The sequence below is a fragment of the Saccostrea echinata genome, unplaced genomic scaffold, assembly GCF_033153115.1.
Source record: "Saccostrea echinata isolate AGI-Se365-2 ecotype Australia unplaced genomic scaffold, CSIRO_AGI_Sech_v1 ptg000029l, whole genome shotgun sequence".
Taxonomy (NCBI): domain Eukaryota; kingdom Metazoa; phylum Mollusca; class Bivalvia; order Ostreida; family Ostreidae; genus Saccostrea; species Saccostrea echinata.
Window position 1 is genome coordinate 34693296 of NW_026889778.1, and position 249277 is coordinate 34942572.

General features: G+C 32.9%; 11 protein-coding genes and 1 pseudogene across 11 annotated transcripts in view; 3 read left to right on the forward strand and 9 right to left on the reverse strand.

Moving 5' to 3' along the window:
* The window catches only part of LOC133194259 (uncharacterized), a 12709-nt gene extending 11662 nt beyond the window's left edge, over positions 1-1047 (reverse strand). The window contains exons 1-2 of the mRNA XM_061330252.1: positions 975-1047; positions 521-705 (exon numbers count right to left, since the gene is read on the reverse strand). Coding sequence (XP_061186236.1) covers positions 521-705; positions 975-1047 — 258 coding nt within the window. The remainder of the gene's footprint in view (positions 1-520; positions 706-974) is intronic.
* Positions 1048-15000: 13953 nt separating this feature from the next.
* Positions 15001-26782, reverse strand: LOC133194261 (carbohydrate sulfotransferase 9-like). The gene is made up of 2 exons (XM_061330254.1): positions 26624-26782; positions 15001-16116 (listed from the first exon to the last, which is right to left on the reverse strand). The coding sequence occupies exons 1-2, from the start codon at positions 26780-26782 to the stop codon at positions 15001-15003; spliced, it is 1275 nt and encodes a 424-aa protein (XP_061186238.1).
* A 3906-nt stretch (positions 26783-30688) lies between these two features.
* On the reverse strand, positions 30689-35653 carry LOC133194754 (U6 snRNA-associated Sm-like protein LSm3). Its single transcript, XM_061330659.1, has 4 exons — positions 35627-35653; positions 32179-32289; positions 31724-31819; positions 30689-30858 (listed from the first exon to the last, which is right to left on the reverse strand). Exons 1-4 carry the CDS (start codon positions 35645-35647, stop codon positions 30775-30777), a joined length of 312 nt encoding a protein of 103 aa, XP_061186643.1. The 5' UTR covers positions 35648-35653; the 3' UTR covers positions 30689-30774.
* Positions 35654-35914: 261 nt separating this feature from the next.
* Positions 35915-46973, forward strand: LOC133195862 (transmembrane protein 209-like). The gene is made up of 16 exons (XM_061331830.1): positions 35915-35984; positions 37809-37946; positions 39987-40045; positions 40781-40912; positions 41108-41313; positions 41790-42246; positions 42366-42458; positions 42640-42809; positions 43304-43366; positions 43628-43724; positions 44033-44158; positions 44429-44523; positions 45158-45272; positions 45720-45817; positions 45928-46001; positions 46489-46973. The coding sequence occupies exons 2-16, from the start codon at positions 37810-37812 to the stop codon at positions 46538-46540; spliced, it is 1974 nt and encodes a 657-aa protein (XP_061187814.1). The 5' UTR covers positions 35915-35984; position 37809; the 3' UTR covers positions 46541-46973.
* A 16843-nt stretch (positions 46974-63816) lies between these two features.
* Positions 63817-188779, reverse strand: LOC133194758 (4-galactosyl-N-acetylglucosaminide 3-alpha-L-fucosyltransferase 9-like). Its single transcript, XM_061330664.1, has 2 exons — positions 188776-188779; positions 63817-65041 (listed from the first exon to the last, which is right to left on the reverse strand). The coding sequence occupies exon 2, from the start codon at positions 65029-65031 to the stop codon at positions 63832-63834; it is 1200 nt and encodes a 399-aa protein (XP_061186648.1). The 5' UTR covers positions 65032-65041; positions 188776-188779; the 3' UTR covers positions 63817-63831.
* On the reverse strand, positions 83480-84212 carry LOC133194262 (alpha-(1,3)-fucosyltransferase fut-1-like; annotated as a pseudogene).
* Positions 99903-100688, reverse strand: LOC133194755 (glycoprotein 3-alpha-L-fucosyltransferase A-like). Its single transcript, XM_061330660.1, has one exon. It carries the CDS (start codon positions 100683-100685, stop codon positions 99903-99905), a length of 783 nt encoding a protein of 260 aa, XP_061186644.1. The 5' UTR covers positions 100686-100688.
* LOC133194756 (glycoprotein 3-alpha-L-fucosyltransferase A-like) lies at positions 128987-130502 on the reverse strand. Its single transcript, XM_061330662.1, has one exon. It carries the CDS (start codon positions 130420-130422, stop codon positions 129430-129432), a length of 993 nt encoding a protein of 330 aa, XP_061186646.1. The 5' UTR covers positions 130423-130502; the 3' UTR covers positions 128987-129429.
* Positions 151639-178282, reverse strand: LOC133195863 (uncharacterized). Its single transcript, XM_061331831.1, has 18 exons — positions 178200-178282; positions 175031-175196; positions 171391-171538; positions 171194-171286; positions 168808-168838; positions 168653-168707; positions 167394-168269; positions 166825-167065; positions 165745-165929; positions 165210-165284; positions 163029-163079; positions 161900-161958; positions 156785-156800; positions 156236-156311; positions 155235-156088; positions 153730-154994; positions 152506-152561; positions 151639-152136 (listed from the first exon to the last, which is right to left on the reverse strand). The coding sequence occupies exons 2-18, from the start codon at positions 175148-175150 to the stop codon at positions 152081-152083; spliced, it is 4257 nt and encodes a 1418-aa protein (XP_061187815.1). The 5' UTR covers positions 175151-175196; positions 178200-178282; the 3' UTR covers positions 151639-152080.
* Positions 178810-180061, forward strand: LOC133194757 (uncharacterized). The gene has a single exon (XM_061330663.1). The coding sequence runs from the start codon at positions 178893-178895 to the stop codon at positions 179961-179963; it is 1071 nt and encodes a 356-aa protein (XP_061186647.1). The 5' UTR covers positions 178810-178892; the 3' UTR covers positions 179964-180061.
* Positions 188780-190021: 1242 nt separating the features above from the next.
* On the reverse strand, positions 190022-206073 carry LOC133195864 (kelch-like protein 24). Its single transcript, XM_061331832.1, has 2 exons — positions 205988-206073; positions 190022-193647 (listed from the first exon to the last, which is right to left on the reverse strand). The coding sequence occupies exons 1-2, from the start codon at positions 205990-205992 to the stop codon at positions 191868-191870; spliced, it is 1785 nt and encodes a 594-aa protein (XP_061187816.1). The 5' UTR covers positions 205993-206073; the 3' UTR covers positions 190022-191867.
* Positions 206074-221371: 15298 nt separating this feature from the next.
* Positions 221372-242644, forward strand: LOC133195866 (histone-lysine N-methyltransferase SUV39H2-like). Its single transcript, XM_061331834.1, has 6 exons — positions 221372-221637; positions 231064-231143; positions 231438-232298; positions 232576-232728; positions 239455-239584; positions 240046-242644. Exons 1-6 carry the CDS (start codon positions 221451-221453, stop codon positions 240492-240494), a joined length of 1860 nt encoding a protein of 619 aa, XP_061187818.1. The 5' UTR covers positions 221372-221450; the 3' UTR covers positions 240495-242644.
* The last annotated feature ends 6633 nt before the right edge of the window (positions 242645-249277 follow it).

The following is a 249277-nucleotide window of genomic DNA, read 5'->3' on the forward strand; positions in this document are numbered from 1 at the left end:
ATATTTTCATCCCGATAAACGTTTAAACGTTTTGATGCCTTATTACTTATATTTACATTTGTTACTGGTTTTAGCAAATATTTAGGTATTATAGTTTTAAAACCACAAATGATTTTTTCCAAACCTCAGTGCTATAAATTAAATGTGCTGAACAAGTTGACCACTCACTATGAAATTATGACTAAACAATGAATTTATGGTCAGGTTACGAACCTGTTCATACATTACACTGACTTAAATACGCCTTGCTCAAATTGTATTATATAAGGGAAAATGTCTGCAAATGTAAATGTATCATAATAAACATATCTTTAAAAAATGAATGAAAAAGATGACTATTTAAGTGTGTTGCCGATTCAGGTGTAAACATAGCTTCGCCTTTCTAACATTACATTTAAGTAATATACTTAATCAACATAATCCGTTTCAAAATTTTTAATGGATTGATTTTTAACATTGTTACTATTACCACTTTTTCATTTCCATTTTTATAAATAATTATTTTGTTTTAATCACATACATTTGAAGGAAAGCTGGAACATAGATCGTCCTCAATATTATTGTCATCATCATCATCATCGTTTTGACCACCGTTTGCATCATTATAATCATCGTCTTCATCATCATCGATGTTATCAAAATATTCTGTTTGAGTCAATGATGTAGCAGGAACGTCATCATATTTATAGAGAACAAACACATACTCTGTTAAAGAAACAAGAAACTTTGTTTATCGTGTTAAATATGCAGAACTTTATTAAAAGTAAAAAGAAATTCAAATGTATAGATTTGAATGTGTGTTTGATGGTTCCAAATGTTATATTGCTATGAAAAATGAAGAAAAATATTATTTGTAAGATACAAAAATATTTAAACGGCGAAGCCATTTTTTATCTAATTCACGTTTTTCTACTATGCCAGTTTTACTCGTTATGACAAATTGCCATTAGAAAGATTTAAGTAATTTCACTTACTCGAAACATGAACACTTCCAGCTATAAATAAGGACAAAGTAATCCACATCAAAACTCGAGGAAATCGATGCATAGTGACAGAAACACAAAAATGTCACATATAGTGACCCTATGGTTATGAAGTTTAGATTGAAAATTTTGTAACAGTTACCTGCAAGTCTAATGTATAGATTGACAAAGACAAGAGGCAGGTCGATTATTGACATATTTTATACCTGAATTAAATCTGTGATCTACTGAAAAGAAATGAACAATCGCAATATGACCTTTGAACACATGTAGAGGTAATAAAAATTCTCACTCAAACCCTTCAATAATCTTGACCTTTAAGTCATCAACTTAAATCAAGGTCATGCCCTAAATGCAATGGCTAAGGAGCGAAAAAATGAAATTATGATTTGAAAACCACTATATGTAAAAGATTTCCATGCTATTTTTCACCTACATGTATTTTTTTTTTTTTAGAAATCTGATATAGAGAGCATACTGTGTGAAAGAGGGCTTTTTGTGCCACAATTTGCACCGCAAGACAATTTTTCCAGATTCAAGATAAAGAGATTTGCTTCCATTCATTTTTTTTTCATTTGTAAACCTGTCTATAGGAAAATGAAATGAACAAAAAAAAAAATAAATAAATCCACATTGTATTTTCATTATGATTTTAGACATTATCTATTTTGTTCTTCTTGAAAGGATTTTTTAATCTCTTTTTAGTATTGTATGATATTATAAAAGTACTGTTCACCACCTTTCTTCCTGCACAGAGGATCACGATTTGGTCAAATTTGAAAATGTTTTGTGAACATTTTCACCTCCCTTTCTTATCTGATTGTCACAGATTTCACAATCGAACAAACTACGAGTGAAATTCATCATTCAATAGTCCTCTTCTTTAAAGAATTTGTTTTTATCTGTTAAGGTTTTTTCAGGACACATAAGTTGATGTTACAGGGAATTCCTTACCTCGTTTAAAGTCCGCATTCCGTAGATTTAATGGTCGCTATAATGACCTTATAAGCAAATATAATCTATTACTGGGTCGTATTTTGGCTGACTTGCTTCCTACTTTTTGTTAGACCTTTGTTTTTATACTAAATTTGACTACGGAATGTACCGCTTATTTGATCAATGCATAGGGCTCACGGCGATTTGACCGATCAACAGGGGATGCTTACTCCTCCTAAGCACCTGATCCCACCTCTGGAATTTCCAGGGGTCCGTGTTTATGACTTGTTCACAGATTTGTATTGTCTGAAGATTTTATGAGATCGATCACTGTTTGCTGTCTTCACCCTTTTTCAGGATAAGAGCCTAAGAGAAATGTTTTGTTTTATTTCGAGAACTGTAAAGAGAACTGTGAAGAACTATCAAATCAGTCAATGTATACATGTACAGATTTACTCCTCATTTTGTATCTGCCATCTAAGGAAAACATTTTAAATTACCTTGTAGGTATATATAGAGGTTTTAATAGTCTTCAAAGACATAGAGTATGTTTTATACAATTGACTCATAAAGAACTATACTGGTTGAACATAAAGAACAGTGTTAATCAATACAAAAAAATGTGAGGATTGGCCCTGACAGCATCTGCTTTTGTGATATCATTGAACTTTTTTTCCGTTTTTATATCTAATTTTAAATCCAATTTTAATCTAATTTTTTAACCTGCAGTCTTTCCATGTGCAGTATGACTCCACAAAACAGTAGAGTTCATTGTTTCAATTGATATTTGTTGAGATATAAATTTGCAACATTTGCTTTAAAAAATATATAGTTTCGGCTTATGTACGTGAAACTACAATTTGTAATTAGTTCCTTGTTATATGAACTTTACGTAAAAGGCACATTTACAGATAAAGCATATATGTTTCTTCTGAATTTTTCGAAAAGTTAGTAGAAAATACATGTCACAATTTTGTTTAATTTGATTGTGTTGGTTATGGTGTACCATAGGTTCATTCTCATCGTATAGTCGTTACGAATAGCTGGTCACGGCTGTCAGGCCGGTTTTAAAGCTGACATGAATTCTTAAAAACGCAACATTTGCATCAATGTACGACTTGTTTCATATCAACTAGCCGCCATATTTCTTTCAGATACCTTGTCTTATTGTAACGATATATACTCCACTGCACTCGTTACACTTGAGTGAATTTTTGGTTTGGCTACGGACGCGTGCACATCTCCGATAGCAAAGTATTTGGGAACACATGAATTGATGAAAACATTTTAAAACAATAACAGATAAAAACAGTCATAAAGATATTCATGACTAATTATCGTTTTGAATAATATATATGCAAGTTTGGAAGAAAAAACATAGTTGCGCGTGTTTTTAAAGCATACCAATATATGCATAATAAACTTGAAATAATACACAGTAAAACAAGCAATTTGCAATTATCATGGAACAAACAGCCAGCGTATTTGCTATGCATGTCCATATGCATTCAAATACAATTGATGCATATCGAGAGAACACGTCGAACGCTGTAAACGTATTCATACCTGGAAATAGACCACTGTACCCGTTCGAAGATGTGCACATGCCGAGTGATTTACACCTTGTATTCCATTTATTGAAATATGCATCACAAAAAAAGTAATAAACTCCATAAATTCTCAACAGCAAATACGTTGTCACTTCGTCGTACAGCCAAGCACTCAAATACACTTAGTCCGTGCTGATCAGATTTTGGTCAGGGAAAATATCAAAAGTGAAAAATGGAATTAGTATTTGCGCGACTGGTTAAAAATTGAGAAATCACTAAAAAAAAAAAGTCTGATTGCTGATTATTTAAAAACTAAACTGAGTAATTTGGTGTAAGAAAATTATTTAGAACACCATGAAGGCATTTAACCAGAACAAAGATTAACAAATATACACACACGTGAAGCGGCGGCGGGGGGGGGGGGGGGGGGGGGCTTTCTGAGAATATCTTTCAGGCACGTAGCATCTAAGAAATGATTGACGCTTAACCTGAAAAATCTTTTACAAGGAAAAAAATAATAATATTAATAATAATTATAATAATAAAAATAAAATTTTTTTAAAAAATTTTAAAATAAAAAATCTGTAAAATCCTATTTTGTGGGGGAGGGGGACTTTTTCGAGGATTTGACTATAGTGCAACAAAAAGTGGAGGGGATCAGCCTTTTAGTGTGTACTTCATTCTAAACAGTTAACCATTATGCTCGGAAAAAAGTGGGAGGGGGCATCCCCCAACCACGCGTTCTACAGGCCTGTCTTTTACGGTTGAGTTTTTAAGAATTTTTTTATTTTAAGACCACCCACCCACCCCCACACACACACACTCATCCAACATTATTGTACATTGTACTCAAATATTTTTCTGCCGAAAATGATAGTATGAATGGAATCTGTCCCTCCCCTGACTACGGAGTTTTTTGTTTTAATGCCTGTTTTCCTTCTTCACTTGCCCCAATTTTTAAGTGCATAAAGTTTTTCTTTTGCTTGTCAATCATTTTACTGCCACCCCCCCCCCCTCCACCTCGCATACACACATTTTAGGAAACGGTGCTACGTGCCTGTTTTATATGCATGTATAGGAAGTCTAAAATTTGGTAATTATTCAATTTCTTGTATTTTAAGAAAATCTTAAAAGATAGTTTATGGATTTCTTGAAAACCTAACTGCAAGATTATGGATAAATATTTTTTGCATTTTCAATACAAGTATACTCTCTCTCTCTCTCTCTCTCTCTCTCTCTCTCTCTCTCTCTCTCTCTCTCTCTCATGTGTAAGCATCCATACATGTAAGAGCAATAATGCATATAAAATCCGATGAAGTAAAAATCATGGAAATGCTATAGTCTTTACAAGGGCAGATCAAGGAATCAAGGAAGGATAAATATCTGGGGCAGGGTGGATCAAACCTGCTGAAAAAATTGTTTCCATTTTTTTTTTTTTTTTTTTTTTTGACAAGCCAAAATAAAAAATGAAGAAGAGAAACATACACACCCAAAGGAAAGGGGAACTAAACAATTGTGAAATCAATATTTCATGGGAATGGAAACATGTGGACCCTTCTCACGTACTTTCCAGAGGAAATGAAGTCAGTTTTTTTTTCTTTATACCTATTAGAAGCTCAGCTTTGAAGAGCACAGAGGGTTACTTTGACTATTAATTACATAATATTTAAAGAAAAAGTGCACGTGCACACAACCATATTTTAATCATTCAGTCACATTACAAAATTTCTTTAAATATCTAGAATGTGTAAATATGTGTAATTGTTTAAAAAACACTTTATGTAATGTAATAATTAGTACTTTTGCATCGCCTCGTGATATGTTTTGAGAACTCTCTTTTAGTATCAGAGAGTGAATTTTTATAAAAGACTAATTTTAGGTTATATTTTGAATTTTTCAGTTGTAATACTTTGTGAATGTGTCATAGAGAAATATTTTATTTTAAAAAAGTCAAAGAACCCTTAGGGTACGGTTCGGGGGGGGGGGGGGGGGGGGGTCCCGTCCCCTAGCACCTGTGACTTGGTAGAACGATTTCAACTATCAATATTACTTTCACATCTATACTATAGTGTAATACTTACCCAACTTCAATGTATACAAAAACATGTACTCTAGATTAGTTAATATACACATAATTATCTCTGTGCTTATTTGTAACAGTATCAATCGTGCTTGTAATTTGTGACGCCTAAAAGAGCCCTGATTTGAAAATAATCTGCTACAGAAACAAATTGTTCAGTGTATGTAAATTTAAGACATATTAGTTTTAAACCTAAAATAGTTGAAGCCAGTTAATTGTGCGTATTTAAATATATTTGATCAAGGAAAATCCGACTTTTTTTCGACGTTTGTTCAAAATATATTGAAAAATGTATTATACATATTCCACCTCCTTCATTTTCTTTAAAACAGGCCCGTAGGAAGCAATTTCAGTTGGGGGGGCACAGCCATACATTTTTCAGTTGACAGTTGATGGGGCACTACCAAAAATTTCCTGACAAGGAAAAAAAAGTCATCAGACCTCTTTATTGAGGGGGCACAATCATTTAGTATCTATGTTTACTATAGTTGTCTGTATATCTGCAAAATTATTGGGGGCACCCCCCCCCCCGTGCCCCCGGTTCCTACGGCCATGAAAAAGATGTAAGATCTGTAATAAGAATCTATGATTATGTAATAAATTTGATGTAATGAAGCCACATTCATGAACATATTTACAACATGTACCGATAAAAGTTAGTTCGGTTTCTGAAACGTTTTATTTGCGTGACTATATTGTCTAATCAGGCAAATACCAGTGTCATTTCCACCTTTGATATTTTCCCTGACCAAAAATGCTGATCGGCAGGGACCACGTGTGTTCAAGTGCTAGTGACAATGTGTTTACCGTTGAGTTACAAATGGAGTTTTTTCTTATGTGATGCATATTTCAATAAAAGGAAAATAGGAAGTACCGTAATTCTTTCGACATGTGCACATCCCTGTAGCGATAGCAGTATTTCAGGTAGATTAGTTTATATAAAGCGTTCGACGCGTTTTCTCGGCATGCATGCATGTAGAACTTGATTGCGTAAGTTGCATAATATGTGCTTATACCGTGTAGCATGCATAAAACTCAACAGTATAGTGTTATTTGAAAATAAAATGCATGTGGTAACCTTTTCTTCTTTATTGTCCAAATATATATGTATATCAAACATGCATTTGCCGTTTTGATTTTTATGCATTGCATCTAAATTATTCAAAGTTTATATACATATACATCAATAAAATTCCTAGTTTTGGTAGGATTGTTAGATTTATGGCATGATCCAGAATTGCTTTATCGGAGATGTGTACAGGCCTACATGTTTTCGGTCAGTTCATTGCGTGTTCCACAACTTTGCTATCGGAGATGTGTACATGTCTAAAGCCAGGCTAGAAAATCACTCAAGTGTAACAAAGGCATCAGGGTTTATATGGCCGGTAAAATATGTGAGCGAATCTGAAAGAAATATGGCGGAAAAGGGAGTACGGGAATGAAATAAGTCGTACAAGGATGAAAATATCATATATTTAAGAGTTCATGTCAGCTTTAACAATTTGTCTAAGCGTAAGTTAGTTCTGAGCAGGTCGTAGAAGTGAGAAGGTGCGTGCTTCCTAAGTAAAAATGTTGTATGATCTGTGTGCTCACGAGAAAAATGGCTGCGTGCATTTGGCCTGTATGTTCTGTGTGTGTTTGAGTTTTCCTGTGTGGACAGTAGAGTAATTTTGAGAACTTTGGCAGAAGTTATTTCACCTGTATATTTTGTTAGCTGTTTTTTTTTTTTTTTTTTTTTTTTGTAAATTTTTAAAAGAAAAAATTATTATTTCATTACTTTGTTGAGCTTTATTTGTACTAGATAATATACCCGACATATTCAAGTAAACCGTATGAATGTGTTTATTACCGACTATGGAAACCCAGCCCTTTAAATAATGTGTTATTATAGGTGACCAGCTGTGTATGTGCGTGTTTGAAGTAGCAGGTGAACATTATGGCATACTGAGACATTCAAGAAAATCCTACGTACTAAGGCATTGACGGCTAGAGGGACGTGCGGCCTTTGGACAGTGTCGTAACCGTAATTCCATGCGTAATCAACTGTGTGTCTATGAACAGTATACGGAAACGTCTTGGGTCAACCTCTGTGGTCTCGCCAGTCAGTGTTTCCGATTTTGATTTTATTTGCACATGGCAATGAAACATTTGTCGGGTCTGATATGACGATATTATAGTCGGTTATTAAGGTCTTCCGTCACAACGGAAGACCTTCTACTGATTCTGATGGTTAAGATTATTATTCTTTTTTTTTTTTCTCCTTTCTAGACGCCAACTTTGAGGCCTCATATCTCGCTCATTTCTCAACGGATTTTGCTCAAATTTGCAGGGTTTATAGACGTTACAAAACTCTATCAGAATGCTGTCAAACATGTCAAAAATCCACTTCCGCTTTTGAGTTATCTCCCTTTAAATGAAAATTTAGGACTCTTCATTTCCGGATAAAGGCTCCGAGACTACAAAAGCTGGAGTAGAAATTCTACCGAATTTAAATAATAGAAGCATTGAAGTTGTGCACATCTATTTTTGTTTTTTGATTTCTGTGTTCAAAATGGCGCTAGATAGGGGTAAAAAATTAGAACGCCTAAAAGCGCGAAAATTTACACATATTTTCCTATGTATCTTTTAAACTAAAAATATTTTGTTAAGACATGTTGAATAAAAGTTGTGCACAATTTTAAGGTCTTTCATTTGGCACCTCCAAAAAGGGGCTGGTTCCTTAAATTAGGGATCTAGGGTCATTGAAAGTTTTCGTTTTATAACTCAAAAACGGTAAATATTTCGATATAGCTGTCGCTAAAAAAGTTGTTCTTTAACATATTATTGATCTCGTGAACTTGTTATTTTGTTCGAGTCTTTTTTAATAAATGAGCTAGAAGCTTGACCCATATACAGGTAACTAGTTTCATTAGACAAGTGAAGGTGAAATCTTTATGCGCATAACTGAAATAAACTTGCTATAAATGATAAACCTATCCAAAATAAATACTAATACTACTTTAGAATAAGTTTTTACGTGTTCTGTGGTTTCATTCCAAATTATTGAGTCACACATTTTCAATACGTCTCGGGGTTTGTTTTTGTTTATAATTACGTAACCGGCCACCCCCCGATCACGCGTGACCTAGATCCAGTGATCAGTGGCCATACACTAAACAGGCATTGCCGTTCTAAATCTATTTTGCAAACTCAACTATGTACGGATAATTGTTTTTTTTTTTTTAGTCAAATCGGATCTTTCAAATTATTTCATCTTATCTATGTTGGTCATGTTGGTGATATACTTATTAAATTATTGTGGCCGAAATTACAAGAGATCCATTGCGTGTGAACCAGCGACCTGCGTTCGTAAACAAAACATCTTTTCGTCGTTTAATGTTGAAACATACACTATATTAAATTTAAAAAAAAAGTTGCAAAAAATAAATCAGTCTTTTACTGCATTTAACTGCGTTTCACATATACCCGGGTTTTGTGTTTGTTTACAATTATGTAACCTAATTATGTATAGCCGAGGAAGCAGCTATTAGTGCTCATACACAAAACATTGTCGTTCTATATTCATTTTGCTGACACAATGATTTATGGAAAATTATTTTTTAATCATACCGGATCATTCAATTAAATCATTTATTCTTATCTTAATTTGATTTGATTTAAATCCAAAACATTTTATTAAGGACGTATAAAGGTCCCCGATTTCATGAATCCTAATCTTTAAACTGCATACATGTATTTAATAAACGATTTATTTCTCAATTATGTTTATTATGTGTTTAATTTCGGAGATTCATTGCGTGTGGTTAATTCTGCAGATAATTCTAACTTGACACACAAGGTTTGTAGACAAAGAATTCAAAAGAGATATATTTTGAAAACAATAAGACGCATTGCTAAACACTTCTACATTATTTTCTTTTTAAAATGGCTATCTTTATGATTACACCAACTTTTAACATGCTATGTGAAAAACTCTGTCGACTATAGTTTTGTAACTCCAGCATATGGCAAGTACATGTGCTTTTTATTAAACACCCAATTTTCCATTAACGCCCAAAAAATCTACCTAGCTTAAGATCGATAACATATACCGCCCGACAATCATACAAAAATAAAACAATAGCTGCTGATTTGATTGACAGGCCTGCAACCTGCGCTACCTGATACTGTAGTCTGAGTTTGCATGTTTTGAAAGCAATTACACGTACCTGGTCACGCGTCAAACGCTTTCATGTACCGCTTGAAAAGTCGCTTTGTATTATACACTCTGGTAAAAACATATCTTTGTTGGTAATTATGTTTCACAAAATAATTGAGAGAAGAGAATTAAACTTTGAGTTCATTATTTTTATTTTCACAGCTGTTTTGTACGCTGTACTTGTACGCGATATGTCGTCCAAGATAACTGTACAGCTTTCCGAAGAAAAAAAAAACTGGCGGCTATTCGAGCCCCTTTTCGCCTTCAATATCCTCTTCAAAACACACCTGTTTACAGAGAAGAGATCATAATATTCAATAAAATATTTCATATTATATGTAACCTGATTTTGTATGTATAAGTATCTGAACGGCTATATTGTGCTGAATTTTTTAAAATACATGTTTTACAAGTATGTAATACATATTTTTTAGCATGCGATAAAATATCGCCAACACTATAAGCTTAATTATTTCTAATGTCCAGAACTGTGTAACGTAAATGCCATGCTTTAAGAAGTATGTTAACTTTTTATAATTTAATTACACTTGCACGCGCGGTTCAAAAAAAAATGTACAAGGAGTACATATACATGGACTTGAATATAACAAACTTATTAGCACATCTAATGATGAAAATGAAAATAATTGATAATACACTTTTACAGCTTCATTTCAATGATAAGTTATTCTTAAACTTTACTTCAAATGTCAGAAAAGCCAGCATAGCCAAACTACTGTTAATTGTCTCTGTTTTAATTACAATGTCAATCACAATAATTAACTTTTTTCTTTAGATCCCTTCATTTCTTATTTGTACATAGTTACATGAAATCCATGCACGGCGCTACACCTGTCAATCAAAATTGTAAACTTCTGGTGCCACGGAAGCATTTCCCCTGTGGTGTAAAATATTCTTTAGGTCAATTCTAATTTTACGCTTTTATAGATACAGTGTAATATTTCGAAACAACGTTTTAATTAAGGCTGAAGATGCATGCTGTGAATTTATCAAACCTCCAGTCCTAATTGACGATCCGTTCTTACATGTATATTATAATTAATCAAATAGTCCAGTATTTGTGACAAATTTTGATTGAGATTTCACTTTCCCTTTAGGATAAAACGATTCATTAAATAGATTATGCATATGAGATGGATAGCTGTACTATATATAAATGTATACTTTTCACTGTGTAACAAGAATCTGTCATTGACAATTAAAAGTGAAGAGTTTAGGTAAAAGACTTTGACAAATGACAAGTTATTCCTTCTTAGTCACTATATAGCTTAAAGCTATATGGTCGTGCCCACCCCACAATTATGTTTTTATTTTTATTTATTTATTTTTTATTTATTTTTTTTTTTTGCTTAGATATCAAAAAATTTGATTGTTTGTGCCCCGTCCCAGAAAAAAATGAAATTGCGTTCTACAGGCTTAAGTCAGAACATGATTTTCATAATGATAATACATTTATCAAAATGTTTCTACCCCTACGATTCGTAGTTGTGGTTTCGAATACCACCACGTCGCCCGCGTGGCGCAGTGGTTTGAGTGTTTGCTCTAGAGTCGCGGAGTAAGGAGTTAATCTTTACGTCGTGGGTTCGACTCCCTCTGTGGGACGTGGAGACCGGTCCTTTGCATGAGACCGTATAAACCGAGGTCCCGTGTAGCAGTAGATGCTGGGACGAAAGAGATCCCTCACTGCTCAATGGCCTTGAGTGTCGAGTATAGGTCTGAATTTGCAGCCCTCCACCGTCAAGTGGTGGCGTTTCCATATGAGTGAAAAATCTCGAGAGGGACGTTAAACAACACACAAACAAACAAACTATTCCACTACGGGACGTGGAGACTGGTCCTTCGGATGAGACCGTATAAACCGAGGTCCCGTGTAGCAGTAGGTGCTGGGATGAAAAAAATCCCTCACTGCTCAATGGCCTTGAGTGTCGAATTTACAGCCCTCCACTGGCAAGTGGTGGTTTTTCCATATGAGTGAAAAATCTCGACGGGGACGTTAACACACAAACAAACAAACAATTTCACTACAGAACGTGGAGTATGGTCCTTCGGATGAGGCCGTATAAACCGAGGCCCCGTTTAGCAGTAGGTGCCGGCATGAAAAAAATCCCTCACTGCTCAATGGCCTTGAGTGTCGAGTATAGGTCTGAATTTGCAGCCCTCCACTGGCAAATGCTGGCAGCTCAAAGCTTAGGGACGTTAAAAAACAAACAGACAATCAAACAAACATTTTTGTGTCGCCTGCAGAGCAGAGCAGCACTTAGCGATCAATTTACCTGGCGTCTGTCTTGCTGTCCGTCCGTCTGTCACACTTTATATCTGGAGAAATGTAAGAGGTATGGGTTTGATAATTTGCACATATGGCTTCCGACCTAGATATCCTTGAACTTGATCTTTGACCTACTTTTCAAAATAACCAATAATGCCGATATACAACTTCTTTTTGATATTTATGAGGTAAGTCTATGCTATTTAGAATGTGCACTGTTTGTCATAAAACATTTGAAAAATACCAGCGTTACAGTTCACTTGACCTTGACCTTTGACCTATTTTGTAAAATATACTGCGGAGGGTTAAATTTAACTTATGTCTTTTGAAATTACAGAGGCAGGGTTTAATAACAGTTATACATGTTTATGATCTCATGACAATGTATTTTGACACTGTATGAAATAAAGAAACCACAAAAACTGAAATTTAAGTACTATGAAAATACAACGGGATCGGTATTCCAAAATGGATGGTGTAGACTGACAATTGCTGATATGAAAGACTGAAGCCTCTTTCGAAGGATTGTTGAAATCACGTACTTGAATAATTTATATATAATTATTTATAATAAATTTATTCAAATTTCATTAATATCCATTTTAGCTTTCAGGGGTTAAGAATTTGCATTTCTATTTGATTGTTAGATTCTATCGCAGTCTTACTATCCCTGGATTGTTTTGTTTTGTTTTTTTGGCATGAACTATATTCAATGCCTTAGCAAATAAATAGCTGATAACTTTTAGACTTAGTTACATCTTTAATGAAGCTAAAAGCAGGCGACACATGCGTTCCTGGGAACGCTCTAGTTCTGTAAGAAATCAGCAAAGATAATTAAGCAGAGAATTTTGATGAATAAAATGGGTTTTTTTTAACCTTTTTTTTATATCGCTGACTATATATAGATGTATGGTCTGCGTTATAAAACATGATGTGATAGGGTAACGTAATGCACCTTGTACACGTACTCAAAGATGCCGACGTTCTTCAATATCGAAATTGGACATAAAACATATATACAATAAAATTTGAAGCCAGTGAGTTAAAAGTAATAAATTACAACTGTATGGAAACGAAATGAAAAAAACATGTGTAAACTTGTCAAGTTGGAAACACTCAGAATGGGTATTGTTGTATCATACAGACTGTGTCATGGCCTTGACTCAAGTTCAACGTCACTAAGAACAAGATGCTTTTACTGGATGTGTGGTCTGAAAGAACATGTGTTAACTTGTCAAGTCGGTAACACAGATAGGTTTGCGTCATAACCAGAGTGTGTCATGGCTTGACGCAAGGTCATCTGGGCAAGTTCAAGGTCACGAAATAGAAAGTGTACATTATTTTATTGTCTTTCTACTGGCGAAGCATTGCAAGTTGATAGTCCCTTAAAAGATTATTTATCATCTTAGAATATAGCATGACCTTGACTCAAGGTCACTGCTCCAACGGAAGACCTATTCGTTGCTCTGCAACGAGCTCGGCTCTAGTTGATACTAATCATTATTTTTTTGTTTATTATTATTTTGGTGCTTTTATTTTCTTTGTATGAGTGTTGAAGGTGTGCGTGTTGTGTGTGTTTGCAGGTATGCAGATGTTCTTTGCATTTTGTTTTTGAGCACTATAATAAACTTGTTTGCACGTACTCTTTGTCCTTTTTCAAAGATTTGGTTACAGCGAGGGAATATTTCCATGCCATTATCACAAATTGTGACAATATAAACAAATGTAAATCATAATGTAAATTTCAAGAAAAAATTAATTTAGGCCTTGTGTAAGACAATACATACATGAACTTTTGAAAAGGTCATGCCTAATAAAAATATTATCTGCTTATTTATTCAGCGCATATATATTTTGTAGACTCCAATCAGATAACCGCTAACATAGAATTTAGGTTTATCGCTCTTGCCCTGCTCATCTCTCTCTCTCTCTCTCTCTCTCTCTCTCTCTCTCTCTGTGTGTGTGTGTGTGTGTGTGTGTGTGTGTGTGTGTGTTAATTTTGAAAAAAAAAGACTAATTGACTGCCTAGGCCTACTCACCTGAGTCACAAATTTGGAAAGTAAATATCATTGTTCAAAAATAGTTCAGTGGAGTACACCGAATTACTACTGAACTATCACCGAGTTGTTATTGAAACCTGACCTAAAGGTAACTTTAAAAAGGAGGAAGACTCATACTAGCTATTAAAAGTCCTTTATATCCACCAATAATCCACTAGAGAAATATTGAGATTGATTAAAAGATGACTGAAATGTAGATAGAGTAATGACTGAAAGTATTACAATGTATAATGATCACTGTTTGAAATGGGACTGGGTGGTTCTTGAATAAATACGAAATGATTTGAAATACATGTACAGCATGAATGTGCTTTGCCATTTGAAGGTCCCTGGAAGAGCCCCAAAATAATCGAGTAATGTTCATCGATAAATGACTTTCAGTCCTCTTTTCTTAGGTGAAGGGAAAATTTAGTATTTAGTGGTTTATTTGAATATTCATTTAGTTTTCTTTATCAAGTGAGCCTTCAAATAACTCAAAACTTCAAATAACCAGCTTCATCTTATGTTTAAAACTGTTTAAAGATTCAAAAATAAAATTCTCCTTTTTATCATCTGCTAAAACACATCATAGGGCTTAAACTGTTCAAATTATCCATGTATAAAAACAATATGGATAGAATTCCTAATAATATAGATATTAGTCTTAACATTATCTTAGTTCCACATTGAACTATGATATATGTAAACCTTTTGTTGTTGACTATATGCAATCATGTTATCTTTAAAGAAGACGCAATAGATTGTTATGTAAAAAAAAAATATATTATTTCTTTGGTATGAAATCTTCCCAATCAAACTGGGTTGAAATTTCTTTATCACATATTAACCCAACAGTCTCTGGATTTCTGTTTACCATTCAACCAGTGTAGTATTGCCACCCACACATATGCCACAAACTCAACATTATCAATCAAAAATGTTAAAGTATTTGAACCTTGTAGAGGAAGGAGTAGTTCTGTTTCCTATAAAACTAGGGCTTTTTGGATAGCCAAATAGTTCAAAATCAGCTCTATAAAGTTCTAAATATTCCTTCATAATATCTTTAGGTATTTGACTAAACGCTTCTACTTTTGCTTCTATTCTCTGTTCTTTTAATTTTGTACGATTTTGTATAGATTGGATGATATCGGTAACTTTATCAACCACTTCTGATTTTGTGAAGTTTTTTGCTCCTTCTGAGGTGAAAGGCATCTTGACTTCTATAGGTATTATTCCTCGAATCTGAAAATCTCGCCAGAATCGTAGAAGTGATTTATGAAATGGTTCACATATTTCTGTTTCTTTTTTGAAATAAAATAGTTGATCAATATAATCTTGAGCAATATTCAAATCAGATTCCTTTTCAAAATTATCATCTGGTATTGCAACAGGAAGTTGAGAATTAAAGGAATCCAATAAGTGTGCAACATCTTCTCGAAATGTCTCCATTTTCCCAATAAAGTCGTACTTAATATTACAGGGAAAGCAATGCTCAGACATTGGATAAAAATGTCGGTCACGGTCTCTCAATGTTCTTTGGGAGATAATCAGGTATTTCATGAATTCTGGAAACGTGACATCATGTCCACAACTCAGTGAAGAATCACTTGCATTTATTCCCCTTACGGTTCTCACAATATGGCGTCCAGTTATCTTCCAGTATAATGGATTAGGGGCAAAGAGTTTGTCTACATATCCTGAAAGGGCTCTGCCATATGGCTCACGAACAAACATGATTTTTGGCAATTTTGAAAGACACTCCTTAAATTCCCAGGTTCGATTCTGAAGCATATTTTCACCTTGCAAAACTTGATATTCCAGTCCGGCAAATAATGTTTTTAATGTTTTTCGTAAAAAGGTAGATCCCACTTTCTGAATTCGGCAATACAAGAATCCCATATTATCATATAATTGTATATTATTATTTAATCTTTCAAGGAATGACTGGGAAGTGTAATTTTTGTGAAAGCGATTGCAGTCATTTCTAAGTTTGTCTTGTCGTTCCTTCTGAACATAATCATAACTTCTTGAGGTTTGAAAAATCTGAAAGGTCAATAAAGTGTTATTATGAACATAAGAAACAGATTGTGAAAAAGCAAAAGGCTCCGGAGTTTCGAAATGTCTCTAAATATGTTACAAAGTGTATACTTTGTAAACTTTGTATATTTAGTTCATTAACATGCTCATTTTTGATTTCTGAAATGCTTTAAATGAAATTGCATAAATCTTTACACTTGTTTAAAATTATTTCGTTATTATGAATAGAGCTAGCGCTGTGCTCAAGAAGGACACAGAAGAACTCCCTAAAAAGTTAAGAAAAGAGCAAAAAAAGGCGGAAGGATTTATAGTAAATAATGATCAAAATAAATCAAGAATTTAAAAGTCTTGATAAAAGGGTCAAACAATAACTTAAGGGAGATGGCTAAAATAGGCGACCTGCTGTCCATGCGATCCCCTTTACTTTTGTTAATTAAAATAGTGTTTAGATAAATTACTATAGTAATTTTAATTATTAAGGGCAATCAGAAGTTAGAAGGTTATTCCCTATTCCCTATTGACTATTCGAATGGCGAACCGCATGCTGCGACTGGTTCCCTACGCAAATTACCGTAAGTGTCCCAATGATTTTTTTAAAAACCTGAATAACTCATTATAATACATGTTAAAGAAGCAAATCAAAGACATCACTTAAAAAAGAAGAGTGAGGACCCCAAACCAATGTAGCTAGCCTGACCAAATGATGACAATGGATAGTAAAGGTAAACCTTCAACCAGGAGCTAATTAACACCCTGGATCCCATATTTAGACCTTCATCTTTTTACAGAGGAGGGGTCTGGGAGTGACCCCTTGATAATCAAAAGGAATTGAGTTTATAAGACCGGGAACTTATTTAGTTAGCCAGGTCAAAATTGGAAAAATCCCGTATATGACTGTTATAAGAGTACATAGTTCGAGGGGCTGGTTAAAACCATGGATCCCTTATTTAGACTTTCATCTTTTTATAGAGGAGGGGTCTGGGAATGATACCTCGACCATCAAAAGGAATTGAGTTTACAAGACCGGGAACCTATTTAGCTAGCCCGGTCAAAATTAGAAAAATCCCGTATATGACTATTATAAGAGTACATAGTTCGAGGGGCTGGTTAACACCCTGGATCCGTTATTTAGACCTTTATCTTTTTACAGAGGAAGGGTCTGGAAGTGACCATAAGACCGATAACCGATTTAGCTAGCCCGGTCAAAATTGGGAAAACCCGTATAATACTATACTAAGAGTATATAGTTCTAGGGACTGGCTAACATCCTGGATCCCATATTTAGACCTTCATCGTTTTACAGGGGAGGAGTGTGTGCGGGACCCCTTGACTGTCATAAAAGAATTGAGTTCAAACGACCGGGAAGCTGTATAGCTTGCCCGGTTAAAATTAGGAAGAAAGCGTATAATTCTGTTATCAGAGTACATAGTTCTATGTTCTGGATAACATTCACAATCCTTTATCGTGTACTTATCTTGTATCTTTATAACATTACATTTACTGACAAGAAAGGTCACCTAATGTTGCATATAAATACGGAAATAAGAGGGTACCTTATGTGGTTCATCAATCCAGTGGCAAGAGGACACCTAACGTTGTATATTAATACGGAAATTTAGCCCCCCCCCCCCCCGTTTTATAGCACATTCCTTAAGCAAGAGGCCCATGGACCTTATAGGTCACCTGAGTATCATGTATCAACTTTCAAACAATTGAATTTGGTTCTTGTTTTAAACCAAAGGCCATGAAGTTCACAGTTTTGAAAGAGGCACCATTGCTCATCATAACTATACACTTAGCATGCTTAGTTTGATTGCTTAATACCCAGATGCAGAGCAGAGGAACAAAGAGAAAAATGCATTTCTATTATATAATCAGCAGTGCCCCACCCCACAGGAACCCCTGACCCTGGGATCACACATTTCACAATTTTGAAAAAGGCACCCTTGAACATCATAAAAGTTTGATTAATACCAAGGAGCAGATTTCAAAGCATTCATTCATTTTCAGTATATAATCATTAACCCCCCCCCCCGGTACCCTGACCCCTTGAAATTCACAATTCTGGAAGAAGCACCCTTGATCATCATAACTATTTACTTAGATCATCGGCATACATCGACATAATACCCAGGAGCATAGAATTTTCAAAGAATTCATTAAGGATTTTCACTATATAAACAATAGAGCCCCACCCTTACACCAGAACCCCTGACCCAGAGGCCATGAAATTCACAATTTTGAAAGAGGCACCCTTCCTCATCATAACTCTGTACATAGTTCATTGTTTTAATACCCAGGACCAGAGGAAAAGATTTTCAAAGAATTAATGCATTTTCACTATGTAATCAATAGAGCCCCGCCGTTACACCAGAATCCCAGACCCTGGGGCCATGAAAATCACAATTTTGGAAGAGGCATTCTTGCTTATCATAACCAAGCACTTAGTTTTTTTTTTTTTCAATAATACCCAGGAGTAGAGAAGAAGATTTTCAAATAATTAATGCGTTTTCACTATGTAATCAATAGAGCCCCGCCCTAACACCAACACCCCTTACCCAGGGGCCACGGAATTCACAATTTTTGGAAGAGTCACCTTTGCTCATCATAAATATGCATTTGGTTTGTTTGCTTGATACCCAGGAGCAGAGGAGATTTTAAAAGCATTTTCACTATATATTTATATTCAACATAGCCCACCCTAGCACCAGACCTCCTAACCGGGGGCCATGATTTCACAATTTAGGTAGAGGGTCCAATGCTTATTACAATCATGCTAACAGTTTGACTGCTTGATGTCCAATAGTAAAGAAGATTTTTAAAGATTACATTAATGTTGATGGTTATATATATATATATATATATATATATATATATATATATATATGACATCATGTCGACTTGTCAGATATTTATATTGACTAGTCAGATATTTATGACAACTTGTCAGATAATTATGTCGACTTGTCAGATAAAAATCGTCACGACCAGGAACTCGGTATCTTGTTATTACAGCTTGTTAAAGCCACTAACTGACATCTACTTGTCATCATACTTTCTGACAAGTCTAAATAATATCTGATAAGTCTACATAAATTTCTGACAAGTCTACATCATAATCTGACAAGTCGACTGAATTTTCTGACAGGTCGGCTTGTCAGATGTTATGTCGACTTGTCAGATAATGATGTTGACTTTTAGAATATTATGTCGACTTGTCAGAAAATTATATTGACTTGTCAATAATATATCCACTTGTCATATCTTTATATTGACTTGTCAGATCTTCATGTTGACTTGTCAGAGACTTATGTCGACTTGTCAGAAAAATATGTTGTCAGCTGATAGCCTAATCTGGGCATGGACACATTTTTTATGTTGAATTTTTGAACTCGTGAAAAAGTGACAAGTACACAAAAAAATCTGACAAGTCGACATAATTATCTGACAAGACAACAATAACATCTGACAAGTCGACAATTGTACACCATTGTATGGTGAACAATATTCCATTGTACATCATACAATGGAATACAGAATTACGAATCGGTTAACCGTTGGACTCCCGACCGATTAATCGGTTAATCGTATCAAAAATTCTATTTTATCATGTAGACTTTATTGAAATAAACAAGAAGACTAAAAAGGTGTTAGTATATATTTTATTTCAATTTTAACAGACAAAAAAGGAAAACAATGAAACATACTTAAAAAATCAGATACATTGAAAAACAAGATGTGCTTGTGAAACACTGATGCCCCCGTATGGCAGCTTATGGCGAAAGTTAAAGTTTCTCAAATGCAAGTCAAAATCCAGGCCAAAAGATAAAAAATGTTGGTACCCAAAGAAAGGTCTTGTCTCGAGGAATATACCTGTGAAATTTGAAAGACCTAGCTGCAACTGTTCAAAAGTTATGACGAAGGTTAAAGCTTTTAAAAGTAAGTAAAATGTCAAGGTCAAGGTCAAATCCAAAGGAAAATCTTGTCACAACGATTACATATGTGAATTATGAAAGCCCTAGCACCAACCATTCAAAAGTTATGAACAAGGTTAAAGTTTTGCAAAAGTAGGTCAAACTCCTATGTCAAGGTCAAAGTGGTTGGTATCCAAAGGAAGGTCTTGTGACAAGGATTACATATGTGAAGTATGAAAGCCCTAGCACCAACCATTCAAAAGTTATGGCCAAGGTTAAAGTTTTTCAAAAGTAGGTCAAACTCCTATGTCAAGGTCAAAGGGTCAAAGTAGTTGGTATCAAAAGGAAGGTGATGTCACAAGGATTAAATATGTGAAGTATGAAAGCCCTAGCATCAACCATTCAAAAGTTATGGCGAAGGTTAAAGTTTTTCAAAAGTAGGTCAAACTCCTCGGTCAAGGTCAAAAGGTCAAAGTGGTTGGTATTCAAAAAAGGTCTTGTCACAAGGATTCATATGTGAAGTATGAAAGCCCTAGCTTCAACCATACAAAAGTTATGGCCAAGGTTAAAGTTTTTCAAAAGTAGGTCAAACTCCAAGGCCAAGGATAAAAAGTCAAAGTTGTTAGTATCCAAAGGAAGGTCTTGTCACAAGGAATACACATGTGAAATTTGAAACCCCAAGCACCAACGGTTAAAGTTATGGCCAAGGTTAAAGTTTTTCAAAAGTATGTCAAACTTCAAGGTCAAGGTCAAAAGGTCAAAGTTGTTGGTATCCAAAGGAAGGCCTTTTCACAAAGAGTACACATGTGAAGTTTGAAACCGCGAGCACCAACTGTTCAGAATTTATGGCCAAGGTTAAAGTCTCATTAAATTTTGCAAAAGTGGGTCAAACTCCAAGATCAAGGTCAAAAGATCAAATATGATGGTACCAAAAGAAAATTCTTGTCACTAGGAATACACATGTGAAATATGAAAGTCATAGCTCCAACCAATCAAAAGTTATGGGCAAGGTTAAAGTTGACAACAGACAAACAGACAGCTAAACGGACATAGAAACAGACAGACAGGACAAAAACAATATACCCCCGGGATCTTTCGATGCGGGGGCATAAAAATAAATGTAAAGCAAGTCCATTCAGCATTTATTTTCACCATAATCAGAACTGAATCGGTGCTAAATGCTTAATTTCAATATAATTTGATAGGTAACTGCAACTGAAAGAAGTGGTAAGATACACTTTATAATCAGTTCACTGTTAACATCTCACAAACTGGCCGATTACCCCTCGACGTCAATTCTGAGAACCTTAATAATCTCCGAATCAGCTTAAATAGATGTGTGAACATGCTCAAATTTAAATAATTTTAATTGGATATAGGAGATAATGCTTAAATTCCCTTTTTATTTTATTTTATTTTATTTTATTTTATTTTTTTTTTGACTAACTGATCACAGATTTATTAGCCGATTACCATCGTTCCGACCGAGTACCCGGTTAACCGGTTACAAATTGTCATTCCTAATATATAGGATTGTGGTCAACTTCTAACTCTATGGAAAAAAGTTAATTGTAACATTTTAGCTTTTTAGATTAGCCCCTTACTTTTAAGCTCACCTGAACCGAAGGCTCAAGTGAGTTTTTCTGATCGAAAATTGTCCGTCGTCCGTCTTAATGTGTCGCTATAAACTTTTCACATTTTCGAATTCATCTCAAGAAACATTGAGCTATTTTCAACAAAACTTTCCACAAAGCATTCTTGGTTGAAGGGAATTTAATTCTGTTCACAGGAATTGTCAAGGGGAGATCATTAAGAAATATGAAATTTAATGGCATCATTTAAAAAGAATTTCTTCTCAATAATCACTGGGCCAAAAAAAAAAAAAAAGAAACATAAGTGAAAGCCTCATTACATAGTGTAGATTCAAGTTTGTTCAAATCGTGACACCTGGGGCTAGGGTGGAGCCACAAAGGGTCATCAAAGTTTAACATAGGAATATATAGGAAAAATCTTTTAAAATTCTTTTATCAAGAAAAGCAAAGCAATGATCAGTAATATTTATAAGGAAGCATCCTCAGGTAGTGTAGATTCAAGATTGTTCAAATCATGGCACTTGGGGCTAGGGTGGGGCCATGTTAGGCGATCTAAGTTTTATATAGGAATATACAGGAAAAATCCTTAAATATCTTCGCCTCAAGGACAACAAATAAAGGAATGATTGATCATATTAATATTTAAGCATCTTCAAGTACTTTAGATTCAAGCTTCTTCAAATGATGACCTCCGGGGATAGGACGGGGCCAAAATAAAAGATCAATGTTTTACATGGAATATATAAGAGAAATTTATAAGAAATCTTTTAAAGCCAAGATTAGTCATATAAATATGGAAGTATCTTCAGTTAGTGTAGATTAGTTCAGATCATATCCCCCTCTCCTCTTTGTGGTAGGGTGAGGCCGCTATTAGATTTAAACTTTTCAATGCTAAACTGATTTCTGCTTTTCACTAACCAAAACACTCAGCTGAGCGATTTGGCCCACGGACCTCTTGTTCGTATATTGCGTCAATAAACTTCGAGCTCAAAATGCTTGATGATTTGGAATTTGGATTTGTGAGATCCGCCACTCAAATCTTCAGAATCTTTAAACATCGGGTTCAGAAAAATTGAGGACCTCTACCCCGGGGACTACAATTTTCACGTACAGTAAGTAAGTAATAAGTATAATAAGTCCTTATTCATATTTTACAATTTGCTTTGTCTATAAGTAAATCACCATACACCCCTCATGCTACCCCATCCCATCCTCAAGACTTGGTAATTATGTGAATTATAATAATTTTTTGAAATGGGCATTTTTGGAATGAAATTTTTGGTTTTGAACAAAATGCACTGACTTCACTTACTGAAAATCATTTTCTTTATCTGAAATCTAATGATTGATAAAAGTATTCAAATTAATTACTTGTTACATGTACACACTATTTGATTGAATGATACAGATAGATATATGTTATAAATCTTTTTAAGAAATGAAGATAATTTTTACTATAATAAAACTGCACATGATGCACTAAATTAAGGCATTGCCTTTCAATGTGAATAGAAATAAACTGGAAAATAATTAGGCTTGTTTAATCTTTTGATTATATTTCACAACGATTTTGAGAGCATGACGTAAGAAAATTCTAGGAGGGAATGGCCCAGAAGTTGGACATCTGTGCATTTTTTCGAATATGATCATGTTAAATACCTGTCATCACGTATAAGAAAAACGTGCATTTATAAAGTTTTATAAGTTTTATCGAGTTATTATAAAATATTAGATATCAAACGAACATCTTGTATTGAATAATAAACAGTATTGAATAATACACGTGTCGTTTTAAATAAAAAATATTGGATATGATCTACTACGGTTCAAAAATATTTTTGCCCCCCCCCCCTTTTTTTCGAAATTGCAGGATTTGCCTCAAAATTTGGAATTTTCATGATCACTTTAAATAACCCATACAACCAAAATTTTTAATTACGTACATTTAAAGCACATCAAATGGATAGGTCTTCAAGGCAATCTGATTTTTTTTTCTTCTGAATTTATTTCAAAATGGAAAGTTGCAGGAATATTCAAATGAATGATTTTTCATACTTACGTAAATATTTATATGAATTTTTACAAATCATAATTTATTTCGGTAATTAATAGAGAAAGAAGTCTTTAATTTAAGTCGAACTTTTATTTTCACAATAGAAATCCATGGAAATTTAAAGGTAAATATTTTGAAAGGATACCCCCCCTTTCCCGTAAAACAAAAATACCAAATTCTTTGTTGTTTCACGGGGGATCATATGTTTACAGCAAATATGTTCACGTTATCACCAATTTCAAAAAAGATTACAACTAAACTTTTTTTAATTGTATCAACCTTATATGTTTAATTTTACATGAGTTAAACATAACACAAGCAAAGATTAAAGGGACATTTATCCATATCCATGAGTATTTAAAAGCCCGGTGATGCTTTAGAGCCTCAATGGATATCATTGTTTATCCCCCCCCCCAAAAAAAAAACCTCTAAAAATCCCTGTCATTAAGAGTGATAAACTATTTGACACTGGTATTAAATCTATTGATCAAATACTATTGATTTTTTTTTTTTTTTTTTTTTTTTTTTTTTTTTTTTTTTTTTTTTGCATTGAAAAATATTTTAAGGACATAATTGTCATAAATATTAATTTATATGGGTGTAAAGTATAGGCGAAAATCGAGGGTTAGCGTGCGTAGTTCTTTCGGTTGCGACGGGGTCACAGGAGTTCATTCATTGACCACACAGTTTGTGCCATTCAAAAATGAAGTTTCTGTTTTCTATCATTGGTTTTGGTTGTGCAATGTTTCTTTAAAAACATAGACGAAAGGAAATACACATGTATGTCTGGAACAATTTACAGGTTGAATATTTATCGGAAATTCAAAACTCATGAAGCATAATTGGAAGGATGTCAGGAGGCTTCTGTTTATAATGCCCATGTTTAAATTGATTTCAGTCTTTCCGAACTCGATGTTTATCTAATAACTAATACAAAGAACGAATTATACGGGTTTTTCCCAAATTTGACCGGGCTAGCTAAATAGGTTACCGGTCTTGTAAACTCAATTCCTTTTGACCGTCAAGGGGTCCCTCCCAGACCCCTCTCCTGTAAAAATATGGAGGTCAAAATATGTGATCCAGGATGTTAGCCAGCCCCTGGCACAAGGTTAACCCATTACTTGTATTATATCCATTGTCATCATTTTGGTCAGGCTAGCTACATTGGTTTGGGGTCCTCTCTCTTCTTTTTTAAGTAAAGAATTTGATTCGCTTCTTTTACGTGTATTATAATGAATTATTCAAGTTTTTTTTTTTTGTTTTTTTTTTAAATTGTTAGGACACTTACGGTAATTTGAATAACATGCGGTTCGCCATTCGATTAGTCAATAGGGAACAACCTTCTAAATTCTGAATGCCATTATTAAGTGCCTTTTGAACAAAAAGATAAAGCGCCTTGTGTCACATTATCAATACATGTATTCATTTGAAGTGTGTCATCTGCACCCATTCAATTAAATTTTTATTCCTTTCTTCATATTTTTTGTAGATATCTGTAATTTATGCGTTCGATCTATGATAAGGATATTAAGGTTAAATTACTCGTAGCATATGGTGTCAGATATCTGTCAGAGATTTGGACCTCTTCATTTACATTTTTTTTACCCTTCATTCAAACAATGATTAATGACACTTATGATCTGAAGTTCTGTATGCTAATCACTTTAGTTTTATAGTAGTCGTCGAGCTATATTCTCTCTCTCTCTCTCTCAATATTTAAGATCACCGCCATTGCCATTACATGATTTCGACGTCGATACTTAGTAAAATTGCTTCTAAATTACTTTAAAATTTATTTATGCTCTGTTTTGAGGACAAATTCATACCTTTGATTTACAGATTATCCGTATACTAATCAAATATGTACATTCGAAAGACATTCCTCTGAAACATCCTAAATAACCCAGGTTGCAATCTGTGAATTTTACCTCAGCAAAACAAAGGCAAACAACAGCGCTACAGAAAAAGAGAACAACTCTTCTTTTTAAGCCTCCCTAAATTGTGTATATTCAGATTTCTTAAGGATGAGCAACATTTATTCAAAATTTTACCTTATTAAATATATTGATTTCGATAATGAAAGCCTCGTCCAACGATAGAACTTTTTTTTTTTTAATTTAAGATGACCTTCCAACATTTTTTTTTATTTTGGAAAATTATTATAAAGTAAAACAACCCCCTTATTTCAAGTTTTCATTAGGAATATACACATGTATAAGGAACCTACATTATCTTAAAAAGTCCCCCACAAGGTGCAGTGGTTAAAGTGTTTCGTTCCTGGGCCCCGTTTTACAAAAGAACTTACGACTAAGACTTAAAAACTTTAGTTGATTGTAAAATCTTACAAAACTGTAGATGTTTCTGTTAAAAATTGTTTGCATAAAAATATCTTTCTAAATTTTCAACAAAAAGATTAAAACCATTTTCAATGTAATCCAAAAAAGGAAAAATAATTGCATAATAAAATTTTGATCTTAGTCGTAAGTTCTTTTGTAAATCGGGACCCAGTTCTTCTGAGGCTACCGTGTAAACCAACATGCGTGAAAAAACTCAAAGAACCGTTAAACAAACAAACAAAATCTTAGATTTATAAAAATAAAACTTGAACACATAAAAGATTGCAATTAAAAGGAGCTTTAATTTGCATGCACGAACAGATTTTTATTATTGGTGGCATGACAACTTGGTCCAACGTGCTTCTTACATGACTTTTATATGCACTTTTACTTCGCTCAAGGTTTTTTCAAAAGTCTTTTGAGTCAACAGGCCAAGCATATTTCCCACTGACATTTTTATACAAGTTAATATTTTATAACAAAAATAAGCAAAGATATCAATGTTTGCTAAACGCTTAATACTAGTACATGTATGTAATCTCGATAACTGCAAATTTACCTCTTAATTAACTTAATACTTTACTATTAAGATAATCATACTAATAAATAAGCACCTACGTTTATTTGATATTTGGAACATTTATTTCTGCCACCATCATCACCAATCTCCTCGTTGTCATCACTATCCTGGTCTCTTGGGTATTTTAAAGGGATGAGGGATGCAACAGAAACTTCAGCGTATTTATATCTCGCAACTAAATACTCTGTTAAAGACATAAGATCTAAGTCAGGTATAACTTTTCTTAAAATCACGATCGAGGAAGAAAAATCACGTACATATAATCCATTCATTTAAAATGTATCATTTTCATTTCCATAATTTATCATCATGACACAAGATCTTGCTAGCTCAGCATAAAAAAATAATTTCAATATAATTGTTTTGCTCAAAAATAACAAAGCCGTTCTTTTCATTGCTGACACTTCGGCTCTGGGAGCAAGCCCCTGTGACTAGGGTTTCAAATTCAAGGAGGTAAACATCTCTAGTTAATATCCCTTTGTTTGATTTAACTTTAAAAAATTAAAACAAGTTTCCATTATGATAAGAAAATGATAGAAAAAAAACCATTTGTCACTCACGTGAAATATGAACACTTCCAAAAATGAATAAGCAAAAAACAATATAAGAAAGAACTCGATGATAACGTTTAAACATTCCGACAGCAATTGTGAAAACAATTTGTGAATTGCAAATCCAATGGACAAATTTGTTGCAGTTACATGAAATTTTACTATATCAATGAATGGGTAAAGAAGTACTATTATGTCATATATTGACCCAGTCCCCTTCGATATCTGATATAATAAACTGCCTGGGGCTTATATATGTACAGCCATTTCATGGTTATCTTTTACAACATTGATTTTCTGTATGAAGTAATACATGGATATAGCTGCTCTAAAGAGCTATATTTTTCCTTATCGGTCGATTTCTTCGAGATGATATGTGACTTTGGAAAATGGGAATTCAAGAAAACAAAAGGGTTGTTTGTTTGTTTTACGTCCTTTTCCAGAATTTTTGACACGTTGAGATGCAACCATGCAGTTGCCGGTGGAAGGCAGCAAATTTAGCCCTGTGGTCGAACTTTATGGCCACTGAGAAGTAAGGGGTCTTTTTGTCAGTGTCTACTGTAATGGGGGACCTCGGTTAAATACGGTCTCATTCTGCAGGACCAGTCTACGCTTCCCTTAATGGGATTTGAACCAGCGACGTATTTATATCCCAACTCTAGGTCGAAACGCTATAGATATGTACTGTTTTCAGAAAGTTATCAACATTTGGTAAGTGCGTTCTCATCTCTCTCGTTAATTATTGTCTACATGCAATATGAGCGTAATTGACGGAATATTCGATTTATTATATTTTAAAAATCGACTTTTTGACTTGTTTTGTATAGACATGAATAGAGAATAAAATTACCAAATGGATGATAAACAACCTTTATATAGTAATATAATTTTTCAATCACACATAAATTGAGCTTTAATGATCCAGCAGAGGTATTTTGAACTTTTTGACATCAGTAGCGTATATGCAACTTCTCTAACCCTTTCAGTGTCACAAGGGTGACCAAAATCCATATAATTCATCATAATTATGAATTTAAAGTAAAAAGTGTTATGAAAAATATAAAAACGTGAAAAAAATAGTTTGTTTACACTCAGGGGGACGGGTTACGGTAGCCTAGTGGAAGGGCGCTCGCTTCGTGATCGGTAGGCCCGGTTTCGATTCTCTTTCGCTGCGCCCCGTCAAACCTAAGACGTCAACATAAATTCCTGTAAAACCGAGGTCCCGTGTCGCGGTATAGGCGTTGGCACTCTCAATGGCCCTGAACTCCGATTAAAAGTCTAAATTTGAAGCTCTTCACCGGTATCTGGTGACCTCTGTATAAGTGAAAAATTTTCGAATGGGACGTAAAATAACATACAATCAATCAATATTATTAAGTTTAATTTCCTTTCAATCACAGACCAAAATATGATTCTGTTTATAACAAACTGCTGGAAAAGCGGTCTTTGATGCCATTTAGGTTGACATTAATATTCAATATATATAGCCGTAGTCAACAGCAGCATGATCATAAAAATATATTACAACAGTAATAATTAAAATATTAATTCGTCAAAGAAACATGAAGCTGAAATGAAATACATGTACTTTAAGGCAACAAGAAATAAAATCATTCCGAAACAAGTTATGTGTAATCACTATTAACATAAAATCTGCATTTAAATAAAATATATGTATAATTTTGAATTATTTGCTGCTGGACGTCCAAACTTTGTTCTTTAATAACAAATGAACTCACTTTTATTGGTCGTGTTTAAAGTTTTTTCTCCCTTTCTGCCGAATTGCTTCAACGATATCGTGTGAAAGGATTCTGAAGGATAATCTCTTGCGGAGATTCGGCTGGCTAGATATTTGGACTGACGCCTTCACTGAAGGCGTCAGTCGAAATATCTAGCCTAGCCGAATCTCCGATTTTGAAGGATTGCATGAAATCGGAATGAATAGTGTTATTTGTATTATCTTCACCAAGATAAAGTTACATGATCAGAAACAAGAGGCCTAGGGGCCTTAGCGGTCATCTAGGTATAAAACCACCCGTAAAGGATACAACTAGGTAATTTTATTAATATAAAACAAACTGATAGATATATTGCTATAAAATAAGAGGAATAGGATGATCAGTAATCAGTAGAATGGTAAGTCTGGTTATAAGCAGAAACAATTCAGGATATTTTTTTAATGTGATTTAGTTATCAATTCAATTACATTAGTTACAGTGATTTATGTTACCAAAGGTGAGTGACAAAGCACAGTATAAATTTCCAAACATGATAGTAATAGAGTCCCACCCTAGCTCCAGCACCCTTGACCAAGAGGCCATGAATTTCTCAATTTTGAAGAAGCACCTTTGCTTATCACAAGCATGCACTTAGTCCACACAGGAGAAGAGAAGATTTTTAAATAATATATGCATTTCCCCTACATGATCAATAGAACCCCACCATCACTTCAATCCCCCTGGCACAGGGGCCATGAACACAATTTTTTAAGAAAAACTCTTGCTCATTATAGCCAGGCACTTTGTTTGTCTGCTGAATACATTGAAGCAGAGATTTTCAAAGAATTAATCCATTTTTACCATATGACCAATAGAACCTCTGACCTTGGAGCCACAAATTTTGCAATTTTGGTAGGGGGGCCTAAGCTTTTTTTATAATAATTCTAACAGTTTGACTGCCTGATGTCTGAAAGTAAACAAAATTTTCGAAGACTGCATTTATTTTGGGGCTAACCCACCCCTCATGCCCAAAGGTGGCAGAGATCAAGAAATTCATAGATTTTGTTTGCCATTTTTCTAAGTGCCTCAGGTGTCCTTAAATTGATCTCATTCAAATACTTTCAAAATTACTATTATAATCCCCATTTGGCTATTACATACATGTACAGTACTATACAATAGAAAGCCAATTTTAATGAATAGTTTTGCCTCATCAACAATATTTGATTTCATTTTTTAAAGCTAGTTAAGGTGTAGGAATTTAGGCTGGACTGAGGACATCGGCCTGGATAACTCAGTGGTTAGAGCACCTGACTAGTAATGCAGGGGTCCCGGGTTCGATTCCCGGTCCAGCCATATGTTTTTCATTATATATCTATTTATGAATTTTCAATGTATATTAACTCATTCCTCCTTTCCATACTACAGATGATGCCGTGGCCTACCTTGTTCAGGGAATATAATAAATAATATATAATTAATGTGAAGTCCTGACAAGGTGAACTTGTGTTGTGTCTTCGGGGACGAAGACTATTTAAGGAGGGAGGAATGTAGGAATTTAGGCTGGACTGAGGACATCGGCCTGGATAACTCAGTGGTTAGAGCACCTGACTAGTAATGCAGGGGTCCGGGTTCGATTCCTGGTCCAGCCACATGTTTTTCATTATATATCTATTTATGAATTTTCAATGTATATTAACTCATTCCTCCTTTCCATACTACAAAGGAATCCAAAATTGCTTCCTAACCCCCCCCCCCCCCCCCCCCCAGCTTGTTTCCATCCTAGAGCAACCTAGACATATCAGCTTCAACTATTTCATTAAATCACACAAAATGAACTTTTTGCGAACATCTTTAATGAATTATTGCAGTGAGTAGTATGTACAAATATGTGGATGATTTTGATTGGCTGCAGATCATTTATGTTCCTGTTCTCATTGGTGGAGAGACCAATATAACCCCATCACCTCTCACAAACAACATTGGAATATTTCTCTTTGTTGTCTGAAAAATAAATAACAAAACTTTAAAACAAATGAAAATTGCCACTTGACAGATATCTAAATGATGAGCACTTGTTTTTGCTATATACATTTTTATATATATTTCCAAATAACCAAATGATATATGAGCATTTTTTAAGGGAGAAATGGACCATTTAATCCCTTATCTCTTAATTGCAAATATACAGTTATTAAAGTAATACAGTATTTTTCTGCCTAGTCTGTATTATGCCTGTATAGAATGGTTTTTGAGTTTTTGAAATGCTGTGTGTGTATTTCTTTTGATTAATGGTAATAGGAAAAGACTTTGAATTTGCAGGTGGGTTGCAATTTAATGCACTATTTATGCTCTTAAATTTGAATTCAGCAATATGCATATTTCAAAAGCGATAATGGCCACCTCTACATCTGTGAAGTCATATAAACAGCCCCTGTAAGGGACTGGTAAGAAATGGTACAAATTCATTGTTTTCATGATGGGCTCGATCACTTGTTCTAATTGGACATGATTAAACTGTTTTTACTCTTTAAATATGCAAAGTCAAAGTAGTTCAAAGTAAATGGTTGGTGCTTATATCAATGTTGGTAGATAAGTATTCACATGTCAAGTATTTGATATTATGATTAATAGAAAACCTTTATTATTATTTCTTAGTTCAAAAGCTAGATATGGGAATCATGCATTAAGGAATAATTTCCCTCCTTTTCTATGTACCGGTAATCATCATTAATAAATGAATTCTGCTGTTATTTAAGATTGTTTCCATGTAATTTGTAAATCCTACAGATTTTCCATGAAAGTAACTTTGAACAGATCTATTTCAATTACAAAACAAATGTTTTTAAAAACAATTTTATCCACCAACTTTGTATATTTCCTCGAATGTCTCTTCGTCTATTTCTACAGTTGTGACAGTTTCCTCGACATCTCCCAGGATCATGTTCAGGTGCTGATCATAGGCCTGCCAAGAAAATAGAATCATCTAATAAATAATGGTTAATATAATCTACCACTTTTTTTATACAGATTCAATGGATTTTATAAGTAAACCTTAATACTGAATAGATTTAATTTTTTTACTTTAGTTCTTCATTCATTTATTACTTTTTCCAAGTATGAAATTTAATACTGAGTTTTTAAATCTTTAGTTGGAAAAAACATATCTCCTGAAAAAGCAGATTTTCAACTCTCCTTTTTTTTTTTTGGAAAAAGATAGAAACAAGACAAACCTACTTATTTCCAGTATGTTTATTTTAAAACATAGAATGACTTCCTTAAAAACATATAGATAAGAAAAAAAACCTGCATGATTTCACTTACATTCAGTCTCCCTCTGAGTTCACGCTCATTTCTCATCTTCACATAAATTCTTTCATCCAGACTTAGACGAATCAGATCAAGGGGCTCCTCAACATTCTGCACTGGGGCTTGCTATCAAAAAATAAATGCAAATCTAAACCCGAAGCTAATACATATACCCCATCACCTTGACACAGAGAGAAGGGTGTGGTCCATGTATTAAGTAGTATACCAAAATCTCTACTGAAACTACTAACATAATCTGTGACGAAGGTGAAGATATAAATGAACAGTGATTAATCTCATAAAACCTATAAACAATACAAATCATTGAACAAGGCAGAAAAGCATGGACCCCTGGAAATTCCAGAGGTGGGTTCAGGTGGCTTGGAAAATAAGCACCCCTTTGACTGGTCACACCCACAGTGAGCCCTATGTATTAAAGATTTGATCAGGTAGACAGAATAATCTATAGTGGTTGAATGAGTAACTGAACAAGTTGATGTTATACTGTTCAACAAAAGATTTTGAAACAAACTTTGTCAGAAACCTACAAAATACAGTCAGTCTTGAAAAAAATTACAAGCCAGATACCAGAGGCCTGTTCAACAGAGAGAACGTTTGCAAGCGCTCGTGAACATTTCTTTGGAGAGATAAGGAATTTTGGCAAGCCCTCAGGAAATATTCATTCTGTTGAACAGGCCTCAGAAACTACCCTTTTGGCTAGATAGAATGTTATATCATTAAAATGATAAATGCCCTGCAGACCCGGTTTAACGATAGAATGTGTTTCGTGTATTGGCAATGAAGCAAAGAAAACACAAGAGGTAACTCTCAGTGCATATCCTATGAACAGTCCAGAGAGTTCTGAATGTCAATGTGGTGTGTAAATTTGAAACGAGTAAAAATTGTTTCAGAGAAAGTGTTGAATTCTTCCATTAATAAGGATTAATTCATTTGTTTAAAACATATCCATATTTTCAAAAAGGTTTGTTATGATTAATTTTCAATGCAACTCCATTTCTTTTCTCCAAAATCATTTTGGAGCTATTCTGCAATTTTCTGCTACTTTGGGTATATGGGAGGCATTCTAACTGTGGTGAAGATCTGTCCTGAGACACAGTTAGATTATCTAACTTTATTTTGGCCTGCTGTCAGGTCCAGCACAATCTCTTGATTTAGCTATATAGCTTGATTTAACTATATATCTTTATTAAGCTATTCAGAATAGCTTGATTTAGCTATTTTATCACACTTTTTTTTCTTAAATGTGTATTTTCTCAGCATGCACAAAAAGTCGCACCTTGGTGCAGTGATAATATTCAACCTTGAACTCTTCTGAAAATAATGCATGTAAAAATCACTCAACAAACTTGGTGTCCTTAAGAGACTTTGTACTCAACAGTCAGGGGTGAGACTGAAATCTGTCATTTTTGAAAAACGATGGATAATCGTCATATTTACTCACTACGTATTTTCGTCATTTTTGTCAATATGACTTACTATCATCATATTTTCTTTTTCAACTTAACTCTTCTATCCTGGTTACATAAAAGCAAAATTTGAATTCACCGCTGAAAGAAGAATGTTTACGCAAGTTTCATTTCATCCGGGTCACTAATTACTGCCGACCACGTGCGTTAGAACATCAACATGGAAGGTGAAAGTTATTATTTAGCGGTAAAATGTCGAAATTTGGTAGAATTAATTTGCCATTTTTACATGGCTTTTAGTCCTATAAAAACATATAGTACACCGTCTGGAAGAATACGTACTTGTAGAGAGAAATCTCGACAAAAAGTTAAAGCCATAAAAAAGTAGTGCGCCCCGTAAAACAAGCGAGATATTTCAGTGCGCCCGGACCCTCCATTTTGAAAAAAGACGGAATGTCGTCATTTTCGTCTTCTTTCCTATTTAATGCAAATAAATTGACAAATAACTCTTCCACTCTTATTTTTGCTTGGGAAATTTGTACTGTCAATATAACCAGTATTGTAGTCAACTGTACTAGAGAAATCAAGTTTGTTTACGATGTTTTTTGTCCTTTTTTCGGTTGGTGGATCTAACATTTTTCAAAGAGAGGTAACTTGGTATTCTAGAAACACTCTAAATTTTTATGACTGTTTTTCATCATTTTCTTAAAAATGACGAGTTTGTCATAATAAAAACTTTATTTTATGACTGAAAATCGTCATTTTAATAATGACGGATTTCAGTCTCACCCCTGACTGCTCAAAGTTCTAAAAGTTTTAGGGCTATATAAAGCAATTGACACATTTACTTCTTCAGTGAAATTATAAAGGAGCCCAATTATGGTCAACAAGATGATTGCAATGAGAAGCAATCATACTTAATATCCATGCCTCAACACACACAAGGTTGTGTATAGAGTTACTCAATGGAAATTCATCTTTTGCTTAAAAGTATTCAAATGCTGTAATGTTAGAACTATCTTTGATTTCGGTTGTTGTTTTGATAACCCATAGTACATATATGAATAGTCAAATACTTGCGACTTTTTGTCTATTTCTTACAACAAACATTTTTCTGAAAAACTGCACATAACTAGCTTTATCATGCTAATTTGAATAGCTTAATAAATCTACAGTACCAACCAGACACAACCTAACACCAGAGCGAACCCTAAGCGCATCCCGGGTTCGCTCGGGGTCTGCTAAAGCGGACCCACAGCTGACCCTGAGCGAACCCAGAAAACGACCCCTGGGTGCTGAATTTGGGGTTCACTCTGGGTCCGCCACGGGTTTGTTGGGGTGTGCTCTGGGTTTGCTTGGGGTCAGCCCTAGCGAACCCCAAGCAAACCCAGAAAGTGAACCCGGGTGCACTTTGGGTTTGCTTCTGTTAGGTTGTGTCTGGTTGGTACTGTAAACAGCTATTTCAAGCTATATAGCTAAATCAAGAGGTTGTGCTGGACCTGTAGTAATACACTTCCTCAGTTACCCGATGGGTTAGTAAAAGGTTAAAAATTGTAAATAATTTGGAAGAAATAAAATACAGTCAAATTTAGTTATCTCAAACTCAAGGGGACCGATATTAAACAGGTCTAGTACAATCTCTTGATTTAGCTATATAGCTTTATTTAGCTATATAGCTTTATTAAGATATTCAGAATAGCTTAATTTAGCTATTTTATCACACTTTCTTCTTAAATGTGTAATTTTTCTCAGCAGGTACAAAAAGTCGCACCTTGGTGCAGTGATGATATTCAACCTTGAACTAGTTTTTAACCTCATTATGTTAAATTTAAGATATCTCTACAGTTACACTTACAAAAAATGCAGCCCACTTATTATTTTTTTTTATATATTTTTTTAAATTTACACAAATTTTACCATATATTATGAATTCCACCCAAAATCAAATATTGTATACAATTTTTTTATGCGTTACCAACTAAACAAAATGATTTAACTGAGCAAGAGCGTTAAGAAAGTAAAACCAGAAAAAGTACCTGCTCTTGTTCATCCGCCATTATTCTTCCTGAGATTTACAATGAGAAAAATATCTTTTCGGACAAAACTGCATTTAGAAATACAAAGTGAAAAGAATCTGTAGTAGTATGATCCTTAATCAATATTTTTAAATTAAATTTGTGTAAAAAGTATGTCTCTTAAGCATTCAATATAAAGAGTGTTCACCGAATTTATATTTTTACAAAAATATCCGAATTTTAAAGTTGTCGATTCACTTGATTGATTAAAACCGGAAGTTTACATTTTGGGAATCGGCGTGGGAAAAGTTACAGAATGCGCTTCCTGAAGGTTTGAAAGAAAAGCTTTTGAACGCAAGGGTTCAACCTACAATTTCAGGTATAATTTAGTAGCATTTTAGGTCTTCTTTTGGAGTGAGGGTAGACGGAGAGCACTGGCAACTTGCAGTTAGATTTTTAAACATAATATGTTGACGGTGCGACCGTTAGGGCGAGCGCAGATACATATATATTCAGTTTTAATTTACATGTAGATCGGGCTCTTCAAACCGCACATGACGTTTAGTACGTCTAGACTCTGACGTCACATGACGTCGCTTGTAAGTTGCATTATTAAACGAAGTCTGAACAGTGCTAATTTTAATAAAGAAGATTTTATCTACTATTTATCTGTTATACATGTATATATCCATCAAATCAAGGTGAGATTATATTTTTCTTGCTACTTCTTGTTACCATGAGAATGTTGTTTGCGGCAAGATGCAATTCGCAAAGCATTATGCATTTATGGGACCACAGGTTACTGCGAAAAAAAAGTCATTTGGATCAATGTGCAAAGTCTGAAATTTCTCTTCGTCCAGGCGTTGCTTTAAGAGCTCGTAGTGACGAACCGTGCTTGCTATAACACTCATACTCAACAGGTAGTGACCAATTGCCTAGTTAGAATAATCTTACTTTGTCTCGGACAGGCCCTCAACAGGTCCGTAGGACATTTATGATTTTAACTGTAGAACATTTTATCTCCTGAATGGGATATAATTACTCATTTGGTCAGTCCAAAGACTATTTTAAAGGGACCTGGACACAGTTGCAAGGTTTACTTTTTAAATATCGGTGTTTATTCAAAAATTCCTTTGCTACTGGAAAATGAAACTTGATGTAGTTTGTGATGCAAAATTGGTAAGATTAAAAGTATTCATTTTTTGGCCAAAATTTTTTTTGTATTCATTGTACGTGTATCGATCTGTATTAAGAAATTTGGTACTTGCCATATTGCGCCATTCCAGTGAAGTTAGCTACCTGGAGTATTTTTAAATACCTAGGTACAGTCTCTGAAACATTCTGCTTTCCCACTTGAATGGTGAGCAAACAGAAAAATGGGAAAGTATTTCTGGGACTTTAGCTATAAGTAGCTACGTAGATAGAAATGGTCTTTGGACAAGACCTGTGTAACATCTAAAATGGGATATAAATTAAATGAAGTATTTCTTTGGCCATAAATATTGTAAATCTGAGTAAATAATATTGTCCTGTCATGTGTTTTCGTGGTTTGTATGTCTTTATGTCATTTTTATATTTTTCTGAAGCACTCTGCTTTATGGAAATTACAGGATACTTGTATTATACAATTATGGACTTCAGTGTAGGTCGATATATGCATGGTTCTAAGGACCCATGTGATATGTGATATTGACTGAAGACACAGAAAGTGATAGCAACCGAGGTCAATATCTCTGCAGTGAACATATTGACCATTCACTGAGGTCCATAATTGTTATATAATTACTCAATGTGAATAATCTGACACAGTTCTAACTAAACAGACTTGGCTGTCATTACATCACAAGGGTAAAAACATGCTTCTTATATTATGACGTCAGGTTCTACATAACTTTGGTGCAGCTGAATGGTGAGATGTGCGATATATTCCGTGGACGTGCTTGTGCTTCAATATCACAAAAGGACAAATATCATGTGACATCCTTTCAGCCAATGAAAGTTACAAAAATAATCTTGTTATATCATATTTGTTATTGATAGAGGGGAAAAACTGACAAAATATGTACCACTTCGCTATAATGGCATTGTCCTGTCAGTACTTCAATTGTATCCTGTGCAGTACGCACATTTTGAAATTTGAGAAAGAAAAAAAAAATGCGAAGTTGGGAGAGAACAATAATCAAAGTTTCAAAAATGTTTTTAGGATGGTGAAGATTGGAACTTTCTTTGACCCAGTGGTCACAAAGACTTGGAGCAAACAGCAGACATGGAAACAGGCCAGATCATCCTTCGTCTGGTGCATCATCAACCTCTGTTTAGCCATATTCATGTACTTAGAACTGTAAGAAAACTTTGACTAATAATTAAAGTGAACATTTTGTGAAATCACCAATTTTCATGGAGGGGGGGGGGGGGGTATTTTTGTTGTTTTCATGGTGTGAAGAGACCCACAAATTTATATCCTCCAGGAAATGTAAAATTCAAATATATAACAACTCGGCACATATTTATCCATGAAATCACATTCCTACAAACCAATTTTTTTTTCCTTGAACCACAAAAATTTGTGATTTTACTCTTTGTGTATTCTGACACGTGAATTAGATCATCTTTGAATAAAGAGGGCTTTCAATAAGGATTGTCAGGAGGTGATTTATCATTGGTTCGACAATTTGAATTGGCTGCTTTAAATTTCATAATTGGCAAATCAGTCTATTGGAAGTAATTCTAAAACACCTTTTCAAATGGAAATATTCACGTCTTCACTTTAAAATTATTGAAATCCCTGATAAATGAAATGTTTGCCGTTTGCAGCTCAGAAAACACAAAATTATTATTTCTTGTACTGGGCATCTGGTCTGGTATCTTGCCTATCTTAATAGGATGTAAAAAGGTTTTCTGGACCAGAATTTTGTAATATTATATTCTAGCTCCTTTAGTCAACTCACAGTATTTGTCAATTAGTAGTACATGTAATACTAGACATGTTTTAAAAATCATAAGAATGTGTGAAAGTTTACCAGATATGTCTTCAGTCCAACAAATTATGTGTGGACTGGCATCTACAATACAATTTTGAAATATTTTAAGCATCATAATATTTTTATTCTCTAAAAGTGGTGTAAGAAAATAGTCGAAATTAAAGCAACAACTTGTACTAAATTATTGTGTATATGAGATATATATATGTTCTGATTTAGTTTGGTCTGTATGAAGTTTCGTCAATCATATTTCAGATTGTTCTCTTTTTAACAACTGTTAATGTGAAAAAACACACAAGCACACAAAAGAAAAAAATCTAAAATGTAAAAATGGACATGCGTTTAGCCTATGTTTGGTTTTGTGTACATTATAACATGTGAAGTTGAATATTGTCTTTACTTCTGTTTTTAGCTCACCTGAGCCGAAGGCTCAAGTGAGCTTTTCTGATCAAAATTTGTCCGTTGTCTGTCGGCGGCGGCGTCGTTGTTGTCATAAACTTTTCACATTTTCATCTTCTTCTCCAGAACTATTAGGCCAATTTCAATCAAACTTGGCACAAAGTATCCTTGGGTGAAGGGGATTCAAGTTTGTTCAAATGAAGGGCCACGCCCTCCTCCAAGGGGAGATAATTACGAAATAGCAAAAAATTAATGGCATTATTGAAAAATCTTCTTCTCAAGAACCAATGGGCCAGGAAAGATGAAACTCATGTGGAATTATTGTCAGGTAGTGTAGATTCAAATTTGTTCAAATCATGGCCCCCGGGGGTAGGGTGGGGCCACAATGGACGATCAAAGTTTTACATAGGTGTATATAGGAAAAATCTTCAAAAATCTTCTTCTCAAGAACAGCAAAGCTATGATTGGTCATATTTATGTGGAAGCATCCTCAGGTGGTGTAGATTCAAGTTTGTTCAAATCATGACCCCCGGGGATAGGGTGGGGCCACATTGAACGATCAAAGTTTTACATAGGAATATATAGGAAAAATCTTTAAAAATCTTCTCAAGAACAGCAAAGCCACGGTTTGTCATATTTATACGGAAGCATCCTCAGATAGTGTAGACTCAAGCTTGTTCAAATCATGATCTCCAGGGGTAGGGTGGGGCCACAATGAAAGTTCAAACTTGTAGAGAAAAAAGTCACAGTTAGTCAAAAAATTATGTAAGCCTCCTTAGTTAGTGTATATTCAAGTTTGTTCATATCATGACCCCCCCCCCCCTTTCACTTTTAGGGGTAGGTAAGGACCACTTATGCATTTAAGCTTTTCAATACTAAACTGATTTTTCCTTTTTTCCTAGTCACAGTGCTCAGGTGAGCGATGTGGCCCCTGGGCCTCTTGTTAAAAACATACTACTAATTGATACAATACAATGACATTTATCAATTTGTTATTACAGGACAATATTTGGAATAAGAAGTCAATTTAACTTGAAGACACCCTTGTTTTGGTATATAGGTAAATGTTTTTATTTTTTCTGTATTGTTTCATAATTGTGCACTCTGAATTTTAAGAAATGTTACTATTATCTTTATAAAGTATGCAAGCCTTGGTTCATTGATATGCATGCATATTTTTATACCCTTAATCATTCAATCCATCTGTGTGATTAAGGTTCATCACCCTCTGTACACCTGTAATCTCATATGTCTGTACACCTGTAATCTCATATCTCTGTACACCTGTAATCTCATATCTCTGTACACCTGTAATCTCATATCTCTGTACACCTGTAATCTCATATATTGCTTTACTGCTGATGATTGTCCAAAAGAAATCTAACTTATAATTAAAATACACACAATATTAGCATGCCTTGTGGGGGAAAAACTGACAGAAAAGGCATTCTAATTGAGCAATTTTATAGAGAAATAATTATACTTTTATCCCAGTTATGTTATCTCTCTTATCAGAGGGTCAAAAAACCTTAAAGAAAATGCATGTACTTCCAGATCTTCGAAGATAGTATTGTTAATTACCTAATAAATGTGTATGCAATCTCTGGGAAGTGTACATGTAAATACACATATACTTTTTGTATACATGTACATGATCACGATGCAAGGTTTAAAAATTTTATACAGATACTTAAAATCTGGAGGGGAATGGAAGAGAAGCAAACTGGTCTGCAAATTCATGTTATTGATAAGAAATTTATTAGTTTATTCATTTTTTGTTTTTATTATTTTACAGAATGTGTCATTGCTGTACTGCTGTTACTGAACACAGTTTTCCATTTCTGTACATATGTACGACCCTTTGTTTCTTCTACATCAGTGGATCTGACCCCAGAACAAAAACAATTACTAGCTATTAAAGACACAGGTGTGTAAGATGTGTGTCTTTTTTGTTAGCCCCCCCAAAAAAAAAATCAGACTTGTCTCAAGTGTTGCAGATTTGAAGTAAAAGATGTCATTCTGGTAATTCCATTTCAAGTTTTAAAAAAAAATCAAATTGAGAAGGAATTTCTTTTTACAAATTTGTAATATCCATACAATTATTTTTTGGTGGGGGACACAGATCTCGGATTTAAGGTGTCCCCTCAGAAGTCTCCAGGGTCTCCATCCAGTGAAGGTAGCCTAGTTTTCTCTGTTTCCACCCCAACAGCTCAGTCCAGCTCATCTAGTGGGAGGCTGACCCCCACAAACCTGGGGTCGGGATCCATTAACTATAGCAGCCAGTCCATTACCTACTCACCATACTCCTCCCAAGGCAGTTTTGACAGGGTATTGTATTCAGCATTCCAATTAGTTCATGAAAATCATTTTTTATTGTAAAAATTATTTTTGATAGATTTGTGTTTGCTTAAAATATGCTTTAAGAAGTGTAAATAAACAAAGCATTTAAGTGCCTTCGTTGGAACTTTAAGCAGATTTTCATGCAGTGGTAGATACAGTGTACCAAATTGAAGTCTGAATAGAAGTTTCAGTCAGTTTTAGTTTTGTGTATAAAATATTCGTTAAATTTCATAGACTGTTTTCCTTCCTTGTGTACAAAATTGCAGGGTATTATGTTTTAGTGTTGATGTGCTGGTAGCAGGGTATCTTACTATGTTTGCCTGGTCTTGTGTAGGGCTGTACTTCATGTCATTCTAATTTGGTCTGCATTTTTTTATTTTGATATTAAACATAATTCTTTGTATATTTTGTACTTTCAATTTGAAATGTATGTAAAATTAATTTTTTTTTTTTTTTTTGAACAGGGATCACACAGTGGAACGATAGGGACACCTTTCTCACAATTTTCTACAAGTCCTGGCATGTCTGCATACAGCCCAAACTTGTCTGGATACAGTCCAAATGTCTCAGGGTACAGTCCACAAATAGTTGGATACGGTTCGAATTTGTCTGGATACAGTCCAAATGTATCCGGATACAGTCCAAATGTCTCAGGATACAGCCCTAATTTATCAGGCTATAGCCCTAACTTATCCAGTTACAGTCAGAATCTGTCTGGATACAGTCCTAACATGTCAAGTTATAGTCCAGGAACAGTGTTTACACCTAGTCCTAATGTGTCTGGATTTACTCATCAAATGACAGGGTATTCCCCTAATCTGTCTGGATTTCAGTCTGGATCCCCAGGGATGGCTGGAATTGCAGACACCAGTGGGCTTCGTTCCAGACATTCTCTGTCACAAACCATGAAAAATGCTGCAGGTACTTGTTGAAAAGATGCTTAAATTAAATAATAGTCTTTTACTGTGTGTCAAATTTTAAAATCCTGGAAAGAAAAACATGTTCATGTATTTTAAAAATTTTTTTCTTTTCATGGTTAGCATCTTCATCATTGGATAGAATTACAGATCTTCACTCACTCAGCAAGTACCTCAAAGAACATGATGAAAAAGAGTTTATCAAAGCAGCCATCAGTAAGCTAAAACCTTAAGTGGCACTGAATATGCACACAGACTAAGAAAAAAAAACAATAGTAAAATATATTGACATAAGCTATACACTAAAACCCAATGGCAGTTGAAACTTCTGATAAACTTTAAAAAACACATATTTTTATGATGAATTTGTATTAAGTTTACATTTTTTTATTTTTAGGTTCACCAGAGAATTCTGGTGGTTCATCCTTCTGGAATTATGGACGGTCAGCCATGGACTATACCCACATACTCAAAAAGTATGTGTATCAGCTGGCTAGTCGGTCATCTCACTCATCAGCAACCCCCAATGTTGACAATGACCAATCAAACTCCTTCAGTGGGGATGATGTAAGTTGTTGTTGGAATTATCAATATTAAATATTCATTCTTGTGATTGGTTGGTTATACAGTATATATGTCAGTACCTACCATTAACTTTAAATCTGATCTCTTTGAAAAAGCTGATGACACTCATATGAGTCTTGTTAAGTCATGGTCACACAGTCATTAAGAGGCTGCAGATTTAATTCTGTCATTTTAGTTTGTTACCTGATCACAACCTGTTCTTGTTTCGAAAATTATTAGCAAAACTTTGACTTTTTTTTTAATCAAAATAAATTTAATGGACCAAAAGTATGTGTTCTTCAAAAAATTCAGCTTCATTATTTCAGTCTTTGCTTTCTTTAAATTTACCGTTCCAACCTATAACAAATGTTTTCCAGCCTATCTTCATCTAAAAAAAATATATATATATATATATATTGGCTAATTCCTTTGGATTGAGATTATTGAAGGTAGAATGAAGATTCCATTCTAATCAATATTATATACATGTACTGTAGGTGTGGAGTAAAAGGGGAGTGACAGAAGACGATCTCTTTCTGTGGATAGAGAGATTGAGAAAGGTAAGAGCTCTAATAAAGATGAAGGCTTTAGGCTGTTGAAGAACAAATTTTCCACAGAAATTTGTCACAGGGTATCAATTGGGATTTAAGACAAACAATGGAAACCCAAGAAAATCAGAGTAATTTTCTACTTGTAGATTGAACACAAATTGTGATTCCACAGAATTATGACGCCATGGAAAAAGTACGTTTACAGTATTTAATAGTGATTTTGATTGTATATCAATGTTGCTGATACGTGTTTCCTTCTTTTAAATTTAGTGGATATGCCAGACCATTGTTGCTCCTCTAAGAAAAGAAATAGAGGAAGTGAATGCTGGCCTGCGGAGAATTGGTTCCGAGGACACAGAAATAGGGGGTAGGGTTTTTTAACATGTAAAGTTGATATACATGATAGATGATTAATTAACTTAAAGACATTTTGGGGGAGGGGAGATATTCCTTCAATATGTATGCTTCCAGTAGCCATTCAGATTCATCAATAAATGTGATATGCCATTCTGGGGTGAGGGGCAGCGAAATGTAGATAATTGTGATTTAGTTCTTTGATGGTGCCAGGGATAGAAATACATGTATGAGAAGCAAGGCAATGCTCTCAAACTTTAAGGACAAAATCCTCATTTTATGATTGATGCATCACAATTATGTCTTTCTGATCTTTTACAGAAGTTGGAGTTTCCACATTAAAGCAGCTAGCTTTGACAAAAGGTCCTTATGTGCCAACATTAAATGCCATTGTTCCCTATCTGGACTTCTCATCTAATCAGGAATATCTAGTCAAAAGAATTAAAGGTGATGTATTAATTGTAGTGTGTTAATGTTAGTGTTCCATTGAACAGCAAAGTGAGTGAGATGCTGTATACCAAAGCCAAATGCTTTAAAGTTAAATCAAGCATGCCTACAGGTAAAAAAGAATTGAAGAAAGACTAAAATATTTTTTTTAATACCTACTTGTACAACAAGGAGTTTAAGTTGAAATGTTTTCTTGTAAGTTTAAGTAAATGGTATGACCAATGCTATAATAAGTCATAATTTACTATATTGTGCCATTTTTCTTTGTAGATCTTGGTAAAGATGGCTGTATGAGTGAGTTTTGTTGGAACTCAGGAGGAGATTATGGTAAAGAATGGGGAGAGCACCTGCCAACAGATGCAGCGGTAAATACGAATAAATAATAGGTTGAATATCTTAAGGTTACAGCAAAATCTGTGATGTTAACTCAGTTTTATTTGATCTTAGATATATTGTAAGATGTGTGTAAGTGTTCTACAACTTTTTTAGCATAAAATCAATGACTTTCAGTAATTTCTTTCCAAGGTGGAATACATGTACATGTAGTATTGAGTGGCCTTTTTTACTTCTGTATGATTAACAAAACAATAATATTCTCCAGATCTTTGTGTATACTTTTGTGAAAGGTAGTCTTTAAAATTTTACGACTGTTGTAAACTTCGATGATTTCACTGAATTTCATGAAATGAAAGCAAACTTTATTTTCAAAAATCTTATAAATCTTGACTAACTGATTGTAAATAAAGACTTTTAATCAAGTACAATAGATATGCCAATATTTAAAAGTTTGGATCAAAAACCCATGTTTCTGATATACAGTATCTTCAATTTAAAAAAAAGAGAGAAAGTATTTGTTAAGGGGATACCCCAGTTTTACATTTGTTTATCACATACTGCAATGGTACAACACTAAGGGAACCTTAGTTTCTTTAGTTTCATTGTATACTTTATATTTAAAGTGAATATAGAAATAAAATATTGTGTGAATTATTTCTTCAGCTGGTGATGCATTTGTTCTGTACATACATGGACTCTCGCCTTCCAGCACAACCTAAATATCCTGATGGAAAAACATTTACTTCACAACACTTTGTTAAAACTCCAGACAAACCAAGTTAGTGTACACGATTCTTAACTAAGTTTTCTCCCTTGGTAGTGTTTTAGCTTTCTCCATATCTGTATAATGGGTTACATTTGATGTTATGAATGTTTGTACATGTATTATATTTAAACATCATAAAATCATCATTTGGCAATATTTATGAATACAACAAGTACATAATTGAAAAAAGGTTAGGAGCTAATGAATCAGCGATGTAAATGTATATTATGTTTACTGTATATCAGTGCATTTATATTGCCAGCTGAAAATTCAGTGTTGCAAATACTAGCTTTGCTAGACTTGAGAACTTCCAATCTAAAAGGATTTTGTTAAAAAACAATTCTGAACTGCAATGAAAAATTCTGTCAACCTGTCAAACTTCCCTAAAATGTGTGAAAGGAAAACATTTGATTTACAGAATACTATGGGTGATATTTTAAAAGTTTGATTTTTTCATAGATTTAGAGAAAGAAGACACAGTTTGTATATATCAGTCCTCTATCAATCCACCACATTTTCAAGTTGTGTTCGGAAAGACGGTTCACAAGTTACCAAAGGTAAAACTGATTTGTCACATCACAATGAAATAATGTTACATGATGTTTTGTCAAGATTTCTAATGCACATTGCTAAGGCTTTGACATATAATTTGTTTAATTTCAAACAGGGAAGAAACAACATGTTTCAAGCTTTGTTACTGTTTTTGCATCACATTGACACCAAAGAACATGGAATGCTGGGGTAAGTGTAATTTTAAGAAGTTCTACTCTAGTTTCTGACTTCTGACACTGTAGTCCACAGCAGTTATATATTATGTATTTTAACCTTTTTTATGTGAATGAAAGTGATTTGTTGCCCATCTGTTTGCAAGAAATTTTCATGTATGGTTCATATCTCACGTCTTGAGAAAAGGGGAACTTGAACGTGGTGCATTGTGAACCCTGTTTTAAAAATAAACTTTGAATTTTACAAATATATGTACATGTATATGTTGATAATACAGTAAAGTTCATTCAAGTTTCCTCAAAAAAAGCAAATTAAAGGATATAAATAGACAAAAAAAAATAGAAATAGTTAGTGGTCTAAGATTGAAGATATTTTAAGAGCAGAATGACTGCTGAGTCTTTCAGACAAAATTAATTCTCTATGACCAGAAAATGCTTTCAGTGATTCTTTTTTTTTTTTTATCATCAAGTAATTTTTAGATAAAGTCATCTATTTTTTACAGGCGTGTGAGTTTAGGCATGTCAGGAATAAACATTACATGGATTTTCAAATGATGAGGCAACTACGAGGAGGTAAATTCAGTCCCTAATCTGATAATTTCCAGTCGTTCCAAATCCAGATTCCTAGTTAAGGTACCAGAAGGAAGGCACAGAAGATTGAAGGAAAATTCATTCAAATGGCTTCATTTGTGTCTTAATATGAATATAACAAACAGTTTCAATATCCATCTGAAAATGAGAAAGTTTTGCAAAAATATTGAACAAACTATGCATTTCCATTGAATTTGGAATATTGAAGAGAAAGAAAATAAGAAATAAGATATTTGTTTTTGATGAAGTTTGAATTATATTACATGTACATGTATCAGAGCATTGACTTCTGATTTAAGGAATCACCATCTAATTTATTGGGTATGTCAGACAAAGCATAAATATGCCATGTTTCCAACTGTTGTTAATGTCCTTTGCATACTTAACAAATTAGACAGTGATTCCTTAGATTTACATTTATATGTGAAATAAAAATGTAATTATAAATTGAAAATGCTCTTATAGATATAAAATACAACAAGGCGTTCCATGACACAATGACCGCCCGATAGATTGACATGCATATTAGGCACTCTACCTTTCACTTGGTGAAATTTACATTCAGTCGTTAATATTCAGAAATCAATGCACTTAATTTTCCAAGAGTTATTACGGAGAAAAAAAATTGAAAATGTAAATACACTATACACACGGAATGTGTAGTTGTCAAAGAGTTGAGACGCTGCATTTGATGTATATTTCATGGTGACTGAACTGCAGAAGTTTTCAGAGCAATTCCTTAGTAACTATTAAGCTTACATTGAGCAAACATGCATGTATTTACATTCATTTTGGTAAGACTTCATTTTTCTAACCGGCTTATGCCAAATACGCCGTTTGACATTGGTAACTCGGCTTGTTGCTTTTATTTATCTGCCAGTGGGTTCTCTGGCATACGACAATCTTGCTGGTTTAAAACGACAGGCAAGGTATTCGGGAGGTCAACATTACCGCTACATTGCGAAAAATTTCAACTCAATACCGCTACATTTCTTTGAAATTTCGGGTGATCATTACAGCTACATTTTCTCAATAAGACTATAACCGATTACAACTCATTACAGCTACATGCTGAATCAGCCAACAATGGCACGGATCTATTCTTTTAATTCATAGAAGAGATTCCAGACAGCAGTTTATCAAGCAATGACCTTCAAACTCTATCAATTATGTAAAGACTGTGTGTTTTATCCATGAACAATGCTCGGTTTTTTAAAAACTTTCTGAAATGTTTTTTGAAATAAAATATATTTGAAATAAAAATTGAAACAAAACATTCTGTTCAGTCTTACTTTTACCTCCTCGTGGTGAGCAGGGGAAATAGGTCTTATGGATGTACATGTATATGTTGTACTTTAAATCAATCTGTACATAATATCTGCATAATCTGATAATCCGCTGGCTAACGAAAGAGGAATGTAGCCGTTTTTGAAGCGGTAATGAGTATGTAGCGGTAATGACAATTTTGAAAATGTAGCGGTAATGACAATTTTGAAAATGTAGCGGTAATGATACGCCGGTTTTAGAAATATGGTGGGAAGATATAATGAGGTGTAAAAAGGCATTTAATTTTCAAAAATCGGCATACATGTTCTTTGATTGTTTGCATTTATTAAACAAATTATCATTCATACCGTTAAAATCTATTGTTAAATTTGTAAAACAAAATTCTTCATAAGGTCCATGTCTTTTTAACATTGATTTCCGAATTATTTAACTCTTTCCCGAGATTAATATTGGCAATATTCGCCGGTTCACTTCATTCACCACTTCGCCGTTTTACGCCGGTCATATGACTGGTCATAGGCCAATCTTGGACAAATGAAGTCGATCCCTTGTGTTGGACTTTGCTAAACTTGATAACATTCATCAAACTATTGAAGCGTATTAGGACTGCAACAGTATCTTTTATCAATTTTTATTAACTAATTATCAATTTGTTATAACAGATAAGTAATTCGATATAACAAATTGCCAATCTGTTATAACAAGTTTTTAATTTGTTATACCAAATTATGAATTTGTTATAATAGATTATCAATTTGTTATAACATGAAATATGGAGATAAAGAACAGTAACCAAGCTCAAAAGTTCATTGAAACATTACAAATCGGGAGCAGAGCAAACACGGACCTCTAAAAACAGAAGAGATTTGATCGGGTGCAATGGAGGAATAAGCATCCCCTGTCGGCTGGTCAAACCCGCCATGTGCTTCTTGTTATGATCGGGAAAACGGGGGGGGGGGGGGGGGGATCCGTAGACAATTCGGTGTGTAAATAATTGCCTAACAATTAGTATGATGTATGACTTAATGATAGACTGTGTTTGCTGACAGATCATTGTGTCGACCATATAACTTGCGAAATGATGGCATTAAACGAGATTGTATTCTTGTTTCATCAACTTGTTTGTCTCGTTTTAGAAATTGTTCATACGTAGGGCATGCTCTTGCGTATCGAATCAACTGGGAAACATAAGCCCCATATGCAGGTATTAGGGATATATTGCTACATAAGTAAGGGAAATTGACGAAAGAAAAGTTGAAGTCATCAAGTTTTCTTAAAGTTGTGCTGTTAGATTAACATAAAATGGTTAACATAAAATATTTAAGAAATGAATTTAATTTTTGAAGATTCATGAGGACATGAATTACGACGCTTCACGCCGGCACATTTCATGAAGCGCGTTAGCGCTTCATGATAAATGTGCCGGCGTGAAGCGTTGTAGTTCATGTACCTCATGAATCTTCAAAAAATTAAATTCATTTCTTATATTTACATTATTTTTACTGATGAATTGCCACAAATAACACCACTCAACTGTCATTTTTAAAGCAAAACAGTTTGCACTATAGTTTTGACGTCAAGTAAGGTATTATGACGTAACAATGGAGATATTCATGCCCATGCATGTTAGTTCATGATCGAGAAAATGAACTGTATTCTTATTTGTAAAGAATTATAGGGGAAATTTATTGGAAATGTAAATATTCAAATATGAAACAAATGTGTCAAGCTCTGTGGTATCTTTTATTTCAAGTTTACTGGGATATATGGAGTCGACATTTGAATGGAAGTAACTTTTGTTATTGATAATACGTCGTCGATATATTTGAATGTCGAGTTGAAGGCCACATGAAGTGTTTTCTTCTTCTTGTATGTTTTTGAATAAATTCTGCTTCATATATGAATACAAAAATAGGCGTAATAGGTACCCATGTGAACTTCGAAGGTTGTTGGAAGGGGCCCGTTTTACAAAAGAACTTACGACTATGACCAAAAACTTTAATTGATTGTAAAATTTTGCAGAATTAATGATTCTGTATAAAATTTCTATTGTAAAAATATCTTTCTACATTCCTTTTAAAAAGAATAAAACCATCTTCAATATAATGTAAATTAGAAAGTTATAAGTACAATAAAATTTGGTCTTAGTCGATTCCAACAATCTAATTGACCATTGACACCTATGACGTTTCAGTACCACGTGACCCCTATTTTTTTTACTTCGAGAACTCAATATTACTGGCGTTTTATTGCCTAATTATGACTATATTCAAAATTATTTCATAATTAAACGATAATTATCTGTTTCAAGAATATAATATTGTTTCATATTTAAGAAATATAGATACGTGATAAAAAGCCTTTAATAAAATAAACAACAAAAAGATTTATGACATTCAGTCCTGCCAGTTGTTAGAAAACATTGAATGTTTATGTTGTAGGAAGTTTAGATATGAAATGATTTTAGAACAGCTTTACAAAACTTTGCTAAACTTATTACTTTATGTAAATAAGAAGTTTTCATAAAATCATAAAAATATATTGTGTTTTGATTCATATTAATTTTATTACTAGGTATAAATTTCTGACTTTTTTCGCCAAGTTCTTTGTTATTGCAGAGATTACTATACCTTTAAGATCTATCAATACTATAATATCTACCAGCTTCAATAGGCAAATTATTATTGTCACATGCAAAGGAATAATCTAAGATCAGATGGTAACATACATTTACATGTATTTAGATAATTCTCAAAACCATTAATTTTGGAGAATTTACTAAATTTACATGCCAACCCTGGATAAAACTATCCCTTAGTGTATTCTCAAGTAACATACCTTTGTCATACCTTTAAAAATTTGTCCCTATATAAATCAATACTAATAAAAGTCTAACATTTCCAATGTTTTACTGACCGGGCATAAAAAAAATCGATGTTTGACCGCGGAGTGAGATATTGGACCTGACGATGAGATGTTGGACCACTTACGTCACATAATGGGCGGGGTCAGCTAAATCTCATTTGCATTCGTTGGTGTTCGACATACAGGTATGTCAACAACAAAAAAATAATGAAATAAATAAATAAAAGGTATAACAAAACATTTATTGACTGCGTTCTCGAGCAAAATGCGTTTTGTCGACCCCTCGAACCAAACTATTTGCCTTCGGCCTAACGGCCTCAGGCAAACAGTTTGGTTCTTGGGTCCGACAAAACGCATGTTGCCCTCGAACCCAGTCAATAAATGTACAATTTTGCATGATTTATTAACATGCTGAGCATTCCACAATAAATCCAAATTACATTCATGTAAAACCAATTGAAAGTAATTTTTATTGTTTTTTATTAAAATACATTACAAAAATTGGAAACAAAGTAAGATGTTCCGGTTATGCTCTTAATAAGAAAGAAAGTGGTCTTGATATTGGTGAGTTTGCAACTTGTTGTAGAAATTCAAAGTTATACAATGTATATAATAAAGGGTATAGTCTGTATCAAGTTCAAAATGTTTGCAAAGAACATCAGCGCTTCAGGGATAAGAAGAACGAACAGCATCTATTAAATGCATTTCAAAGTTCAAATGACAAACAGAGTTTCTATTTTGCGATTCACGCGTGAACACCTGTAACTTTTATCTTTAGCCAGAGAATCCACCTGATATTAATTTTGTATTTACAAGGGATAGTACATCAAATTAATACAGATGCAAATAGTCTTACAGACTGGCTTTGAGAAACCTAGCTAGAATTCCATTTTACAATTGTTTGTAAATGTGAACATGGAAGTAACAGAAAATAATGGACATATATATGTGTTGTTCTTCATCTATAAAATATATGAAAAAATGATAGTGTTTTCCAATTGCGAGTTGAAATTTTGGTCTTTTTCAAGCAAAGAAAGTGTAAATCCCAAACTCCTATTTTATTATTTATTTTTTTTTTTATTTATTGGAGGGGGGTCTCTAACTTTTCAGTACTTTTTCTCTTTCAAATGCTTTAAGTTGCATATGTTCATCTTTGCTAGCCCAGAGTTTCTGATCCGCTATTCTCCTTTTTACGAAGAGAAGCGGATCAGAAACCCTTGTCTAGCGAAGATGACATATGTTTGAACTACAGCAATAGACTATTCTCAAAAAAGTGCCCCCCCCCCCTACTACGGACCTGCTTCCCCAATGGTATTATACAGTAGTGAAAAATAAAATGTAACCTAATTTTCCTGTTTACCATGTCTCCACCTGCCAGTCACTTCCTAGCTACACTCCGGTGAATAATTTACTTTATTCATTAATAGTCTTGCTGTAGTCTCTCTGAATCTATATATGAAGCTTAAGGAATCATCTGAGTTTTATGGCCCCGGAGACTACACTGTACATAGATGATGTCAATCAGGAACTCCAGCATATCAACTTCAGAATTGTGTGTACAGAATTGTGAAAAAGTGATGTTTAAAATAGAAATTTTGTTGATAACTAATCACAAGATATGAAAACATCTGAGTTCCATTTTTAGATAACACTGAACAAAAAACCCGTTTGTTCCTTAAACTTCAATTTGGAAACGAAGGAATCGACGCAGTAAAATATATTTAGTAATATTCTTAATCACAAAAGGGTCCAGTCTTGTATTCCACCATATTTCAAGTTGAAGTCCACACCTTGTATTTCTTATAAATATACATCGACTATTGCTTCCAAACTTTTTAATTACAAACAAACTCTACAATGCCTAGATATCGAACATCATAACCCTCTTACGTGTTCATGTTCTTCACCCTACAACTATAGTCCTGCTGGACACGTCATTACTGGTGATGTCAACATAGTTAATAATGAGGACCTTAAATCCCTTATTTTAAAAGGGCCAAAATTTAGGGAACCCCTTTCTTTCAACTGGTGTCATAATTTTATGAATATTATGAATTCTGTGGAAGATTACGCCAGGCGATGGGTTAAACACGAAAAAGAAGACATTGACACTTTGTCAGAATGGATTAAGAGCATCAGATGGATGTTGAAATCTCGCATTAAGCGATTGAGGGACTGTATGAAAACTATTTATCCTTCTGTCTTTAATAATTCAGAAGTGAAAAAGGAATTACATATATTACACGATCAGTATTTACTGGTCCCAGCTGACAAAGCTGGTAACAACATAGTCTTTGTCTGTAAGGCTCATTATTTGAATTGTATTTTAGAGGAATTAGGATTTAATTCTACGGGTGGAAATCCAGCTTACACCCATACCTCCCTTTCTAAGGAGGAAATTCTTTAAAATCATATGTCGGTTATAGATAATTTTGATATTCCCAACAATCAAAATGAATTTGAATTACCATTCCTTTACTCGATTCCTAAACTTCATAAAAATCCTTACAAACAAAGATACATAGCGGGTTCCAGTAAATGTTCTATCAAGCCTCTTTCTTTACTCCTCACTAAAATATTTACTGTAATGAAGGAGAAACTTCAGGAGTACTGTTCAACAGTATATTCGAGAAGTGGTGTAAATCAGATGTGGATACTTAAAAACTCCAAAGAACTTTTGGAAAATTTGAAATCACAAAATTTTACTAAAATCAATAGCATTAAAACGTACGACTTTTCAACACTTTATACAATCATTCCCCACGATAAATTGAAGTCCAGGCTTTTTGACATCATAGACAGCTGCTTTTTAAATAAAAATGGAACTCGTAAAAATACTTACCTTGTCATTGGTCATTTACAAAATTATTTTGATAAAAAGCACTCTGATTGTACACAAGTACTCTGAAGTTGATATTAAAAAGATGCTTGAGTTTCTAATTGACAATATCTATGTAGTTTTTGGAGATCAGGTCTTCCAACAATCTGTTGGAATTCCCATGGGTACCCTTATTACCCCCTTATTAGCAGACCTATTTTTGTATTCATATGAAGCAGAATTAATTCAAAAACGTCTACATGAGAAGAAGAAAACACTTGCTGTGGCCTTCAACTTGACATTTAGATACATCGACGACGTATTATCAATTAACAATAGTTACTTTCATTCATATGTCGACTCGATATATCCCAGTGAGCTTGAAATAAAAGATACCACAGATTCTGACACATCTGTTTCGTATTTAGATATTTTACTAGAAAAAGACATTAATGGTAACCTAACAACAAAGCTTTATGATAAACGTGATATCACTTCAATTAACTTTTCAATCGTCAACTTCCCTTACTTATGTAGCAATATACCCTTATCACCTGCATACGGGGTTATGTCTCTCAGTTGATTCGATATGCAAGAGCATGCTCTACGTATGGGCAATTTCTAAAACGAGGCAAGCTATTGAAAAACAAGTTTACGAAACAAGGATATCAGCAGTCCCGTTTGAAGTCATCTTTTCGCAAGTTTTTCGGTCGATACAATGACCTTGTCAGCATATACAACCTGTCATTGAGTCAAATGCTGACTGAAGTTTTTCATACTGATTGTTAGGCCGTTATTTATACACTGAACTGTCTACGGATATTTCCGGTTTTTGTTTCCCGATCATGACAAGGAGCACACGGCGGGTGTGACCGGTCGGCAGAGGATGCTCGCTTCTCCGTGGCACCTGATCCCACCTCTAAATTTTGAGGTCCGTGTTTGTTCTGCTCCAAACTCGTATCGTTTCATTGGACTTTCGAGATTGAATACTGTTCGTTATTTTCATATTTCATTTTACTGAAGAGGTGTCTATGATATAAAAAAGCCTAGTTTTTAATTTGTCGTGAGGAATGGTTGATTAAAGTGTAAAGTCATACGTTTTTATGTTACTAACTTTTAGAAAATTTTGTAAGTTCTTTGGAGTTTTTGAGAATCCACATTTGATTTACACCACTTCTAGAATATCCTGTAGCACAGTACCTTTACAGCCTTTAATATTTCGTGAAGAGTAAAGATAGGGGTTTGGTAAGCACTAGATGGACCCGGAAATGCATACACTTCCTATATTCTGACAAAGTGTTCAGACGTATGGGGTCACGTGACTCAGTCCAATTTTAGATTAAAGACAAATGAAACAAACCGTTTTCAATCAAAGTACTGTAAGCACTGATAGCAGTTGATTTTAATGAATTCAATTTATGTTTAATCTGCCTGAAACTTTCACCTTGTTCACAACTTTCAAATCATATATAACATGAATCTATACTTATAAATTAATAAATTTTGCAAATAAACTCCGAAACGTGTGCACCAGAGTTCTTACTAACTCCTCTGTGAATACACTAGATATAAGATGATGTCCGTAAACTATATTCAGATTTCATTCGCATAGTAAGTATCGTAGATTAAATTAAAAGTCTTCTTTCATTTTCTATAAACAGCCATGAAATAGCAAAAACGTGAGTACTGTGGCGGTTCCGGTTGGTGGATCTAAGTTACTGGCAATTTCTAATGAAACTGACAACAAGCAATCGTTTATTTATTTCATAAAACGTCATCATTGTATTATTCAATAAAAACTTGATTTAAATGATATAAAGGAAATAAGTTGTGATAACCGATTAAAAAGGGAAATGTGCAAATTATTTTCGTCACTCACCGATCTTAATATTTATGGAAACTTCTAAAACATCATATAGCATCGAGCCCGATGTTAAAAAGAAAAAAATGAGGTGATTGTAGCTGCATGAACATTAAAAAAAGCTTTTGTGGGAATGGTAATTGAAATAATGGTAAATCATTGACAACACTATAAGTTGTGAATATATTTATATATCGAAAGACTATTATAATAGGTTTTCCTAATAAATCTATCAGTAAAATTTGTATATTCTTCACTGAGAGCATAGTAAATTTGTACTTCGTAATAAATTTGCCTACATGAAAAGAGAAAATTCATGAATAAGGTATTGTTCAAATACAATTTTTTTCCTGAATACAGTGTTTGTATCAAATATTCGACCTATTCATAAGGCGTTAAAAGGTAACGTTTACAAAAAAATCATTAAAATGTTCATATTCGATGCTTTTATCCTTGACGGAAATGAAAAAGAGCACCTGAAGTACAATATCCAAACATAGTATAACATGTTTCACAATAAACGCCAATTACTGAAATTGTTATTTTTCAAGTTTTTAAAAAGGGGGATGGGGTGGTGACGTACATCTACTTCAGCTCCAAAGCTAAATGCGGGATTTTGAACAAAGTGTTTCCTCCTGCTATAAGCCTGTAGGTTGTCAGTAGAAACTACAATATATATTCTTGGTATTTTTCTGTCAGTTGTGGTATAAATTCAAGTCCCCGCGGGATTTCATCCAGTGCTTCATAATTTGGCATATGAGTAGCAAATGACTAAGAGGATGTCATGATTCAAGGTTATTTGCACGGAGACAAAGTGGTAGGACTTAAGGATGGCATTCAGTCCATACCTTAATTAAAGCAAGGTTGTTTATAGAAGATTTAAGCCATCTGATTATAAATTCAGTTAAGTCTGCAATGGATGGTGAATGCAAGAATACAAGAAGTTTTTTCTGCAAAGAGGTAGTATACATCAATGAATGTAACTCATAGATACTGTCATATTAATGTTCAGTTAAATACATGTATTTTATGGAAATGGATTTCTAAGATATAATATCTTGCCCATTATTCTGCAAATGAAACTTGTAAAGGTCATACTTAAGAACAAGGTGTCCATGATTAGGGCGGTGCCTTTTCCTTGACGCAAGTTTAAAGTCACTGGTACAAGCAGAGCATAAAAAGTGTACAATTTGTTTTGGGTTCATAATATTGCATGGGAACACATTTGAAGAAGCCCAAATTTCAAATAAATACTACTTGTGGCCTAGATTTTCAAATTCAATTTTTGTAGTCAATAATCAGTAAGATATTTTTTTCTCCTAAAGATCAAAGGATATGTAACTAAATGAACTGACTTTCCTTTAAGGCCACAGAAATTTACAAATGTATAAAATCTACTTGTTTACTTCTTGAATAATATAACTTTTCAGGTTTGTCCTCTTTTGGATAAATGTGCCTTGTACGAGGTGCACAATTGGTTTGAACAGCCCTCCTTTGTTCAGAGACCTTATTTTAATTGAGCCATAATCATTGCATTTCTTACGGTTTACATCTTGCTTAACTTGTTGGATAGAATTGTAACTTCAACCTTTCTCCGATTTTCACAAGATAATGCATTTAATTGAGGTCTGTCAGTTGCTATGATATATTCAAAATCACTTAATTATGAAACCTGATAATTTTCTAAAAGTTTATACATTGATGAGTAGTAAAAAAGTTCCAAACACAATCGGGAAATTTTATTTAGTCGTTTTTTGATGAGATGCGCAGTACTGTCCCTTTAAGAGTCCATAAAACTTAAATATTAATTTGGTACTGGTATATTGCGCTAATATAGTGGTATTATTTATAAATTTTGATTATCCTGAAAACAATCGTGACACGCTTTTTACTCGACAATTTTAACGACTGTGAATTTCATAGAAAGATGATAAAAAGCGTTCTTCTAAACTATTTTTGTTAGACAGTAAAGTGAACATTCACAAGGCTCACGTAATATCTCTGAAAAATAATGACTTTATTTTGTTCATTCTGATAATTGTCTACAATGAAAAGGGTGGGGCCTAAGGGCTGAGGTCAAAACCCCCAAAATTAATGTAATCTTCAAAAATGTTCTTTTTTACTTCTGGACACCAAGCAGCCAAACTGTTTTCATCATTGTAATAAGCATTGAGCCTTTTCTCAAATTGTGACATTCATGGCCCCTGGATAAGGGGTTTCGGAGTTAGGATGGGGATGGGAATGTATTGGTCATATCATGAAAATGCATAAATTCTTATAAAATCTTCTTCTCCCCATTTATATTTTGCAGGCAAACCATGTAAAGTGTAAGGTTATGATGAGGAAAGGAACTTCTTAAATTGTTAAATTAATGGTCTGTGTCAGAAGATCTTTTGTTAGGGTTGGGTCCTATTGAAAATAGTGAAAAGCATCAATTCTATGGGAAAAAAATCCCTTGAATATTTAGCAGACCAACTAAGTACTGTACATGATTGCAATGAGCTTCTACCTAAATTTTGAAATTCAAAGCCCCCTGGGGCAGGGGTTCTGGTGTTAGGTTGTTAGGGGCTCTATTGATCGTACAGTGAAAATGCATAATTTCTTTGAAAGCGTTCTTTGCTCCTGGGAATCTAGCAGGCAGACCAAGTACATGACTGTAGTGATAATGAACATGATGCCTCTACCTAAATTGTGAAATTCATGACCCCTTGGTTCTGTTGTTAGTGCTCTATTGGTCATATAGTGGAAATGCATTATTTCTTTGAACTGCTCATGAGAATTAAGCAGAACAACCAAAGTATATAGTTATGATGATAAGGTTGCTTTCTCTAAAAGTGTGACATTTATTTATTTATTAATTACTAATTTTGTTTTGAAAATCTTGTCTGCTTCTTGGCATTTAGCAGGCAAACCAAATCATCATTGTATCGAAGAATTGTATTTTTTTTTTATTATCATCATTTTATTTTTTAAATAATATTATTCATGCCACTGGTTCAGGCGTTCTGCTTGTAGGGTAGGGAAAACCTCCATTGATTTTTTTTTAATTTTATTTTTTTTATTTATTTATGTAATTGCAAAACATATACACCTCTCTCTCCCACTCTCATACTTGTTGGACAGATACATATACATACATACATACATACATACATACATACATACATATATATATATATATATATATATATATATATATATATATATATATATATATATATATATATATATATATATATATATATATATATATATATATATATATATATATATATATATATATATATATATATATATTTAAGGAATAACTGTCTAATTTTTTGGATTCATGATGTGATCAATCGAGTGGCTTGCGTGATAATTTGCATAAACGCCGAAGGCGTTTATGCATAAAATTATCACGCAAGCCAATCGATTGATCATCGTCATGAATCCAAAAAATCTGACAGTTATTCCTTATATTTACATGCTCCTGATTCTGCAAATTCCCGTGCTAATAGCCCCGCTTCTGTCTCTATTTGTCCCGCCCCGCACGTGATTTTTTTTTAACCGCACCTATCGATGAACCAGTAGATTTATGTAGAAATAAAGTATTTTTACATTTTGTAATTTTATCTCGGACAAAGACATTGGAAATGTAAATATATATATATATATATATATATATATATATATATATATATATATATATATATATATATATATATATATATATATATATATATACATAATTATACACACACACACACAAAAACATAAATACCCGATATACAATACATAATCATTCATAATATTAAGAGTTACTATTAGACACATTAAAAAGACATTTCCACTTGGACCATCTATTTTTATAAAATGTAAATATTTTTTATTGTTTTTACTTGATTGTTGAAATAAGTATTTCTTCACCAACAGGATTAACAAATTTATTACCATGTGATCTTTTTCCAGATAACCAAAAATAACAGTTTTCACATCAAATTCAATTCTTTTACCAGACTTTTGAAAAATCCAATCTGACAATTCTAGCCAAATCATAGAAACCTGTGGACATTAGAAATAATATATGCTTAATTGATTCTGGTTCAAATTTACATATTGAACAAAGTGGTGAATTTTTAATTTTAGACAAATATAAATACTTATTAGTACCTAATATTCTGTGAATAATTCTATAATTAAACCACATAAGTCCTGAGTCTTTTGTTATCAATTTAAAGTTTGCATAAACATGTTTCCAGTTGAAATTTGACTCTAAGTTTAAATCAGTAGCCCATTTGTTTTCACAAACTGGTTTGTGCTGTATTTTTGACATTAAGTAATCATAAATATTTCTGGATCCTTTTTTGTTCTTACAAAGTATTTTTATAAATTCAGATTGATATGGTTTGACATTAGTATTATATGACAATTGCTTAATAATTGCCCGTGCACTCAAAATACTTTGCTTCATTGATGATGTAGGGAAATTAATACTCTACTTTGAGAGAAGTTATTCCCCTTTATTTATTCACATATGATAATTTATCACAGCTATATTAAATGAAATCTCTACTCCCACACCACTTTTTATCCCGAGGAGAACACGACTGGGATATTGATCCTTACATTAATATTTATTTTTATGGGATACATCCCATTCAACCCACAGTTCAACAGAAAAGTTCTCGGACATGAAATCAAGATACCAACTACAATCTGTATTTTCTGACTAAAATTCGATACATGAAGTTTAATTTTAACAGGCTAGTAAGAACCGGGTTGAGAGGCGTGTCCCCAAATAATTTTGCCAGTATATACTTTACAATACGAAATGAAGCTAACTTACTTTTCTGCCCCCTCAATAGTAATGCCTATCTATAGCGTGTAAAGCGTTGCATTATTGTACTTTTTTGTTATTCTTATTCAAAAATTTTGCTATTCTTGTTCTAAAACATATCATTCCTCTTCCATAAAATGTTATTTCTATTCGATAAGTTGTTATTCTTACGCGAAAAATGTTATTTATATTCGATAATTTATCATTCCTATTCGTTAAGTTGTTATTCTCATTCGAAAACATGTGATTCCAATTCGATAATTCTGTCATTCCTATTCGATAGTTTTGTCATTCTTATTCGATAATTAAATGATAAATATGTTATTCCTATTGAAAAAGATATCATTCCTATCCGAAAACAAACAATTCCTAATCGATATTCTTAACAAGTTTATCGAACAGGAACCGTATATTTTCGAATAAGAATAGATATGTTTTCGATTAGGAAAAGAAGTTTATTGCATATAAATCACATAATTGTCGAATAATAATGACAAAATTATCAAACAGTCCTGAATGACAAAATTATCGAATAGGAAACACATGTTATCGAATATGAATGATATATTTTGAAATAGAAATGATGTTTCTTCCAAAAGGAATAACAATTTATCGAATATAAATGACAGATTATCGAACAGAAATAACAACTTATAGAATAGGAATCACATTTTATCGAATGGGAATAACAACTTATTGAATAGGAATAACAACTTATTGAATAGGAATAACATTTTATCGAATAGGAATATGTTTTAGAAGAAGAATAATAAATTCTTTGAATAAAAATAACAAAAAAGTATAATAATGCAACGTTTCACACGCCATACCTTTCTTTATTTACTCTTGCTTGCTTGTCAAGGAATTATCTAATTTGCTAGGTTGTGCCCCGCCCACTGACATGGATTTCTATATGGACCTGTTTGATATGTACTTTATTGATACTTGATATTAAGTTTACACATCATACCCTTTATACTGTCTGCTACAGTTCTTATTGTGAGGAATTGTATTATATACCTATTAATAATGAAACGTGAAACCTTGTCCTGACCGTAACCTGACCCCAGGTCTATGACTGACATAAAGCTACACGGTAGTTTTTGCGTATTGATTAAAAGCAAAAAAAACCTTTAAAACATGCATAGCAACAATCCTTTATAAATTATAAAACTTTCCTGAAGAAATGCACCTCTCTTGTAGTCATGCTCAGCCTCCAAAGCATGTCTAATTTTGTCATATAAAATGATTTCTACGCTCACATGAATTCTTAAAGCTGAAAAAGATTCCTAAAAGGAAGAAAATTATCTTTTTCTGCCATATATGTCTTCTTTAGCTGTCCTTCTCCAGCCCCTATATAAGCGTCAGCTTTGTTCACGGTTCAGTGTATTTTGCTGTAGAGACTTTACCTGAACATATGTCTCCTTCATTGTCATTGTGATATATGTGGGTGAGCTAGACAAAAAAATATATCTGTATACCTCTGCCACGTCAGGAAAAAAATTACCAAAGATATTCGACATTTACTGCACAGGTCAATGCATTACAAAGTAAACTAGAGGTACTGTGAGAACTCAGCTCACAAAATGTTACCCCCGCCTCCCATGTGTTTATAATGGCAAAGTCCATGTTTTGCTATGGGAGACCCGAACAAGTGTCCGACAAAAAACGTAAAATAGGAGGTGCAAAATGACTTTATATCAGATTTTATTCAGTGGTATAGGAGGAGTTGCGGATAAGAGATGGGTACCTCTCAATATTATAGAAAGAATGGCAATGTCTGTGTTTTACTATTGGAAACTCGAAATATGTGTCTGATCAAAAAGTAAAAAAGGAGGTACACAATGGCACTATGTAACAAAGATTCTGTGAAAGTCTCATTAAATTTTATTCAGTGGTATAAGAGAAGTTGTGGATAAGAGATGTGTACCCAAAAGCCTAACGGACGGACGTACAGACAGACGGACGGACGGGCACCCCCACTACATACACCCCCCGCTTTTCAAATAGGAGATATGATAAACACAAATGCACGTACCATGAAATAAGACGTAAACAAAAATGATAATGTAAGAAATACATATACTACACGCAGCAGCGAACAGGTAAAATCAATTAGGTGTAACGAATGCGAAGTTTGTTTGGTTTTTTTTTTTTATAGATTAGTGCTGATATAGGAGAAAGGAAATCAAATATGGCGTATGCTTATTTCCTAGTCATGTTCAGCTTTAAATATTCTTGTCAGACTCATATTACACTCGTCCATATTTCATTCAGACAGTCTTTCTTATAAAAAAAAAATATTGCATTTAAGTGATTTTCTGATCTGGTTTCAACACGTCCAAGTACGTGTTGGGGGCATATGCACCCGTCCAACTTATTTTTTCAGATAATCATGCATCAGAAGACTGTAATCATTGAAGCGGTTCGGAGACGTGCTTGTTGAAATGGACTGGGATCACTGAAGCGACATGCACGTTGTTTAGGCCTTTGATTTTAATTCTAAATTTGCCAATGAATTTGAATGTTCAGTCAACCTGAGCAATACAAAGGGTTCACGGCGGGAATGACTGGTCGTCTGTTACCTGATACCAACCTATGGAATTTCCTGGGGTCCATGCATCATACCCTGTTCACGGATTTGTACTGATTGTAGATTTTTTGAGATCGATCACCGTTCGTTATCTTTACCTTTCACATTTAGGCAATGTCGTGAACTGCCTGCCTACTTGCAAAGGCTGATTGCAGTATGTTATTTAGATCCAAGCTGGAACCAGTATGATTTCAGAAAGAAGGAAAAAATAAACTGCTGCTCTGTTTCAAAGGACGAATAATTTGTTTTAGATGATGGAATATGGAATTTATTACCTAGCATTATCAAAATAAACCTCAAAAATTTAAAGCCCTGTTAAATTCGGTGAAAGAAATTGTGGGGAAAAAAACTTAATAGAGGCGATATTTGGTAAATTTTCTACAAACTTTATTTTTCAAAAATCATAAATACTAGACGTACTTGATGAATACAAAATTAAATTAAAATATAGCGATAGAAACATACATGAACATTACAATACCGGAGATAAATCCATGAATTAGTAAAATTTTAGTTTTACAGAGAATAAACAAAAATTGTACCCCATTTTCATTTTAATGCGTACGTAGATAAACTTAGGATAGCACTTTAAAAAAAAAAAAAAAAAAAAAAAAAAAAAAAACCTAAACGATCATTTTTTTTTTCAACTATGGTATGAGGACGTTCACCTATCCTGAACTTATAAAAGTGCAATTTCTTTATTCGTATTCATTAAGATGTTATAATAAAGAGCACGTGCTGGTTGGTTAGTTGCTGTAATTCCTAGATAGAGGATAATCCTTTTGTTACTTAAGAATCCCTGTTTAAATGGGTTGTGAAATAATTTGAGCCTTCTTTCACTAGTTGATATAACAAACAAAATAATTTCACTAATGTTCATTCGGGCCACCTTGTTCCTCCCTTTATCAAAAGAAGTTTAAAAATTTTGCAAAGCAAAGGCAAGTGAACTAATAAAATTCAGCAAATAGGACTTTTTTTGAATTTTTCATGTCATTTATTTCGTGAGCACAAATCAGCATTCGCCATGAGAAAAATAGCGCTGCATAATGGTTCCTTTGGGTCGCTCAGGTTTTCCATTTGTTTTATCCAAAATGTCACATATCTGGCACATGGAATTTAGAAACACCTCATGAATACCAATTTCATAATACTTGTCTTTTTCTTTTAGGTACTGCGTAAACAAAGCTTCATTGGAGGCTATTTCTTTGATTTTCTCTGCCAAGGCCTTAGGCGACGGAAAATCCAAAGCACTTATAAACGAACCTTTAGGTAAATACTCGGGCGCCGATGATGGGCCATTTATAATAGGCACCATATTTAGATTTTCCAAATACATGTTGTAAGTTTTCTCAGTGGTATAGTCTTCACAAATATTATTTTCATAAGAAAAGTAAAATTTGTAGTCCCGAGAAAAGTTTCGCAAACACTCTGTTATAAATGGTGTTCGAATTAAGCATTCGCCATTTCCACACGTCCCAAACATATCGATTTCTATATACTTTTTCAGTTCTTTTATGTGATTTCTTCGATTAGATGGCACAGGACAATGCCCAGACATCCAGACACCCAGTTTCTTCTTCTTCTTAAACACTTCCGAATAATCCTTTTCTAAAGGTTTAGTCCGTCTTATCAAGGTCCCATAAGGCCTGTATATATCTGATTTCCTCCGGTATGACATTAACCAATCTAATTTAGCTTCATAGCTTTTTGAGGGTTTCGACATGAATGCTGTGTTCTCCATTGTGTTAAATATCCACATTTGATTGGGTTTCTTAGGAGGCGGGTTACCTCCCATGGTAGAATGTGTAAACAATACAACGTCACTTTTCTGTAGATCTCTTGAATTCTTTGTAAACAAGCAATTAGGATGCTTCTTACATTTTTTAGAATTTGCATAATTAAAACTATCCACTAGATAAAATGGTATATTGTACCACAATATTCTGTATTCTTTTTTGTTTTCCTGGGACGAGTTGTAATTTTTCTGTATAACAGTAGGTAATTCGCCCCTTTTGTTTTTCTGGGACGAGTTGTAATTGTTCTGAATAACAGTAGGTATTTCGTCCATTGTTTGTTTCGCTGAATCGGAAGATCCTTTATTATTGACAGGTTGCACATGCATAACTTCTGAAGACGAAAACATTTCAAACAAGAGGAAGAAAAATCCAGTTGATATGAAGAATACTACGAAGACTCGCACGGAAAGTTCCATTTGTGGAGCTCTGAAAAGAATTTTAAGTTGTTGATCAAAACATACGTCTTTTTTTGTATATCTTAATTAATAGCACGAGGACCAGTGGCTATACAGGATTTAAATTTGCCCAGTAATAAATGCAGGGTATGAATTGTGGATGCTTTTCAGCTGTATTATACATGTATATATAGTAACATGTACTTGGATATACATACATGCACTTTGAATTGTTAATCATGTATATAAAACAGTATGGACTATAGATTTAAATGATATTATACTTTTACTTGAGATTCTTTATTCATTGCAGAAATATTTTAGACGTTCTTTATCAATTAGTTTTACAAATGATGAACAAGATGGTGTCCTATGGATCTGTTACTAACGACGACAGACTATGTGCAAATACGCGAAATACAGGCATAATCTGTAAATACATGAAAACAAAGATTGTCCATGCAGAACATTTATGAAAATGGCAAATGGATGACCCCCTTCCCCAATCTGACTTTACAGCAGACCCGACTTTCAATCAAAACATTATCTACTCGAAACATGTATACATGTTGGAAATGACAATTGTGTTAATAACTCGTTAAAAAAGAAAGTCATCTCATATTAATATCTTTACAATTGAGGTTGGGAAACAATTACCGAAAATTTTGAACAGTTCTGTAAAGGAAATGGGCAGTGTATGTAACGTTATCATGCAGCCTATCTCATGTTTTCCAAAAAGGTTAGCAAAACAATTAAATATTCATTAAAGTTTGTAGCACATATTCTATCAGACAATATAAAAGTATAGATTTTTTAGAACTCATAATATTACAAAAGTAGTAGTTTACACAGATTTAAGTTTAGATGTCGAGGAGGAAGGATTTGGATACATATCACGGGAGAAGCTCTCTTTGGTGTGAAAAACGCAAATCTGGGAAAATTACAAATTTTAGATACACTTATTTGATGTTTACTAATATTCATTAAGATTTATATCTATTTGAAATACATGCTTCTTGTAAATTTTCATGAATGTATATTAACGTGAAAAGTGAATATTTTGTAATATTTACATTTCCAAATATTTTCCTTAAGATTCTTTGCAAATCTGTAAAAAGATCATGATCTCATGAACTACCGTGGGATGAGTAAGAATATTTCCATTGTGGCATAATTGAAGTCAAAAAATAGTGCAAACTTTTTTGTTTCAAAAATATGTGGCAAGTCATCAGAAAAATAATGTAAATATAAGATATGAATTTAATTTTTGAGAATTCATGAGGTACATGAAGCGCTAACGCGCTTCATGAAATATGCCGGCGTGAAGCGTCGTAGTTCATGTCCTCATGAATTCTAAAAAATTAAATTCATTTCTTAAATGTATGTCTTTGTCTTTTATTGTCAGAATACGGACACGTACGAACACGATATCAGACATGCGTTGTGTCAATGTATCCTAATCAATATAAAGACACAGCTGGGTGAGGTAAAAGACCGCTTACTTTTCATTTAGAATGCTAATGTCCTTTTAGTAAAAATTTAGCTTAGCCACATCTTTCAATATGCCCAAGATAATGTTGGGAGAATTCAGCTGGTTGTTTTTTTTTCTGGCTTTTTTTTTTACTTGTTTCTTTAACTGGTTGCAGCTTTTGTCTGTTGGTATTTTTAAGTCAACTTCACACATATTGCATATTTGATAAAATGAGAGAAAACGATTTAAAGTCTGTTTAATCTAAAGATATATTTTTCTTTACAAAATCAAGATCAGAAAGATTGGAAGTTTAAGCAATTATCTTCATTAACTAGCTTTGAAACTGAGGTTTAAGGAAGTCTACATTTAGTGCAAACGTACAATTTGGCCATGAAGAATGCCACGAACCAGACCTATCATTATTTGGACAAGACGTCACCTCTTTTTCACTCATTTTAGTAACGCTTCAAGGACTTTAAATATAAAATTTTATCAATCTTTTCATAGATCGACCCAGTAGTTCAAATAATGTATTTTCAGGTAGGCATTTGTAAAGAAGCTTTCCAAATAAAGAAAGGTCATCGTTCAGTTCTTAATGAAATGCAATATGGAGATTATAATTTGAATAGAGCATTCGTTGAGATTTTGTGTGGAGATATTTTAACAGCTTTAACATATTCTTGCTTCTGATAATGTTTATTTCAATATCAACGCATCAGACAATAAATGGAAATGAAATTTTTTTGAAACACATTAGATTGCAAGGAAAAATTTCTCTCTGTATTTTTTCATTGAAAATTTACGATGCATTTTTTTTTAAATATCATGCTAATATATATTCATACTAAAAGACAATACTATACATATGTTTCTTTCTAGAAAGACCTTCCTGTGAAAATCTTAGTTCCTAATACTAATGAACTTACAAAATGAAAGAAACTTTATTAAATCTTTGTTTAATACTTACATGTTTATATTAGCAATATAAAGGAAACAAAACGATGTAAATAGGATCTGTTATTGTCGTGGTTTAAAAATGAAATAGAACTTATATTATCTAAATTGAATTTTTTAATAAGTTCTTGAGATATAGAATTATATAATATCTGTATTGTCGTGGTTTTAAAATAAAATAAAAATTAAACTATCTTAATTGAATTTTAAGTTGTTAAGATATAGAATTCAGAATTTAAGTAATATGCTTTTTTGATTCTGATTGAGAGTAGGAACCATTTTTCCATTAACTAAAATAAATTAAAACTTTGACAACCTTAGCCTGTATTTATTGTCTGAAAAAATCGAATCCCTGACTGAACAGTTATCCAAACAATATCAGCAAACGTTTAGGACATTAAAATGCTGTTTATATGTTTCACGCGTTTCGATATATGTAACTGCACAAATATTTTAAAAAATGACAAAGAAAAAATTTATTGACATTAATGATAGCCATCGAAAATGACAAATCAAATTAAATCAAGAAAGAGTCTTAATATCACCTATACTTTTATATTCCAGATGTGAATGCTACAAACATATAATAAAACGGGCGATGTTAAGGGTACTGATTGATTCTATGTTTAAGTAGTGTTGTGTGAGTTGCCGATTTTGAAACATCAAAATCTTTTATTGCAATAACTTTGGCTAAAATGAAAAATTAATTTTGTGCGTCATTTTTTTTTATTCAGATGCTTTTGCGAAAGTTGAGTATCATATCACTTAATAAAGGTACAATCGCAGTATTTTCCCCAGGAACCCTTCTTGTAAACACTCGATCCATTTTCACTTGTATTATGTCTGTTGATAGCTTATTTGTGAACATACCAGTCTTTAAACTGAAAGGAAATAAAAAAATTTATGATGGTTGCGTAGTTTTTATTTTTTTGCTATAAATTTTATTTAGGCTTGTTTATCGATAATATAAATTCTAAAGGAACTGGCATTGGAATTAACAGTATCGCAATGGACCTTGACGCGTATTCCTTTAATTTCAAAATAGCATGTTTCTGACACTTGTTCAAATGAATAACCCCGTTGCACTCTGCTGATCTCAAGTTTATTCGACTTTTCAATGGATTAAATTCTAGAACCACGGGTTACAAGTTTAAATGTGGATAATCTCATTGACAATCAAATGCATGGTGGGCCTGCTCTCAGGCTAAGGTCATAAGGATGTATGTAATTAAAAATCATAGTCCCTCCAGATGTTCTCAGAGCAAAAATCATCATTCATTAGTTTACAAGGGGTTTTGGATAGATATCAAATAAAGAAATTCCTAGTTTTATTTAAAGAAAAATTTACCAAAAATTACCAAACATGCATTTTATCTTATTTTGTTTATGAAAAGGTGTACAGCAACATAAATAGGCATTAAAAAGTCGCACATAGGTCCTTTAAATAAGAACGTAATGTTTTTACCAGGGTCACGGATTTGTTTTGCTTAAAGATTTTTTTTTAGATCAATCACTGTTTGTTATTATATCTTCTCCTATTTTACTCAAACATATTTTCATGAGTCATACAATCAAGGCACACGATTGCGCAACAATGAATTATTTTTCGTAAATTCGACTGTAGTTTTTCACATAAAAAGTTATGATTAATCAAAATAGTATTACATGTATATGTGTGTCATGCAAAGATCACATGAATCTTTTTTTAAGTACGTGTGTACGTAATGCATAGGTATTATAAGGGTCTTAATCTGGATATTCTAAACAGATTAATGACAAAGGTGACTCGTGTATCAATAATGTGTAGTAAGTGAAATATGTGTAATAAATACGATTTTACTGTAACTTTTTTGGATACTTATATTTATATCTATGAAGGTTATATAAAGAGAAAATCAACAAAACGTAAAGCAATTATAGCCTCTAACTTGTCCCACGTCTTGGGCTTGGAAATTTCTTGTATAGTGCAGTATAACAAAAATAGAACAAGTCAGGCATACTACAAACATTTTGCAATAAAACAAAACCCTTTAGGATTTATACTACCAATAAAAAGACATCAATAAAATTTAGAATATAAAAAGAAATGCAACCATCATAAAATGTTTACTTCCTTTTAGTTTAGATACTGGTATGTTATCAAATACTTCATACTGCATAATCATTTTATCGCTGTGAATCAGTCTGGAAAGGTTTGTCACAACAATGGCTTATTGCAAGTGACTCTATTATGTACATGAAATGTGTAAAACAGATGAATGTTTTCACGCCTTTCTCATTTTACAGACAAGCTATGCTGGTAATATGCCCAATTAAGCTGAAGAAATAACTTAGTTTTAAATGTATTTTTCGTAAGATTTATACATCTGCAATAACTGCAATTATATATTACAACTAAATGTGTTTTGGTGACAAAACTTTGATGTTCAAAATATTGTTACACTATTTTAATTATTTTATTGTTGGTTTTATATATACAATCCATCTTCCATTTTTGTAATTGACGGATCATATCGACCATCTTTAGTTAGAAAGGGAAGGTATTTACCAAATTTTGAATTCTGAAATATGCTTTTGAATTTTTATTTAACCTTTTTTAAAGATTTCTGTGCATTTTTTTTTCAATTTTTTAAAATACTTTAATTCTTTTTTTCAATAAATGGTTAACTTAAATTAAGAAAAATACTTAATTCTTTATGATATGTTTCTAAGTTAAGATGCTTAAAGTCTTTTTTGACAAGGTGTATCGTAAAAATGGCTTTTAAAATAACAAAGCCGATTACTTCTTTTAACACTTATAACTGTAACATATGACCATGGAGAGGACTTGGTAGTTTAATAGCTGGAATAGTTTCTCTCAATTCTGTTCAACTTTGAATTCTTGAAACCAATGAAAATCTAAATTTTTAAAAATATCAATGTGAAAAATTTAATCTTATTTAATTTTATTTCCTAGTTATTTTATTTATTTTTACTTATTTATATATTCCTCTCTCTCTCTCTCTCTCTCTCTCTCTCTCTCTCTCTCTCTCTCTTTGCCAGAAGAAACCAGAAACAATTTCGTTAAGAATTTTCTAAACTGAAGGATGAGCAATTAAATAATGAAAGATTTGGAATTAGTTTATGGAACCAGTTGGATTGTTAATTTGTTTTGAAAGTATTTTTTAAATAAATCAAATTTCGTGGTTCATCTCCTTCAATATTAAAAAATGTTATGCAAAAAAAATCACTGAAATATGAATTTTACAAGTAATACAAGTACAATTACATTATAGATAACACAGCAATTTAAAATTTACTGGTTACATCAATAATTTATTTAGGATTAACAGCAAAATTTTGTAATAATTCTGTGAAGGCAAATCTATATCACCCCATAATAACAGATTTGTATCAACATCGGTCAACTCATCAAGCATAAACAGGAGGTTAAAAAAAATTCTAGTATTGGGATAATTTTACAAACAAAAGGGAAATGATAACCATCTTCGTGTTTACAAAAGGAACTACGTATTTATAATATTGCTTTTTTAAAAATATATATAGATCATCGTTAGGTAAACAGTTGATTCTGCAAGTATTGTATACGGAGACTTATGTACTTAAAAAATTAAAAGTTGATATGCATAAAGAATTGTACTAAAAAATAAAATGTAAAGAAATTGAGTATGGCGTTCATCATGACGTTCATTAAACGTGCTGACTAATAAAAATCGATCACGGGTGAGAGTGTGGAAACAAATATAGATGTGTATGTAAATGTTACGGTCAAGAAAAAAAGCATTTTTTTCTGAACCAGGAAACTTGGCTTATAAATCTCTATTTGTTTCATATATTATGCTACTTCTACAGGGTGTTGCTCATCGACAAAAGATAAAGTTAACCAACCATATAACCTTTACAAACCACGCACTAAAAAAATGATATCCATTTTTTTTTCTCCTTATATATTATAATGTTAATTTTTTTTTTATTGCAATGTTTTATCTTACATCAGCGTTACATTTTAAGATTATTTTCGAACAAATGCTTGCCTTGATGTTTTTGTTTGCCTCTTGGCTTCCTCCATTGCTACTGCAATGTTAAAAGGAAATACCGCGTGATTTACTTCTGTTATTCAAGTACTGAAATGAAGATACCGGAAAAAAAATTCAATCTTATGAAATTTCATAAATGAACTGGAATAAAAATTTTAAAAAAATCTCAAATGATATTACTTTGTATTTCAAATTTGCACTAACACAGATCTATTGTTTAGTTCGTTCGATTCATTGATTGTCTTTGTATTCCAAATTACCTTTGGGTTTTCCACCATTTTTATCAAATTAAAGGTGATAAAGAGGTTTTATATGTGTATTACCTACCTGAATATGTTAATTAATGAAATCCTGATAATTACATATTGTCGTTTCTACGTAGAGTAGAATATACCTGACCAAACAAATCAATTCTATACCTGCACAGACAAACTTCCCATGATTCTCCGAGTGCAGGATATGATATCCTATAGAAGAGTGTGCACTGTTGCATGACTACCTTTCCAGTTTAAAAAGCATTTAAATGTTGTTGCTGAATTGGTGTAAATATGTGCTTTAAATCTCGTACAGTAAAAATACTTTAATCATTATACAGGTATGGGATACAAACGTATGCTGATTAAGGTTTGTATTAAATTTGAAGGTTTCAAAAGAGGGAATATACATGTTTTATGTCCGAGAAAATATCCAACATAGAAGAACATGATTTGTTTTCATGTAGAGAGAATTCGTAATTTTTCCAAATGCATTAATTTTACCATAGAAAACAAGAACAAGAAATAAAAGTAACTTAAATATTTTTTTTTTTAAACCAGAAGTCTCTGTCGAGACTGTAGCTCTACTGGTTTGTACTTATAACAAAGGAAGAGAAAAGTAGCACATGGACTTGAAACTTTGCATCAGCAATAAAATAAAAAAAAAAAAAGAACCTTAATTTAGTCTCTTTTATGTGGCAAGGTTGCAGTCAGACTAAAACTGTAGGAGGAATAGCCTTTCAAAAGAATTTTACAGAAATTTCGATTTTAGTTACCATGGCAACATCATTCACCAGAATAAAAAATGATAAAGACAATTATGTTTTCAGTGTAGTCTACTTGCATACCACGCTATATTAAGGACATACGCAACGTAGTTTGAACTTTATTGTCTTTTTCCCTGGAGTTGAAGAGTTCCAATACTTAGAGGAACTGTGTGCTACATTTTAATGTCTATATATGCTATTGTACACTTCTTCTAAAACAAGTTTGGATAAACAAAATATCTAGAATATATGTTTAGTAATTTTTGTATATTTTTCTTTGAATTATACAAGAATTTCCATCAATTGATATCTTTTCAAAACCCCAAGTAACGCATGCTGATTTTTTGTCTACAAACATCTGATGGCACTATAATCTTAAATTAAGAATATCTCGAAAAATTATCAGTAGGTAAGGTGCGTTGCGTATGTCCTTAAAATCAGACCAAAACTGTAGGAGGAGTAGCATTTTGAAAGTATTTCACAGAAATTTCTATTTTTAGTAACCATGGCAACACCGTTCATCGAAATCAAAACCCGATACACAGAATTATGTAGTGTAGTCTACTTGTATGACAAGTTATTTTGAAATCAGACCAAAACTGTAGGAGGAGTAGCTTTTTAAAAGTATTTCACAGAAATTTCTATTTTTAGAAACCATGGCAACACCATTCATCGAAATAAAAAACCGATATACAGAAATATGTATCTTAGTGTAGTCTACTTTTGTGCCATGTCATTTTGAAATCAGACCAACACTGTAGGAGGAGTAGCGTTTTGAAAGTATTTCACAGAAATTTCCTTTTTAAAAAAAACCATGGCAACACCGTTCATCGAAATAAAAAAACCGATATACAGACTTATGTATCTTAGTGTAGACTACTTGTGTGCTAAGTAATTTTGAAATCAGACCAAAATTGTAGGAGGAGTAGCGTTTTGAATGTATTTCACAGAAATTTCTATTTTTAGTAACCATGGCAACATCGTTCATCGAAATCAAAAACCGATTTACAGAATTATGTATCTTAGTTAGTCTACTTGTGTGCCAAGTTCTATTGAAATCGGACCAAAACTAGGAGGAGTAGCGTTTTGAAAAATTGTTTACAGACAGACGGACGGACGACGGACACCTTACTTTCGCATAAGTTCTTCTGGTCTCTGACCAGTAGAGTTAAAAATGACTAATGCGCAAGGAAAATATACTGCACTTGATACGATCTTTTTATACTTTTTATTACTTTTTTATTGAAATGTGATCACAAATGGTTATACATATTATTTTCATTCATCAGAAACCTCTGATGTGTGTATACATGCCTATCACATGCATGACTGATTTCTCCAATATCTCATTTTCAAAAATAATGTACAATACTCGTATGTAAACTTTTTCCAATCCTCTTAAAATGATTAAGGATAATGATAATAACGATTTTCTTTCTATACATAACCAACGGGGATTATTCGAATCCATAGCTTTAAGAGAGTCTGTGTGATTAGGAATCTTGTATGGTTTTAAAATGTAAATCTTTGAATTACAGTGTTTCGCTTTTTTCTTAAACAGTGTTAAATGAAATGTGTAATCCACATTTCGGTGTTTCGAAATGCTTAGTATCAGGCTTATTCAAGTTTCGAGCTGACCTTTAATAATCGTATTTTGTCTAATCATGTCTGTGACCTTTCTGTACTCCCTGGGCTTTATCCATGCAATTCCTTTAATTTTGATTATTTACGTAATATATGGGACATGCACAATCTCACAGCTATGTTGTCTCAAAACCGCTCAACTATGACATCACAGCCTTCGGCACGGCGTTAAGGCAAAATCAGAGAAAATGTAATGAACAGAAAATTGATGTTTTTAGGATAATTCTGTAGGTTCTGCAGACCTATGATGCTTCGGATATGGAATCTATTTCAATTGTGAGACGTGATTCTTGTATATTTTCACGACAGCAAAGAACTCGAGAAAATTTTTTTTTTTTTTTTTTTTTTTTTTTTTTTTTTTTTTTTTTGGTTAAAAAAAATATGTTCCACTGGTGAAATAAATTCTGTATTCAGCTAAAAATGAATATACTATATCCATCCTATCCTGTCATGCATATACATATACCTATATGCATATATGATATATCCTATCGTGTAACATGTCGAGAAGGACGTTGTTGGTACTGTGTACTTTGAGAGTTCTAAGAATTTGTTTAAAGATGGCTGGAAAGTGACTTGTGAAACATAAAGGAAGCAATCTTTCAAGTCAGCTTTACGCAGGAGCTTTTACATGTTCAACTACTTTATTTTCCGCAATTTTTCTAACCGACTTTTGGCTACCTTTACTGTATTTGTGAATTGTCTTTAAAACACCGTTAATGTATCTTCAAATAACCTTTAGTCTAAGTTAAATCTAGTATGAATTTTGTCTTGTGAATTCCAAACTTCCGCATAAAAGGTGTATATTTTATTTCTAAGCGTTAGAAAATTTGCAAGAGACATGAACATGTTTTAAGTAGAGAGAATTTTAAAATTTCCCTTCAGACAACTTAATTACATACTCTGTATATCTGCCTTTTCCACCACTTATTTTCCCATTATATCACTAAATACAGTCAATTCATTACAAGTGTGTAAACTTTTCCCTGCCATAATAAAATTAGGAAAGCTATATTCTTTCTTTATACATGTATCTTCAATGGGGTTTAATTCAGCTCAAGCTATAAGAGGGACTTAATAATTAGAAATCTTTAATGACTTAGAAATGTAATCTTAAATCAAGGGGATAAATATTTTTTTTGTAGATGGTGTGTAATCCAAGGCTCGGCTTATCCCTCATTCTTTTTGATGGTGAGACTATGCAGTTATTGAATAGGACAGTGAGATTTTGTGAATTTTAATTATAATTACATATAATAAACAGAAAAGTTATACAATGTATTTCCTTAATTTTTATGAACAATTTATATAGTTACATGTACGTAATGCAAGAACTACGATGGCCGACATCGACCACCACTTTCCGATTAAGAATATTGTCATTTTGTACAGCGTTTTTGTAAATTTTCATTGACAAATTACAACTAAACTGGTAATGCTATATGTACATGTACAATTTTTACACTGACAATTTTCAACAGCGAAAAACATTAAAATTCTTTCGTGTGATATGAAATTAAGAAGCATAAAACAGGTGACTTTGTAGAGATAAGGAGCATTTTAATGATTTTTCACTCTTAGTTTGCCTCCATAAGATAATCCTAGATGCTAGACGTAAAATTGTCATTTTGAAACTAATTTCTTTCTTTCTTGTTGTATCATTAATAAATACTAGATGAAATCCCGCGCAAGCGCGGGGAATTGAATTTATACCACTACCGACAGAAAATATATTGTAGTTAATTTCTACTGACAGCCTACAGGGTTATAGCAGGAAGAAATACTTTGTTCAAAATCCCGCATGTGCCCCCCCCCCCTTTCGTAAAAACTTGAAAAAATAACAATTTCATTAATTGATGTTTATTGTGAAACCTGTTATACTATGTTCATGATGTTATGGATATTGTACTTCAGATACTATTATATCATTTCCGTCAAGGATAAAAGCAGCGAATATTCATATTTTACTGATAAATTGATTTTTTTTTGGGGGGGGGGGGGGGTAAAAATCCACAGGTACTTGGGTCTTGGTTTATGTATATGTATGTACCTTATTGATATGTAAAAAATGTACTTTACTTTTTTTTTTTACATATCAATAAGGTACATACATATATATAATCCAAGACGCAAGTACCTGTGTAAAAATTAGCTTTTAACGCCCTATGAATAGGCCGAGTATTTGATACAAAAGACTGTATTCAGAAAAAAAGAAACTGAAATGTATTGATTAAAGCACAAAATTTTAAAGCTTTAATTGTATTTGAACAATGTCTTATTCATTAATTTTCTCTTTTCATGTAAGCAAGTTTATTACGAAGTAGAAATTGTACTTCGGGTTCGTCGCCACGATGCTCTCGGTGAGGCATTTTACCGATAAAGGATGACTGCACTTAACGCCGGGTTTTGGGTCTTTTTCGGTCGCTTCTGTTGCTTTTATATCATAATCTTATTTCATTTTTACATATTTATGAAAGAATCCTGTCAATTTCGAGCCGAATTTAAATATTAAAATGATCTTAGACTATGATACAGTAAAATGATTCTATGTTTTCAGTCCTTACTCTTTCCAAATATAGAGAATTTACACTTACCTGCCCTTGATTAAACATTAGGTATGCATGAGAGGTGGAGCCAATATTGTAAGAATGGGTCTAAAATTAGACTAGATAAATAACAATGACTTGTATTAAATAAATACGAGATCACTCTTTCCCATTCCCTCTTTATTCTGTATGGCACAAGTACAATATTTTCGGAGGTTTCAAAAACGAAATTAACAATATGAGCGACGTCCATGTAAGTAAAGAATCTTTTAAACAAATGCCTAACAGTTTAACGTGTTCGAGCACTTTGTCCTAGTTAGCACAAAACATGCTACTTTACAAGTCACGTGACGAAATTTAGTATTCACAGAGTTACCTGAGGTAAGAAATCACGTGGTGAATTATAATATTCAACATGTCACAGCCCTTGGTTACAATAGAGAGAGAGAATGTAAGAAGAAGCAGTTTTTTCTCGTTTAAACCATGAGCGCATGTTTGTCTATTAATCTCCTTTTGACACAATATTGTTAATGCAAATATACAACTACTGTTGAACGGAGAACAATAGACAAACATGCGCTGACTATGTATAAAGTGAGTGAAAAAGTGGGCGTCCTCATTATCGTACGGAGATTCAAGGAATTGTGATGACCCCCGCCTTAGAAAACAGCTTCGTACTTCGTAAATACGTACTTTTATTTAATGTAATTACATAAAGTTGTAGATTAGATGTTGACCATTCGTGCAATTAAAAGAAAAATGCTTGTTTTGAAAGTTTATTTTGTCGCAATTTTCGGATGTCCTTAAGTGCAGTCATCCTTTATTAGGAAAACCTACTACATATATGTAACAGTCTTTCGATATATAAATATATTCACAACTTATAGTGTTATCAACGATTTACCATTATTTCAATGACCATTCACACATAAGCTTTTTTTATGTTCGTCTCGTTTTTCTTTTTAACATCGGGCTCGATGCTATATGATGTTCTAGAAGCTTCCGTCAATATTAAGATCGGTGAATGACAAAAATAATTTGCACATTTCTCTTTTTAATCGGTTATCACAACTTATTTCTTTTATGTCTTTTAAATCAAGTTTTGATTGAATAATTCAGTGATGACGTTTTATGAAATAAATAAACGATTGCTTGTTGTCATTTTAATTGAAAATTGCCAGAAACTTAGATCCACCAACCGGAAACGCCACCATACTCACGTTTTTGCTATTTCATGGCTCTTTATAGAAAATAAAAGTAGACTTTTAATTTAATGTACAATACTTACAATGCGAGTGAAATCTAAATATAGTTTACGGACATCATATTGTATCTAGTGTATTCTTAAAGGAGTAAGTAAAAACTCTGGTGCATCCGTTTCGGAGTTTATTTGCAAAATTTATTAATTTATAAGTATAGATTCTTGGGATTGTAATTTAAAAAAGCGGATAAAAATAATACATTTGTTGTAATGGATATACATCAATTTACTAGGATCTCAGAGTGCATGAGACAGCTCGATTCTACCTTTTATTTAGAGGTAGAAAAACTGACAGGATTATATGTGTAGCTCTACATGAGAGCATCTTGTCTAGTCATCGCTCCATTTTTTGAGAACGAATACTGAAAGGCAATGGAAAGTTGTTTCTTTTACACTTGCAAAAATTTGGTACGAAGACCCACTCTACATAAAAAATTAACTTTAATTAAATTTTAATCGTGGTCTTAAAAAAAATTGTAAGTCCAAATACACTTGCTTAATACGGGGAACTGGTCATGTATATGTGACTGAGTGGTGTAGAGGTCAGCGAGGAGCTTTTATTTAGGAAAGTGTTAGAATCATGCTCTGAAGTTTTGAATTTTTTTCTTGGGGTGGGGGGGGGGGTTACTTTATGATTAAGAAGAAATGTTAAATGATATATTGTACAACTCAAACTTTATAGACTTCTCATGTAGGGAGAGGGCGAAGTAACTTTTAAGAACCTGTGCCCAATCCCATTGTATATGTATTACAATAAAATATGTTCAACTCAACTCAAGAAATGTTGCTATAGGAATAAAACATTTTTCACTGAAAATAAAATATATGTATGTAATAATGAACCCATTTACAGTAATTTTTTTCAAATGCCGGATAAATATTATAATAAATATTGGAATAAGTGTATTCCCGATTTACTTATTTTTACAACAAGCGGCTCGAAACCAAAAGATCACCACTATCATTATGTATATAATGTATACATATTTTAAAATAATATCTACACAATACGTGTAAACACCCAATATACAGATTACAGAATAGAAGTCACTACCCATGTTAGACATTCTGTGGCAGAAAATGAAGTTCAAGGGTTTAGCTTGCTTAGAATCTAGATATCATCATTTTGACAAGTACTGTACACATTTAAATGCCTAGGTAAATTCGTACATTTGAGATATTTACGATATACGTACTTGCATAGCCGCACAACGGGCATGGGCATTTGGCTCGTCTAAACCCCCACCCCCCACCCCACACACACACCCCTCCCCGATTCTTCCCCGATTCTTTATTAATAAGACGTAAAATTTGAACGTCCTTATTAGTCATGCATTTCGGTTTTGAGTTTAAGGATATCCAATCTTCAGCCAGGAAGGATAACTTAAATTTATTATTTTATTTGAAAAGTCTCAATTTGAAGCTTGAAATTAAGATTTTTTTGTGTGCAACAATTTTCATTTTATGCATCTCAATACGATTCAAGGTTCTTTGAAGTCTTAGAAACGGACTTTAAAAAGTTGACATTTGTACCCAATAAAAGAAAATAATAAATTCATTTTTAGAGAATTCGAATTTCCTTTAATCTAGCATTAGATACCAATGCTTATTAGCATGATATGAAATTAGACGTGATATGTGATGTCTAGAAATGATAGTACAAGCTTTTTACACAATGTATTATATACCAATTGAAGTAAAGAGAAGAACTGAAATACTGTGTAAGCATAAAAACGATATGATTTTCTCCAAATGCCTGGATACATATATTTTTTATCCTAAATTCTATTTGTTGATCAATTTTCAATTTGAAAATGCATAGCGGTGTTTTTATTCGCATTTCCTGAAAATATATTTGAGATTTGATAATTTTCCCTATATAGTATGATTAACTATAATGTTGAACTTTGAAGAAATACCATGGGTAAATTCACGTTACTATGTGAAATCAGAGATATTTTTGTGAACATTTTCAATTACTAAAAGGCTGATTTTCAGAAAACCTGAGGATCGGACTACTTAACAGGTCTATCGTGTATATCGTTTTATCGAGTTTTGCGTTTATGCGTGTACATGTATTATTAGTTACATAGTTTTGTAGTGACCAGGTACGGGATACCTGATTCGTACATTTTATACCTGGCGAGGTATAAAGCTGAGAGTAACATTGAAATTTTTCACCCCTCGAAAACCATTGTCAACCTCGGCGTTGCCACTAATTTGTAAATGCGTTCGCCTTAGAGTTGCTTTACTTATCAAAATATGATTATTGACAGGAAGACAGTTCTAGATTTTATAATAAAATAAACCCTGGCGCAATTAAATTTTCAACCATTTATCTTTTGTTAAAGCTAGATTCGACTGATAATTGTTAATTCAAAACCCCTTAAAAACTACTGCCATTCTTATACCTATTAAATTTTCTGAACAAAAACGAAAAAAACTCTCATTATCACGAGATAAGTAACTCGTTATAACGAGATAAATAACTCGTTATAACGAGATAACTAACTCGTTATAACTTGATAACTAATTGGTAATAGCGAGATAATTATCTCGTTATAACGAAATATAGCTTGTTATAACGAGATAACTATAACTCGTTATAATGAGATACTAACTCGTTATAAAGATATAAATAACTCGCTATAACGAGATACTAACTCGTTACAACTAGAAAAGTATCTGGTTATAACGAGTTAAATATATTTTTATCCACAATACTTAAGAAAAGTAGAAATTTTGTTGTGTATTAATGAAAAATATGAAAACTATAATCCAGAAAGTTCAGAGTAGAAATGTTAGAAAGCAAAACCAACTCGCTAGTATTGTCAGTCTGTCCAGTAATGATGTGCGCAGATTAAACAAATTGAACACACCCGGTAAAATGTAAACACTAACAATATCAGAGCTCGTGTCTTTTTTTTTTACAAACACAGGTGTTTGACGTGATGTTATGCAGAATGTCGTTGTCACTGAATTCTTAGAATATTCATGTAAGTTCAAATCATTTATTTATTTTTTAAATAAAAGTAGACATTTAAAAATGTAAACAATGCAACTTTCCAGGCCCCTTTAACTCATCACAAAAGATAGATTAGGAGTCAATATGTCGTTGGAAGAAGGGAACTACAGATATATATATTTACAGAAGAAAAAAAAATAAAAACAGAAATGTTAATCCATTATCTAATTTTCAGTATATTTTCTGCCCACAAGATCATTAAGCAATTCTAGACTTAAATAAAAATTTCAGTCATTCATAGGACGAAAATTTATTATAAACTGACCTTTGAAAACAAAACTTCTGAGGGGATTGTATGGGGTGTTGTCGGGTCATATTATTCATATTTAATTTAATATCCTTGCAGGACAAAATATTTTTTCAGAGACAGATTTAAAAATATGTATGTATATATATAATTATTATTTCTTTCTTCCCTTAAAAACTTGAAAAACTTTTAAAAAAAGGAAAATCTGCCTACCCTCCCTCTACAAAGTTTTCGAGTTCAGGCTTCAAGTCAATTTCAGAATAATTATTATTCTTTTTTTTTCCAGTAGAGAACATCAGAAGAGATTATTTATTTGTAAAATTGTCAACTACAGATTGCTTCAATCAATCCCCCCAGGAAGCAAATGATTGCCCCCTTGCTATCACGAAACGGATTCTTAAATTTCATGTGTCGTGTTAAAACATTTTTAGGTGATGTAATGATCATAATTGGCAAGCTATTATAAGTGCTTACAAAGAATCCATGCCTTCTTTTAAAAAATATTCACTATGCAGTATGATATTCGTTTTTTAAAGTCGGATTGTGACTCTTCATTAATTTGTTTAAAGTGAATCTATAGTAAAAGTACAATAGATTTAACGTTATAATTTTCCACTAGAAAGTGTCTCTTATTGTGACGTTTTTGACGTCATCACTGTGAATTTGACGTCGTCTATGTATCACAGTTGTTCTTCAATGTTTGTCAACGGACAAGATACAATTTTTATCACTTAAAACAAGTAAATGCTTAAAATAAATAATTAATTAATAACTTAAAACTTGAATAGATCAAAACTTAATATTAAATGTTTTTGATGGGACATATATGACCCCTGTGGCAGCCAGTGGGTAGAGCCCATATATGACCCCTCTGGCAGTAAGAGGGTTATATCTGGCAATTTCGATCCACGTATTAATCAAAACTAAGCGATAAATTGTGTGTGACAATCATGATATTTATTATTTGAAGAATACAGTAAAACACGATTATAACGAAGTACCAGGAACATATGATTTTGCTTCGTTATAAAACGTAGTTCGTTATATCCGTTAAGTCAGAAAATATAGTTTAAAGTCTGGGAGAATGAAAATTACTTTGCTGTAAGCGTCAATTCATTGAAAAGCGTGTTCGCTATAAGCGTGTTGTACTGTACTGCTATATATATATATATATATATATATATATATATATATATATATATATATATATATATATATATATATATATATATATATAAAAAACTATCTTTGTTGTTTCTCAATTATTGCCAATTGAGTTTGGTCATGTACATGTAACTTCTATAATTAGTAAATACTGAGCATTTTTCAGAACATAAAAAAGTATGCCAAAGGTAGTCATGGTTACTCCCATTTAGAGATAAATTACAAAGAATTTCTTTACATCATCAGTATAGAAACTATAGGTAATATTATATCTTTATGCCAGTGGTTAATCAGGTATTCTTAGTCCTTGTTAAGTCTTAATAAAGATTCAAAATAGCTTAAAATCTCAATTTTTGAAATTTTTCCGTCTGTTTTCATGGCAACCTGGACACACAGCAACATAATTTTGATTGATTTATGTTTCTGGTGTCAAACTTTTATTATAAGCAAGGTTTCATCAAAATCGGTGACTGTGCGTGCCAAAAACGTTTAAGTGGTTTCAGAGAGTTCATCTTACAAACTGGCAGCATATTTTGCGTAGAATTGCTTAAATATAAAAAAAAATCATATGAAGTACATGTATCCTAGTTAGTTTCAGTAGATCACTTATCAAAATCCTTCTCTTACAGATTTCTTCAACTTTCTGTAACTCGGAAATGTGTAGCTTTCTAGTAAGTCGTTTAAAATCTTAGTTGTTTTCAAAAAGTAAAGAACCGTACTTCTTCAAACGGACAACTGTCGTTTTTATGCATTTTATCTTCTTTGTTAAGGTCCGTGTGAAGGTCAAGGAGAGAATCTAATATGTCCAATCACATATAATACAATTAAACCGAGTCTACTAAACCACAATCCATTAGACAAATTATGAGCACAATAATCGCCTTATAAGTATATCTGGATGATTTGCCTTTTTTCGATCTTTTCCGATATTTTCGATGGCAATCGGGTTACCTTAGTATATTGTACTGGATGCAATATTCCAACAGATATTTTAAAACATCTCGTAGAATTGTTCAAGGAGTTTTTGGTATTATGATTAGGGCGGATCTCAAGCGTTCCATTTCATGGACATCTTTTTTAGCTATAAATGTTTGGTCCTTCAACATCCTCCTTTATAAAAGAAGCGCTTCCATATCGTTCCATTTGGTCGTTGAGGTTTTCCATTTGTTTTATCCAAAATGTCACATATCTTACACATTGAATTCAGAAATACTTCGTCAATACCAATTTCGTAATATTTGTCCTTTTCTCTTAGATATTGTATAAAAACGTCTTCCTTTGCGGCAATTTCTTTAAGTTTCTCTGCCAAAGCTTTAGGCGATGGAAAATCCAAAGCGCTAATAAACGATCCTTTTGGCAAATACTCCTTAGCTGTTCGTGGGCCATTTATAACTGGTATGACATCTAAATTGCCGAAATATAAATTGTATAATTTTTCTGTCGTATAGTCCTCACATATATTATTTTCAAATGAAAAGTAGAACTTGTAAAAAGTTTCTCAAACACTCGCTTAAAAATGGAGATCGATTGCGGCAAACGCGATCACCACAAGTACCAAACATATCTACTTTTATATACTTCTTCAGTTCTCGTATATAGTCTCGTCGGCGAGATGGCACGGGACAATGTCCAGACATCCATACACCAAATCCTTTCTTTTTCTTAAACACATCTGTGTAATTCTTCATTAAAGGTGTAGCTCATTTCACTAAAGTTCCATACGGCCTGTGTATATCTGAATTTCTACGATACGACATTAACCAGTCTAATTTGTCGTCCCACTTGGGTGAGGGTCGGTGCATGAAAGGTGGGCTTTCTATTGAATTAAATATGAATATATGCTGAGGTCTTTTAGGCGGGGGCACACCTCCCATGTAAGCTTATGTAAATAAAACAACGTCACTTTTATTTAGATCTCTATTATCCATAGAAAAAAGACATATAGGGTATTTCTTGCATTTTTTTGATTTAGCGTATTTAAAACTGTTCACTAAATACGGGGATATATTGAGCCACAATATTCTCCATTCTTTGTTTGATGTAGACAGGTAACTTTTCTGGAGTTTTACTGGCAGAACTGAGTATATTTCAAAATCCGGTTACGTTTTAAAATCTGATTTCAATGGGAAACAATTACACCCCCTAATTATTTAAAGGATGTAATTAACAACAATTAGTTAATTAACACTCGTATCAAAAAAATATTCAATTAATAATAAAGTCAATTTCTACATTCCAAAAAAATATATATTTCAAACAGTGTGTAAAATGTTGGCGGGAATCGGGAGTTAGCGTTCCCAGTTCTTAGAACTTATTACCATGGGGTGGTCAGCGTGTCCTGTTTCAGACAGTCTGTTCTATAAACAGGCTCTAATCAGAGACTACATGTATATCAATTTGAGGGGCACGTGTCGCAACCGAACAGAAATGAGAAATTCTTTACAGATAAAATAAATCACCAGACGCTGCTGAGGTGACACAGCAGTACATAAGCTTCGAATATTATATGTTAGCCAAAGGATATGGGGCACACCCATTACCTTCCAACCCTACCCCCACCTCCGCCTTATACGAGCCCACTAAATTTTTTTTGCAAAAGTTAAAATTAAACTACGAAAATTTCATGATTTATGTGTAAATAGGAATTTGGACTTAGAGCATTTCTGTCCATGGATGAAAAAAAAATCAAATGCAATCTTTTAAATATCATTTTTTTTTTATTTACGTGCTGATTTTAAGACTACAACGAATACAGTCATATGCATTGTAGTTCGGTTGAAATTAGCAAGCTGCTATTTAAAATTCGCTGACCTTCTGCATAAGAGAGATAACTCTGTGATAAATTACTATTATTGCGAAATTTTGAACAAAGTATAAATATATTTCTTCCTACTATAAGAAACTATAAGATATTGTATTTTCTACTTGTTAAAAAAGTCTAAAGCAAACTTTAAAAGAATGTTACTTGCTATGAAAAGAATCACTGGAATTAAATGAATTAAAAGTACATATACAATCTGTTGGGATTGTAATCATTTTGCATTACTTTGTACAGGATATACGTAATTGAACTGTTCTAAACCAAAAGATATTTTTAAATGAAGTTGGATAAATTATCTTATATATTAACTGCCATTTAAAAAAACGGACTTCAAGGTAAGATGGTTCAAGGTCAGAAATTCATAACAGAATGGAATTTCTCCTGCTATCTTGTATCAGAAGTTTAATAAAAACATCTTCAACTTTTTTTTTTTGTTTTTTGTTTTTTGTTTTGTTTTTTGTTTTTTGTTTTAAACAAAGGTAAAACAAAATGAGAAATAATAGGGTTAAGGTCATAAAATTATGACACATTTGCATTCCTCATATCGATCAGTATGAAAGTATTTTTGTAAGAGGTTTGGAAAAATAACTTGAAAAGTTTCTTCAAATCTTAGCTAAACACAATGTGATAGACGGACACACAACTAGACAAAAGAAAGAAAGGCAGAAGACGGACATAAAGCAAACTCTATGTATGTGTCCTAGCCAAATCCAGGGCTCTAAATTGTGGCTTGGTCGGTCGCATCTTTTCCAGTGGCCGATTTTGCGGAAAAGGGGGGCTTCTTTCCCTCTTTTGTGACCAAAAATATACAGAAGTTTATAAATTTTCTTTACTGTGAGTTATTGCTTTAATTATACATAAAGTGTAGCTGAAATAAGTCTTAGAACTGTTATTACAACTCGATCTTTCTGGGGTTATGTCGCCTTTGCTCCCAACAGGGTTTTGTCGTGGACCTACTTGGACCTTTAGGGCCTTGACCCCAACCTGTTCGGTCCCCCTCCATTGAATTTTTATACTGGATCCGCCACTGTTTTATTATACTTGACAGTTCGGATAGAAGACTGGAGACATTGATAAAGGGATTTTCTTAAGTGGGATGAATGACATGATGTTATTGACTAGTTCCGCCTTCCTGCCTCCGTGGCGATGTTTTCTCTGCTTTATATCCGACACCACGTTGCTATCTATTCATTACAAGTTTATTATCCTTAATCTTATTATAGCCAAGAACACGTGTATATTCTATTGATCGTCTCGCTATATATGTATATACAAATTTATATTCATTTTAGCTATAGTTAATTTTCAAGCATATTTACTGAAAAATTTTCACGAGATAGAGATTGAGCATTCTTAGACTGACTTTAACAACATCATATTTTCAAACGTATTCACCCACAATGCGTTTTTCCCTCAACATTATGGATTTAAAATAAACTTTTGCTTTATAAAAATCTTAGACCCCCAGTAATAAGAGAACAAAGGATTTGGGTTTTTTTAACAACCAAAGAAAAAAAAAGAATTAGCTTTTTAAAAAAAATAATAAAAGTAGTGATAGCATAAAAATTTGAAAATCGTAGTATTTCAATTAATCAACACGCCATAAATATAGCAATCAATTCAATGCATTCATGATCAAAATTTATAAATAAGAAGTCTGACTCAGACTCTTAAACTGTACATTAAGTATAGACTGTTAATTAAGTAGACAGTAGCTGGTCTGCTTCAGACTCTAGACTGTAAATTAAGTAGACATCAGACTCTAGACAGTAAATTAAGTATACAGTATTGGTCTGCTTCAGACTCTATACAGTAAATTAAGTATACAGTATTGGTCTGCTTCAGACTCTATAGACAGTAAATTAAGCAGACAGTGGCTGGTCTGGTTCAGACACCTTAGCAGCACAAAGCGCACGCAGTGGTTAGAGAGGAGCAAGAAAATTGATCCTTACGTCACTGGATCGAATCTCAACGCGGACGTCGAGACCGGTATAAGTCCCGTGTCACAGTAGACAGATGTTGGTACAAAATAAATCTCTTTCTGCTCTATGTCCACAAGTGCCTAGTACAGATCTAAAGTATCCCTCAATAGGCAGTCAGTAGTGTTCAAGGGACATGAATTAAGCAAGCAAACATCCAACCAACAGACTTTGGCATCGTGTATAGCTGACAATATTTCACTTTATAACTCAAAAAAATTATCTTTATTATTTGCGAAGAATAAAATAAAGTGTATACTATTCAGTATGTCTATCATGATTTTTTTGGTATTGCTGATATTTTATTAATTGTACACATATTATAATTACTGTATGCACACCAAAATACATACCTAGTAGAATTGGAGTTGAAATTACTTTATTGCAGTTCTTTTTTTATCAAATTGTTGAACTTAGAGCTGCTTTCAGACAACCAACAAAATTTAAAATCATTACTACAATCATGATATATGCTTAAATCTGTTATCTCTTCATGCATATGTACTGTAGCATCGCTTTTGAAAGTTTGGGGAGGGGCTAGGACAGTAATTTGCGATTTACCTGAAATTTTCTTGACAAACAGCGTACATAGAGAAAAGAAAATCTTATTAAGGGGGTGGCTTAATTTCCAACTTTTTCGACGAAAGAATTGACTCTACTGTAACAAAAAGCTGAGGAAGGGCAACAGGCCTCTCAGAGAATACCTTCACACTAAATGAATAAGATTAAGTTTGGGACCCCCCCCCCCCTCCGATACTATGTGCCTTAGGAATAGATAAATCTGATCATTTCCGCAGCATTTCACAGACAGACTTACATATTAAGTGACACCGGACCATATCAACTTAACATGTACTGACAACGGACATTTTGCTTATAAATGTCAAGTTTTCATAAAGTATGTGTTATGCAAAAGGCTGTAATATGTCTAATGAAACAAAATCAAATTCTTTTCCTAGAAGACCTTTCTTCGGTGATACGATTTGTACCTTAACATGAATTGCTATGTCAGTCACATTTTGGCATTTAGAAAATGAGTGGATTATGTTAGAATTTTTGTTCTTCGACGGGGTCTAACTTGATTTACATCATTCTTTAAACCTATTTTATTTTAATCCATTTAGACCTTTATGGTGAAATTTTCTCTCTCACATATACATTCATGCCCTGTATTTAGATAAACAACAAAAAAAGTTGCTTAGGTATTTTAGAGAAAAACAATCAGATACGATTATTTGCTTTTTCCATGCAGTCCTGATAAGAACCAAATATAAATTCTTTCATAAACATCAATATTGATGACATGCCATATATTCAACAAAAGTTAGAAGCTAAAATAACACTTTGTCCATAAGAGTATTATTGCACTTGGTTTATATTTTAAAAAAAAAATAGCAAAAAAAATGCGTCTTGCCTTGTAGTGCCTTGTGTCTGTATTTTCCCAGTGCCATCCATTGTTATTTGGGAAGAGGAGGCAGCATGTGATTTACGTCTTAATTACTGAATTTCATATTACTGAAAAAAGAATTTTAGAAAGGGGTTGTAATAGATACAGAATGTCATTTGTAGATTTCAAAGAATTTCACTGAAAAATTTAATTAAAGTTAAAATATTCAGCAACATGAATATTAACAATCAGAAATAGGCACTCGTGCATGCAAGTTCTTTCATTTAATTTTAGAAGGAACCTATTAAAATATACCTTTCTATGTTTTAAATTTTTATGTTTTATTAAAAGGTATAGACTTTAGTCATTTTAAGTTTATGCCAATCAAACTGCAGCACACATGCAAGCACATGTTTTCAAGAATTTCCATATAAAACATTTTGTAGAACATTTTAGTACATATAACTTTATCATAATTTTCGAAGTATTTTGTCAAAAAAGGAAGATATGGAAATATTTGTTTTAGCCAATCAGAGGGAAGCGAACGTGCATGCACGTAAGTTCATGCTAATTTAACTGTGTCACCTTTTCTATACTAATAATATATTTCTATGTCATGAGTTTCAAATCATATCAATTAAAAATAGAAAAGTTACGGCTATATATGTAGGTATATCAGTCATATCACTCATTGCACGCGCTTGCACGTACATGCATGTGCAGGTAAAATGACCTTCTACGAGCATATCTACATAATATGCCTTAAAAGATTTCAACTCAGTTGGATGAGCAGTTTCTGAGAATACTCGCAGACCAAAACAAAAACAAACAAACAAACAAAAAAAACCCCAAAAAATAAGAAAACAAGAAAATAACAATAAGAAGAAACAGCTAGAGAAAACAATATGACCCCATCCATTGTTTTGGGATCATAAATATGGACTTATTAAATGAGCACTATGGAATTTAAATAATGGAATTGCATTAGACCCCGATGCATATCCTATCACTTCCAATGGTGCTTGACAGAAAATGTCAATTTTTTAATTTTTTTTCTGAGGTAGTCCCATACTTCATGGACATTTTCCTAAAATATTTGTATGGAATTTAATGGGGGGGGGGGGGGTCATCACATTACAATACCAAAAGCTTTTTACCTGGTGAGTTATAAAATTCAAATAAGCTGTAGATACATGTAATTTGTAAAAAGTAAAGCAATCATCCTGTTTAAAAATAATTGTGATTTCATTTCATGAAAAAATCCTTCACCATGCCTACCTTTGGCCATTGCTCTCCAATCGCCGAATATTCAGGTTTAAGCAATTACATGCATGTGAGAAAGAAATATTTAACAATAGATGTTAAGGGAGATTTTAATAAGTGTTACGTTACCGCATCAAGAAGCGCATCCGTTAAACATTCTTATCCGTCTTAAGACAAACTTGACTTTGATGACCTATAGATGCCACGCTTATGATGACCAACCACAAAACGGACTTGACGAGACACGTTTGGGGCGATTCCACGGGGTGAATATCACACGGAGATGTTACCTCTCTCTTAAAAGTGATCTGACTTTTCCGAGCTCCTTGGGTGGGTAACATGAAGTAATGTTGAAATATTCATTAAAGGAAAGTCTTAGATTTACCGTACACACTGGATATAATGCATAAATTAAATTCAAATATCACGAACAAATACTGTTTACTTTATCTATATTTGAATGTCCGGGAGTTCAACATTACCGCTACATTGCGAAAAATTTCAACTCATTACCGCTACATTTTCTCAAATTTTCGGGCGATCATTACCGCTACATTTTATCAAAGGAGCTAATGCCGACAACAACTCATTACCGCTATATACCGAATCGGCCAGCAATGGCACGGTATTTGAGTTCCATTCAATATATAATTCACTCATCGTGTAGTGAAATACAATTTGGATCTGAATTTTAGTCAAAATGAGTATAGGCCTATATGAGTCTGTTGTCGATTTAGCGTCACATGAATGCCATGGCTACTATGGAGAAGTTTGTGACAAATCGCGGTAATATTAATGCAGGATTAGTTATCAATGGATATAAATTTCGTAGATACAAGACTTTTAAACACTCCAAAGTGTGGAAATGCAGGGAAACAGGTCTTATGCATGTATATATATATATATATATATATATATATATATATATATATATATATATATATATATATATATATATATATATATATATATATATGTATATATATATATATATATGTTGTACTGTACACGCATAAGACGCTGGCTAACGAAAGAGGCAATGTAGCGGTAATGTATACTTTTAAATGTAGCGGTAATGTATCCTTTTTTGTAGCGGTAATGTGCATGTAGCGGTAATGAAAATTTTGAAAATATATCGGTAATGATACGCACCCGAATGTCCGCTGATCATGTTAGTGATGCAAATACAAGTCAAGTATATGTGAGTATTGACATCAGCAGCATTCCAGATATTTGGCTTAGAAATTTGAAAAATAATTCACTTTAGTTAAAATTAAAACGCGATTGTGCAAATTTAAGATCCTTCAGAGAAAAATACCATGCCACTAAGAATTTGAACGTAAAATAAGGTACGATTATGGTTATTATACTACATGTAAAATTTAGTATTATTCAGCAAAAATTAAAGGCTCTCAGATTTAAAATAAATATTTCATGTATGTACAAATATAAAAAAAATGTGTGATTCAGTGAAAGAAGCAAGACTTTATCATGAAATTATTTTCTGTAGCATATTATATTGTGTTGATATTGTATTGTCAGATTTTTTCTTGATAAGTAAAATCGGATGAAAATCATGCGAAAAGTGCAATCAATATGATGCAAACTGCGGAAGAAGTCTTTTAAAACTGTGGCAATTTTTTAATATTTACCAGGGATGGGGACAGAATCTTACCTTTTCAAATCAGAACATTGTTATATTATAGCTAAAGTCTTCAAGCATAGTCTGTATAGATACTCATAAAAGATTTTTTTGGGAAAGAGACTTTCAATATATACATTATATCGATTAAATAAAATCGTATACTTCACTGTAAAATCCCGGTTCGCCATTACAGCTATATATGTAGGTCATTGTATTATTTGAATGAGAAGGCGGAGCGTCTAACAAGCGTGCGATTAGTATGAATACATTAGCGTGTGTTCGAGGTGTACTAAGTTTTATGATTTACTGACACCTAAAAAGCCTTTTCATGCTAGAGACCGACAAAATATAAGCATACACTTTTAATTTGGCTGGCTTAACTTTGATTTCTTTTCTGCTTAACTTACGAGTCGTATTTGAAATGATTTACTAGAAATTCGTTAAATTATTTATACATTAAATACACAATGGAATTTAGAAACAGAACGTATAACGAAGGATACACTATTTTTCACATTTTAAAGAAACTTCTTTTTTTGGAAAAAGAGATAGTTAATACATTTAAGCTTATTACGTACATGATTAGAAATTTTTCATACATATATATAATTTTGCAAGATCCGAGTGCTACAACAAATACACCTAGGCGATTGAATTATAATACAAAACTACACTCGGTGTATAAAAAAAATAGATACCAGGTAGTTAAAAAATGAAAATTTAAACGTCAGTATCATCGCTGGTGGATAAAGAAACATCCGTGTCAGTGTACTTTGTCCAGTCCAAATTGCATTGCTTCAAAAAAATTTAGGAAATCATTAATTGTCGAAATCCACTCCTGTACTTTTTGATTTTAACAAACTCTCTCCCTATAGTAAGATTAATAATAAATCACTCCGAGGTATTTTTAATGCCCTTTTTCATTCGACTGATTTTTTTTACTTATATCTAGATCAGACATGTGAAAGGGTCATACAAATGCATGTTCTTGCTTTTAAACATTATGCTTTTAAAATACCTGCGAACATGGACTTTCTTTTACATGTTCTGCCAAAAAAAAAAATAATAATAAATAAATTGTGAAATTTTGTGCCGATGTAAAAAGTTGTAGCATTTGCTTCAGAAGAAACCTGAAGCTTCCTTCTATTCAAATTAGGGGTGCTTTTTGTGCAAATGTATTCATCCAGTGACTTTTCATCCGATACACAGGTTATTTGAGCGCTCCGTACTTCAATTTCTTTCCATGAAGGTTTCTTCTATTGGAAATATGCATTTGTGCACTTGTACCAAACCATTTTTTTTTTATAAAGATATGATGAATTGGTGTTTTTCAAATAACGGACTATAAAATTAATGACAGTTTTAACTGAAAAAAAATCTTTCATATCTTCCAAGTCAATGAACGGAGCACTGGTGTATATTTAGGAACAAGGGCAAATGTATAATATATACCCAAAGTAATTTATCCAATATAAATTGATAGATACCGAAAAAATCAAACAAAATCGACTGAAAATATTAACACATCTTAATCATAAATAAAAGTTTTCTCCCAGAATTTTTATTACCCATTTTAAAAATGATTTGACCATCGATAGCTCGCAGACACTAGACACAATGTCGCATAGCCATATTAGGTGTGCTCAAAGCGTGGAAGTGAATAGATTTGAGTCACGTGTTCAGTGCTTTGTTATTCATGAGGTCAAAGACGGGTTGAAATTTGTAAACAAGGTGCCTTTACTATGGAGACAAGCACCCGTGATTTTGCACCTATTTGGAAAATAACAAATGAGAGCAAGACTGTTTCAATTTCTTTCATGAATGTAAATGACTACTATAATTCTTTACATTGACCGTATTTATAACAACTTGAAAAATCCATGCTCTGATATAAAAAAATGGGCTTGCAAATTGGGGATGTGGCCTAAAGTCTATGAGAAATCGATGTAAACAACATACTCCTGCTATATTAATCACATAAATACCTAATTACAGCGCAAGGAAGTAAAAATTGAAATTGAAATTAATAAAGTACAATGTTTGATGGAAAGATTGAGGCAAAAATATGTAGAAAATCTTTCATTTAATTTTTTGTAAATTATCGGGGGGGGGGGGGGATTTGCACGTTTGAACGATTCATCCTTTAGACCTGTACTCGGCACTTACGGCCATTGAGCAGTGAGGGATCAGCTACTGCGGCACCAGACCTCGGTTTATACGGTCTCCTCCGAAGGACCAGTCTTCACTCGCACAGAAATAAAAAACAGAAATGTTTACCAACCAGAAACATCTGATGAGACTGTAGCTCTACTGGTTTTTTACAAAAGTAGAGAAAGGTAACACTTGGACTTGAAACTATAGCAACTGTTTACAGCAATAAATAAAATAATAATCCTTACTAAATTCTCTCTCTGAGTCAAGTTTAACTGCAATTGGACAGAAACTGTAGTAGGAGTAACATTTTGGAAGAATTTCACAGAGAATAAAATAAAAAAAAAAACCTATACACAGAATGATGTATCCTTTGTAATCTTCTTGTGTATTTACTTATATTGAAATCGGACTGAAACTGTAGGAGGAGTAGCAATTTGCAAGAATTTCATATAAATTTCTTTTTTTAGTAACCATGGCAATACCATTCATCGAAATCAAAAACTGATACATAGAATCATATATCTTAGTGTAGTCTACTTGTTTTTAAAGTTATATTGAAATTGACCAAAACTGTACGAGGGGTAGCATTTTGAAAAATTGTTTACAGACAGACAGACAGAATGACAAACAGACGGACGGACGACGGACACCTTATAATTACTATCGCATAAGCTCTTTTGGTCTCTGACCAGTAGAGCTAAAAATCACCATCAGTAATTTGTATTTCCCTTGATGATGTAGCGACTGAAGTTTTAAGTTCATTTTAGTCATAATTGTGAAAATTATATAAAATACTTTCGTAACAATAACAGTTGCAGAGCTTTGAAAAATATGCGAGTAGGACAAAAGTCGATGGGTTTGACATGATATTTTACAGGTTGTGTTTTCAATTAAAAGAACATGTCCTCTGTTCACTTTTTAAAAAATCTTCTATAATCACATACATATGTTCACATCATTTTTCTACATTCTGGGACATTTATAATTAAGAAAGCCATCATGTTAAAATTTAAATAAATTATTATTATTCTAAAAACTTAGCCGCGAAAATTTAAAAAAGAAAGCAAATATTCATCGTTATTTTATTTATAGAGGAATAATAAAACAAAGTTATATTAAATTTGAGGAACAAGAATTCAAATGAACACTCAATCGTAACAGATAAATTAGTGCCTATTTGTATGTACACATAGGAATTAAGTCTTCCCAAAAAATAGATTGGGAATCAATTTATCGACATCCTCACAATGTCAAGGTTTTTGTGATTTCTGAACTCCACACAAACCCTTGACATAAGTCGCTATTTAAAAGTTGGAGTAGAAAGCTACTATTTCATTTGTTCCTGGTCTAGGACTGGAACCAATCAGAAAACAGCTTTTATTGTAGGTAAGTTTTGTAAACAAATATGACTCGTCTTTAAAATGGAAGGTGTCGATATTGTAGAATTTGTGACTAGTTACATTAAACGGAACATCGGGGATAAATTTTTGGAAGATCGCCCTCCTAACAATCACAAAAGATATGCTCTGGAGTTGGACCATTTGAAAACGACTGATTTGAAAAAATATATTTCCATGGGTTAGTTTATAATTACCCATTACGTCATGCGTAACCAATTAAATAGCTACTTATGTCAAAGGTTTGTGTGGATTTCAGAAATCACAAAGCCTTGACATTGTGAGGATGATTTATCGACGAAGGGAACTAATTCGGTGGCTATGGCTGATGCGAAAAACACTATAGCCAAAGAATCTAAAGGGGGGGGGGGTCTCCCTGAAAACATGATTTGCTTTCAAAGTGAAAGAACTTTCACAAAATAGACATTGAAGAGTAAATTCATATTTAATCTTGAAAACTTTACTATGCAGGAAGTAAATTATTTTAACATACAATTATACAACAAACAAACTGAAGCAATACCACATTGTATACGCGCCCAGAATGTTTCGTTTGCAAGTGTATTCTACCTAAAGCTCTTTTCTTAAAAAAAAAGAAAGAAAAAGAAAGAAAATGATAATAACGTGTATGTAAATTTATGCAAATGTATGTAATTTTATTTTATTGGGGGGGGGGGGTTCTTCTATTTGTTTCACAGAGTACATTTAAAGCATTACGTAAAGCATGCGCTGTTTTCAACATACATGTAATTGCATTGTCTGATGTAAATGACAGATACGTATATAAAACTTTAGCCGAATAATTGTCAAGTCAATTACTAGTAGTGAAACAAATAAGAAAAAAAACTATGGAACAAAAACATATAACAAATTTATTTCCCAGAAAATGTATATAAATTGTAAAGTTTAATGGGAATTGTTACTACTTGACTAGGTAATAGTATCAATAACCAGGATTGTCGTTACAGTGCTTGACTAATTTGATCACCTTATGTTTATCTTAGAACTTAACATCTTTGCTTTTTTGTTGTCTTTTTTTCTGAACTTTTCTTTCGCTTCCACTTTGGTGCCTACATGTATTTCAAGAGCATATATATATATATATATATATATATATATATATATATATATATATATTACATTTTCAGCAGCGAAATATTGTGATTTATTTATTGAATAAAAGTGATATTCTCTCACAGTGTGAAAGGAAAACAAAGTGACATTCTGTAAAAGTGTGAAAGGATATCAATGCAAGTAAAAATAATTTCTGGTCTGTAATAAGATATAGTAGCTAAATCATCTTAATAGAGACTAAAACTGCCAATATCTTCCCAAATATGTTGCTTAAATCCATGTTAAAATGTTTTCAATCTCACAAATGCTAAGCTTTATGACTTCTCAACTGCTTAACTATGTCGTCACAGCATATGACACTGAGTTAAGAAGTATGGAAGAGACAGAGACAAATGGAAAATCGAAGAAAATGTAATAAACAGAAAATTCAATGTTTTATAGTTGGATATGGAATTTATTTCACTCGTGAGACAGGATGTTTTTATATTTTCACTCGTGCTTCGCATTTGTGAAAATATCAAAAATCCTGTCCCACTCGTGAAATAAATTCTATATCCAACTACACAACATTGAATATATTCTCTCTCTCTCTCTCTCTCTCTCTCTCTCTCTCTCTCTCTCTATATATATATATATATATATATATATATATATATATATATATATATATATATATATATATATATATATATATATATATATATATATATATATAAAGCACTAAAAATGACCAACGACACGAACAATAATAATTGTCAAATTTTCGGGACGATCTGTCCCTTCCTCAGGACAAAGAAAAAAGTTAAGAAGTCATAAAAACAAAGGAAATAGAGAAACAAAAACAACTAGCACTACTACTAAACTACAGTTACAGTTACGCTATTTTGAGAGAATAAGACAATGTACTGTTTACTGATTGGTCGTAATTAATTAGCGATAATTAATTCGTTCAATTATGTAAATCGCACTTCACCAGAGTACACCCGATAGATCGGACGCAATTCATAGCGCTCCGGATTTCTTTGTTCACAACTGTTTATAAACTTCAAATTAAACATGTAACACTCTTAATATTTAGTCTTTGGTAGTTTAGTAGTACTGCTAGTTGTTTTTGTTTCTTATTTCCTTTGTTTTATGACTTCTTAACTTTTTTCTTTGTCCTGAGGAAGGGACAGGTCGTCCCGAAAATTTGACAATTACTATTGTTCGTGTCGTTGGTCATTTTTAGTGCTTTATATAAATTTCCATCCGTGACCTTGTATCTACTTAGTAGATCCGACACTTAGGATATGCAGTGTTGTTGGTTTTTAGTGCTTTATATATATATATATATATATATATATATATATATATATATATATATATATATATATATATATATATATTAGGGATGTCAAATCGGTTACTCGGACGTTTTTCCGATCGAGTACCCGGGTACTCGGTACATGTAAAATGTAAATACAAGTGTGTTAATTTTCTTGAGCCACGTTGAGCTCTGTCAAACCCCAAAGCTGTTTTATCACGTTTATAAATGTATACATATAGACATTGAGTCCAATGGGATTGATTTTTTTGGTACTAATTTATTCATCAAATAAACACAGAAGACACAATTAATACATCAAAAATTACAAATGATTTACAGTTCTTGTTTTGGATCTATTTCATCATCGCATAAGAAACAATCTTTTACGCGGGTTTGTGAAGAATAGACTAGCGAAAGGGAAGGAACGGACGTTGTTGGAATCGCTAGTATAAGCTGGTTGTTTCCCCCGTATAAACTTACAACACAAACTGACTTTCAACATTTTTTTTCAACTTCAATTATTTTTAAACATTTCTTCGGTTTTGAAGTGGGTAGTGGCATTTCTATGCATGTCAGATTTCACTGCCAAATATAATCTAAATAATTTAGATTTGAAGATAATAGACCATACTTAATCGATGTTCACTGAAAGCAATCATTGAAGCCATCCAAATATTAAAAACCATAATAGGTCACTAATTACTGTATATACACAGCCACAGGCGATAAAGGGTGATTTATAGGTGTAAATGACGACACGCTAATAACCGTATGCAGTTTTTAAGGGTTTTTTTTTTTTTTGGTTGTTGTTGTTTTGTTTTTGTTTTGTTTTTTTTTTGTTTTTTTTTTTTGATAATTTTTTTATAAAAATATGTACTTTGAAATAAGGTAACATACACTTCCGAGTAACCGAATACCATTTTTAGTATTCGATACTCGGACGTTCGATCGAGTACCCGATTAACCGGGTACTCGTTGACATCCCTATATATGAAATGACACAGACAATAGTTTACAGCTGTTGATCCGGAAGAGTACTTTTGAAATATCAATCCTTCATACATAACAACCCAACAAAAAAATTTAAAATGTGACCCAAGTTTCATTAGAAAGTAAAATATGTGTATTAAAAAGCTATTCTATGTAATTACTTTAGCTCTTATTAAGAAGCTATAGCACGCATAGTCACAGAATTTCTTCAAACTTGCTATGATAAAAGTATTTGATACCATAAACTCATATCAGACAAATATTATAGTGGTTGTTCGTCAGTGACTGTTTCCAAGTGAAGGACTTGATGTCCTACATGTATATGCATAATGAAAAAAAAAACAATTGCATACGTTATCATAAAAGAAATATTGAAATGCAATATTTTTTTTCATTTATTAATTTCACAAAATAAATGAAATCACAAGTTGTAATGTAACCATATAATCTTACGCAGAGTGTAAACGGTGCGGATCTATAAGAAGTCTGATTGTAATTAGATTGTAACTTATTCATAAAAGGACAACTATATTTGTTGTTTATCTAGCATTGCTGATTGAGTTTGGTCATGTAACTCCTAGAACTCTTGAGCATCTTTTTCTGAACATAAAATGTATTCCAAAGCTACCATGCTTACCATCTATTTTAGAGATAAATTACAGAGAATTTCTTTACATCATCAGTAGAAACTATAGGTAATATATTGTTTATGCTAGTGGTCAATCTGGTATTCTTAGTCCTTGTAAAGGCTTAATAAAGATTCAAATTAGCTGAAAATCTCAATTTTTGACATTTTTTCTGTTTCTGTGGCAATCTGAACACACAATAACAAAATTTTGCTTTATTCTGTTTCTGGTATCAACCTTTAATTATGAGCAAAGTTTTTGATTGATTTGTGTTTCTGGCGTCAAACTTTACTTATAAGCAAAGTTTCATCTTAATCGGTGACCATGCGTGCCAAAAATTTTTTAAGCGATTTCAGAGAATTCCTCTTAAAAACTGATAGCATATTTTGCAGAGAATTGCTTAAATAAAAAAATGTGAAGTATCATATTTAATTTGAGCTGATTTACTTATCACAATCCTTCCTTTAAAAATTTCTTCAACTTTCCGTAACTCGTAAGCTTTAAAATCTATGTTGTTCTCACAACGTAAAGAAGCCTACATCATTTTATCCCCTTTGTTAAGGTCCTTGTGAAGGTCAAGGAGAGAATCTAATATGTCCAATCACATATAACTCAATTAAACTGAGTCTACTAAACCACAATCCATTAGACAAATTAAATCATGAGACAATAATCGCCTTATAAGTATACCTTGGTGATTTGCCTTTTTTCCCATCTTTTTCCGATATTTTCGATGGCAATTGGGTTACCTTAGTAGATTGTAATGGATGCAATATTCCGACAAATATTTTTAAAAAATCTCGTAGAACTGTTGGAGTTTTGGACATTATGATTAGAACGGATCTCAAGCGTTTCATTTCATGGACATCTATTTGGTCCTTCAACATCCTCCTTTAGAAAAGAAGCGCTTCCATATCGTTCCATTAGGTCGTTGAGGTTTTCCATTTGTTTTATCCAAAATGTCACATATCTTACACATTGAATTCAGAAATACTTCGTCAATACCAATTTCGTAATATTTGTCTTTTTCTCTTAGGTATTGTGTAAAAACGTCTTCCTTTGAGGCAATTTCTTTAAGTTTCTCTGCCAAAGCTTTAGGCGAGGGAAAATCCAAAGCGCTGATAAACGATCCTTTTGGCAAATACTCCTTGGCTGTTTGTGGGCCATTTATAACAGGTATCACATCTAAATTGCCCAAATATAAATTGTATAATTTTTCTGTCGTATAGTCCTCACATATATTATTTTCAAATGAAAAGTAGAACTTGTAATCCCTAGAAAAGTTTCTCAAACACTCGCTTAAAACTGGAGATCTATTGCGGCAAACGCGATCACCACAAGTACCAAACATATCTACTTTTATATACTTCTTCAGTTCTCGTATATAGTCTCGTCGGCGAGATGGCACGGGACAATGTCCAGACATCCATACTCCAAATCCTTTCTTTCTCTTAAACACATCTGTGTAATTCTTCATTAAAGGTGAAGCTCGTTTCACTAAAGTTCCATACGGCCTGTGTATATCTGAATTTCTACGATACGACATTAACCAGTCTAATTTGTCGTCCCACTTGGGTGAGGGTCGGTGCATGAAAGCTGGGCTTTCCATTGTATTAAATATGAATATTTGCTGAGGTCTTTTAGGCGGGGGCACACCTCCCATGTAAGCTTGTGTAAATAAAACAACGTCACTTTTATTTAGATCTCTATTATCCATAGAAAAAAGACATTTAGGGTATTTCTTACATTTTTTTGATTTAGCGTATTTAAACTTGTTCACTAAATACGGGGGTATATTGTGCCACAATATTCTCCATTCTTTGTTTGATGTAGACGGGTAATTTTTCTGACGTTTAACTGGCAGAAAATCCATTGTACTAATAGGAGTAAATGTATCAAACAGCAGGAAGAAAAATCCGGTAGAGATAAAGAAAACTACAAATACTCGAAGGGAAAGCTCCAATTGTGAAGACCTGAAACACAAAAATATATATATCAAGTAAGGATTAGTTTAAACTTTATTTCATTTATATAAGTCATCATATGTATACAACAAATAATTACATACAGGATTCGGAAACAAGTTGTTACAACTTATATTTTAAAAAAGTAAGGATTGATGTGAGAGAGAGACAACATTAAATACAAACAATCTCAATATAGTACATGTACTTGTTTTATATTTATTACAGATATTATTTCAGAATACTTGAAAAAAGTGGTTAAAAACAAACATGAACTGATTTAAAACATTAACTTGGTTTAAATAGCATTCTATTTATGAGATTTATTTTTATTGGGGGGGGGGAATGCAAGTGGAATCTGAAAGACATACATTGCTCTCTCTCTCTCTCTCTCTCTCTCTCTCTCTCTCTCTCTCTCTCTCTCGAACGAACGAACGAACGAACGAACGAATGAACGAACGAACGAAATAAAGAATATTTAGCGAGTCAAGCGCACTTTTTCTATTCCGACCATTCATGTCCTTCAATCGAGTGACTAATGTGAAATACATAAAGGCTTCAATTATGTTTGATGATCAATAGCAAAATCCATTGCAAGAATTGAACAGTCAGGGGCATAATGCAAACAAGTTATTGTCAAAAATAACTCAACGAGTTAATTTTTGGTCACAGTGAGTTACCTCTCTCTGCTTCTGTCCTACTTTTTCCCATCATTAGTAACTCGATCAAGTAGTTTCAATAAAATAACTTGTTTCAGTTATTTTGTGTCATTCCCCCCTAACTTCACAAACCGTGCACCAAAGGTTTTTGCTCGTGTACCAAGACAAAAACAAATGTTTGGTTAAATTTAAACCTTGCTCAATCCAGAAAATATTGTCCAAAGTCTTGGGGAAATTTGGAAAAATCATTGAATTAATGATAAAAACTTGACCAAAACAATGTAAATAACACTTCAAAATAAGAAGTAAAATGCTATTTGTCTACACCTCCTCAACAGTTCTCCATTGGAGTCTATACACTCAATCTTGTATTACATAATGGAATCCCAAAGTGCAATACATTTTGGCGGGAAATACAAAACCCCCAAGTAATCAATGTCCAAGTAGGATATAAAAGTAACTTATTTAAGTTATCATTAGAAAAAATTCTCTGTGTGTAAAATAGCTTATATATAAGTTTTTTTTTCTAATAACCTGTTTGTATAATGACCCTGAATGCAATGTTGAAAGAAGGATAACTCTTGCAAACATCTAATGCTTCTCAAAAATGACAATTAAGGATAATTAACACGAAAAATTTGATGCATGGATTGATATATATTTTTAACTGATTTTGATTAGAAATGACAAAAATAATAAATCCCTCAAATATATTGAAATCGTAAGTTTTCTTGGGTGCTTAGATATGTGATTTTTTTTTATCGCTTTCTATATAATTCTAATATTCTAAATTTTGCATAACTTTTTAACCTTATAACAAAATCTTATAAAATACTCCAACTATACCTGGCAAACATTATTCAGGTTACCAATTCAAATATAAATCTATGAGAAATAATGCTGATTTCCGAAAAAAAAAAGTTTTTGTAATTTATCCTTAAAATGCCTGTAACTTCAGTTTTTTATACCAAAGTTCCAAAGTTGATTAATCGTAACTGTTTAAGGTTTATATCGTTGATAAAATAAAAAAAGCATAAAACAATTGTTGTCAAAGAACAGTATTGTTCTGCCACCTATCCCAAAGTCAATTTTAAAAAGTTTACCTAACTGAGTTATTTTTTCATATTTATATAGATACCTTCTTGCAAAGGTTAAATTTAACTACGAATATTTCCTGAATTTAGGGTCGATAGGAATTTGGGCTTAGAGCATTTCTGTCCATGGATGAAAAACACGCAGTTTTAAAACTCAGGACATATGTTAAATTTTATAATTTCTTCAAATAGAAGGTTATTTGTCCTTGATTAATAATGCTGATTATCGAAAAAGTTTTACTAGATTTAGAATCTCATGTCATTGACCAATCATCGAAATGGGTAGATATAAGAAACTTCCTCCACATTTACGAATTTGTCAACACCACTGTAGTTCAAATGTTGTTGATGATGAATTGCATTTTTTTATTATTTTGAGAGAAACACAAGAAAGACAGACAAGAATTAATGAAAGTTGTAAATGAAGAACGTTGCAATTTTTCTTACCTACAACCAAATGAAAAATTTATTTGGTTAATGAACAATGATTGATTGATTGATTGTATGTTGTTTTACGTCCCATTCGAGAATTTTTCACTCATATAGAGACGTCACCATATACCGGTGAAGGGCTTCAAATTTTGACCTTTACTCGGCACTCAGGGCCATTGAGCAGTGAGGGATCTTTATCGTGCCAACGCCTGCCGTGACACGGGGCCTCGGTTTTTAAGGTCTCATCCGAAGACCCGCAACTTTCACTTTAAAGTGCCGAGCGCATGGCGAAGGAACAGTTGCTACCCATTTTTTATCGACTTAGGTCAGTCGCGGCCGAGATTCGAACTCACGACCTCCCGATCACGGAGCGAGCGCTCTACCGACTGAGCTACCGTGAACGGTAATGAACAATGAAATTAAAAGGGTGTTACTGCAATTGGCAACATTTATTTACCTGAATCGTGATTAATTGATATCTTTTTTTATTATTATAAAACTGTATTATGAAATAATTTTCTTCTTTTTTCCAGTCATTAATAGAGAATCGGGATCGGGATCCTACCAACATGTCCGCCAAAATTTTCCCGTACAATGTTTACAATATTTCATAAATTTTACCGTCACAGTGGGCATATGACAACCTGTGAGTACAACTGATTTGAACTTTAGACGACCGTTATATATGATATAGGTGATATAAAAGAAAATAATACCCAAATCTCCAGTAAACAAGCATTGCATTGTGGCGCCCTTCGACCAAATAGCCAAACATGACATAAATAACGTACGCAGTACAGTTAAGGTGCCAAATGGAAATATCGGCGAATTTTTTAAATAGAAAATACATTCTTTTCAAGGATGGGCGTTTCTTTTTAGGACTTTACTATTATCGGACAAATGCAATGTGGTTGAAAACTACATGTTGAGGACGATTGGATTTCCTATTTAGACTTGTCACGTGATGTGGCAGTCACGTGATTTTAGGAAATATATCTGAAGTATTGAGGTCATCTATAAATTCTAATATTGCAAGGGCATAACCCAGTTAAAAATCTAAGTTTAACATATAATTATTTTCAACACTCTTTGTAGTTTGTGAAAAGTGCTGCGAACCTATATAGATTCTACTATCTAATTGCTAAAATTGCATTTGTTAGACCTTATGTTGAATATTTTGCTGGTCAAGTACATTAAATATAAATATAATTAATTCATTTGCAAGATTTCAACAGGTTCGCAGCACTTTTCAAATATCTTCATACTTCTGGAGTTTATGTGTAAAAGCTTGTCATAATTCATTGAGGGTATGCCCTTGCAATATACGGATTTATTACGACCCTTCTATTACCCTTCAATGAATCTGCATACAAATATACGACAGTATCGCTTGTCTATGGAATGTACTGGAAGTATATGAATAAAATCATAAAATAGACATCGCATCCAAGTTAATTGCCTCTTATATATCTACAATTTATATTTTATTTAATTACAAAATACATTTTTCATTGTATAAATATAACTTGATCCGCCTCTCACTGCATACAAACTGCGTCAAATGTTACGATATGACGTCACATTGACAAGTGCATTGCGATCAGTGAATTGTTTATATATTGCTGTGAGGGATTTAACCAACGACAATAATGCATGCACTAGTTAGTATTGATGTAGTTTAAAGCTATTCAACAGTTTAAAATAGCAAATCATTTCATTTTGTAGTAATTTGAAGAAGTTATATTTTTGTGTGATGTCATAGTAAGCATTTCCCGTATAAATTAGGCCCCGCCTCCTTACTGCAGCCTTAACTGTGCTGCGTATTATCTTCAAACTACTGGTCATCTGTCTTAGACATCGAAAAAATATGCGATTCCAAATTGTCCTAAAAACCAACAGGCAAGGCTGCTAATGCAGAGGTAGAAGCCATAGACAAAAATCTCTATGAATCTAATGCGAGAATGGTAAGTTTAAAAATAAACTGTCGAGACCGTCTAAAAGCATGATTGAAGGCGTTAGCTTACCGCTACCACTATCAGTTTGGAATGGAAAAAAACTTTATTTGTGACTGGATTGACCGACTAAATAATGAAAATGAAGTTGATGAAGTGATGATAAAACTCGCAAATCGCTCAAGTGCAAGCACCAAAGGTGAGGAATCAGAAAAGTTGTTCACCATTCATGTATACTTCATAACACATTTGGCTACCATTCAAGGTAATTTCTATGAACAATGGGTTGATGAGGAATTCAAATATCTTAAAGATGTCGTAAATGAAATTACAAACAATTCTCTTCAATTTCTAGATCTCACATCGGAAGATCTAGAATCAACTATTATCCCTAACTCCCCTCGCATTCTTCAACCCTGACCATCAAAGGGACAAAACATACAAGAGATGATTCAGGCTCTTGAATCAAAAGTGTGTGAACATCTTCATTCAATTGAGAGCAAGTTATCACAACATGTAGCAATAACTGAAGAACGAATCACAAAGCTAGAAAAGGATGTAGATGTTTTAAGAGCTGTCGAAGGAAAACTAAACTGCAATGAGGATCGTGTCAGTAATTTGGAAAAAGAACTCCAAAGAATCAAACAAAGAGACAAAGAACATAAAACAATGTTTCAAACATTCAAAGACAATGAAAAGGAAAAAAAAAACTATCAAATAAAAGCCATGGAAAAGGAAATCCTTAAGCAATCTGAGGAAATCCACAAAACTCAAAATGTTCTTGAGGAACTGTCAGCACACTTAGAGTCCGAAAGGGAAATGGATAAAAGGCAGGAAAATCAAGTAAACGACTCGAGTAAAACTCCACAATACTACTTACCCGACAGTGTTGATACCAAACAAAACGGTCAACTACTTGAAGTGGATGACGAGACTGACTTGAAATATACCATACCAACTAGCAACATATTTGGGAAACTACAAAATTTTCAAGAAGATGAAATCCAAAACAAAACCAAAGAGGAAAATCATGTCCCTAACAAAAGTTTAACAAAGTCAAACCTGGACAAAAAGAATCTTCCAATTGAATTCCTAATGGACTCCCATGGTCATGGTCTTGTGTCACAGAGAATCTATAGAAATAAAAAACTTGATGTCACAGTCCTCCCACAAGGAAAAAAGAATTTCAGTGGAGTGATTGAACGTCTAGAAAAATCAAAAACACCCAAGCATTTCTTCATCGGTGTGATCCAGTGATATCACATGTAATTCGGTAACTGAAAATGTTGCTCGCATATTAAATTCTCCACCGAAAGGAAGTGTAATGCACTTCCTTCCAGTATTCAAGAGGATAAAGAATGATGATTACAATAAGAGGGTAGCAGAAACAAATAAAATAAAGAACTGTGTAAGCAGAAGTCAGATTCCTTCTTCATTGAACCAAAGGGCAAAAGCATACCTTTTCCATCATCAAGTGAACCAAACACGTATGCCAGAGATGGCATACATTTCAGTAACTTAGGAAAGAGATCACTAGTCAGAAAAATCAAAGCACACCTTAACCCACACGTTGGCCTGAAAGATTATGGTCAGTATGAAGCTCCTTGGGAACGACCAAAGCAAATACGGTCTGGAAACAACAGACAATCCTGGACTTCATCCGGATGGGGACAAGTATGGCCCAAAAATGAAAGACAAGACAACAACAGGGAAAATACCGTGTGCGTCAGTTGTTAGAAGAGCTGCTGGACATTGTGTAATGTAATCGTACAATATGGTTGTGAAAATGAGAAATGAGTGTAATGTAATCGTACAATATGGTTGTGAAAATGAGAATTCTTAATACTCAATACCTAAATATCTAGTCACTTTGCTTACAAACATTGTAATGCTATATCACATACTATTTGCTATGCACACTGTGTAAAGGTTAAATTCTATGATGTTTTTGAATATTGCATTTTGGAATGTACATGATCTGAGTGACCATAAGTTAGATGACGATTATTTTAGTAGTCTAAGTAGTAAGTATGAAGTAGTATGTTTAGTATAAACTATGTTAAAAGACTCTCCAAAAAACCTTTCAGGTTATTCACCACCATATTTTGTCAAGTCTAAAAAACCAAAAAAAAGGGGAAGGCCCTCTGGAGGAATGCTGATCTTTATTAAACCTACTTTACAGAAATTCTTTTTAAAAATTCATGAAAATGACTATGGTGTGTGGTTCGAAACAAGCTTACTTTCATACTCAAACAAAAACGCCCCTGGTTATATATGTTTCTGTTATGTGAAACCATATGTAAACAAACATACTTCTGAATCTATCTTTTTCAATCCAGAAAATGGTATCTCAAAATTCAGAGAAAAAGGTGAAATTCTTATTTGTGATAACTTCAATTCTAGACCAGGGGGGCTTCATGATTCCATTGATCATGATACAATAACAGACACTTTTCAAGAGTGTCCACTACCAGAAATATATGTATCAGATGTAGCTGAACAACTAGACACCAAATCTAATCTACATGGTCATTTGCTTATGGATATATGTAAAACCTTTAGACTGCCTTTGTTAAATGGAAGGTTTCTTGGAGACTCGTTAGGTTATTTTACATTTTTTAATTCAAACGGTTCAAGCACTGTTGACTACATGTTGTTATCAGGGCAACTTTTTCATAATATCAGGCAATGTAATGTACTACCACCTACTGAATTATCGGATCACTCCCTTATTAGTACTTTTATTGAGATTAATTACAACTTTATATAGAGAAAAATATAAAATCACTCCAAGCACAGGAAAATACTTATGGAATAATGAATCAAAAGTCTACTACTTAAATGCACTCTTAGATAATGAGGCAGAAAAACAAATTTCCAACCTAAATGAGTTAGTTGATTCAACAAATGTAGACACCAACATTCTTGTGGATAGGTTAACAAATATATATATATTACTGCTGCAGATAAGTCCATTATCTTTCGAAAAAGTCAAATTCCTTCCAAAAGGAAGTGTAAGGAAAAACCCAAATGGGTAAATAAAGATTGCTTACTATTACGCAAAGAAGTATGATAGTTAGGACAAAAAATCCTAATAATTGTGCATTAAAACAGGCTTATGTCACTACAAAGAGAACATACAATAGATTGAGAAAAACCCTTCGAACACAATTTTATAACTCACTAGCTAACGAAATTAATTCTTTGAATCCTAATAATTCCAAACAATTTTGGAACAGACTTAAAAAATCTAAATCTAAAAATGTAGATGCTACAACAATTAGCACATCAGAATTTGATCATTACAAATCCTTACTAAATATGCATAATCCCTCAAAGGACAGATTTGATAAAAAAAAAAAAAATAGATAATCAATCCTTACAACAGGATAATCCTTTAATCTATCCTTTTACTGTTAATGAAATCAGAAGTGGTATCGCTAAACTAAAAAATAAAAAAATGTGCAGGTAATGATTTGATTCTAAATGAATTTATCAAAACAAGTAGTGATATTCTCTTACCAGTTTTAACAAAAGTATTTAATGTTATACTGAATAATGGCAAAATGCCGGAATCATGGAACTTATCAATGATCACATCCATGTACAAAAGTGGAGACCCTAATGACATAAATAACTACAGAGGATTAAGTGTCACTAGTTGTATGGGAAAACTTTTCACAAGTATATTACAACAACGTTTAAATACCTATCTAGAAAATAATAATTTATTACGTCAATATCAATCTGGATTCAGGAAAAATCATAGAACCACTGATAACATTTTTATACTCAAAACTTTAGTCAATAAGTATTTGTGTAAAAAGAAAGAAAACCTGTATGTATGTTGACTTTTCAAAAGCATTTGATACTGTATGGAGATCTGCATTAATGTATAAAATCTATAAGAAAGGTAATGGTGGAAATATGTAATATGTACTCTAATATGTATTCTTGTAAAAATAACAACATGATGAGTGAACCATTCAGAGCAAATCGAGGGGTAAAACAAGGTGACAATTTAAGTCCTACACTGTTTAATATATATGTTGATGGTTTTTTTTAGAATATTTACATAGTTCGGATACCTTACCAGCATATTTAGATTCAATGCCTGTTAATCACATGTTTTTTGCTGATGACTTAGTATTAATTTCTGAATCTCCATCTGGGCTTCAACATTGTCTGAATGCTTTGGAAAAATATTGTACAGATTGGCAGTTACAAGCTAATATGGAAATAACCAATGCAATGAGCATCAGTAAATGATATGTATAGATTTTATTTTAAGCATAACATTATACCTATAACAGACCGATATAAATACTTAGGACTTGTGTTTACATCAAATGGAAAACTAAAGTTTGCTTCTGAGCAACTTTCAGAACGTGCTAAAAAGTGCTAAAAGGGCATATTATGCACTGAAATCAAGTATACCTGGAAATAACAATCTTTCAGTTCAAGTGTTACTTAAACTATATAATTCAATGATTGTTCCAATTATAACATATGGATCTGAAATATGGATCACAGACTATAAATTAGATATTAAATCTTCAGAATGTTTTCCATTTGAAAAAAATTCAAAATCATATTCTCAAAGATATTCTAGGTGTACATAGAAAAGCATCAAATTTAGCAGTCAATGCTGAACTAGGTTCTTATCCACTTTACTATTTCTGTTATGAAAACATGTTTAAATATTATATCAGATTAAGGAATATGGAATCAAATACCACATATAATAATGCACTTTTAGTATCAGCTTTCAAAGAGGACAAAGAGTTAGCTCTGAAAAAGGGTTATACTTCATGGCAAAGCAAGATTTGTTGATATGACCTTTGAACAATTGAGCAAAATCTCATCTTCTAACTCAGGAAAACTTTATTTTTATAGTAAAATCTTAAACTGCACTGATTATAAATTGCAGGATTACTTAAAGTTTCCTTTAAAAAAGCAAGAAAGATCACAGCTAACAAAAATAAGAATCAGTGCACAGGAAAAACGTTTATGCTATGCTTGTAAATTATTGGTTGAAAATGAAAAAACATTTTGTACTTTACTGTCCTGTGTATGACAATCTTCGATTTCAATATTGTGATATTTTTGATGATAAATTATACTGTGGTACTGATCCCATTAAAGAAATTGTTAACCCATGTGAATATAATACTACTTATAATACTACTGCAGCATCCGACGCAAGCCTGGTAGTGTGCATTCTTAGATGCTTCGCCAAGCGCTAGGCACTTTGAAGTGAAAGTTGCGGGTCCTTCGGACGAGACCTTAAAAACCGAGGCCCCGTGTCACGGCAGGCGTTGGCACGATAAAGATTCCTCACTGCTCAATGGCCCTGAGTGCCGAGTAAAGGTCAAAATTTGAAGCCCTTCACCGGTATATGGTGACGTCTCTATATGAGTGAAAATTCTCGAATGGGACGTAAAACAACATACAATCAATCAATCAATCAATCAATCGATTACCGAAAGACCAAATCCACGTGCACATTTACAATAGCCCCCTCTCAAAATGAGGAACAACTGTCAAAGTTCAATGTTATAGAATTTTGTGTATGACTTTAATTTTTAAAAAAAATACTACTTTGCAGTGGGGGAAGTTGCAACAAAAGACATCGTAGTGGCAGATCAAAATGTACGGCAGCTCTTCAGGAGCATGAAATTTACGCTGGCAAATCGCAATCGGCCATGTCTGCCGAAGTCTTGAATAGGAAATATAGGAATGATCATGGGTTGAAAATATCCACTCAAAGCATTGGCTGTAAGACATTGCAATGCTCGTTATTCAAAACTCTGAGAGGCCAATGTTAGAGGGAATGTGGTGGTTTACTACATGTGATCAAACACGATTGTGTCATGTATTTTGCATAGATTGACAAATACAATTTCAAATTAGGCACTGGCAAGTACCAACAATTAAAGAGATCTACTTTACAATTCGTAACTGAATACTACTTGTACCATTATGTTGATCAATGATCATTCTTTTTCCCTTGCTTTTGGGCATCGACGCAAACCACGGCCAAAATGTACGATCCTCTCCCATTCTGGCCGTGGTTGAAGGAGAAAAGAATATTTCGTACCTTATTAAAAAATTGACCAATGCGAGTAAAGCATAGTCGGAGAATGAACTTTGACGCAACCTTTCAACACGCAATCACAGTTTACGAAACATTTCTTTTACTGTTGATGCCAATTGTTGATATCAATTGCGATGGAAACAAATACTGTCATTGGCTGAACATGACGTCACAACAAAGGGTGTAAATATTCAAGATTATGACACTTTTTGTGATCAAGCAGCCACGGGTAGGAGAGAGCTGTGTGCGGACTCCGGACCCTGGCTTGAGACGATGGCTTTTGGGCAACATATCTTCATTTTTTCAGTTTATCTTGATTTATTTTTCATTTTATAGATGCTTCAAATTGTAGAATTATACTCAAGCGACCGTTTAGGCCCTTGGACTTCTCGTATTTGTAGTATGCATAGAGCATGACTGAAGTAGAGTTGAAGACCTATATGACTATCACTTCAGGATCTCAGATTGGGCCTTTAGGAGGTGTAGCTTTAGGTTACGGGCATATTTCATACTCCCTAATGTCCTTAAACCTTGTTCATGTGGCTAATGATGGATGAAAAATGTATGCTGGAAAAATGTCCTCCACTCTTAGCACCACTTGGTGGTACCAATTCGGCCCCATTCTGAAAGCGGGAAATGATACCACAAGGGACCATCTACCTTGTTCCAATAATAATTAAAAACACTTAAAAGATAATGGGTATACTCGTAATAGCTGCTTGAAATATGGAACATACATACCACCAAGTGGTGCCAAGGGCAGGGTACCTGCCCTTGGCACTACTTGGTGGTACCACTACAGCCTCATACTGCCGTATATAATAGCCGTTTGGCCCCTTACTTTGTACATGTACCAGTAATTCTTCGAAACAAAATTCAACGAGAAGCTGGGTAATAGCTTACCTTCAAACCCTATATCAGTCTTCAATACTTAGAGTAAGCATATTTCAAGTTAGCTAATTGGTCCTGTCCTGTTCCTGAGACCAGTCAAAGAGCTTAAAAGGGACATTCTCCTTGAAATACTTAACCTATTTACAACTGTTTGTTCTTAAGTGGTCAAAGGTGATGAAAATTCTTTTTTTATTTTTCTGTTTTAAAACCACATGATTTTCCTAATGTAGGTGATCTGAACTAACTTCGAGTATTTATCTTATTAAGTTATTAAGTGTTGCATCAATTGTCTAAGTATTAATTATTACTTGTCTAAAATAAGTATAAAAACAATATTGCGTCAGAGTACTCTAAGTCCTTTGATGGATTTCCTTATTGGCTGCTAGATTCTACGGGGTTAGTGGCTGCTGTTATTGGCTGCTAGCTTCAGCAGAGTATTTTTGACTGCATGTAAATACACCTGACTTTGTAGTACATTGATTTGTCAGCATAGTAAAGCTTCTGTACTACATAAAATATAAAGTGGACTTAATGATATAAAGAATAGACTACATATTATATAAAGTGGACTTAATGATATAAAGAATAGACTACATAATATATAAAGTGGACTTAATGATATAAAGAATAGACTTCATAATATATAAAGTGGACTTAATGATATAAAGAATAGACTACATATTATATAAAGTGGACTTAATGATATAAAGAATAGACTTCATAATATATAAAGTGGACTTAATGATATAAAGAATAGACTACATAATATATGAAGTGGACTTTAAGATATAAAGAATAGACTATATAATATATAAAGTGGACTTAATGATATAAAGAATAGACTTCATAATATATAAAGTGGACTTAATGATATTAAGGATAGACTAAATGTTATGTAAAATTGACACTGTGGTGCATATTTTGTACCCTTAAGATAGCTGTGGCGTTCCAAACAGGAACAATAACGGAATACATGTATTGTGATTAATTATCTTAACGTTATATTAACTTTTGCACAATACTAGGACGTTGAACTGAAGCTAATTAAATTATAGTCAGGGTTTGACACTTAGGTACGTCCGACCGACCCAGTCTAGTAAATGAGTGGTCCGGTCGTTAAAATGTACGTGAACTATACCGATTGGTCGTGTTGATAAAATAACTTTTAAACCTCATTTCACTCTTTCAAATAAATATTCCAAAAAACTTTTAAAGAAATTTTCTTATTTGTTCGATTGAAAACACTGTAAAGAAAAAGTCCTTGTATGACACAATTGCTATTTTTAGCCATAGGCACCTGAAGTGTGTATCGACAACCCCCCCCCCCCCCCCATTAATAAAAAATAGTAGCTCTTATAATTTCTCAGAAGTATTATATTTCCCTGTCAATCAAACTCATATTTCGTTTCATGCAAACAGATTGTACTTTTTCTCACGTGTAGAGATTGGCCATGAAAATACAGTTACCAGTTGTTACGGCTGTAATAGACAAGTCGGGGTAGACACTAGCGTCATTCAGTATCAATATGATATGAAAAAAAAATTACTGAAAAAATATATATATTCTGTAATTAATTTATTAATATTAAGGATAAAATTTTATTAAAGTTCAATGCTTACAATAGTCCCATGTTGTGATGAATGCGTATGCGCGAGAGACGACTTCAAAATTACATCATTAATTGGCTATTATGAAAATTGCATGTTTGGTCAGGGCTAGCGATTTTATGGCCAGGGCTAGTAATAATTATGGGAAGTAGCCCGAATGGTCTAGTACTTATAAAAAGTTAATGTCAACCCCTGTATAGAGTTATCTTTCTTAGGAAATTGTCAAATGAAAACATGTAATGTATGGTGTATATATCGTTAATGCATCTCAGCATATTGGTTCGTCTTATTATTTCTTTTTATTCTTTAAAAATATTGAAATATATATACCCCCAACCCCAAAATCGAAATAGGTTATTTTTTGCGTCAGTACGTGAAGTCTAAAAAAAATTTTAAAAATGTACTCGTCAAAAAATTCTGAGTTCTGATTTGCATTTTTTTGTTGACAAAGTGCATATTGCCAATTCTACCTATGAAACACTTAAATTCAACTCTACCTATGAAACTGCTTAGATCTGTAGAAGGGAAAGACCAGCCAGTGTCTATTTCATGAACAATCTAGAGTCTGAAGCAGACAGCTACTGTCTACTTCATTTACAGTCTAGACTCTGAAACCGACAGCTACTGTCTACTTCATTTACAGTCTAGACTCTGAAACCGACAGCTACTGTCTACTTCATTTACAGTCTAGACTCTGAAACAGACAGCTACTGTCTACTTCATTTACAGTCTAGACTCTGAAACAGACAGCAACTGTCTACTTCATTTACAGTCTAGACTCTGAAACAGACAGCTACTGTCTACTTCATTTACAGTCTAGACTCTGAAACAGACAGCTACTGTCTACTTCATTTGCAGTCTAAGAGTCAGAGGCAGACAGCTACTGTCTACTTCATTTACAGTCTAGACTCTGAAACAGACAGCTACTGTCTACTTCATTTACAGTCTAGACTCTGAAACAGACAGCCACTGTCTACTTCATTTACAGTCTAAGAGTCAGAGGCAGACAGCTACTGTCTATTTAATTTACAGTCTAGTGTCTGAAGCAGACAGGTACTGTCTACTTAATCTACAGTCTAAGAGTCAGAGGCAAATTTCTTATTGATCGGTTTTGATTATGAATGCATTGAATTGATTGCTATATTTATCGCGTGTTAATTAATTGAAATACTCCGATTTTTAAATTATACATTTCCTATTTTATGCTTTCACTGCTTTTTTAATATTTTTTTCAAAGCTATTTTTTTCCCTTGGTTGTTCAAGAAAATCCTTTTGTTCTCTTATTACTAGAAGTCTACGATTTTTATAAACCAAAAGTTGTTTAAATCCATACTTTTGAGGAAAAGGCACCACATAATTTGTAAAAAGTTTGAAAAAATGATGTTGTATAATCCTGTATAAGAATAACCAATCACCATATCGTGAATTTTTTTTTTCAGTAAATATGCTTGAAGATTAACTGTAGTTAATGTAAGCCAGCAAGACAAATATTTGTTTTCAATATTCTTTGTATTCAAGCTTTTTTTTCCTTTCCAGGAGAAGGGGGCGCAACTTTTCATAATCCGTTATTAACAACTGTACGCATGTGTTCAAACTTTAAATAGTTATTCTTCCTTAAATAAGAACTCCCAATTTCTTAAACTAGAGCTTAAATATGCTATACAAACATTGCAGTCTAACCAGCTCGGTAATATTTGCATAATAAGAAAACTTTTTTTTCATTTAACTCATGTATGAAACAGAACGTGAAAACCACAGGCGCATGAAGTGTGGATCGATACCCCCACCCCCCTTTTAATAAAAAAAAAAAAGTAAGAACTTATAATTTCTCAATAATATAAAATTCTCCCATCAATCACATCCATATGTCGTTCTATGCAAGCAGATTGTACCTTTTCTTACGTTTAGAGAATGAACATGTACGGTATAATTAAAATACACAAGGTAAGAAACAAAATTTGTAAACAAACAGAGGGTTCCCTGCTTCGAGACTTATTTCCAAGGTAATAACAGTGTTATCTATCATAATTTTGCAAGCACTCTGTCGAAGAGATGTTCTTCTACTAATCTCTTTAACCTAAACCCCATCATTACCGTCTTCCTTGGAAGACGGTATACAGAGTTGAAGTACTTAAGAGTCTTCAGACTATGCACTTACTCTCTTTTGTGATTGGTAGAAATTGCATGGTGAGAAAATTTTCAATTATTTCATTGGTTGAAATGCTGTTCAAGGCAAGGGAGATAATTTTCTGACGCTTTAATTTTCGTACGACTTAACAATTTTTCAAGATTTTCAATCTTAAAAAAAATATGACAAAACGAACAGTGGAAATTGGCAGTAATTAACATGCTATTTTTTTTATAGCAATTACCAAAAAAAGTTTCAATATTTTCATTGTTAACAGAATTGATCTTTATTACATGCAAGCTTTACAGCTTGTATGTATTCTTTTCCCCTTTGTTTTGCACTGTCTTTCTAATCTCGACAGCACTCGGCAACACCTCGGCTGAATCGTACATGTACCTCATCTACATATCACAAAGGTGACGGAACTTGATCAGCCGAGGTTTGCCGAATGATCTCGGCAGCAGAGTTGAAGTTTACGGAGACAGTCGAGCATCTGTTAACTTTTCACTTGATAGGGCTTATGTCAGAAAAAAATTAATGAAGAAGTACAAAGCCAAGAAATTTTCAAGAATTATAAGGCCTGATATGTTTAGGTCAGTTTACTATTTAAGGTTGTTGCTAAAGACGGTAAGCTTTTTGAAAAAGCTTTACTTGTTAGTGTTTTATACATCGTAATCGGACGATTTAATCGGACACATAACATTTTCTCCATTGACAGGTTTGAAGGAAGTTTTGGAGTTTGCACATCCATCTCGCTTTATCTGATTTAAACTGCATCACTGTTAACCAAACAGATAAAGCGAGACGGATGTGAGAACATCCTTAAGTTAAGATAAAAATACTTATTGCTTGGCAAATCAAAATTTGACATCTTTTGTTAATTTATCTACCATTTGTATTGTGTGTAATGACATATAACTTGTAGAGTTCTTGAAAACAAAAACAAATAAGAGCCATCATGTACGTCTTAAAAGTACTCCAAATAACATCTTGATTCGGTTTTCGCTCGCTTGATTGATTTGCAAATATTTTACTTTAAATAATACCTGTACAAAGCAGGACACGGTCAGTGGTCAAAAAAATGGATATTGATCAATTTGAGAACAGTGGTCATTTTGACATTTAGAAAATGTGGGAATTATGTTAGAATTTATGTTCTTAGACGGGGTCTAACATCTTTAAGCCTTTAGACCGATAATATATATATGGTCAACTTTTCTCTCTCACACATTTTCATATACCCTGTTACATATTTAGATAAAGTGCAAAAGGGTCGTATACCTAGGTATTTTTAGGGGGAGGGGGGGGGGAATAGATATTGGTTTGTTTTTTTTTTCTTCTCAGTCCTGATAAGAAGAACCAACTGTAAATTTTTTTCATAAACATACATTTTGATGACATGCCATATTCAACAAAAGTTAGAAGTTAAAATAACACTTTGTCTATTAGAGTATTATTTCACTTGGTTTATATTACAAAAAAAAAAAATAGCAGAATGCATCTTGCCTTGTAGGGCCTTGTGTCTGTATTTTTCCAGTGTCCTCCATTGTTATTTGGGAAGAGGAGGAAGTATGTGATTTGCTTCTTAATTACTGAATTTCTGAAAAAGAATTTTAGAAAAATTACAGTAATTAACCCTCAGTGCAGAAAAAAATGTACAAATTCTCGGTTTCGTCATTTTTCAAACAATAAATAAACGTCGATTTCTCCATTCTAACAGATTGACACTCCGGAGCTATAGAGCTTTTCACCCAGTCAATATTTCTAAAAGCTGTTTTTTTTTTAATCCTGTTTTTACAGTTAATATTTGATTGTGTTTTGTTTGTTTGTTTGTATGTTGTTTAAAGTCCCTCTCGAGAATTTTTCACTCATATGGAGACGCCACCACTTGCCGGTGGAGAGCTGCAAATTTTGTCCTATACTCGGCACTTACGGCCATTGAGCAGTGAGGGATCTTTTTCATGCCAGCACCTACTGCGACACGGGGCCTCGGTTTATACGGTCTCATCCGAAGGACCGGTCTCCACGTCCCACAGTGGGATTCGAACCCGCGACCTAGGGATCAACTCCTTACGTCGCGGCTCTAGAGGAGACGCTCTAACCACTGCGCCACGCGGGCGACTATTTGATTGTGGACACGAGTACTACTTGTCAACATGCAGTAGATACCTAGATTCGAGAGATAGTTTTAAAATCCATTCAATTATATATGTATGTGATTCCAACAGGTTCTACATGTTATAATTGATCAAAGTATTCACCAATGTCGGATCACAGAATCAATACTGAATATACCTGAACCTTCCCATGATTCTCTACTGTCCAGCGTTAAATGACCTATAGTCCGAATATTAGTATCCCCAGCTTTAGCATAAATTATTTAACAAAGGCATACATGTATAGCTGGAAAAGTGGGGAAAGTGGGAGGGTCGTAACATTTGCAAGAGAATGAAGAAGCACAGATACCCCTTTGACAAATTCTGCACAAAAAACTTGATAATTTTTACGAATTCATACATTCATACTCTTTAAAAGAGCTATTTTTATGTTTTGAATTCAGCTTCCTATCCAACAGGTTAATTTCCTCACTTGCCTGATTTTTTTAATACATGTGAAAGTAAAATCTTAATTGGACAGCGGATTGTCTGTCGAGAAAGAAATTCTGGTTCTTGTAATTGAAAATGTATGGACATTGAAGAGACTGTGTATTTTTTTCTTAAAGATGTAACACCTGGTTATCATAAATCGAAAGGAGACGGGCGAACAAGGCTTTGGAAATACATATAGCTTCTAGTGTGTAAAAATTATATTCAGTGAAATTAGTATTTATAGAGTAACGTTCTTAATATTGAAATGTATAGAATTCGGACCAATTAAATTTTTCTGCAGAAAATTAAGTCTCTCGACAATTTCTATGATTTAAAAAAGTGGTATTCTAGGTGTTCCAACCTAAGCAATAAAATTCCTGGGTATCATTTTTTTAGAGACTAATACGTTAACCATACACTATTTTACATGCATAACTCATGACAGAAGTGACATTTAAAATTTTATTTGTTATATGAGATGTTTAGAACTTATTTTCCAAAGAATTATTGGGGAAATAATAATGCATATATAACACCATAAACATGAGCGAATCGAATTTAAGTACACATGCAAGCACATGATTTTGAGAATTACGTGTATCATGAACATTGTCTCATAAAATGCCATCATATTAAAAGAGCTTTATTGTAGTCATTTGTAGATTTCAAAGAATTTCACTGAAAAATTAAAGAAAGTTAAAACATTCAGCAACATGAATATTAACAATCAGAAATAGGCACTTGTGCATGAAAGTTCTTTCATTTAATTTTAGTATTAGCATAATTAGGAACCTATTAAACTATACCTTTCTATGTTTTAAATTTCATCATTAAAAAAGTATAGAACTTAGTCATTTTAAGTCTATGCCAATCAAACTGCACCACACATGCAAGCGCATGTTTTCAAGAATTACCATGTAAAACATTTTGTAGAACATTTTAATACATATAACTTTATCATAATTTTCGAAGTATTTTGTCTAAAAAAAAAAAAGGAAGATAAGGAAATATTTGTTTTAACCAATCAGATGGAAGCGCACTTGCATGCACGTAAGTTCATGCTAATTTAACTGTGTCACCTTTTCTACACTAATAATAATTATATTTCTATGTCATGAGTTTCAAAGCATATCAATTAAAAATATAAAAGTTACGGCTATATAGGTATATCAGTCATGTCACTCATTGCACGCTCTTGCACGTACATGCATGCGCAGGTAAAATGACCTCCTACGAGCATATCTACATAATATGCCTAAAAAGATTTCAACTCAGTTCGATGAGCAGTTTCTGAGAATACTCGTAGACCCCCCCCCCCCCAAAAAAAAAAAAAAAAAAAAAAAAAAACGTAAAATAAGAAAACAAGAAAATAATAAGAAGAAGAAACAGCTAGAGAAAACAATATGTCCCCATCCATTGTTCTGGGATCATAAATATGGACTTATTAATTGAGCACTATTGAAATATTGGAATTGCATTAGTCCCCGATGCATATCCTATCACTTCATGGTGCTTGACAAAAAATGTCAATTTTTAATTTTTTTTCTGAGGTTTAATTAAAGAGTCCCATACTTCATGGACAAGTTTTCTAAAATATTTGTATGGAATTTAACAGGGGGATCATCACATTACAATACGATAACTTTTTTACCTGATGCGTTATAAAATTCAAATAAGCTGTAAATACACGTAATTTATAAAAAGTAAAGCAATCACCCTGTTTTAAAATAATTGTGATTTCTTTTCATGAAAAAATCCATCACCATGCCTACCTTTGGCCATTGCCCTCCAATCGCCGAATATTCAGGTTTAAGCAATTACATGAATGTGAGAAAAAAATATTCAACAATAGATGTTAAGGGAGATTTTAATAAGTGTTACGTAGCCGCATCAAGAAGCACATCCGTTAAGTATTCTTATCCGTCTTAATGAGGTTCGCTCCTGAGCTTTTGAGCAAATTTTTGTATTGACCTATATTTCAAAAATTCTGCATTATAATGTTTTAGTTCTTACAATAAATTTAGATTCTACAATACCAATTTAACGATATTCAATTAAAACTCAAGGATTTAATTCCATACAAAAAGCATTAAATGAGGAACTATATTTTGTGGTGGATGGATTTTTAGAAGAAAATGATCATTTTTTTCTCTTTCGAAGTATTTAAAGTATGTTAAGTTTGAATTCTATTTTTCCATGCAGCCTGCACAGAGTTATTCTGTGCCGTGAACTGTTTTATGCTAGCTGGTCCTAAATTATATATTAGATAAACTATCATGAATTCTTTCATCATATTTGATAAATATAGCAAATATATTGCGAAAATCCAGAACAAATAGCCCTAACTTAAGTTTAAAATTAGCACTTTTTTTAGTAATATCTAAAACTTAACATCACAGACCCCCACTTTTTATTTTCTTTTCTGAATATATAAGATATTTTTAATCATTCTTCTTAAATTCAGTAAAATGTCATTACTTTTAAATGATTTTATTGCTTGTTAAAATTTTTAATGCCAGAAAAATTATATTTTCGAGTGTAAAAAGGTCAAATAATTGAACAGGCGAAGTAATTTGAACATTTTTGTTGTCACAAATTTTAATGTGTCTATTTAAGATGAAATAAGACTGTGTTTGTTCCCATAATTTATTTGAATAAAAAATATTAGAGGAAAAACTTTAAACATTGATTGATGTGTAAGACGTATTTACAGTGCAAAAAGGTCAAACTCAATGCTCTGTAGCGCAAAAAGAAGCGCATTCACCCCCCATTTTTTGTTTTGATTTTTAATTAAGCTATGTGTGTAGATTCTAAAAATATACTTGATAAAAAATTCTCATTACTTTTGATGACAGGATCCAACCTCCTTAAGACAAACTTGAGTTTGATGACCTATAGATGTCACGTTTATGATGACTAACCACAAAACGGACTTGACGAAACACGTTAGGGGCGATTCCACGGGGTGAATATCACACGGAGATATTACCACTCTTGAAAGTGAAATGATTTTTCCGAGCTCCTTGGGTGGGCAACATGAAGTAATGTTGAAATATTCATTAAAGGAAAGTCTTAGATTTACGGTACACATTGGTTTTAATGCATAAAATAAATTCAAATATCACGAACAAATACTGTTTACTATATCTATGTTGAATGTCCGTTGTTCATGTTAGTTATGCAAATACAAGTCATGTATATGTGACGGTACTGATATCAGCTGCATTCCATATATTTGGCTCGGATATTTAAAAAATATTTCACTTTAGTTAAAATTAAAACGCGATTGTGCAAATTTAAGATTCTTCAGAGAAATATACCATGCCACTAAGAATTTGAACGTAAAATAACTAAGGTACGGTTATGGTCACTATACTACATGTAAAATTTAGTATTATTCAGCAAAAATTAAAGGCTCTCAGATTTAAAATGAATATTTTATGTATGTACAAATATAAAAAAAAAATGTGTGATTCAGTGAAAGAAGCAAGACTTTATCACGAAATTATTTTCTGTAGCATATTGTGTTAATATTGTATTGTCAGATTTTTTCTTGATAAGTAAAATTGGATGAAAATCATGCGAAAAGTACAATCAATATGATGCAATCTGCGGAAGAAGTCTTTTAAAACTGTGACAATTTTTTGATATTTACCAGGGATGGGGGTAGATAGAGGTCAAGGGTCAACGAACTGGTAGGTAGTGTTTCATATTAGCTCCGGTGTGTATTCTCAGCTTTGTCATCTTTTAATCAATTATGAACTTTTTAAGTGCAAATAGTCAAGTACCTAGAGAACACTGAAGAGTATACCGTTGTTTCTGATGTGTTTTATCTGTAAAGAATGAATCCTCATAACACTGCTTTCTCGCCCCTTTTTAAATGCAGAATCTTACCTTTTCAAATCAGAACATTGTTATATTATAGCTAAAGTCTTCAAGCATAGTCTGTATAGATACTCATAAAAGATTTTTTGGGGGAAAGAGACTTTCAATATATACATTATATCGATTAAATAAAATCGTATACTTCACTGTAAAATCCCGGTTCGCCATTACAGCTATGTTTTGCATTATTTGAATGAGAAGGCGGAGCGTCTAACAAGCGTGCGATTAGTATGAATACATTAGCGTGTGTTCGAGGTGTACTAAGTTTTATGATTTACTGACACCTAAAAAGCCTTTTTCATGCTAGAGACCGACAAAATATAAGCATACACTTTTAATTTGACTGGCTTAACTTTGATTTCTTTTCTGCTTAACTTACGAGTCGTATTTGAAATGATTTACTAGAAATTCGTTAAATTATTTATACATTAAATACACAATGGAATTTAGAAACAGAACGTATAACGAAGGATACACTATTTTTCACACTTTAAAGAAACCTTTTTTTTGAAAAAGAGATAGTTAATCCATTTAAGCTTATTACGTACATGATTAGAAATTTTTCATACATATATATAATTTTGCAAGATCCGAGTGCTACAACAAATACACGTAGGCGGTTGAATTATAAGACAAAACTACACTCGGTGTATAAAAAATAGATACCAGGTAGTTAAAAAACGTCATTTAAACGTCAGTATCATCGCTGGTGGATAAAGAAACATCCGTGTCTGCGTACTTTGTCCAGTCCAAATTGCATTGCTTCAAAAAATCCTGTTTATTCATGCCAGGCAAGTTAATATGACCTTCCTCATTTAGGAAATCATTGATTGTCGAAATCCACTCCTGTACTTTTTGATTTTAACAAACTCTCTCCCTATAGTAAGATTAATAATAAATCACTCCGAGGTATTTTTAGTGCCCTTTTTCATTCGACTGATTTTTTTACTTATATCTAGATCGGACATGTGAAAGGGTCATACAAATGCATGTTCTTGCTTTTAAACATTATGCTTTTAAAATACCTGCGAACATGGACTTTCTTTTACATGTTCTGCCAAAAAAAAAAAAATTATAATAAATTGTGAAATTTTGTACCGATGTAAAAAGTTGTAGAATTTGCTTCAGAAGAAAGCTGAAGCTTCCTTCTATTCAAATTAGGGGTGCTTTTTGTGCAAATGTTTTCATCCAGTGACTTTTCATCCGATACACAGGTTATTTGAGCGCTCCGTACTTCAATTTCTTTCCATGAAGGTTTCTTCTATTGGAAATATGCATTCGTGCACTTGTACCAAACAATTTATTTTTCTAAAGATATGATGAATTGGTGTTTTTCAAATAACGGACTATAAAATTAATGACAGTTTTAACTGAAAAAAAAAATCTTTCAAATCTTCCAAGTCAATGAACGGAGCACTGGTGTATATTTAGGAACAAGGGCAAATGTATAATATATACCCACAGTAATTTAAATTTTAAAATTTTAATTTTTAATTTTAAAATTCTGTATTTTCTGTATGAGACACAAGCAGTGCAAGCTATATGCTACAGGCCCCCAATATAAATTGATAGATACCGAAAAAATCAAACAAAATCGACTGAAAATATTAACACATCTTAATCATAAAAAAAGTTTTCTCCCAGAATTTTGATTACCCATAAAAATGATTTGACCATCGAAAGCTCGCAGACACTAGACACAATGTCGCATAGGTGTGCTCAAAGCTTGGAAGTGAATAGATTTGAGTCACGTGTTCAGTGCTTTGTTATTCATGAGGTCAAGAGGGGTTGAAATTTGTAAACAAGGTGGCTCTACTATGGAGACAAACACCCGTGATTTTGCACCTATTTTGAAAATAACAAATGAGCGCACGACTGTTTCAATTTCTTTCATGAATGTAAATGACTAGTATAACTCTTTACATTGACCGTATTTACGACAACTTGAAACATCCATGCGCTGATATAAAAAATGGGCTTGCAAATTGGGGGTGTGGCCTGAAGTCTATGAGAAATCGATGTAAACAACATACTCCTGCTATATTAATCACATAAATACCTAATTACAGCGCAAGGAAGTAAAAATTGAAATTGAAATTAATAAACTACAATGTTTGATGGAAATATTGAGGCAAAAATATGGAGAGAATCTTTCATTTAATTTTTTGTAAATTATCGGGGGGGGGGGGGGGGGGGCAAGTTTTGGACGTTTAAACGATTCATCCTTTAGACCTGTACTCGGCACTTACGGCCATTGAGCAGTGAGGGATCAGCTACTGCGACACCGGACCTCGGTTTATACGGTCTCCTCCGAAGGACCAGTCTTCACTCGCACAGAAATAAAACCAGGAATGTTTACCAACCAGAAGTCTCTGATGAGACTGTAGCTCTACTGGTTTTTTACAAAAGTAGAGAAAGGTAACACTTTGACTTGAAACTATGGCAACTGTTTACAGCAAAAAATAAAATAATAATCCTTACTAAAGTCTCTCTCTGAGTCAAGTTTAACTGTAATTGGACAAAAACTGTAGTAGGAGTAACATTTTGGAAGAATTTCACAGAGAATTATATCTTTAGTAACTATGGCAACACTTCAAAATAAATTTTTAAAAAACCTATACAGAGAATGATGTAGTCTTCTTGTGTATTTACTTATTTTGAAATCGGACTGAAACTGTAGGAGGAGTAGCAATTTGCAAGAATTTCAAGGGAATCTCTCACTCACTCTCTCATATCAATTCTATGTACTTCCCAATACTAAATAATAGAAAAATTTATATTCTATACTTTCACTTTTCAAAGAATACAACAGCAAACATCATATAAGTACTTACCAGGTACCTATACACTCACCCTGTACTTACTATTTTTTATTTAAATTAGAAATGTTTTCTTTTATTAACGTACGTTTGTGTACTGTCTTTTTTGATTATTGCTTACAAATAGAATTTAAAAAAATGTCAATACATATTCGGAAGGGAAAAAAATGATGATATAATTGGCATAATCCATCGATTCCTAATTATTGGAAAATACGAATCGATGATTTTTGGCGATTCCTAGTATCGTTACTTATCATAACCACACACAAAGAAATAATGAAAAAAATATTCACTAAACTAATTTCAAACAAAACTAAGAACTAATACTATAGTCATAATTAATTTAATATTCACAAAATCCCTAAAAATTAATGAAAAAACACTAAAAATCCTCATCGTGTTTCCACCGTATTCTATGCATTCAAAATGGCCGGTACATGTTGTGACGTCACAGCGGCTAAGGCCCGAAAACCGAGCGTTTCAGAAAATCGCTCGGGTGTGAAATAGGGTTTTCCCCAGTAGCTTCGTTGCATAGATTTCGGTGCGTTTTTTTTTTCTTTAGTTTTATTTTAGCATGATCTTCAGCATATATAAAAATAAAGAGCCACTGCAGGTACCCTTTAAATAAATTATTATTATTCTAAAAACATAGCCGTGAAAATTTAAAAAAAAAAAAAAAAAAAAAAAAAAAAAAAAAGCAAATATTCATCGTTATTTTATTTATAGAGGAATAATAAAACAAAGTTATATTAAATTTAAGGAACAAGACTTCAAATGATCACTCAATCGTAACAGATAAATTAGTGCCTATTAGTATGTACACATAGGAATTAAGTCATCCCAAAAAATAGATTAGGGATCAATTTATCGACATCCTCACAATGTCAAGGTTTTTGTGATTTCGGTACTCCACAAAAAGCCTTGACATAAGTCGCTATTTAAAAGTTGGAGTAGAAAGCTACTATTTCATTTGTTCCTGGTCTAGGACTGGAACCAATCAGAAAACAACTTTTATTGTAGGTAAGTTTTGTAAACAAATATGACTCGTCTTTAAAATGGAAAGTGTCGATATTGTAGGATTTGTGACTAGTTACATAAAACGAAACATCGGGGAAAAATTTTTGGAAGATCACCCTCATAACAATCGCAAAAGATATGCTCTAGATTTCATTTGAAAGCGACTGATTTGAAAAATACATTTCCATGGGTTAGTTTATAATTACCCATTTCGTCATGCGTAACCAATTAAATAGCGACTTATGTCAAAGGTTTGTGTGGAGTTCAGAAATCACAAAGCCTTGACATTGTGAGGATGATTTATCGACGAAGGGAACTACATTCGGTGGCTATTGCAGATGCGAAAAACACTATATCCAAAGAATCACAGAGGGGGGGGGGGGCTCCCTGAAAACATGATTTGCTTTCAAAGTGAAAGAACTTTCACGACATTGAAGAGTAAATTCCTATTTAATCTTGAAAACTTTACTATGCAGGAAGTAAATTATTTTAACAGACAATTATACAACAAACAAAATGAAGCAATACCATATTGTATACGCGCCCAGAATGTTTCGTTTGCAAGTGTTTATTTAAATTTATGCAAATGTTTGTAATTTTATTTTATTGGGGGGGGGGGGTGTCTTCTATTTGTTTCCCAGAGTACATGTAAAGCATTACGTAAATCATATGCGCAGTTTTCAACATACATGTAATTGCATTCTCTGATGTAAATGACAGATACGTACATGAAACTTTAGCCGAATAACTGTCAAGTCAATTACTAGTAGTGAAACAAATAAGAAAAAACTATGGAACAAAAACATATAACAAATTTATTTCCCAGAAAATGAATATAAATTGTAAAGTTTAATGGGAATTGTTACATGTACTACTTGACTAGGTAATAGTATCAATAACCAGGATCGTCGTTACCACAGTGCTTGACTAATTTGATCACCTTATATTTATCTTAGAACTCAACATCTTTGCTCTTTTTTTGTCTTTTTTTCTGAACTTCTCTTTCCCTTCCATTTGGTGCCTACATGTACATGTATCGCACGCATTTAGGACTTCAAGAGCATATATATATATATATATATATATATATATATATATATATATATATATATATATATATATATATATATATATATATATATACAATGTATATATATATATATATATATATATATATATATATATATATATATATATATATATATATATATATATATATATATATATATATATATATATATATATTACATTTTCAGCAGTGAAATACTGTGCTTTATTTATTGAATAAAAGTGCTATTCTCTCACAGTGTGAAAGGAGAACAAAGTGATATTCTGTGAAAGTATGAAAGGATATCAATGTAAATAAAAATAATTTCTGGCCTGTAATAAGATACAGTAACTAAATCATCTTAATAGAGACTAAAACTGCCAATTTCTCCCCAAATATATTGCTTAAATTCATGTTAAAATGTTTTCAATCTCACAAATGCTAAGCTATCTGACGTCTCAACTGCTTAACTATGTCGTCACAGCATATGACACTGAGTCAAGAGTTATAGAAGAGACAGAGACAAAGGGAAAATCTAAGAAAATGTAATAAACAGAAAATTCAATGTTTTATAGTTGGATATGGAATTTATTTCACTCGTGAGACAGGATTTTTTGATATTTTTACTCATGCTTCGCACTTGTGAAAATATCAAAAAATCCTGTCCCACTCGTGAAATAAATTCCATATCCAACTACAAAACATTGAATATCCTCTCTCTCTCTCTCTCTCTCTCTCTCTCTCTCTCTCTCTATATATATATATATATATATATATATATATATATATGAAATGACACAGACAGACAATAGCTTACAGCTGTTGATTCGGAAGAGTACTTTTGAAATATCAATCCTTCATACATAACAACCCAACGAAAAAATAAAAATGTGACCCAAGTTTCATTAGAAAGTAAAAAATGTGTATTGAAAAGCTATTCTACGTAATTACTTTAACTCTTATAAAGAAGCTATAGCACGCATTGTCATAGAATTTCTTCAAACTTCCTACGATAAAAGTATTTGATACCATAAACTCATATCAGACAAATATTATAGTGGGTGTTCGTCAGTGACTGTTTCCAAGTGAAGGACTTGATGTCCTATATGCATAATGAAAGAACAATTGCATACGTTACCATACAAGAAAATATTTTTTCATTTATCAATTTCACAAAATAAATGAAATCACAAGTTGTAATGTAACCATACAATCTTACGCAGAGTGTAAACGGTGCTGATCTATAAGAAGTCTGATTGTAATTAGATTGTAACTTATTCATAAAAGGACAGCTATATTTGTTGTTTATCTAGCATTCCTGATTGAGTTTGGTCATGTAACTCCTAGAACTCCTGAGCATTTTTTTCTGAACATAAAATGTATACCAAAGCTACCATGCTTACCATCTATTTTAGAGATAAATTACAGAGAATTTCTTTACTTCATCAGTAGAAACTATAGGTAATAAAAAGTTTATGCTAGTGGTCAATCTGGTATTCTTAGTCCTTGTTAAGGCTTATTGAAGATTCAAAATAGCTGAAAATCTCAATTATTTGACATTTTTTCTCTTTCTGTGGCAACCTGGACACACAGTAACAAAATTTTGCTTTATTTCTGTTTCTGGTGTCAAACTTTACTTATAAGCAAAGTTTCATCTTAATGCCAAAAATTTTTAAGTGATTTCAGAGAATTCCTCTTAAAAACTGATACCATATTTTGAAGAGAATTGCCTAAATAAAAAAAATTGTGAAGTATCATATTTAATTTGAGCTGATTTACTTATTACAATCCTTCCCTTACAAATTTCTTCAACTTTCCGTAACTCGTAAGCTATAAAATCTATGTTGTTCTCACAACGTAAAGAAGCCTACATCATTTTATCCCCTTTGTTAAGGTCCTTGTGAAGGTCAAGGAGAGAATCTAATATGTCCAATCACATATAACTCAATTAAACTGAGTCTACTAAACCACAATCCATTAGACAAATTAAATTATGAGCACAATAATCGTCTTATCAGTATATCTTGGTGATTTGCCTTTTTTTCCAATCTTTTCCGATATTTTCGATGGCAATCGGGTTACCTTAGTAGATTGTAATGGATGCAATATTCCGACAAATATTTATTATTTCTTATTTCGTAGAACTGTTGGAGTTTTGGACATTATGATATAGGACGGATCTCAAGCGTTTCATTTCTTTTTCACTATAAATATTTGGTCCTTCAACATCCTCCTTTAGAAAAGAAGCGCTTCCATATCGTTCCATTTGGTCGTTGAGGTTTTCCATTTGTTTTATCCAAAATGTCACATATCTTACACATTGAATTCAGAAATACTTCGTCAATACCAATTTCGTAATATTTGTCTTTTTCTCTTAGGTATCGTGTAAAAACGTCTTCCTTTGCGGCAATTTCTTTAAGTTTCTCTGCCAAAGCTTTAGGCGAGGGAAAATCCAAAGCGCTGATAAACGATCCTTTTGGCAAATACTCCTTGGCTGTTTGTGGGCCATTTATAACAGGTATGACATCTAAATTGCCCAAATATAAATTGTATAATTTTTCTGTCGTATAGTCCTCACATATATTATTTTCAAATGAAAAGTAGAATTTGTAATCCCTAGAAAAGTTTCTCAAACACTCGCTTAAATATGGAGATCGATTGCGGCAAACGCGATCACCACAAGTACCAAACATATCTACTTTTATATACTTCTTTAGTTCTCGTATATAGTCTCGTCGGCGAGATGGCACGGGACAATGTCCAGACATCCATACTCCAAATCCTTTCTTTTTCTTAAACACATCTGTGTAGTTCTTGATTAAAGGTGTAGTTCGTTTCACTAAAGTTCCATACGGCCTGTGTATATCTGAATTTCTACGATACGACATTAACCAGTCTAATTTGTCATCCCACTTGGGTGAGGGTCGGTGCATGAAAGCTGGGCTTTCCATTGAATTAAATATGAATATTTGTTGAGGTCTTTTAGGCGGGGGCACACCTCCCATGTAAGCTTGTGTGAATAAAACAACGTCACTTTTATTTAGATCTCTATTATCCGTAGAAAATAGACATTTAGGGTATTTCTTACATTTTTCTGATTTAGCGTATTTAAAACTGTTCACTAAATACGGGGGTATATTGTGCCACAATATTCTCCATTCTTTGTTTGGTGTAGACGGATAATTTTTCTGGAGTTTAACTGGCAGAAAATTCATTGTACCAATAGGGGTAAATGTATCAAACAGCAGGAAGAAAAATCCGGTCGAGATAAAGAAAACTACAAGTACTCGAAGGGAAAGCTCCAATTGCGAAGACCTGAAACAAGAATATATATATATATATATATATATATATATATATATATATATATATATATATATATATATATATATATATATATATCAAGTAAGGATTAGTTTAAACTTTATTTCATTTAAATAAGTCATCATATGTACACAATAAATAATACATTCAGGATTCGGAAACAAGTTGTTAAAACTAATATTTAAAAAGTAAGGATATGAGGGCGAGAAATGCAATATGAATTACAAACAAGCTCAATATACATGCACTTATTCAATATTTATTACAAATACTATTTCAGAAAACTTGAAAAAAAAGTGGATAGCAACAAACATGAATTGATTAAAAAACATTTTACTTGATTTAAATAGCATTCTACTTCCGAAACAATTAAGATTTGACTGCATGCATGTCACGATTATGAAAGTTTATCTCTCTCTCTCTCTCTCTCTCTCTCTCTCTCTCTCTTGCACACATAAAATTATAATAAAAGAATATTTAGCGAGGTCATACGCATTATTCATGTTCTCCCATTGCTTGAATTGAAAGAAGGATAACTCTTCCAAATTTTACTTTTTTTAATATCTTCACATGCATCACTAGATATTTCACAAAACTTGAATAATAAATGATATTAAAAATGCCTGTAATTTCAATGAAATTCGTAGTTTTATTTTCACCTAAGTTCCAAAGTTGATTAATCGTCACTGTTTAAGGTTTATGTCGTTGATAAAATAAGAGGCATAAAACCATTGTTGTCACAGTCAAAGAACTGCGAACGATAGTATTGTTCTGCCGCCTACCTCCAAGTCAATTTTCAAGTTAAAATATTTATACCTGTATCTATATGAATTTTCACAAAACCTTACTTTTGGAAAACAAAGTGAGACAACTCTATAATTTTGTTAAACTTGTGTTTTTCACTATAGAAATCAACGGAAAACAGGAAATATTTTAACCCCCCCCCCCCTCCCATGGTGAAAAAATTTGCAAATTCACGCCAAAGGTTTGGTTGTTTCACGGGGGAACATACGTTTACAAACCAAAATACACCAAAAATCGTCATTTTATAACAAAATTCAGATGATTTAAACATTTACTCAATGAATCAGATATAATTAGTTTTTCATAAGTTTATCGCTTATTCACATCTCTGAGCAAAATCCGGTTACGTTTTAAAATCTGATTTCAATGGGAAACAATTACACCCCCTTATTACTTAAGAGTTGTAATTAACAACAATTAGTTAATTAACACTCGTATCGGAGAAATATTCAATTACTAATAAAGTCAATTTCTACATTCCAAAAAAAAAATGTATTTTAAACAGTGTGTAAAATGTTGGCGGGAATCGGGAGTTAGCGTTCCCAGTTCTTAGAACTTATTACCATGGGGTGGTCAGCGTGTCTTGTTTCAGACAGTCTGTTCTATAAACAGGCTCTAATCAGAGACTACATGTATATCAATTGGAGGGGTGGCTCAACCGAACAGAAATGAGAATTTTTTACAGATAAAATAAATCACCAGATGCTGCTGAGGTTACACAGCAGTACATAAACTTCGAATATTATATGTTAGCAAAAGGATATGGGCACACCCTTAACCTTCCAACCCTACCCCCACCTCCGCCTTATACGAGCCCACTAAAAATTTTTTGCAATGGTTAAAATTAAACTACGAAAATTTCATGATTTACGTGTAAATAGGAATTTGGGCCTAGGAAATAGGAATTTTGAGCATTTCTGTCCACGGATGAAAAAAAATCGAATGCAATCTTTTAAAAATCATTTTATATTTACGTGCTGACTTTATGACTACAACGACTACAGTTATATACATTGTAGTTCGGTTGAAATTAGCAAGCTGCTATTTAAGATTCACTGATCTTCTGCCTAAGAGAGATAACTCTGTGATAAATTACTATTATTGCGAAATTTTGAACAAAGTATAAATATATTTCTTTCTACCATAAGAAACTATAAGATATAATATTTTCTACTTGTTAAAAAAAGTCTTAAACAAAATTTAAAAGAATGTTACTTGCTATGAAAAGAATCACTGGAACTAAATGAATTAAAAGTACATGTACACTCTGTTGGGAGAGTAATCATTTTGCATTACTTTGTGCAGGATATACGTAATTGAACTGTTCTAAACCAAAGGATATCTTTTAATGAAGTTTGATAAATTATCTTATATATTATCTGCCATTTAAAAAAGTGGACTGGTAGCAAGGAAGGTTAAGGTCAGAAATTCATAACAGAGTTGAATTTCTCTTGCTATCTTGTATCAGAAGCTTAATAAAAACATCTTCAACGTGTTTGGGGTTTTTTGTGTTTTTTTTTAAACAAAGGTAAAACAAAATGAGAAATAATAGGGTTAAGGTCATAAAATAATGACACATTTGCATTCCTCATATCAGTATGAAAGTATTTTTTGTAAGAGGTTTGGAAAAAAAAAATTGAAAAGTTTCTTTAAATCTTAGCTAAACACAATGTGATAGACGGACACACAACTAGACAAAAGAAAGAAAGGCAGAAGACGAACATGACGTAAACTATATGTATGTGTCCTAGCCAAATCCAGGGCAGGACATAAAAATAGAATGACTACACCCAATTCTTGTCGATTGCTTTAAATTGTGGCTTGGTCGGTTGCATCTTTTCCAGTGGCCGATTTTGCGGAAAAGGGGGGGAGGCTCCTTTCCCTCTTTTGTGACCAAAAATATACAGAAGTTTATAGATTTTCTTTACTGTGAGATATTGCTTTAATTATACATAAAGTGTAGCTAAAATAAATCTTAGAACTGTTCTTAAAACTTTATCTTTCTGGGGTTATGTCGCCTTTGCTCCCAACAGGGTTTTGTCATGGACCTATAGGACCTACGAAACCTAGACCCTAACCTGTTCGGTCCCCCTCCCTTTTAAGGTTAAAGAATACTGGATCCGCCACTGTTTTATTATACTTCACAGTTCGGATAGAAGACTGGAGACATCGATATAGGGATTTTCTTAAGTGGGATGAATGACATGATGTTATTGACTAGTTCCGCCTTCCTGCCTCCGTGGCGATGTTTTCTCTGCTTTGTATTCGACATCACGTTGCTATCTATTCATTAGAAGTTTATTATCCTTAATCTTATTATAGCCAAGAACACGTGTATATTCTATTAATCGTCTCGCTATATACATGTATGTAATAACAAATTTATATCCATTTCAATGTAAACCTATAGGGCTTGAGACATTTATTTTAATCAAGAAAATAAAGATAAACTAATTAGAATGTACTCATGATAGAGTGCTCTGACTTTTAATCCAGTTGGGATATGAAAGTGTAAGACTTTTCCGTAAGAATATTGTTTGTTTGTTGGTTTGTTGGTTTGGTTTGTTTGTTGATTTGTTTATTATCTAACGTCCCTCTCGAGAACTTTTCACTCATATGGAGACGCCACCACTTGCCGGTGGAGAGCTGCAAATTTTGACCTATACCAGGCACTTAGAGCCACTGAGCAGTGAGTTATCTTTTTCGTGCTAGCACCTTCTGCGACACAGGACCTCTGTTTATACGGTCTCATCCGCAGGACCGGATTTTACAAAAGGATTTTCTTGAACAACCAAGGAAAAAATTAGCTTTGAAAAAATTAATAAAAGCAGTGAAAGCATTAAATAGGAAATGTATAATTTGAAAATCGGAGTATTTCAATTAATTAAAACGCGATAAATATAGTAATTAATCCAATGCAATTTTTATATACCGACAAGCCCGTTTTACAGCGTACACACTTAACGTTAACGGCGTTAAACTTCTTGTTTTAAAAAAAGGGACTCTTGAGTTCAGTACTTATACAATGTAACACTGATTACGCCTGCAGTGCATGGTATTCAGGGATATCTAAGACCTTTAAACAAAAACTACAAGTATGTCAAAATAAGATGGTTCGATTTGTTTTCAATTTAGGTCAAAAAGCATTTAGCTGTAAATTATGAAATTTTCAATCAATTGAATTTACTTAATATTCAATATCAATATTCAAACTTTATATTTACTTGACAAGTCAAAAAATACGTATCTATCTATCTGTAGTCTATCCTTCTTTCTTTCTCTTTCTATGTAAAATTGTCAAAGTAAAGCGGAAATTTATTAAGAAAGTACAATGTAAACTATTTTTATTGAAGTGCAAATAAAATTGAAAATGACATACAATCAATGAAAACATGCTTTACATTTTTTTTTGGGGGGGGGGGGGGGAGAATGGCCATTTAATTTTTATATATTCATCAAAAAAAACTTTTTTTTTTATTTAACTCATGTGTGAAACAGGACGTGAAAACATCCTTAGGGCAAGAAAAATACCTATTGCTTGGCAAATCAAAATTTGACATCTTTTGTTAATTTATCTATCATTTGTATTGTGTGTAATTACCGTAATTATATATTACATGTAGGGTTCTTGAAAACAAAAACAAATTGGAGCCACCATGGACGTCTTAAAAGTACTTCAAATAACATCTTGATTCGGTTTTCGCTCGCTTGACTGATTTGCAAATATTTAATGTAATACCTGTACAAAGCAGGACACGGTCAGTGGTCAGGAAAAATGGATATTGATCAATTTGAAAACAGTGGTCATTTTGACATTTAGAAAATGTTGAAATTATATTCTTAGGCGGGGTCTAACATCTTTAAGCCTTTAGACCAATATATATATATATATATATATATATATATATATATATATATATATATATATATATATATATATATATATATATATATATATGATCAACTTTTCTCTCTCACACATATTCATATGACCTGTTACCTATTTAGAGAAACTACAAAAGGGTTGTATACCTAGGTTTTTTTAGGGGGGAAATAGATATTGTTTTTTCGTGTCAGTCCTGATAAGAAGAACCAAATGTAATTTTTTCATAAACATACATTTTGATGACATGCCATATTCAACAAAAGTTAGAAGTTAAAATATCACTTTGTCTATTAGAGTATTATTTCACTTGGTTTATATTAAAAACAAAAAATAGCAGAAGAATGCATCTTGCCTTGTAGTGCCTTGTGTCTGTATTTTCCCAGTGTCATCCATTGTTATTTGGGAAGAGGAGGCAGTATGTGATTTGCTTCTTAATTACTGAGTTTCATATTACTGAAATAGAATTTTAGAAAAATTACAGTAAGTGACCATCAGTACAGGAAAAAAATGTGCAAATTCTCGGTTTCGTCATTTTCCAAACAATAAATAAACGTCGATTTCTCCATTCTAACAGATTGACACTCCGGAGCTATAAAGCTTTTCACCCAATCAATATTTCTAAAAACTGTTTTTTATCCTGTTTTTACAGTGAATATTTGATTGTGGACATGAGTACTACTTGTCAACATGCAATACATACCTAGACTCGAGAGATAGTTATAAAATCCATTCAATTATATATGTATGTGATTCCACCAGGTTCTACATGTTATAATTGATCAACGTATTCACCTATGTCGGATCACAGAATCAATACTGAATATACCTGAACCTTCCCATGATTCTCTACTGTCCAGCGTTAAATGACCATAGTCCAAATATTAGTATCCCCGGGTCTGTATGAATGTGCTGTGTTGCATGACGACAATTTAACCTCTGGAGCATAGATTATTTAACAAAGGCATACATGTTTAGCTGGAAAAGTGGGGAAAGTCGGAGGGTCGTAACATTTGCAAGAGAATGAAGAAGCACAGGTACCCCTTTGACAAATTCTGCACAAAAACTTTTGAATTCAGCTTTACAGACTCCTGATCCTATCCAAACAGGTTTTCTTCACTTGCCTGATTTTTTTTAATACATGTGAAAGTAAAATCTGAATTGGACAGCGGGTTGTCTGTCGAGAAAGAAATTCTGGTTCTTGTATTTGAAAGCGTATGGACATTGAAGAGACTGTGATTTTTTTTTTAAAGATGTAACACCTGCTTATCATAAATCGAAAGGAGACGGGCGAACAAGGCTTTGGAAATACATATAGCTTCTAGTGTGTAAAAATTATATTCAGTGAAATTAGTATTTATAGAGTAACGTTCTTAATATTGAAATTTATAAAATTTTGACCAATTAAAATTTTCTGCAGAAAATTAATTCTCTCGACAATTTCTACGATTTAAAAAAGCGGTATTCTTGTTGGTGTTCCAACCTAAGCAATAAAAAGCCTGGGTATCCTTTTTTTTCTTAGAGACTGATACGTTAACCATACACTATTTTACATGCATAACTCATGACAGAAGTGACATTTAAAATTTTATTTGTTATATGAGATGTTTAGAACTTATTTTCCAAAGAATTATTGGGGAAATAATAATGCATATATAACACCATAAACATGAGCGAATCGAATTTAAGTACACATGCAAGCACATGATTTTGAGAATTACGTGTATCATGAACATTGTCTCATAAAATGCCATCATATTAAAAGAGCTTTATTGTAGTCATTTGTAGATTTCAAAGAATTTCACTGAAAAATTTAAAGAAAGTTAAAACATTCAGCAACATGAATATTAACAATCAGAAATAGGCACTCGTGCATGAAAGTTCTTTCATTTAATTTTAGTAGTAGCATAATTTAGGAACCTATTAAACTATACCTTTCTATGTTTTAAATTTCATCATGTTTTATTAAAAAGTATATTAAGTCTATGCCAATCAAACTGCAGCACACATGCAAGCGCATGTTTTCAAGAATTACCATGTAAAACATTTTGTAGAACATTTTAATACATATAACTTTATCATAATTTTCGAAGTATTTTGTCAAAAAAAAAAAAAAAAAAAAAAAAAAAAAAAAGGAAGATATGGAAATATTTGTTTTAACCAATCAGATGGAAGCGCACGTGCATGCACGTAAGTTTATGCTAATTTGACTGTGTCACCTTTTCTACACTAATAATATATTTCTTTGTCATGAGTTTCAAAGCATATCAATTAAAAATATAAAAGCTACGGCTATATAGGTATATATTGTAAAACAGTATGTGAATTGTTCAACGTTGTGTGTGTCTCGAAAATGAACTATGGGGCAGAAGTGTGGGGCTCTATACCGGCAAAAGAAATGGAACGAATACACTTAAAATTTGGTAAAAGACTACTGGGAGTTAAAACCTCAACATGTACCCCGGCTGTTTATGGGGAATTAGGAAGGAAACCGTTGATAGTAACGAGAACATTTCGCATTATTAAATATTGGTTTAAAGTCCTTCGATCAAAAAATTGTCTTATAAGGTCAATTTATAATTATGATTTTAAGAATATGTCTACAAATTGGATCATTTTTGTTAAGCAGACACTTTTATCACATGGTTTTGGCGATGTATGGTATTTTCCCGAGTCAGTAAATGAAAACATATTTTATGTTTATTTTGAACAAAGGCAGACTGATTGTTTTTTTCAAAAGCTAAAAGTAGAGATAGAAAATGCCCATCCTCTAAGATTGTTTAAATATCTAAACCCGACTATGCACCAGGCTGAATATCTCAATTGTATATATTATGAAAAACATAGAAAAGCAGTAAGTAGACTCAGATTATCTTCACATTGTTTACGTATTGAGTCTGGTAGATATGAGCAAAAATGTCTTATAAGTGAACGAAAATGCGTATTTTGTACATCTAACGAAATAGAAGACGAATATCATTTTGTTTTAATATGCAAGTTTTATGTTGAGTTAAGAGAAAAATATATTTAAAAATATTTTTACGCAAGACCTAGTATGGTAAAATTAATTGAATTACTTAATTCCGACTCAGAAAATGTACTTAAAAAACTTGGGAAATACGTGTTTGAATGTTTTAAAAAGAGGGAAAACTTTACTCTAAAGCAAGATTAATAATAGGAAATACTGCTGTATAGTTCTTCTTTCATATATGTGTATTTTAAGTTATCAGTGTTTCTCTGGGGAATGAACTTGGTTGGTCACGTGATCAAATCCTGTGAAGCCCAAAGGGCTTCTCAGAAGATTTGATCACGTACCGACCAAGTTCATTTCCCAGAGAACTTTTTAACATTATTGTTTATTACTTTTATTTACATTTGAGACGAATTTTCTGAAAAGAACTGCATTTATTACACGAACGGCCCGCCGTATTGCTATGTTGTGACGCGCAATGAACTAGAAGCTGCTTGGTCTTGAGAGTTCGCCTCGCTCCAACATTTGAATACTTACATCGATGTTCAGCAGTCCATTTCAGGAAATATCTGTTCATAATGAAAAAATCAATGATCGCTTCTGAGAATAATCTTATCATTATTGTATGAGTTCTTTATATATGAAGTCAAAAGCGGTGGTATCGTCTTCAGTTTACATACCTTCAAAGGAATTTCAGGTTAAAAAGGTAAGCATGATTTTAGGCTAATTAAAAACATTCTTCATACCGAAGAACGAACTAATGATCATTTGTTGAACGAAAAAACACATATGTTTCAATAATTTTATTTTTTTCATCGCTTGAACGGCTTAGAAGTTCCGAAACCAGTGTCACCGGGACAGAAATATGCAGACAAGATATATCATCTCGCTGTGTGATTCGGTCACACCATGACCTCTGACCCCCTAATAAGTTCATACAGAATTGAACATATTTTCTCTTCAATAGGTTCATCTAAGAAAAATATTTGCAAATGTAAATAAAGAAAAATATTTTAAAAGACTCATGAAAGATTTCCATTAAAAGTCTAAAAAGGGGATAATGTTACGACGAATGGTAACTCTTTAAGACCTACCCACATATCGAATGTTATAAGTAGTTTTCTACCCATTCGAACGTAGACCTGACTTTTTTTCTTTTCTGTAGATTTCTACTTTCAATGCATAAAATTTAAATAAATTCACATAAAACTAGAGGTACTGTGAGCACTGAGCTCACAAAATGATACTCCGCCTCCAATATCATTATGATGGCAAAGTCCATGTGTTGCTATGTGTCTCACACAATTTGGGTATGTTTCTATTTCAAATGTGCCCGATCCGTAAACTGAGACAATCTTTTGTCAATTAGACGATCCTTGCAATCAGGTTTGTCCTTGAAATAAAAATAGAGGCGAAGAGGGCGAAATATAAACTTTATGTCTTTATTAGCGCAATCACAGATGTGATCTTCTTATAAAAGTAACCCGGTCTCATTGAAATAAATGTAACAGAATATATATATATATATATATATATATATATATATATATATATATATATATATATATATATATATATATATATATATATATATATATATATATATATATATAAAACATTAATTGAGACCGGGGTGACACTTGTACATAATAACTTCCACAATAAAGTAAATTGAAATAAACAATGTACAGATTAATCGTTTACCATTAATATACTAGACATATTAAAAATCAAATATTAATTAATTCAGCCAAAAATCGGGGAAATGAATATCGCTAACAAATTTGAACTCTTGCAAAGTTTTAAGAATAGAATTTTTGCTCGTCACTATGCACTTCTAGAAACGATTTACATAATTTAAGAATTACAAAAAACTCTATCTCCCTACATAGAAGAGTTGTATTTGTTGATAAGCAAATGCATGTATTATTTCCCTTTTTTCTTACTATATTTAAAATTGTCAAAATAATTAAACATGATATAAATGCAGAAAGCGTATATTTACAAGAATCATAATTAATTGTTAAACCCAATAATAAAGTTCTAAGTTGAGTGTAACTTTTTAGACGAAAGTAAGAAACCAAATTCTGAACTTAATTCCAAAATAAATAAAATCCGTCTTTTAAAAAAAATGAAAGTAAATAATTTAAATACAGGTACATACCTAGAAATAGGGGCGAAGAGTGGGAAATGCAAACTTTATGTCTTTATTAGCGCAATCATAGATGTGATGCGCATTTCCCAACTCTTGTCCATTTTAAAGAATTAGGTCTTGAAAAAGGACCAATCAAAAATTATAACTCAGGATTTTCAGAGAACAATTAGTGAAAAGGCAATTAACGAGTAATGATAATTAAATGACAGTTACAAACAACTTTTCGCTAAAACAACTCAATTTGAGTAAACAAGGTACTCGGTTATGACATCTGGTATTTGAACAATTAATTGGTTTACACCTGTCTGACAACAAGAAAACATAATTACATCAAAGGTAAAAAGTGAATCAAATACAAATAAACTCAGATGCCACAATTTAAAGAAAATATACTTTGAATCGTGAAGTAGAAATTATAAGACATTTCACAAATTTTATACAACAACCAGAAAATAGTATATTAAGGAAAACACATGTCATATTTTAATTCTTAAGACAAATCTGTAAAACTATAATTACGTTAAAATAAAGGCTTTATATGCGACTGAATGGATTTACACAAAAATAAAAACAGTCAAAATCTAGGTGTGACATATGGAAGACCCGAAATAGTGTCCGATCAAAAAGTAAAATAGAAGGTTCACAATGGCACTATGTATTAAAGATTCTGTGAAAGTGTCATTAAATCTTGTTCAGTAGTATAGGAGGAGTTGCAGATAAGAGATGGGTACCCCTCATTATTATGGAAAGAATGACAGTGTCTATGTTTTGCAATTGGAAACCCGAAATATGTTACCGATCAAAAATTAAAATAGGAGGTGCACAATGGCACTATGTAACAAAGATTCTTGAAAATCTCATTAAATTTTATTCAGTGGTATAATAGGAGTTGTGAATAAGAGATGGGTACCCCAAAAGTGTAACGGACGGACGGACGGACACCCTATCACTATACACCCCCGCTTTCCAAGCGGCGGGGGGGGGATAAATTATTCATGTACTCTAGAAGATGGGGTCTTGATATGATATTCGACATAGATACGTATCCTGCCTCTAATAAAAATTTTGAAATCCCATTGGTCGAGAAGAATATTTTATTAAACCACGTTATGCTGCCTTCCCACATTACATTGTTAATGTGCCCCCTCCACGTGACCTACCCTCCACACATCAGATCAATGTTACACTGGACAAACAAGAAGTAGACTACCAAAACTATTGCTATAAAGTTCTATCCTATTTGTAAATCTCAATCTTTACGATTGTGCGTGTCCACTTGAGCCGCTACTAATTGTGATTTAATGCTTAAAAATTGTATGATGATTCGTGTATAGGAAAAGCCAATTTCCCTAGCAGAGTTGTCGTTCGTTCCTCTCTCAGAACCTCTGCAATTGGTTCGCGTCAAGAATAACAAGGATTATTTCATATTAGACCGATAGTTCTAGATTTACTTAGTAAATATCTACTTTAAAGAACAAAGTTAGAGCTTGCATTTGTCACAGTTGATATTTAATTAAATATTTTTTTAACAATTTATATTTGATTAGCGAGCATTGCTAATCAAGCATAGCGCTGTTTGTTTGAATGAGGGTTTGTTTTGTCACGTGATGTTTCTATTTTTAGCTTACAAACTGACCAGGTATATGACTACGACCAGTGGACCAATGACAGACAATTATTTAATAATTAACATGATTAATATGCATGTATACTAACTTCGTGAACTACATAAGCGCTTCTTCCGCCTAATCAAATATATCTATTAGCCTCTACCTTTATGGTGTTACAAGATGTAAGAGGTCCAACCCTATATGTAACGTTTAAAGTAATCGAGTTTCTCGATGCCTTGATATTTATAATTTCGAATACCTGGTTTCACTTCTTTAGTTATCTTCATTAAAACTTCATAAAACGAGAACCAAATCCAGCGTTATTTTCTTTAACGATTACCCTGTGATACATTTATGATGATGAATTAAAACAAACGCACTAATTTCTCTTCACTGTGATATACGCGAGTCAGCGGCAAGGGGAATGTATGTGGTGTACAGCTCCAATTTGCATAATAATATTTAGAAAATCAGAAATGATGAAAAATCAGGAAATCTGAAGATTTGACATTTAAATTGAGAGAGTATTTAGGGGGTCAAAAATCGGGAGAATAAGCTGGTAGAAATCTTAACTCTTACTAAGAAGTTTTGATATCACGTTACACGTCCCCCTTTTTGACGTCATTTTCAAGCCCATAATTGTCTGGACACTCCATATGAAATTTACGATAAAATTTCATAGAACTTACAGAATGGGGTAAAAATTTGCAAATTTTACGGAACAATTGTATCGTACCACATGCCTGAATTAGCAATATATTTTGGTGACAAATGCTCATATCTAAAGAGTTTTTTCTCAGTTACATTCAGGTAGAAAAAAAAAACGTCATATTTGAGGTTGCGCCGCCTGGACATACCACTGCTTACAAAAACATTAACGATTTATTAAAAAATAAATCTGATGATTTATGGTTTATTCTATAGGTAGAAAAGATGATGCTAACTAAATGTGTAAAAATTCATTGATGTGCCTAAAGCGGTTTTAATTTTATTGCGCTAGTCCACGAACTTTTTGATAACCCCTCGTATATATATATATATATATATTACAATGCGGGTAAACACACACAGACACACATACAGAAACACACACAGACACACACACGCAAGCACACACAGGCACGCACAGATCCAGATGAATTAAGCATAACACATAGTATTAATAAAATATAGTAAAAAAATATATATATATCATAAGGAAATGTATTTTAAAACGTTTTGTTGACCTAAGGCCAAATAAAAAATATGTGTGGTTCCGGTTACGCGACCTTCCCTATTTTATACCCCCGACCCTAAACTTTTTTTTGGCAATTTTCATATTTTTTCCGGAATTTCCCCCGATTTCCATCAATGGCTCCAGTTTAAGTTTTAGTTTCAGCAATGACGGCCTCCTTGCAAAACATAGTGCAAGTGTTAAAAAGTGTTAAATCCAAAGCAAGCTAGCATGTAGGTGTCCCCTACCAATATTGACTAGTATATTATCACACCACATCTAAATGCCATTTGCAAATCAATGATAGGTATTATTTAGAAAAAAATTAAGAAAATAATTTTGTTAAAAAAAAAAAAATCCCTACCTACCTACCCTAATTTTTTTGGAAGTGTAACCGGAACCACACATATTTTTTTGTTTGGCCTAATATATTCTTGCTCATAATTTGTAATGTTGATGTTCGTTTGATACGATAACTTCGAACGCCCATATAAAAGAGTCTTTAGTTCATACGGTATACCTAGCTCTTGTAAATTTTTTCTTAGTTCATTTCTTTGTATGCTATAAACTGGACAATTCATAAAATAGTGCTCATTATCCTCATAATGGTAATCACACCTAGGACAAGATGAATCAGCTATTATATAATGATTTTTTAAGTGTGCATTAAGGTTACTAGCTTTATTGCGTAATTGACAGTGAAGTATATTCTCTTTTCTGTTACCATAGTTCTAATATTTACAACTGCTAAATGGTCGTTTAGTTTTTATTTTTGACTTAAACATTGATAAAGAAGGTGACATTTTTACATCAGAGCTAAGATTATTCCATAGTTTTATAGTTGAAGGAATAAAACTATTATAGTAAGATACAGTTCTACATAATGGTAGAGAAAGATAACTTCTGTCTGATCTCAAACTATAAGAATGTTGCACTGGTTGGAAGGGCTGTAATAATTCGCATAGATAATATGGGGCAATACCATGGACAATTTTATAAAATAATATAAGTTTATGATTTATTCTTCTCTGATGTAATGGCTCCCAACCTAGTTCGTCGTATAGAATAGATCTTGAAGAATTTACTCTTAGACCAGTAATAATTCTTGCAGCTTCTACTTGAACCTTTTCTAACAATTCTGTATTTTCCTGAGAGTAGTTATCCCATACCACATCTGCGTATTCTAAGACAGGTCTAATGGAAGCAAAATATATCTTTATTAGGGAATTTCTATCAAGTGTGTGCTTTAGTAATCTCAAAATATTTAATCTGTTAGGAGCTTTTTCGTAAATAGCAGATATATGTTTATTCCAATTACCATCGGACTGAAGGTGAAGCCCTAAATGTATATGACTACTGGATGGTTCAATAATGTCCCCATTTTCTCCAAAATGAATGTCTGGAAAAAGTCGCTGTTTTCTTGTAAAATTAACATTAATTGTTTTATCAGCGTTAAAGTCTACAGCCCAAGAGTTTGACCATTTCTTTATTTTTTCGAGATCGGCTGTAATAGATAATGTAGGAGTCATAATAACAGCGTGTATCATCCGCAAATAAACGGATACCATTATGTATGCCTTCGGTAATTACTTCTAAATTCAGGACCCCCCACCCCCACCCCCACCCCCCGTTTCTTTTAAAGAAAAACATCAACTTTCATAGCTTGATTTTAAGGTGTCTAACCTGAAAATGAGCATAAAAGTCCAATACTTATGTATAATTTTAAAAAATAAAATCAATGAAGTGCAATACTACTCACGAATTAAAACATTATCTATTACATTTTTTCGACTATCCTTATCTCAGAGTTATTATTCGTGTTCAGAAAATAGGCTTCTTTTTATCTCATTTACCAAAGGCATAGTAGTCACGTCTACGAAAAACTCATCGACAGGCAAGCTAACTCTTTAAACACTGCATATTTTAGAATGAGTTGCCTACTTCTGTACTTTTTAATCAAATCAATATTTTATTAGGTGAAGCATGATTTATTTACATAAATGGATTGGACGGCAGACATTACCATTGGAATACATGTAGATAATGTCCTAATTTTCTAATATCAAGTATACAGAGTCCAAAAAATGGTAAGTACAAAAATCCAGTATACATTTATTTCTTTACGTTTTTAGCTTCGGTACTTTCCGTGAATTTTCGTATCTTAAGAATACTGGTTTTTCATGCACGAGCGATTTAGCGCTCACTATAAATACATTTACCGGGGAATGTTTGATTAATGCGACGTTAGTTACAAAGAATCGCAGGTCGTTTTGTGTCTTTGGCTTTTCCTGCCCGCCCAGCCCTTGCATTGTTTATTTTGTAAAAATTATATAATTGATTTGTGTTATTTTGAATAAAAAGCGATTTGTAACGAACGCAACAATCCTACAGTATATTCTTTTTCTTTGTTTTCAATAAATTAATCAAGAAAATATTTATTTTCGGAGGAGTGAAACGAGGGGGAAAATGATAGTATTTAACTGTAGGCACGTGGCACGATGCATCTTTTATCAAAGTGTGTGTGTGTGTGGCCGGGGGAGGGGGGGGGGCAAAATAATTAACGAGGATTAACTACAGCACCATTACTGCAAATATAAAAACAATATATGTAATAACAGAATAGTAGTAAATTGTTTGTTTTCTTACTTACTTCTTACCGCTCCCGATCTGCAAACGAGCACGAACACGAGTGATCTATTTTTTACAAAAACCGGATTGTCCCGTGATTTACTTGCCAACATGTCGGATAGGTGCGTTTTTTCTTCTCTGTGGATTTTATAAACAAAACCTTGGATATATTTTTTGTTTTATCTGGTAAGTCAATTCTGTACATCTTGCAAGTCCATTCTATACTATTATTATCAAATGTCCCTACAAGCCGTGTTCGAATCAATTCGACAATACCTGCACTTTACATGTAACTATAATTTATAAATGGGATTTTAAAATCGATGCCGTTTCGCATGCATTACGAACAGTAGTTTATAATCTTGCGCCATAGACTTTATCTGAACTATAAAAGGAAAAGCAGTTAACTTAACTTTATAAACTGAGGAGGGATTCAAATGAAACAAAAGGGTACTTTAGGAGGAAGAGGACTTTCTTCCTTTGGGGGCCGAGGAGAGGGGTGCTTGCAATTTCACAGACAACGGTAGAAGATAAAATTACCTGACGGCTACCAATCGCTTTGAATTTTCAAACAATAATGGCAAGATATTCATGTACTCACACTGAAATTCGTTATTTTCATTGTCACATGATGTGTGAATTGTAAACAACCCCACCATTCTAATTTTTTTAGACGCGGTAACATATTAAAAAAATACATGATTTCCTAGAAATGTTTAAGCTCACCTGAGCAGATTGCTCAAGTGAGCTTTTCTGATCAAAATGCATCCGTGGTCTGTCGTTGTTGTTGTCGTAAACTTTTCACATTTTCATCTTCTTCTCCAGAAACATTGATCCACTTGCCACAAAGCATCCTTAGGTGAAGGGGATTAAAATTTGTTCACATGAAGTGACACACCTCTTTCAAGGGGAGATAATTAAGAATTCATGAAAATTTGGTGGCATCTTTAAAAAATCTTCTAAAGAACCACTGGGCAAGAAAAGATAAAACTTATGTGAAAGCTTCAATACATACTCTAGATTCAAGTTTGTTCATATTATAACCCCCAGGGTAGGGCGGGGCCACAAGAGGGCTTCGAAGTTTTACATAGGAATATATTGGAAATATCTTTAAAAATCTTCTTCTCGACAACAGCAAAGCCATGATTAATCAGATTATTATAGAAGCATCCTCAGGTAGTGTAAATTCAAGTTTGCTCCAGTCATGACCCCTGGGGGAAGGGCAGGGCCAAAACAGGAGGTCAAAGTTTACCATAGGAATATAAAGGAAATATCTTTTAAAATCTTCTTCTCAAGAACAATTAACCTATTATTCGTTATATTAATAAAGAAGTATCCACAGGTAGTGTAGAATCAAGTTTGTTCGAATCATGATCCCTGGGGGGTTTGGCGCAGATACAATGGGGGGGGGGGGCAAAGTTTTTTACCTAGGAACATGTAGGAAATATTTTTAAAAACTTCTCTTCTCAAGAACAATTATGCCATTATTGGTCATATTAATAAAGAAGTATCCTCAGATAGTGTAGATTCAAGTTTGTTCAAATCATGATCCCAGGGGTAGGGCGGGGCCACAACAGTGGGTTAAAGTTTTACATAGGAATACATAGGAAATATCCTTAGAAATCTTCTCAAGAACAACTAAGCCATTATTATTCATATTTATATAAAGCAACCTTAGGTATTGTAGAATCAAGTTTGTTCATATTATGCCCCCCCCCCCCCATCCCCCAGGGATTGGGGTGCACAACAGAGAGTCAAAGTTTTACATAAGAATATATAGGAATAATCTTGAAAAAATCTCGAGAACATCAAAGCCAAGATTAGTCATATTATCATAGAAGCATCCTTAGGTAGTATAGATTCAAATTTGTTCAAATCTAAGGTGGGTAGGGCGGGGCCACAATGAGCAATCAGAGTTGTACATAGGAATACATATGAAAAAAATCTGCTTAAGAACAGCAAAGCCATGATAAGCAATATTAATACGGAAGCATTCTGAGGAAGTGTAAATTCAAGTTTCCCCACCCCCTCCTGTAAACTTTTCAATACTGAACTGATTTCCGTTTTTTTTTCCTTTCAAATGTGCTCAGTTGAGCGATGGGCCTCAGCAGCCAGAAACCCGATGCCCCAGACAGGAACAACTATATGAAGAATACTACGTATGTAACTACAGCTTCCTGGTAAAAGACAAAAACTACAGCACTTTTCTGATTAAGAAATGTTCTTGAACTTTTTTCTCAAATTATTCCTATTCCATTGTTATGAATTTTACATCAATATGCTAACTATTCGAGTTCTTTCTTTTTTTAAAATAGATTCCATCGTAATCTAAAGTGGCTCGGAAACAGTGACAGCGAAAATGGCTGAAAGCAGCGCGAACTAGACGATGAATATACATGCATCTATGTACGACTTTAGGTCTGACGACAGGTTCCTCGAATATCTGATTTTGTATCTCTGTGTAACATACCAAAAATCTTTCCAATTCTTATTGTCATGTTATTTCTAAACAGTTTTTAAAATGTCTTAAAATATTAACATAAAAAACTGTGATATCAGCAATTCAAGTGATATCCAATAGAATTATATGGGAAAAAGCATCCTCAGGTATCTTGCACAAATGCCTGGCAATTTATGTACATATATCTTTGGTGAGGAAACTTGTTAAAGCAGCAATACTTCAATCAAAAATTCTTGGGGAAGATTATATATTATTGAGGAACGTGACGTCTGACCTTAAACTACCGATTTTGACTTTTACCGATTTGTGACAAAAACACTACTAAATTAATCCACAGAGATCTCCGAATTAAGAACAAACCGTAGAGGTCTAGGTCTGTGACTCAAAAACCTCTAAAACGATCTCTGACATTTAAATAGAAACAAGAAATAGAAAGTGATAATCGATATATAATGTCAGTTTGTGCCTAAAAACCAAAAACGGAAGTCAAATTTAATGACTGGCATGTGACTCTGAACCAAAAAATGAAAGCTCAAAATGGTTGATTAGATTGTATGGGTAAACGAGTCTGGTCCCTGATAGATCATGTTCACATTGTTTAACACCTAAGAACAGTTCGTCATTCTGGTGTTCAAATTTTCTCTGCAAAATTTATTCTTTTATTAAATATAATAATGTGGTATTCGTGGGGTTCGAACCCTAGCAATAAAAATCCTGAGAATCATTTTCTTTCGAGACTAGCACGCTAACCACTAGACTACACAAGTCCTGGTGAAGAGTGGCATTTAATTCATATTTGTGGTATGACCCTTGACTTAATGGACTTCCAAGTATTTCTCGAAAAAATCGAATGTATGTCATAAAAGTATATTTTTAGTAACCAAAAAATGTATATTTTTATGCAAACTTTGAGGATTAACTTTCAAAAATGTGGAGCGAAGACACACTCATATCGAAAAATTGTGTTTTAGTACGAGGAATTGACTCTTTTGCCCGCTTTAGTGTGTATATAATATTTCATAGGCAAATAATTTCAATCTTTGAGAGATTTTTGCAAATTGTAGAGATTTTACATAAAGTATATTTTAATGTTAGACGAAATATCAAGGAAAATTTTGATATAATTGAAATTTAATTTTTCATCTTCATGTTTGTCACACTATAGGCTTATCGCTCGCCATGTTCACCCATCTTCTTTGTACCAGATTTATTATTATCCTCATTAATTAAGGCAATAAAATTCTTTCTTTGGTTTTTAGTATGGGAATTAATGTTGCAGCTGATGCATAAAAAATGCATAACCCGCGTAAACGGGTTATATGTAATCTTTTACTGCAATAGCTGCAACGTTAATTCCCATACTAACAAAGAAAGAAAGACGTTTTATTGTTTATATTTATATCCGTACAAATAATCATCTAAAGTAGGATTAAGTAGACTTAACATTGTATTATAATTAATTGGTATGTACGTCATTGTATGTTTCATTGATGGAAAAGCCACTGCTCAAAAAATCTGTACAGGTGATATGCTTACACAATAAAATGCTTTCTTTGGTTGTTAGTACGGGAATTAATGTCGCAGTTGTTGCAGAAAAAATACATAACCCGTGTAAGCGGGTTATGTGAATTTTTTCCTGCAATAGCTGCGACGTTAATTCCCGTACTAACAATGAAAGACATTTTATTTTTTATATTTATATCTGCATAAAAAACATTCGAAGTAAAATTAAAATGCATTAAATATTGTATTATAGATGTGTATGTCATTGTATGCATAATTGATGGAACAGCCTTTAATCCAAAAATCTATGCAGGTGGCTAGCTTAGTGTTGTTTACTGACTGATCAACGGCAATGGTTTTCATAAGAAATAAAGTAAATAATATTAAGTGAATGTAAATATTGATAAACGGCAATGCTTTTCTTAAGAAAAAAGAAGATATTCAATGAACGTAAATATTCGTACATGTATACGCAGTTTGATTCAAAGGGTGGTTATTATAGATTTTGTATGTTTTATATATTTCTATTTCTATTGTAATACTGAATTGATACTACGCATAATTTAGACAATTACGACATGCATTTTATCAAATAGTAGCTCCAGTCACGTCGTCCGCATTAAATAGTTTTGTTGTAAATAGTATGAGTTGAATTGATACTACGCAGTTGTGTCAAAAGATGCATTTAATGGAATAGAAGCTTTATCCATGTAACATGTGTAAGGCATGTTTAATTGTTTTGTTGAAAACAGTAATGTGGTGTATATAGTATGTACATTGTTAAATGAATCACGATTTACAGGCAAGACTACCACCTTTATGTAATAGTACATATAGCTCCATTCATTACTGATTTTACTGATCAATAACCTACAGTATAAACTTTTTATTCAAATAAATACTCTTAGTCATGTTTGCGAACATGGACACATAACACAAAACTTTAAAAAAAAATTATATACATTAAATCAATGAACAAAACACATAAGGAGAGTACATTAAAAACACAAAACAGTGCTCATATACACTTAGTCATCTTCATTATTTGTAGTTATTTACATTTGCAAATATTTTTCTTAGATGAACCTATAGAAGAGAAAATATGTTCAATTCTGTATGAACTTATTAGGGGGTCAGAGGTCATGGCGTGACCGAATCACACAGCGAGACGATATCTTGTCTACATATTTCTGTCACAGTGACACTGGTTTCGGAACTTCTGAACCGTCAAAGCGATGAAAAAGATAAAATTATTGAAACATATAAATTATTTTTTTCGTTCAACAAATGATCGTTAGATCTTTCTTCGGTGTGAAGAATGTTTCTAATTAGCCTAAAATCACGCTTACCTTTTTAACCCGAAATTCCTTTGAAGGTATGTAAACTGAAGACGATAGCACCGCTTTTGACTTTATATATAAAGAACTCGTACAATAATAGTAAGATAATTCCCAGTAGCGATCATTGTTTTTGCATTATGAACAGATATTTCCTGAACTGGACTGCTAAACATCAATGTAAGTATTCAAATGTTGGAGCGAGGCGAACTCTCAAGACCAAACAACTTCTAGGTCATTGCGCGTCACAACATAGCAATACGGCGGGCCGTTCGTGTAATAAATGCAGTTCTATTCCGAATATTCGTCTCAAATGTAAATAAAAGTAATAAACAACAATGTTAAAAAGTTCACTGGGAAATGAACTTGGTTGGTACGTGATCAAATCTTCTGAGAAGCCCTTCGGGCTTCACAGGATTTGATCACGTGACCAACCAAGTTCATTTCCCAGAGAACTTTTTAACATTGTTGTTTATTTCTTAATTACAACAAAGACAAAACAAATCAAAATGCAATTAAACAAGTATTTCTCGATTACAATTTACCAATAAACTTACTTAAATTTACACAATCTGAAAAATATCAAATAAGTGTTAGATAAATTCAACATAATAACAAAGATACGTACATTGTAATAGCAAGTCCTTCCGATATAATAATTATTATTAAAATGAGTTCAGAGTAAGCTACACAATTGTCTTTTAACCTAAAGACATTCACATGCGAAACTAAAATGATGTATTAAAAAATTTTCATATCCTTTACCGTAAATAAAACTGCATAACATAACAGTCAATATTTATAAAGTTTACCTTATAATGGCATTACTATTACATGCTAAAAACATTTAAGTTTAATAAAACAAATGAAAATGATGGAAAAATTAAAAACATAAATGCACTGCAAACAATCGCCATGATCAGATTATTTCTAAATTAGAGATAGGCCTTGTAGCAGGTATAGCAAAATCTACAAAACATCCAATCAGTCCAGTAGGTTTTCTTTGTGCTCTCCTTTATGACGTAATTTCCAATCTGATGCTGAAAATATTTACAGGAAAGTTGTATACCATGTACTAGTGACTGGTAATAATGCCAAAATTACTTTTTTTTCTCTCCATAAAATACAGCCCCATTCACTCATTTTTAGCAACAGTAGATTTTAACAAATTCACATAAGGTACTAAGAAATAACTTTATGAAATTTAGGTGATATAGAATGTTTAAGATGCTGTCACCACCAAAGGAAATACCAAATGTAAATAATAGCCGAACAGCTTAAAACCTGCACCTTTCAAATTAAAATGTAATATATTTACTTGCTGAAGAATATTCAAGAAACCTCTTAAAATGTTCAATACAGAACTTCACTTCAAAAGAGGCAATTCATTTTCGTATGAATTTACTTACTTTGGCATTTTTTCCCACAGTAATACCTAGCACTAATAATTCCTTCTTGCTTGCATCTGAAGAATAAAAATATGGAAATAAAGAACAATTTTACATATACATACTTTAAAGGTCATCTGGAATTTAAAAATAAATTGAAGAAAGTTATTGTTATTAAGCGTTGAACAAATTCAAAAGAAAGAAATAATAATTTTGGTTTTGTTTAGTCAGGTCTAAAACAGACAAGAGTTTTACTAACGGCAAAATAAATATGTCTTATCACATCCACATCATTTTTTTTAATTTAGTTTGCTTTTGGGCCATACCTTAAAAATCATTGTGGATCAAGAAAATTTATGTTTAATAAAACTATTCCTGAGAACTACTCCATAAAAGATAAAACATAAGGCCTAAAGAAAGATTACGATGTTCACATCTACAAGAAAGCCAAACTCTTATTCCAAATGAATATTCAGAAAGACCCACTAGTTACATGTAAGATCATTACTATAGGTCTTTCAATAAACCACAAATACATGTGATCACTTGCAGGTATCTCAAGCAAAGGTGCTTAGTATTCATCTCATTATCCATGCAAGTCTGGTAAGTTACTTCAAAATGGACCTGCTTCAAAAGCTTTAACCTGGTCACTTAAGCTGAATATAGTTTAAAACATATAGTCCCTAGTCACATGTATATCATCCGTACAAGAGTAGTCCAGGTAGGGCTTAAATTTATAGGTGAATGGACCTACTCCAAAAATCTTTAAACTGGTAACAAATCCAGAAAGATATAGGTCAGATAAGTATCCACAGTATGACTGGTTGAAAGCCTTCCTATATGCATCATTCATACAAGCTTGGTCGAGGTTACAGTCACTTGAGCATGGACCTGCTCAAAAAAATAACTCAACTCTGAAATCCTGATACCAAAACCCAAAACCGGGAGGTTTAACTAAGCTCATCCTGACTTTATCCAGGTGAGCTAAACACACGTCAAGGTTCAAATCACATTATTCTCTCCTTTTCCTGCAGCTGTTAAGGAAATACTGAAGATTTAAATTCCATGTTAACATCCATGATACAAGAACTATATGTTACTTGTTTTCATCAATATAACTTTTGATATTGATACAATTTTGGCTTCCTAAGTAACTTTTTGAATATGAAAAGGGGCTCAAATGAGGCCCATACTACACACTTTCTTTATCACTTACTATACAGACACTGTGACATAAGGACTTACTTAAGGCATTTTTTGTATGTTTTGGGGGCTGGTTCTTCTGTGTTGCAAAATGAGCAACACTTAAGTATTACACCCACTATTTTCTCTTTCTTCTCAATAATTGGTTCTGTTGTAGAGGACTCTTCATCTATTTTATTGGTTAATATTTCACGCTGATTGATAAACTCATCTTGCGTCTTTCTGTCCTGGTCTGTTTGGGTAGAATTTTGTTCCATCAATGAAGTAATGGATTTGTCCACATTTTCCTCAAAGGAGCCGTTTTTTTCAGCAGTGGTTTGTGTGCCTTTATCTTCTGCAGATAGATCTTCTGTTATCACTGACTTTTCCTGATCTGCTGCAACTGCTTCTTTTTCTACTGTGTTAGTTGATCTATCTTGATCTGTTGTGGATGAATGACTTTCTTTTGTCAGAAAAGAGTTATTTTGATTATTTACAATCACTTCATCCTGTTTTAGACTTGTTGGCTTTCCTTCCTCTTTTATAAGTGATTCTCCTTCTTCTGGATTAGCTGACTGCTTTTCATCTGTAATGACTGGTCCTCTTTCTACTCCAATACCCATCTGACCCTCTCCATTTAACTTGGTTCCCTCGTCCTCCTGATTATTTACAATCACTTCCTCCTGTTCTAGACTTGTTGGCTTTCCTTCTTCTTTTATAAGTGATTCTTCCTCTTCTGGATTAGCTGACTGATTTACATCTGTAATGACTGGTTCCTTATCCACTTCAGTATCCATCTGACCCTCTCCATTTAACTTGGTTCCCTGGTCCTCTTGATTATTTACAATCACTTCCTCCTGTTCTAGACTTGTTGGCTTTCCTTCTTCTTTTAATGTAAGTGATTCTTCTTCTTCTGGATTATCTGATTGATTCTCATGTGTAATGACTGGTTCCTTATCCACTTCAGTATCCATCTGACCCTTTTCATTTAATTTGGATCCTTGGTCTTTCAAAACAACCTGCTCATTTTCATCATCCTTGCTTTTCCTTATTTGATCTTTCTCCTCTTCTAGCAAAGAAGGTTCATTTTTACTTCTTTCAATGTCATCCCTATTAACTTCAACTTCAGGTCCTGGTATGGGTGACTGCTCCATTGATTTCATCTCTCCTTCTTCTGCAGAAGTTGTCTGTTTATCATTTTCCTTCTCTACAGCTTGTGTCGTTAAGCAATCATCCGAGTCATCCAGAATGTTTTGTTCTTTTGACTTTGTCTCTAAAGGTTGAACGTCTTCTTTTTTCTCATCACTGGATTCTTCATCTGTGCTTGTCTGCAAATGAAACAATTTATAATTCCCTCACTTTTCCTCACCTCCCCCCAAAAAAAGAGAAAAGAAAAGAAAAGCAAAGCAAGCTTTTCTTGCTAAATTATCAATGGTTTAAAAGAAAAACCTGTGGATTATCAAAAAGAGTTTCAATCAAAACAACTTAATCACATTGGAACAATTGAGCCCAGTTTAACCAATCAATCCTTTGATAAATTAACCACAAAACAGAATTGAAATACTTACCCAATCCTCATTCTCATCCTCATTATCAATGTTCTCCAGTCCAACTGCTTCAACTTTTGGGCTCTTTTCTTTATATTTTGCATTTTTATCATCAGCTTTTTTCTCTTGTACTTCCTTTTGTCTAACTGCCATTTGAACCACATTTCCTTTCTGTTTTTCTCCTGTTCCATTGATATTCAGTTTCGGCTCTAGTTTACTTACAGCTCCTGTATTCCTGCCTTCTCTAATTCTACTTTTCTCATTACCATCAGTTCTACATGCTCTATCCTTCTTATTGTTTGCATTGTTAATTTTCTGTGTTTCATATTTCTTCACATCCTCATCCATTCGTTTTACTTGACTTACCCTAGTAACCCCATCTGTGCTTAATCCACTTCCAAATAAAAGCACCCTCTTGGGCCTCTCTTTATCCTCCTTCTGAGGGCTAAGTTCCCCATCTGTTTTCCTCCTCTTGAGGACAGTCACAATAAAATCTCTCATTTCCTCTTTAGCCTTCTCATCATCCTCTGGCACACTTTGTAAATTAGCCTTTAATTGCTGAAATCTTTGTCTTTCCTTCTCTTTAAGAGAAGCATGGTTTTCAAACTCTTTATTTAGTAGATCTTGAAGAATGGGTTTCTTCATGTTAGTTCCAAGCTTCAAATCCAGATCATCCCTTTTTGTTACACTTACTGGTTCCATTTTTGTGGGCTCTAATTCAATAAATTTTCTGAAAGGTCCACATGGACAAATTCTCCTGTTCTTTTTACATCTAAGACAGAACACCCTTTCCCATGGCATGTATTTATTCACAGGGTCTTTCTCAAAATAGGAGTAGTCGAGGGTTGTAAATCCTCTCTTTAGGAGCTCGATTTCTGTTTTAAAATAAAATTACAAAATTGTATCAACATCAGCTATTTTCTTCTTCCACTGAATATTAAAATAAAATCTGTTATTTATTTTAGACAGTAATAGCTTCATTCAAACCTTCCAATACATTTGCGATTTTAAAAATGGCATACCAGTTCTCTTAGAAACCATGAAGAAGAGTTCAAATTTCTCTGGATCCTTTTGTATTTGATTCCATACTGGTTGTTCCTGTAAAAATAAAGCTCCCTTATGTCCCAATGTAATCCAGATTACTGTATATGTTTTCATTTGGCAGCATTTCTAGCCCAAGTCTTGATCAGGTAGATTATGTACATTGCAATAATATATTTAAACATGCATAATATTACATTTTAATTTTAATGCCAAATTTAAAGTTGCATTCTTATATATAAGTTCAAAACTGCATTAAATTGTGAATCCTTCATTCTTATTCTTTTGTGGAAAAAATCTTTTCAAGTATTTTAAATCAAGTAATTTCACAATTAAATTTCCAAACCTGGTTCAACACATCTTAAATACAAAGTCTCTTCTATTACAAATGTTAAATAAGATTCCCTAGTCACACGATCTGTTTGTATGGAAAATCAGGCTAGGTGAAGGTTTATGTTTTGCCCCCCCCCCCCCCCCCAAAAAAATAATAATAATAATAATCTCTTGTATTTAAACATGATTAGCCTTACCTGTTCTTTCCCATACCTGAAAAAAAATCAAAACATGTTACATATTTTTCTGTAGGTTTAATTGAAAAATTCCTATCAAGCATAAAAACATGTACTAACATTATGTAAAGAAATACAATTTAACATCCATTTTCTGTAAGGACCAAAATTTTACTGTAGGGCTGTGGCACACACCATGAGCGATTTTCATGAAACTTTCTCAGGTGATTAATGCCCATACATTATGACATAATCAACATTCAAAATTAAGGTTACTACCTTGGTTGCCATGGTAACGAGCTAATATAGATTTTTGCCCCATTTACTCTCAATTCAAGCATAAAAACGCTATATACTTGATTTCATGTGGTTTAATCATCTTTATTATTTTGAGATAATTCATACATTATATGAATAGAACAAATGAAGCACTTTATAACACAATAAAAAAAAATTCTACAAGTCACTGCAAATTCTTCAACTGATGGCTCAAAGATGACCAAATTCTTACATTTTGAAAATGGTGGTTTTTACCCTATATTTCAATAAGTCTTTCAAGAAATGCAGGCAATTCAAGAAAAAATCACCTGAAATTTTAGAAACACCATAATAATATTTGTTAACTTTTATGAAAAATAGAGTGGGGATTTTTTTCGTTTTTGGTATTTTTAACATCGAAATTTGGCATTTTGCCAAATAATATTTTGTTCAAAATGTTACTAGACACTGGTTGTTTTACAAAATTTCTTTTCCAAACATTTTTCTCACGAATAGATAAGACAAACGGAATGATTAGTAAATATTATTAAAGATATTAAATAAGATAAAACAAAATTAAATGAATTATTATTGTTTCTCTATGATCCTTTACAAAGGGCAGATAACTCAAAATCTAAAGAAAATTAGCTATTCAACTTTTCACTGGAACTTATTTCAGTAAACAACATTTTCAAATACTAGATAAAAAATGGAAAAAGATAATGGATAAAAACTCTAATGATACTTTTCAACCAAAAAATAATAAATAAATAATAAATTATTACTCTTTCATGCATAGGTAGGTAGATATTAATTTAGCAGGTTTGAACTTTGATAAGCTGATGTTAATTTCCTCCATTTAAATATTGCTTGTTCCCAGATGCAAATCTTTAGATATCAATTTTATTTGGTTAAAGAAATTTAGAATTATTTAGACTGACCATAAATTAACACCCCATTAAAAATAAAACATTAATGTATAGTCTTACAACCAGAAAACATACACATATTCATGTGTATATGTATAATTTTATCGTTACTTTTAAAAAGTTTTATTTTTTTCAAATTATTAATCAAGCAAGAATCTAAATCTAAACATTATCCAAAATGTGTATTTAGAGATAAACAAAATGTACAAAAAAGCTGCTATATAGCAATTTTGTAGACAATTAATAGACACAGCTAGGCTTGATGTTTCCATGATTTCTCTTTACATCAGAGGTTGACCATTATATGGTGTTGTGTCTGACCAGTCAAGAAGAATTTTAAATGGGTTTGAAAAGTGATATTTGAAGTAATCATCTTCATCTTTTCCCCTGGAATAAAAAACATACATGTATACTTTAATTAAAAAAGCAATTGTTTAATATTACTACATTTTTCATGTGATAACAAATACAAGTATATAAGCATATCTATTTTTATTAAAATGTATATAATACTAAGTTAGTAGTTAGTATTTACACCTTGAAATAAATTGCATCAAAAATCCTGTATGTGTACTTGAAAAAGCAGGCTTCCTATCAAAGGTGCTTGGGGATGGGACCCCCCCCCCTCCCCTGTGTTCCATACCCCAAGGGTTCTCCCCGACTTTTTTTATATAAATATATTTCTTTGACACATTCACAAAGTATTACAACTGAAAAATCCAAAATATAACCTAAAAACTAACCTTTTATAAAAATTTATATTCTCGGATACTAAAAGAGAACTTTTAGTATCATAGAGTATGAATTTTTATAAAAGGTTAGTTTTAGATTATATTTTGGATTTTTCAATTGTAATACTTTGTGAATGTGTCAAAGAAATATATTTTATTTGAAAAAAGTCGGGGAGAACCCTTGGGGTACGGAACACGGGGGAGGGGGTCCCATCCCCAAGCACCTGTTCTTCATATTTTATCGCCTTTAACGCAGACAACAATTTGCTAATTAATGAATACCGCAATAAATATAATACATGGCGCAGACGTTTGTAGCGCTAATTCATGATTATGCCAACCACTCCATACCCAGTGATTGCACTAAATTTTGAATACGCCAATTTATGTACATATACAGTATTTTCAGTGTAGCCAATTGCAAGATAAAAGTAACTGAAACAATTTACCATCATCTACTCCAAAAGCTGTCCCCATGTTCTAACAGAATCTTCTCCAAAAGAATATTGTTCAGTTAAGTTACTGTCCGATGGTCAGTTCTCACGGTCATTTGCCAGGTTTCTGTCTCCATTAGTCAATTTTGTAACTGCCTCCTGCTTCTGGTATATAGACTTTGTGTTGAAATAAAGATGATAAAAACACAAGAATAAAGGTTCTCTTTAATCAGTTATTTCCCAAGCATTTGCAACTATATCGATCATTACTGAATATGGGATATTTATATTTGTAGTTATTTTATACATGTAGGCCTATGCAATTTTCTTGTATAAATCATATGCATTAGGGATATTCATACAAGTCATCAACACTATTTCATATATATATTGCATATTAAATAAATTTTATACATATTCAGTGTATGAACTTGTACTCACAAGGGAAACATTCCTAAACAAGTTTTGAATGAATATTTGTAAATTATACCCACCATAAATTTGCATGTGAATTAAGATTATCTTAAAAAAGTTTAATAAAACATACATCATGCGAAAAAAGAAAATTGATTTAATTAAATTATAGTGTACTTACAGTTGCTCATATATCCTTCATCGTTGTACTATTTGAGTGCAACCTTTCATAAGTGATGCTCCTGTGTCACAATCCTAAAATGTAACAATACATAGAAGTATAATCAACAACCAATTTGTATTTCTTTTCATAATTACTACACCCCCAGAATCTGTCAAAATCATGACTTTTATAAAAGATTTGATAAATTCATTGTTGAAGTTTGCATTAAAAAATGAAAATTCCATATCCAGACAATTGTAAAAAAAAAATCACCTGCTTTTTACTGAAAATTATTTCTCTATGTATCTTTTCATCTTCTTTTTTTTCTTTTCGAGGCACCAGTACATTTAAAATATGTTTAAAATATTTTTTTTTTCAAATTAAAGAAATTCATTCTTATTGTCAATCATGAATACATACATTTACATGGGTATATTATATTTATATCTTATTAGTGTGTATTTATAGCTGCAGTTAAATATGTTTTGTTCTTTTACAGTGAATATGAATTATGACTTCTTTTTAGGCTAAAAATTTTTTTATGTGTTTCAGTTAAGTCGACCATCTCTAATTTTTACCCACCACCTACCACTGCTACTTTTTTGGCCAAATCAGATTTTAAACTGTACCACTGGCGGATTTAGAGGGGGGCCCAGCATAACCCCCCCCTTTCGTGTCCAAAATATATCATCAGATTTAATAAATCAATGTTTTGGTGTGGCCTTGAGCCCCTACCCCAACACCAAACTGGTCCCTCTCCCTTTTCAAGATTCCTGGATCCGCCACTGTGTACAACGTTACCAAAAATATATATGTTTTTTATATTGCCTTGTGTATATTTTTGATTAATGCCAAAGTAAGTTGCTTTCTGAAGCAAGCAAAAATTCCTATAATGCAAATATATTAATAAGATATATATCTGGAATGTCCTGCTAACATGGTGATCTTTGAATATAGACCAATTAAGTCTATTATATAAAAAAAAAAATACTTAATTTAAAAATTATGTCAATTTAATTGAAAAAGCTTCTTACATGTAGTTTTTATACAAAATGAATATTTGAAAAAATTCAAATTTATACCTGTGCCTAGGGTTGTTCTAACCATTCCCACTGACTGCCGTATCTTCTGCTTGTTGTTTTCCTCCAATTGCATCTTGCATTTTTCTCATGAGTTTTAGAGTACATGGGATCCCACATGATGGGAATGCAAGTCAGACTTCATAAAATTTCAATATTTCGCAAAGTGAATTTGGCTTTAAAAAATCTATTATTAATAAAGACCTGTACATCATTATCAAGTTGAATGCTGAGAAAGCAGTGTCTCCTTCATTTGATGACTTACTTTGTCATTCACACCTGAATTCCATTTTAAAAAGTTGAAAAACACATCATTTTTCTGTTATTGTTTCATGTTTATTTTCCTGGCGTCTGTTTTTGCCACATGTTGTTATAAACTACTTTAGACTTCAATACAGGAGAATCAACAAAGGGAAATAACACCAGTTTAATTTTTTGTCTTCAGTGCAAAAGAGTCAGCAAAGGGAAATAACTCTAGGTTAATTTTTAGGAAAAGTTATAATTTGAGGGGATTGGAATATGACTTTTAACTGATTTCCCCACCTCAAATCTTTTTGCATCTTTTAGATCTAAGCTCGATCTTACTTAAAAGATCTTTTTCTAAGTTTTAATTGCCTGCAAAAATTAATATGCATATCAAGAAATAGGCACCTTTGTATTAATTTTTATGACAAATTCATGTAAATTGATCTGTATCATATTAAAAACCTTGGGTTAAATTGAATAAAATTTAGATGCACAGAAACTTTAATTACTTAGCTATAAAATGAAACCCATATTATGTTGATAACTTTCCTACATTAAGGAAGCACGGATTTATTTTACATGGTGATGACAATCAGGTCAGTTTTGCCATAACAAAATATTTCAAAGTCGTTGCTATGGAAACCAAGGAGGTACTATCCAAAATTTACCCACCAATAGTCTTTATATAGGGCACTCTCTAGTATTATAGTGATAAAATAAAATTCCATGATAGTGCGTGGCCAAGCATTTTTGGTCCTTACAGAGAATTGATGTTAAAATCTTCGTCATGTGAATGCATATACTGACTATGGGCAAGAATTGAACTTCTTGCTTAGAAAAATTAATTTTTGTATATCACATTTTTTTTTTAAATATACATACTTATCTAAAACTGGTGCATTCAAATTAATGGTTCCACCAGTGTTTCCATTAATAGCATTCTGTAAAAGCAAGTTTTAATGAGAGTTTTTAAACTATCAAAGAATACTATAACATACTTTCTCTTTAGCAAGAGGGGGTCCTAATTTTATTTGATTATTTTCTTGGAAATACTACTTTCATCTGATGTTCTAAGTTTACACTAAATATTTTAATATAAATTGAAAGGCATGTGAAGAACTAAGGTTGCTTTTATTGGATCCTATCAATTAAGCCAATGGAGGAGAGGGGGAAATTAATATTCCATCAAAAGGGACAAAATATTACTCTTTATTCAAGTGTCTGGTGATTTCTTTTAGACACTGAGTTTTACTTTACAAATTTACAAATTTTGATATTGGTTTCTGGGACACAATCAAAGCATGCATCTCATTTATTATCTACAGATGCAACATGTGTAAAAGCTGGTTTAGAAGCTGTACAGTGATGGAAGCCCTACCTTTACCTTGAATTTACAGACATACAGATTGACAGAGTAACACCACTATAGAATGAATAAAGATTATAGTGAAATAACTCGGTACTAGTTGGTAATTTTGACAAACAGGAAATTTTTTTTTAAACAAAAGAAAGAAGACATGTTTGTAAAACACTGATGCCCTCCTATGACAGCATAATTAACAAGGTTAAAGTTTCTCAAATGCAAGTCAAACTACAAGGTCAAGAGGTCAAAAATACTGGTACCTAAGGAAGGAATATACATGTGTAATATGGAAGCCCTTGCACCAACCTCTTAGAAATTATGGTCAAGGTTAGATTTGAAAAGTAGGTCAGAGTCAAAAGGTCAAAAATATACCAAAAGAAAAGTCTTGTCACAAGGAATACACAAGTGAAATATGAAAGCCCTAGCACTAAACAATCAGAAGTTATGGCCAAATTTTTCATAGATCAAACTCTGTTATGGGCAAAGTTAAAGTTTTTGAAAACAGACAGCTAGACAGACTGACAAATAAAAATCTATAAGCCCTCTTTGATTACAGGGGCATAAATTATTTTAATAAGTCTACAAACATAGGAAGAGAGGAAATTTTTTTATTATAAAAAAAATTAAAACAAAACAACAATCACTTACATTGCCATAAGCATCCAATATACACTTCAATACATTTTTTCCTAGTTCATCCTGTTTAAAAATACAAAAAACATCTTGTGAGCATACTAATTCAATAATGTTAATTAATCATTTTAATATAACTGTGCTAATCCGATACAAGTCTTCTTCAGATACCATGGAAACTTAACAGTAATTTTCTGTTGTAGATCTAATTGCATAGAAAAGTTAGTTAATGTTTTGACACTGTGAAAGAAGCAAGCTTTATGAAGATACAAGCACAGTTTTACAATATTTCTCATGGAAACAGAGCTCTGAGATGTTTAAAATTTTTAAAAGGTGGACATAATGTAGTTGTAATACCCTTGATATTTTTCCTTTACTATGTATTTTGAAAATCTGCATTCAGTCTGATAGATTGATCATATCAACATGATCAATAAATTTCAATTACATTTTCATTTTCGACCCTTTTGTCCTTGTTGCATTTAATCAGGGCAAATTCAATAAAAACCATTGTCTCTTTAAGCACAACTCTGTCTGCGCAAATTTAAAATGGGTCAACACTGTTTGCATTTGTGAAAGGGCAAAAAATAAGATAGAGTGAAAATAATCCTGTATACAGTTTATTGTTCAACTAAATTAAGACAGCTATCCCTAATTGCTGAAAATTAATTACTCTAATTATAAATGCTGAACATAGGATAAAATCGTTAAATTGCCATTCACTAAAATGATGTGTTATGCAGAATAAACTTTTTTAGCTCTTAAAAAATTAATCTCAAGTTTCTCATCCCACAAATTTCAACATTTATGAAGCAGGATTTTTTAAAACTTAGCTGTACCATGTCTTATCTCTCTTTTTCACATACATGTAAGCGTTCTGCACAGAATTACCAACGGAATCTTCTTTTTTGATTTTATTAATTTAAATTCTACTTACTATTAGTGTATGCAAAGATTTTAATCATTTGTAAATAAAAGATTATATTTAAAATGATAATCTTATCAAAAATGAAACACTTCAGTTACTGGTAAAAGAGAAAATTTACTTATTCCCCTTTTTTTTTCAAAATGATAAAATCGATTACTGTAGTAATTTTCAGTCAATGCTGCATTGCCTCTTTGTTTGTCAAATAATTATATAATATTAACAATATCACTATTCAGGGATAACAACTGTGTTTAACATTTACTGTTTGTCTTATTTCATGAATTTTTCTCAATATTTCAAAAATGACAGTACATGTGTAGAGTGTAAGACAAAAATAGTTAATGTATGAGCTGTTGTAATTCAAATACAATGCATTCTCACTGTTGCTTCATAAATCATCATTGTTTTCATTTTATATTTCACTGTATATAAGATAACTGATTAAACTGAGTTACTGTAATACTCCTTTATATTTAAACTAAAATCACACAGACTAAGCAGAGTACAATTTATGATCATTATCTCATAATAGATTTTTCAATGGCATAAGCTTTGTTGAGTCCTCTACCACAGGGGCCAATTGGGGGTTGGAAAACAACTTTTTTTTAAACAAAAACTTGGTTCTAAGAACTTTTCTTCTTATTTATTTATTGAAATTGGACCGCTGGGACGATATACAGTTATATCAATAATATCAATTCTGTGTTAGGATGATACTTATATTGATACATATGTAGAAATATCGAAATATCGCCAAAAAAACCCAATTCTGACTTCTTTTTTCTTGTTTACTTATCATTTTGGGTTTCATATATAAGACATGCTAAGATATGCTAAATATAAAAATTAACGTGAAATACATAATATTTAACATAAATTCAAATCAATATTTCAATTGTGTGAAACAATTTTGTTTTACAATATATATATTTATATAGCTTCTATGAATACATTATTCTTATTTGTGAAGAAATGTTTTGTTCATTTCAATACAAAAATTAGATTTTATAACCAATTTAAAATATCATGATGTATAACTTAGTGGCTTAAATATTGTGGTACGTATCGATATAAAAAAATGTTATATCATCCCAGCCCTAGTGGTTCTGCAAAGAAGTCAAAAACGTGAAATGTTAATGGAGAGAAGAATAGATGGATTGATAACAGAAAAACTTTCGATCAGATAAAACTTACTTGAGCCTTGGGTTCATGTCAGCTAACAACACTCATTTTAATGGATCTTTAGTACATGTGCATGTTGAACTTACCTGAATAAGTTTTTCCAGATTTTTTCCTCTTACTGTCATTAAAACTTTTTCTGCTGGCTTTTCTGCCTCTTCAGTCTGTTGGCATTAGATAAGTAATCATTATGTGACAAAAGGTTCACCAATACAAGCTTATCTGAAATATTTTCTTCATCATCATATGATGATATTTAATATAACCCCAACTGAATGTATAAATGCTAACAAAAGCTAATTATTTGGAACTCATGACCAGATTGTACATGTAAATCAATGGCTTTTTTTAAACACAAAAATGGCACATATTGTTTTAAGATTCATTTGCTAAGTTTGTCATGCCAAGCTATTTGCTAGGGGATGCTTCATGACAATGAGCTCACAGTGGGTCTGAACTGTTGACATGGGATGCTTACTCTTCCATGGCACCTGATCCCATCTCTGTTTTAAGTGGTCCCTGTTGATCTACTTACAATTTGCATCGTTTCAATACTTTTAAGCATGATCACTGTTCCTTATCGTCATATTTCATTTAAAAACTAAAAAATGTATGAATACTTGCCTTAATCATAGTCATTTTTTCATCATTGCTGAGTCGGTCCATGAAGTGAAATCCTTTGATGATACTAATGGTCAGTCCCTCCTGGTCAGGACAGTCATCAGGGAGGATACAGGCCACCACATCATCATCCTCCATCACCCAGCCTGGGCAGGGTCTGCTCTTCCTCCGCCCCACATAAAACAATACTGAAGAAATGATATAAAAACTCTAACAGTTCTGTCAATATATACTTATGCTTTGATCAGATGTTTTGATTTTTTCCAAAAAATAAAATACAAAATATTGGCAAATTCTGGAAAAAGTTTTTTTTTTTATGAAATGAAAGTAATGATGCAATTCATGACATCAAAATGCATAAAATTGAGAGAAAATTATCTCATTTTGAATATACAATGAACTTCGATATCTCGAACACTGATATCTCGAATACCATGGATATGTCAAAGTGATTTGGAAGTCCCAACCCCTTATTCTTTAAGTATTTTACCCGATATCTCGAATCCTTGGATATCTTGAAGTCTTTCCTCGGTCCAATCGAGTTCGAGGAAACAAGGTTTGACTGTATATTTAGTCACCATGAATCTTCAATATATTTAACACATTATCCAATAAACGTAACCAGTTTTAATTTTTAGGAATTTTTCCCACCCAGAACTGAAGCAATTGACCTTTGACATTTAAGTATGACCATGGCCTATATTTTGGTGATAGGAGTTTTTCTCTCTGTTATTTTATGCTAACAGCCAAAGTTTGGGTAAAGGAAAACAAATACAGCAGAACAGAAACAATTCGCCTTTGTTCTATTTAACCTGGAAATACTGTATATGTACTTAAAAAAGTCGGCTTCATATTTTAGCCGCATTGACAATGATGCCCTAATTCATGAATACCGCTGAGAAATCATTTATAAGTAAAATATATGGCATGAACATGTATAGCGCTAATTCAAGATTTTGAAAATAACTCCATACCCAGTGATTGCGCTAAATTTTGAATAAGCCAATTTATGTACACATACAGTAAGCAAATTATCCTAAGACTTTAAAACTTTTTAATGGTAAGAGTCGAGATATAATTTACATTTAAACATGGTTCTCTTGGTTGTGTCCTCATCTGGTCCCGAAACTTTGATAGTGAAGTCTGTAGGGTTCTCTTTTTCCTCTATCGAGTAGTTCAATACACAGGCACACCAGCAATCCCCTTCATACCACTCCAACCTCTCGGGGAGATTTTCCAGATGACTACGGATCATCTGCCCTGTCAACGGATAGGAATTCTGGTATCTTGTCATCTTTGGCCGGGGTGATCTGCCCTCTTCACCCTAACAGAGACAACTTCATTAAAAAAGGCAAACAGCATCATGCACAATAACTGGAATTTAAATATGACAGCTTAAAAATTCAACAATGAAATGAAAAAAAAAATTCGTAATAATAATGTTTGGACATAAGTAAAAAACTATTATAATTGTATGAAGCTTGAAGAGAAATCATACATGTACCTAATTTTTTCTAGAGAGTTACACACACAAAAATCTATAAGAGTTCTTTCAATTTCTTTCACTGAAGTTTACTTTAAAGTTTATGCAAATTATTTTAAAATCTGAAATAAATGTCTGTAATGCATAATGCAAAAACACTTTACCATACCTTGATAGCTTTGATGGATATTGTCAGCTCGCTCGATCCTGTTACATCATCTTGAGTACGCACCACGTTAAAATTTTCTAAGCGACTGTTCCTTGGTAGGTCATCATTAGCTTGCAGTATGTCAGACTTAAACCCCTCCATAATCTTGGTTCTTTCAGCATAGATTTTTTTCTTTTTATTACTTACAAGTTTGTTTTGAAACTTATCATCATCTTTTTTAATGGGTATAACAGTGTCTGGAACTTTAGCCCCAGCAAATGTGGAAACTGGCATTTGGTCTAGTTGTTTTCCTCCCTCTATGTGTGCTACAAGGTCATCAATATCATTATCCATGTTGTCAGTTGTAGGTTTAACCTTGCTCTTCTTTTTGCGTTTTTTCTTTTTCTGACCCTCGGACCTGCAGTCTGCCACAGAAATACTGTCCATTGGGTCCTCTCTCTTCCTGCTCAAGTCCAAGCATTCCTGGCATTTGTTGGATTCCGTGCCATATTTGAATTTGGCATAATGCAAAAAGTCACGGAACTTCTCCACAGAAAGAGAATCTCTCCAATCTGAAAACTCATTGGACAATGGGGCATACAAAGGATTATTTTCGTCATTAAAACGTGGGTCTCCTAGTGTCCAATAGTCTATAAAGATTGGCCCATTTCTTTTGCCAGTTAATTTTTCTCGGAAATATTTTGTACTACAGTCATCCAGACAAGGTTTGCACATAACCACAGTGCTCCGAGGCTTTTCTTTACCATAAGTTAGGTTTTCAGGAGGTATCCAATATGATTCATCCCCCTCTTCCATGGAGGGAGCATCTAGCCAACGTCTCAGACACCGACATACTGATCCTCCAAATCGTAAATATATTGGGCTAACTACATACACCTACAAGTAAAGACCAAAACATAGAGACACGTAAAATCTTGTTGACTGTTACTTCCCAACCCTCTATTTTCCTTATAATGAAAAAAGAATCAGATATTTTTCATATATTGCACATTACATCTGCATATACAGCTAAACTTCAGTATCTCGAACATCAATATCTCACCATGGATATAATGTTAAAGTAATTTGGTAGTCCCAACTCCTTTTTCTTTATGTATTTTACATGCAACTTCAATGTCTTGAATCATACTAGGATATATATATATATATGTTTTTTTTTCTTGGCATCGTTGAGTTTGAGATAATGAGGTTTGACAGTATACTGCAGAAAATATTGAGTATACCAAATAAAAACCAATTCTGACTTTCTGAGGACTGACCTTTAAATATGATGCCTTCTGATCTGGTGGACCAAAGAATCGTCTAAATAGGTCCCTAAAATAAAATTGTTAAAAACAATTTCAACAGCTCTGCCTCACAGAAATTCTTTTTTTTTTTTATTTTCAAAGCTGTTTAAAAATTTTCTTTGTGTTACCTTGTGTCTCTCATGTAAAATGGGTCCTTGGCTAAAATTGAGAAAAAATAAGTTTTCATAATTATGCAACTGTACTAAGTGTTTAAAAATGATTTTGTTATAAGGGCACCAAAATGGGAGTATAGGATGTTACAAATATGCACCCATTCACAAATATTAATCAGTTGTTATTATATACTCCCTTCAAACAATATTGCTTGAGAATAAATTTATGTTAAGTAAACAACATTCCTGAATTAGGCAATGCTATAAGAATATCATAAAACATTTAAATCTTAAAGGCACATAGGCTGTTAATTTACTATAAGAGAAAAAAAATGATTACTTGCTTTTGTAAGTTACCATTCATATAGCCATAATTTTGTGAAAATTATATGGTTGTATTAATTTTTAAATCACAAACTAAAGATAAAGAATTCAATGTTCATATATGAACATCTACATTAACATGAGTAAAACTCAGTTATAGCAAAGTTCTGAGGACCTGGAAATTTACCTCACAATATCCGTAATTTGTTATATCCATATAACAAATTCCTTAAAGTATTCAAAGTGAATTTGCAATATAGATTTTTGCATTCAAGTATGACTACAAAATGTATTCAGGGAAATTTAAAATACAAAATTTATCTTGGAGTTCTGAAGTTCTTGGATGAATTGCATTTCAAATATAAATACTTACAAAATTAATGTCAGTTCAATTGTAACTAGATTTGTCATAACGCCACAAATGCCCCCACAGGCAGCCAAAATTTCAAATTGCAAATTTTAAATTGCACATTTGTAGCCGAGATAAAGATTAATTTTTAAATCTTTTCCAAGTTCAAGGGGAGTAACTGTCAAAAATCATTGGACCAAGACCAAATTCAAACTTGGCCCTTATTTTCTGGTAAAATACCTGCACATGCAATTTCAACCTTATACATACATCCCTACAAAAGTAAGAGAGCAGAAACTGAAAATTTCTTACTTTTTTCTAAGTTCACGAGAGATAACTCTGTCAAAAAGTCATCGGACCATGACCAAATTCAAACTTGAACTGTACTTTCTGGTAAAATACCTGCACATGCAGTTTCAATCTTATACATACATCCCTACAAAAGTTAGAGCACGGAAACTGAAAATTTCTTATTTTTTTCCAAATTCAAGGGATTACTCTGTCAAAAATCATTGGACCATGACGAAATACAGATTTGACCTGCTTTTTCCTATGAGGTATCCATATGTCAAATTTGAGTTGAATGTGTGCTATTGTTGCCGAGATAATGAATGGAGAGTCAATGATGACTGAATGAAAAAATGACAGAATGATGGTTAACACTAACAGAGAAACACTATATTACGCCCAACCATTTTATGGCAGGGGCATAAAAATTGAGATCTTTGTAAATTTGCTATAAAAGATGTAAATTTTGTTATTTTGAACTTCTACGGGACACAAAATCAGTTCGCTATATCCGTAACTTTGTTATATCCGAGTTTGTTATATCGTAAAATTTTACAAGGAATCGTTAAGAATTTTGACAGGATTGCAAAAAACTTCACTGTCTGTAAATTCACTATAACCGTGTTTGTAGTCAATGAGTTTTACTGTAACAGTATAGCTCCTTCTTTTAGTAGTAGATCAAAAAATAAATGCTTATTTTTAATCAAACCACTTTTTGTAGTACTTAGTAACAATGCAAGCTGCCTTTTTATATTTAAATTGAAAAAAAAAAACAACCAGTGAGCAGCAATTAGAAAACTGGAAAGTCATTTGACCTTTCTGAAGACTGATATACAATCAGTAAAAGAAGCAGCAAGAATGTTTATATTTAGGAGCATTATACAGTTAAACTTCGATATCTTGAACACTGATATCTCAAATACCATGGATATGTCGAAGTGATTTGGAAGTTCTAACCACTTATTCTTTATAATATTTTACCCTCTATATCTCGAATCCTCGGATATCTCGAAGTTTTTTCTCGGTCCCATCAAATTCAAGATAACAAGGTTTGACTGTATATATATGATGCAATATTGTAAAATTTTCTCCTGGCATCATTAAGAACAGAAGTTGCTATTTTTTCTATTTATACACTGTGCAAAGAAAGGGTTTTATTTCATGACTTTTAGTGCAGAACTCTATTTGGTCCAAATTAATGCATGTATTAATTTATTTCATTTTTCCTCAACCCAAAAAATAAATTACTGCAGCCTACATACCTTGAACTTCCAGAAAATATTGACTATAAAAAGCATTCCTCATAAAAAATTCAGGATTTCAATTAAAATCATAAACACACAACATAATACAGCAGGTCCCTAATACTGTAATCCCCTAACTGCTTCCATGAAAAATCTCTTAATAGCAGATATTTTGAAACACACAACACTAATTTACCAAAAGATTTGGAGTCCAGATCTTTAAACCTGTCTCGATTCTGGGCTAATTTTGCTACATCATCAATGAAGCTCTTCGCTTTCCCCTCCCTTCCTACAAACAATCAAGATATAACTGAAGTTAAATTATCAGTTTATATACCAGTACTTTAAAAATTTGAAAAAATGTAAATAAAATAATTAGCAATACATCCTTACCCTCCACAAAGTTTTCATGAACAAAAATAAATGCTTGGTCGATGAAGTCTTCAAACTTTGCAGAATTATTGGATATTTCTCTTATAGCTCCGTGTCGATTGGTGAAGCTTCTAAATGTTATGATAAACTTTTTCCAGAAGGACAACCCCTGTAGAAACATAGATAATCAAAGATTAATCAAAGACATTACTTATTTATAAGTAAGACTGAGTCTCACACCAAACAACAAGAGGCCCATGGGCCTTGAATCGCTCTTCTGATAAACTGTACAACCTATCACTTCTATTTGAAGCCTCAAAGTATCCTTTATATTTACATAAACCCTTGAAATTCCAATTCACACTCTGAGAACCCAAGATGATTCTAAGCCAATTAGTACCTGAGAGTTGGTCATGGTGACCTACTTATCACTTGTCATTCTCTGAGGACCCATCAACTAAGTTTGATGATTCTAAGCCAATTAATACCTAAAATATTTTTTAAAATTATAATCATAAAATTTTATAAGTAGGTCAAAGTGACCTACTTTTCAATTGTTTTACTCCAAGGACCCAAGATGCATCAACTGACAAAGTTTGATGATTCTAAGCCAATTAGTACCTGTAATATTTAATTAAAGCCACAAATTTTCAAAAGTAGGTCACCGTGACCTACTTTTCAGTTGCTGTACTCCGAGGACCAAAGATACATCGACTGACAAAAGTTGATGATTCTAGCCAATAAGTACCCAAAATATTTAATTACAGCCATAAATTTTCAAAAGTAGGTCACAGTGACCTACTTTTCAGTCAACCTACTCCGAAGACCCAAGATGCATCAACTGACAAATTTTGACGATTCTAAGCCAAATAATTCCTGAAAATATTAAATACAGCCATAAAATTTCAAAAGTAGGTCACCGTGACCTACTTTTCAGTTGTTGTACTCCGAGGACCCAAGACGCATCAACTGACAAAGTTTAATGATTCTAAGCCAATTAGTACCCGAAATATTTGATTAAAGCCATAAATTTTCAAAAGTAGGTCACGGTGACCTACTTTTCAGTTGTTGTACTCCGAGGACCCATGACACCTAAACTGACAAAGTTTTATAATTCTAAGCCAATTAGTACCCGAAATATTTTATTAAAGCCATAAATTTTCCGAAAGTAGGTCACGGTGACCTACTTTTTAGTCTACCTACTCCGAAGACCCATGACGCATCAACTGACAAAGTTTGATGATTCTAAGCCAATTAGTACCCGAAATATTTAATTAAAGCCATAAATTTTCAAAAGTAGGTCACAGTGACCTACTTTTTAGTCCATCTACTCTGAAGACCCAAGATGCATCAACTGACAAAGTTTGATGATTCTAAGCCAATTAGTACCTGAAATATTTAATTAACGCCATAAATTTTCAAAAGTAGGTCACTGTGACCTACTTTTTAGTCGACCTACTCCGAAGACCCAAGATGCATCAACTGACAAAGTTTGATGATTCTAAGCCAATTAGTATCCGAAATATTTAATTAACGCCATAAATTTTCAAAAGTAGGTCACGGTGACCTACTTTTTAGTCGACCTACTCCGAAGACCCAAGATGCATCAACTGACAAAGTTTGATGATTCTAAGCCAATTAGTACACGAAATATTTAATTAACGCCATAAATTTTCAAAAGTAGGTCACTGTGACCTACTTTTTAGTCGACCTACTCCGAAGACCCAAGATGCATCAACTGACAAAGTTTGATGATTCTAAGCCAATTAGTACCTGAAATATTTAATTATAGTCATATAAATTGAAAAGTAGGTCACGGTGACCTACTTTTCAGTTGACCTTTTTTGAGGACCCAAGATGCATCAACTTACAAAGTTTTATGATCATAGGACTTAAAATGTCCAAATTATGCCTCTAAAATGCTTTGAAATCGAATGCCTGCAAAGTTCAAAAAGTAGGTCACTGTGACCTACTTTTTAATAAATATGTTTTATGGCCCCAAGATGCATCATCTTACAAGATTTAATGATTCTAAGCCTTCCCGTATTCGAATTAATGACCTTAATTGTTTTAAAAAAGATTAGCCATAAAATTCAAAAAGTAGGTCAAGGTGACCTACTTTTTAGTTGACGTACTTTGAGGACCCAAGATGCATCAACTGACAAAGTTTGATGATCATAGGCCTTAAATTGTTCAAAATATGCCTCTAAATCATTTTGAAAAAGAATGGCCGCAAAATTTAAAAAGTAGGTCACCGTGACCTACTTTTGAGTCAACATGATATGAGGTCCTTAGATGCACCAACTGACAAGATTTGATGATCCTAGTCCTTATAGTAAGCAAAATATCAACATTTTAATAAAATGTAATTTTTGGTCAACTTTGAAGTGACCTTGAGACCACGCCCTTTGCCCCAGGGTAAATCCCCGTGCAAATTTTAATCTACAACATATCCTCATCCTTTTGTGTAAGTTTGGTGATAATCTGCCCAGTGGTTCTTGAGAAGAAGATTTTTTAGCAACCAGTACTTTTGTTTCTATTTTCCTAATTATCTCCCCTTGTTAAAGGGTCACAACCCCAGTTTTAGTATAAAAGGGAGCCCTTGGGCCAAGGATACCCTGTGACAAATTTGACAATAATTGGCCAAGGGGTTCTTGAGTTATGGCCCATATTCTAAAAAGTTTACGCACACCGCACACCGCACAAATGGCCATAGCATTAGCTCTTTGAGCCTTTGGCTCAGAAGAGCTAAAAATGCATCCTATAGATACAACAGCTAGACAAGTTTGGTCCAAGTAGGATCTATACATATTAATACTAAGTCTTGAAAATAGACCAGCTCCAAAAACTTCAACTGCACAATAACCCTTTAAATGTAGGTCAGATCCACCTTCCAAAGCATATCTACTACATGTAGTGTGCATCCCTCATAACATGCACTATAAATGCAAGTTTAGTCACAATAGAGCTTATGGTTACTTGGGAATGAGCCAGTTCTAAAACTTTAACCTGTTCATTCACCTGGAAAATGTAGGACAGATCCAGCATCTGAAGCAAGTCTGTAGTGTACACACCTAGATGCATCATCCATGCAAGGTTGGTCAAGGTAGGGTTAATAGTTTTTTTTAATGAATCTGCTTCAATAAATGTAGGTCAGATCCAGCATCTGAAGCAAGTCTGGTAGTTTGCAACTCTGAATGCATCATCTATGGAAATTTGGTCACCAAAGGACTAGTTACTTTTTGCATATTAGGAATTGACCTTCTCTAAAACCTCATCTGGTCACTCAACCAGAAAATGTAAGTCAGATCCAACATCCAATGAAGTCTGCTAGTGAGCATCTCTAGATACATCATTTGTCCAAGTTTGGTCTAGGTAGGGCTAATAATTACTTTCTCCTGAAACTTTAACTAGGATGCCAATGCTTATGCTAACACCAGGGGTATAGGATAAGCTCATTTCCAATTCATCGAGGTGAGCTTAAAAGCATAAATAGATATTTATAAATGCTGCCTTTTCATTGCAGTATCATTTCATAAATTTTTATAATTATTGCAGTTTCACTATTTCTATATACATCTCTAGCAATTTTGCAACTTTTTTTTGGGGGGGGGGGGGGGGGGGGGTGCTTATGCTTGTCTGAATCATTATGAAATCTAACCTGTTCTTTCCACATACACCTGAAAGCCTCTTTGTGTCTGGTGAAGAATGTATAATCCCCTGGAGAGATCTCCAGTTCAAAGAGTTCAAGGTCAGTGTCAGATAAGCGTATTTTCTTCATCACTAACTTCTGTTTCACAATCTATCAGTCTTTTTTTCTTTTTTCTCTGTAAGTAAGATTGTTATAGTAAGAAGATGAGTGAAATGAATCAATCTTTTCTGAAGATTTACAGAGACTACTTAAAGTATTTACCACATTCAAGTTTCAATTAAAATGTTCAATAAATACAAACCCTACATCAAGAACAAATTTACTTATTTCATAGGCCATTCCAAGTTTTTTCTATGTTTAGCGTCCATGTGCACCTTGGTTTTGAGACCCCAAAGCAGAAAAAACAAACAAAATCAGGAGTTCTGAAATTTATACATTTGGTCAAAATCTTTGAATTCTATCAATTTCTTTCTATATTTGTCTGAAATCTGTCATTTTAGGTATATATCAAGCATCTATTACGTTGATTTTGCAAAGGAATATATCTCTCTATAAGAAAAAGAGATTAATAAAATCAATTTCTTTGAATGATGTCATTTTTTCTGACTATAAAGTTTGTGTTCTAAATTTTAGCTTGTGTGTTTTTGTAAATAGGTAAGTAGGTTTTTGAAAGATGGGTGGACGCGAAACAGAGGAAAAACTTGGAATGGCCTTATAAATATATTTTACCAAACAATTTTCTACATTCATCATGTTCATGTTTCAGTTCAAATAATTCAATAAATACTATGAAAAGAGATAAGATAGACTAAGACCCCGTTTGGAACCTGGTTTTTGATATCTCTATAAACAATGCAAAATACTGTTGTCATACATATTACAAAAATAAGTATTGATTCTAAATTATGGAATACACAAAGGTCACAGGAAGGTCAACAAATTTTGAGTCCGTTCGCTCAGGGTCCATTCGCCATTATTCTTGTAACGTTCGCCCTATATCTCGATCGCCATATATATATCTCATTCGCCCTAATATATTTATTATATTTATTTTGGAACTAAGAATTCCGGGAAGCGTTTGATTAACACATCTTTGCACTTACACAAATTTTAACTTTATCCTTAATATTTAAGAAAAGAAGCAATTTTTTGAAAAATATTACATCTATAATCCAGAAAATTCAGAGTAGAAATGTTCGAAAGCAAAACCAACTCACCAGTATTGTCAGTCCGTGCTCTGTGATGTGTACAGAGTTTAACAAATTGAACACACCGTCCCGTGAAACGTAAACTGTTTCTGTAAACAGGGCACGAGCTCTGTTATTGTTAATGTATACGATTCATCGGGTGTGTTCAATTGTTAAACTCTGCACACACCACTGAGCACGAACTTGCAATACTGTGAGTGGGGTTTGCTTTCGAACATTTCTACTCTGAATTTTCTGGGTTATAGTTTTAATATTTTTCATTAATACACAACAAAATTGCCACTTTTCTTAAGTATTAAGAATAAAATTAAAATATGTGAAAGAGCAAGGATGTGTCAATCCAACACGTCCTGAAATTCGAAGTTTTAATAACTTCGAGATGAAATAAGATTTTTATTATACAGTTAAACTTCGTTATCTCGAAGTTGACGGGACCGTTGATGAACTTCGAGATATCCAGGGGTTCGACATATCGAAGGTTATAATTCTAATGAACTTCAAATAAACTTCGTGCAGTGAACATGCACTTAATAGTAGAAACATGTCAAATTCCTTCTTGTTTGAAATTCTGTATATGTTTTCTTTAATATACATGTACATGTATTTAGCATTAAAAAGATTTTTAGTCCTCTTTTTAATTCACAAAACAATACTTTGTATAATATGCACAGTTGTATAATCCTTTTAATAACCTGGCAAGTCAACCGCTAGCATCGTTTCCCATGTACGCATAACCGGATATCGTCTATGCATTGTAAATTTAAAACCGGTCGCTGTCAGAATAACGCAAACGAAATATACATTTTTTTTAATTGGAAAAACATGTTCATACGTGTATAATCAATTAAAAGAAAAGATTTTACCATAATATAATCAAATGCACAAGAAGAAACACGCAATTTTGTTTAACTACATAACAACACTGAATCACAGGGCACTAACGCACGTTTTCACTGCAACACTCGCTCATATGTTGGTGTGTACTAAAGATTGTAAATTCTGCACGCTTATATAAGAAAAATAAATTCTAATTGCATTAAATTACAGAATTTTGTTTCACTTTGATGTTTATAATTTTCGCTTTCATATGCATAAACTATGCAAGCGCGCATATTACACATAGCATAAATATAGCGATTATTAAGATAAACATACCCCAGCCACAAAACAATTAACGTGTCATCCACGCGTATGCAAAAGACTAATACACACAACCTTTGGCTTGGAAAATTAAAATCAAGTTAAGCCATACATACACCTCGTATAATTATCGCGCTATTATCTGTTGATCACAATAAGACAGGTAACCCGTGCGAGACACACAGGTGGCTGTTATCAATAAAGCGCTCAGTTTACCCAATGGACTTGATCATCGGAGCGGGAAATTATCCTGACTTCGAGATAACGCATGTGATTTTAATGAATGGGTACACAATTTTACTTCGAGATAACCGGGGTATTAGACATTCGACATAGAGGGGTTTATTTTAATCATTTATAAAGCAAATTTTGTCGGGGACCGTGGCCTTACTTTGACATATCCGGGGTATTCGAGATATCCGTGTTCGAGATTTCGAAGTTTAGCTGTATTTTAGTATGAAATGCTATAGCAACATATAAGTCATGAAATTATACAGAAAATTTGAGGAAATATTAACTTCAAATCTGTGTCCAAGCACCTTTAATATACAACAGCGCAAGGACAGGGAATATGATTAAGATTTTTTGCCTGTTCCCAAACCTTATTGAATTTATGAAAATAGAAGCAAAATATGGATGTATGGTGTTAACATTCAATCCGGAAGCCTTTTTATCAGCATCATAAATTCTATTTACAGTTTAACACCATCTGTTGTAGAATACATGACATGTATTTTGGCTTGTATGTTATGTAACAATCTGACACATGTGCAGATGTTAGATTTCCTCGGGGTTAAATTATAGTGGAGCAATCATTCAAAAATGCTTACCTTATACCGAAGTATAATAAAGTTGAATAGAAACTTTCAGTTTACTGTGTTCTTGGCAAAAGATCCACCCTACATTAGTTTTATTTTCATTTTCATGACTTTCAGTCACTTTGTTACCAGGATAGATGAGGGGAATCCCAATATGACCCGGAAGTTGAAATAAATGAAGAACCTAAAATAAGGAAAAAATTTCCCCGGACTCTCGCCTAATGATGTTATATCTGAAAATGGTAAATTAAAAAAAAAAAAACAATAAAATAAAACAATAACAACAAACAAACGTGTAGCTAGAATCTCAAACTTCCAGTCTCCAAAACGAGTATGCTTTGTTTTTCTGTTATACTGTTTATATATATGTCGACTATAAATAAAATTACTTGACTAACTTGACTGCTTGAAGGAATCATGACTAATATACTTCTGCTTAATTATAAACATTATCCTTTTATTAATTTCCAACAAAAAACTCGGCGGGTTTTGCTCAAGGTGTCTGTTGTGCTTAGAATATAAGAAACACGAAGTAAATCGTGACTGTTTCTGTAGACAAAAATAATGACGTCACAATGAGAAATGTAATATTGTTACGTCAAGAAAAACATCAAAATTCCATAGAAACACTCTGTTAGAGTCAATATTGAAGTGTGGTAGAATTCATCATTTTAACTTGGAACACCACCGGCATTTAATCATAAAATGGGTATAGGAATTTCTAAGAAAAAGGTGGAAAACTCGTTTGCAACACTTACCAAAAAGACTGCAACAGGATATGGAACATTAGAAGGCAAGTGTGAACTGATAGGGTTTAAGTACTATGATATGATCAACAGAGGAGAAATTACTTTGGATCAGGCCCTTAACGATATCATGGCATACACGCGTTCACACAACATGAACCCTAAAGAAGTACAATATTGCTGGTTATCCCTTCACTTAGGCCTCGGATTATGCTTCCAGTTAAAAGTCAACGACAAGAAGCCACTTCGAAGATTCTTACTGGAACTTCTTCAGTACAGTCGAGGAATAGACATGGGTCTATTCATGAGAGATTTCATGTATTATGATGACTTGTCTATTTCCAACGAAACACTAGACAAGGCTTACTATGTTATCAAAGCAGCTGCTGGTTTTGTAGTGGATTTCAAAGACAATAAGTTAGGAGATAAATTATTTAAAGGCCCGGCTCGTGTCGTGTATAAAGAACTTATAGAAGAAAACCAAGCTTACTATCTTGATATACCTATAGGGCACCCAACGCTCTTAATGACGGGCAACACCTCGTCAGATAACCATATTGGAACTCAATGTCTCACTTTGGCGTGTGAAAATTTGAAACCAAATGTTGTTTTGCTTTTGCTACAACATGGTGCAACACCACATGGAAAACCTCTCGAGCACGTACTTCGAAATCTTGGATCACAACAAATAATCGAGGAAGCAACTGGGCAAGGCATTTCCGAAAATCCAATGGAACTACTAGAAAAATGCTTAGAATATCTTCTACGGACAATCAAAACACTTCAGCTCAATTTTGATGGTCAAACTGTGGCGCATCTTAAACAAAAATCTCCGCATGTTTATTTCATACGAGAGAGTGCTGCAAGATACTTGCCAAGTGAATACTATAAGTCTCCCCGCAAACTGAAACAATTGTGTCGATGTGAAATTCGTGAAACCCTTTTGAAAAATGACCAGTTACCATCTGGAATAACAAGCCTTCCAAATCTGTCGGAACATTTAGTGAAATACGTGCAGTTGGTATGTTAGGAGATCAAACTTTCATTAACTTTCCGAATTCTTTGTAAACAATTTGTAATAATTTTCAAATGTAATACGTAAATAAATTAGCAGATACATAAAAAAAATCAAATTCAGTTTTGATATCAAATATACTTATAGGGATAACATGTGAAAAGCCTTTATTCAGGTCCAAACTAGTACATATATTCATTTTATTCATTTGAAAGGGTGGATAGCAATATGTTATATCCCGATGACTTTTTTTTTTATTATACCCACACTTGTAAAGAAAGTTCGCATCCTTTCTACACAGGTCTGTGCTTTTTTCGTAAGCAACTCAAATTTCAGAGATTTATTTTCATCCCACACTTCAGTGATCAAATAAGTAAATACTGTTGTCACCATTATCATTCCCATCTTTAAAGAGGCTGGGGGGTTGTGGCCATTTTTAGACTGTATTGATCTCCTTTAGAAGAAGAGCTCCATATGAAGATATAGAAAATGATCAAATTTTAAAACTAAAATTTTTGAATTTTTTCTTTGCCAAATGATAGTTGACAGCTTAAGATATCATATCTAAAAAATTAAGTTAAGAGCCATTCTCTGTAATGACTTGAACTTTTATATAGGAGCTGTGGCACGCATAGTCTCAGAATTTCTCCAAACTTTCTATGATAGAAGTCTTTGATACCGTAAACTCAAATCAGGCAAAAATTGGTTGCTACGTGTCATGGTTACCATAGCAACATGTCCTAAAGTTTGAAAAATGGCATTTTTCAACATCTTCAGAGTCCCACAGTTAACGTTTGCAGCAAAGCAAACAAGTGGCAATGACTGTTTCAGAAAGTTGAAGGCCTGGTGTCTTAAATGCATGATGAACATGTTTGGTAAATCATCTATAATATACGTTACTATGGAACCAAAGTATTCAAAAGTAATAATTTTGTTCATTTAATTTTATAAAGTCATACACTTAAGAATAAAAACAATTATAGGTTGAAATACAAGCAAATAATAGAGAAGAGATCCTTGTAACATATACCAAGGACAAAATATGACATTTCTTATAGGTTGGCAATGGTTGCCATGGTTTTAATACCACGAAGGGATTTTAAATTTACTCTCTTAGTGTTTTAATCTTATCCTATCTTTTTAAAAAGAATATTTCTATATAACTGATGATCAATTTTTAAAGGCCTTGGTGTGACCCTAATTTTCCCATTTCAAAAATTTCAATTTCAATTCGTTAAATAGTGCGTTGCTATGGAAATAAGGTGAAAAAAACATGCATAAAAATCTGAAAAATACTCAGTTTCCTTGGATACGTACCGTTGTATGTAGATTCCCAAAACTTTAATGATCGATATATGTGAACAACTAACCTGACTTTCAATTTTAACTATCACCCAATCTCTAACTGGATGCAAAAAGCTGGCACATAGGATCTAATATTGACAAAAAATTAACAAAATCGAACATTTTCTCTTATTGGTAACCATAGCAACAGTGTTGTATTTTTCAACAACCTTTATCAATATATGATATTCAACTTTAGTTCTATGAGATAAGTACTATTCAAGGTGATTCAAATAATATTTTTCTTGATTAAAAGGTTAGTAAATTCCTAAAGCAGCAAAAAAATATCACTTTAAACAAGTAGTACGTTGTTTCCATGGTTACACTGCAAAGTAATAATTAATCTCAATTTTTCTTATGTTGTCGGTGTTGCAAGGTCCTAACGATGCATATGTGCCAGTCATGAATTTTATTGTTTTTCCTCACGATAGTAGCATTAACCCAATCATAGCAACAGATTTTGCATGGTGACACTGCGTTACCATGGCAACCATGAAAGTTATTTTTAGAATAATATTGCCAATACCTAATTACATGAGGTCAAATATTTTTCATTGTTTTTCTTACGTTGTTGATCGAGTTTGATCAAGTTACATCTATCATTTGTGACTATAGAGCGTTTTTCAGCATTTTTCAGCATCTAAAATGTATTCCAAATGTACCCATGGTTACCACTTACTTAGAGATAAATTCTAAATAGTTTCTTTATAGCATAAGTGGCAACAAGGTGTCATGTTTTTGGGAGAATGGTTTGTTTGTTTTTCTTAGTCTTTATTAAGGCTCAATAAATATTTAAATTAGCTGAAAATCTCAATTTTTCCAACTTTTCTGGCTGTTACCATGGCAACCAAGACACATAGCAACGAAATTTTATTTGATATAAGTTTCTGGTGTCAAGTTGTAATAATGGGCAAAGTTTCATCAAAATCGGTGACCATGCGTGGCAAAGAAGTTTAAGTGGTTACAGAGAATCGCTATTAAATCTGGTGGTTAATTTGTGGTTAATTTGTTGACCCCCAGCCTCCTTAAGGAGGTTCGATCCTGAGCTTTTGAGGAGATTTTGGTCTGGACCTTTATTTATAAAATTCTGCATCATTTTTAAGTTCAAACATTAAATCTAGATTCTACAATGCAAATTAAACCATATCCAATGAAAAAACCGCGATTAAATTCCATTCAAATAGGTTTAAGCCAGGAACTATATTTTGTGGCGGAAGGTTTTTTAGGAGAAAATGATCAATATTTCCCTTTTGAAATATATACAGTACTGTTAAGTTTAGATTCCTATTTTTCCATGCTGGTTGCACACAGAGCTGTTTTTTGCAGTGAAATGTTTTGTTCTGGTTCTGAAATATCTGTTAAATTATTTCTTATGAATTCTTTCATTATATTGTGACAAATATAGTTAATATATTCTGAAAGTCCAGGAAAAAATTTAGCCAATTTTAACATAAAATTAACACTTTTTTTAGTAATATCTGAAAATTTATATCATAGACTCCCACTTTTGTTTTTCTTTTCTGAATATATAAGATAACTTTAATCAATTTGCCTAAATTCAGCAAAAGTTTAAGACTTTAAAATAATTTTCTTGCTTGTTAAATTTTTAATGCCAGGGAAATCACACTTTTTGAGTGCAGAAAGGTCAAATAATTGATTATGCGAAGCAATTTGAAACTTTATCTTAGTCACAATTTTAAAGTGTCTTTTTTTAAGTAGACCAATAGTTTATTTTGTCCCATGATTTATTTGGATAAAAACATTAAAGGGAAAATGTCGAAGATGTGATTTTTGATTAAGACACAAATTTCAGTGCAAAAAGGTCATATTAAATGTACTGTAGCGCCAAAAGAAGAATATTGACACCCATTTTTTGTTTTGATTTTTAATTAAGCTATGTGTGAAGAAACTAAAAATATACTTGACAAAAAAAGTTTAAGACTTTAAATATCAGGATCCAACCTCGTTAAATAAATATTGCTTCACTTCTATTATCGTCCATTGGACAGCCATATCTTATATGGCATATATAGTAAATAGGATGAGCTAGCAAAGGTCCCCCAAACTACAAGAAGGGTACCTCGATCGATCTAATACCCTGTTCACACGGAGAGTTTAATTCGAATTAAACGTAAAGCTACTGCGAATTAAACTCTCTGTGTGAACAGGGCATAAGACTTTGATTTGCATCAGTCGATCGACGGACAATATGAACCTTACATCAGGAGGTCAGTAAGGTTGTCCAAAGTCTATTCTACGTCTAACGTCACCCGCGCGCGTAAAGGTTTTGGAGAAATTTGCACTTTGAAAATATTAACAAATCGGTATTTTTAAGTTTAAATTTTTAGCAACTAAAAATTGCATTCCATAGGAAAAGACAATTAACATTTGGACCCTGTATGATATGGAGGGTAATCGTATTCAAAAATCCAGCGGCCCGTTTTACTAAAGAACTTACGACTAAGGCTGAAATTTAATTCTGCTCATTACTTTCTCTTTTACATTAATTTAAAAATGGTTTTAATATTTTTAAAATAAATTGAAAAAAGATACTTATATGCTAGAAAATTTAAAAAGAATAATTAATTTTGCAAAATTTTACAATCAACTTAAGTTTATGGCTTAGTCGTAAGTTCTTTTGTAAAACGGGCCCCAGACTTGTAAGTTTCTAAATCCAAACTTGTAAGTTTGTAAATCCAAACTTGTAATCGTATCAGTTTCATAGTATACATATGTAAGTAGGTAATTCCGACATCCTAGCATGTAGTTCCGAACATACAACTGTGTTGACTTTGAGTTTATACTATGAATGTGTGTATTTTTGATGTTGTAAACTTTGTTTTCCGGAATTTATATTTCCGCGCTCTGAATTTTAAAACACAAAGACAATTGACAAGTCTACAAATGTAAAGTCTACACGTTTGTCGAATTTTGATATTGAGAACCTATGGAGGGGCATCAGTGCCACAATTATTTTTAATGGTCTTATTTTCTTTTTTATTCCAACTTTTTGTTTTCCAAATTAAATTCTTCATTTTTTATTTTAATTTTTACTTCTTGAAGGCGAGGATCTAGAAGGGGGTCCGGACCCCCCCCCCCCCCCGAAATTTGCAGACTTGGATTTACAAACTTACAAATTTGGATTTACAAACTACACTACAGTCAACGCGGTTTCCGTATTTACCGCGAGTCCTCGCGGTGTGAAATTGATCGCGGTTTAACACAGGTAACTCTGACTAACTCAGGTAAAACCGCGTGTTCTCGCGGTACGGGTCCTCACTAATCCACACCATCGCGGTTTGTGTTATCCGTCTCAGGTAAAAAATTATTCTCTTCATGAACGCGAGTTACCTCCCCCGACGGGAAAAAACACAACAGAACAAGAATGGAGTAAAAAAAAAAATAAATAAATAAAAGGATAAAACCAGTCTTAGCAGTTATTTAGGTCTCCCTTTTTATATTTGATTAATTTATTTTTTTACTTATTTCACACCTCTTTCAAAAATTAAAAAAAAAAAAAAGAAAAGGAAAGAAAGAATGCATGATATGGAGACAACTAGATATATATATTGTGTGTTCATTTATTGTTCTTAACTTATTCGTAATTATACATATGCATTAATTTTGTAGATCACAGTTATTGATCATCCGATAACTCAATGATTTAATTGTCAATTGAAAACAGCTTTTCCGTCATTTAACCATTTTAAATAAGTAAAATAGTGGCAATATTTTTAAAAAAAAAGCCGCTCAGAATAAAATCTTCAAAGGAATAGATATTTTTTCTGTATTCCTTATTAATAATTCAAGTTTCCTTGAAAATTTTAAACTTGAGAAAGTACGTATGAACGTACATGTATTATAATACTAGACTCTTTTTCATGACTTCCAATCTAGTGCGCTTTGTACGGTATTTATCCAGGTTTTACAAACAAACTATGATTCGGCTGTAAAATATGATTTAAAAAATATATCCTGTCTATAAATATTATCATTCAAACTTTAATTTACTTTAGATACATGTTTATTCGTAAATAGCAAGCTTCACCCTATTTTGATTTAAAAATTGAATTAATTTTCGGTCCATAATCAACTGATAATTCAAAAATTTAAAACAGTTTACTGATTCAAAGTTAAAGATTTCATTCGTTGATTGTTTTCTAGTGACGGTTAACCTAGTGACTGACTTCCCATGCTCTGGGCATCACACATTATCTTCATGCATGTGATACCCCTTCCTGAATTTACGTTGTTGTTGTTGTTGTTGTTTTTTAAATTTATTTACCTTCAATTACAGGCAAAAAACGTTATTAATAGCTCAGAGGATCTTACAGCATGTGCAAATATGCAACATTCGATTTTGAAATTTAATTTACTTTACACTGATAAAATACAATTGGAATAGAAGGTTCTATGTGTCCCCGGGCTAGGTTCGAGTTTGTAGTACGCACAGTCAGAACCTTGGCACTGACACAGACAGGAAGTGTTATGTAATAGATATACACATACGTCTCCACAACAATAGATTAGATTTCTTAAAGTTGTGATTTACCTGTATTGTATACCTGGACATGCAAAATTTTGCATTCATATGGAATAGGAATCTGCTTCGTAAAACTTGAAATACATCGCAAACTATGAAATAATTTGTCCATTTTATAAGTAGCAAATTATTTTATACAACATTTTCCATTGATTCAATACAATATTAAATTCTCAGGAACTATTAGAAAAATGAAATTTCATTCAGAATTCCTCCAGAATTTGAAAGCTTTAAACAAACAGCAAGTTTTATGCATTAATATTACATAGAAAAATAAATTTAATAAGTATCTCATATTCAAAAATCGACGACGATAGGAGAAGGGGGGGGGGCTGGTTTTAATGAGACGTACTGTTCATATTTATTGATTATTTTCTAAAGATATATATGCTATGTTTATTTTGGACATTCATGAAGTGTGTTGATTAAATAAATATATACAGTATAGTGTAAACATATACATACAGACAAGTTTCCTGAAATGTCCCTCGTCGTTTATTTTAGATTTTTATTCTGAAACCCCCCTCCCACACAAACTTATCCTCATGTTTCTCTACCCAAAATTACAGTGTATAATTTAACACCCACTCCCGTAAATGATTTTAAAGTTTCTGTTTTGTGAAACCTTTCTCTTTGGTTTCAATAATTACTCTAACAGTTCCAAGTTTTTCAAGATCGCCGACCAATAAAAAAGACTTTTAGTGTTATTTATTTTTTAATTCTTTATAAGAGTATAACGATATTTTTGTGATTTCAGGATTGCGTTTGATCAGTTGATATAACCTACAGTACATGTATGATGGGTGATCAAGGTGTCAAGACCGGCTACTGAAATATGGTCATGTAATACATGCAATTTTTACGACTTGAAAACACGGTTATCCTAAAAGGGCTTGATCATCTCGTGAATTTTCCTAGAACCCATAGTCTTATTGTGGATAAGATTAGATACGCCCCACTGCACACGCTGTGATTGTGTAATACATGTACACGTGTTTGGACAGTTTCAACATATTTAGTTCATGACTTCTCTGCTTAATTATCAGCTGAGAACGCAACCATTTAATTCTTTTAGCTTTATAAAAATGACTATTGTTGACTTCTTTTAGAATGATGAACAGAGCTGTTATCCATTTTTTCATTCAGGCCCATAGGTCTAATAAATGAGGTGGTGATCAATATCGTAAATTCAAATATTCGGGATTATTGTAAATAATATTTGAATATGTTGGAAGAGGTATTTTGGCGTGAAATTATGTGTCTTCATTTTTCTTTTCAGTTATATATACATTGCAATTTTCAATTCGAAAAAAAAAACCAACTGCCGTAATACTGTATAAAAAAACTGTAATGATGAAAAAAAGGGCGTTATATAAATCGAATCGATATTTACTACAAAAAAAAAATTATGTTGAGTTATAGATCTCCACAATATAATTCAGCTTACTTATTATAAACTACAACAATGATAGTATTTTGATAGAATAAACGCCAAGTATCATTCAAATATCACCCTTTAGACTGAAATTTTTTTTTATAAATTATTTCTGGAATTTTAAAGATATATATCAAAAATATGCCACTATGACTTTAACATGTTTAAGCCACATTTTAAAAAAACGATCTTATATATTCACAATTTAATATCTTTACTTTGACATTAAGGATTATCGACTTCACATTGAGTAAAATACTGTAGAGCACACCGTCACGGTAATCTCGTGTCCCCGCGATCACCGCGATGATAAAACCGCGACGGTGTATCGCGGAAAGGATTAAAACACCATCGCGGGGGCGCGGGAAAATACGGGATCCGCGTTGACCGTAGTGTACCTACAAGTCTGGATTTTTGAACACGATTACCCTCCATAGTATGAAGGTAATTTGAGACGTGTCTTTCATTTATACTGACAAATTTACTAAAAATTAAGCAATTAGCTTACATGATGTTCAAATATAGTTATATCAGTTTGATTCATGTAAATGAGTAAATACTCATTTGTTTGAAATTTTTGTTTGTTTAATTTTTTCCTTCCTCCCTCATAGGTTTTGAAGTTTCAAGGTGACGTGAAACTTAGAATTAATTTCAGCCAACCTAAGTCATCTCCACTCCTTCTGTCAAGAGGACGTGCTCACATGCTCACACCCCGAAAATGATAGCCCAATGAGTACAAGTAAAGTTTGACTATATTTGTCCGGAATCGCTTTGATTTGATTCGCCTGTTTGAAGTTTACTATACTAAAGCAGTGTTAACCCTAACATCCGTTAAAGTTAACAATCAATAAAGATGACGGGCGAAAAGGCGAGCGAAGTGCCTATAGAGTCCGACAAACATGAAGGAGAAAAATTAAATCTCAATTGTGACAATTTTTTTTTTTGATATTTCATCTTAAATTAAAGTATACTTTATGTAAAACCTCCACAATTTGCAAAAATCTCACAAAGATTGAAATTATTTGCCTATGAAATAGTACACACACTCTAAAGAGGGCAAAAAGGATCATTTTCTCATACTATAACACAATTTTTCGATATGAGTGGGTCTTCGCTCCATTTTTTAGAAAGTTTATCCTCAAAGTTTGCGAAAAAAAGATACATTTTTTGGTTAATAAAAACATGGAGCCAAGACCAACTATACCTTAAAAATACACTTTTATGACACAACATTTGCATTTTCCGAGAAATACTTGGAGTCCATTTAGTCAAGGGTCATATCACAAGCATGATTTAAAAATTAAATGCCACTATTCATCAGGAGCTGTGTAGCGTAGTGGTTAGCGCGTTAGTCTAAAAGGAAAATGATACACAGGATTTTTATTGCTACGGTTCGAACCCCACGAATACCACATTATTTTTTTTATACCATAATTTTTTGCCGAGAAAATTTTCTTCAGAGAAGTTTTGTTTATCATAATTTCATAAATTGCAATAAAAAGAACTTCACTCTAAATACTAAATACACAAATTGAATATGAATTTAACATATCTGAAGCTATAGGCACGCCTTGTTCACCCATCTCCTTAAGAAATTACAGAGTTGAAGCCTTTGGAATTCCAAAATTTACAGACTCGAGCGCCATCCAGTGTTAATTCAGATTATGACTTTTTTGTGCGATATCTAATTCAGTATACGACTGTTATTTTTGCATCAGTGATCGTTAATTTTGTAACGGAGTCTGTTGATTTTAATTTAATTCAGCTGTTTCTTTTGTATTTCAGCATATTTTTGCAAATTACCTGGTAGTTGTTTGTTTTGCAGAACCGTCTTTTTTTTCCCCTTTCCATCGCCCATGGAGTAGGGGTCAGAATTTAAAATTCCATAAGTCAATATCGCGTGGGTCCTCATCCCGCATTTACAGCAGCTGGTATCATTTTGAGCATAAAATTGATCAGATGGTTGATTCTTCGAATAGGGATGAGTTTTCACTCCTTAAGAAGTCCTTACCTCAGCTCATTGTTTGCGTTTCAAATCGGATATGAAAATCAATTAAACTCGTCGATCCATTTCGTCCCATAATTGCTCAAATAGAGACAATTAGGGACTAAATTGTAACCTTTCTGTGTGCGTACGTTGGACACTTGGAAATCTCTACATAACTTTGCAACGTGCGGTCTTTTCACGTGGAACGTACTTGTAAAAGGATGGCCTGCGTGTTTTGAGACCTGTCTCAATGAAACTATGAGTACTGTTTTCTCTCTAATTCTGACATTGCAGCATCCAGGAATGTTACTAACAGTTTCACTCAAAGTTTGAAACCTGTTCCGTCGGTGGATTAAGCGGATCTCTCTGTCCACAGTTGCCCCCCGAAGGTGCCCGCTTTTTGGACGATCTTTAACGCTTCCTGCTACCCTAGACTTAGTACTAGCCGCGATACAGTGGATTGGGACAGGCATTTTATTCAGATGGTGTTCTTGCATTAATAAGGTTAAAACTAGACCTCTTTGGATTTCAGTAAGGCATGGTATCTTTTAGGTGCAAAAATCTGTTCAACTTCTCATGCACCGGACATAATAGTTATTCAAAAACATCACAGGCGATTGCAAAAATGGTTCAACTTATCTAAAATTCAAGCTGCATGGCTTTCATGAAATGTTGTGTCAACATTTACTCAACCTTGCCTACACGGAAATCACCGAGAACTTCTTGTATAAAACCTTTCCAAATATTCATAAATAGTGTTCAAATTATTTTGGATGCTGTTAATTTTTTGCTTCTTTTTAACCAAGATTTATTAATACAAAAGTGTATTACTGTATAAGTGTACATTTCACAAATACTAGTAAACTATTTTAAGTTCTAAAAACAATATGAGGCTGCAGCAGTTTTTTGTGTCTTTAAATTTTTTACTTCAAAATTATAAATTAATATCCATACTATAATTTCAGTGACAGAAAAAAAATGCTTCTGTTTTACGTATCTGCTTTGGGAAAACTAATTAGAAGCTCTATTCAAAGCAAAATTGCAAATATTGTCATCCATTACAAAAATCAATTCCTAATTCAATATTATACATTCCACAGTACAATTTTTTTCTTTTCATATATAAAACTTAACGCTTAGTTTTAGTCTCACAAGATTTATGTTACAGGCAGAATTATCATAATAGTACATTTTAAAGCATAATAAAATTCTCAAAAAATGCAGCTCATATTGCTTTAAATTGTGTGTCAAAATTCCTGAAAAAGACAGGGTCATTGATCTCCCACCACTTACATGTACATAAAGAATAAATGAAAAGTCAAAGCTTTGTAAGCATTAAGTACATGTATAAAATTTCATTAAAATCAAGTTTAAAAATATAAGTATGTGACCTATGTAAAGGTAAATATAATGTTAACATTTAATGCTAGTCTATTCTATTTTTTTTTTTTTTTTTTTTTTTTTTTTGGTCATCAAAAATTAGGAATAAGCCACAGTATGAAAAAAAAAACATTTTGCAGTTGTACACAATAATATTGGAGTCTAAACAAGCATAATTGTAAGAGTTACTGTAAATTCAACAGCATGTAAAATGCAAATTAACACATCTTTTTTCACACACTAGTTCTTTACTCCTTTAACATTTTTATTAGTTGTAAACTTAGTTTAGTTGTAAAAAAAAAAAAAAAAAAGCAACAAATACTGGCATCATTTGTTTAAGCCCATAGATTTCACATGCAATATTCATGACTCAACATTTATGACTCAATCAATGGACTTTAATTACTGAACACAGTATAATTGAACAAAATGAAAAAAAAATAATGTAAAAAATTAACAATATTATGGATAACACTAATAAAAGTATATTCAACACTATATAATTTTTTATGAAATTATATTCAATACACTAGATCTACTTTAAGAGAGACAGTGATAAAAATTACAAAATTATCCCCTTCTTATATTTTTAAGAAGTTTGACATGTTTGAGACAACATCTTCATGAAAATATTTAAGCAAATATACAGTGAGTCTGTGACTACATATTTTTTCTTAGAATAATAGCATACAGCTACCTACTCTGTATATAATGTGGTCTGATCAATTTCTATATGGAAAAATTAATATCTGTAATAATGCACATACACATGTATCGCATTGAATTTTAACTCCCCCCCCCCCCCCAAAAAAAAAACATACTGTGGAAGCTTCATTGTTCGTGGGGGGACCAATGTCTGTGGATTTCATGGGTCACCATTACCCATGAATTTACATCCCCACAAAGTTTAATTTGTAAACATATTGATTCATTGAATCTACCATATAAACAAGTAACCCACAAAATTACGTCCCCACGAACAATAAAATTTTGCTTGCCCACGAACATTGACCCCCATGAATTAAAATGATTCCACAGTACCACATCTACCATTCTGCCAACAAATAACAAAAGTGTTATCTAATCCTTCCCAAGTACGAAGCTTCAATGCAACATGTTTAACTTATGTAAAATACTTGTGTCTAGAAATAAAGCAAGAGATGGCCTGCATGTTATTTCACGAAGCACCCTAATATTTTTTTTTTTTGAAATACACACATTCTGTCAGATTCAGCTGTTGGCGAGGTTGCTGGTGCCTGCATTTAAATAATTTTCTCCAAGAATGACACGGACACATCCATAGGAATACATTGGAACAGGAATAGTCCCACACCTTTCCCAGACATTTTTCTCAGGATCAAAATACTCAATGATGTCAGTATATAAATCTGACTGTGCCCCTCTTCTTCTCCCCCCAAAAGCATACAGTTTCTCATCCAGAACTGTCAGACTTACAAAGTCTCTTGGACATGACATGTCCGGCAAAACATCCCAAGTTTTGTTGTCTGGGTGGAATTTGAAGGAACCCTCTAATCCAACCACATAAATGTAATTATTCAACACTGCTGCACTAACACACATGTCAGATGCAGGCAAGGACTGTTCTAGGACTGTGCCTTGGCCGGTTTCAGTATCAAAGCATTGGACAGTATTTGTCACCACTTCTTCTTGGTTTTTCCCTCCAAAAAGGAAAATACAGTTGACATATGCCACATATCCCATATTCTCCACTGGGCTAGCTAAACTTCCATAAAACTTCCACTGTTTACTCCCAGGTTTCCATACTTCCACAGAATGCAAAACACTGTCTTCATCAAATCCCCCTAAAACATAGATACTTTCATCGACTGGGGCCATAGCATGTCTTCGTCTGGGCTGTAAAAGACTGGTTCCTCGAATCCAGGTTGCAAAGTCATAATCAAACTTCCAGAACTCTCCACTCCTCAATCCCCCTGAAACATAAATGTCATTACCCAGAACACATGCAGCAAATTCATTTCTTTTCTTAAAAGGCAGCTGTTTCAAAGCAAAAAATTCCCTGGAATCTGACTTGAAGCACTCAACATCATTACTCAAACCATCTGCAAGACGACCCCCAAGAAGAACAGCGACCTCTACATTTGCTGATTTTGTTGATGATCTTGGAGTGATCTGGTAAGAGGGCAGCATTGGCCTTCTGGCAGGAAGTAGGTGATAGATCATTGCATTTTCCAGCAATTCCTTCCCCTCATCATCTGCTAGGTATGGAGATTTTGCCACAACACTTGTAAGATAACTTCTTTTCATTTGAGGAAACTTTACACAGCTTAGTATCTTGAACACAGAATTTTTTCTCTTCTCTTTCTCTCCTTCAAAATCTAGCCACTTTATGGCAAACTCAAAAACTTGCTCTTCACCATCACAATCCAGTTTACTGTCCGAGAGAATATCTTTGATGCAATCTGCTGACAGCCTGCAGAAGTCCTCCTCTTGAGACACAACTTGAAAGTTCATGCACACATACTCTTTAGCATAGTTGTATAAATGTTTGTGAGCATGTGAATCAGCTAGTGTGAGTGCCACTAAACAATTATTCTCTGTCATGTGTAGACGGAAATGTCTCACACACAGATCAACTAAAGCTGTAACTTGAAACATACAGGATTGTCCAAAAAGTTCTTGGAGAATTAAAGAACTAATATCTACTTTTCCAGTGTAAATGAAGTGAAGTATCTTCTCAAAAACATTCTCATCTACTTCCTTGATCTCTATACAAGTCTTCCTGCTCTCTTCCATACCAGACTCAAACATAGATTTAAAATAAGGGGAACCGGCAGCTAAAATGATCTTATGACAAGGAAAAGATTTCTGCCCAACTTGGAGTGTGATGTCACTATAGCCCCCCTCTTTTCTGAAGTACTCAAAGTTTTTGATGAGGCTGCCAGAATGCTTCTCACTGGAATATGATGAAGAATCTTCCTCATCCTCTAGCACTGATGAGCAAAGAGATTCCGTTCCATCCATATTCTGTCTAAAAATCAAAAAGGAAAAAAATTAACAGATTTACTTTTAAAATACCCTGTAGGTAACTTCACTATAAGAAGGAAATTTTAGCTAAAAGTCTTTACAGACCTAATTTTTTTTTACTGTGTAGTTACCTGAGAAGTGGGAGTGGTCTAAATTGTTAATTTTTTTTTTACCTGGAGCAATTACATACTCTTTGTGATACACGAAATAATTTGATACTCATCGTCATTATTTGGATACAATTTTGTTTACATTAGAATTTTTTAATAAAGTACAGTACTAAGGAAGAAAAAAAAACAAACAAAACACTTCAGTCACTAACATAAAATACTGATACTAATTCTAGATTGGAATAATATTTCTTATAAGCCTGAGGCCTGAAGCACAATAAGTACTTCGTTTGACAAGGATTGACACCTATAATGTCAGAGCAATGACGCACAACATTGGCGATCAAAATATGCATATTGAGAAATTCAAACTTTGAATTGCTGAAAACACCCAAAATATTGATTTTCTAGTAAAGAATTTTAAACGAATGATTTTAATAGCATGTAAACTTTGTTATATCAAAAAATTTTGAGACATCATGATGATAAAAATCCTTTAACCAGTGTTTTTAGTCGGAATTTCTCATTTCAGGTGACTTTTTGGAGTTTGTAAAGACTGTTAATCAGTACCTTAACCAGTGTTTTTAGTCTGAATTTCTTATTCCAAGTGACTTTTTCGAGTTTGTTTAGACTGTTAATCAGTAAGTTGTCTAGACTGTTAATCAGTACATTAACCAGTGTTTTCAGTGAATTACCATGTGATAAGAATTGATGTTCTCTGGGACAGAGAAATGTGTTAATAAATAGCTATATAGCTTGAATTAGCTATTTAAATATGTTATTTTTTCAGCATGCACAAAATGTCGCACCTTGGTGCAGTGATAGTATTAAACCTTGAACTCTTCTGAAAACAATGCATGTTAAAACTGTTCATCAAAATGCGTCTTCTTGAGAGACTTAATACTCAAAGTTCTAAAAGTTTTGGAACTATATAAAGCTGCAATTGGGGAAGTTTCTAGTATGCCGGACCCCAGAATCATGCGACTGCACATGAGCTGTTATTTCCCTTGCCGATGCTATGCAGAATGTAAACAAACCGCCATTTTCCATTCGCTTCAACAGAATGCATTCAATCAAGTGATTAGGGTTAGGGTATATAGTTTTAAGATTGGGGCTGTTTTATAAATCCAATCTGAAATCTTCCTGACTTTGGGCTAATTCATTTAACTTTTGCTGACAAAAAGCAATGCCAAGTGCCTTTTGTGACCAAAAACTTGCATGAATCAGCCTAATGTCGAACTGTGCCGATATATTATCTTACAGCAGGGTTTGAAATTAACAGTCGCCCACTCGAAATTTGTGACTTATGTTCCATGTGGGCGACTTAAAATTACGTTCAAGTTGCCCATATGGCGATTAGAAAATTTACGATAATAAATACTTGTTTTTCAATTTTGCCCGAATGTTTTTTTTGTATTTTTCTCTTGAAAAATTTTGTAATCAGAAAAGTGCTTTATAATTACCCGTAAGAAGTACTTATACATAAAGCGTTTAAGTGATTATGTCGGGCACAATGTGGCATCAACGGGTCAATGAGCCCAAGAAACGAAAAAGTAGTTGTTATTTGTGAATGAAAACGTGCCATGTGCTCTATATATGATACTGAATGATCATATCAATCTTCATAAACAGAAGAGTTCCACTTCAAATTTAGATAAGTCATGCATAATGTTACAACGGATAGAAAAGAAACACGAAGCACATGATAAAAAAAACGAAAAATGGGGTTGTTGTTTTTACATTCAATAGAAGGTGTGATAATCTGGGGGGGAATAAATTTTGATGTGGGCCCCATAATTGCAAGGTTCAGTAGCCCATATGGCTATCAAGGATTACAAGTTAGTTTAAAACCCTGTACAGGAGTAAAGTATGAAACATGTTAAAGTTAAAACATGAAGAAAACTGTTAATTAAATATGGGTGCGTTGTATGCGATTGACGGATTAGGGTTAGAGTATATATAGCTCAGAGATTGTAACTGTTTTAAACACATCTCCATTACTTTGGGCTAGTTCATGCAATTTTTTCTTACAAAGAACAGGAAAGTTTTATGACCGAAAGCTCGAATGAATTGACCTAGGTCTAATGTCAAACCATAACCAATATTGTGCTCTAAGTTTAGGCAAGTTATTGATAAAAGCGACTTACTGTTTACTGCAGCTCGATATCCTGACCTCCTAATGATCATATTCAGAATATTTTTAATTTGAAATTGATGATGATGCACAATTCGATCAATCAACGACTAGTAATTAGCTTCCATTTGTTAAATCCCTGTATTTCTCACAAAAATCTCACAATTTTAATAGCATTGCAATTTGAGTCCTATCAGATATTTCTTCATTACATCAAAACACAAGTGACGCACCTCATGAATATTTATGAGATTACATCAAAAATTGATCATGTGACCACATTCCTAAACAATGCAAGATGGAGTTTTACCTACTAAACAAGTACGTTACTTTACGAAATTCTTTTAATTTTCATTTAAAAAACTGTGTTTAAAAACCAGTCTTTTAAACCCAGTTTTTCACAAGGAACACGAATTTTTGATCAATTTTACAATTTGTGGCTTTTTTTTCCCGAATTTGTTGATTGCTTACGGGATCATATATATATTGTACACCGCCTTCGGCGGCACCTATTTTAGCGCCATATTTATAGGGACCAGTATACTAGAAGTAATCCAGCAATTGATTTGTAACCACAGTGTAACTTCTTGAATGAAATTATAAAGGAGGTCAATTATGGTCAAAATAATACGGTAATTGATTGGTATAACTCAGCACAATATGATGCAATTATACTCATCCATGCATCATCTCACACAAGATGGTGTACAGTTATCCAAACAAAAGCTTTCACTATTGTGATATCATGAAACGGTAGACAGACATCTCGGCCCAACGACACCTCGGCCCGGCACGCTTGACATCTCGGCCCTGACAGGTCGGCCCAATATTGTTGACGCGTCGGCCCATATAAAAGACACCTCGGCCCAAGCAAAATTTTATGAAATTAACAGCGTTTGAATTGGTAGTATTGTTTTAGTAATTATTTTTTCTGCCAATTAAATGATTTTTTTAAAATTAAAAAATGGAGGTCTTGTTTAAAAAAAAAAAAGAAACATTTTAATAGTTTGTATAAGATCGATCTAAATGACTTCATTGTATGTTTCTTTTTTTTTCTTTTTTTTTAAAAAGCACACATACTTGGTTTGATACAAAGAGCTTGGAAAAAAGAAAAAAAAATGGACTCGAACTAGTTATAAGCGATGATAATATATTCATGAATGGAAGTGTTTTTTCTTAAGAAATCAATGAGAAAATATTCAATAGCTGACTTTAATTACTATATCCCAATTAACTCTGCTCGTAATTAACTCCCTGTTGTCACCAATACCAAAGAATGCGCCGTGGCATATTACTTGTTTATCATTTAGCACTTTAATGATTAATAACATTGGCTTCTCATTCACTGAATATCGTCAAAGTGCTTGTGAAAGATCTTTTGAAAAAATCTCGATAGTTTATTCATGTATTTTTTTCAATAAATATTTAATTCAAGTCCCAAAATTGGAAATATATATTTCATAGTAAAATTTTGCTTGGGCCGAGGTGTCTTCAATCTTGGGCCGACCCGTCTGAGTCGAGGTGTCATTGGGCCGAAATGTCAATGGGCCGAGGTGTCTGACATTCCATGGAACGTCCTAAATCAGTGCGATCTCACAATCAGTAGCATCTCGTTTTCAGCTGGTACATTTGATCTGACTTCTAACGTTTAGTAAGTACAGTAGCTTTTACATGCAGTATGTGATTATACTAACAGGTCCGGCACAATCTCTTGATTTAGCTATATAGCTTGATTTAGCTATACAGCTTTATTAAGCTATTCAGAATAGCTTGATTTAGCTATTTTATCACACTTTTTTCTTAAATGAGTTATTTTCTCAGCATGCACAAAATGTCGCACCTTGGTGAAGTGATAATATTCAAACTTGAACTCTTCTGAAAATAATGCATGTAAAAATCACTCATCAAATTGCGTCTCCTTAAGAGACTTTGTACTCATAGTTCTTAAAGTTTTGGGGCTCTATAAAGCAATTGATACAGTTACTTCTTCATTGAAATTATAAAAGACACCAATTATGGTCAACAAGATAGTTGATTAGTAATAATTCAGTAATGTAGTGAAAATACATATGTAAATATATCTCCTATGACCTTTCACCCTGACCTCATAGCCACCCACCCGTGCCGGCACGCTTCCCTCGTCAGTCGAGTCCTGCCAGTCTACCTATTCACCACGTTACCTGTTCTTATATGTGTTGCATATGTACCCGTGTTTATTCATCATGTAAACCTGGGTGTTCCGTCGTCACCTTATACTAAGGTAGGCGACATTATTAGTAAAACCCCCTATATTTTATTACATTGGCGTCGCCGGTAGGATTATTAAATAAAACGGGGAGGAATGTAGTGAAAATACATATGTAAATATATCTCCTATGACCTTTCACCCTGACCTCATAGCCACCCACCCGTGCCGGCACGCTTCCCTCGTCAGTCGAGTCCTGCCAGTCTACCTATTCACCACGTTACCTGTTCTTATATGTGTTGCATATGTACCCGTGTTTATTCATCATGTAAACCTGGGTGTTCCGTCGTCACCTTATACTAAGGTAGGCGACATTATTAGTAAAACCCCCTATATTTTATTACATTGGCGTCGCCGGTAATTCGGTGCGGGGGAAATTGTATATTTTATTTGTAAAAATTCACGTGTGAGTTTCCACTCGTGAATAGAAACACGGGTTAAAATATTTTCTAATATTTCGCATTTAGTCAATTTGGAATTTTCAGAAACTGTTGTTAACAGGCGTTATATTTAACGTTAGTTGCAAAGTTCCAACAATTTGACTAAGTTGCCATGTTATTTTTTCACTCGTAAGTAGTATTTACTTGTATTGAACACGTAGTGATATCACGGTCCAGTTATTTTTGTATTTTCATTTTTCATTAGTAATTAGTATTACATTTATCATATGAGCGTTGTTTTTATAAACGCTAATACAAAATTTTGAATTTTCATATTTGTCTTGTGCAAATCGCCATTTTTTCTCGACTCATTAAGTTTTGGTCACTCGTGCCGCAACGATCGACCAAATTCTAAATTGTTAATCTTATTTCAAATATTTTTGCAAGAGACAATTTTTCTTCTTTGTTTTTTTCTCATATTGAAAAGTTTTTTGTCACTCGTGTTGACAATTTTCGAGGAGCGTTTTCTTCTCGACTCGTCATTTAATTTTAATTGTTTGTGAATTTTCATGCATTGTTTTTTCTCTCAGTTTCCCTGAAAAAAATATTTTGGGGGAAAGTAGAGAGATGTATTGTTTTTTCATATCGTATATTTTTGTTGTACTTGTGTAGTTTCACAGAGCTAGTTCACGCAAACCCGTTTACCTGTAATAGCTATAGATCAAAGCGCACGTGCTTCTCGCTTTAACAGTAGACTGATTTGTAGTGTAACGTTTTTACATCTTTTAAGCTCTGTGCAATAGCAGTGAATATAGCCAAATCATATAACATCCTCATATGATTATACAATTAATTAATTAGCTTATCTACAAATTTTCGTAACATCAGTGCTTGTCTCTACCGTCGTCTGTCATCGGGCGTTTTCATTAACAGGTCTGGGCGGCCTCCGTTTTTGGAGGATAGCTAAATTCAATATGGCGGCCAAAATTTTTACCATATATGGAAACCGCGTTGCATTGTGGGATAGTTTATCCTCCGATTTAAGAGGATAACACAGGTAATTTTCAAACACCTCGTGCCTACCTTTAATCAAAAAGTGCAAGCACCAGAGTACATGCAAGTAAAAGTTCAAACATTAAACTATCGATTGTATGTGGCGATTTGAGATTCTATGTCTAGATATTTTGCAATTTATTTTCAAAATTAGCACTTTTTACGCTCCATTATTACTGAATATTTCTTGTTATTTTGTTTTATTTTTTATGATCTTTCCCTATTTAGACAAATAAAAAAGGACTTTAATATTTCTTTTATATTTTCTTTTAATTAAAAAAAGGAAACGCATTTTAAGCATATTTAAATCACAAAATATACTCTGCCTTATAATTTAAGCATAAAAGTACAAATGGATTGAATGAATAATTATAAAAAATAAATAAATAATTTGAATAGCATAAGTAAATAAAATAAATAATTTGACATGTTTACTAAGAAATTAACATATATTCATACAGCCATGTATATACATAAACAAATAAAATATTACAAAGTGATGTGCTTAAGAATTAATAAATGAAAGAAATAATAAATTATTGAACTTAATTTTTCAAAGAAAAAATGTTTATCAAAATTTCTAAACTGCTTATCACATAATTACGGTACTGGAAAATCAGCGTGGTTATAATTAACCTTAGTCACAGGCAGGTAAGTGCAATATTTGTTTTCCAAGCTGTATACCGAATAACTGATTGACGGAAATTAAAAAATAAAGTTATATTGATTTAATATCTTGAATTATCCATCAGCATATGAAACTGTACCTTTTATGTTTTAATTTTGAAATCAGCGTACGGTTCATAAATGCAAGAGTTGCTGTTATTTGTTTGGTTAAGAGTTAACTGCCCTTAGTTTTGAAAATTCCGGTAGGTGGCAAGACCGCTATCCTCTGTTTTCAGAGGATAAAATCTATCCTCCAAAAACAGAGGCCGCCTAGACCTGATTAACGTTGTAAGAGAGTGCGGTAAGCAAGTAGTTTAGGTAGTTTAAGTATAGTTTAAATTTAAACACATTTGATATTGAGGACCAATCAACAAGAGAAATAAATACAGAGAACAACATCGTAATCTGTAATTAAAGATAAAGAGAAGATAGAAAGAAAAGAGGATAGAAAGAAAAGGTTAACGTCATAATCTAAAATTGCCTGGACAATACTGATGAATTAAACCGGCTTAAAATACAATTATTATATTGTGTTAAAGTAACGTTTAATTCATATCACGGTGACTACACAGATCTTGTTGTACATCAGTCACTTGAATGTGTTGTAATATTTTCACCGGCGGTTTCTTTTACCGTAACGTGAAAATAGCTTAACGTACAGCAATAACGATTTACACATTCACTGACTGATTGTTTCAGTAGTGTCAAATGGCGTGATTATTTCCGTAACTTTGAACTACTGAAGACAACAAGATGAATCCAGCAATTACACCTTGTACAGCACCTCCTGGATACTATGGTGGATCATACCTGCCATCATTCAACCAAGGCCAAATGGGGTATCCTTTTCCTTGTATACCAGTGCCTGGGAATTACAATGTACCATTTCCCGGATATGGTGGACCATACATACAACCATTCTCTGGACCACCACAGCCATGTCCGAGCATTCCATATGCATATGGCCCTTATCCCGGAATGTTCCCACCTGGATACATGGTACCACCACAGGTATACCCCGAACCAGGCATGTATGGAGGGCCACCAATGCCATCACCATTGACCCAATCACAAAATGGAGGAGCTGTACAAAGTTCTACTATGTCCCCTATTGAAATTCCAGGCAACAACCAGGACCAGGAACAAAGAGATGGTTCATCACTGATGAGACCTGGAGATGCCAGCAGCTGTACATCTGGTCTGCCTGCAACACCACACCATCAGCAGCAGATGTCCACAGTTCCCAGAAAGTGTCCACCAGGTTTTCCACAAATACCGAGTGGTGAAATGTCACCTGCTGGTATGCAGTGGAATACCTTGGTGTCACAAGCAGGTGTCAATGTTCCTGGACTTTCCCACACAGACGACATAGAGGACAAAGACCAAACAGAAGGCAGATCTGTTGAGTTATGGCCTCTGAGTAGTGAGTATTCAACTGCTAGTTGCCAAACAACTCCAGATACTGATACAATACCCAAGTGCAAACAAACCCTGGATTTGACTTCAGATACACAGCCTCCTTGGAGTGATGTTTTGCCTGAGCATAGCAATGAAATAGTTGTGAATGCTCAGACAATTAACAATTTACAGGAGCCCTCCTACCAAGAGCTGGTTACAGACCAAAAGGAAACAGCAACCTCTTCAATATATACACCACCAATCCATGATGAGGAATTCAAGAGTAAAAAGGAGATTGGTGAAGAAGTGCTGAATGCTGATTCGGAAACGTTGTCTGTACCAGCAACAGCTGTGTATCACGACACTACTGAAAGTGACTGCAAAGATGGCACAACCAGGTTTACTTGGAATGCTGCCAACAAAGACTTTCCTCTCACATATAGAGAATGCTTTGTTGTTTTCCACTTTGTAAACCATGGGCTGGGCATTCCATCTGGGCTGCCACTGGAGAACAAATGTTGGGCTGTGCCATGGCTCACTGAGATTATGTAGATCATTTGCTATAAAATCCCTGAAATACTTTTACCCAGTGTTTACTTATTGAGTTCTATTACTTAGTGTTATTTCTATTTAGTTTGACGTAGTTGGTTTTATTTAGATAAAAAGCTAATCAAGGATAGAGTATATTCCTCAATTTTCAAAAGGAAAGTTAAGAGTTAATCTACATTTTATGTCAATCAAGATTAGTCATCTAATAATTTTTAGTATTAATTCAGTACTTTAGTACTTTTAATCGGTAGATTGTAGTTTTAATAACATTACCGCGGTAGTTTTTTTTACCGCAATCTTACCTTATTCGGCTTTAATTAACTAACATTTAAACTACACATAGAATTGGTGATTAACTCTGGTAGTAGATCTTAGTTAATTAATTTACATGTAGTACATTCTAACATTAATTTTGCACTGTGTATAGTTATATGTATTAGTGATTAGTAGAGAAACTAATGGACTTGTCAGCACAATAGTACTTGAATGCTTTAAGTCTTTAATACACTAGAATAGTTATGCACAATCTACATCAGATAAGTTCTAATATTACTACATTTATAACTGAAAACAGTTAGCTATTATTACTTAACTCTTATTTTGAAAATAAAAGGGAGGGGAAATAGTGTAGATTATAGAGTGTAGATCTTTATAGTGCTATAATTGTTAAATTTTATATAATCATTAGTTGCAGCAATCTAATAGTTAGTACCAAGTGCATGTGTAACATTTTAACAATAGATTTATAGTAACTAATTTGTACCTATTGTCAGTAATAATTGGGCACAGTGATGATTATCAGTCACTCACATTATAAGTAATATCTATTACAACTAAGGGTATTCAGTTATTTATCATTGCCAGTGTAAATGTTATTAGTTATAATTTAAGACCCATATACTTATATTTTGCACAAAGCCACAGTTAAACTAGTCTATAACTATTAGTAAGCTACTCAGCAATGCTCTATACACTTATGGCATACAATATGCAAAGTAGTGAAATATACTAACGGTTCACTTATAAGTAAGCTTTTGGTGGTACTTTTACATTTATAGCATTTGAGATTTTAGTTAGATGAATTAGCAACATGACCAAGTAATTTATATTATTTAAGAATATCTTAGTTGTGCACTTCCAAATAAACAGTGAACATTTATAGCTATTGCTCACACAAATCAGATTAAATGTTGATTACAAGTATGTATTGTAGTCACATAGTAAAACTCTTTCAATTGTTAGGGAATTCTCAGGCTTTTAAGTTTAATTAGTATATTTAGGCCAAATCTGGGTAAAGCATATTCAGGCAGTATAAGTCATAAATTTGCAGTGATCTACTCTGTTGCATGTCTTTGACCCAGTTCCTAAGGATGGCCAGGAATACTTAAACCAGGACTGGTGTGAACATGCAACATAAGCTTTCCGTTGGATATACCTGGCTGATATTTTTCAGTGATGGTATATTATGGCAGATCGCCTAGTATAAAGAGTATTATGCTTTCCGTTTGATACCTAGCTGACCATTCTCAGTGACGGTATTAGGGCGGATTGCTTTACATGCTTTGTTTATAGTTATATGTCATAATGTAGTTATTATTAAGACCAAGTACATTTTACGTATCATACCTGGCTTACTAATTTTAGAAAGTGACGGTATTGATGCGGCATGTGTTTTGTAAATATGTTTCCAGTTGTTATATTTCAAAGTTAGGTTATTTCTAGTTAGGAATATAGGATATATACATTCTTCAGTTAATTTAGTACATAGGCTAGGAAATAAGATAATACATTTTTGTAAGTAAGTTTAAGTTAAGGCTTAAAGTTAGTATAGTTGTACAGTATTATGCATCGTAGTTAAGGTGACGACACACATCAAAGTATAATAATCAAAATATAATGTTATTATCAGTATACATTACAACAGTAGAGTAAATTTCATATTATCTATATATCTGTTGTAAGGTTCTAACATAGACTGCACTCCTGCACAATTTAAGTAGGCAAATCTGCAGTTGTATACATGATTAAGTAATTATATATATTAACCTTGGTGCAACTGAATCTCACTAGACTAAACCATGTGTCATAACATCATTCGGTTTCAGGACTTTCATGGAAGTAGGTCAATGTTAGGTCATAGGTCAGTAGTATTCTTTTTGATTAGTATAAATTTATTACTGTTTAAACCCACTAGATTCAAAATAGATAATATGGAATGCGTATGACTAAAACATGATCATTATAGATCCAATGTGGAGGATACAAGTTGATTATCATGATTCGCAAATCAAACCATATACAATCTTGCCACATACATTATATAAATAGTGCACGTTTTTGAGGGTAACAGTTGAAATTGACACCCCAAGGAAAACCATTGTCAACCGACGCATCAGCGGAGGTTGACAATGGTTTTCCGAGGGGTGTCAATTTCAACTGTTACCCTCAAAAACGTGCACTATTTATTTTATTATACTGAATGTCCTATTGATTTCGGATGTCATAAAAAAAATTCGGAGATCGTCGTTAAGTTCACGCTTAGAAAGCTTTCAAACTCCCCGCTTCTATTTTTCTCAATAAGAAAGTTTCGGAAAAGATTTACCAACCTCTTTATTGTTTGTTCGCTACTTAAAAAGTCCTTTATCATCTAAAGAATGCACTTGCAAGGATGTTTCGTCTGTCGTTTGTTGTTTTCAAGTAAGCTACATCGGACGCAAGCTTTTATTGACGTCGTTTATTCGGCTTCTTTCAAACGCACAACCGACGTTTTGAGAATTCTACGGTGAACCGTACGCGCATGATTTGAACGCATGTGATATTTTCGTAATGTTACCCGTTGTCAAGTGTGTTGCTAACGCTGAGGGTAACATTACGGATTATTAAATGCGTCTAAACCAATCAGATTTTAGTATTTAACATGAAAGTATAATAAACATGTTTATCCTGCAGAACAAAGGCGCTAGAAGTAATTCGTGCCAAGTTCATGTGGATACATGAATTAGTTCATACGTTTTCCATGTCATATTGAATAATAATCATAAAGTTTGGGTTTGCATTCCTCTTAGTAAATTACAGCATTTGCCCCTAGCTTTATTAAATAAAACGGGGAGGAATGTAGTGAAAATACATATGTAAATATATCTCCTATGACCTTTCACCCTGACCTCATAGCCACCCACCCGTGCCGGCACGCTTCCCTCGTCAGTCGAGTCCTGCCAGTCTACCTATTCACCACGTTACCTGTTCTTATATGTGTTGCATATGTACCCGTGTTTATTCATCATGTAAACCTGGGTGTTCCGTCGTCACCTTATACTAAGGTAGGCGACATTATTAGGAAAACCCCCTATATTTTATTACAGTACAATGAGAAGCAATCATACTTATCCACGCCTCGACGCACACAAGGTGGTGTACAGTTACTCAAACAATGGAAATGCATCTTTTGCTTAAAATTATTCAAATGCTGCAATGTTAGAACTATTTTTGATTTCAGTTTTTGTTTTGATAGCCCATAGTACATATATGAATAGTCAATTACTTGCGACTTTTTGTCTATTTCTTACAAAAAGCATTTTTCTGAAAAACTGCACATAAATAGCTTTATCAAGCTATTTTGAATAGCTTAATAAAGCTATATAGCATATAGCTAAATCAAGAGATTGTGCTGGACCTGACTAAGGTAAAAAAAAAAAAAATACATCTCAGCTGACTGTCCGACATCATCTGATCATGATTGTAATTTGTGGATAAAAATTATACAATACTCTTTCTCTTTTTTTATGTAAAGCTATACTTATTTTACTTACTTCATATGACTTAAAGAAACTGCTGTAATACTAAGAAAGGTGAAATTTCACATCTTTCCAACATGAATGACTGTCACTCAAGATTTTCCTTGTCAGTCATTGTCATCCCGATCCCGATAAGGTAATCACACAGTTCGTCCTAGCAACAGTTCGGCCCTACTTGAATGATGAGTCTGTTCTCCAACAGGCATACCGTCAGTTGTCAATAATGAATGACAGCATAGCCCCCAAAATAATTATATATTCTATATTTAATAGGAAAAATCAACTTCATTGCTTGGAGCAGAAATATAAATTGTCACTGTTTAGGCCATCTTTAAAAAAAATGTTTGTTTGCCCTTTCCCGACGGTTGCAACTGTGTAAAAATGGACTCAAAACTTTTTTTTTAACCTCCAGGAAACATTTTTTTAACCCCCCCCCCCCTCAAATCTTGCCTAAAAGTATGTCGAAAATTTCCGGAAAAAAAAAATTCCCACCAACCTACCGACCCTATGGCATGTCAAAAGTTGCAATATTCGATCTTTTTTAGTTGTAATTGTATATAATTTTCCATTTATATTCTATAAATTTCCATTTGTATTGTACAATTTTCCATTTGTATTGTATAATGTATATTTGTATTCTATAATTTTTGCATTTGTATTGTATAATTTTTATTTGTATTATGTAATTTTTCATTTGTATTGTATAATTTTTATTTGTATTCTATACTTTTTCTATGTATTGTATATTTTTTTTCAATTGTATTGCATAATTTTCCATTTGTATCGTATAATTTTACAATACAAATGGAAAAGTATACAATACAAAGGAAAATTATACATATACAAATGAGAAATTGTACAATACAAAAATGAAAAATTATACAATACAAAATAATGTAAAATTATACAATTGAAAATATACAATACAAATGAAAAATTATAGAATTAAAATTATACAATACCAACAAAAAAATTATAGAATACAAATGAAAAATTATACAATACAAATAAAAAATATTAGAATACAAATAAAAATTATACAATACAAATAAGAAATATACAATACAAATGGAAAAGTATACAAATGGAAAAATATAGAATGCAAATAAAAATTATATAATACAAATTAAAAATTATTCAATACAAATGAAAAATATACAATACAAATGGAGAATTGTAGAATACACATAAAAATACAAGGGAAATGAAAAATTATAGAAAACAAATGGAAAATTTTACAATAAAAATGGAAAATCATAAAATACAAATGGAAATATCGAATATTGCAACGTTTGACATGCCGACCCAATGTTTTATTTGAGTCGGGAGAGGGCAATAAAGTGATTTTGTAGAACGAAAAAAACTTGTTCCAAATATTTTTTTATGTTAATCCTAATGTTATCAAATTTCATGACCTGTGAAATTGTAAGGACACTAAAGTCATTTTTGGACTTGCCAAATTTTCCAAAATTTTATTGTCAGTAAGAAATTAAAAATAAAAACTACTGTGTAACATACCCTCAATTGGTATTTTGTAATACATGTAGATTTATTTTTTACTAGCAGAGGTCTTCTATACTTTAATGTTTTGAACTATATATGTATACATATAATAATTAACATTAGTACCACTCATTCATGCATTCATGCTTATGTGTAATTTTGTTTTATCATTTGTATTCATACACCCAAGTTGGGGTCTTTGTCTTAAATAAAACTTGAAAACTTGAAAGCTACGTCAACATGTGATAAACTAAACAAAACTTCTAGTTTGGTAAAAATTACTAATTTAAAAAATCATCATCAATTTCGACGCATATATATCGTGATACACACATTGAATATGAATTATTGAATAAAAGATTTCACTATATAATCATTAGAGCCAAGCCCCCCCCCCCCCCAGGCAGTACCCCTCACCCTGTGGCCACGAATTTCACAATTTTGGAAAGGACACCCTTGATCATCATAACCATGCACTTAGATTGTCTGCTTGATACACAGGGGGAGAAAAGAAGATTTTTTAAAGAATTTATGCATTTTCACTTAATGATTAATAGAGCCCCACCTTTACTCCAGAAACCCTTCCCCTGGGGCCATGGATTTCACAATTTTGGTAGAGGGCTCAATGCTTATTACAATCATACCACTGTTTGACTGCTTGATGTCCAGGAGTAGAGAAGGAGAATATTAAAGATAGCACTAATTTTGATGATTTTAGCCCCGCCCCAAAGGCCCCAGGAAGACATGGACCATGATACTGATAATTTTCGTTCCCCTTCACTCATAAATGTTCTATGCCAAAATTGGTTAAAATTGGTTCAGCGGTTCCAGAGTAGAAGCTGAAAATGTTCAAATGTTAATGCACAACAAATAGCAATTGGTCACGAGTGACTCAGGTGACATAACAAACGGAAAAAATTAAAATGGCTGCCTGAAAGTACATGGGAACTTTAAGAAATATGAAAAGATTGAAATAAAGGCTGCACTCTATAAAATACTGAGTCACAACAAAAAAGATAGAAGTCAGTATGCTGAGCAATACAGAAAAAGGCTAATATCAAGTACAGATCTAGAAGATCAGAGGACTCTACACAACAACACAAAAATGTGACAAGGTTTTCAGTTGAAGCTCGAGAATGGCAACATCTCTTCATCATCGACTTCTGCACTATTGCCCAATAGAAAAGACCCTAAAAACGCGACAAAAATTTAAAGGGAACAACCAGGAGAAGTAGATTTAGATTGTTCAGAAATAATGTTAACAAAGGATGAGATCAGAAGATCTGTTTGAAAACTGAAGAAAAAAACAGTAAGGTAAGATAACATCACGGCTGAAACAATGAAAGAAAGATAAGAAAGTCTTCTTAAATCTTCTTAGTTTTATTATTATTCCATAGTTTAAGTCTTCGCCGCACTCTTTTTAACAAGATCAGGGAGGAAGATAATGTGTCTAAACGGCAAAAAGAAGTGGAATTCTTAAGGAGGGATTCTTGTCTGGTTTCTGACTAGATGAAGTATATTTGCTTATATGTCTTATACATGTATATTTAGATGTAAGGGATTCAAAAGATCATATTTTTCTTTTCTCAACATAATCGTAAAACTTTAAATAAAGATGGTAAACTGAGTTTGAAATCTAGCAGGGACTATATTTTTGGCGGAACGGCGGCGTATGAAAATATTCTCCCTTTCTACTTCTCAAAATTTCTATAGAACAATGTATTTAATTAAAATTTTTAAACAATCAAAGACTTAAAGAGAATTTCAAATGTAAGTAAAATTAATAATAATGGACTGAAGTTTAAAAATATATCAAATAAATATGAGTTCCCAAACAAACTAAAATTTTATTAACTTTTAAAAGCTTCCAATCTGTAAGTACAGATTTGAGCAAAAAATCCGTAAAAAGTGTTTTTTTTTTTCTCTCTCTCTTAGTAAACGGTCAACACTTTTTGTTTTTGTATCAATTTGTATCTTTATATGACTACTTTACCATATGTGAAAATAAGAAAAAATTAAATATACGAAGCATATAAAAATAACTAATATATCCTAAAAAATCATAGAAAAAATAGAGGAAATTCGGATTAGCCAATATCTATTTTAGTTAAATTATTTACATCAATTTGATAGTATCATCTAATAGACCCTATATGGTAATATCTTTTTATGCAAAAAGAAAAACATTTAATTTTTTTGAAATAGAAGTAGGCATCGCATGATTGACAACAGTATTTTTTTTATTCTTACGGTCAAGGAAAAAGATAATGACCTTGACCTGACCTTGCTTTTAAAATAAAACGGTCAAATTTAATCTAATTGATACCCTCCTTGAATCTGTAATGGTAAAGGGACATTTAAATAAACGCACTGAAGACCTCAAATAATGGAATGACCTGACTTCCCTTGGCATAGACTAGCCCAAGGGTATATAAAGCGAAGCTTTGGGGAAGTCTGGCATTCAGAAGTTAGCTGAAGAAGCCGACAGCTGAATCAGAAGCGGCAAAAGAGTAATTAAATAAAGAAGTAGTAAGGGTAAGAATAGAAGCCATAGAATAGAAGCACCAGTGGTAAGTAATCCTAGGGAATTGATGTTAAGTTCTGGGTGTAGGAAATCTGAAGAAGATTGATACACCCAGTTCTTTCCTATCAATAGGAACCTTGGAGGAGAAACACGGTGCAAGAATCATACCCAGTCCCCGTCTCTAGATAAGAGGAAAAATTTGTTTAATACTGTGTAATTTACCCTCAGATAGAGCGGTTTTATTAATCATTGCAATTATATACTCAGACAGAGTAAGAGGAAAACTTGGTATATATCCCTTGTAAGAACCCAATCATACACGTTACATTTTGGTGGCAGCGGTGGGATAGAGTACAAGGCGTTTTCTGATTAAATTTTAATTGTTGTCTGATTTACTTTGTATTAAAATTTTTAGCATTTGTGATAGTATTGACACCAGTACAGTGAACAAGTGATACCGGGTGCTTCAGAATTAGTATATTGACACCAGGTGCTGTGAACTCAGTATAGTGTTACACAGTATTGTGAAATCAAGTGGCGATACCTGGTGCTATTGACACCTGGTGTTGGGAACTCGGTGCAGTGTTACCAAGTGCTGTAAAGCCAAGTAGTGATACCAGGTGTTGTGTACCAAGTGTAGTGGTACCAAGTATATTGTAGTTGGGTGTAGGGTATTAAATTTATCAATACTGGGCATTTTTAGAATTAGAATATTTAGAATTAGTATAGTTCTTGTGATAATTGAACGAGTATGGACAATATAGAAGCTGAGCTGTACGCTGATCTCAGTGCAATTGATGCTAGAAGAGAAAAACTGAGAGAAACATTAGATAGGCTGAAGTCAACGCCCCAGACTACAAGGTCAAATGTAGTTCCAGACTCCGGGGTAGATGTTAGAGACAAACTATTAGAAAATAGTTTATATGAATTGACATCAAAATCGTCCAGTAACCGTGGCACGGAGGGTGCAACCAATATGAGGGACACCTTTGATCATGTTGATTACCCTCAATCAGGTTACGCACTGTATGGAGAGGATGAGCATAGGGGCATGAGAGGAGACAGTAAAGCCAGTAAATATGACTTACTGAGGAAAAGTTCCATCAGACAGCCTGTGTTTTCCGAGGCACGATCCACACCTGGTTTTCCTTGGTGTACTTCAGGTGCTACAAAGACGACAACTAGTGTAACCTGGACAAAAGGGCTAGGTACCGGAACTGGCTCTCATATTGGGTACCATCAAAATCCAAATGTGAGTATGCAGGGTACACAAAGTAATGATGGAGGAGGTTCATATGGCAAAACTGTAATGAAACCAGCGACGTACGACGGAACCGGGTCTTGGATAGACTATAAAGCTCACTTCGAGGCGTGCAGTGATATAAACATGTGGAATGCACACCAGAAAAGTTTATATCTTGCAGCGTCATTGAGAGGACAAGCACAGACTGTCCTTGGTAATATGAAGGGAGGTACGGCTTGCACATATATGGATTTATGTGATGCATTAGAAGATAGATTTGCACCAGCCAATCAAACAGGTGTATCGGGCAATGCTGAGAGATAAACGACAGAAGGCGTCCGAAACGTTACCGGAGCTTGGTGAAAGTATAAGACGCTTGGCTCACCTAGCTTACCCGACAGCACCTAGAGAAGTTACCGAGATGATTGCTAAGGATCAATTTGTTGATGCGTTGACAGATTTTGATATGCGCTTACGCATTCAACAATCACGCCCTAAATCTTTAAATGATGCTATACGTTTGGCGGTTGAAATTGAGGCTTTCTGTAGAGCCGAACGCCAACGTCGGCATGATGTCGGTTTCGCAAGAGGAGCAACTAGAGATCAGGAAAATAACAGAGAGTCTCATAAAGACTCAAGTGTGAGAGATGAAATGAAGCAGCTACGTAATGAACTGCAGGAATCATTAAGAAATTTAGAAAGGAAAATTGCAGACATGGCTGTAACGAAAGAGACCCCGAGACCACCCAGTTCTAATCAGTTATTGAAACCAGATGCTTTTCCATATAAATGTCACAACTGTGGAAAGCGTGGTCATAGAATTAAAGACTGTTGGGTAAAGAATAAGCAAACTACTGAGAGGATACAGGAATCAGAATTAAACGATGAATCAAAAAGTCGCTCAGAGACTCAAACCCGGAACAAAAGCAATAAAGTGGTATCTAGTACAACTGCGGTCAAGCAAGGACAATTCAATAAAGAATCTGGCTTATTCCTCAAAGCTTTTGTGAATCACGTGCCATGCAATCTGTTGGTTGATACCGGGGCAACCTTGACAATTCTAGCAGATAGACTATACAATAAAATAGAGAACACAGGGGATTGTAGACTAGAACCTGTAAATCAAAGTATACTAGGTGCAGATGGAACACCCCTGAAGGTCCGAGGAAGAGGGGATTTTTCACTTCGACTTGGTGATAGTAAATTTGGATGCCATGCTGTTGTAGCAAATATTAAAGCTGATGGTATTTTGGGTCTAGATTTCCTGAAGTCTTGGAAATGTCTTTTAGATGTATCTGAGAGGAAAATATACGTTCATGGGGTGGAACATAAATTGCAGTTACAAGGACATATTGGATGTTTCCGTGCTAGTAAATCAGAGACAATATCTACACTTAATGGAAGGGAAGTCATATGCTCAGGTCAGTTATCACATCTAAAGATGGTAACAAAGAGGCCAAAGTTGTCAAATCAGGGAAAAACCAAAGCAAGTGTGTCCAAGCTTCATATTATTCCTCATGAAAATTTTGCTTGTAGTGTGGCTGACATCAACAAAAGGAAGTTTGAGTGTGAGATGTGTGAGCAGGCTTTCAGTAAGAAAACCGTGCTAACAAGACACATGAATAGAGTGCACTCCTGGAAAGAGTCAGAAGAAACAGTAGAGTCAGTGCCAGTGGAAAAATCTCCAAGAAAGTCTCCTGAACGTGCAGAGGAGGATTGGCAGGAAGATCCGGGAGAGCTTATTTTCGAGGAGACTGATTTAGAGGTTGGAAGGACACATAGAAAGAGGACTGCTCCATGTCTACCAGGAGTGAAAAGACGAGCTGTAGTTACCAGAGATTTATCTGAGGCTGAAACAGACGGTGAGCAAAGGAGCAACGCGACAGCTACTCAAAAGGTGTCCTCAGATATCCAGCACTGTCCTTGCTGTAAAGGGAACTGTGTAACAACTGACGTCGGGACACAGACAGAGCTAAAGGTGGATACAGCCAGGAACAAGAGTCACCAGAAAACAATACGTGTTCTAAAGAAGTATCAGAAGGATGGTGAATCAGTAGAAAGACTAGAAGAAGACATTTGGTTTGACTGAGCAATCTAAATGATATGTATATTGTGATTCTATGCAGTTACTGCTTGTTAACTTAATTTTGGTGCATGTGTTAAAAAGGGCCTTTTGTAATAACAGTTTCTTATAACGTGTTTCTTGAATACAAGATAGTTTCAGGATATGTTAAAAAAAAAAACAAAAAAAAAAAAAACCTTAGTTTTGAATCAAATCACATGCGAGACGCATGATATCAGAGGCGTGGGTAATGTAATGGTAAAGGGACATTTAAATAAACGCACTGAAGACCTCAAATAATGGAATGACCTGACTTCCCTTGGCATAGACTAGCCCAAGGGTATATAAAGCGAAGCTTTGGGGAAGTCAGGCATTCAGAAGTTAGCTGAAGAAGCCGACAGCTGAATCAGAAGCGGCAAAAGAGTAATTAAATAAAGAAGTAGTAAGGGTAAGAATAGAAGCCATAGAATAGAAGCACCAGTGGTAAGTAATCCTAGGGAATTGATGTTAAGTTCTGGGTGTAGGAAATCTGAAGAAGATTGATACACCCAGTTCTTTCCTATCAATAGGAACCTTGGAGGAGAAACACGGTGCAAGAATCATACCCAGTCCCCGTCTCTAGATAAGAGGAAAAATTTGTTTAATACTGTGTAATTTACCCTCAGATAGAGCGGTTTTATTAATCATTGCAATTATATACTCAGACAGAGTAAGAGGAAAACTTGGTATATATCCCTTGTAAGAACCCAATCATACACGTTACAAATCTATGAAAATTTCATTAATTTTTAAATACTAGAAATATGAGAAGAATCCCTCCTTAAACTTCCATGCAAGGAAAAGAAACCTATATATCGCAATGTAATAATACCTTGAGAAGTGTCACACCTCTATCTGTACCAGGGAAGATACGGTGCAAATCTATTACTTAATAAAAACAAAGAAAGAACAAATTAAGTGAGGTTAGAAAGAATAGGTCACGTATTGGCATGTATAGATAATTAGATTACATTAGATATTCTTGTGTGACATAATTGAATATACTCAGGAATTTGGATAATCCAGCCATGCGCATAAACTGTATTGAGTTCAATATTATTCATGTTATCATGTTTTGGAAAAGAATGAAAAGGTATGGAAAACCATTAAAATTATTAAAACCACATTGTGGAATTAAATATTTTTGCCCCCCCCCCCCACTACATGCAAGATAAAATATGTAAGCATGCAAAAAAAGACAAAAATGGCACAGAAAAGAAAGGAATAGGTAACGACTGGAACACCATGAACACAATCACCAGAGCTGCACGTATACCGGGAGCCAATATAGACGTTGTTGTCACTTTTTGCAGAAGAGGATTTACGTATAAACTGTAGGAGGAGAAGCAATGTCAAGCTTAAGCTTTAAAAACCACATCTTCATTTTTAGGCCCCTCCCTCTATAGCTAGAATCTATGACCCGTAATCAAAATTTCAAAATCTTTCAGTCACGACCAAGTTGATCAGATTTATTATTATAATTATTATTTATTATTATTATTATATATATATATATATATATATATATATATATATATATATATATATATATATATATATATATATATATATATATATATATATATATATTAGGGATGTCAAATCGGTCAATATTTGATAATCGGTTACTCGGATGATTTTCCGATCGAGTACCCGGGTACTCGGAAAAAGTGTTTGTACATGTAAACTTTAAGAACTGTTTACCACATCGATGTTTTCTTTGATTCGTTTATAACATGGTATGATGCATGTACATAAACATCGAGCCCAACGAGAAAGATTTTTTTGGTCCTTAATTTATTTATCAAACAAACACAAATAACATGATCAATTAAAACAGCAATAATTACAAATGCTTAAAAGTTCTTATTTATGAAGACAATTTGGTCAACGGAAGAGAAGGACGCAACTTTGTAATGATTAGACTAGCGAGAGAGAATATCTTTGGGAACAGTGGGGAATGGACTCTGTCGTGATCGCGAGTCGTATATTATTTACGTTTGCAAATGTTTTCTTTGTGATAACTCTGAATGTTAAGTATGTTAATTTCTCGATATTTACAACTCCACCCGTTATGCATAAATTATTCCACGTTTCCAACTGCCGTTGATGCTCTGGTATGCACAGCAAACTAAAAAGTGATTCCTTTAATATATGGTTGTTTCCACCCTATACGCTAAATTTACTATGCACATGCAGGTGCCTTTTAACATTTTTTTAATCTTCGGTTATTAATAAATATTTCTTCACTTTTGAACAGTCCGATGAATTGGTAGCCGTATTTCTATGTATGTCCGATTTCGTTTCCGTATGCTAATTGAATAATCATAGAATAATTGATAGATCATAATTAAACGATGTTCATTGAAAACAAATAATGAAAGCCATCTAAAAATTAGGGTCACAAGAGGTGAGAACGGCTGTGTACAGGGTCCAGTGATTAATTACTGTATATACACGAACACAGCCACAGGCGATAACGGGTATTAACTGGTGTAGGTGACGGTAATTACTCTATAGACATGGACAATTCATATTCAAATCACATTTTTTGATAAGTTTTTAACAAATACGTGCACTTTGAAATATGAAAAAAACACACATCCGAGTAACCGGGTACCACTTTTGGTATTCGATACTCGGACGTTCGAGCGAGTACCCGGTTAACCGGGTACTCGTTCACATCCCTTATATATATATATATATATATATATATATATATATATATATATATATATATATATATATATATATATATATATATATATATATATATATATATCCAAAATTGAAATAAAGTCTCAGTAGACGGATTACAATATTAAACAAATATAAAAAGAAAACACAAGAATCCTCCGTAAAGCTTTAGCGCTTTCATTAAAAATCTTCAGAAGCTTTACATTACAAAAATGCATACACAACGGTAACATACTAACACAGATTATGACGTCTAACTAAGCGGAACGTTTAATGTCTATATATATTTACATCATGGCATGGAGTAATTGAAAAAAGTAATTGTAATTGAGTGTAACTAATTACATTTTTCAAAGTAATTGGAAGTAATTTTTATTTGACCAATTTTTCAATTACTTGTAATTGAATATAATTTAAAATTACATTGAAAAAAACCCCCTGTAATTTCAATTACTTTTCAATTACATTTCAATTACATTACACAATACATATTATGTGTATTTAATAGGAAAACATTTCCAACACAGTCACATTTTACAGTTATTTTGATTTATTCAAAGAAGCCCTCTGTTTTTCAAAATCTTGAACTTTTTTATATCTTGATAAATGAATTTGATATATTGGCTTGTTTATAAAAATAGAAGTTTGCTTTATAATCATAATGCACATAAAGCATTAATACTAATTTAATGTTTATGAACAATTTTGTTCTACCTCTCATTGGTATGCATAGGCATGAAAACATTTCAATATTTTGCTTGATTAAAAGAAAATAAGATAATTAAATGTGTCATTGAGACCTGCCTTGTTTCCCTTCAACTCCCAGCTGTAAATTTCTATAAAAACAACCCTCTAAAGTTTTATATAATTTTACACCATGCTTTGTTTAAATTCAAAGAATGATTTATTAATTTAATATTAAGAATACTCTCCTATTTATATACTTCAGAAAAGAAATGTATATCGAATCACTATTTTAACATTTAAACAGATCTTTATTTACATATAATTATGCATTTCGTATCTGAAATGGTTATTAAATAAAACAAGTATTTATTTATTGTATGAAAATTGTTAACATTTGCAATTTAAGGTGTATAGCTTGCTTACTTGTAGCTGAAATAATTTGGGAAGTATTTTATGGTTGATTCATTAACTCTTGAAAACTCGTTTTAATCAAATTTCATAAAGCCAGTCAGTTGATAAATGTACATGTAGGACTAGGTCTTGTGTTGATGAAACACACGAACATGACAGGCACCTGACATTATTTATTTTAAATTTTCTCCCTACCTTAAATTTACATGTATTTGTTTTTCAAGATTTTTGAAAGTGAAACAAAAGTAATTGAAATGTATTTAATTACATTCTTCAAAGTCATTGAAAGTAATTAATTACATTTGTAAAAATTAATGTAATTGTAATTGCAAGTAATTTACAAAATTTTCAATGTATTTGAAAGTATTTAATTACATTTCAAAGTAATTGACCCCAACCCTGATATATATATATATATATATATATATATATATATATATATATATATATATATATATATATATATATATATATATATATATATATATATATATGATATATGATATATGCGCTTTTCCGTGTTTTATTTGACCCTGAAAAGATATACGGAACTAGGATCGAAAAGCGAAAACAATAAAGGGTGAACTCAAAAATAATGACCGGCAAATTGAATTTTTTTCAATATTGTCTATACATTTTAGTTAAAATTTCCGAAGTGAAATTGACACAGCGTAAAAAAGTTTCAGAATTTTTTATTAGTTGAATTTCATGTGAAAAAAGAAAATATTACTACATTTTAAAAGACTTTCTGAAATACATAATCAAACGAATTTGAAGTTTTTCGTCTTTTAACCTTGTTTGAATCAGGGATGTAAATGATAAGATCTAAATCTTGATTGATTTTCTACCCTTTTATATGTAAAAAAAAAAATTGGCTTTTTGATTGTTATTTAACATAAATTGTCTCAATTCTGGTTTGAAAAAAAAAATTAATAGGAAAGAATATAATACAATGAATTTTCCAAACGTTACTTTTTTATGAATTTGATCAATTCTTCAAATATAGGCCAAAACAGAAGTTCGATAAAGTAATTTTTTTCTTATAATAATACTAGATTTTAAAGTGGCCCTATTTTACCTTATTTTATTGCACTCCTGAAATCTATTATATTTTTAAGTAACATTGTTTTAAAATTTTTAACACTCAGTATCTCTTTCAAATTTTGTAAAGCAGTTCGTCTTTATAATTTTTTTTTACCTAGTTAGTGTAATGTACGTATTCATATTTTCTTGACTTCAAAATATGATTATTTGCTTATGTGATATATATTTCTAAAAATATATATTTAAAGTGATGAGGACCATTCTGAGAATTGATTTAAAATATCCAAAAATGTCTTTATTTTGTGGAGAGACATGATAATGTTTCAACTACAAATAGTATCACGTGTTTTTGCGATTCATTTTGTAGTAAAAATAGATGAAGTTCATTGAAAATTATAAAACATTTTTGTTGCACTCTGACTGCAGTAAGATTTAAAATTAAAACCACAAAAAACAAAAATTAATAAAATTCTGGCAAAATTAAGTTGTAATGAAATTGTGCATTATTTATAGTCCAATTCTTCATGATTAAAAAGCATAAAATTGTTTAACCTTGGCTTTATATGACAGATTATTTCCTGGTAATGTCGTAAAAATAGCTTAAAATACAGTAAGAAGAAAAAAAGTATATTTTATAGGACATTTACAATATGGGTCAAACACTGTTAGCATCGAGGTCAACCAAAACATTCTATTCATCTTTTTTTTTCGTTTATTCCTATTTGATCATTGATTATTCTAGCATTTTTGTTGCACTCCTGACAAAGAAAACCTGAGACTTTAAGGTAGAATTGTGAAGCATGAATTACATCAGAACATGTTCCAATTGTTTCAGTAAAGTCGTGGTGGAATTACAATTTCTTTGTGTGTCTTGTTTCTGATTTTTTTTTAAATTAGAAGAAATGTAAATAAAAACACTTTCTGGATTTAAAAAAAATTGAAAAAAAGGACAGAACTGTCCTTAATTTAGTACTAAATTATACATTATACTAATAGATGCTTATTGATCAATTAAAACTTAATATCAGTATGGATATAGAAGTCATTTCATCATTCAACTTGGATCTTTATAAAAATTTGTTGCTTCCAAGACCGTTGAAATATGGATCTGAACAAATACAGATCCTGTAAAAGCTAGATTTACTTGGTAAAAATGTTCCTTTTGTCTTTATTTTCCGAAATAGAAAGTATAAATCTATATACTGATAAAAGTTTTTCCAAGCTGCATGGGGAGGAGGGGATCAAATGCTGCACTCTGGACATAAATGGCATGCAGAGATATAGTGTTTCCAGAATTTTTTTGTTTAAAGTTTTTTTTTTCAAATTATTTTAAAAATAAAATACTAATAGTTTGAAATCAGTTTTTTTTTTGGGGGGGGGGGGTTCAAATGACAATACTTGCTACTTTCTTATTTTATATGCAATTTTCATGGATAACTTATCATTTTCTTTGTATATACTTCCAGTCGAATGCTTTTGAAAAAAGAAAGCCTATTGTAGATGTTTATTATCAAAGAATTGCAAAACTAGCGATGCTTGTGGAACACTGTGTATTCCACTATCTACTGTTGACTCTCGTGGGACAAAATTTTGATAAATGGAAAGGAATTCGGTAAAGGGAAAGAGCTGGTAGGACTAGGAATGAAACCCCATTAATTTATTCTACACTAATCGTGTTGTTCTTACTGAGCAAATATCCAGGCCTCCTTTGATCTTTGGATGTTAGTTTCCTACAAACTCTTTTCCATATCTGAATTCCTCTTCTTTTTTAATATTTCGTACCACACAATACAAAGTATATCACCAGATTTAACAATCAAAAGCAGTTATTTTTAACATCAGCAGATAACTGGAAGTAAATAAAACAAGGGGGGAAATTTCCCATGCAAACTGCATGTATCATTAGAAGGTACGGGGTATCGTCATGAAATAAATTATATTGTATAATATTACTCCAACATTTAAATTAAATGTATCATTTAAAATTCTCATTAATTTCTGGGAACACTATACTTAACTCTCATTTGTGCAGCTTGTGATGCATATAACATTTAAAACCTTTATTGCTTAACACCTTAACAATTCTTTTTATAACTGACTTGTCATACAGATTTTTTGAAATCAATGTTTTTTGGCATCATAACATTTTTTTCTGTTGCACTCCTGACATGGTATAACATTGTTTCAGCATCAGCCATGACCATGCATAACTTGCATGGTCAAGCAGAAGTTACTATACAGTCATAATTTAAAGCTAGATATCACAGGAACTTGGGTCTTGGTTTATAAATATGTACGTACCTTATTGATATGTAAAAAATAGTACTTTTTTTTTTTTTTTTTTTTTATACATATCAATAAGGTACATGTGTACATATTTATAAACCAAGACCCAAGTACCTGTGCTAGATATATTGAATTTAATCAGAATCGAAAATCTTTATTTTTATCATAAATCATTATAATTTATTTAACAGATCTTCAAAAAATATTCATTTTCAAAATGTCACAAAAAAGTGTTGCACTCTTGACATTGGCATTTAGCCAGTATCAAAAGACGCATGCCGAGTTTTTTTATTCACAAAACCCGATCTTTTAGTGCAGGTTGATATTTATGTGTTTGTTCAACTTTTTTTTTTTTTTTTTTTTTTAAAAATTTACCCTAAAGAGTGACGAAACAACGGAATGATTGGTATATAACGTACAATTAACCGTTGATCGTGGTTTATATTAGAAAGTGTGGGTATATATAATAAATGAATAAAAACGTTGTAGTTTCTTTTTTCGTTTATTAGATATTTAATTCATAATTGAAATCGCATTTATATTAATTAAGTTGAAAAAAGTAAAGGTTGAAATGTTTATTTCATATAATCCTGTATTTGAGCCATAACATTTACGGGTCGAAATGTCTTTGAGTCGAACTGACTTCGGCTGGCATTCGGTTTTACGAGCCCGACTTATGAACCATATTTGTTTATTTTTTTTAAAATCATAATGACCTTACCAATGCTATGATTTTATATCAAAGCATCCATCAAAACCATTTAAGATGTATATTCAAGTAAATAAGACGTTTCAAACTATATATCTGAGAAAAGTGAAAGAGATTGTGTTTCATGTAAATAGTAGAATCATTATTGGCCAATCAGAAAGCCAACCGGATGTGGAAATGATATTTCAAATGCGCGCCATTTTTTGCTCTTCATTGAATGTTGACATGTTGTTCTGGTTAAAAGTTTCCAATGTTTAGACTGCAGTAATTTCGATGATTGAAAAAATGGATATTATTGAAATATTTGAATCTCGCGTACCATGCCTGTCAGACATTTTAGATTTACAGAGGACCTGTCAAAAGCAGGAGCTGAAGTTTTCTCCGGACACCAATCGTTATTTGCTCTATCTCACATTGAAGAAAGTTGGACCATTTGTTGCACAAAAACTTGTTAGCAAATGTAAGTTTTTAAAATACATTTAATGTCATTTTCGTAAACAAATAAACATTTTTATAAAAAAGTTATGTTCCTGTCTGCTGATTTTAAACGTATAACATTATTTTGGACATGTGCATGAACATTTTTCTTAGATCAAAAGGATGCTGAGATGGTAAGATACATGAGGGGGTGTTTCGGGTCACAGTCTTTGTGTTGGTCAGGCATGTTCGATCACCAATGGCCATAGAGCTCTGTAGAGTACCTGGAAGTGATTGAATGTGTGGTCGTTCTCTTGATAGAATGTTCAGTAGACGAGTGTGACTAAAATGGGTGGCAAAACCCAGGCTGGGCCTGGAATTTCGAAACTGAAAACGGAGTTTTTGCCAGTTATTCTAATAATACTTAATTCTTCATCACGAAATATACAGATGTAATTTAATACCACAAAATTTGTCTTCGTTAGAGTTTTAACTCAAAATATCATATTTTTCAGTGATTATTAACGATTGACATTTTCCCGGTTGCTAAAATGGGTAGTAAACCGGGTTCATTTATTTTAGTGATTAAAGCAAATTGCACGCAGTAAATGGGATTCCTTTGTGTTTTATTATTGTTTATTGACTTTAAGAACTTAAATATTATGACCATTGCAAAAATAAATATCGATAATTAAAATAGTCACCAATTTTTTAATACCCAGAACAGGTCAAAACAGGATGCGTTTGCCTGGGAGAAACTGGAATATTCTGAAATATTGCCGTCAGATAACCGAGTGCAGAGAAAAGTATTACGATAGTAACCTATATGCAAACAAAATAAATATACAAATGGAAAAAAATGAAAAATACACCAAAAATCTTGATTTTTTTTCCAATACGAATACTTAATATGGTGGTGTTTATTATCTTAATAAATTGACAAAATAAAGACTGTACACTGTACAGCTTGCTTGGTATACAGTTATATGATCATGTGTTTAATTTAATTAAGATTGATGATTAATATTTTACCGGTAAAGAACGAGGGCGCTTTTGATTGGCATTCGGCAGGAATCTGGGTGCACTTGAAAAGTGAAAATTTCATTGTTCTGTCACATGAAATTTTAGCATTCTTTTGATGTATCAGGTTCCTGTGAAATAGGAAAGGGACATATTTTCCCGATATTGTATTTTGATTGGCTAAAAAAGAACTTGAAAATTGGCTAGATGAGTCATTTGGTACAACTGTAAAAGTTTCTTACGCTGTATTCCTGCAGATCACATGCCAAACACGCCCATCTTCTTTAATAAAATCTGCGAAATTGGCTTAATTCATGGGTATTAAGTGGGAGTTATGATTTAAAAAAAAAAAAAAAAAATTCGGAAATGTGAGGTTTGTTCCGGGTAAACGTGTCCGGTTTTGGTCGGTTCCGGGTATTCAAACAATGCATTTATTTTCAACAATTGGTAAATATTTATAAAATGGTCATAATTTGTTGGTATTTTAAGTTAATTTTCATCAATAAATTTCATCAATATTAAATACAAAACACCAAAAGATGTAAACCGGGTTTACTACCCATTTTAGTCACCAGGAAAATGACGATCTGTGATAATCATTTAAAAACGTAATATTTGGATTTGTTATTCTCATCAAAGGTATATTTTGTTGTAATAAATTACATCTGTAAATTTCATGAGAAATAAATGAGTATTTTTACAGTAATAAGGAAAACCCGGTTTTCAGTTTCGAAATTTCCAGCCCTGCCCGTGTTTTACTACCCATTTTAGTCACATTCTCAATAGACGAATTACACATTTATGTAAGTTATTTCCCTTTGCGGGGTCAATTTGGGGTCAACTGGCATAAGACGTGTTTTCCCTCTATAACATTACCAACTTATAGTCGCAAATTAAGTATGTTTGAGTATGTTCATTATGTTTTTCATGTTGCCCCATACTAAGGCAATTCAGGAACAGGTCAAAATTGTCCGATTCCGTTTGAAGGTTGGAAATATTTACAGGTAAGTTACAAAGGATATAGTGACAAAAATGAGTGTTACGCCGACAAAGGAAGATAACTCTTAAGAATGTGAAATTTGTCTATTGTTAAAATGGTAAATGTCCTATGGACCCGGTTAAATGATAGAATGCCTTCCATGTATTGGCAATGTAGCAAAGAAAACAGGGAGATAACTATAACTCAGTGCATACACTATGAACAATCCAGAGAGTTCTGAAATGTCATCATGGTGTGTAAATTTGAAATGAGTAAAAATAAGAAAAAATGTTGAAGTCTTTAATTTGTAGGGGTGCAACGATACACTAACCTCACGATACGATACGTGTCATGGTATTCAGTTCACGATACGATACGTATCACGATACATGACAAGGTTAAAAAAGTCTTTCAAGTTTGTCATCATACTTTTTTTTAACTTGACAGGGTTATACAAAATGTTCATAATTTTTTAATAATAATTAAAATAACATTTTGTAAACTTGAATTGGATTGTTAGGCCAAATAAAAAAATATGTGTGGTTCCGGTTACCCGACCGTCCCTATTTTATACCCCCGACCCTAAACTTTTTTTTGACAATTTTCAAATTTCCGGAATTTTCCCCAATTTCCCTCATTGGCTCCAGTATTAGCTTTAGTTTCAGCAATGGTGGCCTTCTTTGACAACATGGTTTCAACACGTAGTACAAGTGTTTTGTCAGTTACAAATGTCACCACTTGAAGGGAAGCAATAGTATTATCTCACCAATATCACCAATAGTTAATTCAAGAACATTCAATGATATTTTTGATGTTTAGTATATTAAAAAAAAAAAAAAAAAAAAAAAAAAAAACCTACCTACCTACCCTAATTTGTTTGGAGATGTAACCGGAACCACACATATTTTTTTATTTGGCCTTAGGTAGATCTTTGGAGTTGTGACAACATTCTAAACCAGTGATGAACATTTACAGGGAACTAGGGGACCTTTCCTAATAATCTCCCTTTTAAATTGGAATGAAAAAGGAAGGCATTCATTCTTTTATTTACGTAAAAAAAAACCAGTTGTCATATTTCACATGTTAATACGTTTTAGTCAACAAGACAGCGAATTTTCATTGAAATACACACGTGATGGAATATCGTGTATTACCAAAGAATACATTTAGGTCTAAAGGGTTTATCATTTGTCTTAACATCTGTAACTTATAATCACATTAAGTCCTTCTCCGTGTCAAATCTGAGGTCAGTAAGATGCTGGAGATGAGTTTAACTGCCGTAAATGCGTTATCGGCGACCTCACGTTTTGCGCGGAAGCCATTTTGAAATAGTAAAGAAGGAGATAAAACGGATAATTCTGGACCGATTGAACCGAACAGCGATATCAGTCTAGCGTATCGTGAATTGAACCGTGGAAAAATATACCGTGATATACCGTCAAACGGTTTATCGTTGCACCTTTATTAATTTGGATTAATTTTTTGCATGAAAGGTATCCAAAATTTCAAAATGGTTTTGATTAATTCGATGGTTATTTTCAATACAATTCCACTTATTTTTAGTCTTCACGAAAACTTTTCCAAAACTACTGGCTAGTAGGACCAGTGAATTTTCCAAATTTACTGGCCCCCTTGTTGAAAAAATGAATACAGTGCGGTCTCGTTATTATGATGTTTATTTTGTCACGGTAAAATATCGTAATACCGATGGCAACGTAATAAAAGTTTCCAATAAAATCCATTAAAACATCGTTTTGAAAGCTTATGTTATCTGCGTATTGAGGTGTATTTTTTCCATTCTGTTTTCTTCTTCCGCTCTACATTACATATCTTAGTTAAAACACTTCGACACTTTAATTTATTCACAACTTATTTTGTAAATGCATATTTCTTCATGCTGTTGAACTCCTTTTGCCTTATGTCTAATGCAGCAATCATATTTTGTAGTAAACATAGGCTATGTGCATTCATTCCCACGATCTCGCCATTTTCTTTTACTTTCACTTTCAAGTGTACTTAGACAATGCGTTCATGAAAACTTAACTGATAAAAGGTTTCGTGTTCAACATATGTTCAACCAAAACATTGGTTATTCTTTTTATTTATTTATTAAATTTAGATTTATTTTAAATAAAAAAAGCAAACTTCAGTTCACAAAACAGAGTTTTACAAGATAAATTGGCCCAAGCCATTATCCAAGCTGTTTAAACTTGGAGTTTTTTTTTCCCCAAATAATGTTTGATACCCAAGCTCTCCATTAACACAGTGTAATGGCGAACGTAGTTACACAGTGGATTTAACATGCATCAACACAATTAAATGCAACGTTTTCCTAATAAATAAGTTTTATTAGCTCACCTGAGCTGAAGCATCCTGGGGTATTGTAGATTCTAAATTGTTCAAATCATGACCCTCGGGGGTAGGGCGGGGCCACAATAGGGAATCCAAGTTTTACATTGAAATATATTGGAAAAATCTTTAAATAACTTCTTCTCAAGAACCACTAGGCCAGAAAAGCTGAAACTTATGTGGAAGCATCCTGGGGAAGTGTAGATTCTAAATTGTTCTAGTGTTAAATCCAGACCCTAAAAAGGGCATGGTAATCCAATTATCAAAAGGGCACTTTATGCAGCGACAAGTTTTCATGAGGGCACTTTTTTAACGTCTTTGAAATTATAAATATTTTCTTTATCATGTTTATGTACTTAAATTATTATTTAATACTAAAATCTTTAGTTATACAAGTATCTAAAAGAAAAATTTATAAATCTGTCATCTTAATTCATATAATACACACTGAGAGGGCAATTATTGCCAAAATTTAAATTCAAATTTTTTAATCAAGAAATTAGTATGGTTATCAAGGTTATGCTTAAAAAGTAATAGGTGTGAATTTTTTTGTCACTTGCTCAAAATTTATTTTAGTTTAGTTTTTCCTTACTTTGATATTGTTATTTGTGTATGAGGTAAATAACAGAACAAAATTGCAAGGGGGGGGGGGCTACTTGGATAATAAATGTAGAGGGCATTGTCTTTATTTTGAAAATAATCTACCAACAAAATCAAGTGAAAAGTGATCATACTAAAAAATTAAACTAGAAATAATATATAAATTGGTTAAAACTTTTTTTTCTGGCTTAGAAACATTGAGCCTCTGGGTGTCAACTCAAAAAGTTAGAACACAGAATCATTGAACATGTTGAAAGAAACTAACATTCATACTTTGTTGTTTCCTAGCCCATTTCACACATATAATATTCAGTTTTTTTGGTACTGTACATTGTAAGTTGTCTTAATTCATCAGCAGTTTTATTTTTCACATTTCTTCATCAACTCTCTTTTTACTACTTTCAATTTAAAAAAAACGATCCTGATTTAAAATGTGTAACATTTTAATTTACAAATTAATCTATCTGTGATACTGGGCTAATTCTTGCATAATCAATGCAATCAAATGATATTTTCTCGTGTTATCTCTTATATACCCCTGACAGCCTGAGGCATGTTACCTGGCCAGGTGGCTGTGTGCGTTCAAGCGAGAAGTGATTTCCTGTCCTGACTTCACACCTTTGCGTGCATTAAATAAACAAAGGGGCTAATCAGCATGCACTGAATAAACAAAGCTGCTAGTCCATCTTGCCTCTGTTAGGCATATTTATTTATTTTTGCAAGGAAAAAAGGGCATGGCGCTGGAAAAAAGGGCATGGCGCCGAGAGAAAAGGGCATGGCGCCGCGCCATGCTAGTTTGCTTTGGATTTAACACTATGTTCAAATCATGACCCCCAGGCGGTAGGGCAGGACCACAATAGGGAATCCAAGTTTTACATTGAAATATATAGTAAAAATCTTTAAAAATCTTCTTCTCAAGAACCACTAGGCCAGAAAGGCTGAAACTTACGTGGAAGCATCCTGGGGTAGTGTAGATTCTAAATTGTTCAAATCATGACCCCTGGGGGTAGGGCGGGGCCACAATAGGGAATCCAAGTTTTACATTGAAATATGTAGTAAAAATCTTCTTCAATCTTCTTCTCAAGAACCACTGGGCCAGAAAAGCTGAAACTTATGTGGAAGCATCTTCGGGTAGTGTAGATTCTAAATTTTTAAAATCATGACCCACGGGGGTAGGGCGGGGCCACATTAGGGAATCCAAGTTTTACATTGAAATATATAGGAAAAATCTTTAAAAATCTTCTTCTCAAGAACCACTGGGCCAGAAAAGCTGAAACTTATGTGGAAACATCCTTGGGTAGTGTAGATTCTAAATTGTTCAAACAGGACCCCCCGGGGTAGGGCGGGGCCACAATAGGTATTACAAGGGGGGGGGGGGGGAATCTGGTAAAGAACAGCATGGCCAAAGTTACCCAGGTGAGCGATGTGGCCCATGGGCCTCTTGTTATTATTGTAAGGAGAATTTTTTACTCATCAAAAGGGGAAATGGGATATTCAGCGGAAATTTTCTGTGGGTGAAAAATACCGAATATCGGTAGTAAATATGCCCTAGATTAATCCTTGTACATAATTATAACTTAATACATGGCAACTTTAGAAATGCCGCCATTTTTTGCCCTTTTTCGTTTCAGTAAGTTGTTCATAGGATATTTGCACATTTTACATACTTGTTAATAGTTACTAGTTAGTTCCCTTTTTATCGGTTGTTACTTCCAGGGTTAATATTTATGCCGTAATGCGTCCCTGTTACGTATAATAATTCGATACACCAACACATGCTTGTTTTTTTAATTTAATATATTAATTAAAGATTTATGCAAGCAAGATAGTTTAAATATATTTTGACTGTGTATGACTTTGAGAATCTACAAGCCCATCAGACTTCTTGAATTTTGATTTTCAATGACACAGCATCAAAATTCACTGGCCTCGGTCTTCGGATCACCAAGTTTTCGTGAAGAACTATTTGCTCTAAAATTGTTTCAGAGCTATTCTGCAATTTTTTTGGCTACATTGCAGGTATGTGGGAGTCATTCTTTGATTCAAACTGTGGTGAGGGCCTGTCCCGAGACACCAATTATTCTGACTAGTTGTTCTCCCTCAGACGCATTGGCCCTTGACACTGTTCGCCCTAATTTTCATTTACCCAGAGTCTGTTCACTCTAAAAGGGAACAAAGTTTGTGTGAAATTTAAAACCAATGCCAAAAAAACTGGCAAACTCTGAAAAAAAGATTGTTGTTCTGTTTTATTCCCTAAGGCAATCTTCTAACTTAAATCTCAGGCCATCCTTAAAAAAATGTGTGTGTTTTTTAGCAGTAACGCGACTTGTCATTCTAGTTGTGAGTAGGTAGGTAGATTTTTTTTTTTTTAATTATTTTTTTTTATTTTTATTTTTTTTGGAGACAAACATGGAGAATGATTTAAATATAGGTGGTGTAATTTGAACACCAGCATCCTATTATCCAGATTTCTTAAACTTTAAGGAATTGCATACTCTTACTGAATCATTTGGACAATTACTGTTATATTGCAAGTAATTGAGTAATTGAGCACACATCTTAATGGTTTAAGTGCATATGACCCGTCTCTGCAATCATCAGGGTCTACCTTAACCTCATGTCTTAATTATTGTTTAATTTTGATCTAAAGATCAGATCACCAATTTTTTAAATTAAATTTTACTGCAACCTTAGGAGGACTTGCATTCTTCAGCTCATCCTGCTACATTTAGTATTTCAATCCCTGTCCTTTCTCTCCATTTTCTCCCGTTCAGTATTTGAAATACTTTTAAAAACCATTTTAAAGTGAATTAATATTCAAATATGTAATAAAATTCTTATTTTAAAATGAATGTGCAGCATATCAAAAGAAATTCTTTTTTTAAAAAATGTTTTTGATTTTTTATTATTATTATTATTATTGATTGATTGAAAGGGTTTGGACAGTTATATTTAATATACTCAATGATTGATTTTTTTTAAAATCCATGTAGTGGAGTGTTTCTTTTTTTTTTTTTTTTTACTTAAATTAATGTGAAGTAGAAGAAAGTATTACTTTGTAAAGAAAACAAATCTTTGCACTACTAATAATGGGAGAAAAAAAAAACAAACCCTGAAAAACGTTAAAGTTTTTTTTTGTGTGTGTATCTTTAGGACTTATCATTCTCACCCTTCTCTATTTGTTTACTAAAATTGTACAATAGACCGTTTCACGGTAACTGCGGTACTGCTCTTTTGCAGGCAAAATGATATAGTTTGGTGAAATATGACGTAAAAGTAATTGTTAAATAAACGTTATTTAATTATCTCTCAACAAAAACTTTGCCAAACGTTATTATTTTGCCCTGCAAAAGAGAAGTACCGCAGTTACCATGAAGGGGCTAAAAGAGCATTTATGTAATATGTATTCAGTTAAATGGAAAGAAAATAACTTGTATCCAGAACTAAACATCTGTGGTCATTTACCAGGTGTATTGCTTATGTTTATAGTTAGAAAATACGACCCAATGTTGATTCCCATTGAGATTCTGAGAATTGCTGCAGTGAAAAACTAGAATCTACATGGAAAATATATTACACCTTTCCCCTCTAATGTGTTTATTAAAAAGATAGTGGACAAAAAATTCAAGACGACTAAAACCTTAATATCTTTCTCTTGAAATCCTGGCAATGTTTTAAGCACAGTGTGACAATTACGCCCCAATTCCTCCTAGCTTCGTTGTAAACGCAAGTGACAATGTGATCATAATGATGTGTTTCCCGCGGCCTTGTCGTCACCATTTTTAAACAGGTTTATCCTGATCATTAAAATGCTTTTAATAATTGTAGAGAAAAAACAAGCATCTGTATAATTGAGACATCAGATAAAAAAGGATCGGATAAAAACAGAAAGTAGATATGCTTGTAAAAAAAAAAAATATATACCTTGAATAGGTAAAAATAAAAATTGAGTTGGGTGGATTTTGGTGAATTGGTGGGGTTACCGCAAAGAAACATTTTTTTAAGGATGGACTCAGTTTTAATTTTTTTTTCACTTGCATTTAGCGATTATTTTAATTTCGGCCCATTCTAGGTCTCGCACAAAGATGGCTACTATATGTTAGTCACTGTAAAAAATAACTATAACATTCGGCCAAATAGTTATGCAGTTTGCAATAGAGAAATTTAAATTACCTTCTGAAAATATGTCTGATAATCAGCAGTTAACTTCATGCTTGAACCATTTTGTGCCAAAATTATACAGTAAGTGGTTTATGCAGGGTTGTCCCCCCCCCCCCCCCTCCCCCCAACTTAAATACTATTATAAGTCCCTGATAAGGAAGACATAAAAAAAAAAGAAAAATGTGTAGATGAAAAAATTTTTAAAAGTGCAAAACATTTTGAAAAGGTTAAATTCTCTATTGCCTTACGGCACAGAAACTTAGTTCAGACACTTGTTGATTATGAGACATTGTAAATGCTCTGAATCTTATTTTTGTACATCTTTTATTACATAGCAAATGTGTCTTTATGTTTATTCAGTGGTAGAGAAAGGAGAGATAAAATGGGATGATGATGATAACTGGGAAGTGGAGAGAATCCTTGATCATGTGGAAGAGGAGGTGAGGTTTCAGTTTCTTTCACCACTGATAGAGTTAACTTAAAACATGAAATGATAGCTGTAATATATATTTTTGGTATGCTCCTCTCTCAAACCTTGGAGTCATTTAATTCGTGGTGTTCTTTTCTTTTCTACCATCATAACTGCAGTCCAGTAGAGCTACAGTCTTATCAGAAACATCTTGTTTTTTCCAATGATACAGGATATATTTTTGATTATTTCATAACTTTGTTTTTAATTGTTTCATTTTTTTCTTATAAGTGTTGTTTTGTCAAGGGCTGTTCTCTTGCTTCAGGGCAAAGATTTCTACCTCATTAAATGGAAAGGTTGGAGCAATGCATATAATTCCTGGGAGCCCAAAGACAATTTGTCATGTGAAGATTTATTGGTAGAGTTTAAAGAATTCCAGGCCAAAGGAAGAAAACGTAGAATTGTTGATGCAGAAGATGATCTTGCTCCAAATCCTAAGCGTAATCGAGTAGATGAAATCTTCCACAAGCTAGCTCCTGTCAGAGACACGTTGTCACCAATAGGACTCATGTCATTATCTAGTCCCACGAAAAAAGGAAAGAGGCCAGTATATAGAGGAATAAATGGGAATTATGGAGAGTCTAGATTTATACCACGCAGAGCAGCAGCTCCAGGAATGAAACAGCTGAATCCAAGGTCCAAATTCTACAAACAGAAGAGAGTTGAAGTACAGAGAGCCTTAAAAGACTGGGAAAGACATTTGAATGGAATCAATACTGACCCTGCAGGGATTGTTGTAGAAAATCTAGTAGACCTGGAAGGGCCACCTGAAAACTTTGTTTATATAAACGACTACCGTTCAGGTGAGGGAATCACAATTCCTGATGACCCAATCGTAGGGTGTGAATGTGAGGACTGCCACAGCAGTCAAAAAACATGCTGCCCTACACAGTGTGGTTCAACCTTCGCATATTATAAGAAGAAAAGACTAAGAGTTGTACGAGGGACACCTATATATGAATGTAATAAGAGATGTAAATGTGGGCCGGATTGTCCAAATAGAGTGGTGCAGCAAGGAAGGAAGTTCAAGGTGTGTCTGTTCCGCACTGCCAATGGCAGAGGCTGGGGAGTCAAGACTCTGCAGAAAATAAAAGAAGGATCCTTTGTCGTAGAATATGTTGGTGAAGTAAGATTAAAACTTATTTTTGATGGTCTTCAACAAATTGTCATTTACAATTGCAAACAAAATGTCATCTAAAAAGTTTTTAGATATGAACATTGTTAAATTCATGAATCATGAAACAATAAATACTTACGTGAAAAAGTACTGCTATTACATCAATAAAAGTTTTGATCAACTTATAAATTGCTTTAAAGGTGTTAAATATCCTACTGAGCATTTCTGCTGTGATATGTGACCAGATACACTAAGGTTAGCTATTGGCAACTGTCGTGTTTTGCAGGTGATCACAGACAAGGAAGCTGAACGTCGAGGTAAGCAGTATGATGCTGTTGGTAGGACCTACCTCTTTGATCTTGATTACAACCCAGGAGACTGCCCCTTCACAGTGGATGCTGGCTACTATGGAAATGTGTCTCATTTCATCAATCATTCAGTAAGTCTTTTTGATCATACTTTTTAAAGATGTTCATTCCTGAGCTTTTGAGCAGATTTTTGTCTTGACCTCTATTTAAAAATTTCTGCATAGTTTTAGTTCCTACAATAAATTTAGATTCTACAATGCTAATTAGGGCCCCGCAAGGATTTGCAGGTGCCCTGTAATAATCACTCTTCTGTCTGTCCGTCTGTCTGTCTCTGTCCGTCTGTCATTCTTCCGTCCACAAATTTTCTGTTTTTTTCTAATAACTTTTTTTGTAGTTGACCAATTAAGTTCAAATTTGGTATGTTGGTTGAAGAGGCAGTAAGACATATTTTGATGCTAAGTTTGGTTCTCTATGTCATCCAGTTTGGAGCTGGGGTGGTGAGGTAGATTCCTTAACTTTACATTAGAATGAATGCCAGGGCAAAGAGAGATAACTGCTGAGAATGTTCCAATTGTAAACTATGAAAGCTGCAACTAGTCCCATGGGATTAATTAACTTTTCTCTTGAAGAAAATCCAAAGCATTACCTGTTTCTGTCAAATTGAGATTAATTAACACCTCTGTTTGCAAATGAAGTTTATTTTGAAGTTAAGGTCAATTCTGAATAATGTTTACATTCTCTGAAATGTGGATTTAAATAATGTTCATACTTTATATTGGTAAAATATACAATGAGTTAATGATTTTATTGAATTCTAAAAACAACATATACATAAAGATATGTTTTTTAATATTTTTTTTGTTTTTATTTATTTATTAGGGCACCGCAAGGATTTGCGGGTGCCCTATAGTAATCACTCTGTCTGTCTGTCCATCTGTCTGTCCGTCTGTCTGTCCATCTGTCATTCTTCCGTCCACAAATTTTCTGTTTTTTTTCTAATAACTTTTTTTTAGGGTTGACCAATTAACTTCAAATTTTGTATGTTGGTTGAATAGGCAGTAAGACATATTTTGGTGCTAAGTTTGGTTCTCTGTGTCATCCAGTTTGGAGCTGGGGTGGTGGGGTAGATTCCATTACTTTATATAAGAGTGAATGGCAAAGAGAGATAACTGCTGAGAATGTTCCTATTGTAAACTAGGAAAGGCTGCAAGGAGTCTCTTGGGATTAATTAACTTTCCTCTTGAAGAAAATCCAAAGCATTTATCTTTATCTGCCACATTGAGATTAATTAACACTTCTTTTGCAAATGAAGTTTGTTTTGAAGTTAAGGTCAATTCTGAATGATGTTACATTCTCTGAAATGTGGATTTAAATAATGTTCATACTTTATTTTGGTAAAATACACAATGAGCTGTAATTTTATTGAATTCTAACAACAAGATATAGATAAAGATATCTTTTTTATTATTATTTTATTTTTTTTTCTTTCTTTTTTTCTGCCTTATGTAAATTCAGGCATACTATTTATTTTAACAGGTATTCAGATAATAACCTCATTCTATCATTGCTGAAAAGGTTCTTATTGTAAACTTAGAAGAAAAGGTTGAGAGAGAGAGCAGTATAATTAATCCCCTGGGTTTGATTATCTTGCTACTTGCAGAAAAATTTAGAGAGTTATCTTTCTGTCACTTTAAGTTTGATTAACACCTTTATCAGCATCTGATGTTTGTTTTGAAGTTAAGGTCAAACCTGGGTGATATTTGCATTCACTGAAGGCTGGCATTTTAGAAAACACATGCTTCATTCTTCTTTAAATATACATTTAATTGAGTAAATATAGATATGATGTTTTTTACTGCGTTATGTTAATACAAGGAAACTATTTACAGGTTGTTGGATATTTAGCAAATGCTGTTGCTTATTCTTCTTTATATATTTTTAAATTTTTGTAATCAAGTAAAATTCCCCTCCCCTTATCTGCACCCTTATATTTCTACCCCACGGCGGGGCCCTTGCTGACTGGTCAGATTTCTAGTTTTATTTATTTATTCTTTTTTTTTTTTGGCTGCCGTTGTAAATTCAAGAATACTATCAATTATAACTGGTAGTCCAATAATAAACTCATTCTATCATTACTGAGAGAGTTCTTATTGTAAACTTGGAAGAAAAGGATAAGAGAGCAGTACAATTTATCCCTTGGAATTAATTGTCTTGGGCAGAAAATTTTCCAGACTTATCTTTATTTGTCACTTTAAGATAAATTAACCTTTGTCTGCAACTGATGTTTGTTTTGAAGTTAAGGTCAAGTCTGGGTGATATTTGAAAACACATGCTTTATTCTTGTTTGAATATACATTTAATTGAGTTATTATAGAGATGATATTTTTTACTGCCTTATGTAAATACAGGGATACTCTTTACAGGTTGTTGGATATTTAGGAATTATCGTGAAATTCTAATTTTATAAATACAGTTGTTATTGCATATTCTTCTTCATATATTTTTAAATTTTTGTAATCAATTAAAATTCTTATTCTGTAAGCTGCACTCTTATATTTCTACCCCTCGGCGGGGCCCTTGCTGACTGGTCAGTTTTCTAGTTAAAACTATATTCAATTAAAACCCCATGATTAAATTCCATACCAAAAGCATTAAGTGAGGAACTATATTTTGTGGCGGAAGGGTTTTTTTTAGAAGAAAATTATCAATTTTCTCTTTCAAAGTATTTACAATATTGTTAAGTTTGGATTCCTATTTTTACATGCAGCCTGCACATGGAGTTATTTTGTGCAGTGAAATGTTTTATGCTGGTCCTAAATTATATATTATATCAACTTCCATGAATTCTATCATCATGTTTGATAAATATAGCAAATATATTGTAAATGTCCCGAAATAAAGCCCAATTTAAGCTTAAAGTTAACACTATTTTTAAAAGTAATCATAAAAATCAACATCACAGACCCCCACTTTTAATTTTCTGAATATATAACATAATTTTAACCATTCTGCTTAAATTCAGAAAATGTCATTACTCTCATCTGATTGTATTGCTTGATGAATTTTTGATTCCAGAAAATGACATTTTTGAGTGCAGAAAGGTCAAATAATTGACTATGTGGAGTAGTTTGAAACTTTTTTGTTGTCACAAATCTTGTGACTATTCAAGATGAAAAAAAGACTTTGTTTGTTCCTATAATTCATTTGGATAAAATATTTTAGTCGAATAACTTTGAAAAATTGATTTAATATGTGTTAAACGTGTGCAAAAAGGTCATATTATTAAAGAAGCACCCCCATTTTTTGTTTTGATTTTTAGTTGAGCTATGTGTGTAGATTCTTAAAATATACTTGATAAAAAATTCTCAATACTTTTGATAGCAGGATCCAACCTTCTTAAGTTATTTTATCACATTAAAAGAATTAAACAATTTAGTACCTTTCTAAAACTTTTATGGCCTTAAAATGAATATGGCCAGGCCATAGGGCTGTGTATTGAGCAAAAACATTTGATACAATACGATACAATATTTTATAATGCAATATATTGGATTCTTTAGCAAGTTCTATAAAAAAGCCTTATAAATCATTTAATGCATAAATTTTATAAAAACTAATTGTTTTATAACCTATTTCGAAGCTCTTGTCTCATTGTCATTACAAATTACACTTCAAATTCAAAGTTAACGGCTGTAAAATCAACATGTGAAAATAAAGTTGTCTGTGTATTTTGTAAAATTCTCCGAGATGTGCTATCTCATTCATGAATATATCATTATTGGTCAATTTAATTCAAAACAGTGAAAATATAACCTTGGTGAATGAAATTCCTAACTTTTTCACAGAATTATAAGAAATTCTGCCTGACCGATACGTATTGGAAGTTATTTTTTCGATATGATACATTCTTGAATATTGATTCGTATCGATATTTTGATACAGCCCTAGGCCAGGGTATGTAATATTTTTCTGGTCTGCCATCCAGTTTGTCCATCAGACACACTTTCCAATTAGCTCAATCTCAAAGACACTGACCAAGATATTTTCATCAAATTCATATACCAATACATATTGATAAGAGGTATTCAACTGTATCATAATTTTCTTTTCTAGATCTTTCCTTTGATATTGACCTTTCTTATTCCTCATTTTGCTTTTAGCTTAGTTACAAATAATGTATTCAAGATATTTTTATCAAACTCCATGCATTGAAATTAACCAATGAAAGTTATTCAACTGTGTCATAATTTTCTAACCTTAATCTTCCCAATGACCTTGACCTATTCTTCATTTTGTGTTTACAAAAGTTTCAAGAAACTGTTCAAGATATTTTCATCAAACTTCATACATTGGTATAAATTGGACAGAGCAATCCTTAAAAAGTTAAATTTTAGTGTGAGCAATTCAGCTCTGTCAAAATTTTCTACCCTTGACGTTCCTTATTATTATAAGCCTTCCTATGTCCTTTTTCTTCACTTTTGAAGATTTTTTTAACTAAACTCTCATACAAGCATACTTACTGATGAGAGTAATTCAAATGTTTCATTATTTTCTTGACTTGAACTTTCTTTTGACAGGGCCCTCGATTGTCTGTACACCCTTGACCTCACTATTCCTTCATTTTGTGGTTACTTAGATTATAAAAGGTTCTTCAATAATTTTCATCAAATTTCATACACTGTTGAAAACAATCCAACTTTGTCACAACTTTCTGACCTAAACCAATGTCTTTGAACTAAAATTTTGCCTCTTATTTTGCTTCTCATCGTGGATTCCATTTTAATTAACCCCATAAAGGATTATTTTATAAAACTCCTTACACAGATAAATCTCTAGAAAAGAGGATTTCATCCATACCTACTTAAAAAAGAGAACATATGTATATCAAAAATTGCTATATGTTAGAATAAACTTGATACAATGAAACTTCATTTAGCTGTTAGATAGATAGGATGAATCAATACTACATACCATGCTACAAAAGACATCTGTACTAAAGGTTTCAGTTCTATATATGTAAAATATGAAAGTTACGCCTTCTCATATATTTTACTACAAGCTCAGACTAAAGAAATATATGGAGATAACGAACAGTATTCAAGCTCAAAAGTCCATTATACAATACAAAATAGGAGCAGAGCAAACACGGACCTCCAAACATCAGAGGTGGGATCAGGTGCCATGGAGGAGTGAGCATCCCCTGCCGACCGGTCACACCCGCCGTGTGCTCCTTGTCATGATCGGGAAATAAAGGAAAAATCCGTCGACAATTCAGTGTGTAAATAATGGCCTAACAATTAGTATGAAAAACGTCAGTCCGCATTTGACTCAATGATAAATTGTATTTGCTGACAAGGTCATTGTATCGACCAAAGAACTTACGAAATGATGACTTTAAACGAGACAGCAGATATTCTTGTTTCATCAACTTATTTGTCAATAATTTAATTTTGTTTGTATTCTAGCCTCTGATTGGTTAATATCCAAAAAGGAACACAAATTATTTCTGTATAACCTGGTTTGGTATGGGGACACACCCCCCTGACAACCAGCTGAATCGTCTGTATCCATGCAATCCTCTCATTTGCAGTCCTCGGGATTCATGGAAATTCCAGATTTAATAAATGTACCTTTGACTTCAAACAGTAACTTGGATCTTACCACATGTAAACAAACAACATGGCTGCTAGGACTATGTATCAGTTTTTACCTCCCCTCGCTTCCCATCACTTCCGTTACTAGGGTTGTATTATTGAGCGGCAAATTTGAACTAATAAAAAGCTACGAAATTTTACACCAACAGTTGTTTAATGATTTAGAATTAAATTATAAGGAATGACTCTAATTCTTGGCCAAATTATTCGAGTATAACCTGGTTTGGGTCAGTTTACCCTGTTTTATAATCCGCTTCGCGGATTATAAAGCGTAAACTGACCCAAACCAGGTTATACTCGAATAATTTGGCCAAGAATTAGAGTCATTCCTAAAATAATTTACCTCGTTTTAGAAATTGTACATATGTAGAGCATGCTCGAATCAACTGAGAGATATATACCCCGTATGCAGGTGATGAAGGTATATTGCTGCATAAGTAAGGGAAGTTGACGATTGAAAAGTTAAAGTCATCACGTTTATCATAAAGCTTGGTTGTTAGATTACCATTAACGTCTTTTTCAAGTAAAATATCCAAATATGAAACAGATGTGTCCGACTCTGTGGTATCTTTTATCTCAAGTTCACCAGGATATATCGTATCGACATAAGAATGAAAATAGCCATTGTTGATTGTTTAAGAAGCAAGGTCCATTTCTTTTCAGGTTGCAGTACCATTCTTGTTTTATGGACATATATATTCTAATTCTGTTCCTATTTATGCATAACATGATATTTTTAAATTGTCAATGGAATCTACCTTTCTTTTACCACAAAGAAAAAAAATCCTAAACCCATTTTTTACAATTGAAATTTGTATTCATTTGGTTTCTTTTTACAGCAAGGAAATAGTTGAATGAATGAGACTAGTATTTGGTCTGATATTTTGAATATTTTCAGCTTCTTCTTTGTAAAACATATATCAGTTTTAGCAAATTAGGATAAAACATTATAAGCAAATTTAAGAGATGTGAACTTTTTAGCCCCTAGGGCAAAACCATAAAAATGACTAAAACTGAAGTTGTGCCTATGATTTAGCTAGAACAACCAAGGTGAAACAGATAGTTATTACCTACATGTATATATTGATATTACATATTGACGTACATTGTACATAGCAAAGACAATATCCGTAGAGCTGAACTCTTTGATTACCTATGTTTTGGTTCTATTTTTATTTTATTTATCATGTTATATACCTGTAGTGTGATCCCAACTTAGAAGTGTTTGCTGTGTGGATAAATACTCTAGATCCCCGCCTGCCTCGCATTGCTTTGTTCTCCAAAAGGGACATAGAAAAAGGAGAGGAACTCACTTTTGATTATATGATGACTGGTGAGTTATATGCAAGGCATGATTAAGTTTGATTAAAATATTAAGAAGAATATGGAACTTGAAGCACTTATCAAATCAGTGAAGTTTTGGAGATTTCGGTAATAAATTAATACAAAGATACAAAGTAGAAAGTCTTAAAAGTACCTGAAAAATTTTGACACTGCACTAGAGAAAAATGCCATAGTGGTACAAAAGTAAAATATGTTTATTACATTAACTGTATTATTTTTAAGAAGTTTAAAGTGAGAATTTGTGCATGTAGCAAACAGAAAATTTTTGTTCTTTAGTATACACCTTCTGTTTATAGTTAAAACAAAACTAAAAAAAAACAAAACAATACAAAACAAACTACACAAACACACAGAAAACCACTTACATGTATTTATTATGAATCTTAATTTGAAATTTCATTTGAAGTTGTAATATTGAATGAGGTACGTTCAAGATACACTTATTTGTAGGAGACACCACTAACCAAGCTCCTACACTAGATGATGTGGACATCACTAAGCAGGCCAAGTTATTACAAGCCTCCAGTGCCCAGTCCTTGGAGATGTCCAGTAGCCTGGTAAATGATGAGAACACTGCTACAGAGGATGAAGACACAGCAGAAGATTCACAGGGCTCTGACACCACAGGGGAAACGGAAACCGAATGTGAAACTGCAGATGAGAAAGAATCCAGTGGAGGTGAACAAAGGGCAGAAGGGATGGATGTCAAGGGAGGAGAAACAAAGTCACCTGAAACAGAGATGGCTGCCACTGGGGATGCTCCAACTGGTAATGCTGGGAGCCCCTTGGCTCCAGTGATGAAGAAAACACCAGAAAAACTCCTGCCCAAGTCTGTTACTGATCAGTACAAGATTGTCTGTCAGTGTGGGGCCAAGAACTGTAGAAAATACTTGTTTTGATTTTCTTAGTCCTTTTATTAGTCCTTCTTATAGTCATTTCTATTATGGTATTTTTATTTACTGGTTCCTTTTTTTGGAGCCTTGGAAAAGAATGTATTTCTGTCTGAATGTGTGATTGAAAAATCCTTATTTTGTGGAATTTTCAGAATGGTGCCCATAATGTGTTCAAACATTGAGAAGTGCAAGAAGATAATTATTATGTGCCAATATTAACAGCATATTAGCATCATTAATTTCAGACAATTTGTAAATATATGTACAGTGTTGGGGAAAAAGTGGTAAAAGTGTAGATTACGGGAATTTCTTCATTTAATTGCAGTAAGAAATATTTATATATATCCTGAAAATTCATAATGATCTCAAATTCTTATGAAAGATAATACAATAAAAATGATAAGATTTGATACTGTGTGTCAAAATTGAGTAATTCCACTGTGTTTAAATGTGTGTCAGTTTTTGCAAATACAGGTAACTCTTGATGGCTCGAACTTCGATCTCTCGAAGTTCTTGATCGCTTGAAGTGAGTCTCCGGTCCCGAATTTTTCCCCTATATAACTAAGCAAATTTACTCTTGATTTCTCGAACTCTTGATCTCTCGAAACCCTTGATCCCTCGAAGTCAAAATTCAGTCCCGCTATGCATATCCTATTAGATTTTACCCTCGATAGCTCGAAGTGACTATGTGTATACAAGGTTATATAATTAGCACCTTTACCTGGACATTTAAATGGCCCCAGGCAGAAGACGCGGGTCTCGAGGAACGGGATGTTTATTCAGGTGACACTTATGCAGCAAGATGATAATTGATTTATAATTAATCATTTTTACCTATATGCTATTAAAATAATTATCATCGACTGTCTTACGATGATTCAGAGACGGAATGTCAGTGAAAAGTACATTGTAGTAATTGATTACAAGACGAAACATTAATTTAATTTTTATTTCGAGTCAGTGTCAAAGTTAAATGAAATATGAAAAATCATAAACAGCCTCAATGTCAATATGATGACTATTGTTGGACAAATACTTACAGAACTGCGTTCAATGATCATGTAAATATGGAATTTATAGTCAATGCTACATGTATGTATGTGACGCGGTAAAATGTCGTTTTCATGTAACGAATGCGTAGTATGATGTCCGTATTACAACATGTACAAAGAATTAAATATACATGAAATGACGATTTACATTTTTTGCACCACTCAGTTTAATGAAATATTCATCTAAATTACGGAAAAATATCGTTGTTTTATATCAACCACGTGTCAAAGGTAAGCACTGCATGAAAATCATTACATCCCGTAAGACTAATCTTAAAACCTGTCAACAAACCCGGAAAATTCCGGACTCTTGAAAACTCGAACTCTTGATCTCGAAGTTTTTCCTCGGTCCCGCGGACTTCGAGGTATCGAGAGTTACCTGTATGTATTTGTAAATTTGTTTCATAGGAGCAGCTGGGATGAAAACAAAGAAACTTTTTTTTGTGAGTCGAGCACATAAATGCAAATTTAGGATATTTTCACATCTTTTTTGCATTTATGATATTCATAACCATACAATTGTTTGAATAACATGATGACCCACATTTATCATGCTCTTTTAAAATATTTATGTTATTTTTGTTTTGTCCTGTATATTTTTTCATGTGATCATGTTTTCAATGGCAGGGAAGTTACACATAGCACTAAGTATTGCTCATCCAAATATGTATGAATTTCCTAATGGTAGGTCTTGTATATAAAATCAAATATCTGTAAACTTCTTTATGTTATATGTACTCATTATATCATTTAAGCTGAATTGGAGCATGAAATATTTTTAGCTGAAACTTCATAATTTTGAGGCTTCTTTTAATAAGAAGAAGAATATGCTGTTATTCTGAAAAAGAAGGGGGGAAATAATTACATAAAACTATTTTATTGTATATAGAATTTTTACTTTGAAAGTCATGTCACTAATGATCAATTTTACATCTTCTAAAGAAGTGCAAAAATTTTTAATGTCATTAGATAAATTTTGAGATATTAAATTGAAGCAACAGATAATGAGATTTAGATGTTTGAATGTATTTAAAGAACACATGTTTAAGTTATTTTCATGATTTTGCAAATGTGTATGATGTTCTGAATAAATTTTCAAGTGTGTATGATGTTTTGAATAAATTGTCATACATAAGAAGAAAAACCTTCTTTTTTTTTGAGATGTACTTATTTTAATAATAATTGTAATGGAATTCTGTATCAGCACACTTGGTAGATTGATAATACATTGAAATTTTGAGTAGCCCAAATTGAGTTCTAAAATTAAACGAAAAGGTGAAAGGGGCCTGAACACAGTTTCTTTGCAGTTTTGCTTTCAATTTTAAAGAAGATGGGCATTTTAAAGATGGGCGAAAGTGAGCAAAATGCCTGTAGTGCAATAAATATGAAGGGGAAAAATTAATTTCAATTATAACAAAATTTTCATTGATATTTCATCTAACATTTAAGTATATGTAAAATCTCCAAAATTTGCAAAAATTGAAATTATTTGCATATGAAATAGCATATACACACTAAACAGGGTAAAAAAGACAATTTTCTCATACTCTTAACACAACTTTTTTGATGTAAGTCGATCTTTGCTCCATTTGTTTGAAAGTTTATCCTCAAAGTTTGCGTAAAAATATACATTTTTTGGTTTTTGGAGCAAAGACCCACTATACCTTAAAAAGGCACTTTTTTGATGCAACTTTCGCATTTGCCTGAGAAATACTGAAGTCCAGTTAGTAAAGGGTCATATAAAAAATTTAATAAATGCCACTATTCATCAGGAGTTGTGTAGCATAGCAGTCTCGTATTGAAGGATACGTAAGATTCTTATTGCAAGGGTTCAAACCCCAAGAATATACCATATTTTTTTTAATAACACTAAAGTTTTGCCTAGAAAATTTTCTTCAGAAAAGTTTTGTTCATAATTATTTCATCCAAAATGGAGATAACGAACAGAAATCAAACTCTAAAGTCCATTGAAACTATACAAATCGAGAGCAGAGCAAACATGGACCTCTAAAATCATCAGAGGTGGGATCAGGTGCCATGGTGGAGTAAGCATCCCCTGCTGACCGGTCACACCCGCTGTGTGCTCCTTGTCATGATCGGGAAAACGGAAAAATCCGTAGACAATGTGTAAACAATGGCCTAACAATTAGTATGAAAAACGCCAGTCAGCATTTGACTTTAGGATATCCGATCCTCAGCCAGGAAGGATAACTCTTAAATTTATTATTTTATTAAAAAAGTCTCAAAATGAAGCTTGAAATTGAGATCTTTTCGTGCAACAATTTTCATTTTATGTATCGTAATATGATTCAAGGTTCTTTGAAGTCTTAGAAACGGTCTTGTAAAAAGTTGACATTTGTACCCCCAAAAAAGAGAAAAATGAATTCATTTTTAGAGAAATCCAATTTCCTTTAGTCTAGCATTAGATACCACTGCTTATTAACATGATATGAAATTAGATTTGGTATGTGATGTCTAGCAATGATAGCACACGCTTTTATACTATGTATTAAATGACAATTGAAGTAAAAAGAACTAAAATACTGTATAAGCATAAAAAAATACAATTTTCTCCAAATGCCTGGATACCTATATTTTTATGCCCCTGGATCGAAAGATCCCGGGGGTATATTGTTTTTGTTTTTGTCCTGTTTGTCTGTCTGTCTGTTGTCAACTTTAACCTAGCCCATAACTATTGCCCTGTCAAGGGTAATGCTTTAATATTTGACATGAGTGTTCATTATGACAAGACTTTTCCATTGGTACAGAAATTTTTGATCATGTGACCTCAACTGTGACCTTTGACCCATATTTGAAAAACTTTAACGTTGGCCATAACTATTGCACTGTAGTCTACGTCCCACTCCAGAATTGTGTTGCCATCGAGGGCATAGTGTTTCATAAACACATCTTGTTCTAAGACCTCGGAACATTAACTGGCAAAATTGGAAATATGCAGCTTACGTCATTTCCATCTGTTACAGTCAAAACATTTAATGATAGACAATGAAATGGGCGGGTACAATTCGACACGGACGTCCGAGAAAACATTGGATTGAAATTCTAGTTTGAAATTTATTTTCAATCCACCTCAGCTACGCTAGAACGCACGGTGTTACTGATTGACCTAGAAGACAAATAAGTTGAAATATATATAAATCAGAATTTCTATCCCATGTTTTTAAAGAAATATAAAGAGACAAATATTTGATTTCTGTTTGGTATGTGTATGTGGGGTCGGGGAGGGGGTGGGGGGTGGAGGAGGCTGAACGATCTTGGAAAGGAATAAGAAAGTTTTCTTTTAGTTTGGACATCCCCTCCCTGTTTTTGTTTGTCAAACATTTTTCAGAGAACAAAAAACTGAAAAATAAAATCTCTTGTCATCCTAGAAATTAATATATTCTTCATGTGAAGGCATGATCTGACTCGACAATTTTTGACAGCCCCCCCCCCCTTCTAGAATCAAATGGCCGTCCCCTGAAAAAATATTCTCTGTCTTCTATGACTTTGACGTGCCCTTAAAATTATAGGCTTAACAAACTCATATAAATATGAATTTCAAAAACATGTATTTGGGAATTGAATTTATTTGTCTTTTGGATCATAATTCACACTTAAGGTTTGAAAACAGTTCAGGTGGATTGAAATTGAATTTCAATTTTTTTCAGTGAAGAAGAAAATAAATAATGTCTTTTGTCATCCTACAAATAATAAATAAATTCTTTTATGTGAGGCATAGCCATAAATAATCTGATTGGACAAAATTTGCAAACCCCCCTCCTTCTAAAATCAAATGGCCGTCCCAACTTTTGTGTGTCCTCAAAATATTGGATAGAAAATTGTTATACAATAATTTCAAACTATACGTATTTGGGAACTGAAATTACGTATTTGTCGTTTCGATCATACAATTATAACTTTGCGAAAAATAGCTCAGGTGGATTGAAAATGAATTTCGAATTGCAATTTCAATCCAATGTTTTCGCAGACGTCCGTGTCAAATTGTACCTGTCCACTTCATTGTATATCATCAAGTGTTTGACTGCGACATATGGAAATGACGTAAGCTGCATATTTCCAATTTTGCCAGTTAATGTTCCGCGGTCTTATCCTAAATTATATTTGTTGATCAATTTTCGATCAGAATATGCATAGCTGGTGTTTTTATTCGCATTTCCTGAAAATATATTTGAGATTTGATTATTTTCCCGATATATGTTTAACTATAATATGATGAACTTTGGAAAAAATCCATGGGTAAATTCACGTTTCTATATGAAATCAAAGACATTTTTGTGAGGATTTTCAATTACTTAAAAGCTGATGAGGATCGGACTACCTTAATGATAGGTTGTATTTGCTAACATGGTCATTGTATCGACCAAAGAACTTGCGAAATGATGACTTCAAACGAGACTGTTGATATCCTTGTTTCATCAACTTGTTTGTCAATAGCTTGCCTCGTTTTAGAAATTGTTCATACGAAAAGTAGAGTATCTTCTTGTGTATCGAATCAACTGGAGACATAAACCCCATATTTAGGTGATAAGGGTATAATGCTACGTAAGGGAAGTTGACGATTGAAAAGTCATCACGTATAGCTACATACATGCTCACTTCTCCATGGCACCTGATCCCACCTCCGATTCTTTTAGAGGCCCGAGAATAGAAATTACAGTAATCTTTTAATAAGATGATTTTTATAACTTCAAACTTCAAGGTTATGATAGCAAAAGAGAAGCATAGACAGAAAAAAAAAAAACAGGCTTGTACAGTCTTGCGTTACATGGAGAAATTTACTTCGCATTTACACTTCGCAAAAAATATTAAAAGCAGTTGAAAAGCTGCTGCAGTTTTGTGCAAATACATATTTTGAGAAGTGCTAATCAAATGTGTGGATACTAAGAACTCCAATGAAGTAGCAAATATGAAATCGCAATTTTTTTAAATTTTTTGAATAGCAATAGAATCAAAACATGACTTTTCGTCCCTGTATACCGCTATTCCTTTAGACAAATTGAAAAAAAATGATACTAATAGATAACGGCTTCATCAATAAAAATGGTACATATCTTGTGATCAGTCATCCAGGAAATTTTATGTTTATAAAACATTTTGATTCTTTCAACAAGTGTTCTGGAGTAGATTTGAAGATGTTGAGATTCTGATTGAAAATGTCTAAACCGTCATTAGAGACCAATTCTTTCAACAATCTGCTGGAATTCCAATGAGCACTAGCGTTTTTATTGTGCCCTTTATTAACCGATCTGTTTTTGTATTCTTATGAAGCAGAGTTTTTTCAAAAGAAGTTTCTGTGACCTTCGATATTTAAGAAAATCTAATCGCGTTTTATTGATTAACAATATTCATTTTCATACATACAATCATTTGATATATTGAACAAAATTACAAGACACCACTGAGTCTAATTAACACCTCTGGTTCATACCTGGATAGATATTGAATGACAGTAATAAATATCGTAAATCTTACAAAAAATTCTCCTGTCTTTTTTAGTTCCACAGATGATGTATCAATATAAACAAATAATAAAAAAGTTGTGTACCTCTACTTCTTTTGAAATGAAAAATAGCACAATTGCGGTAATAGCATTATTTACATTGACATTCCACGAGAATTTCAAAATCGCAATCAATTCAGAAGTTAGATTAAGGACATACGCAACGTACCTTACCTACTGATAATTTTTCAAGATATTGTGAATTTAAGATTATAGTGCCATCAGATATTCGTAAACGAAAAATCAGCATGCAATACCAGGGGTTTTGAAAAGATATCAATTGATGAAAATTCTTGTATAATTCAAAGAAAAATATACAAAAATTACTAAACATATTCTAGATGTTTTGTCTATCCAAACTTGTTTTAGAAGAAGTGTACAACAGCATTTATAGACATTAAAATGTAGCACACAGTTCCATTAAGTATCGGAACTCTTCAACTCCAAGGAAAAAGACAATGAAGTTCAAACTACGTTGCGTATGTCCTTAAAGGTTTATTCTTTGAAATGATGCAGAACCAGTAGTATTGTTATAGAAGAAAATACATCACTAAAATTAGAATGTGTGTAAGGAATCTGTTTATTATGCCCCCGTAATCGAAGATTCGGGGGCATATAGTTTTTGCCCTGTCTGTCTGTCTGTCTGTTTGTCCGCAAAAACTTTAACCTTGCCCATAACTTTTGATTGGTTGGAGCTATGGCTTTTATATTTCACTAGTGTATTCCTTGTGACAAGACCTTTCTTTGGGTACCATCATATTTGACCTTGACCTTGGAGTTTGACCCACTTTTGCAAAATGTTATGAGACTTTAACCTTGGCCATAACTTTTGAACAGTTGAAGCTTAGGCTTTCAAACTTCACATGTGTATTCCTCGTGACAAGACCTTCCTTTGGATACCAACACCTTTGACCCTTTGACCTTGACCTACTGTTGAAAAAACTTTAACCTTGGCCAAAACTTTTGAACAATTTGTGCTAGGTCTTTCATATTTCGCATGTGTACTCCTTGTGACAATACCTTTCTTTGGATACCAACAACTTTGACCTTGACCTTGGAGTTTGATCAACTTCAATTTTGAAAAATTTTAACCTTGGCCATAACTTTTGAACAGTTAGTGCTAGAGTTTTCATACTTCAAAATACTTGCTTTAAATGAAAGAAAATTTACTTTTAATGTCAACACGAAATATATATAACAACCAATGAAAATAATCGTTGTATAACTAAATCTTATCATGCTGTAAATAACCTATCTATAATTTACGGACAAAACTATTGTTAACTATAGTTTTGATCGTAAACTATACTTTAGAGTCGTGAAATATAGTTTTACAGAAAACTGTGCATCTCCGATACAAAATCAGAGATTCTGGCGTTAAACTGTGTTTCTCAACTGTAAAACTATATTTATCACAATTTTGTGAATATGGCGCCTTAAATATCTGTAAACTATAGTTTACAACCGTAAATTATAATTAACACACGTTAACTATAGTTTACAGTTGTAAACCATAGTTTACAAAACGTGAAACCGTATTTATCAGATAAACTATGCTTTGCAATCGGAAATGATTGTTTTCGGTGTTAAGTATAGTTTACACTTGTGAAACATAGATTAAGACGTGAACTATGGTTTAGAGATGTGAAATATAGATTAACATTGTTAACTATGGTTTACGGTCGATAAATCTTAGGCTAGTTTATCAATGTGAAACTATGTTCAGCTCATTTTTGTTAATTTGGTGTGCCATACCTTTCATATTTCACAAGTATATTTCTTGAGACAAGACCTTTCTTTGGGTACCAACATTTTTAATTTTTTGACCTGAAGTTTGACTTGCATTTGAGAAACTTTAACCTTCGCCATAAGCTGCCATACGGGGGCATCAGTGTTTCACAAACACATCCTGTTTTTTACATGCTACTTTTCTGAACTAGATTTTTTACATTGTATTTAATTCTTGTGTGTAACATAACAATGGCAAAAATATCCCGGTATTCTTTTGAATATAACGTTATATTGAAAAAGAAGAGGATTTATTCGACTAAGACAGAATAACATGCAATACTGTGATATCAAGAAACAAATGATGACACCAAGTTTAGAAATGGCCTTTACCGAATAAAGCTTTTATTTTATTATTATTATTATTTTCGTTACTACTGCAGATTCCAAGTTTGGTGATAAGAAAGGTTTTACTTTTCTGAAAATAT

Bases quoted from the DNA above. Each gene is read 5' to 3' on its own strand.
- LOC133194261 (XM_061330254.1), bottom strand. From the start codon at position 26,782: ATGTCTTTAACAGAGTATTTAGTTGCGAGATATAAATACGCTGAAGTT. The intron at 16,117-26,623 runs GTAGGTGCTTAT...TTGACCTTTCAG, and splicing joins GTTCCAAATATCAAATAAAC to ATTTTTCAAACCTCAAGAAG.
- LOC133194754 (XM_061330659.1), bottom strand. From the start codon at position 35,647: ATGGCGGATGAACAAGAGCAG. The intron at 31,820-32,178 runs GTAAGTGAAATC...TTTTCTTGGCAG, and splicing joins AACTCAGAGGGAGACTGAAT to GCCTATGATCAGCACCTGAA. The intron at 30,859-31,723 runs GTTGGTGGATAA...TTTATTTTTCAG, and splicing joins CATTCGAGGAAATATACAAA to ACAACAAAGAGAAATATTCC.
- LOC133195862 (XM_061331830.1), top strand. From the start codon at position 37,810: ATGGTGAAGATTGGAACTTTCTTTGACCCAGTGGTCACAAAGACTTGG. The intron at 40,913-41,107 runs GTGTGTAAGATG...TGGGGGACACAG, and splicing joins ACTAGCTATTAAAGACACAG to ATCTCGGATTTAAGGTGTCC. The intron at 45,818-45,927 runs GTAAAACTGATT...AATTTCAAACAG, and splicing joins CGGTTCACAAGTTACCAAAG to GGAAGAAACAACATGTTTCA.
- LOC133194758 (XM_061330664.1), bottom strand. From the start codon at position 65,031: ATGGAACTTTCCGTGCGAGTCTTCGTAGTATTCTTCATATCAACTGGA.
- LOC133194755 (XM_061330660.1), bottom strand. From the start codon at position 100,685: ATGGGAGGTGTGCCCCCGCCTAAAAGACCTCAGCAAATATTCATATTT.
- LOC133194756 (XM_061330662.1), bottom strand. From the start codon at position 130,422: ATGAATTTTCTGCCAGTTAAACTCCAGAAAAATTATCCGTCTACACCA.
- LOC133195863 (XM_061331831.1), bottom strand. From the start codon at position 175,150: ATGAAGAAAATACGCTTATCTGACACTGACCTTGAACTCTTTGAACTG. The intron at 171,287-171,390 runs GTAAGGATGTAT...GATTGTTTGTAG, and splicing joins TCATGAAAACTTTGTGGAGG to GAAGGGAGGGGAAAGCGAAG. The intron at 163,080-165,209 runs GTAAGTTCAACA...ATTTTTAAACAG, and splicing joins ATCTGGAAAAACTTATTCAG to GATGAACTAGGAAAAAATGT.
- LOC133194757 (XM_061330663.1), top strand. From the start codon at position 178,893: ATGGGTATAGGAATTTCTAAGAAAAAGGTGGAAAACTCGTTTGCAACA.
- LOC133195866 (XM_061331834.1), top strand. From the start codon at position 221,451: ATGATTGAAAAAATGGATATTATTGAAATATTTGAATCTCGCGTACCA. The intron at 221,638-231,063 runs GTAAGTTTTTAA...ATGTTTATTCAG, and splicing joins ACAAAAACTTGTTAGCAAAT to TGGTAGAGAAAGGAGAGATA. The intron at 232,299-232,575 runs GTAAGATTAAAA...CGTGTTTTGCAG, and splicing joins TCGTAGAATATGTTGGTGAA to GTGATCACAGACAAGGAAGC.